Genomic DNA, 288,358 nt, shown 5'->3' on the forward strand with positions numbered 1-288,358 from the left:
AAAACATGCATGCAATGAAAGCAGCACAAATGAGGAAGATGTGGAATAGTTGGAAGCACTACTGGCTAGAATATTCTATAGAGACAAAGGTAAATTCAAAGGTAAACTACCTATCATTTGTTTTAATTGAATGAGGTAGGACATATTGATGTAAGGTGTACATAGAAAAAGAACTAGAAAGAAGGAAACAAGTACAAGAACAAGAGAAAAGATGATATCAGAGATTACAAGGACAAAGGAAAAAGATGCTACATTTTTGAAGAAGATTTTGATGAGAATGATGATGAGGTAGTCTATGTGGCTATGAAGGATTAATCAAATGAAGATGAAGCAATAGCATTGGTAACCTGTGTGAACAAAAATGACAAGTGGATCATAGACAGTGGATGCTCACATCACATGACAGGAGACAAAAGTAAGTTTATTACCTTTACTCAATATGATGGAAATAGTGTTAGATTTGTAAATGATTCCCCATGTCAAATCAAAGGAAAAGGTTTTTTTTTTTTTTTAAATTAAACTTACTAAAAAAAATTCATGTGATAATGCATACTATGTTGAAGGATTGAACTACAATTTTTTGAGTGTATCATAGTTAGGCAATGTAGGTTGCAAACTAGAATTTGGAAACAAAACTACCAAAATCTATGACAGTGATGGAAATTTGATAGGAAAAGGTGAACAAACTAGGAGTAATTTTTTTTACCTAGATATGGAAGATGCAACTTGTCTTGTTATTAGACTTGATGATATGTGGCTATGGCATAAAAGGTTGTGTCATGTTAACTTTGATAGTCTGATCAACATCAGCAAAAAGAAGAAAGTAAGAGGTCTTCCTAAGCTAAAGAAACCTAAAAACACAATATGCAAACAATGTCAACTAGGAAAGATGACTAATTCTAGTTTCAAAAGAAAAATATACACTTCCAATGAAGTACTAGAACTAGTCCATATAGACTTATGTGGTCCAATAGAAGTGCAAAGCTACCTAGGAGATAGATACATAATGCTATTTGTAGATGGCTATTCTAAGATGATGACTACCATGTTTTTGAAGAAAAAATTTGATGCATTTCAAATGTTTAAGTGGTATTTAGCCAGAGTTGAGAAGGAAACAGGAAAGAGTCTAAAGTACCTAAGATCAAACAAAGGAGAGTTTACATCAAAAGAATTTGAGATATTCTGCAATGACAAAGGTATCAAAAGGAAAACATCAGCACCAAGACCTCCACCTCATAATGGTGTCACTAAAAGGAGGAATAGATTAGTAATAGATTATGCTAGAACCTTAATAATGGAGAAAAATGTTTCTCTAAAGTACTAGAAAGAAGCTATAAGCATTGTTGTTTACACCCTGAATAGAGTCCAAGTCAAGAAAGGAACAAATGCAACACCTTTTGAACTATGGTATGGTCACTCACCTAATGTAAAACATTTCAAATTATTTGGTAATAAATTCTATATTCTTAAAGATACTAGAAATGGAAAGTTTGATGCAAAGAGTGATGAAGGCATATTCCTTGGATACACTACTAGAAGCATAGCATATAAGTGTTTGAACACTAACACTAACAAGATTGTGGATAATGCAAATGTAAATTTTGATGAGCATGCAGAAGTCCAAGTTGATGAATCCAAGAAATTAGAAGATTATAGATTTTTTGTATACTTTTATGAGGGAATGCCTATTGAAGATGAAGTTGTCAATCAAGTTAGAAATCAGCAAAAAATTTCAGTATCAACCAAGTCACAACCAGTGAATGTCAAGCTACATTCAAAAGCTGAGTTGCAGAATGAAGAAAATGCACATTCTAATTCTAAAAATAGTACACATGGGAGAGATGATGATATACCAGATAGTGATGTGAAAATTGACTCTAAAGATGAAGAACCAAATATGGAAAGAAGGACAGAACCAAGGTTAGCCAAGTATGTGAGAAGGCATCACCATGTAGAACAAATCATTGGTGATAAGGATGCCAGACCAATGACAAGGAATAGACTAAAGAATGAATCATGTCTACTAAGCAAGATTGAGCCTAAAATAGTGAAAGATGCGCTACAAGATGATGACTAGTATAAAGCTATGAAAGAGGAGATAGACCAAATTGAGAAGAACAAAATCTGGACCCTAGTTCCTAGACCAGTTGACAAGAATGTAATTAGTACCAAATGGGTGTTTAGGAAAAAAATTGATGAGAATGGTGAGATAACAAGAAACAAGGTTAAATTAGTTTGCAAAGATTATGAACAAGAAGAAGGATTGGATTATGGAGAAACATTTGCCCATGTTGCAAGAATGGAAGGAGTAAGAACATTACTTGCATATGTTGCCTACAAAGGATTCAAAGTCTACCAAATGGATGTAAAATCTGCTTTTCTAAATGGTATACTGGAAGAGCAAGTCTACATAGAACAACGGAAGGGATTTTTTAATGACAATAACAATGATTTGGTTTACAAACTGCATAAAGCACTTTATGGGTTGAAGCAAGCACCTAGAGCATGGTATGAGAGACTGCACAAATATCTTGTGAAGATAGGATTTTAGAGAATAGATAACAATAGCAACTTGTATATCAAGGCAGAAAAAGGTAAAGACATTTTGATATCTGAAATCTTTGTTGATGATACAATATTTGGAGGAAAAGATATTCTATGCAAAGATTTTTTTGATCAAATGAAACATGAATTTGAGATGTCAATGTTTGGAGAAATCAAATTCGTTGTTGGATTGCAAGTATATCAACTGAAGCATGGCATATTTGTGACCCAATCAAAATACATCAATAAAATACTAAAGAAATTTGGATTAGAAGACACAAAACCAGTTAGCACACCTATGGTAATAGCACATAAGTTATCCCAGAATGATGAGTTAGCTGAAGTGACTTAGACAATGTATAGATCAATGATTGGAAAGTTGCAGTATGTTGTACATAGTAGACCAGACATTGGATTAGTTATTGGAATAGTGGCAATATTTTTTGCAAATCCAAAGGAAAATCATTTGATGGCAATAAAGAGAATACTGAGGTACTTAAAAGGAACTAATGACTTTGGCGTATATTACAAGAGGAGTGAAAAGTTTGAGCTAGGAGCCTACACTGATGCAGATTGGGGAGGTAATATTGATGACAGAAAAAGCACCAGTGGAGGAACACTTTTCTTAGGGAAAATATTGGTTACTTAGAGTAGAAAAAAGAAAAGTTGCATCTGACAGTCCACAGCAGAAGCTAAATATGTTGCAATTGCTATCAATTGCACCAATATCGTTTGGATCAAACATCTGTTGCAAGGTATGAAGGAAAAAGTAAATAAGCCTATGATAGTTTATTGTGATAACACAAGTGCCATCAACATATCTAAGAATCCTATGATACATGCCAAAACAAAGCATATTACAATTAAGTATCACTATGTAAGAGAATTGGTGGAAGATAAGAAAGTGAGAATGGAATATGTCAGTTCAAAAGAACAGATTGCTAACATTTTTACAGAAGCTCTACCTAAAGATGATTTTGAATATCTTAGAGGTAAGTTAGGGGTAATACCCCTAGCCAAGGCTATTTGAAGTAAAATCAAGACTGCCTTGCATCAAATGAGTTTATTGTTGAAATATTACACATTGATGCAGAGGATACTTACTTTAAGATTTTACCTGAAGTAATCAAAGTGCTGAAGTTTCAAATCAGTCACAAGGAAGGTGACAAAGTGAGAAATTGAAACAACTTGCAAAAGATACACTTGTATGTTAAGATGCTAAAATAATATGTCTTTGGCATTATTTTCAAAGAGGGAGAAATAGTTTGAAACTGATCAACAATTGTGGGAGAAGTAGTTGACACCAAAATGGCAGAACATGATTAATGCATGCAGAGGTAGAAATAGTGTAAGAATAAATTAGGAGCAGCACAAGATCAAAGTGAACAATGGTAAGCCACAAGATAAGAGGGAGAAAAAGAATGATTGATCAAAAAGGAAAGAGAAATGATACAACAGCTAAGAGGGAGAAGCAGAAGTAAAGTAATCAAGATACATATCAAGAAAGGTAAATGTGAAAACTAATGGTAACAGAATTTCTTTTTGGCATTTGACTTACTATTCTACCCTAGTTAGCATTTTGGTAACATGGTTGAATATTTTGGTCTAATGGTTGATTAGTTTGGTTTTCCATCAATGACAAAGAGGGAGATTGTTGGAAATCTAATTGAAAAGATCATTGTGAAAAAGAAGATTGATTGAAAGAGGGAGATTGTTGATAAAGAATGTTTTCAATCATTGTTTTGCCATTGATGTCAAACCTTCTATTTGTACGAATGATAATTGCTTATAAGATCCAAGTACTATCACTTAGTTGATTGATGCAGAGGATTTAATCAACAGGATATAACAAAAGTACCTAAGGGAAAGGTTAAGTTATAGTTTTGTAATGAAGTGCGAGGATCAGCTAAGACAATGGTTAAATGATGTATTGATAACATACTAGAAGATAAAAATGTTGGCTACACTTCGAAACACTAGAGGAATAAGTTGTAACAAGGTTAACTACAAAGCTTAAATAAGTTCATCTATGAGTGTCGAGCAAGCTAGTTCAAGCCGACCAAATTTTTAGTTGGAGCCTAGCAAATGCAAAATCTAGTGTGTGTTGAGTGAATTTCAGGTGCCGAGTGAAGTTCAAGTGCCAAGTGATATAGAAGGAGCCAAGAAAATAGAAAACTTAGTGGATGTTGAGTGAATTCATAGTAGGTGCTAAACATCAGTAAAATGTAGTTGGTGCCAAGTAACTTAGTTTGTGCCAAGCACCAAAATTTCAATAGTGTCGAGCTACTACATTATTAGAAAAGTCAAAGATTCGCCAGATCTAAGCTAACAAAGTTATTGCCTTGAATTTTTTGAACCAGTTGGAGGATAAGGATGATGAGCTGATGGCACAAAATTCTATGTAAACTATTTTTGAAAAAATTCAAGAGGATTCTTCATGATGTTTCTAGAAGGAACAAAATATGGGATAGATTTAATGAATCCTACCTAATCCATTCAAACTAAAATCAAAGGACGGAAGAATTGAGTGGAAAAAGTAACTCCAAACTTCTATTTAAGGAGTCACAAGCCAAGAAGCAAGAGCTACTGGTGTGCCAAATTGTGAAGTGGTTGAAGGGTGTCAAAGAAGAAGGCATCTAGGAGAAGGAAGACCAAAGTATAGAGACTCTACTTCCATTAGTGGTCAGAAAGAAAGGATTGCACTGGTACATTGAGCATGGAGACTCATTGAGACCAAGCTTGAAAAGAGGGCAAGTTGTTAAGAGTTGCAAAGACTAAAAGCCAGCCAATGTTATGAGTTGAAGAGTGATCTAAAATTTGCAAGATAAGTTGTATGTTTTAATCAGGTCAAAACCCCTTATTGTTACTCTTTAGCAATTATATCAGTTAGGGTAAAAATTCTATGGATTTAGGTTTGTTTAATAGCCATTTGTAAATCCTTTATTAGGGTGACATTCCAAGTGAATGTTCTAAAGTCCTCTAACCAAGTCCACTTCTAACAGGGTGGTTAAATCATTTAACTAGATCACATTTAACAGTGTGTTGTAGCCTTTAACAGGGCAGGCCTTTCATAGGGCATCACTTCAAAAGAGTGAGAATTGAGTAGCATGTTACTGGTGGTTTTTTTCAAATTAGATTTTCACGTAAATCACTATGTTATGTGTTGAACTTTTTATGTGTTATGTTTTCATATTGATTTACAATAACTTGTTGAATAGGAAAGTTTAAGCTTGGATGAATGAATAGTTTAATGGGCACACTTTACTTGATGAAAATTTTTAATTGGACATTTGGACCTTGAATAACTGATTCACCCCTGTCACCCCCCCCCCCCCCACCCCCCCCCAGTTATTCTAAAGCATTTCTAATAGGGTGTCGGCACAAAATTGTGAGGTGAAATTTGATGTCCAAATGGCCATTGTGGCAGTGCAATTTGACCTACTGATGACGGTCAAATGGCCATCAAATTTAAGATAGCATTTTGATGACATCAACAAAAATGTTCCCCTTGGATGGTGTGGCCTAATGATATTAGCAATACCACTCATACGCACTAAGCTATGTGGAATGTCATCATGGTGTGCAGTCATATGGATCTGTTGACTAGAGTGTTTTGATAAGTGTGTTGAGTAGGCAGACACATATCATGATTGTGCAAGCATCTACTATTTTGGCATAGGAGTTCATTTGAGCTCCACATGGATGTTGAGTCAGTGGGTTTGGTCAGTGGTGGGCTAGTTGGAGTTGGCTAATAGCCAGTAGTGGCCAGCTTTTATTTTTGACAGCAAGGTGTGTGACTGCCAGTGGCCGATTGTTGGAATGGTCGATGATGGCAGAAACTAGCACCCGAAGGAAATGACAGGCCAGAAAGATAAAAGTTGCAAGAGAAGGAAGGCCAATGTGGGACTTTAGTACCACATGTGGCATGAAAAATGATAAGCAAGTGTTTAAATCAAAAAAATTGTAGAGGTAACACCAAACAAGGTCATTGGGTTTATGTTGGATAGTAGTGGAGACTTAGATTGTGTTGACCTGTGAGATTTGATTGTTGGTATGTTGTGCAGTCTGTCAATTTCTGGTGTGGTCGGCTAAAATTTGTTGAATTTTTTGCCAAATGTGACCGCCGATGGTAAATAGAATATTTGCTAGAATTTATAGAATATTCCACCTGTGGGGGCCAAAATTTCACCACCCAGTTCCTACAAAAAAAATTTGCTACAGGCTTGATGGCCTAAAAAAAAATTTGAACAAAATGCTCTGAAAATTGCAAAGAAAAAAATGCAAAGAATATAGATCTGAAATTAAATTAAACATATCTAAAAAATGATCATACTAAATTTGCAAATTGGGGCCTTCGGATGCCAATTTGCAAAAAAAATTTGCCTCAAATTTGACTATGGCCCAATATAGGCAAATTTATAGTCAATTTTCACTGAATCAATGCTTCAGATGCAATGGTGAGGTCTGATTTAGCTCTAGATGCTCCCAATAGCTGCAGGTATTCTGGATCTGAATCAAGGTGCTCTTAAAGAGGTGAAGCAAGAACGGTCTCCAATGGCTATGAAATGACACCTCTATGATTTTGATACCATGTAAGAATTTGCCTTAGGAAAAAATCACCCAAGACTATGAAGCCCAATAACTAGCACAAAATAGACCAACAAAGTATGATCAAAAAAAAAATATGATATTCAATTGATGTAATAGTACACTAGGAGTTGTTGTATATAAAGGCCTCTAGAATGCTTCTAGAATGTCTATGACTTAGCAATATGATAAGCCTCACAACTAAGAACATATCCACCAAGAGTGGGTTATCCTCCATTAAGCACTGGAGTTAGTGTGATGATGAGAGGATAAGCCTACAAAGGTGTGTCACATGAAATAATGTTGTCAACACCATGTGGTAAAATATAGTTGCTTACTTCTATGTTGTTAACATCACAACTCATATGAGTGTGCATACTCCTAGGTGTCTAACTAAATAAATAATACAATAATGCATTTATCCTAACTAAACTTAAGTAAAGTGTAAATAATTATTATTTACACTAACACCAACTATATTTCCTTGTTGACCATGTTGACTTGCGATGTTGTCAAAACCTTCATTCTAACCTTTATCATTGCTTCAAAACTGCTCACTATTTCAATTTAGTAATCCATGTGATCTTGCGATGACCTCTTTATCATTGCTTCACAATGATTGTCCTTCTCTCTTTATCCCTAGCTATGACCATAAAAAATAGGTTACCTTAAGTTGTTTCGCAACTTTGCTACCACTTTTCTTCATTGACTACATGGACTTGCAAAACCCCAATCTCTCAGTTTAAGCCTTTATCGCAACCTTGAAACTATCTATCACTTTGATTTACTAACCACTGTGACCAAGATATTACCATCAATTTTACCACTTCACATCTCGATGGTGGTATAGAACTTAGCACTTCTTATACTTAAAATGTAGTGACAACTCAAATAATTACCTTGTCACTTGTTCATGACTATCAGACATAAGGTTTGCATTAATTGTGTGATTTTGTGAACACTGTTCAGACTGACCACCACCTCTCTTCGTAGCTTCGCAACCAAAGACCCTAATTGTAGATAAAACCCTGTGACATTGTACTAGTTTCTTTAGCCTTAACTTTTTCTTTGTTCGCAGCCTCAAATCCTTAAGTCCTACGCATAGCTTTAACCTTGTGAAGATGAAATCAAAGCATTTTGCTACATCACAACTTTAACCATATTTTATCAATATCTCTATGCAATGTTGTGACTATGTAGGCCTTAACTATCCTAGTTACTTTTCACACTTTCGCAACTTTATCTCTTTATTGACTATGTTGACCTACAAGGCTGTAAAGACTTCTTTCAACTTTTGATCACTCTATCACAACTCCTTACTACTCTTTTACATTAGCTATTGTGAAATGGTGATAACTATCAAAATACCCTCATCACTGCATTGCAACATTGGAATACACTATCTATCAACATCTTGTGAAGTGGTGAAACTTCAAGTGTCACCTTGTGTGCAACTTTGCAACTTAGGATCTTATTTGATTATTTTTGATGGAGCGATAACAATTTAAGCTCCACTATTTTTATGGACAATAAAAATCCTTCAAAATTGATTATAAACCATCTCTCCTTTTAAATTGAAAATACAGGTTACTCTTAACCATGTGCGATGGAGCGATAATTGTGAACTCAATTGTTGATGATGGATTTTGCATCTTCACAACTTAAAACATTTTAGCCAAAAACCTTTTTGATCATGCAATTTCCATTGAATCATTCCTTCACAAACTTAATTTTGTAGAGTTATCATTAACACTTGTAATGTCGTGATGACCCTCTGATTTACTAATTCAAACCCTCATAGTTGTTGAAATAGTTAGTGTTCAAAATGGGTCGATGTTGCAACCAAAGCAACATTACAACTTGGAACATTATAGAGGCATGACATTATAATGTGAAAAATAGTCAAGGAACCTAAGGATATAGAAAATTTAGTGAATGACTATAGTTTTTGATGTATCCCTATTTCATCCTTACAAATCATATCATGGAAAAAATTATCAAAACATATGACATGACTATTTTCTAAGGTTTTTATGAGGAAATACACATTTTTAGAAACCCTAAGTAGAAAAAGCATACTCTCTTCCTGATTTTCACAAGATATTTCAAAAAAAATTAGTTGGGTCATAAGTCAAGCCAACAAGTCCTACATGCTTCAAGATGGAAAACTCTACAAGATAAATTATGAAGGAAAATATCTAAAGTGCTTGAACTATATCATGGTAAATAAAGAATTAGGCATGGATAAATAGAAGCCATGACTCATTAGATTTTGAGGTCTGGGTATTATTGGCCTACTCTTTTCAATGACACATATAAGCATGTCCGCTCATGTCATATTTTTCAAACTAGTGCTAGTCAAGAATGAAATCTAGACATACAATTGCAGCTAGTCTTTGAGGTTCGCACTTTTTCCAAGTGGGGGTTAGAGTCCATTGGGCCTCTAAACCCACTATCTTCAATAGGGCATACTTTCATATTAACATCCATAGACTATTGCATAAGGTGGACACAAGTTGAAGCATTATGGAACTGCTTTCATATATCATGACCAAGTTTGGGATACCCTTCTTTTTGGTGTATGATAGTGGATCTTCCTTCATGTCAATTTTCCTTACCCAATTGGAAATTAGGTGATAATCAAGTTTTTATCCAATTACTAGCAACAAGAAAATGGAGTTTTTAAGTCTACTAACAAGAATCTCATCCAAATCATAAAGTGCTTACTCACAAAGAATCCAAGAGATTGGCATACATGGTTAATATATGCGTTGTGGATAGATAGGGATAGATTAAAGAACACTTTAGGCACCTCTCCCTACTTATTGGTTTACAGCCAAGACCATGTCTTTCCCCTTAATCTCAAGATTCTAGTGCTAAAGTTCATGAAGTTATATGTTGAAAATGTGGATAGACTCCAAGTCAGACTAGTAAATCTTCTTGAGTTGGATGAGAAAAGGATAGGTGCATTAGAACACAAGTCAAAGCACCAAGTTGTTGTCAAGCATTGGTTCGACAAGTGGGCCATAATAAGGGCTTTGACCTTGTTCTCATGTGGAATAAAGAAAAGAAGAAACTAGTAAATCATACCAAATTCTAGCGCCTTTGGGTTAGTCCCAACTAGATTTCTGAAATTCTAGGGGACAATACTTTCAAGTTCTACACACTTGAAGGGGAATGGATTTTGTTGCTAGTCAATGGCCAATTCCTCAAACATTATTTTGAAACCTAAAGTATTTCAAAAAAAAAAGTGTATTATTTTGCTTAAAATATTTCAAATTCTTCACAAACAAATTCAAATTTTAGAAAGATATGGCAGTATACTCTCTCTCTTTGACAACACATGCCAAAGACAACACAAACCAAATGAAGAAAAATGTACCTTATGTACTGATTCATATCCAATGTTCTCATGATTATTCTGCATCAACTAAAAGATCTTCAACTTGATACCTATTTATGCATCACTAAAAATTCATTTTAGTGAGCTTCAAATAGGGGAATGACCCCTAGCTTACCTCTTAGATACAAGAATGCATCCTTAGGTAAAGGCTTGGTAAATATGTCAGCAATTTGTTCCTTTGTATAGACATATTCCAATCTGATCTCCTTATCCTACACCAATTCTCTGACAAAGTGATACTTTATTGCAATGTGCTTAATTTTTGAGTGCATCACTGGATTTTTAGATATGTTGATTGTGTTTGTATTGTCAAAAAACATAATAATAGGTTCTTTGATTTTCACCTTCATGCCTTCCAATAATTTTTTGAACCAAACAATATTAGAATAGTTTAATGATGTTACAACATACTTTTCTTCTACAGTGGATTAGGATGTACAATTTGCTTTTTACTTGTCCAAGAAACCAACCTTTTTCCAAGAAAGAATACACCTCCACTTGTACTTTTTCTATCATCAATGTTTCCTACCCAATCTGCATCAGTAAACACTTTCAAATCTAGATTACCTCCATATTTGTACCATAATCCATAATCTTTAGTGCCTTTCAAATATCTCATGATCCTTTTAATTGCCATCATGTGATTTTCTCTTGGTTTTGTGAAAAATCTTGCTACAATACCAACTGCAAGGGCAATATCTGGCCTTGTATGAACTACATACTACAATTTTCCAATCATTTTTCTATACAATGTATGATATACCTCATTTGATTCATCATCCTTGGTAAGCTTTAGACCAGTGCACATAGGAGTTTCAACTAGTTTACAATCTTCCATACCAAACCTTTTTAGTATCTCCTTGATGTATTTTGACTAAGTGATGTAGATGTCATTCTTACTTTGCTAAATTTGAAGACCAACAAAAAATTTGATCTCACCAAACATAGACATCTCAAATTCCTTATTCATTTGCTCTAAAAATTCTTTGCAAAGATCACCATTTTTTTGTGAATAAAGTGTCATCCACAAATATCTCTGCCAAAAAAATCTTGTTATCTGGTCCTTCCTTGATATACAGGCTACTATTATCATTAGTTCTTTGAAAACCAATCTAAATAATATAGTTATGAAATATTTCATACCATGCTCTAGGGGCTTTTTTCAGACCATATAATACTTTGTGTAATTTGTAGACCATGTCCTTCTTGTCTAGATCAACAAAACCTTTAGGCTATTCAATGTAGACTTCTTCATCCAGTATACCATTGAGAAATGCTAACTTGACATCCATCTGATAAACCTTAAATCCTTTGTATGTAGCATATGCAAGTAGGGTCCTAACACCTTCCAATCTTGCTATAGGAGCAAAAGTCTCTCCATAGTCTATTCCTTCTTCTTGAGAGTATCCTTTGCATACTAGCCTAGCTTTTTTCCTTGACACCTTACCATCTTCACTCAACTTTTTTCTGAATACCCACTTAGTTCCAATCACATTTTTATCTTTAGGCATGGGTACAAGAGTCCATGTTTTTTTTTCTCAACCTGCTCTATCTCTTCATTCATAGCCTCAATCCAAATTTCATTTTCTAATGCATCTTTGACATTTCTAAGTTCAAAATCAGCAAGTAAACAATTACCTTTTAGCTTACTTCTTTTCATAGTACCTTCAAATTTGTCTCGAATAATCTAATCTAGTGCATGATGTCTCCAGACATACTTAGCTAAAACAGGTTCCTTACCTTTTGAATGAATTGCACTGTCATCCTCTTGCACTTCAACTTCAAGTTCTGGCTATTCTATCTATTGCCCAAGTCCTTTAGACTCGGTAGGCATTGGCTCAATAGCGTCTGACTGTGGCTCAATTTCTTTCAACTCATTTTAAACTTCCTGCAACTGGATTACTGAAGACTCAAGAGTAGAAGATTCCTGATTGACAGATGTATCTGGCACTGTATTAGGTTCAATGAAAAAAATCTCCCATAATCTTCCGGTTCCTTTTTGCTTTCTTCTTCAGTCCTTTATGCAAACTCATCAAATTTCACATGTGCACTTTCTATGACTTTGTGATTAGACAAATTCAAACATCTATATGCTTTGCTTTTGCAAGAATATCCCAAAAATATTCCTTCATCACCCTTCACATCAAATTTACCTTTTCTAGATTCTTTCAAAATGTAACATTTACTTCCAAATACTTTTAGGTAACTTACATTGGGTTTATAGCCATACCATAACTCATAGGGGGTTTTGAATGAGTCCTTCTTTAGCTGTACTCAGTTCAAGGTATGAACTACAGTGTTGATAGCTTCTTTCCAGTATTTGATAGAATTGTTCTTTTCAATCATTAAGGTTCTTGCATAGTCTATGATAGATCTATTCCTCCTTTTAGCTATTCCATTTTTTTCAGGAGTTCCAAGGGTTGATACCTATCTTTTGATTCCCCTTTCAATGCAAAATTTATTGAACTCATGGGAGATGAATTCATCACCTCTGTCTAACCTCAAGCATTTCAGCCTTTTGCATATTTCCTTTTCTACTCTAGCCAAATACCAATTGAACTTTTAAAATGCTTCTGATTTCTCTCTTAGATACATGACAGTCATCATTCTAGAATAATCATCAACCAAAAAAATTAACTTTTCTCCAGTATAGCTTTCAATTCCAATAGGTCCACACAAATAAATATGCACAATTTCCAAAACTTCTTCAAGTTGATAGTTCTTACTTTTAAAGCTAGTCTTCCCCATCTTACCAATCTGACAATTCTTGCATAGACCAACATCAAGTTTCTTTATACTAGGGATGCCTCTAACTTTCTTGAATTTTCTTATTTTCACTAGATTATCAAAGTTCACATGACACAACCTTCTATGCCATAGCCAACTTTCTTCAACTTGAGCAATAAAATATAAACATTCACCAAGTTCAAAATAGAACAAGTTACCTTTTGTCTATATGCCTAATCCAATCAGCTTTCCTTTGTCATCCAGAAATCTTGTTATTCCATGCATGAATTCCACTTTGAATCCATTATTGAGTAGTTGTTCCACACTCAAAAAAAAAAAAATTTAGTCCTTCTACCCAATATGCATTATCACATGCAAGTTCTTTGGTTGGTGAGATTCTTTCTTTTCCTTTTATACAACAAGTTTCATTATTAGAAAACCTCACACTACCACCATCATTGTCATGTCCCCTTTTCAAATAATTAAAAAATAATAATCTTTGCTAAGGCAGGCAGGCCCAAGAAAGTGAAGTTTCGGAAAAAGGGGGTTAATCTTTGGAAACCGTTGGACTAATAAATGAAAATTATTATTAAAATATGTTTCATTAACCTCTCTTGGACGTGAGTTACAGTTATGCCCTCTTTTAAGGGGTTTTGGAGGCATTTTGGGCTCATTCCAGAACTTGATTTTTGGCTCATTCTTTGTTATTCTTCAGAGGCTGCCAAACCTGTGGAGAAGAAGACCCAAGAAAGGGAGTTTGCAGGTTTCCAAGGAGACCCAAGAACGGGAGTTTGCAGGTTTCCAGGAAGGCTAAGGATGGGAGTTTGAAGCCATTCCATGTGCATGCTCATACAGAGTTTGCCTTTGTGCTGAACAGTGCAGATTTGTGAGTTTCCGGGTGTATTTTTGTGAGAGTTTGGTGTTTCCGGTTGAGTATTTCATATCAGTTTTGGTTGCTGCTGTATTTTATACTTTAAGCTATTAAAATAGATCTAAATATATATATTGGGATGTGATTAAACTTCTGAGATAGATTATTAGTGTTCTTGTGGTGTTTCCGGGCATATTTTGTGCTATTTCGGGAGCCCGATGAGCATAGTTTTGGTCCTACATTTTTGAGCTGTTGTGTAAAGGCTATACGGATCTGGAAATGTCAATTTGTAGGCTGTTATGCTGCTGAAATTTCTGTAAAAATTTCCATTTTCAGATTTATTAATAATTGGTGAAGCTGTGAAGCTTTTGGCACAATTTCTGGCATACCCGATTTGGGGTTTCTTGAGAAATTTGGAGGATCTTTGTGATATTAGTTGTTTGATCTTAACGATCTGATTAAAGGTTGGAAATATCATGTAAAATCAGAAAAGGGACATTTCAGTGGTATCAGAGCCATGATCTTGCCAGCCTGAGGGTTTGTAGAAGTTGCAGGTCAGTTTTGACAACTACCCAGATCTTGCATGTCAGTTTTGACAACTACCCAGATTTTGCATGTCATAATTTATGGTTGCATGTTTCTTCTAATTAGATGCATGTTAAAATTTATGGTTACATTCTACTTCTAATCATTTTCATGTTAGTTCTTGGTGAATTTGGTGGTTGCATGTTGCTTCTAATCAGCTGCATGTCAAAATTTATGGTTGCATGCAACTAAGTGAAAGAGAAAAAAGATATTTGCAGCGAGAAAAGAATAAAGAAATTTTGATCAAACCTCCAGTTGAAAGTAAAAGTAAAAAATCCAAGGAAGGGAAAAGTATGGCTAATCTAGATGAGATGGCAAAGAAATTCTTCCAAGACATCCAAAACACTCAGAAGCAAACAGTGGATAGTTTGGCAGAAACTAGAGAGGCTTTGTGAATATTGACAGAAAAACTACAAGGAGTTTCATCTATTAATGAGAAAGGGAGCACTTTAGAGGAGCCAAGAAATCTGAAATCCACACCATCTAAATCAACCAAAACTATTTTCTTGCCTGCAGATGAGCCACCAGTACCAAATCCAGCCATTAATCCTATGGAAGAGGTTACAGGTAACTTGATTACATTAAGAGCTACTTATAATGGCTTAGATGATGACTTTCATAGTTCAGTTCCTTTTAGAGAATATGTGGACATGATGAACACTTTGATGCCCAAGAAAGAATACAGAAGGGAGCATGACATAAGTGGAAGAGAGCTCAAAAATAAAATAAGCAAGTTTATAGCACCTACTTTTGATGGAACAAATAAAATTTCAGCTAGAGCATGGCTACAAAAATTACAGACCTTCTTCACACTTAACCCCATGAAGGAGAGTGATTTTGTTCAAATTGCAAGTCTACACTTGGAAGATGCAGCCTATGATTGGTGGTATCATGGAATGACTACTCAAGGTTATGATCAGGTAACTACATTTGATGATTTTAGTCAAAGAGTGATAGATAGATTTGACCTCAAGGATGATGATTATGAGGGTGTTGTTGTGCATGATGGTGAGATACCTGGTGTAGATGAGCAGACATTGAGCATTCATGACTTTTCTAAGAGAGAGTACCAGGCACAGTTAGATGCTTCGTCACATGAGGTTGAGGCTAGTAGTACTTCACATGATTTATCCCGCCAGCTGAAGGTGTGTGAAGATAGTATTGTCACTACATTATCTCACCATGACAGGTATGTGGAGTTAGTTGGTATTGGTCATATTACTCAAGTCAGGATTTTGCTTGAGTTACCAGCTAATTCTAGTTTACAGATATGGACTCGAGATTCTTATATTGGCATTTGGGGTTCAGTTGACTATAAATCATTAACACTTTTTGGTAGCAGTGATTGTTTGGGTGCTACCATGGATTTGATTAGCAGATTGCACAGTGTTGTCTTTTCTTGTGCCAGGAGCTTATCCGATGTTTGTATTAGTTTTTATACACCGGTGTTGGGCTTTGTTCATATATCTAGTCGACCATACTTGCTGGAATGTGTTGATGATATTTCATTTTTGGCAGTGTGTACAGATGAGTCCCAGGATCATATTGGCATTGATGACATCCAGGAGGATGTAGTGGGCAGTTTTGAAGACTTAGTTTCCTTGGGTACAGAGGAGTTGGACAGTAGTGCTAATGTTTTTGATACTTCGTATGTTGATATGAGCTTTAGATTTAATTCACAGGGTATGGATTGTAATACTCTAGAGACTAGTGACTTTGAGGATACTCCTTTAGACAGTGCATCAGAGGAGGATTGTAGGAGACAGTCAAGCCAGTGCCATCATGTGCCTAATCAGTTAAGAGTTAGTGACCGAGACATTGTTATCGCTTGCCAGCATTTTGATGCTGCTCGTCAGTTGTTAGCAGTTTATGGGTGGGGTTCTCCTACTAGTGATGAGCAGGAAGGTAGTTATCTTTCCTTGATAGAGATCCACTCTTTATGGGAGGCTATCTAGATTCTGAGACAGGATTATATGTAGTTGGTAGCTGACAGAGATTATCTTATGAAGTGGGGCAGTACAGCATATGATGTATTGTTGGCCAAGGAAGATGAGGTGAGTGAGCTTACTGAGCAGCTTGTGGTGACTTCTGAGATTCTTGAGAGTACTCAGTTGGCTTTCAAGGAGTCAAAATTTCATTTGGCTAAGGTGACCATGGAGTTAGAGCGACTACAGTCTTCACCTAATTCTATACAGTCACAAGCAGTGGTGTTTGGTGATCCGAGGATGTCCATGGCCGAGATTGTCAAAGACAGTGGAGATGGGGATGCATCCATTCTTGATACTAACATTGGAATATCAGGTTCATTCCCACTGGAGTTAGGTTTAGTTGAGTTGGATATTGTAGCAGATTGTTGTATGCCTGACATGGTGGTGGCATCTAGTACTGAAGGCACAGAGACTAGAGATGTATCAAAGATCATGTGTGATGTTGGTGAGTCGGCAGTTGGCATGGTTCCTGCGAGTAATACTACTCCCTTGGTGATATCTTTGGAGGTAGTAGTTAGTTCCAACATGGTTAATGATCAATTGCAGTTAGTTTCATCTAGATTACAGTCTGAGCCACTGACTGAGATTGGCGCATTCTATCGGCATTACACTATGAGGTATGCTCATCAATTTACCTTTGATGACCATGTTGATGAGATAATGATACAGAGATGTACTTTGGTTCCTAGTACTTATCATCAGTTATGGGACAATTTGATGCCTCAAGATGAGATTTGTGATGGGCATGACATGGCAATAGGTTCTACAGTTGAAAGCTTGATAATACATGACTTAGAGCAGGAGTTTCAGAGTGATGCTTTAGCAGGTGTTGTTATTGATTCTACTCCTTTGGCTATGACATCTCCTGACTTAGCCGGTGATCAGTCACAATGGGTTGTATCACTTGTTCATGGAGAGTTGTTGACTAAGGTTGGTTTTTTTTATCAACATTATATTGCAAGGTATGTACATCAGTTAGCATTTGATCCTTGTGTTGAGGAGTTGATGGCAGGAAGATTTGGTTTGGGTTCCAATTCTTGCTATTTATCTTGTGATGGCTTTTCACCATCAGGGGTGCATGGTAGTTATGGTTATGAGATAGTGGCCAGTGATTTTCAAAGTTGTGTTGACTACAGGAGTTGTACAGTGTGTGGATTCTCCATACTTGGTACAGTTTCATTCGAGAGCATTCACCATTGTTGCAGAGTTGGATTGTGCATTCCGTATAGGCCAGTGGGATGCGTTGATGGTATTTACTATGTTGGTAGTTTGATTTGTCCACTTTGCTTGGGATCTGATATTCTAAGAGTTTGTGCCTTATGGGTTTTTGACTGTGGTAGTGGTGATTTTGGATTTTGGTTGAGCTATAATTGTCAGTTTGATTATGGATTCATCTTGCTCATATTGCAGAGGATATTGCAGGAGCCTATGTCAATTGGTAGTAGTATAGTTCATGACTACATTTGGGATCCAGGTGGATTGATTGGTTTATTGTTTATCCATTGCTTGAGGACAAGCAATTTTTGGGAGGGGAGGACTTGTCATGTCCCCTTTTCAAATAATTAAAAAATAATAATCTTTGCTAAGGCAGGCAGGCCCAAGAAAGTGAAGTTTCGGAAAAAGGGGGTTAATCTTTGGAAACCGTTGGACTAATAAATGAAAATTATTATTAAAATATGTTTCATTAACCTCTCTTGGACGTGAGTTACAGTTATGCCCTCTTTTAAGGGGTTTTGGAGGCATTTTGGGCTCATTCCAGAACTTGATTTTTGGCTCATTCTTTGTTATTCTTCAGAGGCTGTCAAACCTGTGGAGAAGGAGACCCAAGAACGGGAGTTTGCAGGTTTCTAGGGAGACCCAAGAACGGGAGTTTGCAGGTTTCTAGGAAGGCTAAGGATGGGATTTTGAAGCCATTCCATGTGCATGCTCATACAGAGTTTGCCTTTGTGCTGAACAGTGCAGATTTGTGAGTTTTCGGGTGTATTTTTGTGAGAGTTTGGTGTTTCCGGTTGAGTATTTCATATCAGTTTTGGTTGCTGCTGTATTTTATACTTTAAGCTATTAAAATAGATCTGAATATATATATTGGGAGGTGATTAAACTTCTGAGATAGATTATTAGTGTTCTTGTGGTGTTTCCGGGCATATTTTGTGCTATTTCGGGAGCCCGATGAGCATAGTTTTGGTCCTACATTTTCGAGCTGTTGTGTAAAGGCTATACGGATCTGGAAATGTCAATTTGTAGGCTGTTATTCTGCTGAAATTTCTGTAAAAATTTCCATTTTCAGATTTATTAATAATTGGTGAAGCTGTGAAGCTTTTGGCACAATTTCTGGCATACCCGATTTGGGGTTTCTTGAGAAATTTGGAGGATCTTTGTGATATTAGTTGTTTGATCTTAACGATCTGATTAAAGGTTGGAAATATCATGTAAAATCAGAAAAGGGACATTTCAATCATAGTCTTCAAATTGTTCATACATGGTTTTATCACCAATCATATGATGAGAGCAACCACTATCTATGATCCATGTATCATTTTTTCTCACATGAGAGATAAGTGTCATTTCCTCATCATTATCATATTCAACTTTCACAGCAATGTAAACAATTTCATCTTCTTCTTCATCAGAATCCTTAGCCATGAAACATATTTCTTAACTTTTTCCTTGAATAATTTGAAGTCTTTCTTGCCAATGCACTCGTGAGCTTTATTCTCATCCTTGTTTTTCTTGTTTGGGCACCTAGCAGCAATATGACCAATTTTCTCACATGAAAAACAAATTAGAGGAACCTTACCTCTGTATTTCCCTCTACCTCTAGAATATTTCCTTGCAAGCAGAGTTTCAACTACCTCAAGATCACTATTTGAACTCTACTATGATTCTTCTTCACTTTTTGACTAAGAATCCTTTATTTTCTTTCCTTTCTCCTTAAGTGAAAGCTTGGCTTCAAATGTGGATTCAATGTTCCTCAAAGCTGGAACATAGTTATCATAGTTATCGAGCTCAAATGTAGTCAATCTTCCTACTATGGCCTCTAAATTTATCTTATGATTTGCTTCACATCTTCTTTCTTGAATTGCAGAAACTCTAATTGCATAAATAGGAAGTAATGTTCTAAGAACTTTACTTACAATTGTTTCCTCCTCAATATCTCCTCCAGAATCCTTGATAGCACTAACAATTACTTTGACTCTTTCAACATATTTGGCAATATTTTCATCCTCTCTCATCCTCATTTGATCAAATTGTCCTCTTAAACTTTCTTCTTTGGCTCTTCTTACATTATCATCACCTCCATAGATTTCTTTTAGCTTGTTCCACATTTCAAAGATAGTTTTGTAGTTCTTGACATCATCAAATTCCTCATAGCTTAGGGAAGATGCAATGTCTATCATCATGGTGTTATGAGTCTTTTTCTCAGCAATGTCATTAGTAGATAATGTACCAGAAGGAGTCACATATGCTTCATCTAGATATTTCAATCCTATATCTCCAATGGAAGCCAAATGGAGTCTCATGAGAGCTTGTCATGCTAAAAAGTTATCCCTATTAAGCTTTGGAATTTACCTCTTGTAAGACATCTTAATCTTTAGCTTAGATCCTTGAAATCCTTCCTATAAGCACCAAAAGCTCTGATACCAATTGTTAGAAATATAAATGGAGTAACTAAGAGGGGGGGTGAATCAGTTACCACAAAAACAAATCCACAGATCCCTTAGATCTCTTAAATAACTAATTACTATTGTCACTTGGTAGCTACACAAAAAATGTTGTAACTAGGTAGATGAATTGTGTATTAACTTATTACTGATCTTTAAGGATTCACAACTATTAAAATGCATGCAAAAAGAAATAACATAAGCACAAGAGACACCAAATTTAATGTGGAAACCCAATATGGAAAAAACCACCAAGTAACTAGCTACCAATTTTCACTCTTCTGAAGTGAGCCCTGTGAGGAGCCAACCCTGTTAAAGGTTACAAAACACATTGTTAGAGGATTTAATCACCATGTTAGGAGTGGCCTTGCTAGAGGATTTTAGAACAATTTAGTAGGACTGTCCAACTTGTTAGAGGATTTACAAAATGGCTGCTAAACCAACTCTATTAAGAGATTTAAAATTCACTGCTACAATTGTGAGAAAGTAACAATAAGTGACCTAAATGAGATGCAACTAATCTTTGTTGATACAGATCTCTGTTCTACTTCACTAGATCCTTACTAATTGAATACACCTTTTCTGCTCCTCAAGGATATCTAATCCTTTTTCACAATTCACTCACACTTCCTCTTTACGCAATCAACTCACTTGCATGCTTGCTCATTCATACATAAATTCATACTTTAGAATTCACAAATTGACCTTTTTTTTATAGCTTACAAATTGTCAAGTCAGCTCATTTACAAGTTACATTTACCAATAAACAATACATCAGTCATCTACAGTCATTACATAAAACAATTAAACATTATTTCTCAAAATAATGAAATCCTCCATTGGCCAACCCTGCTTGGTAAACACTGCTTGAGAAATAATTTCCAATGTTAACCAAGTGAAGCTCGGTAAACACTGTGAACTCTAGAAAATCCTTTGGAGACTGAATGAGCTCGACAAGAACTAATTTTCCTTTGTTGACCTTGTGAGCTCGGTAGAAACTAACTTCTACCATGGAATCCTTCAGGGCTTGAGTGAGCTCGGTAGAAGTTGTCTTCATAGTGTAACTTCCAGAAATACTCAGTAGACTCTATAAATCACTTTTTTGACCAATTGAGCTCGGTAGACTATGTTTGATAACTTATTTGACATTTGTGTAACATTAAATACAATAGACAATTGAACAATTGCATCAACCAAAGATCTCTCTTGGTATGTGAACCATCCCAACTGGTTCCAATTTTAGGAAAAGGTATTTCTTTATCAAATCCTTCGATGATTTTGTTTCCTATGAAAAATAAATATAGGTGTCACTTGTAGGCAATAAAAATAAATTGGCCTCTAACTAAGATTCTAGATCAATTGCTCTTGATACTTTATAAATTTATAGAATTGATCGTCTAGGTTTCTTTCAACCCTAGTGGACATAAGCTAAGGGAAAGCCCAAAACTTTCCATCTTGAATGAAGGTTTTTCCCCAAAGGCTTATCAAGATCACTTGTTGGCATGTAAGTTTCCCAAAGTTCATTAAAGGAGGAATGCAATAGTCATTAGCCTAGAAAAGGTCCAAAAGAAAGAAACACCAATAACTTAACCACATAGTCAAATCATTGTCAAGGAACCAAAAAAAAAAAAAAAGATGGTGCCATGAAAGAATATTCCAAATTTTGGTATTAATGAAAGAAGGTGACAAGTGAGGCTAGCACAACATAATTGTTGTCTCACTATAACAAACAAATACTTCAAGAAAAATCAAGTGGAAACACATGAGCTCCATGAAGTTAAAAAAAAATGGATCACTATAAATTTAAAAAATAAATAATTGATGACTGATTAAGAGCCCTCCAAACAGACTCTTACATCTGGTCATTTAGTGATTGGAAATTAGTCTATGGGCATTCCTGAAACTCTTGTTGTCTAATGAGAGATTATTTCTCAATTTTTGCACATTCATAGTGGTTAGTACCTAGGAACCTCAATAGAATTAAAACATTGAGCACACATTGGATGTGAAAGTCAAAAATTTGAGTTTCTAGTCTGAAGTTCTCAAAAGTCACTTGTAATATCTAGATCAATTTTCAACTTGATGCAAGTTTGAAAAGTATTTGTTGATAAATAAATGTCTTTATCATTTCTTCCTTTTGTCAGGACTTTTTGTTGTGGCTTCACAATTCATGCCCCATTTTCAACTCAAAAATGGGGACCCCCTCTTTTTCTTATAGGATAGAGGAACCCACTCTGTAAAATAGGGCATCTTCCTAAGTACCTCAGAGAATGGTCCCCCTTGTCAGTTGGGCTTAGGAGTCTTCTTAGTCAACATTGGTTGGAATCAGGTGGTTGGGAGATCTTTTCTTTCACCAAGGCAAAAAAGAGCACACATGTGCACTAGGCACATTAGTGCACCATGTTAAGGTTTCCTATGCACACTCATAAAGGCATTTCCCCTTTAGCACATAGGTGCACATGTGTACCCTATAAAGGTATGCTAAGTGTGCTCATCTAACCATGCATGCCTATAACTAGAGGAACCCCCCTCCTTTACTGCTCATTATGCTCACACACATCCAGATCAGTACACTATCACATCTATCATCTTACATTATCTTTGTGCCTCATCTTACAAGAAACCAATGATAAAATGGCATCCTCGTCATCATCCATGGTAGAAAAGATTGCACCAAAGTTTATGATCTTAAATTTTTAAGGTGTACCAAGGAAGTACTAATTCATCAACCAACATTCAGACATTCATGATGCAGAGATAGGTCACATACACTAGAATGAATTCATTTCCTCTACAACAAGCCACGTAAGAGGTTAGAGATGATCTCATCTCTAATTCTTAGTATCCTATGAATGTAGTAACATAGATGGTGTCAATATAGTCCTTTTAATTGTTCATGGCATTGGCTCAGGATTACATACCTAAGGAGAAGAGAGAAGGTGATAAAGAGTATTACTAGGTATTTCATTGAAAATTTTGAAAAGGTATTTCACCTTCCTTGATATTCAACCTAATAACATTGAAAAGTTATTTCACCTTCCTATCATATATCAATGCCAAAATATCACCTATGACATAGTTGATAGATGGTATCAAGAGCATGAACAAGGAGCTAAAGAGTTGGTGCAAGAGAAGTACCTTCTCACCAAGACCCCTCCTAATAGAAGATAAGGGAAAGTGGGCATGACCCATGGATACATAATAGATTACATAAGCTACTACATAGTCCTCTTGAGAAAAGTCATGGAACTCCCAGTGCTAAGTTGTATAGAGACTTGGATGGTCCACTTCATAGAGACCATTAAGAGGAAAGGCCTATAGGTTGACTGGGGCACCATCATTAGCATCTCCCTAGATGAGAATCTCATCTCAGTGAAATAATACACTTGGTTCTTCATGACCACTAATTTAGTCTACTTGTTGGCAACCTGGGAAAAAAAGTATCTAGGACCCTATAGAGGAGTGATAAGGGAAAAGGACCAACTTCAGAAACAACATCCACATCTAGTTGCTATATGTCTCCTATGGGTACTACTCTAGTGCGTTTGAAACATTAAGTTTTAACTCATCAAAGGAAGTATGTAGAATACAATGAAGAGGAGGGATTAAAAGCATTAATGTAGGTAGTAAGATCACCAAAATCCATTCGGGGAGATCCCAAGAACCTAGCTTTTGTCATGAGGAACAAGTAAGAATATTTTGGTTGTGCATATCACTATTCCTCCTCATCTTGTAGATGTAGAGAGCATCAACCCCAAGGACTACTATATGTAGGAAGTAGTATTGGAGAAGGCCACCAAAGACACGGCCAAATTTTTTACCACCATGGGCCTCAAGAAAGTGTTTCAATACTTGGACCACAATGAGGGAGATATTTTGAGATTAAGGAAATTTGATTATCTATTGAGGGAATATGTAAAGGATATAATGTGTCCTATTAACCCTAATCATCCTAAGATCACCTTAGAATTTCCCTTGAGAAACAAGCTTTGGCCTTCGAATAGAGTGATTCATTTTTGGATGCATGTAAGAGATGGTGTCAGCATTTTGAGGATAGGGGTGTTCAGATAATAGAGGCAAATGTGAAATTATTGCACAGTATATAGAAGAATGTTGATGATTTAATTACAGTGGTTGATCAAGATTTTGGGTTTATGGACAAAGTGTCCACTTGGACCAATGACTTGGAAGCATTGCAGACCATCAAGGGTCAAAGATACAGGATGTTGTAGATGTATATATGGTTGAGGAATTAGAGAAGATAGATGATTGAATAGAGAAGATAGTGGTTGGTAATAGGGTCATGATTGGAGTATATGATGATATCTAGGATATGACTAAGAGAACTCTTGGCCTTTTTTGGAAGTAGATTATAGTGCCCCTAGCCTAGAAATTTTTGGAGATGACTCTAGATCACAATTGTGCTCAGTAGAAATGGTCATATAATAGATTCAAGCATCATTGGAAGTAGTGTCCTCCAAAGATGACATCAAATGCATATTAAGAATTGAGGAGACACTAAAGGAGTTGGACTCTAAGTTGGAGATTTTCATAGAGATCGGATAGGAGGTCAGTGAGTTCCACAAGGAAGTTAGAACTAAGTATGAATCTCTAGACTTGCTCGATACTCTGGAGATCATTGTCATTATTAAAAGTTCAAGAATGTGCAATTAAACATCATTTTGGTAGAAGTTTAATAAGACCCAAATGTTGGAAACTAAAGATTTTTTACTTACAAAAATCCTATAAATTTTGGTCATTCCACCTCTAAAGGTGTGCAAGTGCATTAGGTGCATTGGTGTAGTTTTGAAGTTATGATAGATGTCATTATCTCCAAAGGTACGAAGTTGCACCAGGTGCGGAAGTCCCAAGGTATGTAAGTGGGCCGATTATAGAACACATGTAGTTGTGACAATAGTTAACTACTAGTTCCATTTTTAGCATTCCATGAACCAAAAATGCATTTTAGCAATAGTTTAATTGATAGAGACACACAGAGAAGGCCTAGCTCACATTTTTGGAAGTCTTAGAGACCCTAGATCATCTGAAGTCTTCTCTCTTCTTATCTTCTTCTTCTTGAGTTTTGAAATCATGTAAAGGTTCAAACATCATGTACTTAATAAAATAAAGAGTGTAGACCTACTTAGCACCTATTAAGGAGTCTATTTGTACATAATTTGTTTAAAGTTAGTGTTTTTAGCATAATTTTTCCAAAGAAAAACCCCTTTATCCAAAAATTTCATTAAGGATGTGGTTTCTTATAAATAAAGAGATGTAATATGAATTCAAGGCCAGTATTTTGATGCAATAAAGTATGTTATTGGTGCTCCCATTTTGTATGTAGTGTTTCTTGCTAGAATATGTACCTTATTTATGAATTTTATGTTCATGAATAGTGATGGAGCCAATGGTTTTATTGTATAATAATTCTTGTACAATCAATTAATTCTGGTGTTTTTCATATTTATTAATAGTTTATCTATTGTAATGAATTGGAGAAAGGATCACTTTCGAGTTCTTGCATAACAATTTGTCTCATGTATGTGCACTTCCTATTGTTGCACAATTTGATGAATTGTGAAACATCATACAACTTTTATTATTTTCTTTAATGATCACATTGGCGGAGTTCATGATGCATTGCTCCTAATTTCATTGTTTTTCTACTCAATCCTTTTAAAGATTTAATTCATAAATGTGTTTTGTCTATGATTTATGTCCACTAGGAATTTCATTTTCAATACTTTCCTTTAATTCCTTGTTACCCTAACTTTCTTATTTTCTTTTGAACATGCGGTCAGAATAGGAATTTGTATAGTCACATTTTTAGAACTTGTACTCATAAATTAAATCTGAAAATACAAGAAAAAATACATTGGTTTACGGTTGTGTTTCTTCAAAGTTTTGTAGGATTTTTAGATATCAACAAAGGCCTCCTTGTGAATGTTCACATTTATCTTCAATTGAGTTACCCAATGTATTGAAAAAAAAACCATTTGGAACCTTGGAGTTGGTTAGTTTGATCATCTTTTAAGGAGAGAAATCTATAAGGGTTTATGTTGTTGTCATCATGTAAAATTACTACTCAACACCTTCCATTCCCTCGACTCAACAAAGCTTGTATTATTTTCAAAAATGAACAAAGAATTAACCATACCTTCATCAGTTTCCCTAAGATTTCAAGTAAGTTTATATTCATTTCATGTCTTCATTGGTTGCTCTGATCAAATGCTCGATTTTGGAATATGCATTTGTTCCTACACAGCTTCACTAGTATTTTGGTAAGATCAATTTGGGAAATGATTTCATGACTTTTTCTTTCTATTATTATATTTTTGATGTCATTTAAATATCAATGGAACCATCAAAATACCAATGGCATTGGGGACACTTTCAAGAAAAATACCAAATTCACATTACAATGCCTATGTCGTCGGACATTGGCATGGCAAAATGACATCAAATATTGCAGTGATACAATGTAGATCCAGTAGAATTTGATCACAATGTGTTGGGCATAAGGCCTACCTGGTTGTGGCCCTTTAATTACAATAAGATTTCAACATGTGATCTTATTCTTCTCAAGAGCTTAACCTAAAAATCAATTCATCTAATATCTCTCTGACTCTAGACATCAATTATATTTTATAATATAGCCATTAGGACACACAGGCTAGCTGAAATAATTACAATTTCCAAAATAAGGAAATGGATTCAACAGATGGATGATATCTCCTAAGGTAAATTAGAAAACACATAATGTAGAGAATGAAGAGATGCGAGCTTAGAGATAGCTCCACACAAGATCCAAGAATCTACATGTAAAACCATAGAAGATTGTATGCATGCAAGAACTTTGTATAATAAAATTCACACACACTGCATGAGGTATCAATGAAGAACATGTCCAATCAAGAAAGAATGAGAACATGCCAGTGAGAAACATTAAGGACTACGATCAAATTAATAAGATCCATAATAGGTCTTATCTATGAAACTATGCTCACATATGAAATGAGAAATAACAACAAAATTGTGCACGTGATTAGCAGACAAGAACAAAAAACAAAGCAAATCTTTAGGTTGATGCAAGATTGCCAATGAACCCAAGATGCTCCTACATCAAAATCCCTAGTGGTGGTGGAATTCCCCTTCTCTCTCCCCACCCATGGTCCCTCATAGCTCAGTGACTTTGAATCCTATGGATATTATCACCCCCTCCCCTCCCCTAGCTCCCAATACCACTATGTATATGAATCCTAAAGTTAGTGTGTTGAAGAATGTAGTGGGCGAGGATAGTTTGTTGAAGAATGTGGTGGGAGGTGGTTCTCTTTCTCAAAGTAATGTTGTCAATATTGATGTTAATATGGATGCCCCGAGGGAGGTAGCTGAATTTTTTGACCTAGACAACCACAGTAAAGAGTCCAAAATCACTATCTTGTGAAATGCTAAGGATGGGGCTTTGGACTTCTATAGGGTTGTGAAATTGATTTTTTATAAGGTGAAAGAGAATAAAATTCAATGAAGGTCCTTCACTAGTAAGTTGGATTGTTTGGAGGCTATTAGTGTTGGAAAGGATAGTTCTTCACTTGAAGCTTTGAGAGACCTCACTGGGCTATGAATGATACTAAATACCTTTTTGAGGCCTACACTTCCAAGTTTAAGGAAGTGGACTCTAAGCTCTTGGGTGTTGAATATTACTGGTGTGGAAGACACTCTCAAGAAAATTTTTGGTTTGAGTTATAAAATCCTCAAGGCCTCTATGATGCATCTCAAATTCCTCATTGCCAAGCTAGAGAATACAAACTAGGAGAAAGATATTATGCATGTTGTGGATGAGGACATGAAATAACCTTACCCTTAAGCACTTAATAAAACCCTAGCTTTATGAATGTGCCCTTGTCAGAGGGTTAGAAAGGTCAAGTCTACAAGATGAGGTGTTTCTTTTGAGAGATAAGTGATGGATTCCCTTGAGAATATTGTTGAGAATCCCATACTATTTCTCCACATGATAAATTGATGTATTGCACTAAATATGTTTTTTAGGAGTCTTGCTTGTCATTATTTTAATCATTTTTAAAATTGTGAGAACTTAATCAAGGGTCATATAGCTTGTCATTTTTTTTGTTATTAGTTTCCCTATTTGGATAGTATTAGATCGATATGTTTAGACTCTATATAATAGGGACTTGATATTGTTGTTATGTTAATGCCTCTACATATTATGACAATGTTATAATACATTATTACCTACATTGTGATGTGTTAATTTATGTGATTTTATGATAATGCAATAGGAGTATTTGATTTCTATACTAGATTGTAAATCATGTTATGAAGGGTGTTAGTAACTGAATGAATTCCTCTATATACTCATCTCTATAGATAATTTATGTGGGCTCTATTTCATGAAATTGTAATATGGATTATATGTTGATGAGACATGAATGGTTGTGAGTCAAATTAATTCAAATGACATATGCTAAAATGATATTTGTTCCTATGTTTATGCATGCATTGTGAATAGAAAGATTAAGTGATTTATCTTTACATAATTTTGTTGGAAAAATGATATTTGAATCTATATTATGATGGCAACTGGCCATTATGTAAATTAGATATTAGATGCTCAAAACTCTTTTTTTTTTGTACATATAAGTTCAGGTTGAAGTTGCCTTAGAAAAGTGCTAATTGATCCATTGTGTGAGTAATGAATTGATAAAATGGAGATTCGTATGCTAAATTGCCTAAATGATGTTTTCCCTCATGAAAGAATCATTAGGAAGTTGTAGATGGAGATTGTATTAGGTCAAGAAGTGTTCTCTATGGTCAAATTATGTATGATGTTTAATTTGTCAAGTGAATCATTATGTTAATGATGTTATGAGGATATTCGTTGTGGGATGAAAATTGGTAGGTTGATATTTTGAATTGGATTATATGGGAAACATAGGATGTAGTGTTCTCATCTAATGGTTGATTATTGAACTCATATTAAACTCATTATGCATGCATTTTGACTAGATGACTTTCAATGTTTCTATGAATTATGCACCTGATTCTAATAAGCTTTACCTCTTGATGATGATTGCATAGTTTAAGTGCTTTCATGATGGTATTGTTAGTAATTTCATTATATTTGATTGAAAGGCTACAATATTGTGATGAATAGTTTCTATATGAGATGATTTTGTAAATTGTGAATTAAGTTTTAGAATAAGGTAAAAATAGGTTTTGAAGGGACCCGAAACCCTTAATAGAAAAGAAAAAGATAATCAAGTAAGCACAACCAAGTTTTACAAGGACCTAAAATAGTATAATAGTTACAAAATTAAGTTTTACAGGGACCTAAAACTACAAAATAAGACCAAATAATGAAACTAGGTTTTACAAGGATATGGAACCTAGTGTTTCAACAAAAGGATCAAAACCCAATTAAAAAACCTAGACCAGAGACTAGTTACTGGAACCACCACCATAATAGAGACCAGTTACCAAAATCACCACTAGCAGTTATTATAGTTCCTTGATCATTTTCACCACCTTCTTGCCCGCCTCCACAATGTTCTGGATGGTGTCAGCAACAAATCCCCTAGTTACCTCAGCCACCTTCTTTCTTGAACTTTTTCTTGTTCTTTTGCTTGGTCTACCAAGAGACATGATTTCCTCATTATTTATCTTTCCTAAGGTAGCAGAAGCCGCACAAATGCTTGAAGTGACCTGCTCCATCTTTATAACACTCTCTTTAATCAAAAGATGGAGTTTATGTTCGTATTCCTTTAGCTTCTCTGATATATTGCCAACCTGAACTTCCAACTAAATGATCTTAGCACAGTCAATTTCCTAGTCCTGCTGCATCTTTCTCATTCTTCTTTTAAAATTCATTACCTCATTGTACATCCAGGAGTTTCCTTGGAGAGAGGAGTTAGCCTTGAGCTTAGTAGTGTGAAGGAAAGAAAGAATTTTTTCCCTACCAATAGATTCATCCTTCTCCTTCCCCATCTCTTCCTCTTCATTCATAGCACCCCTACCAGTGAGGTCCTCCTTCTCCTTCACCATTTCTTCCTCCAAATTTTCCTCCCTCACTTTCTAGGTTTGCTCACTCTAGTTTTTATCCTCTTCTCCAACATTTTCTGACGCTATATTTTTATCATTACTTTCCTCAGCCTCATCCTTACCAGTCTCACTTTTACTGCCAAGGTAACCCTCCAGATTTGAACTAAAGTCTCCCACATCCATGTTCTCCTCATTCTCCATATTCTTATCATCATTATTGTTTAAATTCTCAGACTCAATAATTTCCTCTACATTTTTTTGAGGCATTTATTGCTTCAGACTACTCTTTCTCACACTAACCCCTTCCTCTCCCTTACTCTTCCTAGAGTAGGTTTTAGTAATAGAGCCCCTCTTTTTCTTAGAGGGAGGGGAAGATACAATAGCCTTATTCCTTATTCTTACAGTAATTCTCAATTAAAAGGATTAGCCCTCCATGTAAAATTGAATGGGAATCTTTTTTCCTATGGGCTTGAAGACTTTGAAGCAAAGAGAATCTTAGATAAAAAGAAAATGAGATCCTATCCTTATGCTGAAAATGGTTCAGGAACACAAATGAAATTTATGAACACACTTTGCCCTACCATCTAAAATAAAGTACTCACGAATGCAAGAGAGAAAATCCTGCCAAATAACTTTTATTTGATCCAACTCGTAAAATTCATCATTCTTCTCCAGATTCTTTTCCTCCTCTTCAGTCTTTGAAAATTTCTTAAATGCAACATTGGAGATACTGGTTTCCTTACTGAATTTTATGCCCTCCTTAGGTAGCCTTGTAACCTTGACAATGAATTCAACCTTGTAACCTTGACAATGAATTCTTTAGAAAAACAAATAGTTACCCCATGCATGGAAACCCTATCCTTGATCCAATTCTTGAAGAATGCCTCTATGACATGTGGGTTGTAGCCATGAAGGTGCTCCAGGTAAGTAGTGACATTACCCTTCTCTAGAATCTACTAAACAGAGGCTTTGGCCTTCCATGCTTTATAGTTCTTTGGTTCTTATTTTCTCGGTTCCCCACCCATTTCTAAAAACCTTGTTTCTCTACAAAAGGCCAAAGTTGAGCAAACAAGTAGACAAAGAATTAAGAAAAGCCAAGGTGTTCATTAAAAACAACCTAGGTGCTCATTAAAACACTTACATGCCAAGTGAGGATAATAATCACATGTATGTACTTTCTCAGGAAAATAACACTAGCCTTCATAACCCCACTTCCATTTAACATTAAATTCTAATCTTAGCATATCTTTGCCTCTGTTGTGTGAGTTCTATCATAATTAATTAGATCTTTCAAATCCATGCTCCTTATTAGGTCATCATGCCATGTCATATTACATTCCTGTTGGACAGCCTGGTTGGCAATCTAGTCAGCCACAGCATTTCCTTCACGGAATGAATTAGATATAAAGACTTTATCAAATTTATCCATTAAGGATTTAATTTCCATTACACTAGCTTCAATAGACCATGTGATCAAAATTTCTCCATTAAGAATATTTACAATGTCCAAGGAATTTCCTTCCATCCAAAGGTATCGAAAACCAGTTTCCACTGCTCTCCTCATCGTATATAGAGCTACAGTAGCCTCATCTTTATGGCTATTAGAAATACCAATAGGTATAGCAATAGCATCTATAATATTACCTATGTAATCCCTCAAAACCCCTCCACAACCCACTTTGTTAGGGTTTCCTTTAGCAGCACCATCGAAATTCCCTTCAATCCATCCCATAGGAGGAGCCTTCCACTTAGTATTCAGTCTTTGATCTTCTTTCTTAATATTAGAACCTTAGAATTTATTGGATTTTCAATTTGAAAATCTTCATTACACTTTCTCTGAGAATTGAAATTTTATTTTAATGCTCTTACAATGTTTTGACCAAGGACCCACTCCGGCATTTCTTTTTTTCTAAAGATTTTGTTATTTCTTTCTTTCCAGATACCCCACCAGAAATGCGAAAGAGAAATTTTCCACAAGAAACCAACTTCATTATCCTTAGATGGGCGAGCCCAGCTCTTAAAATAATATTCTATATTATTTTAATGGATCCAAGTGATATTCCAGAAGTTGAGAATAGAACTCCATACTTTTTTACTATAAGAACATTTTTAGAACAAGTGATCTCTATCTTCATAACCTTCTTTACATAGACTGCACCTATTAACCACATTAATGCCTCTCTTTTTCAAATTGTCTTCAGTAAAAAATTTATTCTGAAGCAAGATCCAATAAAAAATATGTGTTTTTGGAGTAAGACCTTTTATCCAAGCTCTAGTCCATAAAGGGCAATTGTCTTTCTCCTCAAATTTGAATACAGACGAAAATTTCAAATGGCCTCTTATATCAGCACTCCATATAATCTTATCTTCCTTAAGGGGATACAAAGAAAATGCATTCAACATAATATGGATGTTATGAAAATCCTAATTAACATCAATAAGGCTAACCCACCTATTATTATACCAGTAATGTCCCACAAGAGTCCCATACAATATTGAGATAATGGGTGTTGCACACATTGCATAATATTGCTTAAATTTTATTTTTTATTTTATTATGTAATGTTGTATCTAGGAGCAACTAGATGGATGTACAACATGAAAAGATTCCCATGGGATATACTTGATGAGTTGTATTGTAATATTGTGATAATATTTCATGTATTTATTTAATATTGGAGAAAAGAATTCAATGCCCAATATTAAATGTGGGATCAATGGTTTAGGTAGCACATGGTTTATGTAATACCACTTGGTGGTTTTGTGGGACTTGCTACTATATAAGCAGCCATAAGGGTAGTTGTTGTGTGACAAGGAGAAGATAAAAGGCAGTAGTCAAGCGGGAAAAGGCTTGACAGGTTAGCCAAGGGAACATTTGTGAAGGTTGGAAGCATGGCATGGGATGTGTGGATTCATGCTTGTTCACATAGATTATTTGGTAGTGGCTATGGATTTGAAAGCTTCCATAGTTGTATTGCAATGGTATTTTTGCTGAATAATACATGGTGATGGATTCTTTTGGAGGCTAGGTTTTTCCCTCAATGAGGGTTTCTCAGGGTATATCTTGTGTCACAACTTTTGTGGGTATGTTGTCTATTCTCTTGCATGTGGATTTTAATTGCATATTTATTTTAGATCTATTATGGGTTATGTGGAAATAGTTATATTCCTTGTTGCAAGTTTCCTTACATACAATTGCTTACATTTATCAATCTGGGTCCTATCCTCAAATTCCTCAATCAGAGGATGATCCAAAATCCAAACATCTTCTCAGAATCTAGCCTTCTATCCAATTCCAACCTTCCATGAACATCCTTTTCTTAAGATGTTCTTAGATCCCTACATAGCTCCCAAATAGTAGAAGGGAGAAGAACATCAGGAGATGACAGAAAATCAGATAAAGAAGGAGCATTAAAAAGATACTTATGTTTCCATATAATGCTCCATTCCTTATCATCATCATATACTCTTCGTCCCTACTTGGCTAGAAGAGCTCTATTCATACTTTGCATTGACCTAATTCCCAAATGGCCTTCCCTAATATGCTTACAAATTTGATCCCAAGTTATTAGAGTGATTCTCTTCCTTTCCTCAGTTTCAGACCAAAGAAAATTCCTTTGGATTTTATCAATAATATCTTCAAATTTTGTTGGAATTCTAAAGAGGCTCAAAGCATAAGTAGGGATGCTTTGGAGACAAGCTTTGAGGAGGGTGATTTTTCCAGCTTGACTTGAAAGGTTACCCTTCCATCCAACAAGTTTCTTATTAAACTTCTTAATGAGATCTTTCCAAAAATAATTTGGAGCTTTAAGTCCCAAAGGAAGACCCAAGTAAATACAAGGAAAAGATCCTATTGAGCACCCTAGAATTTTAGCAATTTTGTTTTGTCTTAAAACTAGGGTATTCATAGAAAACAAAGAGCTCTTATTCCAGTTAATCAACTGACTTGAAGTAGAAGAGTACAAGCTAAGAGCCTTTTTAATATTTATGGCTTCCTTGACTTTAGCTTTCCCCATGAAAATGGTGTCATCAACAAATTGATCATGAGAACAAGAGGCTGAGAAGAAGGTTGTAGACCTTTAATATCCCCTTGCAAAATTAGTTTCCCAATATACCTCGCCAAACAATCAGCCATAATAGTGAATAGAATAGGGGATAAAGGGTCTCCCTGTCTCAATCCCCTAGAAGGGCTAAAGAATTTAGAGGAACACCCATTCACCATAATAGTAATTGAAGTAGTAGAAATCAACTAAAAAATTGTCCTCACTATCTTATGACTAAAGCCAAAGGACAATAAAATCTTTACAAGAAAAGCCCATTCCACTCTGTCATAGGCTTTCGCAATATCAATTTTCATGATAAAACCCTAATTATTGGAACAAGATAAAGAATGAATATTCTCATGAGCAGCAATAATAGAGTTAAGAATTTGCCTACTTGGGACAAAACCATTTTGTTGAACAACAATAAGTGACAGAAACACCAAAAGTAGCCTAGAAGTGAGGACTTTTGAGATAATCTTATAGAAAGAATTACACAAACTAATAGGTCTGAATTGGTCTGGAGAATCAGCCCAAATATTTTTAGGAATAAGATAGAGGAAAGTGGAATTGATCTGCTTTAGCATTCTTTTAGCCCCAAAGAATCTTTAACATCACATACATCTTTTCCAATCAGTTTCATGTCTTTTGGGAAAAGAACATAGGAAAACCATATGGTCCTGGAGACTTATCCCCTCCTAAGGAATAGACTACCTTTCAAATTTCCTCTTCCTTGGGAATAGAACCTAACAATTTATTTTGTTCCTCAGTAATTAGAGATGGAATAACCTTTAAAAGTTCTTCTTGATGAGTGGAATCAATATTAGAGTCAAATGTCATCAGAGTGGAAAAAAAGGAGACCATCTCTTCTGAGATGTCCTTTTCCTCTATAATCTTCAAATTACCCTTCTTAAGAAATGAGATATGAGTTTTAGCTCTATGCTTCAAAGTAGAAAGATGAAAAAGCCTGATATTTTTATCTCCTTCATTCAACCAAACCGATCTAGATTTTTGCCTCCAATAAATTTCCTCTTTAGTAATAATGTCATGATACTCCAATTTTTCATTTTCTTCTCTAACAAGGTCAAGAGTGTATCCTTCCTTTCGTATCTTGCCCTGGATGCTTTGTAGCTCTTCCTTAATACTTGATTTACTCTCAAAAATATTACCAAAACATCTTGTATTCCAAATTTTAACCTCCTTTTTGACATTTCTTAATTGTGAAGCCACTCTAAAAAGAGAAGTTCCATCAACATCTATATTCCACCATTCAACCAATTTACACTCAAACTGTGGGTGTTGCATCCACATTTTTCAAACCTAAAAGGAAATTTGTTTATATTAACCTTTTCAAACAGTAAAAATCAAAGAGAAATGATCCAACCTAATTTTATGTAATGCCTCTAACTTACATACAAAATCCTTAGTCCAATTTGGAGAAATAAGAGCTCTATCCAATTGAGCCTGAATACAATCATCACCTAGCCTCTTATTACTCCAAGTAAACTCTATACCATGAAAATCAAGATCCATTAAACCCTCTTTATTAATGAAATCCATAAGATCCAGTCTCCCATCCAGTTGGCTCACATTACCCCCCTTTTTTTCACGGTCATAAAGAGGAACATTAAAATCCCCCATGAAGATCCATCTGCCAAAGTAGTCTTTACTCTAGATTAGATAGTGTTTCCCCTACCTTTTTTCTAGAGTTCTTAATATTAGGTGCATACATATTGACAATATACCATTCATTATTCTTCTCAATGCTAGTAATTTTAACCACCATGAAATGTTTACTAGCATTCAAAATAGTTCCTAAGAAGTAGGATTTCTTCCATAATATCAGTGTGCCTCCTGAAGCTCCTTCTAAACTACTTGCCTTTAAATAGTAATCATTAAAAGACTTAATTTTTTTAGCTCTCTCCTTCTCCATTTTCATTTCTTGCAACAAAAGAAAATTTAGCTTATGCTCCCTAACAACATCAAGTTTATGACTATTGTTCAATCCCCTAATATTCCACATAATAAATTTCATGTTTTTTTTTTTAGGGTAAAATCTAGAATAGTTGCCTATCTTCCATTAGCAATATTTTATAAACTAACTATTTCTCTAGTTTTCCTATAAGATTTCCTTCCAGGTTTCTCTGAAGTTCCAACATTCAGTTTCACCTTATATTGTTGCTCCAATTTACTACTACAAGCCTCTACTCCTTGAGGAGTTGTATTAATTTTCTTTTTTGTCTTTTTCCTTTGACTCTATTTATGTTTCAAATCCTTCCCTTCCAAGTTCCTCTCCTCAATTTCAAAATCATTCCAAAAGGGAACAATTTCTTTGGACAAAGGTGTCTCAAGAGGCTTAGAAACAACATTCTGGGTTTCAATAGACTAGAAATTTTGGGATTCCTCCAACACCATCGATCTACTTCTATTCGCCAGAATTTCACCCTCCTCTATTTTCTCCATTTCTACTAGATCTTCCTAGTTTGTATCATTCTTCTGGTAGATGACTAATTGCTTCATCATGTCAACCATATTCTCTTTATTTTGCTCAAGTGTAGCAAAATCTAATAGCACCCCAATCTCCTGATTTTCACTACTCAAGTTTTCCTTCAAAGCAAAATTTGGCATCATGCTAGTTTCCTGATTTCCCATATTCAGATTATCCTTCAAACCCTTTCCAAGAGTAACTTTAGGTTTCCAAACTTTCTTTTGGGTTTTTTCTTCTTTCTTTTTATCCTCCTTATCAATCTTAGGATTGTTCTTGCTTTTGTTAGGACAATTTTTCACCCTATGACCCTTTTTTTTTTACAAGCAAAACAAGTATTTGGAAGATCTTCATATATAATTTCTTGTATTCATTTTCCAAGTTTTGAAATTAGTTCCACCTTTTCAAGGAGGTGATTCAAGTTTTCCACTTTCACATATAATGTTGCACTCTAAAGTTTAGACTTCAAAGTCATAGCATGGTCCACTGCAATTAGTTCCCCAAAGGAACCAACTATTCCCTTAAAGATATCCTCATGCCAAAATTCCAAAGGAAGGCCAAGAATTCTAAACCAAATTGGAGTGGTTAGAAGAAGGCATCAGATAAGTCCATGTTTGGCTCCCATTTTTGAATAGTGAGAGTACTTTTTCCAAACAACCATGGTCCTTCACAAAGGACCATATTCATATCTTCCTTGCAATTAAAAATAAATGAAAGGAATTCATTCAACATAGGAGCTATATCAACTTGACCACGGATAACTCATTTCTGTTTTATCATATTTTTTAACATGTATATATCTGGTATTGCCCCCATAAATTTTCCAACAAGGGTAAGTTCCATAGAAGAGATAGAGAAATCTACAATTGGGTCCAGAATAAAGATTTGAAACTCACCTTTCTCCCAGCAATATTTTAATGTAATACAAGGGAAAGATGATTTTCCACCAAGTTTCCTACCAAACAGAGAAGACCATGCCCTTTGATCTCCTAACGCTTTTCGTGAGTTTTATGCTTTCCTCTCTTTAGTCTCCTCCACATTCTCAAAAGGAATCTTCTCATTCTCAAGTTCCTGACCAACCATGTGATTTGTAGGAAAAGAATCCAAAGAGAGTTCCCAAACCCCACATCTAGTGGAACTGGCATTCGTAAATCCTATAGAGTTTGCCAGATTTTCCACATTTCGATCTTCTATCCCACCAGGATCAGTACCTCCTGCAAGATTCTCCCCTTCCAATTTCCCACCTAATAGAGAACCAACCAATTCAAAAATGTTTAGAGCGCCAGCCATGACTCAAAGTGTGATACTCATTATGTTGTCAGTAACTAAATTGTGAATTAAGTTAGTGTAAGGTGGTTATGGGTTTAATGTGGATTATTTATGTTGTATTTTTTATATTGAAAAATATTGAATTAAATTGATTTGGTTAAATGGTGAATTGAATCATGTGATTTTTTGAATCTGCACATTTATTTATTTTTGTGTGTGTGTGTGATTTCTTGGGCTACTGATATTTGAATTGAGATGTACAGGAAAGTTCATGCAATTGAATTCAAAGAACTAGGACCAAACATCTATGAAATAGTCAATCAAGGTTGCGTTTATTAGAGAGACAAGACCTCGTTTGCAACAATATTTTATTTGTAATCACATTGCGTACATGTGTTTAATTGTTATTTTTTATTTGTAAATGTGTAATTTCTAGGTGGACATGTCATGTGTGTGTTGTAATATGCATTTGTGGTGTCACTTGACACATGTGATGTGTATATGTGTTGATGACATGTCCACTAAGAAACATGTGAAGCCTACCTTGACCATAGTACCCTTTAGGAATCCCTATGTGATCCACTTGGTTAGAGAGCCTTAGGTTGGGTCAAATTGTTTGGAACCCGTATGTAAACTTTAGGTGGGATTTTTAGGGATCAAATGAGTACCTAGGGTTGAGTTTAGGCCACTTTTAGAAATCCCCCTTAGTATACCTATGGGTAAGGTCCATTTTTAACCCTAGGACAACCATAGTTGACTTGGGGGGCCTTCCAAAAGTTAGTTTTCCAAGATGGACGAAAATCAACTTTTGGAAGTATGACCTTGGATAGACAACAATCCATTTTGATGCAAGAGACTCTTTTTCACTTTTTAAGTCACATTTTTAGTTGTCAAATATAATAACCTATAAGGGTTTGGGATGAGTGACCAAAGAGAGCTCATACTTTCTCCAAGAGCATTGTGGAAAATGTGTAGAGCCTTTTTAGTGGGTTTCTCCATTGTTGGCTAAGTCTTCACCCACTTTCCAACTTCGAAGACAAATCTAAGTGTTAGTTGGGAGAATTGGAAAGGGAGTTCTTAATAACTATCTTGCCTTTTCTTAAACCAAGGTCATTTTTCTTCTTCTTCTTCTTCCTTATGAAATTCAAGTTCTTGTTGCAAATGGTGTTGTAATCGTAGTTTTGTGTATTGGTGTTTTGATAAGATGTTAGGTGGAGAGTATGGTTTTAGTTATCTTTTATAGAGATTTAATTTCTTTGTGCATTGTGTTGTTCATGAGAGTATCAAGAGACATCTCTTCCTTGGGAGGTAGAGATGGCCTTGGAGGTGAAGGGAGGTGACTAATTTGAGTGTAGAATCTCTCCTCAAAGAGGAGAGGGGTACAACAAGGATGTATGAGCTCCTCGTGCCACTTTTGCATATGGGGGGCATAAGGGGAGTTAAAGGAAAGCAAGCCTTGTATGGGGTCATAAGGATTTAGGGGTTTTCGTGTGTGAGCAATATCTATAATTCTTTTTCCTTGTGATGGAAAATGTTCTTATTGAGATATGAGGCTTTCTCTTCATTGAGATATTCGTCTTCACCCCATTATTGACCATTGAAGGTCATTGTACAATTTGGGAAGAAAAGAGTGTTTATATGTTATGTGGCTACAAATTGTAAGTTCCTTATTTTGTGAGTGATGTGCGTGTAAACCTTAGTTTGGTTTCTAGTTCTCCTAGCTCAAGGGTGGCCTCGTAAAGGCCTAGGCTGGGAGGTGAGTTTTCCATGGGCATGTTTTTTTTATTGCAAGCTTACCATTTTTGGAAATCAATATTGGATAAACAAAAAAGTGATGGTGTTGTTATTTTGTTGGAAGATGTTTAGATGCCCTTGTTATGTAAGGCATTTGGGGGATTCTATTGTTGTGTTGTACCCTTGTCTTGTGTATAATGCTTGAAGAATAGAAGTGTATATATGTAGATTATGTAGCAAAGTTACAAGATTGGTTCTTGAAATATTTAGTTATTAAAGCACACTTGCATTATTATATATGTCATAATTGAAATTGCATGTTTTTACAAAAGTCGTGTAACTTCATTCATGAAATGTAAAATGTAGTTTAATGTTTGTAAAGTAAAATAAAGTACCTATTTTCAGCTTGTTTAAGTATTAAAGGAAGACAATAAGTAGTTTTGATAAAAGTATCATGTATGGATTTGTTTAAGAAAATAAGAAAATTAGAAGTAAGTTTTCTTAAATAAAATTATTGACATGTAAAAAGTTTTGATTAAAGTATCATGTATAGATTTGTTTAATAAAATAAGCAAATTAGAAGTACGTTTTCTTAAATAAAGTGTAGTTTAATGTTTGTAGGGTAAAATAAAGTACCTATTTTCAGCTTGTTTGAGTAGTAAAGGACGACAATAAGTAGTTTTGATAAAAGTATCATGTATAGATTTATTTTTAAAAATAAGCCAATTAGAAGTAAGTTTTCTTAAATAAAGTGTAGTTTAATGTTTGTCGGGTAAAATAATGTACCTACTTTCAGCTTGTTTAAGTAGTAAAGGAAGACAATAAATAGTTTTGATTAAAGTATCATGTATAAATTTTTTTAAGAAAATAAGCAAATTATAAGTAAGTTTCCTTAAATAAAATTATTGGCATATAAAAAGTTAAGCTTATTGTTGTTTCTTTTTATAGCAGCGAAGTATTGCTAAATAGTCATTTTCCCTTATTTAAATAAGGTACTTGAAAACCCACACATGGTATGTTTATATCTTAGTTTCATTGAAAATGAATTACTAAGAGAGAAAAAAATAGTGCATGACAGGACACCAGTCCTAATGATATCTTTGTTTGATAAGGCAAGAGGACTCATGCTAGAACAGGGTGTGAAAATTCCTATTGCAGCCACTGATTATTAATCTCCTATCGTAAACAATTATTAAACTATCGCAGAAAAGGGCAGGGGCCCTAGCTCGATTGGCTAAATCTTCCCTGTTGCAGGGGGATGGTCATGGGTTCTAGTCTCCCCCGTCCTCGTGGTACCGGTGGGCGTGTCGCGCCAGCACCACCAATCACGTTAAAAAGTTTATCAGGCGCACTACAGTTTATAGCGGGGTCGTGTTGCACCGATTCCTGCAGTCTAAAATTAAAAAAAACTGTCGAAGAAAATAATTCATGACTGATATCGAAAAATAACACAGTTGCAACTTCACCAATAAAATACGGAAAGAAATTCACAATACAAAAAACATGATTTTTTTGACAAATCATCCTTGGAAAAACCCCTAAGGGAAAACCAATTCTGTAGATGGAAAATATATTAACTTCAAAAAATCAAGAGATACAAAATTTCTTGTCTCTCACTGGTAGAATTCAAACAACCTCCTAATTTCTCCTACTGGTATTCTCCACTGCTATCACTATGTTCTTGCTAACACTGCAAGACTATTTGCTATCACTGCAAACTCATTTGCTAACACTACAAATGCTTCTACAACTTGTGTTCCTTTGTTCACCAAATGCCTCCCTTGACACCCTTTTTATACTACCTAACCAAGAGGTTTCTAGTTGCTTCTTGATCAAGACAACCTAACTAAGAAGTTTCTTGTTGCTTCTTGATGAAAGACAACCTAACCATAAGTTTCTAGTTGTTTCTCGATTAAAACAATCTAACCAATAGGTTACTAGTTGCTTCTAGGAGTCAATTAATTAATAAATATTTGTCTTAACTCTAACAACTATTTTCTAACTAATCACATATGGATGAACAACTGTCCAAGCTACCTAAAACTAACACTCCCTCTTAGCGAGGAAGATGTCTTGCATGACACCCAACTTATCTCTGAAGAAGATGAATTCTGCCTTCCCCAATGCCTTAGTCAAAATGTCTGCTACTTGCTCCTCTATAGGTATGTATTATAGCTTAACAACCCCCTATTGTACACAATCTCTGATGAAGTGATATCTGATGTCTATATGTTTAGACCTATCATGAAACACTGGATTCTCAGACAACTTGATGCAACTCTTATTGTCGCAATGTATCACAATAGTCTCAACCTTCTAACCAAACAAGGCTACTAACATCGATTCCTGCAGTCTTAAAAAAAAAATGTCGAAGAAAATAATTCATGACTGATATCGAAAAATAACACAGTTGCAACTTCACCAATAAAATATGAAAAGAAATTCACAATACAAAAAATATGATTTTTTTGACAAATCATCCCTGGAAAAAGCCCTAAGGGAAAACCAATTCTGTAGATGGAAAATATATTAACTTCAAAAAATCAAGAGATACAAAATTTCTTGTCTCTCACTGGTAGAATTCAAACAACTTCCTAATTTCTCCTGCTGGTATTCCCCACTGCTATCTCGAATGCTATCACTATGTTCTTGCTAACATTGCAAGACTATTTGCTATCACTGCAAACTCATTTGCTAACACTACAAATGCTTCTACAACTTGTCTTTCTTTGTTCACCAAATGCCTCCCTTGACCCCCTTTTTATACTACCTAACCAAGAGGTTTCTAGTTGCTTCTTGATCAAGACAACCTAACTAAGAAGTTTCTAGTTGCTTCTTGATGAAAGACAACCTAACCATAAGTTTCTAGTTGTTTCTCGATTAAAACAATCTAACCAATAGGTTACTAGTTGCTTCTAGGAGTAAATTAATTAATTAATATTTGTCTTAACTCTAACAACTATTTGCTAACTAATCACATATGGATGAACAACTGTCCAAGCTACCTAAAACTAACACTCTCTCTTAGCGAGGAAGTTGTCTTGCATGACACCCAACTTATCTCTAAAGAAGATGAATTCTGCCTTCCCCAATGCCTTAGTCAGAATGTCTGCTACTTGCTCCTCTGTAGGTATGTATTGTAGCTTAACAACCCCCTATTGTACGCAATCTCTGATGAAGTGATATCTGATGTCTATATGTTTAGACCTATCATGAAACACTGGATTCTCAGACAACTTGATGCAACTCTTGTTGTCGCAATGTATCACAATAGTCTCAACCTTCTAACCAAACAAGGCTACTAACAACTTTCAAAGTCATATAGCTTCACATGTTTCCATGCTAGCTTCTATGTATTCTTCTTCTACTAAACTTAGAGCCACGGACTTTTGCTTCCTGCTAAACCAAGATACAACTCCTAATCCCAAACTGAAATAACACCCTGAAGTGCTCATTTTGTTTGGTGTACTTCCTGCCCAATCTATGTCAGTATAGCCCATCAACTTGATACCTTCACCTCGAACATATCTAATCCCATACTCAATTGTACCACGCAAGTAACGTTAATACATATTTGGTCATTGTCCAATGCATTCCTTTTGGTTGAACCATGAACTCACTAAGTGAGTTCACTGCAAGTGTTATATTTGGCCTAGTGTTGACCAAATACATAAGCAAACCAATCAACTTCCTATATAAAGTGGGATCTATATCCTTCTCCTTAGATGTACCTAACTTCCTCAAATTTGTGATCATGGGTGTAGACATGGCTTTGCAATCCTTCATCCCGAATCTCTTCAAGATTTCAATGTAATATTTCCCTTGACCAAGGAAAATCTCTCCATCTGTCTGCCACATCTCCATGCCTAGAAAGTAGTGCATAGGTCCTAAGTCCTTCATCTCAAACTTTTTTGCAAGGTCCCTCTTGTAGTCTTCTATGAGCCCTAGTGCACCTATAAGAAACAAGTTGTCCACATAAAGAACAAGAATGAGAATCTCACCAACAACTACCAAGTAGTAGAGGTTAGCATCTGCTTCACTCTTCACAAAGCTCATTTCCTGCAAGTATGTGTCAATGTGCTCATACCACGCTCTGGGAGCCTGCTTGAGTTTGTATAATGCTCTCTTCAAATTTCACATGTGGGTCTCTTTGATGTGTGCTACAAAGCCTTCTAGTTCCTCTATGTATACCTCCTCCTTCAATTCACCATTAAGGATTGTTGTCTTGACATCCATTTGATGGATCTAACATCCCATATGTGTTGCAAATGAGATCACAACTCATCTCCTTGTAGTCTATTCCCTCCTTCTGAGAGAATCCCTTGGCCACGATCCTTGCCTTCTATTTCTCGATGCTACCATATACATCGTATTTTATATTATAGATCTAGCATGATCCAACTATTGCTCTATCTATTGGTCTAGGAACAACCTCCCACACATTATTCTACATAATTGAGTTATACTCCTCAACCATAGCATCCTGCCATACCTGATGCTCTGCAACCTCCTAATAGCTAGAAGGCTCACTATCTACCAACTGACTAACTAGTTCCACATAGTCATTAAACTTGGTTGTTTGTCTCCGCTCTCAAGTACTCTTCCTAGGAGCTCCCACAAACTCCTGAGTATCCCTTTGTGTCTCTTGAACCTCATAGTTCTTGCTACCAACTATAGAGGATGAAATATCAACCTTTAAGTCTTATAGATGCATTTCTTGTTACATCTATTGCTCCATGCTCTGTGAAACTTCACCACCTGAGCCTACACTTGTACTGGTAACTGTACTTGTGCTTTGCTGCCCTTGACTAGGCCTTGGGGCTTCTATTGGCTGATCACTCTGATCATCTATTGGCAAAATCACTTGACCTTCTAAATTCCTTGTCCTCCATGAACTTGACATCATGTCTGACAATAATTCTTCTAGACCCAGGGATAAAAATCATATATGCCTTTGAGGTTTCATTGTAACCAACAAAGTACCCTCTCTTTGTAGTCTGATCTAAGTTGGTACGTGTATCACCTGGAATATGACAATATGCCAAACTCTCAAATATTCTAAAGTGACCAACATTCAGCTTCTTTCTTGTGAAAGTTTCCTTTGGTGTCATCCTCCCTAGTACCTTGTGTGGAACCCTGTTTTGAATGTAGACTGTTGTACTAAATGCTTTTTCCCATAAGTAGCAGGGCATATCCTAGTCATGTAGCATAGCTCTTTCCACCTCCTATATAGAACGGTTCTTCCTCTCAGCAACTCCATTCTATTGTGGATTGTAAGGAACAATCCACTCTCTTGATTCCTTCACTAATATAGAACTCTTGGAAGTTATTTCCTTTGTACTCGCCTCCATTGTTTGACTAAAAAAAATTTATCCTCCTTCCTGTCGAGTTCTCCACTAGAGCCTTGAACTCTTAGAATCAACTGAAAAACCTCATCCTTGATCTTCAAGAAGTATATCCAGGTCTTCCTGGATAAATCATTGATAAAAGTAACATAGTACTCATATCCTCTGATAAACTTTGTCCCCATCAGTCCACATACATCTAAATGTACTAGATCAAGAACACCTTCAGATCTAGTGTCACTCCTTGGAAAAGATGTTTTCACAAACTTCTCCAACATGCCTCATTTACATACATCATCATGCTCTGTGCTCACATCTGGAACATGTGTCACCATATCATGAAGCAATTTGAGTGCTCCATGATGAATATGGCCCATCCTCCTATGCCATAGCTCTCCAATATCTCTATGATTAAAACTTCTCATGAGTGCCTTAGGAGTATCAAACTACAACCTATAAAGGCAACCACTCCTAACTCCAATAGTTATGTGTGATTTCCAATCCTTGTGCTTAATCAACATGTGTCCCTCTAAAGAGTACAGTATACCCCCTATCCTGAAGAATAGATACAGAAATCAAATTCATACCTAATAATGGCACATGCAACACATCATGAACTATAATTATCTTTTCATTCTCCCTCTGAAACTGAATAGTTTCTTTCCCAACTAAGTTGAGTTTGGACAAGTTTCCCATAAAAATATGGATATTGGTTTTCTCCTCCTTATAAGTAGAGAAGTACTCTCTAACTCCTGTCATATGAAATTATGCCCCACTATTTATATACTAGATAGTCTGTGAGGTTGAGCTCACCATACAAGCTATAAGTGAAAACTCATTTCCATTCTATTGGAGAGTTTTTCTAAACTTGCTAAAGTTGCTGCCGACTTCCTTGCCCTCTTCCTTTCTAGGCAATCACTGACATAGTGACCATACTCATGACATCCAAAGCACTTGACCTTAGAAAAGTCCTCTGTATTTTCACTTTGTGAATTCAATCCTTTTCTTTCCCTTTCCCCGCTAGGGCAACGTTTTTCTATTTCACCTCATTTTTCTGACTCTTGTTGACCCCATTTACAAGACTTAATCTAAACTCCTCCTAAGGGAAATCATTCCATAGTCGATCCAAACTATGTAAGGTATCTCATCCACTAACAACTTGAACAAAGACACCCCACTATTTAGAAAACCCATTTAGGGCTATTCTCACTAGCTCGTCATCACTGGGACTATTTCCAATAGTTGCTAACTCATCCTTGACAAGTCTAAGCCTGGTGAGATAACTTGTAACATCCTCTCCTTGGTTCATCCAGGTATTCTTTAGCTTCTCTCTAAGAATCATCTTCCTATTGGCGGTAGCATTCTAGTACAAATTCAGAATGGCATCCCACATCTTTTTCATGTCTAGCTCTGAGATATGTGGAACAATATGATCCTAATATGATCTTTGACACCATCAAGGATAATCCTCCTTACCTTGGCATCATCCTTCTTATATGTTGCAAGTTGTGTTGCATCCATTAGTACAACTACAACACTAGTAGCATAATCCTTGATACCATTCTCTTCTAACATTAAAGATATTATGGCCTTCCAAACACCAAAATTTGAGGCACCATCCAATTTGTCCTGATCTATCAAACCAATTGAAGCCATCTCAAGGGATTAAGCAATAATAAATCTAAAGAGATCAATCTAAGTTATATAAACCCTTAATTTCTTTCCTAAGGCAAAACTCTTCTGCCCTCAACAATGCTCTAATACCATGTCAAAATTCCTATTGCAGCCACTAATTATTAATCTCCTATCGTAAATGATTATTAAACTGCTGAAGAAAAAAAATCACGACTAATATCGAAAAATAACACAATTGTACCAATAAAATACGGAAAGAAATTCACAACACAAAGAACACAATATTTTTGGACAAATAGTCCCTGGAAAAGCCCCTAAAGGAAAACTAGTTTTGCAAATGGAAAATATATTAACTTCAGCAAATCAAAAGATACAGAAATCCTTGCCTCTCACTAGCAGAATTTAGACAATCTCCTAATTTATCCTACTTATATTCCCCACTACTATCCCCAGTGCTATCACTACACTCTTACCGACACTGCAAAATTGTTTGCTATGACTGCAAACTCATTTGCTAACACTGCAAATACTTCTACAACTTGTGTTTCTCCGTTCACCAAATGCCTCCCTTGACCCCTCTTATATACTATCTAACCAAGAGGTTTCTAGTTGTTTCTTGATCAAGACAACTTAACCAAGAAGTTTCTAGTTGCTTCTTGATGAAAGACAACCTAATCATGAAGTTTCTAATTGCTTCTCGATTAAAATAGCCTAACCAATAGGTTACCAGTTGCTTCTAGAAGGAATCAATTAATTAAAAAATATGTCTTAACTCTAACAATTATTTGTTAATTAATCACATATGGATGAATAGTTGTCCAAGTTGCCTAAAACTAACACAAGGAAGATGATACAGCATGTTAACAAGGATTTAGTGGATATCAAGAATGTTGTTGACATTATGGATCTTCTCGAGCTAGAAACAGTGGAGCTTCTCAAGAACTTAACTTTTGCCTCTCGTTGGGTGTTTTGTTGTTCTTTTATGTTTCTATCTGTTGTTCATTTTTTGTTTATTGTCCTTTCACTGGCTTTTTGTGTCTCTTTGTCTATTGTTTTTTCTTTGCTTTTGGTTCATCTATGTGGTGCTATGATGATCGCTTTCTCTATTTTGATGTTAATGGGTTTAGGCCTCCTCAAACCCCATTTTTCACTTAATCAAAAACAACTTTAAAGTGACAACTATTGGTGTATTGACAAAAGCATTGGACATAGAATTGACTAGTGCTATCAAACTAATGGCACTCTAATCTCCAAGCAGAATGCACTAAACCACAAAATAAAAATTTCAAAAAACAAAATTTACAATTGATAAGAATGCCCTTTTTTTTAGGAATTTTTTGGATTTATAGCACAAGGGTTGCTAATCATGAAGATTAAATGCTAATTTTTTTGTAATTTTTAATTATGTTTTCTACATTTTTAGTAGTGCATTTTGTACATAGTGTAAGAATTTGGCTTAGGCCAGAATTCACCCAAGACCAAGGAATTCAAACACAAGCACATAGTAGACCAAAATAGAGAGTATGATCAGAATGGTGATATTCATTCAATATGTTAGCTTGAGAGTGCCTACAATGGTGTAGACAATGTGTTAAATGAGGAGTGCGAATAACCATGTTGTCAACACGAAAACTCAATGAATGATGCAAACTCTTGTGTTGTAGACACCATGTGCATAATTAGAGTTGCGTACATCAATGAGAGTACAAAAACTCCTAAGTTTCTCACCTAAATAAATAATAAAATAATGCATTAACCTAAGTAAACTTAAGTAAGTGTAATCAGTAAATGCTTATTTACACCAACACCCACACTTAAGTGCAACTTAGGGGAATGCCCTTAAGCATACAAAATCTAGGATGATATGCAAGATGGGTCTTGGCCACTAGACCATGTTAGGTACCCATGTACATAATGATATGCAATCTCTCATAAAGCGGAGAAAGAGGGAAAACCTCATGGGAAAAACCCTCTCCCAAAAAGAGAGATGAATAGAGATGCATGGATGGATGGAGTAATCAAGACCCCACCATTACGACATACATCCAATATATACATAAGAGAATCATGAGAAGAGGAAGAGAGACAGGATAGGCTCCTCCCCCCCCCCCAAAGAAGAATGCCTACTAGTGACTGATTTAATGAAGAAGCTAATCCAAGACTGCAAAATGGTGTTCCTCCCCTTAGGAAGAAACAATGCCAAAGGTAAAAATGAGACGCTTCCGCTATGTGTGGAAAGAATCCCATGGATAAGTGATGTCTCTGAAACCTGCTTAACTGGCTAAAGAACCTATCTCAAAGAATTGTATGTCTCTGCGACTGATAAAGAACCCTACTGCAATTGTTGATCATAAGTATCCACAATCACTTCAACCTGTGACGATTGATCATGTAGAGAATGAACAAGAGAGTCGGATGTAGCCCTCGTGAAAACTAAAGAAAGTACTTTTGCATCAAGAAGAAGAGGCAGATCATCAATATTGTCCCCCAAATTTGTCATTGAACTTGTACCTAAAATACTGGATGTACCTTGTTGTTCTAGACCTATCACTATGGCTATGTATGCATGCACACTGAACTGATGTAGTGACCTCTCACTATAACTATCAATAGAACCCCACGTGTCTAAATCTGCTGAAGCACTATCGCTGGTGTCACTATCAATTTCCACACTGTATGATGTGTGGAGAGGAGTAGAGGACAAGTTGGGTGAACTTTCCTCAAAGTAGACATCCTTCTCCACAAAAATTTGATGTGTCTCAAGATCTAGAGGTCTGTATGCCTTCACACTATCTTTATAACCAATGAAAGTACAAGAACGAGATGATTGTGCCTTGCATCCCCTAGAAGATATCTTTGCCCATGCAGTACAATTGAAGACTCTGACATGTGTCACAATAGGTTTTCTTCCGCACCATGCCTCAAAATCAAAAGGAGTTTTGCTATCTAAGGTTGGATGAGGAGAACGATTAAGAATGTGAGTGGCACTAGAGATTTCTTTGACTTGGAATGATGGAGCTAGAGACTTGGCTTGTATCATGCAACTTGCCATAGACTTGAGAGTGTGAATCTTCAATGCTGCAACATCGATCTTATGCAGACTGAATGCTAGTTGAGTCTGAAGATCAATTCCCTTGAGTCTATAAAATTCTATAAGTCTTCTATTCACATATATACTTCCATTATCCATTTGGACTACTTTGATGGCCTTTTTGGATTTGCGTTCTACATGAGTCTTAAACTCTAGAAACTTGTCCAACACTTCATTCTTGTTATGAAGAAAATAGACCCAAGTGAACCTTGAAAAGTCATCAACAAAAGCCAGTATGTAGTGACCATGGCTGAATGCAAAAGGACCAACTAATACCATGTGAACCATCTGTAGAACACCTGGTGCTCTTGAAGACTTCCCTCTTTGTAACTTCTCTTCTGGATGCATATCCATTGAATATGTTGAACATTCACCCTTAGAAAAGTTGATTTGAGGTACAAGTTTCACCATTTGATATGTGCAAAGTTGTTGAAGATAGCGAAGTCAAGATGACCATACTGCTCATGCCATACTTGCATGCTTGAATTGGATTGAGATAACAAGGCCTTTGAAGGAGACTTGGGCACAAAATGGGAGAAAGAGTACTACCTCTTGTTATGATTCACTTTCCTCATTGCAACCAAGGAATCAACTTTAAGATTATGCACCTTTACTGAGTTTGGAAGGAACTCAACTCTATGTCCATCTTTGAGGTGAGTGATTTGGTAGATTGATAGAAGATTTGAACTTAGGTTTGGAACATAGAGAACATCTTGAAACTCTTCATTTTCCATTTCCACATTTCCTTTCCTTCAACTTCCATTTCGTTATCATTCCCCATGAAGATGTGCGGTACCTTGAACTGCTTCATTGAAGAAAAATCCTCCTTTGAAGAACCCATATGATATGAGGCACCTGATTAAATATCCATTCCTTTAAAGAGTTTGCATTTTCCATAAAAACTTGCCCTTTGCCCTTGGAATCTGAAGAAGACCCTTTATCCTTGTAAGCATTAGGCAATGGAACATTATGTTTCTTCATGATGTTTGTCAATTCATCAATCTTTATAAGATAACATTCATGATCTTCATGACCCGATTTCTTGCAATAAACGCACTTCTTCTTCTCCTTATTGTTGTTGTCCCCCTTCTTGTTCGGTTTTGAGGACTTGCCTTGTTGATTGGATTGTGGTGTTGTCTTTTCTGCACCCTCAGATTTGCTCTTCCATTTCTTCTTACCCTTTCCTTTATTTGAAGATTGTCCAACTGAATTGAGAATCCTCATTGTTGGCCACCAATGCTTTAAATTGAGGTGATTTGAGAGTCCTCGTTGATTTCAAATTCTTGTCTTCATCATCCAATAGTTTAGCATATTCATCAAAAGTGACTTTCTTGTAGGCAGACCCTAAGGTAGTCTTTGAGGTGTTAAAAGAAGATACAAATGTGGAATACTCTGATGGCAGCTTGTTATGTATGAGATAGATTAGTCTGTCATCTTTGATATAACTTCCATAATCAATAAGCTTTGTTCTTAGTTCATTCACCTTGATGATGAAATCTTGTATGGAGTCAAATGACTTAGGATCTAAGGAGACAAGCTCATCTTGAATTTTGAACACATCTTCTTCAGACACTTTACCATAAAGGTTTTCGAGGGTATCCCAAGCTTCCTTGGATGTAGAACACTTCTTGATCTGATACATGATCTTATCATCAACCCCCAAACATATATCACCTAGGGCTTTCCTATCCATTGCTACCCAAACTGAAATATCATTATCTAAAACTTTATCACCTGCTGGTTTAGGAAGAGTATCATCTACATATTGTGAAACTTCATTATGCATTAAGTGATACCACATTTTTATTGACCACGTAGCATAGTTATGAGGAGTTAATTTAGAAAACTTAAAGTTGTCCATAATGCAGAAAAGAGATAACACAACACCAAGAACACCCCCCCTTTTCACTAAATCAAGAACCCCCCCCCCAAAATAGATGTTTTGGGCACTTTATCAGTAGTGCGATTACAATGGGCCACTTGCCAATTTTGGCCTTCGTGGACTTCTATTTTTTCTTGTTACAACCTCTTAATAGTTAGAAATCTAGAACTTTACAATGTGCTACAATTCTAAAGCAATACAAAGTAAAGAAAGGCCCTATTGTCGATGTTGTCACAAAGGTTTGCACCCTTGTCCAAAGTTTTTACCTAAGGAAAACCTTGTGAAACATGGAAACAACCTCCAAACTCTCGGACTTGAACTATGAGGTTGAGTCTCCAAAGAAGGCCGACTTCCTTTACTATCAAGGTGCACCTAACTACTCTTAGAGAGGAAAAGGGAGAAAGAATGAATGAAAGAAAATCTACCTACTCTAACCTAAGGGGGTGATGCACCAAAATAGAGCGTTCAAATCAATCTCTGCCCATACATGCACTATTAAACCATCATGACACCAAAAGATAAACACATCCAAACTTACTTTAATCTAACAACAATCACATGCAGATCAGAAAACCCAAATGAATGACACAAAGAAAGAAAAGATTCACTTATATATCATTCATAGGCCAAAAGAGATACAGTCATGCAAGATTGCAAATATCCACAATACACCAATGAGAGGCAAATAGTCCTTGCACTTTACATCAATGGTTGAAGGAGATAAGGCAGAATGTCATACAGTTCAGAGGGAAAGGAAATTTACACATTAAATTGTAGAGCAATATCAGAAAAGTCAGAGAAGAATCAACCAAAACAAAATCTACAAAAATTATCTTTATAGCTCAGGCATAACTGAGATATTTTCTCACTGAAGTTACTCCACAACCACTACCATTAAGTCCTAAAAAGATCTGGAGAAAATTTGATCTGGGCACAGGTTCAAATACAATGAAATTTGATATTTGTTGAAACACGGCCTTGACAGAAACGGCATCATTAAATCATTCTGGCCAAGTAGATGGATGAACTAAGGTGGTTGAGTGTTCTCCTTCATTCACTGAGTTTAGCATTTATCCAAGAGTGGTTGGCATTGATCACAAGGATTAGATCGCGCGAGAAAAATTGATCTCCTTTGTTCTTGGCTTATGAATCAGCAAAAAAATAGCAAGTCAACCGAATACTGCAACCAGAATGGGCCACGTGGGCCAATAGCCTTTTATTTTTTTGCCACCTTGCAAGGTCTCCACACGATTGACCAACTAACTAAGCCACCTTGCAACTCGCTAACCACGACAGTCTCCCAACTGCCAACATTCACCGCCAATGCTAACCGTAGTGTATCTCCCCAGGCTCGCCAGGACACGTGTCGCTCAGTCGTTATCTCGCTATACATATCCTCCGAGCAACTCATGATAGCGAGATAACGACGGCCGTAGATCCTCGTTGATCATGTGGAAGACATTGATACAGCACAATGAGAACAAATGGTGGGTCCCTTATCGCTATGTCATTGTTCGTAACCCTCATGCAACTCACCATATTGAGATAGCGACAACCGTAGATCAGAGATCAAATCAAGGGTAGAGAACTACGCAAAGCACCCTAAAGAGTGGTGGGTCCCATACTCGCTATGTTGCTATGACTAAACAACTTGCAACTTTCCATAGTGAGATAGCGACGACTATTGATCTGAGATGATCTGACGATCGAGATCATTGACATGCTTTATGAATGGGCGTGGGTCCGGGGCACTTATGACGCAAAAGAATATGCATTGTTAGCAACAACCCAAAATCTTACTTTCATCCTAGTCACCTTTCCACATCGTTTGAGGTCCCACCATGTGTTTATTTCCCAGTTGGGCGCTATGTCGCTAACGGCAAGAAGAACAAGTTTTCTGATAGTGACATAGCAAGCTCCAGCGAAGTCAAAACCTTCAACCTACAAATGTTGAGTAGGTTGTTGCTGTGTCTTTTAATCTGCACAATTCATTCCTAACGAATCACCTGCCTGGGGCCCACCTTATCTAAAATGTTGCCGCAGTATTATTTTTTGTCTATACGCTATGTCGACGAGAAACACAGATTTTTTGATAGCAACATAGCGAGCTCCGGCGGGTCACCAAGTATCAGGATTGGACTTCATTTTCAATACCGCAGCCAAAATTCTAATGGTCGCTATCTCGCTATAGAAAACAACCTCACAACTTTTCATTGCGAGATGGCGACATTCGTAGATCATAACAAGATCCAACGGCAGGAAAGTTGCAGGCCAACGAAAAATTGGAAAAAGAGATATCATAAGGTTTTAATCATTTCATTTTTTGATATTTCCATGCCATTAAAATAATATTAAAGATGGGAAGCAGTCGTTGGGTGGGTCAAGCATTTGAATTCAAATTTTGGCGAGGGGCAAAAATAGGTAACATTTCTGGCGACTCAGAGGGGACACAAGCCAGCGATGCGTGTGACCAATGACCTTATGCATTAATTGGGCTATAGAGTCACAAAGATGTGGATCAGTGCACTGTGAAACCCTAACCCTACCTCTGTGGGAACAAAACCCTAAAAAATTGCCCTCTGTCTTTGCAATTGGAACCAGAGATCAAAAAACCCTCTGCAACCTTCAAAACTTCGAAAAAATTGGCTATCTTACAGAGAGAAACTTGTGCTCGTGTACTTCTTGGAAAGTAGGAAACCAACAGAAAGAAAACTAAGCTACATATGTACATGAAACCTCAAGCCTTGTCAAAGTCAGGGTTTGAGATAGATCTGATTGACTAGGATAGGAAAAACTTCACAATCAGGCCTGCTTGCAACTGACAATTAGATAGGGACCACTCCATAGTGCATCAAATTTTGAGTGTCTCCCTGATTTTTCCCTGTCTGCATCCCATTTCAAAACTAAATCACCCTCTCTAAAGGTTCTGACCCTGGCCTTCTTGTCAAAGCTCCTTTTCACCTATTGTTGATGTGTTTCTAGGGTCAGCATGGCCTAACTTCTTTTTTCTTCCAACTCCATCAGCTCTGCCATTCTTACTGTCATGGCATCATCTTCAATTAGCTCCAGCTGATGAACTAGTTTTAGGGATGGGAATTCTAATGAGATTGAAAGCCTTACTTCTCTACCATATACCAACATAAATGGTGAATTTCCTATTGACCTCTTAGGTGTTATTCTGTCAGCCCACAGTGCAGTCCTCAACTTTTGATGCCAACACCTCTGGTTATCTTCTATAGTTCTTTTCATAATCCTGATTAGGTTTTTTTTGGATGACTCAGCCAAACCATTGCCTTGAGGATAGTAAATTGAGGATGTGCTCAAGTCGATATTATAGTCAACTGCCCATGCAAAAATCTGAGCTCCTACAAAAGATTTTTCATTGTCTAAAATGATGGTTGAAGGGGCACCAAACCTGGTCACAATTCTGTCAAAGAATTCAACAACTGAAGATTCAGTGGCGTCCTTCAATGCAACTGCCTCATTCCATCCAGTGAAGTAATATGTAGCAGCTAAAATCCATTTGTGACCAGAACTAGAAGAAAGATTGATAGGGCCTATGAATTCCAATCCCCATTGAGCGAAAGGTTGGTCCACCTGAATGGGATGGAGAGGAAAAGCTGCAAGCTTTTGCTTACCAGAGAAGAAGGCACATTTTTCACATTTCCTTACATACCTATGACAATCATGGAACAGGAACGGCCAGTAGTAACCAGCCCTCATGATCTTCATTACAGTTGTCATCACTGAGAAGTGACCACCATCAGGACCATCATGAAGCTCTTTGATCATTCTTTCAGCTTGGTCTATGTCAATGCATCTTAATAGAGCTCCATTAAAATCTTTCCTGAAATGGATACCATCAACTATGATATAAGGAATTGACTGCAATCTATATTGTCTCCTTTTAGTTCTATCTAATCCTTGAGAATATCGATTGCCTAATAAGAAATTCCTCATCTCATCCATCTAGTTCCTTAGGTCATCATTTCTTGTCTCTTGTTGCTTTGTTAGTATCATAGCAACTTCCTCGTCCAATTCCTGACATGATATCATCTGTTTACACAACCCCTTCCCTCTTACCAGCTTGGTGATCTGGATGTCAACATCATATTCCATTACTTTAGTAATCCAACCAGCTCTCTTCTCACTAATATCTTTTCTCAAAAGGAAATCCTTCACACTGGCATGGGATACTAACAAATGAATTTTATTATGAGACAGAGGGTGTCTAAATTTCTTTAAAGCTCTGATGATTGCAAGGGCTTGCTTTTCTACATAGCTGTATTTATCTTCATACTCTTTAAGCCCTTCACTAAAGAAGGCTATGGGTTGTTCTTCATCTTTATCATTTGTCTGAGTCAAGACAGCAGAAATGCTTGACTCACCACCTAGGGTATAAAGAATGAAATCTTTTTCAAAATTTGGATTAATGAGAGTGGGGGCTGAGGGTATGGCTACCTTGATCTCTTCAAAACTTTCCTTCCCTTCTTTGGTCCATGCAAAGACCATACTTTTCTTGAGCATAGTTGTAAGGGGTTTTACCATGGTAGCAAGATTAGGGATAAATCATCTCACAAAATTTATTCTCCCAAAGAAACTTTGCAACCCTTTCTTATGTTTAGGAAGAGGGAGAGCAAGTATTGCTTTTGTTCTTTTTGGATCAATAGTTAAACCATCCTCAGATATAATGTGTCCTAATAATTTTTCTTGATTGGTAGCAAAGACACACTTGCTCAAGTTAAGGGATACCCCAAACTCTCTACACCTTGAGAACACCTATCTTAAATGGTCAAAATAATCTTTTACATTCTTTGAATATACTGTGATATCATCAAGGTAAACTAATACAAACTTTTCAATCATGTTTTTGAAGGCCATCTCCATTTCCTTCTGAAATGTAGCACCTGCAATGGTTAGCCCAAATGGCATCTTACAATAAGCATAGGTACCCCATTTGGTGGTAAATGCAGTCTTGTACCTATCAAACTTTTTGACCAGCACTTGATTGTAGCCAGAAAATCCATCAAGAAATGAAAACCTCTTTGAACCACTGACCTTGGACAAAATCTACTCCATGGAAGGGAGAGGATGGTGATCTTTAAGGGAAGCTTGGTTAAGGTCCCTAAAGTCTACACACAATCTAATTTCTCCATTCTTCTTCCTAACAAGGACAAGGTTTGCTACCCATGACAAGTGCTTGATGGAGAAAATTATATCGGCCTCAATAAATCTGGATAGCTCCTTTCTCATTAAGGGTCTAATCTTGGGATTCACTAGCCTCTGTTTTTGTCTTACTAGTTTGACATTATCAATTAAATCTATCGTATGCTAAAACAACCTTGGGTCAAAACCTTTTAAATCATCATACGTCCAGGAAAATATATCATTAAATTCTTGACATAGATGAATAAAACTTTTTTGCTCAATCTCAGAACATACCTTCCCCATGTTTAAGGATTTTCCATCAGCAACCATGACTAGAGTGTGATCATCTTTGTCAGCAGCTAAGTTCATGACTGTACCTCTTGCTTGTTCATCAGGATTAAAAACACTCACTAAGGTAATGAGACCCTTAGGCAATCTGTTGGAACTGAGATTAATGATTTGATCACCATACTGATCCTGCAGTCTTGACTGGTTTCTATCTGAAAACTCTGCTTCATTCTGCAAGAAGCTTACAATTTGTTCATCAGATTCAAACACTTTCCAATGGATGTTGTTGTCAAGGATGGCAGGCCTCACTACCATTTTGATTTGTTGCTTCTTCTTCTCCTCAAGATTCCCTGGCACATCATGAGATGCACCTATTGCTGCAAGTCCGTCAACATGTCTATTTTCTTTTCTAGGGATACTTTGAATATTAGATGTATTGAAACCCTCAAGCAAATCCCATACCCTATGTTTATAAGACTTGAGCAAACCGTTCTTAGTGATATTCTGATTTCTCACTTGATTAACCACCAACTCACTATCTCCATATACACTTAAGGCTTGAATTCCTCTTTTTGAGCAAATAGGAGACCCTGAATTAAAGATTCATACTCGGCCACATTATTAGTGCAACTGAACTGGAGCCTAAAGGAGAAGTACTACCTTACTTGTGCAGGAGAAATCAACATCACACCAGCCCCTAATCCATTCCTATTCTTTGATCCATCGAAGTACATACTCCATATCCCACTCACATCTTCTTTAGTCTCCATAAGATTGGGAACTAGAGCATCCTTCTCTAATATACAATATGGCCTGTCTCAACGATTTCTGACATAGGATCAAATTGATATGCATTAGCCCATTCATCTAAGAGAAAATCAGGTATCTCTGCTAGGGAAGTAGTAGGCTCATTCATTATGTCATTCTCATCCATTTCTAGGATAGTGCAGTTTTATGTTGATGAGATTAGGGGTGTAGGGTTCAGTGTGATGGAGGGCTAGAGGCTCTGCTTTTATTGAAGCTTTGGTTCCATATCTTGTTCTAAAAAACATATATGACCAATCAGAACATATGTAACCACCTATTTGGGCAGTGAAGTCTCTTGACAGACAGATGGAAAAATGTGGCTTGACTTCAACAACGGATATATCTTGAGTTACAATACAATCGGGGCATGCATGTAGGGCCATTTCCACATTCCTAAGGATCCCTACAATCTTGACAGTACTACTGTCCAACTATAATACATCCCTAATAATGGGCTCATATTTCATTTTCAAAGCATCAGCAACACACCTAGGCATCATTGAACTACTAGCCCCCGAATCAATCATCCAATTGTGGACTAGTTTATCCCCTATAATTAGAGAAACATAAAATGGAGGGGGTCTAACCTTTTTACTTGTTGCTTCCTCCCTTGATGGTTGTACTAGGCTTGTGGCACATTCCATGTTGGCTGGCTGATCCTTTGGTTCAATACTTTTCAATTCTTGCTGTAGCAACCTCTTTTGCATGGGAATAGTAGCAACAGCATCCCACATGAAAATATTCACATTTGTCTTCTTCATTTGTTCTACCACGCTAAATGGCGTAGTAGGTGCTTTGGTAGAAGCCTTGGGAGTTGCATTTGTAGGAGGTTGAGATGGAACAACCTGAGGATCACTTACATCTTTTCTATTATTATTTCGCCTTTGCTGCAGAAGGGTATTTGATTGATCATTTACTGCTTGTTTATGAGGTATTGCATTTGAAGTTGAGGCCTGATTGGGAGGAGCAGCAGCATCTTCAATAGCTCTGCTTTTGCTCCTAGTGTTGTGAGCGATGGAATCCTAGTTTACATTACAATGTTCCTCCACCTAATGATTCATAAGGGAGCAATCACCTTGTCCTCGCATATATGAAGCATCCTTAATTTGGTCCTCCTTGTATAATTGTCCTGCTGCAGGCTCTTGGATGGTCAAAACCAAATAAGAATTAACCTTCTGACACATGCAACGGGCGTAGGAGTAGTTACAAGAGGGACAAAAATCCTAATCTTGGGCCATGTTGTTTTGAGGAACTATGGCTCTGCTTTGGTTTACATTTGAGGTTGAAGCATGGCTATTCTGTCTGTTCTGATCAAAAGAATTGTTCCCATAATTCTGATTTGGAGGCCTACCACTGTTCAGAGTTTGATGTTGCAATTGATGAGCCTTACTACCTTGAGCTTGTTGTCTCTCTAAACTCACCACCTTGTTGCTCACTTTTTGTATCACAGAGAAGCTATCCTCCAGCTTCTTCTCGTGGCCCTGCAATCTTTTATCTATGTTCAGCATCATAGATTGCATCATCTCTTTGATTTCATCTATTCTATTTGAAGATGTGGAAGCTTGAGGGACTAGAGCAAGGGATTGTGATGTGGTACTTGTGGGAAGAGGAGCCATTGCTGGTTGGTGATTTGGAACATCAGGGAATAAAGGCATAGGAGGCCTTGGGGCTAGCTTACCTCCCTATATTACGATGTTTTTTGACTTTATTGCTATGTCATAAGCATTAGGCAAAGTATCTCCTCCCATAGTTTGGATTGTAGTGGCAATGTCACTATTAAAGGCTCTAAGGTAATGCAAGAAGGCATTACCAGGGGTAGGTTTTACTAAAGTAGGTATTTTATCCCATTTCTTTTGAAATCTATAGTTGAAATCAATCATACATTCATGGGGGGCTCTTTTTATAGTAGTCAACTATTCTAAAAGTGACAAATGGTCACTTTTTGTCTTCAAAGTGTTTGCACAGTCCTGCTCCTAATCCATCCCAATCTGTTATAGAACCATAAGCCAAACCTCTATACCATTGTAGTGCTTTTCCTTTCAAGGATGAGGCTAGAAGTCTAACTGCAACATCGTCCCTTGTAATACCATGAATATTATAGACATTTGCAACTTCTTGAATGTGTTCTGAGGGAGAGATAGAAGTTTCACCAATAAACTCTGGTACATTTTTTAGTGCAGCTATTGGTATGTCATGTCTTTGGGCCAATAAAAGAGGGCTCCCACCATTAAAGGTGGCAAAAGTATGGGCTCTAGGTTGTGCCATATAGACAAGTGATCTATTGATATGTGTTGATGGCAATCTAGGCTAAGATCTAACAGTAGGAGTAAAGATGGATCTTGTAAGTGTATTTGTTACTATTGCACTCCTAACTGGTGATAAAGATACTCTAGCCTTCCTTCTTCTAGGATTTGAAAATGAAAGCTCTTGGTACTGAAATTTACTTCTAGAAGATGCCCTTGTTTCAACTTTGGGCATGAATTACTGCAACTTTGGTTTGGAACCAGATGTATTTGAAGCTTAGAGTCACCAAGTACTTGAAGAATGAGCCTCTTGAAGGCTTGAACATCGAAGCCAGTACTATCTCCTCAGTATTAATCTTGAAATCTTCCTTTTGACACCAGTAGACTTGAAATTTTCTGAACATTGTCCCACCAGGCGTGCCAAAAACTGTTGTCATAAAGGTTTGCACCCTTGTCCAAAGTTTTTACCTAAGGACAACCTTGTGAAACATGAAAACAACCTCCAAGCTATGGGACTTGAACTATGAGGTTGAGTCTCCGAAGAAAGCCGGCTTCCTTTACTATCAGGGTGCACCTAACTACTATTGGAGAGGAAAAGGGAGAAAGAATGCATGACAGCAAATCTACCTACTCTAACCTAAGGGGGTGATGCACCAAAATAGAGTGTTCAAACCAATCTCTACCCATACATGCACTATTGAACCATCATCACACCAAGAGATATACACATCCAGACTTGCTTTAATCTAACAACAATCACATGCAGATCAGAAAACCCAAATAAATGACACAAGGAAAGAAAAGATTCACTTATATATCATTCATAGGCCAAAAGAGATAGAGTCATGCAAAATTGCAGATATCCACAATACACCAATGAGAGGCAAATAGTCATTGCACTTTACATCAATCGCTGAAAGAGATAAGGTAGAATGTCATACAAATCAGAGGCAAAGGGAATTTAGACATGAAATTGCAGAGTAATATCAGAGAAGTCACAGAAGAGTCGACCAGAACAAAATCTACAAAAATTGCCTTTATAGCTCAGGGATAACTGAGATTTTCTCATTGAAATTACTCCACAACCACTGCCATTAAGTTCTAAAAAGATTTGGAAAAAATCTGATCTAGGCACACGTTTAGATACAATGAAATCTGATATTTGTTGAAACAAGGCCCTGACAGAAATGGCGTTATTAAATCATTCTGGCCAAGTAGATGGATGAACTGAGGTGGAGTGTTCTCCTTCGTTCACTGGGTTCAGCATTCATCCAAGAGTGGTTGGCATTGATCACAAGGATTAGATCACGCAGGAAAATTTGATCTCCTTCATTCCTGGCTTATGAATCAGCAAAAAAAACAGCAAGTCAACCGAATACTGCAACCAGAATGGGCCACGTGGACCAATAGCCTTTTATTTTTTTTGCCACCTTGCAAGGTCTCCACACAGTTAACCAACTGACTGAGCCACCTTGCAACTCCCTGACCGCGATGGTCTCCCAACTACCAGCCTTCACCTCCAATGCTAACCGCAATGTATCTCTTTGGGCCCGCCAAGACACGTGTCGCTATCTTGCTATACATATCCTTCGAGCAACTCATGATAGCGAGATAACGACAACCGTAGATCCTCGTTGATCGTGTGGAAGACGTTGATAGATCACAATGAGAACAAATGGTGGGTCCCTTGTCGCTATGTCGTTGTTCGTAACCCTCGTGCAACTCACCATAGCAAGATAGCAACGACCGTAGATCTAAGATCAAATCAAGGGAAGAGAACTGCGCAAAGCACCCTGAATAGTGGTGGGTCCCATACTCGCTATGTCGCTATGACTAAACAACTTGCAACTTTCCATAGTGAGATAGCGAGGACTATTGATCTGAGATGATCTAATGATCAGGATCATTGACATGCTTTATGAATGGGTGTAGGTCTGGGGCACTGATGACGCAAAAGAATATGCACTGCTGGCAACAACCCAAAACTTTACTTTCATCCTAGTCACCTTTCCACATCATTTGAGGTCCCACCATGTGTTTATTTCTCGACTGGGCGCTATGTCGCTAACGGCGAGAAGAACAAATTTTTCCATAGCGACATAGCGAGCTCTGATTAAGTCAAAACCTCCGGCCTACAAATGTTGAGTAAGATGTTGCCGTGTCTTTTAATCTGCACAATTCATTCCTGACAAATCACCTGCCCGGGGCCCACCTTATCTAAAATGTTGCCGCAGTATTATTTTTCGTCTGCGCGCTATGTCGCTAATGGCGAGAAACATAGATTTTTGATAGCGACATAGCAAGCTCTGGCGGGTCACCAAGAATCGGCGCCGGACTTCATTTTCAATACCGCAACCAAAATTCGAATGGTCGCTATCTCGCTATGGAAAACAACCTCGCAACTTTCCATAGCGAGATGGTGACATCCGTAGATCGTAACAAGATCCAACGACGAGAAAGTTGCAAGCCAGCGGAAAATTGGAAAAAGAGATATCATAAGGTTTTAATCGTTTCATTTTTTGATATTTCCATGCCATTAAAATAATATTAAAGATGGGAAGTGGCCGTTGGGTGGGTCAAGCATTTGAATTCAAATTTTGGCAGGGGGCAAAAATAGGTAACAGTTGAAAGTGACACTTTTGTCCACAGAAGACTACAATCTGATAATAGATCTAAAAAGTAGACAAAAAATAATGCACTTTAAAAAAAAAAAATAGAACGTGTTTTTGACACCAGATGTGCCCGTATGCATTTGAAGTTGCAAAATGCAAGATTATGCAAGTACAATCGCCAAAAAATAATTTTTGAACAATACGTGCACCAAAACCAAAAAAAATGCTGCACCACCGAAAATTTAAAAAATTCTACACAATTTCAAAAAAAATCGCACCTAATTTGGAATACGGATTTCTAAGTTATGGCCACTTGAAGTCAAACTACAAAAACCAAAATCAATTTAGAAAGGGGTTGCATCAACGAATGAAAGGGTTAAATTTGACGGTCATACAACCGTCGCTGCAATTCAATTTGGCTCTAAAAAGACCGTCAGACAGCCGTCAATTTTAAGATAGTGACTTGACGACATCAACGTCCCCTTGGCCTATGATGATGTCAACATGACGTCAACGTTGTATGGATTTGTACGGCCTGCCACATGTCACGTATGAACTATACAGATTTTGCAGTCGTAGACAATGACAAGGTTGGTACGGCTGCCACATGTGCTGACTCAGATTCGCTAACTGGTGCTGACTGGGCATTGAGTCAAATCTGACTAGGAGCGTTGACTGGATTGTGGAGGACGCATGGTTTTGCGCGAAGATGTCACGTGGAGGGTTTTCCTACAGCGTGGGCAGAATATTCAGCAAAAGCGTTGTACGTTGAGCGTTGTGTGGTGGCCTCGCTATGGTGGCATAGTCTGCAAGGACACTGAACTGTTCAACTCGCGATGCAGAAGCTTCGGAATATGTTGCGCCAAAAATCTTTTCACGTCACCGGAGTTTAGGTCCGCCGCTATATATTTGAACGACGTCAAAACTTTTTCCGTGAGCTGAAATATATATTATGCGCACCAAATTGTGTGGGATAAGCGCGTGAAGCGTTGTTTAAATAGTTGTTACTATGGGTTTCAAAACAAAGAGCCCGCTCGTATATTGGGGCCGATGGGAATTGTTGCAAAGTGCTGAATTTTCTCTATCGCCGGTGGTTGTGTGGTTCGCCGAAATAACACACCGATGGATGGAGAATTAGGTTCAGCCGCTTGGTACGGCTTCTACAAATATGCAGAGGTACGACCTGACGATAGATAATGAGTCCAAATTTATATGTGCGCCCGCCCAATATTGAACGATCCCTACAATAAATAAAATAATACTCCGAAATTGCAGAGCCGAGAGCTAACAGCTCAGGTCTGCCAAAAAAAAATTCTCTAACGGGATAGAGAAATTAATTCTGAAAATAGTGTTTCAAAATATAAAATTGCAGAGATTAAATAAATCAGAGCTGAAAAATAAATTAATTAGATCCGAAATTGACCATACCCTAGCTGCAAATCAAAGCCTCCGAGTTCTGATTTGCAAAAAAAATTTGCCTCACGATCAACTTTCACCCAGTATAGGCAAATTTATAATCGATCTTCACCGAATCAATGCTCCGAACGCAACAGTGAAGTTAGATTTGGCTCTAGACGCTCTCAATTTCTGCGGATTCATGTGAAAGTTTTGAAGCATGAACGGTCTCGAACGGCTATGTGTAGAGAATCTCTCTCAGCTCTGATACCATGTAAAAATTTGACTTACGCCAAAATTCACCCAAAACCAAAGAACTCAAGAATAAAGTGGACCAAAATAAAGAGAGTATGATCAAAATGATGATATTCATTCAATATGCCAACTTGAGAGTGCCTACAATGGTGTAGCACGCAAATCAGTGGTGTAGACAACATGTGTTAAATGAGTAGTGTGAATAATTGTGTTGTCAACATGACAACTCAGTGAATGATGCAAACTCCTGTGCTGTAAACACCATGTGCATAATTAGAATTGCGTACATCAATGGGAGTACACAAACTCCTAAGTGTCTCACTTAAATAAATAATAAAATAATGCAAAATAATTAAATAATGCATTAACCTAAGTAAAGTAAGTGTAATAAGTAAATACTTATTTACACCGACACATAGAATAGCCACATCCCTCAACTACTAGGTCCTCTCCCCTACATTTCTGCATCCGCTGCACTTGCCATCATGGATTCTAGAAACTGTACCCATACTTATACTCACACCCAAACCATCAACATTAATATTAGGTTATGGGTAATACTGCATATACTGTTATTGTTTTTAAACAGCCTTCGCAGTTCATTTGTATGGGAAACTATGAATGTAGTTGTCTGTAACTCAACAAGATTTCAAAAATGTTTTAGTTAATATCAGATTTCTGGTAGTACCCTAGATAGTTATCAGGCAGTAATCTCCTCTTCAATACTAATGTTGTCAGGTTGATGAAGAACGGTGATTTTCTCTATGACAGAAAGCTCAATAAGTTTGTGACTTGCTAATTAGTTGCCTTAGTATCAACTTAAGTAGAATGGTTTCAGGTTCAATCAGATTTCTGTTAAAATGATGTCCCAACCCCAATAGCAGGCAATAATTGCTTCACCTTGAATATCACCTTTCTCAGTTTGTTGAAGATCAGAGATTTTCATAATGCAAGCAAGCTCAGGAACATTCAAATCCTGATCTCGTGTAATTTTAAGTTTTCATAGTTGCCCCTTAGAGAGTATGAAAAACAAACTAAATTGAAGACTGCAGTCGCTCACGGACTGTAATAGTAGATGTTCTTGGTACCAAAGTCGGTGATCAACCATCACTAAATACATATCCCAAGTACATACAGCAGTACATTTAAATTCATGAAAATAATGCTAGATATTTATGTCCTTGTCTACTTCAGGACCCTATTTATATTACCATAAATTGGATGGGATAATGTACAGAATCATCCCTTCTGATTCAATTTCATCTAGTCTTTAAATTAAAAAGGGAAAATAATGAACTTTGCTAAAAAAAATTAATCACCAGAAAAGGCATTGCATGTCAGCATCCAAAAGTAATAAAGGAAATTATCTTAGTTATCTCTTATTTGGAGGTGACTGAATATATTGATAGTCCTTAAAGAACTTAATCTCTAAATTCGTTTCAGATTACAAAAAAGTTGTAAAGAGCCGTATCTACATAAATTGAAACTGTATGCTACATGAAGTGCAGCCCGTCAAATGATTCAGAAAAATATGTCCAGACTCTGCACATATGTAGAATCCCACAGGAGTGTGCCCCTTCTTTGTTTAAATGCATGCCAAAATGTTCAACGAGTTGATCTATTAGAGGAGTTGAGCATGCTAAATGTTTCTCTTTTGATAACTAATTAATATACACACTGAAGATGGTCTAGTTATAAAAATAATTTAACAGAGCATAAATTAGAACCAAGTGATTGACTTGATAAGTTGGAATCTACAATCAACAGACGTTTAGCGTCTGGAACTCCAATCTTGCTAAACTATCTAGGTCCAAACTTCATTGATTCCCAGTTAAAAGGGCGTCGGACAAAGAGAACTTGAGGTGGTCCCTTCAAAAGAAGAGTGACACAGAGACAAACGGTTGCAATAGCCACCATAGACAACAATGCCGGCCTGTACAAAAGGTTATTTGCTCTGCGCTTGTTGAGTTGTTGCTGAGCACAAAGCTTGCAATAAGATGGCAAACACTTTATCTTATCATTGTCAGAGCAATGACTGACTGATTGTCCTGACTTCAGAGACAACTCTATGTCGGCTTTATTCTCTTTTACATCATCTTTTCCTCTAGAGACTTCCAGTGATGCTGAAGATGATTCCCAATTTTGTTTCTTTGGCATGTTTTGTTCGTTGGGAGTTAGCTTATTAATGTCAATGCTAATATGTGTAGGTGCCCCTCTGTTCTCAAGTTTTTTATGAACCAATTCAATGTAAGAGTGACGGCCTCCAAGCAATGCATATTCTTCAGGAGTCCTTCCAGTTTGATCACGAACATTTGACCATGCTTTTGCTCCAATCTGGACAAAATTTGCATAAATTATCAATATAAGTCTAACGCATATTGACTTCTGAGAGTGTCAAGGTTATATCCTGGCATAATTTTAATATTTGAATTTTTAACTAGATAAACTGCCTATACTCCCAAGGCTATTTGAGAAAGCACGTGTTACAACTTCAAGGCCATAATGGGGCTAAGAAGTATGCATATCATGTCGAAGTAATGCCCCTGACTAATAGAATACTAACTAATCACAATCTACATAGCTTCAATTACCTGGCATGGATCATTGGTGAGTGCATCCAATACACCTTCAGCACTCTTCATGCTAGCTGCAATGTGAAGTGGTGTGAGCCCCGCAGGTCCAGACAAGTCAGGTTTGAATATTAAGCTATTTGCACTATGTACATTCTCATGTCCATGTGCAGGTGTGCCAATTTTATCTTTTGTCATAGTATCAGGGACATATGCTAATAAAATTTCAACCATTTCCCGGCAATTCCTCCGCACAGCCCTATGTAAAATGCCAGCTTCTCCTAATATGGATATAGCTGAAGAATCGGCACACTTGACATAATTACTGAACAAAATGTTCAGAATTTTTTTCACCACTCCACACAAGTCCTGTTCAGTTGCATACTCGAGAAGCCACTTGAACCGAATAGGTGAAAATGTAGTAGACAGGACACTGAGATCTGATTCATGTATCAAGCAATTTCTTTGAAGTAACCAACCCAGTTCATGCAAGAACTCTATTGCTTCCATTTTATCTCTCACTTGCAAACCACAGTTTTCTGTAACCTCATGTTCGTCAACCTTTGAAGGGATTTCAATATATCTTTCTAATGTGCGAATTTCTGTACAAATGTCGTGTTCAGCCACTATTACAGGAAAGAAACTACCCCTCAGATCATGGCCCTCCACCTGAAACATCCACCCCAACAAGAACTTAAAAATTTCCACATATTTTGCACAGATTTACAAGGAAAGTAGAAATTTTAATCAATCAAGTTTTGAACCTCAATGAAGCATCTCCCACTCAAATTAGGTGGAACCCAAGAAAACCTCTGACGCTGAATCTGCGTGCACTCCTCTAATTGATCTGTGTTGTGAACATCTCGATCACTATCTTCCTGAACGTATTCAATTAAAGATTCTTGCACTGAATATTTTCCTTGGAAAGCACAAACGATCCTGCATAATAAAAACATAAAGCTAGATTTCATTATTTTTGTACAGTAAAAGCATGGCACATGATGATTAATGTCTATGTAGATTTCATAAGGAAACTTAGAGAATGCAACCAATTTGTATAACATTACACCATGTATTCTTAACTTTTTATGGATAAGAATTGTGTTTGCAATAAAAATGAGGCATTGAGATGCATTTAATTTGGTGTCCCGTATTAAATTTGAATGCATCTCTACAAAATCACTTAAGTAAGATGCTGTACTTTGAACTTGAACTGCGAAGATTAAATCCTTTGACCACAAAACTGGCTTTCATGTCAGAAGCAATGGCAATGGGAGTAATGCTTAAGATCTTAGGAGTGTTTCCAAAATCTGTGGATGCATCAAAAACCACTTGACCTGGACCATGGCAAGAACATGTCACTCAATGAATAAAATTTTAAACATGTACAATCTGTTGCAATCAATCTAATGCATTATCAGCACATCTGTTTACTAAAGATGAGGTAAACCAAATTCTGAAAATTATTTAAATTAACAATCAGTTCACTTACTAGGAATGTGATTCCATATGTAAAGAATCTGTAAGGAATTGATTTTTCCATACAAGCATTCTCAGTAAAATTGCTAGGACTATTTTTAACATAACAATGAGTTAAAACTTTAACTAGCAAAAGAAAACAGTGTACTCTCAACCTATAAAACATATAAAGTGTTTTAAATTTACCATCATATATGAATGCTATCCTCTGCTCTGTCTGGGCAAAGATCCACCCTGTTTTCCAAAAGCCACCATCAGACCCCCTAAGAAGTCTCTCAAGGCTATTTTTAAAGCCAGTACCAAGCTACACGGAGAAAAGAATTCATCAATCAAATTCCCAACCACAGAACGGACTATAAGCAATAAATCTGCTAATGAAAAAGACATACCTCCTCCCAAACAGACTCAGACAAGCGTAAGTAAATTGTTAGGATGACACAGCCAGGTCTGATATAGCTCTCTATATCTGAAGGGCTGTTAGCTAGCCAATCAAGTATCTGATGTATATATCACATACATTTTTGCATAAGAAATGGTAAAGAATTGACTTGAATTAAGAAACAATAATTCTGACAAACCATAATACAATCAATCGGAAAGGTGCATTCAGTATTCTACTCTGAGTATCAGAATATATCAAAGGCTTTCAATGACTTACAGTACTGAAAAATAAAGTGGAATTACATGTGTCATGAATAAAGTGTGCAAATAACAAAGATTATTTCCTTGGATATAAAGTACCTGTGATCGTAAAAGTTGAGGAATTTCACTTGGATCTTTTCCAAACAGTTTGAAAACTATGCGTCCAGTACGATACTGTTACAATCCATCAGTTGTATAAGTCAAAATGCCACATTAAAATGATTTAAGATCACGTGTCATTAGATGATTTAAACTCATGCAATTGTCACTTTTGCATCCACAATTGCAAATACTTTCTTCCAAACTAAAGTTAACTTGCTTTGATGGAGATGTTAAACGAACAGGCACTTTGATACTCATTTTAGTTGAATCCCTCTTGTGCATCTGATACTTCAGGTGGCTGAAAGATGCAGAATCTTGAATGACTGGAAAGATTTCCTTTGAACAATTTGAGAAAAAGTATTTATGGGATACACTGCCCTCATTAATGATGCATTGAATGTTAAATTTAGAACCAGATATGCATAGAAACAACTTGCAGAAATCTTAAAAGACACGAACAGATAATTCACAAGAATTTTATCCTGGGAAAAAACCTCCAACCTGAGGGAAAAAATGCAGCCACTCAAAATTGATTCTTTATTAAATAGTCAAAGAGACTGAATACAAAACCCACAAGCTTAATCAGAAACAAACCCTTCACAGAGATTGTGGACACTCCCAATCACAAATAGAATGACTCTACAAACATATATATAAACTGCTTCTCATATACGGTATACAGAACAAATTCTACAATCACCAATGTGCACATATGATAATCACAAGACAGAATATCCACCGAGAATGTCTGCAGGAAAAAAAATCAATCGCAACACACTTTCTTTGAATCAGTATATGCCCTGAATCACAAGAACTGTGATCTCAAATCACACTCAACTAGTGAATGTCAAACATACAGGAATACCAGGAGACCGTTGAAACTGACATCTTTTCCTCTTCATTCACCAAGGGCATGAATGGTTGGCAGTTACTACAAAATGCCATTACATATCCAATCGCTTTCTCTGACACAATGTCTTTAATCACTGTCATCAATGATGGGATCCTCCGCATAGATGAAAGGTTACATAATAAAACTTGAGCAGCCACGACAACAAGACTATAACAGATACGATATGAAAGAAGGTAGAACACAAGGAATAAGTCTGCCAAAAGGCATGAACCAAAGGCAGTAAAAATATGAGCTGTTCTATAAACTCCTGTGCCACATAATACAGCAGTTACCGAAGAAAAAAAAACGTGAGCTCCGATGACACTTGTCCATGCCTTCAATAAACGATACTAAAGATGAGATACAGCATGCGAAAGAACAGATATGCATAGAGGACTTTGTTGCCATCCCAAATTTGTACAGACACAATCACATTGAAGCTACATTTTATGTAGTTCTTTGAATACAACCAGAGAAGCTTCTTCAATGAGTAGCAGACATGAACATACATGAGCATCTGCAATATCAATGCTGAAGAGATTACATTTCAGTTAGGAACAACCATCGCAGATATGGAGATAGCTCCTGCAGCTACCTAACTTCAATACTGAAATCATGTGAAGCTTAGCCAGATCTATGTACTGTTAACAACATTACCTAAGGGTAATGTTAACATCATCTGCTTCCGTAGTGGACAAAGCAGCTAAAACCTGCAGCTTGCTCATCCAACTAATTGTACCACCAAATATCATGAAAACATATCCACTTGTGGGCCTTCTGTCAACGTTGCTTGCCCAATCTGAATCCACATATCCACGAATGCAGACCGAATGTCCAGATCCAATAGGATTACCATGAAAACATAAGCAGTAGTTAGACATGCCCGTCAAATACCTAAACACACCCTTCCAGAATTAACCATATACCGACTAAGAACTCCCACTACTTGGGCAATGTCTGGCCTCGTACTCTAGAAATTTCCTCCAACTCAATAGGAGATTTTGGACAATCCTCTTTAGAAAGCTTTGTTCCCTCTAACATTGGAACAACTAACCACCTGCAAGTTGTCATATTGAATTTCTCCGACACACAGTTAAATCTCTACTGATCTCAATCCCAAGAATATGCTACACCTAGATCTTTCATTTCAAACTATGTTGTTAATTGAGACTTCAAATTTGATATCAATCTTTTACCATCCCAAATAAAAAACATATCATCCACATACAGGAATATGATAAGAATGTCACCATTTTCAGATTTATAATATATGCAATGGACAAATTTAGATTGCAAAAATATCAAGAACAACACATAGTCAAACTTTTGATACCACATTCTTCAAACCATATAGAGATTTCTTCCACTTACAAACAAGATTTCCTTTGCCTTTCTCAATGAAATGCTCTAGCTGTGACATAAAAATTTCCTCCTCCTTCAAATCACCATGAAGGGACATTGTCTTCACATCCATTTGCTCAACTTCAAAATCATGAAGCTGTTGCAAGTGATAACAACAATCGAATGGATGTCAGCTTCGCTACAAGAGAGAACATTTCACCATAGTCAACTCCGTCCACCTATGAATACCCCTTCATGACCAACCGGGCCTTATACTTCTCAACACTGCCATCTGGACCCAATTTCTTCTTGAACACCCATTTACATCCAACAGGTTTTTTTCCTTCAGACAAAGGTACCAAATCCCACACATAGCATTCTTCATCAATGTTGTCATCTCTTCATTCACAGCTTTCATCCAAGAATCTACATCACTCATACCCATAGCCTCTCTAACATTCCTAGGCTCATCAGTGTTAAAAATCAAAGCAAATATACAACTAGAATCCAACAAAGAATATCCAAACCTTTTAGGTGAATAACCATATCTATCTCACTACCTATCACGAGTAGACCTCCTTAACATTTGAGGTTGAGGTTCTCACTCGTTATCAAGTCCATTAGGAGCTCATAGTTCTTCCTTTGGGGTACAAGGGATATGAACTACTTCCTTCTTTTGTATCTCTTCCAAATCAATTGTAGAAGGTTTTATCACACGTCTACTATAGAGCACCTTCTCTACAACTGGATCCCAAAGCTTGTAACCTTTTAGACTCACACCATAGCCAATGAAGATACACTTAATAGCATTGTTCTCTAACTTTGATCTTTTCTCACTTCAGCACATGAGCATATGTCTCACAACCAAAGACTCTGAGATGCCTCAATTATTCTTGCTAGACCATGCCTCTATGGGTGTCTCCTCAACAAGTGCTGAAGTAGATCTGTTAATTAAATAACTTGCAATGGCTACAGCTTCAGCCCAAGACTTTTATTCAAGCCCAACACCACTCAATATTCTCCTAGCCCTCTCCATCAGCATTCTCTTCATCCTCTCTGCAGCTCCATTTTGTTGTGGGGTGTATGGAGTTGTCTTATGTCTCTCAATTCCATGATCCTTACAAAACCTATCAAATCATGTTGAACAAAACTCACCTCCATTGTCAATCCTCAAACACTTAAATTTTCTACGAATCTGTTTTTCAACCAAGGACTTGAATTCCTTAAATTGACTAAAAAATTCAGATTTACTTCTGCGGAAATACACAAATATCCTTCTACTATAATCATCTATGAATGAGACAAAATACACAGATCTAGGTATCGAGGGAACATTCACTCGACCAAACACATTTGAATGAATATAATCCAAAACCCTAGAAGACTTGTGAGACCTGGAATAAAAGGAAACACAGTGTTGTTTACCATAAATACAATGTTCACAAAAGTCAAACTCCAGATTACAATCATCTATGAATGAGACAAAATACAAAGTAGTTTTTAAATCAGTTTTAAGCATTGACGTCTTCTTGTATCTCATAGTTATTCTTTGTTTGTTGATGTCAATGATATAATTCTGTTGGATAAATTATATTATATTTATGAGATATATAAATAAATTATGGCAAATATTATATATACAATAATTTAACTTCTATTAAGAGTATATAATATATATATATATATGAGATCTATTATGCATATATATATATATATTATTTGTGATATAACAATAACTAATGTGAGTTAATATATTAACAAGAGACATGTCTCTTTATATCACATATATATTCATTAGAATAGTAACTTGAAACACACATAAAATCCACAAGTGTTATTACAAGTTACAGAAAAGATAAAATGATCCTATTTTCACATGGTATCAGAGCAGGTTATGTGACGCCCTGTGAAGTTTGAAAGAAGACAATGTAGAAATGATGAAAGTTTTTTTTAAGTTGTAAAAGAAGACCACCTGGAATACCTTCAGTAAGAGTGAAGAAGGCTTATTTGTGCAAAGGCATTGAAATCTTCTGAAATTTTGATATATGAGTAGAAATGGAAATTAAAATTTTGCATAATTTATTAGAGCATTTTCAAGAAACACGGAAGAGACAGAGACTTAAGATATATGATTTGTTAAGTTATATAAAGGTTGTTGTTGAAATGATGGATGGTTGTGCAGGTTTGCTAATACACTCTTCCATAGGAGCCAATGTAAATAGTGAAAGGAGATTGCTTGTAAACACCTCTTGATAAATCTTCTGTTGACTAGAACCAGGAATGCATAGGATAGGAATCCTTGATCACCGAACATATATATATATATATATAAACAGGTAACCAGATGCATTATAAGAAGAACATGAATCACGTTTTACAGTTAGCGAACACAGAGAAATGGTCATGTCTTACTGAAGAATGCCTACACTTAGATTGTCTGTCACAAACTATAATCAAGCACCACAGATTCATTTATAAAATAGGGATGCAATTACCGTTTCTGCATCTACCTAAGAAATCATAAGCCCTAAACAATAGAACACTGTCAAGTCAGCAAATTGTGTCTTGGAGCAGTGTCTTTTAGCTCTTTATCATACAAAACTTAAGACGATGGATCTATCAGACAATGATGAATTGTCCAAGATCTCCATCTCAAAAGACAATTGCACTCTCTTGAGATTCTCAAAGTTGTAGATAATAAAATCTAAGGGAGATACCAAGTTCAGTCAGAAAGCTAGAGATAATTAAATGCCCAAAGTGGTCGGCACTTCTCAATTTTGTACAATTAAATTCTTTAGGAGAGTTTTAAACTGAGTCATTGCCACCAAGTCAAGAAAATTGAGAAAATTGAAGGTTTAGGTTATGGCAGAGCATTTGAGGTGTTCAAGATATATTCATGGATGGATGTTAATTAGGATGTTGCATCTCTCAGGGCTGAGTGAATAAATTGATGACAGTTACATCCAAAGAGTGCAAAAATGTCCTACTGGAATAGTAGTTTGCAAGCGTGCAGTCCAAAATGCAACCTCAATCGTAAACTCCTTGGCCTTGTTCATTCCAACTTGGAAAATCCTTAGATTCATCATATATGCCTCTATGTGCTTTATGATACGGAAATAGATAAATAAAGGAAATAGGCTCTGCTATTTTTCCTAAGATGTGTTTGTAGCTGAAGACATAGGATACTGTGACTACAACATACTTCCAATCATTGTGTTATCAACAAATGTGTGTGTGTGTGTGTGTGTGTGTGTGTGTGTGTGTGTGTGTGTGTGTGTGTGTGTGAGAGAGAGAGAGAGAGAGAGAGAGAGAGAGATCTAAGTGCGTGATAATTCTTAAGTAACTGAAGCATTGATCATCATCTTTTGTGAATCCAAGACTCTTCTTCTACATAGATTCATCCTTCTTGAGACTCATTGGGCGTGGATACCATACTGGGTGCGCGTGTACAACATACAGGCTATGCGCATTTTCTTGTATGTATATATATATATATGAGAGAGTTTACTATTTATGTCAGAAGTCTGCAATTATTTTGGAACATCACTCACCTAGTAGCAGGATTAGGAATTGGACATATCTACGCTCTGAGTGCCTCTTCGGAGAATTTCTAATTAGGAGCCTCTGTATATATTGGTCTATTATATTCTTATATACCTACAATGACAAGCTATTTCAAGATGCGTGAGAAGCTACACCGATGACAGTTTAGAGAGTGCAATATAATGAGAAAATGATTCATACACTTTTGATAAGGAAGCGAGTCATAGAAAGATCCCCAAATTGGCAAAGTTTTCAAAACAAATTGATGGCATGAAATAAAAGCAGTGACTACTATACAGATTGAATTATTCAAGATGTTGGTTGACACATACATGCAATGAAAAGTTTATGGAACAAACAATTCAAGCTTTGCTAAATAGTGACTAGCAACAACTCCTCTTGATATCAACAACGAAAAGGGTAAATAAAATACAAAAGAAATTAAGTAGATGGTGATAATAACTATGTTCTTGGATGAGGTGATTATTGAACCATGGAAGTCTTTATTCAACATTTTCTGTCTATGAGGAATGGCTTAAGTTCATTATAGAACAGTGGGTCTTCACATATAGCCAAGATTCTTCTCGCTTGTTGCATATAGGCTACATGCATATCTTCATGTATAGACATATTTTCTTCCTTCAGTAAATTTTACTGAATGTTTGGACCTTGATTCAATGAAAGAACTAAACTAGAACTTGGAAGTAGACTAATACTCAGAAAGAAGAATTGATGTCAACAATACTGGAGTGATTCCTTATGGTACTCCTATTACAGTAAAGATAACATCAGCTCCCGTGGGTATCTTTACAAGGAAATGGGTACTCCCCTTCTAGCTGTTAAAGGACAACGAGGAATTCTTTAAAAATACATTACAAAAGGGAAGGAAGAAAGATACAAATTGCATTAGGAATGATGTTAATGAGCATCTTGAGATAAGTATTGAATACATAATAGTTATTTTCTTTATTATGCTCTTGTTCTTTTCCTTGATCCCCAAGGATGATCCCTTGTAAAGAAGAAAAAGAAGAACCAAAAGGAGCCTATCATATTTGATGTGAAAAATAAAAATAAAAACATTGTTCGATGATAGAAGAGTGAGAATTTTACATTGTGGGGGGAAATATAATTAAACAATGTTTCATTCCGACTTGAACCATCTTTAAGGAAATGTTTCTTTCTCGAATAATCTAAGAAGGAAAAGAAGTTCATTAGAGGCAACCTAGGACAAAGTGAGGGAGCAGATAGATTCAGTCAAACTTTTGATGATCTCCATTGTATTGATTCAGAGGGAGTAAACCATATTGAGATGTATTCTCTAGTTTCGTGTATGTAAATTGGAAGGCCTTATGCTATCAGGATACGTATTGAACTAAGGAAGCATGAAACGACTTTCTGCCATGAGGTTAGAAGGATGATAACAGATTTAGAGGGAGTGTGACACTTCGTCGCAGACAACCTTGTACTAAGAGGTCAAAAAAGTTGATGTCAAACCCAAAGGGAGTTTTGACACTTTATAGTAACCTTGACAAGGAGGTCAAAATTTTAGTGCTTCTTCGTGAAGAAGATTTCCCAAGTGCAATCCTTTGTAATACATTCTTGTCTATGAAAGATAAGTTTGGGGTGAAAACCTTATTTTTGATATGTTTCATGGTGGATGTCATGACAACACCACATGACCATATCTATGGTGACATCATGTAAGCTTTTGATGTCATGTGTGTATAGGCCTACCCTCCTTATACATCATGAGGAAGTGATGACTTCCAAATGATTATCACTTGTATTTGTAGAAGTTATTGTTATTGGAAGGTGACGACGTTACAATAACTTAAATCATAATATACATTTTATGTAAATGTTGCAAGAGATCATGAAAGGCATTATCTTGTAAATCAACAACTCGGTGTTAGATGTCATTAAATTGACGGTCTATAAGTTGTTTGTATAGATATATAATAGGTATATGGTGAATATCTTGCCTTGATTTTCTAATAGGCCATTACCACATTGAGTACTTGGTGAATATCATTTAGTTGATGTTGTGATAGGCCATTACTCAAAGTACTTGGTAAATGTCATTTGATTGATGTCCTAATAGGCCAATGCTCATGTTACCTAATGTGATATCAAATAGTAATTGGTGAATATCATGGGTTGATATTCTGATAGGCCAATACTAATATGATATCATATACTAGAAATCTTTTGATCAAAGATTTCTTAAATGTGTTATTTTTTAAATATTACCAGTGGTGTAATATCTATGTATTTTATCCTTTTCATTAAGAGGGAGTGTTAATGTTATAATTCTGTTGGATAAATTAAGTTATTTATATGAGACATATAAATGATTTATGGCAAATATTATATATACAACAATTAACTTATGTTAAGAGTATACATATATATGTATGTATGTATGTATGCTATATATATGAGATCTATTACACACACACACACATAGATATATATATTTAAGACTGTTATATAACCATTAATAATACATTGAGAAAATATTATTTGTGATATAACAATAACTAATGTGAGTTAATTTATTAACAAGAGACAAGTCTCTTTATATCACATATATATTCATTAGAATAGTAACTTGAAACATGCATAAAATCCACAAGGGTTATTACAAGTTACAGAAAATATAAAATGATCCTATTTTAACAGTTGAGATCAAACCCTTCATCACAAATTGCTTCAACACAAAACTTGGTAAGGTCTACGTTCAATGCCCTCAATACTTCAAAACCACTAAAACCTTTGCAAGAAAACCATTTCCATAAAAAAAAAATTAAAACAAGCTTAAAAGTCAAGGGATACATCCTTGGGATGTTTAATCTAAATATTTCACACAACACAAGTCAAGGGCTCAGACTAGCTAAGTACCCAACAAGTATTTGGTGAAAATAACTAAAAACTTGTCAAGTTTACTAACTTTGTTGGAGTTTGTCTTTAGACCTGTACTGTTGTGGTTTAAACATTTCATTGGTGAAGCGACTAGTAAAGGTTCAAACCCACTACTGGACCATTGTGCTCGTAGGCCTTGTGTCATTGCTAGGTTGCTGCTCTTACAAGTTAACAAGGAGTGTGTCGATGAGGTCCCCCGTTTGTGTCCTCACCAGCTCATTGCTCCAAGTCAAAAGCGCTTCACATGGAGTCGGAGGGCATGTCATGCTAACATCACCAATCGAATTAATATATTTTACCACCCTTTTTTTAAATATTGTAGTTTATTTAAAGAGAACAAAGCAAACATCAATAAAATAGCACGAGTTCTATGTTGGCATTGTCAGAACCACCCACATTTTATTTGGGTTTAACTCTAGTTTGTCCAAGACAGCCATACTCGCATTTCCACACCTTGTCAAGGCCAAATACCACACTAAACCAAAATCTAAATTTAGAACAAATTGGACACAAATCCAATGTCAAAACGGGTGAGCATGGTAACAAAGAAAAATCATGATGGCCAGATCATAAGTATGGCAATTCCATTTTACAATGATAATTTGATAGTGTTTTCTATAATTAGTTTTGATACGTTAAAGCTCATCGATCACTGAGAGAAATTACCAAAATTCTCCAAATTGGATTACCTAGAAAAGCATCGCAAGACAACTTTTTATTCAGCAACATATCAACATGTTTTGTGTATGATGTCTCCTCTGATAGCAATAAGGCAATCAAAAGTCCATGCAAAACTTCAACTACCAATTCAATCCATTGGTTGTCGAAGATGAAGTGCAATGATCATCCTCATATTTGTAAGTATGCTACTATCATAGATGAATAGAAAGTTGATATTCTAAAAGTTTGATGAATTCAATGATGATTTTCACTAAGTTGTCAAATTAGGTATGTGTTACAAGTATGCAATACCACATTTTCCTTGGGTACAAATATTGGGGTACAATTAACTTTTTTCTTTGGGTATGGGTTGTGTGTGTACATATCAATGTTACAAGAATCTATGAGTTCCGAGAGGAGCCTGGCTTCCAAATTTTTTTTAGCTCTAGATTTGGACTTGGCCAAGTCTTGTCTAGACTCGTCAAGTCCAAGGACTCTCTGGACTCCCAGAGTCCCAACGGTCAGACTCCTTCGTGAACAGTAGAAAATAAAGTGCAAAAAAACGTTTTTTTAATTATTTTAACTTGCCTTAAGGGTTTTATATGTCTTGGCTGAGACCTATAAAGGTCATTCCATCACTTGCAAATGTAAACAAGAGAGAAAAAAGGCTTGAGAAAAGAATATTGGGTGCTTACAAATAGATTAGCAAATCGGTCGGCTCTCATATATCGATTGTCGATTGTTTGTGCAAGTTTTTTGCTTTTATTCACACATTGAGAGCTGCTTAAAGGTAGACATTTGGAGGAGACTTCTACAAATTTGAATTGCATTTCTGTTTTTTGAGCAATTTTGAAGAGGTGAGTTACATTTTTTGCATTATTTTCTAATATTTTTACAATCATAAATCATATTCTGGTGTCCATTTTGTTTATATTTGTTTGTCTTTAGATTTATTTAATTTTATGTTGATGAAAAACTTGAAAAGTAAGAAAACCTAGTATTTGATTTTCTTTATTATCTACATCAGCATAATGTCTCGGGCTGCGAAAGTGTAGCAAGGGATAAAGCTTGGGAACATGCCATCCCCAGGCCAAAAAAATAGTTATATGTTGGCATTGTGGTGTTAAATATAGTGGGGAAGGTATTAGCAGATTGAAATATCACCTTGCATATATATTAGGGAATGATGCTAAATTATGCAAAGAAGCATTCTAAGATGTTACAGGTGAAATGCAAGCTCATATGGAGGGATGTGAAGACAAAAAAGAATTAAGAAAGAAAAAACAAGAAGAAATGGAATATTTAGGTGGAAAGAACTCTTCAAGTCTTTGTTCTCCATTGCCTCCATCTAGTTGTTGTGCTGCAACTATGACCATTAGGCCTTGGATTTGTAAGAAGAAATCCACACTAAATACCATTTTTGTTCTACGCAAAATCATCGTTTGAGAGCATGGGTTGGAATAAGGAGAAGCATGAGGTTACGAAAAAGGTGCCTAGAGATTTTTCAAGACTCAAGAATATGCCACATTGATTATATTAATTTTTAAAGTTGAAAGTAAAACTTAATAGTACACTAATAAGGTTTATTTATATTCTTTAAGGTCTCCTTGGCAAATTGCAATAGATATTATTATTTTTTGTGGTCCAGGGTTCAACGTCCCTAATGATGAGCTAAAAGTCCTATTTTGACCCAAAAGGTGGCTGACGTAAAAGTTTCAATTGAGGAGCAACGTGAGGTATGGAGAAGGAAGGGTTGGACAATCATGACTGATGGTTGGACTAACAAAAGATATAGAACACTGCTGAATTTCCTTGTCTCCACATCAGATAATTGTCGAAAGTAGAACTTACTTAGTACTTACTACTTACTAATAGTAAACTATTGGTTTAGTGATTAAGTTTTTTAATTATAATTGCACTAAATTTGTTTATTTAATCAGGTGCCACAATAACATTGCTGAATTTTCTTCCTCATCAGGTGCATCAATTGACATTGAAGAAGATGCGTCACATCAGAGCATAGTGGGCTCTTGTCCTTACCCGCATATTTGCAAGACAAGCATTCCCTCTTTTACCGCTTCAGCTTCCTCTAGTAGACTACCTATTGCTTCATCATCATTAGGAACACAACCTGTAGAGGGATTTTTGTGTCTAGAAACACACCTAGAGCACAATCATCATTGATGTCCATTGGGTGGAATAAGTAAGCACGTGAGAAAACATGTTGAATGTGTTGAGTTTTGGTACTTCAACAACATCCATTGAATGTGGCAAAAGGTACTCATTGGCTCAATTTGGTGACCAAGTGACTATTTCAAGAAAATGGTAAAAGACCCCTTCTCTCAAGGATTTGGGTGGAAGGTTAGTAAATAGTCCACTTGATTTCAGATTTAAATTTTAATTGTTTTTCTTATTTATTACATCAAAATTGTGTATTAATGGCTAATTTCACTTTGTTCTTATAAGTTGCTCACAAATGCAATGGATAGGGTAAAAGAAGTGGAGCAAAAAAAATTGAAAAAATTTCGCAGCACCACTCTTTCTGATGGGTGGACAAATGAAAAAATATATTCTTTTTTATGGGTGGACAAATGGAAAAAAACCACACCATTATTTATTTTTTGGTTGCTTGCAAGGACAACAGGGTCTTGTTGAAATCAATTGATGCCTCCAATAAGGTGAAAAATGTAGAAACATCAATATTAATGTTGGATAACATTGTCATGGAGGTGGCAATAGAGAATATGGTGCAAATCATCACAGATAATGCAATACCATATGTGGTGACAAGTAGAATCCTTCAAGAAACGCACCCCGCTCTTTTTTGGAAACCTTGTGTGACACATGTCCTTGACCTTCTTTTTGAGGACACAGGGACACTTAATTGGGTGACTCAATTGTAGAAGATGCAAAGTGGATCACAAAATATATCTACAATTACCCTTGGGTTCTACATTTGATGAGAGTGCTCATTCATGGGAGAGATTTGGTGAGATCCGATGTCACAAGGTTTGCAATGATTTTCTTGACGTAACAAAGCATTATCGGTACATTGGCTTCTTTGAAACAAATGTGTGTGAGTCAAGCATGGCTAGACTCACCTTATTCAAAAAAGGTTGAAAAAGAGGCGGTTGCAACCATAGTCTACAACAACCATTTTGCACAAAGGGCTACAAAGATTGTGAACATAACTTCAAAACTTGAATTTTTTATTATTCTTGATTCAAGTCTCTCATTATTAATATTTAACTTACTAACTTCACTAATTAATCTTTAAGTTATTTGCATTTTTCAATTGTAGGTGTCAAAGCCTCTGGTTAGAGTTTTGTGCTTGGTAGATGGGTATCAAACCCTAAAGGGGCATCTTTATGAGGCCATGGATAGGGCCAAAGTGTCTACAAAATATTACTTCAAGGTGGGATAGACTCAAATTTGATCTCATTTGACAATTTATTAATAGGAGGTGGAACAATCAAGTCCACCGAAGCATTCATGTAACAGGGCACTTCCTAAGTCCCCATTTCAAGTTCTATGATTTTTATTTTGATCCTAAAGGAGAGGTTACTATATGCATTCAAAGGATGATACCTAATGTTGTAGAGAGACATTGTGGACGAACAACAAAATTGTGTGGAAGCAACGGGTAAATAATTCTCTTTAGAACTGGCAAAGAGAACAAGAGGCACTTAAACTTGTTGATACTAGTTTTGTACCATTACATAACATATAGCAATTGAATACTTGATATGGAATATCAAATACTCAATCCCTCTCTTGAAAAGTGAATACTCATGAAGAACATGAGAAAAACTCCAAGGTTCCTTACACCTATGGATACTATGTCAAATCCCCATTTTAAGATAGAATTTTAATAATAATTAGATAATAAAATGTTATTAAATAAATAATGATAATAAAGTTATATTTATAAAAATGGGAAATAATAATTATTTAATTTATATTATTAATGAAATAATATTTAGTATGATATTTTAAATAATTAAAAAATAATAAATTTTCAAAAAGTAAATAAAGAAATAAAATTAAATAAAAGAGACAATATTGTGGAAAGTAGGTTAACTTTCTAAATAGAATTTCCTAATAAACACAAATAAGTAAGTAAATGAATAATATAACATAGAATAATATAAATTAACTAAATCTAATTGAAACTCAAGAGAGATTTAACAAATAGACATGACTCCTTAAAATTAAGATATAAAAGGGAGGAAAGTTTATTTTAGAGAGAGGAAAAAAGGAAGAGGAGAAGAGAGGAGTTCAAAAACGAAAGTAATATGAAAAAAATAAGGAAGTGACTTTTTGAAAATGTGTCAATGATATTGAAAGGATGTGAACCTTCGAAAAGGTCATAATTATGAATAGTTGTGACCCTTCAAAAATATTGTGATTATAAAGTAGTGGGACTTTACCAAAGGATTTTAGTTATAAAGTGTCATGACTTTTCGAAAGGATTATAATTATGAAGTGTTGTGACTTTTCAAAGCATTTCTATTATAAAAGGTTATGACTCTTGGAAAAGAAGAAACAGAAAAGTATAATTTTGTCCTTTTCTTATAATTAGAAAATGAAGAATTTTGGAAAGTAAATATAGAATTGAGATAATCTAGAAGGAATAATTCATTGAAAGGCCAACTAAGGATAGAGCCATATGGACCAAAGAAAGAATAAAGTAAGAAAGGTATGTTTATGGATTATATTTGTTTAAATATATTTATGAATTTATTTATATTAATGAATCATACTTGTGGATAATATTGTGTTAACCTATGAGGTTAATACCATGGATACTAATGAAACTCGAAGCATGGAGCATGTGAGATATTTAATATCTCCATTGTCCGCCATGGTCGAGAGTCGATATCGAAGCATGGAGCATGTGAGATATTTAAGATCTTCATTGTCCGTCATGGCCGATAATCGACGTACCAAAATATTCTAATGTTGTCAAACATATGCATATGTCGTTGGCCTTGGATAGAGGATGCCTGTCCAAGAAGAATCTTAAGGGGTGCACTCTCAGGATGACGGGGAGGTAGCTATGAGCTAAGAAGCCTGCTCTGGAGACGTGCCTTAGATTGGGGTTAACTTAGAGGGTAAAATAATATAGTTAGTTTTATTATTATTGTAATTCTAACATTATTTTGTAGGTATTACTTGTCCCTAACCCTCCCTATTAGTGGGGACATTACATACTAACTCAGTTATATTAATGTGATTTACTTGTTAATCACGTAGGCGGGCTTACGTTATTCATTCAAAGATAACTTGGACTCTTGCTATGATGGTGACGAATCTAGCTTTACAATGTATACTAGCGCCAAATGATGTTGATGGTGATGATGGAGGGAATATAACATTCAGATTTTCCCACTTTCTCCAAGAATGAACTCCAACTACTGAACTACTTGTTGCTTTACTTCTACTCCTATGAATGGAAAGATTAGCAAATGGACAGGGATCAAATCTGATGAAAGCTTACCAGTGCTCTACCTCCACAGATGCAATGATTCAAGGGAAAACGACTAGATTACTACACAAGGCTTCCTAACCAACCGCTAGGATGCTAGTGGCCTAGATTATAGATCCCTATCAAACATCCACTAATATCACCATACAACTATCCATCTACTCTTACTCTTACTTAACAACTTTCTTGAAATGAAATCTACTTTAACAACTTAAATGAAATTTAACTCTAACTAATGGAAGTAGAAGCCATGCAATAACACCAAGCGTTCTTATCACCATGCAAGTCACAACAATGATAAGAGAAGCAATTTTGGTATTATCTTAAGCAACAAATTTCTTCAACCCTTGGAAGTAGAAACCATGCAATAACACCAAGTGTTCTTAATCACCATGCAAGACACAACAATGATAGGAGAAGCAATTTTGGTATTATCTTAAGCAACAATTTTCTTCAACCCTTTACAAATGAGAGAAAATGGCCTTATATATGGGGCCAAAATTACAACCAACGGTAGAGATTAAGAAGCAAAATCAACAATCCAGATCAAATCCCAAAAACCCTAATTACGTATGCCACCCCATCGGTTAATGAGAAGACACCACCTCATCAAGGGACCAATGAAAAAAATAGAAAAGTGGCAACCAATGAGAAGGCACCAAAATGGTAGCCAATCAAAATCAAACACCTATCCTACCCAAGAAGGAGGAAAATTTGCCACTTGGGCTTACATCAATTGATCTTCTAATATAATTCTACCCTTTTCTTTGTTCTTTTTAGCCAAGGCAATGAACTTGGCTAGTTTGTCCTCGACTTCCTTCATGGGAGGGCAAGGCATGTACTTTATCTTGAGCTCTGCTGAATTCATCGTGTTGCCCGCTACTTGCAATGTCTTCTCATGATCCTTCTCATACTCCATGTCATTTTTTATTCTTCCCAAGTTATGCTCTACTACCTCATACTCCTGGGCTACAATCTCATCCACTGCCTTGCTAACTTTTAGCATAGCAATCTGAACTTTTCGGTGACCCTCATCATCGCTTCTGATTACCTTTACCACCGTTTTTGCAATTTGTTTCTGTGTCTCACTATCTTCCTTTTTCCACTAACCCTTGAATTTCTTCACCTGTTCGGACAGTCACCACCTCGCCTCTTGGCATAAGCATTTGCCTTAACCATAGCGGTGCAATGCATCTCCCCAAATCTGCATTCGGTTCCACTAGCAAAGCATCACCAACGGCCTCAGGCGCCTGGCTTACTTCCTCAATATCAATTGGCCTATCCTCTTCTTCACTAGTGACTGTCACACCATCTTCGTATTGGTTCTCTGAATGAGGAGACTATTTGGTATTGTCACTGTAGCCACTTGTTTCCGAATCAAAACTCACCTCAACCAAGACCCTTTGTCCACTTGTATTAACCTCTCGGCTCCTTGCCTCAATTATGCTCTCCATTGACGGTGTTGCATTCTGTCTCTTTGCTAGAGGCTCTTAATGTTTTTTACTTTTTTCAACCTCCAAATTTCTCTTCTTGCTCTTAACTACTCTTTTTTGTCATCTACTGCCCCCACCTTTCTGTCTGACTGACTCCACTGGAACTTTTTCCTCCGGTTTCATCTTCTCATCAGTAAGACATACCTTCCGACTTTGTAATTGCCTTAACTTCTCATTGTACCATAACTCAGTGTGTAGATCAACTGTCCTTGTAACTACCTCTAAGGAAGGATCCTAATGATCATCCTAATCTATGAACTCAACTTTGTTCCATCCACTGTATCATAATCTTCCCTTAACACATTTTCATCATCTTCCAGTTGATCGGGAATATGAAGGCCTCTCCATCTCATTGCCCTCATCATGTCCATTGACAATCTTGAGAAAGCTAGCTTCTTCACATGAAAGTTATCCTGTGCATTGGCCCAAAAATCTTCTATAGTAGAAATATGTTTGAATGTGTTTTCGTGAGATGCCCTGATAAGACCATTAGGATCGAATCCTTGATTGCTCTATACCATCCTAGATGATACCATTCTAACTCCTCCGCAGCTGCAAATGCTACAGATTGGGGCAAGTATCATTGCCTATTCCAAATGAGAAGGTAATCCTTGTCTCACCTTTAAGTTTTATCATTTTGTCATGATGCTCAAGTTATCTAGCCGACTCCATCAAAATTGGATGAACCAACTCCCATACTTCTTAACTTTTGCTTCCGCTTCCGATGAGAGCCTCCTAGCAGGTGTCCCTCGTAATATCCTTACTGTCTTCATGGCAAAGGCGTCATAAAACATCTTATAATCTTTGGTGTTGTGCAAAAGAAGCTATGGATAACACTCATGCACCAAACATTGCCCTGGCCCACTGCCAATCACTCCTAAGGCCTTAAGTCCAAGATTTTCATATAGTCACGTAATTAGATAGAAAAGATAGGATCCTATATAGAATAGCTTTTGGTTTTGCACTATCCTTAGTTGTAACTCTAAATTTTTTATAATAATTCTAGCCCAATCAAATTTTCTCTTTCCATTTTCAATTTCATCAATAAAGCAGTACATCCAGGTCTTGAATTGCATACCTTGAGCCACGCTCATGATTCGGCTAAGAAGCACAATAAGGTCATCATATTCTGATTTGAAATCTAACTTGGTGAGCTTTGACAACTTGGTAACTCCCTTCTTGCCTTCATGTAACCAATTTTGCTTTAGATGAATGAAGTAGGCCTCCTAATTATCCTAAAAGAACTTGGTTGTTTGATCCATCATTACCATTGTCATGCCTTTATGTTGGGGAATATTGAAAACTTCTTTGACCACTTGTCCGCTAATGTTAGCCAACATTCTCTTCCCTTCATCAAAAATGAAGGGCTTGGTAACAATATCAAATTGGGATGCACACTCCATTACCAATTCTGGACAAGGCAAGGTAGGAGGGAAAGCCACCATGTATACAATTCTACTCTTGTAGATTTTCTTTGCCACGAGGGATTGTCCCTCCTTCAATCTATCTTTCAATTGTACCATGTTCACCGTGCCGATATTGGTATCACTCAGCCACCTCACTTTCGAGAAAAAGGTGGTCTTAGGCATCATGTCTTCTTTGTCTTTTTTAGTATTCGTTCCCTTTGGGTTCTTGCTTGCGCTAACATCTACCATCCTAAACACTTATTTCTTCCCCTTCGTTCTAAATGATATGGACTACACTTATCAATCTCCAACCTTTTTTCTATCGATGGAATCTAGCTTACTTTTGCCTTTCCAAATCCTGTCTCTACACTTATCAATCTTCGAACTTCAATACTAAGGGTGGGACTACCACTTTGTTACCTTGGGATAGATTACGCTTAGATCTCCCAACTTCACTCCTAGGGTGGTCTAGCTTATTTTTGCCTCTCCAAGTGTCCTATCATGAAATCTACACTTATATCTCCCAACTTCAGCCTATTAATGGAAATGATGAAGTAGTGGATGAAAAGTGCAAAAAAAAGATAAAGGAAACAAACCAAGCAAGGACAAGGAATAAAATCCACCTTTAAAACCAATCTTCACCCCAAAAGATAAACGAAAATCTTACCTTAAATTTGCCTTCTACCAACAATCGAGCCTCTTCAAATTCAGAGCAGATCTCAAAAATTTCAATCCTCCTTGCAAAATGTGATGCCCTAACAAATGAATTACTTGAAAAATCTGCCCTAAATCAGAAGTTCTACCTCCTAAATTCGCCCACAATTGCCAAAAATCAGACCTTAAATTGCTTTGCCTCTTCACCAAATAAAATCGCCATAGCTGGAGGAAAAATTCGCTGCCAAAGAAGGAAATCTCAGCCCTCAAGAAAAATCGCCCAATTCTACAAAAACCGGATCTGCTCCTCCAAATCGCCCTAGGGCAGAAATCGCCAAATTTGAAGAAAGAAAATCACTGCCAAAGAATGGAAAATCTGACCCCCAAAATCACTGCTAAGAAAGAATTTGCCCGGCTAGAGGAGAAATTTGCACAACCAAGAAGAGGAGATGAAATAGATGAGGAAATAAGAGGGGGAAGCCCCTTCTTATATCCTTCAGTTGATCTCCAAAGTGGGCCGACCTGCTTGGAGGGAAATAAAAATTAAATTAAACCTCCAAAGATGGCCCAGTTTTAAATAAAATGCGAAAATAACCATGCCCAATAGTGAAATTGGCCCATTTAATTGCCAATTTGATCTAGAATTGCAAGTCTAAGAGATGTCAAAATTTTCATTTAACAACACTCTGGCAATTAAAATATCATTAAATTCAAATCTAGCAAGCCAAAATCAATTTTCAATTCTAAATTACCAATTTCCTTTAACATTTCTAAAATCTTCTAAGCAAAATTTCAACCAAATTAATGAGATTTTGCAATTTAATCCAATTTCAATTTTGCAATACAATTTCAATTTTTTAACAACATAAATCTTTTTCCTAGAAATTGAAATTCAAACTCTAAATGCAATTTCACTACCAAAATTCTTTTTCACCAAAAAAATTCAAGATTTTCCAAAACGACTAAATCTAACCAATTCATTTTGAAAATGCTCAAGTTTATACAATTATATCACATTTTCAAAAAATCCATCTAAGTCTAAAATTTGCAAATTTGTCCTTCCAAATATTATTTTAACCATCAAAAAATGTTGTTGAAATCTATTTGGCCTAAGGACGAAATTACATGTTCCGAAAAATCAAGTTTTGCACCTGGTGAAAACAATCCAAATCCCCTCCTGGCCCGAAAGCATCCAAGGTATAAAATCGCCAATTCAAGAAATTCTGGACAACTCCAAATTTTGGTAAGGCAACTAAAAAATCCCCGAAATCCATGAAAATTGCCAAGGCTTGCCCGAAAAAGGGGGTCCCCAAAAAAGTTTGGGGCAATGGCGTGAAAACCTCACAACAAAACTACAAGTAAAACATTTGTCATTTGGATTTTGAGGTCTAAAGTAATTGAAAAATTGGTAAATTATATAAAAAAATTCTTTGCTTTCTAACTTCTCAATATTTTATTTTGCAGATGCTTGGTGGCAAAGTTTGGCTGAAATACACTCCATCTCAATCAAAATTGCCCTCTGAAACTTATGCCATCCTTGTAGATCATCCAATTGTGAGTGCAAATGGAGCTTATATGAGGCTATTCACAATGCTAGGAGGAGCTACATCCAGGACAGCGGGGAAGCCACATGAATCATTAGAGATATCGAATGAGGAAGCACAACCATGCCACATGCAGGCTTCTAGGACAAGACCCTCAAGTTCTACTTCTATCTCTCCCTTATTTTTTAGCATAGCTAGAAAGAGGAAGTGTAATAGTAACAAATGTATTTACTTTTAGTTTTACAAAAACTATTTACTATTTGGCTTCCAAGCATCAGCATTGTAATGAATGCAATTTCGTACCCACTTTGTGTTTAAATATATCTAGACTTAGCTTGTTTCTTTTGTGATCTCATTAACTGAATCATTTAATGAGCCTTCTAATTGAATTTTGAAAAAAAGGCATTTCTAATTAAATTTAACCAATTTTCAAAGTTCTCGAATATTTTGCGGAGTTCTTTTTTTGAAAACTAATAGAGTTTTTCCTAATTTTTTTCAGGCCATGGCAAGTTTTCCAACTATGAATAAAACAACCAAGATAATTGAGCCCATCTAGCACATTTAGTGATAATTGCCAACCATTCTACAAAGGACCAACTAGAAGCACAGCCATATTTAGCATTGTAAACCACACGAATCCATGCTTGATGATTGCAAATAACTTTCCTTTGTAAAAGGACACACAACACCTTGCCATACCATTTTCACCCTTTGATATGGTTCACTACACAGCTACTATGAAGATTGGAGATGATGTCTTTAAGAAATGTTTTCCAAATTATCTAAGCCTTGTCTAGTTTTCAATGCAAAACTCTTGCACCATTATTTTCCACCTTAGTCAAATGCACTAGATACAAAAAACAAACTCTAGCAGTTCAAAATTTTAAAACAATCCTGACTGGAATAAGGCAACAAAAGCAACAAAAGTGGATCAAGTCATCCATTAATTACTATCTACAAGGCAAAATGTCAATATCAAACAAGTTTATTTTCATGTGAAATAGCCAAAGCTCAAATTAAATAATGTTTTTCATATCTACTCTCATCTTACCACAATTACACCATAGCTTCTCAGGAAAGGGTAGTTCATCTAGGAGGACTGCCTAAGCATAAATCATGCCACGATTCACCCAAGTCACCATCAGCTTCAACATCTTCCTAAGCAAATGTGAGCAAACTAGGAAGCTTAAATTCATCCTATTGACACATGAATCTGTCAGTGTCAACCATAACCAGAAAATTTTGCCCAAGTTTCTTAGAAAACCCCTTAAAATGAAGAATATGAAGTAGTAAATCCCTACATTACCGTGTTCGGACCCTAGAGCTCAGGTTCGGATCTGGATTCAAGCATGTGTCCGGGCAAGGTCCCAGATTAGGACTATGGGTCTGCTTGGGTCCGCGCTCAAAAGATTGCCTCACCATAAATCATGCCATAGTTCACCCAAGTCACCATCAACTTCAACATCTTCCTAAGCATATGTGAGCAAACTAGGAAGCCTAAATTCATCCTATGGTCAGTGTCAACCATAACAAGAAAATTTAGCCAAAGTTTCTTAGAAAACCCCTTGAAACAAAGAATATGAAGTAGTAAATCCTTATGTCACCAAGTTCAAACCCTAGAGCTTAGGTCCGGATCCAAATTCAAGCCCAGGTCCGAGCAGGGTCCCTGATTGGGACTATGGGACCTGGACAGACCCACAGTCCCTATCAAGGACCTTGCCCGAACCCACCGAGGACCCAAGTGAATCTGGTGGACCCGCAGCACGTGGGGCCATAAAAGTGGTCCAAATAACATTAAAATATCAAATTTTTTTGTTTCCAACCCTAAAGGAAAGCAAATAAGATACTTTTCGTTCATCTAATCTCTCATTTGCTCTCTCATTTTAGTAGGGCCATTTTGCAAGGTTGAAGAGAAGGTTTTAGAGATTGTTTGTGGAGTCTCAAATCCTTCCAATAATCAGTGCTAAGTTTTCCAGGTATGCATTTGACCCTTCCTTTTGCTTCTTTCATAGTTTGTTTTTAGTTTTTTTATTGTTCTAAAATTTTTTAAGTTTTGTATAAGTTTTAAAATATTTTTTATTTTATTTTTGTTATAGATTGCAAGAATCCTGGAATGACTAGTCAGAGTTCAGTGGGTGGGGAGAGATCCCAAATATTTAAAATTGATAAAAGTTCTCCTTTGTGGAAGTATACAACAAAAATTGAGCAATGTGTTGGAGGGGGAGGGTATATATGGAAATGCAATTTTTGCCAAACCCAATATAGAATCTCTTATTACCAAATTAACATCATTTCACAAGTTGTTACATCTTAATTTTTGACCTAATTTAAAATATAGCCATTGAGGTTCACATGAAATCGGTGCACAGTTTAATTTGTTATAATCCTGCGAAATGGTAAGATGGTTGGTCATTATAATGCGAAGATAACATGCTAGTTAATTATTTATCACGAATTCATGGAATTGAATAGGCGATTAGCCATTATGATTATTTATGGTAATATAATTTAACTGCGGAGAATTTCCTTGTAGGAAGTACGTCGAAGGGTGGATGCATTGTTAGAAAAGAATTGGGCACAGGAGCATCACCATCACTAAGCAAATGGGTACGAATCGTGAATCACCATGGTTGAGCACTTAGTGACTTGAGCATCAAGATGCAATCGATGAAACTACATGAGCTATTAAATAAATAATTTAAAACATAAAATGATTTAATTAAAAATAATTTAATTGAATTATAAAATGTACCTCAAAGGATTTAAAATGATCTTTCACCATATTATTATATTATATATATATGTGCGTACATATAGATATAAAAAATAAAGTGGCACCATTATACTATTTTATTATAATAAAACGATGCCATCTCACTAATATATTTACATGGACATATATAAATATAAATTATAATAATATTCAAAGTATAACCTTCCAACTCTTTTTACATCTTTTATTCTCTTCCTTGTTTGTAACTGATTAAACATTGGGCACATTTATTTGGCGTCCAAGAGCCGAGACATTCTTTTATGTTACGGCTTCTTGGAAGCCAAAGGGTCTTTTACTCTTTTATATATTTCATAAGGTCGAGGGAGTCGGGATATACAAACGAAAATCACATATCCGACTTCTTTTTATTATTCCCGTTTTTCCTTGCTCAATGCCGACTATCTACAACCCAATACTTGGCACTTATCATTTGAAATTCTGCAAGTTCCATTCGAAACATCTGCATTATTTTACCAATGCCATTCTTATTAAAATCTGTCTTATATTAATCTTCCTTGCTGAAGTCGAGAGAGGAAGGCGGACATCTTTTTCAAAACACCAGACTACCTTGTTTGTGCTTACGCTTTTCAATATTCCACCAGAAATCGTGAAGTACTTTTATGTTGGAGCTGTGTTAGTTATTTTGCAAGTAAAGGTGTGGCAAGTAGTTGAGCGTTCAACAAGACGCCATCTCTAGATTATCCAGGTTATGTGGAACACTCGAATCCAATGTTTCCAATCTATTTTTCTTGAACAATGATGCAATAACATCGAATTTCATAGCAATAAGCTACAGTATTTATCATGATGATATCTTGTTTGGTATTACAGATTTGATTCTCTTAAATTAGATTCGTTCATGGCAAGTGAGAGCCAAGTAACCAAAATATGAATCCACAAATCATTATTTAATAGAGATTAGAATTAAACAATTATTTCTGCAATCTTTAAGAATATCTTTTTCAAAACAGAAATTGTGATAAGTTAAAATATATATATATTCATGAATTAGTCAAGAATCAACAGACAGAGCTGACTGCTCTGAGATCCGAGCACTTAGGATTCACCGACTGCATAGCCATGGAAAAGGTGAAGAGGTGACATGAAATCTGCAAATGACATAAAAATAAAAATCAAATATGATACATTAAATCTGGAATAATATCATTTAATAGCTCATGCATGATCATGTCTATTGTATTCTCCTGCTGTCAAGTCAAGTGGTGTGATTAGATACCAAGATGCTCAATGGCTGACAAGGTGTTCCATGTCTAATTCCAGGTAGGGAGACCCTTTCTCGTTAGAGATTGTGTGGGAATAAGTCATGGTCCGAGGTTGGGTGCTTAAGCCCCCGACAATGTTTCCTCTCTCCACAAGATGTCGGACACGCATCAGATAAAGATAAGTTGAGCAATTCAAACTGTAAAGTTTCTTAAAATTCTGTAACCTTTTATTCAGACTTTTATTTCAGTCCTTGATTGTTGAGAATGGTCTTCTAATTTCTATATATTGAGGAAGTTGACACCTATCTTTAATGCTGCTACAATAATGAATATTCGACCTTTGATTGAATGGGAGTATCTTTGAATTAATTGCAAGATATAGCTGCTTAGAGGAGCAGACTTAATTGTTACTGTGTGTCCTCAAACTGCACCGATAACCTTCCTATATATCCTTGCTAAAGGGTATGTCCCTCAAAGGGACATAAGTTAACATAATCAATCTTTCCATAAGTCGATGATCAAAAAGATAAACATAATAACATCTAACTAACACAATGTGTTAGATTAGTTAAGGATTATCAATCTGCTTCTTGAGAAGTCGCTGGCTCCTCAGGAAAATAATCTAATGCCAACTTAATGATATATAAGGGTAAGAAGAAGAAGTATGGTCTGCACTTTCAGACCTGTAGGTTATTTGGTTAAATATATTTAACACTCCCTCTTAACCTGATAATCCTACAGAGAGATATTATATCTAGAAACACCAATACAGATGAATAAGCAAGAATTAATACTCTATATCTGTCTGACTCTTCTTACTATGAGGTATCATAGAACACATGATACAAAGTCATATTACTAAACCTGTGATATGACAAATCACTGCTGCTAGTGATAATATACAGAATAAATCTGAAGAGTAAATTAATTCCTTCATTTATCCAAGTTGTGACTCATAGAAACTGGTATTTCTATATCACAACAAGATCCTGAGTTTAAGATCTACCAAAATACAAGATAAATCCGGAGAATACTAAAATTCTTCCTTTGTCCAAATTGAGACTCATAAACATAGCAATGTCTACATCACAATATGATCTTGAACTCGTCTAAATCTTACAGTAGAACTCTATTGTTTAGCACATTATCTAAGAGATCGTCATCTCTCATAATGTCTTTTATACAAGTGTTCATTATCTCAGAGATCGTCACCTCTTAAATAATGAATACAAATGGTGAAGCCCATAACAATCAATAGCCTGACAAATAAAATTATCATAAGAATACAAAAACAATTGAATCATAGCTGGATCTTTCCTGAGATGATCACTCTCAGAGAGGTTTGATAAGAATACCTACTTTCTAATTTCCAGTACTTAAGGATAAAGTCTAGAGAATAATTAAATTCTCTTTATCCAAGTTGTGATTCATAGACATCAAAATGTCTCTTTCACAACACAATCTTGAATCTATTCAAGATTTTCCAGTAGTCCTCTACTGATTTAAAACATCAAAAGATTATTTGCTATCACTGCAAATTCGTGTTGGAAGATTGTTTTCTATTACTGCAAATTGATGCTGCAAGACTGTTTGCTGAGAAATGCTTCCACACCATGATGTTTATAAAGGTAGGCCCATCAGATGGTTGCTCACTTTAGATTTTCTAGAGTCCTACTGGATATCAAATCTTTCAAACTCCTTATTCAAGGTTGCCTTGATGAGATGTTAGACACCCTTTGAATCCAAAAAAAATTTCCTACAAGAACATTCTTCAAAAAAGAAAAAAATCAAGGCATATACTCTTCTTATAAAAAATACAAATGAAAGATATTATAGAGATAAGGTAAATAAGAGCTCAAGTACAATAGATACTTATCTTTCCATCATAACCTTGATGAAAGCTTTTGTACTTTATGAGTATACACCATCTTGACATGGTACACTCAGTCTGAGTTTGTATGACCTAGATCCTAGGCAGTCAACTTGATCTTCTAGGTACTCTCTCTGACATATAATCTTCTTATAAGATGATACTTATGATTCTCTGCTACAAATTCTTTATTACTCAAGCATCAATAGAGCATGGTCTACTCCCTCTGAGTCAACTTGATCTTCTAGGTACTCTCTCTGACATATAATCTTCTTATAAGATTATACTTATGATTCTCTACTACAAATTCTTTATTACTCAAGCATCAATAGAGCATGGTTTACTCCCTCTGAGTCAAGATTCTGCAGATCATTTAGCTTCTCCTTTTGTCAGGAAGGCATACCATGCTAATATCCATGATGTTAGTGTCACAGCATGATGTCACTTTATTCCCTCTTTTCTAAGAGAACCATTACTAATAATCTGAATAGTTATAAGGTTATATAGAATGCATCTTTTCTAAGTCCACAGTCATTAACACCCCTTCTTGGACTTGAGGGGGGAACATAAATGCCTTGAGTAAAATTTTTATCTTAATAATTTGTAGTCTCATGATGTAATCTTTATCCATGTGCATCTCATCAGTGATTCTATCCACGAGTTATCTTCATTGATGAACTCCCTCTCAAACAAAATAATCGAGTTTGCCTAAGATGATAGAATCATTTCTTCTTATTCCAAGGTTCCCTTTTATCGTGGGTCAAACTTATTCTGAATGGGAGTTTCCTTTCAGTAGAGCGGCATTCGCCTTACTCACTATAAATTCTCCAAATGTCTCCATATCCTATGATTAATAAAAAATTGAACTCTCTTATTCTGAGTCTTAACGGGTGCCAAGAAAACTTTCTAACTTGTTGCCATCTCCCCTTCTGGAAGAACACGTAAGTAATTACCAAGAACTTGACAAACAATTCCATATACTACTGATCACAAAATGGAATTCATCAATCAACCCGATAATTCCAATCACTGATTAAAAACACCAAAGCATTGTGTTTGCATCCCAACAACTGCAGATTTTTTTTTAATCCTTATATGATAGCAAGGAATTTGAATCTATCCTTGCAACTGTTCCTTTCCTAGCACCTACTATAGGAAGTCTTAGGGTATGTGATTAAGAGCAGCAGATCCGTTACACATAGTTGATAATCTTAATACTTATTTAGTTTTCAAAGCAACGAGCTCATATAACTCAGGTTGGTTGTCAGGTTATATTATTAGTTTGAATGTTTCTTGAAACCTTCACAAGACTCTCCTTCATAAGAAATCAATTAAAATAGAAGCGAAATGCTATGCAAGTTAGTAGTCTCAAACCACTACCATCTAAGTTATCTCAACAGGCGACTGAGCTTGTATACTATCAGATATGTCCTCCCTTCATCCTATGTAGTTGTTCCAACTTAATCTTACCAAGCTTAAGGTTTGATATTGATGTTAAGAAGCCAGCTCGAAGATTTCATTCTATCATTCCACCAGTGAGCGCATTTCTAAACTCAATCCGAATGGTATTTAAATGGACACATGCAATCTTAAGTTACTTCTTTCCATTATTTCCAAACTCAGGTTCCCTTCACACACCACCTTTCATAACGTCTATATGGGCTAATGAACAGGAACTCCATGTTCTCTGGAACCTTTGTGGCAGAATCTATGCCTTAGATCATTCTGTTAATTTGGGGCTATCAGAATAGATGGAACAGCTATTTTACTGTCATTCATGTATGGATTGCAGCCACACGCTATTCTAGCAAATCGTCTGGTAATTTGGGAATGCCTTCCAAAAAGTATAGAAGAGCTTGAATGGAATCACTACGCACTTCAATTTCACCTGACCCCTCACTCCATTGAAGATCCCTCTCCCTCTAGTATTTGTGAGATATGATTCCACATGTGCCACATAAGCCCCACTACAATATCCACTGTCGTGTCTTTGACTTAGGGTGCCTCTTTCTGTGTGATGCCTTTACTTACAACTGGTAAATACAACCAATAGATAAAAAAACATGGAAGGAATATGAAAATATCATTGTGAATAGCTTTGTAATCAATAGCCTATTGCTAGATGTGACACTTTTACCCATCATTTATGGCTCCTACAACTTTTATTTGGCTTTGCCAAATAAGCTGGGTCACCTGTGTGATATTGTTCACCACCATAGACACACTAAATATTTGCGATTAATTCCATACATATCATCTTGGCACCAAATATCAATTCTGACAAGTAACATGAAAATTTTCTTTCCATGCACAAACATGATAAGAATTGTCAATTCTAGACAATTCTATATCCCTTAGCAATACAAAGTTCCCACTGTTTTTGCTTGCACATTTTCCCTTCAAAGGCATAATACATAATGACTAAAGAATCTTAGATGTTATCTATAATTTTTTTCTTTTTTAAGGTATTGTTGGTCCTTTCTTCTATTCTTACTGTAAACACTCAATACCCACCACTCTTTCTTCCGTCAAGGTTCCTCCATTGGGTTTGTTAGGATTTTGTCATTTGCAGTCTAACTCTACTAATGATTCTGAAGACACGACTTAGGTGTGTGCAAAATCATATCGAACTTCCACGTACGGTAATATTATTTCCCATAATAATATTGGCACTTAAACGCAGACACCAATACCACTTCACAGGCAGGGGAAAATAATTAGTCTTTAGGATCTTCCTTTAAGTGGTAAAGCTTTTCTCAAAGGAACTCGTCTCTGATACCATGTAAAGTTTCTTAGAATTCTGTAACCTTTTATTCAGACTTTTATTTCAGTCCTTGATTGCTAAGAATGGTCTTCCAATTTCTAAATATTGAGGAAGTTGACACCTATCTTTAATGCTGATACAATAATGAATATTCGACCTTTGATTGAATGGGAGTATCTCTGAATTAATCACAGGATATAGATGCTTAGAGGAGCAGACTTAATTGTAACTGTGTGTCCTCAAATTGCACCGATAACCTTCCTATATATCCTTGCTAAATGGTATGTCCCTCAAAGGGACATAAGTTAACATAATCAATCTTTCCTATAAGTCGGTGATTAGAAAGACAAACATAATAACATCTAACACACACAATGTGTTAGATTAGTTAAGGATTATCAATCTACTTCTTGAGAAGTCGCCGGCTCCTAAGGAAAGTAATCTAATGCCAACTTAATGATATATAAGGGTAAGAAGAAGAAATATGGTCTGCACTTTCAGACCTGTAGGTTATTTGGTTAAATATACTTAACACAAACATTTGTTGGAAACAGGTATTTTTACTTTTATGTTGTATGTTCAAGTACAAGGTAAGATTAACTGAGTTGTATCATTATTACAGTTATTTCTTTAAATGAAAGCAATTCTTATCGTCAATATAATTGGCAACCAATAGATCGACTGATCTTCTAACTGAATATGGAATATAACTATAGGATTGTTAGTTCAGTTTTTCATATATAAGAATAATGATTGTGAGCATATCTTCTAATCTTATGTTAATGCCACGGTTTAGCAAATCGGATGGAAACGAATGATACAATTTTTATCTGAAGTCCTAAACGATACAGTGGTATCTAATGCCCTAAATGAGCCAATGGTAAATGATACAGTGGTATCTAAAGCCCTAAGTGATACAATGGTCTCTGATGCCCTAAATGATCCAATGGTAATCGATGCCCTAATTGATATTGTGGTATGTGATGCCTTAATTGATACAGTGGTATGTGATGCCCTAATTGATATAGTGGTATTTAATGGTAATCATCATTCGATTTTGATATAGCGGTATTGGATGGTAGTCATCAATTGATATTGTTATAGTGGTATTTGCGGACTAACCTGGGTGGTTGTAGAAGCATCCCTAGATTGATTTCGATCTCGAATTCCATGGTATGTAGATTTTAATTTCCATAGTAAATTCATTGACAGTGTTTTCAATTCTTAGATAAGAAATTTTGTTTAGCTGATTTTAACCATTAATCTCATTCATATGAACGAAACTGATTTAAATATTTTCCCTATTTAATTCTTGGATACGTTAGTTGTTAAATAAAACCTAGATAAAGTGGATATTACATAGGCCCACTAGGTCAAGGGATTAGCATGTGTGAGGGGCCCACAAATGGAGGTAAAAAGGGGTTGTCGGCTTCTCAAATAGCAAGAATGTTAAAATAACAAGAAGAGGCTCATAGGTTAATGTCAAAGGGGAGAAAAAGATAGATCAAAGCAAAAACCACCAACACCGCCCTCTCAAACAACCACTAGACAAAATCCTTTCCTACCTACCCCATCTACAGATGAAGATGACACAGAAACACCCCCATCCCGCCAGAGAGGCCCATTGGATAAGGCATTTCAAAATGAATTGAGAGAAATTGTTGACATAAAGGTTGGGTGTTACCTCATTATGAATGATGTTCCATTCAATCTAGTGAGATCACCTTATTGGAGAGAGATGGTGCAAGCAATAAATCAAGCACCTCGTGGTTACTAAGCCCCTGGATATGAAAAGTTGAGAACCACCATATTGCATTATGAGAGAAAGAATGGAGAAAACCTCCTCAAACCAATAAGAGATTCTTGGATCCAAATGGGGTTGAGCATTCTCTCTGATGGATGGAAAGATTGCAAAAAATCGTCCATTAATAAATGTGATTGTTGTCTCCCCCGAGGGGGCTATGTTTTTTAGGGCGGTTAATTGTGAAGGGTAGATAAAGGATGCAAATTTTATTGCCCAGCTTCTCATTGAACCCATAGAGCCCATGGGAGTTGACAATGTTGTCCAAGTAATAACAGACAATGCTAAAGTTTGTAGGGTTGCAGGTGCTTTGGCAGAAGCACGATATGATCATATCTTTTGGACACCATGCACCCTCAACTCCTTGAACTTGGTGATGAAAGCAATTGGCACCCAAATTGAATGGGTGAAAAAAGTGTATAAGGGTGAGGAAATCCAAATGTTCGTGACAAACCACCATATGTCATAAGCAAATTTTAGAACTTTCTCCCGCTTGGAATTATTGAAGGTAAATTTTAAACTTTATTTAGTTTCATTTATCACTTTGTGTCATACTTAACATAATTGAATACAATGTTTTAAACTTTTAGTTTTTTGTGTTGTTTACATATTTGATATTTGAAATGTGTTATTAGGTTAACTTACAATCTGAATTAACATGGTAATAGGTTGTTGAAACAAGGTTTGCTTCACACACAATCATCCTTAGACAACTTGTGAGGGTGGAAGAAGCATTGTCTCAAATGGTTATTAGCAACCACTGGGGTGGATGGAAGCAAGCCAATACAGAAAGAATTAAAACTGTAAAGGATATGATCTTGAATGATGATTTTTGGAATAGGGTGGAATATGTATTAGAATTCACCGAGCCCATCATGTCTATACTTCGGTTTGCCAACACTGATGAGCCTTGTTAGGGGGACATATATGATGCCATGGACTCCATGCTAGAAAGAGTGAAATAGGTAAGTTTAGGTTTTTACACATTACGTTATCCTTGTTTATTGAGAGATTTTGATTTTTAATTTTAATTAAGTTATTAACACTACATCAAGATAACTTACATGAACATCATTTGACATCCCAGGTCATTCAGAGGAGAAAGCGCAATCCTAAGGAAACCTTGCACAATCAGGTGAAAAAAATTGTTCTACATCGCTAGAACAAGATAACTATACCTCTTGGCATATGCACTTTCTCCTAGGTATTATAGCGGTGAGATACTTTCTATTCCTAGTAGAGTGACACCATACAGAGATCCTAAGGTTGCTAGTGGGTATAAGAGGTCGATTAGCAGGCTCTTTAGCAATCCTGATGTGGCATCGAATGTTAGGAGAGAGTTTGAAGATTTTAACTCAGGCAAAAATGCAGACCCATATGCAATCAATGACCAAAGTAGAATGGATGCCATTGGCTAGTGGTACTTATATGGGCAAGAATACATGTATCTCCAACCTCTTGCCATTAAGATCTTGTCACAAGTAAGTATTTAAGTTTTTGTCATGTCCCCTTTCTAGCAAACTAACTTCTACCGGGGATTTGCCTATCATTGGCTCTCGTAGGCAAATGAGATTGGAAAGAGAGTCATTCAGTTGTCAGATGATTACATTCTTGCTCTCAGAAAGCTATTATCCAGTAAGTGGGGCCTACTTGTTTAATGCCGAATTGAGATTGTACTTTAACTTTATAAAGTTATTTATTTAATTTTATAAAGTTAATTAATAATTAAATACATTATAATAAGTTATTATAATACGTTGTTCTGGAAGTTTCCAGCGACTTCCCAAAAAGTAAATAAAAAGGGGACAAGAGGCACCCATTAGGACAGGCAGTTTTGTGGATTTTACTTCTTCTCCAGTTGGAGCAATTTGTAGTCATTTGGTCTGCAAATTCTCAAATTATCTTTGGGAACGAAAACTCCCATCGATAAGCAATTTTGAGGGTGTGAGATATCACCCGAATTATTGCAAGTTGGAAGCGATATTACAGTCACTTTACCAGGGCCGAAATTTGTGGCCAAAGGCCAATTCTGATGATACGTTACATTCTGTAAGAGAAAAAAATCGGGTTGAAGGTAACAGCTGGGTTGCAGGAGGGAAGCCACGGATTACAGGAGACAATCTTTGAAGTCCAATTGTAACAGCATCCATAAGTAGCAGTTTTACCTAGCAATTAAAATACAACATCGATACAAGTCTGGCCGAGGGTTGAGAAACTGAGGATCTCGAACTGATAAAACCACGCGGCCTAGGTTTTGAATGCCAGAGACGAAATCGTAGGAGGTAGGATCATAAGCGATTTCAAGATTGTTGCCAAGCGAGTGCAGTTATAAACATTTCGAGCCCCATTCTGGAGGCGGCCATTAATACCATCTCTTACGCTGATAACAGACAGGCCAAAGGCACGCACGGGACGATATCATCCAATGGCGCAGTAGTGACGTCTCAGTTAAGTTAATGTGGACGGATTAAAATCGCACCAGTGCCATAATAAATGCCGTCAGAATCCGTCAAAAAGTTCAGGATTACATTTAAGCATGAACAACTATCGGAACCATCTATAGCCATCACCACTTGGAGAAGAAAAAAGAATGAGGGCAGGAACTAATGATTGCACGCAGACCTGAGCAGTAGCATCAATTCTCCCTAAGTTGAAACGCAGATTCTGAACAAATTTGGCAATCTCAAGGAAACAGCGAACCCAGGTTCTTTTATCTATATTCCATTTGGCCTTGTTACTCAATTATTGTTAATAAGTATTGTAAGAATTTGATTAAAATAAGATTCCTCCTTGAATATTATTGGTAATATCATCGTACTTATGCTTACCCCTGGCAATAATGCAAACTGAGGGTTACGTGATAAGAATTTTACGAATTGTTCCAATTCAGTATTGATTTTCTTGTGTCACATTTAGTAAGGGTCATTACAGTGGTATCAGAGCAGTAGTCCTGCCATCCTGTCGGGTAAAATATTTTATGCAACCCTATTCCAAATATTATATTCGCAGGAGAACAATATTTAAGGACAGAGATATGGGTGAAAGACAATCACAGAGTCCACCGAGATTTCCCAGAGTTGATGATGATGAAACCAGAGAGTTTTACAGAATCATGACTACCGGACAACAAGAAATAGCTCAATCACTACAAGCTTTGACTACCATAATGGAGAGAGTTGTTCAGCCCAAGATTCAGGAACAAGGTAGAGGTACATCTGATCATGATAATAGAAGTGTGGCAGGCTCACAGGGTGCTCCTAGGCGCAGATCATGGACAGCAAATAGGCCTACTCGTCCCACCTTCCTAAGGGAGGAGGCTCAGGAGATAGGAGAAGATGATTTGCCGGATGATTTCCAAGATAATCTCAGAGCTGCTACTGCAGAATGGCAGGCATTACCCCGCATGTGCGTGGACTATTGAACTTTGATCGCTATCTAAACCAAAGGAGAGAACATATGAGGAGCAGCCGCCAGAATAGGAGGCCTAGAGGAGGTCATGATAGTGAGTTGCAGCGAGCTGTTAGCAAACTCACTTTACCATCTTTCGATGGTAGTGGTCAGATGACAGCGCAAGCTTGGGTTCATAAGTTGGATACATTCTTGGCATTGAGGCCCATGACAGAGATAGATGCCATCAGTTACGCCACCCTGCATCTGGAAGGCGCAGCTCATGATTGGTGGTCACATGGGATGGTTACCTTGCAGCACAATCAGGTAACATCTTACCAGGACTTTGTGGATAGATTGGTTGAGCGTTTTGATAAGAAGGATCCAAAGATTTATTTTCGCGACCTTGCACAATTGAGACAGTCTGGCCATTTGGAGGTTTATATTAGTGAATTTCAGAGGTTGTCAGTTATGGTACAGGATGTGTCTGAGAGACGGTTGGTTATCCTATTCACAGAAGGATTATCCGAACCCCTTAAGGGGTGGATTAAGGCATTTGACCCACCAACACTGCAGGAGGCTATGAGGAAAGCACGGAGTATGGAGCTTACAGCACCTTCTAGCAGGTTCACCTCTCGGAGTACTACCTCTTTCAGAGACAATAAGAAGTTGGACAAGAATAAAGGGAAGAGCATTGAGACCAAAGGAAAATCTACTACACCCCTGGATGCAGAAGCACTAAACGACTTGCGCAGGAAGAAATTATGTTTCTATTGCAAAGGCCCATATGACAGGGACCATGATTGTCCTCTGAGACCTAAAGGAAAGGCCAACAGAGTTATGTGGCCATATTACGAAGGGTCAGATTCCGACAGTGCAGCAAATGAGGATGATCACAGTAGTTCAGAACCTGAAGGAGAAACAAGAAATTCAAAACAAAAGGAAGAAATTGAGTTACATTTACAGCAGGGGCGTCTGTCTAGTATTCAGCAGGAGGGATCTTTTAGGTTACGTGGTGTTCTAGCAGGACTGAAGGTGATCACATTGGTTGATACCGGTGCTACGCACAACTTCATTGATGCTCGTTTGGTTGAGCGCCGCAGTATCAAGACAGAAGAGTTCGAGGGTCTCCGAGTACAGGTTGCTGATGGTTACACTCTCAAGTGTAACAGGATGGTTAGAGACATGCTTTTACGTCTGAACAATTATGAGTTTAAAGCAGATTACCATGTGGTCAATATGGGCGACTTGGATATCGTTTTGGGTATGGCATGGTTACGTTTATTGGGCGAAGTCACTTTCCGTCTCAAAGACATGGAGATCAAGTTTGAGGTAAATGGGAGGCAACATGTGTTGAGAGCTATCAGAAATAGTGACATCCGAACCATTTCTCTTAGGCGATTGGAAAGATTGGTGAGGCATAATGATATTGAATGGGCAGCCACGTGTACTCTCATGCCTACACAGGAGGAACAACAAAAGACAGAATATCATCCAGACAATCAGATATTAAGGGAAAGGTATAGTAAGGTATTCAGCAATATTCCACCTGGTACACCACCTGATAGAGGGATTGAGCACATCATCGAATTAGAAGAGGGTGCTAAACCAGTCATGATCACTCCATACAGGCATCCAAACAGGCTCAAAGATGAAATAGAGAAAACCATCAAGGAGCTTCTCGCGATGGGACACATCAGACCTAGTAAGTCTCCTTTTGCTTCTTCAGTAGTTTTGGTAAAGAAGAAAGATGGTTCGTTACGGATGTGTATAGATTACAGGATGCTGAATAAGAAAACCATTAAGAATAGATATCCTATTCAACGGATTGATGAGCTAATAGATGAACTACATGGGGCATGCTACTTTAGTAAGATTGATTTGAGATTCGGTTACCACCAGATTAGAGTCGGAGAACAGGACATAGAGAAGACTGCATTCAGATGTCACTGTGGGCACTTTGAGTTTGTAGTGATGCCATTCGAGTTGACCAATGCACCAGCTACTTTCCAGTCTACCATGAATAAGGTCTTCCATCATCAGCTGAGGAAATTTGTGTTGGTTTTCTTTGATGATATCTTGGTTTACAGTCGGACATGGCATGAGCATATGGAGCATTTAGAGACAGTATTGAATACCTTGCAGGTAGAGTCCTTGTATGCCAAAGAGTCCAAATGCGATTTAGGAATGACTGAGTTGTTATACTTAGGTCATATTATCAGTAGAGAAGGAGTACGGATGGATCCTGATAAGATTCGTGCTATTGTGGAGTGGCCTATTCCTGAGAACCTAACTCAGCTGAGAGGATTCCTTGGTTTATGTGGCTTCTATCGCAGATTTGTTTGCGGATATTCGCGACATGCAGCTCCTATGACAGACTTGCTCAAGAAGGGAGCTTTTGTTTGGACAGCAAAGGCACAGGCTTGTTTTGACAGATTTAAGGAGATCATGACTTCATGCCCGGTACTAGCATTGCCCGACTTCTCGAAGCCATTTGAACTTCAGTGTGATGCCTCAGGAGATGGTATTGGGGCTGTTTTGATGCAGGACAAACACCCTATTGCATATGAGAGCAGGAAACTCCATGGGCCAGAGAGATCATTCAGCATTTACGACAAGGAGATGTTAGCTATCATACATGCACTAGCTAAGTTCAGGCAGTATTTAGTAGGTGGTAAGTTTTGTATAAAAACTGACCACAACAGTTTGAGACATTTCCTTGGGCAGAGAGATCTCAATGATAGACAGCAGAAATGGGTGAGTAAGATACAGGCATACGACTTTGATATATCATATGTTAAAGGCACTCAGAATGTGGTAGCAGACGCCTTGTCACGCAGGCCACACCTTAGTTCGATGATTGAGATCTCTGAGGACTGGAAGCATCTGATTATTGCAGAATATGTTAGAGACCCATGGGCATCTGGTATAGTTGATGGGACCATTGTCGATGCTAGGTATTCACTTGTGGATGACTTGATCATTTACAAGAGCCGGATCTTTTTAGTCCCAAGATCAAAGGTGAAACGGTCTATTATGCGGGCTCTTCATGATTCACCCATAGCTGGTCATCCCAGGTACTTTAAAACATATAGACAGGTGCGGGAACGGTTTACATGGAAAGGACTCAAGAAGGATGTTTTGCAGTATGTTCATGAGTGTTTTGTTTGTCAACAAAATAAACAGGAGCACACCTTTCCAGCAGGGCTCCTACAGCCACTCCCCATCCCGAGACAGAAGTGGGAATGCATATCCATGGATTTCATTACAGGGTTGCCCAAGGCTCAGGGTCGTGATTGCATTTATGTGGTGGTAGATAGACTAACGAAATATGCTCATTTCTTTCCCATCACCACAACTTATACAGCAGTACAGGTAGCTGAGGTTTTTTTCAGAGAAGTTCTCAGATTACATGGGATACCCCGTAGTATTGTCAATGACAGGGATAGCAGATTCTTGAGTCATTTTTGGAAGGAGGTGTTTCGATTATGTGGCATTGAGCTTACACCCAGTACTAGTTATCACCTGCAGACCGATGGACACACGGAGATAGTAAACAAGTGGGTGGAAAGCTACTTGAGGAACTACGTGGCTGATCAGTAGAAGACATGGGTAAGATGGATTTATTTGTGTGAATATTGTTACAATACTACTTTTCACATGTCAATTCAGATGACACCTTTTCGAGCATTATATGGGTATGATGCACCGAGTTTTATTGATTTGTTGATGGGGGATATCCGGGTTCCACGTGCCGGGGATTTGATTCAAGAAAGTAAAGATATTATTAGCACTCTTCGGGATAACATTGCTCGGGCACAAAATCAATATAACCAATATGCAGATTAGAAGAGAACTGAGAGAAGCTTTGAGGTTGGAGACATGGTTTACCTCATGCTTCAGCCTTTTCGGCAATCTACTCTTAAAAGAAGTGGGTCAGAAAAGCTTAAGCCTAGATATTATGGGCCTTTCAGGATCACCAGACAAATAGGGGAAATGGCTTATGAACTTGAGCTTCCAGCAGATAGCAAAACGTATAATGTGTTCCATGTGTCACGCCTCAAAAAGGCGCTGGGGCAGAATGTGGTACCTTCTACAGTATTACCTCCTCTGGATGATGAAGGGAAATTGATCGTAGTGCCGGAATTCATTTTGGAAAGCAGGGAAAAACAGCTCCGCAGAAGGGTAATCAAGGAATATTTGGTTAAATGGAGAGATCTACCAGTTGAAGATGCCACTTGGGAAAATGAAACAATTTTGCAGCATCCAACTTTGAGATTGCTTGAGGACAAGCAATTTCAAGAAGGGCGGACTGTCATGTCCCCTTTCTAGCAAACTAACTTCTACCGGGGATTTGCCTATCATTGGCTCTCGTAGGCAAATGAGATTGGAAAGAGAGTCATTCAGTTGTCAGATGATTACATTCTTGCTCTCAGAAAGCTATTATCCAGTAAGTGGGGCCTACTTGTTTAATGCCGAATTGAGATTGTACTTTAACTTTATAAAGTTATTTATTTAATTTTATAAAGTTAATTAATAATTAAATACATTATAATAAGTTATTATAATACGTTGTTCTGGAAGTTTCCAGCGACTTCCCAAGAAGTAAATAAAAAGGGGACAAGAGGCACCCATTAGGACAGGCAGTTTTGTGGATTTCACTTCTTCTCCAGTTGGAGCAATTTGTAGTCATTTGGTCTGCAAATTCTCAAATTATCTTTGGGAACGAAAACTCCCATCGATAAGCAATTTTGAGGGTGTGAGATATCACCCGAATTATTGCAAGTTGGAAGCGATATTACAGTCACTTCACCAGGGCCGAAATTTGTGGCCAAAGGCCAATTCTGATGATACGTTACATTCTGTAAGAGAAAAAAATCGAGTTGAAGGTAACAGCTGGGTTGCAGGAGGGAAGCCACGGATTATAGGAGACGATCTTTGAAGTCCAATTGTAACAGCATCCATAAGCAGCGGTTTTACCTAGCAATTAAAATACAACATCGATACAGGTCTGGCCGAGGGTTGAGAAACCGAGGATCTCGAACTGATAAAACCGCGCGGCCTGGGTTTTGAATGCCAGAGACGGAATCGTAGGAGGTAGGATCATAAGCGATCTCAGGCTTGTTGCCAAGCAAGTGCAGTTATAAACATTTCGAGCCCCATTCTGGAGGCGGCCATTAATACCATCTCTTGCGCTGATAACAAACAAGCCAAAGGCACGCACGGAAGGATATCATCCAATGGCGCAGTAGCGACGTCTCAGTTAGGTTAATGTGGACTGATTAAAATCGCACCAGTGCCATAATAAATGCCGTCAGAATCTGTCAAAAAGTTCAGGATTACATTTAAGCATGAACAGCTATCGGAACCATCTATAGCCATCACCACTTGGAGAAGAAAAAAGAATGAGGGCAGGAACTAATGATTGCACACAGACCTGAGCGGTAGCATCAATTCTCCCTAAGTTGAAACGCAGATTCTGAACAAATTTGGCAATCTCAAGGAAACAACGAACCCAGGTTCTTTTATCTATATTCCATTTGGCCTTGTTACTCAATTATTGTTAATAAATATTGTAAGAATTTGATTAAAATAAGATTCCTCCTTGAATATTATTGGTAATATCATCGTACTTATGCTTATCCCTGGCAATAATGCAAACTGAGGGTTACGTGATAAGAATTTTATGAATTGTTCCAATTCAGTATTGATTTTCTTGTGTCACATTTAGTAAGGGTCATTACAGTTTTTTTTCCTTTTCTTATGGCCACTTAGCCCGTAGAATTAGAACTCTTAAATTCCTATTGTATTGTAAATTACAATTTCTAATTTTTTTTAATTGTGTTGGTTGTCTCTCTAGGTTGCAAGCTCTCTTGCAGCTGAACGGAATTGGAGTACATACTCCTTTATCCACTCAGTGAAGTGTGTACCCAGTTGGGTTCGAAGAAAGCAGAGGACTTGGTATTTATTCACAACAACTGGCACCTCCTATCATGCAAGGATCCAAGTTATAAGAAGGGGCCAGAGAAGTTGTGGGGTGTAGTACCCGGGACTGCTAACTTGGATATGACCGTCCAAGATCTATCTAGAATTTCCTTGCTAGATGTTGAGGAGGACGAGGAGGATGTGACTGCATCTGGGACTAGTGGAACCAATTTGGGTTCCAATGATGAGGATGTTGACATAGATGGTGATGAAGCCATTGATCCCTCATTTTTGATGACCCATTGACCCTTGAAGGGCATTTGCATCTTTGATATTATGAGACTATGATCATTGATAAACTATTAAACATTTGTCATTTATCATCATGTTTCAAACTTTATTATCTATCAATCCGATGAACTAGTCTATGTTTTGAAATTTCATTTTGCATTTTAGTAATTCAATGTATGATTTGCTTTACAACATTAACATAGAGTAATGAGCAAGTATTTAATGTTTATCTTTGACATTTGGCATTGATTTATTCAAACTATGAAATGACTTAGTTTTACAGTTATGCATCTCTCTCTCTCTCTCTCTCTCTCTCTCTCTCTCTCTCTCTCTCTATATATATATATATAGTTTGATTTATTCAAACTATGAAATGACTTAGTTTTACAGCTATGCATCTCTCTCTCTCTCTCTCTCTCTCTCTCTCTCTCTCTCTCTCTCTCTCTCTCTCTCTCTCTCTCTCTATATATATATATATATATACATATATGCTCATGAACCCAAATGGGGAAAAAAAATTGTCTGAACCCACGAACCCGAACCCTGAACCCGAGTCGGCAACTGTGGTACTAAATCCACAATCTCTCATCATTTTCTTCCATTTTAGAACTGTCACATAGCATTTTAGGATACACATCAGACAAGTTTGTTTTTTTAAATACATTGGATCTCTTGGATGATTATGCAAAACCTACATCATAGTTAATAACTCAGCTTGGACTTGATAAACCAAAAAAATACAAATTAGTGACAACTCAACTTTATAACCCTTTAGAAAAACATTATTTTTTTCTAAAATACAACTACAAAGGCAACTACAAAGTCAGGGGCAACACCCTTAGGGTTGAAGAGCATGAACAACCATTTGTTTCCTCAAACAAGCGAAGGCCTTCAAAACCGCATAGACCTTCATGACACACACCATTTTCATAATTTTTTGGAAGGCTCAAAACAATGCTTATAAAACCATTGAGAAACATGTTTGGAGTATCCTGATCCATGTTTTTCAAATGAGGTGTGAGTCAAGGGCTTAAACTCACCAAGTACCTGCTGAGTACTGCTCAGTGAGTACTAATTGGAAAGAACTTTCTGTAAGTCATCAAAAACTACCCAAAAGAAGCCCAGGAAAACTCACCATGAATATTGGCAAGTACTCCGCAGCTTGTCGAGTAAGCTAACTATGCCTTTCATAATTTCTCTAGCTTCTTGTTTTCATGTTCTTGAATTCTCTTTTAGTTTACCACTCGAGAATTGTTGCTGTTGCGGTCTACTAATTGTACAGTCATTTCCAGACATAACACATTAAATCTGTTTAATCGCCCTTGAGGCCCAAGATTGGTTGGGCTAATAGTCACCACTAGTGTACTTTTAAATTTGCTTTCAGTAAGGATATTGACAATGATTTACTGCTTCGATTTAAGTTACTTGTCACACTAACATGAAATGCAAAACAAAGACCATCCAAGATAATGTGAAACTGAATGAGATTACAAGTTTATTAAGTGTGATCTCAGGCAACCCAACCAGTACCTTGAATAAATCCTCACCCAAAAGAATTAGAAGGGAAGAGGAAAATGAGATAGGTTTAATAGATACTTTGTTGCAAATGTTGAATGAATCTTCCCCCTCTAATAGAACATTTTCCACCCCACCAAGAAATTGAGGCTAGATACATTTCTGATTAATATGGACAAATAACAATGTAGCAGGAATATGCATGTAGAAGCAAGTCAAGGGAAGGAGCATGCACAGCCCCAAGACTGGAAACAACAAGAAAATGATATTCATTTGCTCAAATTGATGACACATGCAGAGGAAAATTTCAAAATCTTGTAAAATATAGACAATAAAAAATAAGTTAATACTGTTAACCATGCAATACTCTTTGCTAATAAAAATTGAAGAGCATATACCTCAATACAAGAGACAGACATCCTGAGTTTTATGGATTCTACCTGTCCACTAGATTGGGAACTAGATGGCGATTGATCAGAGCCAGATTCTGCATTGTCACTTATTTGGAGTTGATTTGTTGGATGAACATCTGATACAGCTCCTGAATGATAAAAAGCAGTTTGATCGCTCCTAGAATCAATGCCTCCTAGAAGCATCAACGTTGATGGTCCATTTAAAGGAGGTAACAATTCTTCAGAAGTATCCTCTACACTATTCAAATCAATAACATTTGAAACATCAGTACCCTCTTGCGCATTTGATTGTATCCATGCATGCTGAAGACTGCTCCATATCTCCCGGGAGGTATTAGAATATTGAGGCACAGCTGATTTGGTAGTTAAATGTGAAGATTTTTGTTGAAGAAACACATTGTATGGCACATGGGTTGAAGCAAATGGTTGTTCACTGCCACGAATGGTAGAAACTTTGTCAAGCTGGAATACAGACGGATGATGGTCAACAACTCCCAATCTGGATGATGATGTAATAGTCGGACTATTCAGCAAGCTACTGCGTATAGCATGAGGTTTGACTGAATCATAAGGGTTTCCATTTTCTGAGGTAGTATTGCAATTGAGAAGATTGCCAGACTGATTTACTGTGGGTTGTTTTGTAGCTTCTGCATTTGTCCCATTATGTATATCAGTTGAATTAGCCAATTTCTTCAAAAGCTGGACAACAAGATCCTGGTTGCTTGTTTGCTCAGAGTTATTTGATGCTGCACAAGTTTGAAAATTCAATGTAATTTCATGAGAAGGTACCTAAAACTTTCTATTGAGCATAACGTAGAAGCTATCAGAAGGCTTTTCATGAGACTTGGAATATGCCAAGTATCTTGCAAGACTTTAAATATGTAAACAGAGTTTTGAACTGCTGATGAGCTGATGATAATGATTACTTCTCACCGAAGTAACAACTTTGAGAGCATATGGATATTATCATTTTTTAATTTTCTTATTAGAATAAAAAAAACACGCCATCAGCACATATAACCTAACATACGTTATTCTATGATCAATTAAAAAATGAAATAATCATCGAGGAGATCAGAGAAGAATTAACTTGATATGTCAAGATTCAAAAATTTAACTCTTAAGCATTGTACAGATCAATACATAGTGCAAAGGCATCACTAATAATCACTATATCTTTGGAATTGTAGGACTTTAAGTTCTTTGCTAGTTTAATCTCTTTTGAATTCATGAACCACCAAGAGAGCGTGCTTAAAGTCCCCCTAGATACAGCCTCAATGAACAGTAGGTGTATTTTAATATTTTGTGAAATTTGTTAGCAAACAGTAGGTAGGAGAATTACATCAGGAGATATTAATGAAATAACTCCTATTTTAATAGTTGCTAACCTCTACTTTTGTACACTAAAACAAGAAGCTTGCTTAGTGCTAGTTTATTGAAGGTTCATTCTAGACAACATTTAATGTTCTGGCAGTCATTCTCTATCTTGTTCGTCAAACATATGGTCAACAAATAATGGAGTTGTTCTACATCCCACCATTCAGAAAGCATAATAAATAGAAATGTCAAGGCAGCAATTGACTTCCCAGTTATATAGATTACAACAACCCATATGCTTTGACAAAGGGCAAAATAGGTTGTTGGATCTACTTGCCATAAGGGTTATTTACAGAGCAGGCATATCTGTTGACTGCAAAGAAGTGTGTTTAGCACAAGAAGAAAGAAAAACCCCTTGGCCAAACACCAAAAAGCACAATGCTAAAACATATAATTCTAATACTTATGCCCACATCTCAAACCACTTTTGAGATGATATAATAAACAAATGCTGCAACTTGCCTTTGAATCCCAACCTATTCACTACAGAAATAGAGGCAGGCATCTGTGTGTGTCCACAAGCATGCACAGGAAACCTTCTGCAGGAAATAAAATGAAATTATATTAATGCCCACAAATAATGAAAATAGATTAAAGGGGCCCACAAAGTGCATGCAGTTACAATATAGAAGTACTGGGGTATAACAGACCATGGAAATGGTAATGAAGGGGAATCATTGCTTGTGGTCGGAGTCGTAGTTTCCCAAAAGACCAGTGAGTATAAGGCACAAATGTGGCTTGATCAAATCTGCACTTGATTAGATCAAGTTGGTGAATACACAAATTACCATGTATTCAGAGAAGACAATAGTGACAAATTTTCTTTCCAATCAAGGGATTGATCAAGAACAAAACATCAACATTTTGAATGTCTTGAACTCCTGGGAAGGAATAGCTTCACAAATTAATGGGATGTAATTTCCTTCAACTGATTCAAGGAAGAAAATACATTTCACTGTAGTTAATATTGCCACTACTGTTCTGTTGAGGATGGCAACATAGACCATGTGATCTTCAAAAGTTTTTTAAATCTAAGATGGAAAAAGTCAAGTAATAGGTGGCCCAAATTGGAGTTCCCCACATAGGAACTTGAAAGGCACTTGCCTGAATTAAGATATCTATTAATGCCATATTGAATTCAACTTTCAGATTTGAACACCCAAGAATCAAAACCCTTTTTGCAATTGACATTTCGATTTTTAGATGAAAAGCATCGAATCCAATTTTACTCAAGGATCACACTGGTGATTATTCTTGAAAGTGTTTTGGCCCATTTGGCAAGCAAATTGTCCTTCATTAGTATATCAGCATTTTTCAAAGGTATCTAGAAAACTAAAAAAGATCTTTACCAAGAATGGAATTGAAGTTTCTTGTTTGACAGCCATAACCACTGCCATACAGCTTAGCTGCTGCCATAACATTCCAAGCAGCTAACTACTGGAAGTCTGCACCTAGTTTGTTGTGACTATTTCCAGCCCTCATCAGCACGTAACAGCACTGTTTTATGATCTTTTGGCTGTTACCAGCCTTGCACTACTCTCTCTGCAAAACCGTACAGCAACTTGGAAACATATAGACAACATTTTTGCTCACCATACATGTAGTACAGAAAACTGTAAATGGAATGTTAGATGATAAAATATTAATTCATTGCTGCTGTTTCTTTCCATGATTTACTGCTATTCCTTGTCCAAATTTTCCTCGGAATGAACTGCTAAATTGTCTTTAATTGTATTGTTGTGGATTGCCATCTTGGCGACCATTTCAAACCCTTTATTTTACTGTTATAAATGCTGATTATTCCTATTTAATACTGCTAACAAACAAATCTGATAATATACATTAATTTGGGATTTCTAGGTTTTCATAATTGCTGTGCATTTTTTATTATTGTCATTTAATAACCTATTCTGACATGGAGCCTGATTACAAGGGTTTCTAAATTGATTCTCTAATATGATATTCATAGTTCTGCATTAAAGCAGGGTTAGTTTTGTTTCCATTATTTACTTTCTGCTTTCTGCTTAGTCAGAGAGTACAGAATTACATAAACATTACTCTTGAACCCTTGTGGGCACGTTCCCATCAAACAATGCTGTCTACATCCAAAAGAAAGTTAAAAATGAATTTTTAGAGAGTTGCTTGGAGAAATTTATTGTGCCCTATCCCCCATTTTCACAATTGTCCAGCTCAGCCAAACTTATCCATGTCATTATCCTATAGGATATGGACATTATCAGATTGTGTTGGCTATTTTGTGGCGGTTGATGAGAATGCCAGCCCTTAAATGATGTCTAAACTGGAATCTAGGCTAGTGCCAGCCTTCAATTGAAAGCATGGACTCCACATCAGCATTATCTTATTTGAAGATCTTTCTCGTGGTAATTCTAATGTTTTATTACATTATATTTTCCTTTCTAAAATGTTTAAGGGATTTCCCTTGATATATTTTTCTATTGTGCTTCTAGTGATCAGCTTTCAATGCCTTTTTTCTTCTAGATGGTAGAGCTCACATTTTACCACCTCTTGACTTTTATAGTCGATGAGCTGTTGATTACTGCTAGCCCATGATATTCATTCACAGATACCAATAATCATTAGTTCTCTTTTGATGTGTTGTAAACACGCACAAACCTCTATTTCAATCCCCTCTTTTTTACACTTGCTAGCTTAGTTTTGCATGTGTGTTTGCTAGTTTTGTCTATCTCGGCAGTAATTTTGATCTTTTAGTCTCCTAGTAGTCAAAACACTTGAAGTGTCTTGTCGAATTCGGGGGGAATTTTAAACAATTAAAGAAAGAGGTATGGAGAAGTGACGAAAGTTGTGATTGCCAAAGATCTAAATTGAGGGCAAAGTTGCAAAATCTTCACCAAGAGTAAAAGTTTTCAAAACATTGTGAAATGCCGTCAAGCTACAAGGTGATGTCAAATTGTTGTCATAGAATCAAGATGTCAAAGGTGGAATTCCAAAAATCACAATTCAAATTAAATATGCAAATGCTAAGTGGAAATCAAAGTTCAACTTTGCTAAGGGAAGGTTAGTGAAAATTCTAAGACCTCAAACAAACAATGCAAGAAATTCAAGAGAGTGCAAATGCAAAGAAGGTAAAGCTTGTCTATTTCCAGCTCATCCTCTCATTTGTGTGCAAATTGTGAAGGATTTCCACTTCAAAAGTGAATTTCCAATCAAGAAATAAGTCATTGCCAGCTCCAAGACTATCTTAAAGTTAATATACAATATTTATCTAAGTTGTCAGTTCAGATTCTAGTTTGGATGCAGGTAAGGAATTCACTCAAAAAATAATTGGGCTGGTTTCGGGTTCGTTTTGGGTTCATCCATACAAAAAAGAAAAATATTTTTAAATTTTTTTATATATATGTAAAAATATGCTTGCAGCAAATAAGTTCAAAAACCACTATGATAATATTAAGCAATTTAGCAAAATTCACCACCACATATATTAACACTTTTGTTCGAATGGCCATGACAAAATGTCAAAATACACCACCATATGAATGCTTCAGTTCAAAAACTTTAAAACAGCAATGTCAACATTACTAATCAGTAATCAGTAATCAGTCATAGAGTCATGTGTGATCAAATATCAGTGTACCATCAAAGAATTCATCATCAATACGTACTTGCTGATTAGAAGCACAATTAATGACACTAGCATCAGCAGTCTCAGTCGTCACCTCACAATCAGCTCTATCATTACTATGTATCTCAAGATCACCATCTTCAATCGCAAGTGCATCAAAGTGGACTTCCGACTTTGCAACCTCTGGTCGATATCCCATTGTTTTGCCTCCCCCTTTTTGCCAGTATTCTCTTTGTGAGTTGTGAGCCTCAAGTTTGAATGCACAAACACCAAGTTATCTACCTTCTTGGAGTTTCATCGGTTGCATTTTATGGAGTGGATGGAGTATGTGCTCCAATTCCTCTCATATGATGATGAACTAGCAACCTATGAAAATTTGCATATTTACCAACATGGAACTAGAAATTAGACTTTCGATTATTTACCAACAAGAAACTAGAAATCAGAATCTTAAGATTAAATAACTTGTCTGTGATAAAATTTTGATGGCAGTGGGCAGCAAGTATTGGTATCTTTGTCTATGGAAGTACCACCATTTATGAGCATCAGCATTGTTCTTGTCTTCAAAAGCATCAAGACCACAATCATCAGTGCTCGCAGAGCTCATAAATTTAGACCTCATTGCAGGTCGTAGGTGCTCAAGAAAGTCTTCAAAGGGCTGCCTTGTACCCTTGAGCAACTTTAGGATCTCTGTATGGGGGCAACTCTAGTGGTACTCCCCTTGAGGACCGATTGGCTATAGAACCTGGGGCTCAATGCAAAGGCAAGTAGATGCAAAGGGGTAATCATTTTGTTCCATCTCTCTACCATGATTATCTGTAGCTCTTTTAAGAACATTTTATCAGGATCTTGCTCTTTCTCATTTATGATATTTCTAATGTCCTCAATCATGGAGTCAATGCCATCATATACCTCACCCAAGCAAGACCTATCCATGTTTGTGTATCAAATCATGCTCAATATAAGCTTAGTGATCTTCAAAAGGTACTCAACACGATCCCATCAAGACTCATCTAGCATCAATCCCCTTATGGCAACTGCCTTGGCACTATTAGATTGCCTCCATACACTCCAATTAGCACTAGTTACCATTCTAGACAATGCATCTTTAACCTTGACAAGGTGTCTCAAAAAAATAGAGTTGGGGTTAAAGCAGGTCTCAACAACCTATTTTAAAATCAAAACAATAACAGATTAAAATTTTGAAAACTAGAAAGTTTACTAAAGTGACTAGATTTCTAAAACATGTTTAAATTTTAAACAATTCAACTTACCTTCAAGAGCTCCAATTTCAAGAATTGTCCGAATATGTCTTGCATCATATGGTAGTTCGTGACAAACATTTGGATCTCTTGTGCCTCTTCATACATTTTTTTAATCCACTCAACCTTAGTGCCAATTTTTTGCAGCATAAGGGTTGAGTGAGTGCATAGCACAAGGTGTCCAAAAAATGTGTTCATACCACTCCTCAACCAATAAGCCAACAGCCCTACAATTCTTCGCATTGTCAATTATTACTTGAACAACATTCTGAGGGCCAACTCGCTCAATAACTTGGATGAGAATGTTTGCAATGAAAGGACCATTCTTTACCTCTCCTTCACAATCCACAACTTTCAGAAACATTGCACCTCTTGTAGACACTACAATAACATTCACAAGAGGATAGTTTCTTGCATCTTTCTATCCATCTGATACTATTATCACACCTGTTTCGACCCATGAATCCTTGATGGGCAACATGGCGTTCTCTACACAAGCCACCTCATCATCCCTTGAACCCGTTTGGAGCAATATTAACTACCCTCACCATGTATTGCCAATGTGGTAAGCGAACAACATTAAATGACAGTCCATTTGCATAGACGCACCTAGCTATGGCTTGATCAACAATGTCTCTAGCTTCATTTTGGAATGATGATTCCAAGGGGTCTTGTTGCTCTCTTACAATCTATTGTTGAGGAGGACGCAAGAATGGATGGCCTTTTGCAAGTAGCTCACTAGGAGTGGTAGTTGAAGACATAGATGATGTTTTTCCTTTCTTTAAAGGCCTACCACTTTCTAACGGATGTGAAGAAATTGCCCTCCCAGCAGCTTCCTCTGCCTGATTCTGTTCTTGAATATATTTGTTTACCATGTGATTTGGAAGGAAGGTTTTAGGTAGCACTCTATTTACTCTTGGCTTCCCAGTACAAAATTTTATACCTTTTTGAGGAATAAAGCACAAATGTGATTTTACTCTACTATAAGAGCTACTAAATTCCTCTTTGCAGTGCCTGTAAATCACATATAACCTCCTCCACCAGGCATTGGTTGAATCATTTGCACATGTTTCCAAAGTTGGGAACATCTGACGATTTTGAAGTGGGGGTTATTGGCAACAGAAGCACTTGCAACCATGATAGAATCTACAAATAAACAAAACAAGTTACAACAATGAGAAAAGATAACAACGAGCACTTTAAATAGATAACAGTGAAGACAAAATAGTCTAAAGACTAATACAGTAATACCTATAGACAACAGTAATAGTCTAATACCTATAGATAGCGACAAGCACTTCAAATAGATAACAATGAACACTAATTAGCAAAGAATTGAGTAATCATAATTATAATATTATGATTATTCAATCCTCTGCTAATTAGTGTTTACTGTTATCATGGATTTGCAAGGCCTACTGCTATACGATATATTGATAGTTCATTGTAACGTGATTATAAAAAGAAAAAATTTCAAAATTTCAAAACATCAAAATACCTGTAGAGGCTCACCATAGAGATATATGTTACACCAGCAATCAGACTCCCACAAACTGATTTCTTCTATGGCAACTGATGGTAAAAACAAATCTAGATATTTTGTCAAGATCTAAAGTGTGAAGGCTAAAAAGAGTTTTCTTTAGCGCATGTCATCATGACTATTGGACTAAAAGATAGTGCTTTTCAGATACATAAAAGATTTTTTGTTAACCCAAATGGTGTGTTTCTCTTAACAAATCATTACAGGCTATGTGATGCGGACAATACACATGTTGAGACATTGACGGACAAAGAATTTTCTTTTATAGGATCATTCCCATTACAACTCATGCATATGTTGCATAGCAGTTTGTTTACAAGTATGCAGGAGTAGGGAGTTTCGTAGCAAATATGTAGAAGCTGAATTGAATATCAGTTCCTGCTTGTGCTTTTGTTGAAGGACAGATGAATGCTATTAGATGTAATGTGAAGAAAACGTCAACTACAAAAAATCCAAAACTTCTACTACAAAAAATCCCAAATGCAATTTGTAATACACACTGACGGCATCGTTTTAGGTATTTCGTTGCATAAAAGGCCAAAACGGGGATAATTTAGGTTTGTCGCTGCTCAAAAAGCACTTTACTACAAAGTTGAAAAGTCAACAAAATGACGTGTTTCCCAAATTCGCTATAAATTCGATTCAAAATCCATCCGGGCTCCATTGACGTCTAACAAAGTCGCTACAAATTTCCACAAAATTGACCAAGTTCCAAAACAGCAAATCCACAAAGAATTTGCAGGCAATGGGTGAATTCATCGAATGTCAAATTTGAGGATTTTTCAGCGAATACGACAACTTAGATATTTATTGAAGATATAGTGGATCTGTGTGTTGTTTCAATATTTTGCATGGTTTCTATTAGATTTTTAATGTTTCTTTAATGGTCATCTTAATTAGTAGTTGGTTTATTAGGTATTTTTTATTTTCATTAGTAAACCATTGTTTCTTTTATAAACATCATCTTCGTAAATCTATATAAGGAGTTTTCATCTCCTTTTTTAATACAACAACAAAATCGATTTACCATTACATGGTATTAGAGCAGGGTGATGGAATTTTACAAAATTTGGCAAAAAAATCGAGTCTCTTCTAATTTGGAATTTTTTCCAGTATTTTGTCTTTTGATTTTTTTGAAATAAAAATCATTAGAGATATTTTATAAAATTTGTGGTTTGTCTCCAAAGATTTTGCTGAAAAATGTAAGCCTAGTTGAGGGTTTTGATTGTTTGATTTCTTGATTTGAGCAAAAGTGTCTAATTTTTTAGGGTTCCATGTTTGTTGCATGTACTTGCGTTGCATGTTTGTTGCATGTACTTGCATGTGCAGTTTAACCGTGCAAAGTCTCCTGTTTTGCAACACTAAGATTTTTCTGATGGGTTTTCATAATTTTTTCCCATAAAAAATTTCTAATGGGTATTCAAAATTTTAATCCTTTAAAAATTTCTGATGGGTTTTCATTGATTTTTCCCTTGAAAAATCTCTTTTGGGTTTCTAATTTTTTTCCTCAAAAATTATGTATTGGGTTTACAATTTTTTTCCTTAAAAGTTATCTAGTAGGTTTATAATTTTTTCCTAAACAGTTACCTGTAGGGTTCTACTGTTTTATCTCAAAATTGATGTTTTGTATGTTGATCCCTATCTCGGATTCTGTTGTTTGGATTTGATTGTTTTTTCACCTCAAAAATCATATCAAGTTTTTCAATTTTTCTCGTCAAATATTGTGGCTTTTTGCAGTATATTTTGAGGCATCATGTTCATCTACAATGTTGGGCGGGTTTGCCAATTTTTCCTCAAAACCATGCTAGTTATTCTCAGTGTTTATCTCTTTATCTAGGGAAGAGTAGCTTCATTGTACAACATCAAGTTGAAAGTTTTTGTGATGATTTCTAGTTAGATGTTTTCTGATTAAAGGTGGGTTACTAACTAACCCATCTCAATGGAAAACTCTTGTCTCTTGTTGCAAAGCATTCTAATGGAGGGGACACCCTTCTCGATTCTTATTTGTTCATATGTGGTGAATTGCTTGGTTCATACCATAGTTGAATATGGCTATCAGCAATTTATCGCCAAACCCAAAAAAGTATTGGCAAACTATCACTAATTACTCAACAACTTATACCCAAAAAATTCAGCAACTTAAATTGCTTAAATTTAATTAGAAGCATTTTTTGCAAAGTTCAACGAGGAGATGGATCTAGTGAGTTAGTAAATGAGTAAACAAAATAAATAACTTGAGTCTAGATATATTTAAATGCAAAAAAGGTACATAATGGCATCCCCATGTGAAATGTTGATGGCTACTTGCCAAATTATTTGAAGCAAAATTAAAATAGAAAATGGTCTTCGTAAAACTATAAGTACAAGTGTCAAGTACAACATCAAAATAGCCTACATCTTCCCCTTCCCCTTCCCCAGAGCTCTAGTAAAAACCATGGGCAGGTTAAGGAACCTAGTCCTAGAAATCTATTGTGATTGTGCCTCATTCATTTGCACAACTCGTTGTGATTCGACCTCTATCCTAGATCTAGATGGTGTTGGCTCTGGCAATGACTCATCATCCTCAACCTCCTCATCCTCCTTAGTGTCATTTGAATGCACTAGGAATCCACCATCCTCCATAGCCTACTCTCCAAATCGCAGATCTCATCCTTTGTAAACAATGGAGGTTGCTCTTGTAATGTCCAATCACAATAAGAATCTATGTCATCCAAATCAAGTGGACCAATTGGCATTTGCTCTACTTTCCCTATGTGCAACCGAAGGTTACATTGCCCAAAGACAAGGTCATTGAGGTGTTTTTGTGCAAACTTGTTCTTCTTCTTCTTCGTGTCAATGGCCTCAAACAAGCTCCAATTGTGCTCACAACTAGATGAATGCAAGGTTGGCATAAGATTTGGAGAGCAAGTCTTCACAAATTTGGGACATTTCCACCCCAAGTTGCCACCAAGCATCTACAAAATAAAATATTATAGGGTTAGAAAATAAGGTGAAAACATTATTTAATTTTTATCTACATGTCTGAAGAGAATAGTTTGCCCCTTGCATTTTCATACATGTCCAACTAGTTACAAATGAGGTCTCTCACCTCAACCTCAACTATCATCATCTACATGCACTCAGTAAGGCCCTCCACAACCTCTCAATCATGATTCAAGCAAGATGGTGAGAATCGAAAATGAGGGTTGAGGAAGTACACTACAGCATGAATGAATTAGTGGAGTTGATTGCTCCACCTATCAATAAATTCCCATATGGTGTCAATTTCAGGTCGTCCCCCATGTACGAATTTTGGATAGCCTCATTATCTATATCCATGGCCTCATAGAGATATTTCATTGGGGGTTTAATCCCCATCAACCAAGCAGGGAACTCTAATCGAGGGCTCTGACACCTGCAATAGAAAAGTACAAAAGGATTAACAATTAAAGTTACAATTAATAATGAAAGACTTGAATACAAGAAAATTAAATATTGACGTTTTGAAGTTTCCAAGTCACTTTCATAATCTCTACAACTTTTTGTGCAAATTGGTTGTAGAATCCCATAGGTGCAATACTTTCTCCATTAGGTATTTTCAAATAACTTGAGTATAGCCATGCTTGACTCACAAACATTTGCTTCAAAGAAGTCAAAGAAGCAAGAATACTTTGCTCATTAAGAAAATAGTTGCAAATCTTGTATCGACCGCTTTTACCAACTCCTTTTCTTGGGTGAGTTCTCTCATCAAGCGAAGAATCCAAGGGTAAGTGTAGATGTATTTGTGATCTTTCTTGCACCCTCTACAATTGGTCTCATCCAATCTAATTTTCCTATGTCCTCTGAAAGAAGGTTTGTTATGGTAAATTGATGTTGTCATAGTTGTAATAAATGGAGATGATGAAAACTCTTTATATAGATTACAAAGATGACATTTCTAAGAGAAACAATTGTGAACTAAAGAGTCAAAGACGGAAATAAAAACTACATAATAAACTAAAGACTAACTAAGATGACCATTAAAGAAACATTATAATATTCATATAACCTCCTTTAATGGTCATTGTCTAACTATTATCTTTTGGTCACAAATTCTTTACAACATTTTCTTGTTGCTGAGACCCCCCTGGATCTGCAAAAAAACATAAATGACCAAGAAGTCAAAATCTGCCCAAAAAAAATCAAAGAAGGGTGTGGTGGAGCCTTGAAATTTTCCCAAATTATAGCCTCCATTTACAACATTTTATCCGATCATTCACTCAATCAAATTGGATAAGAAAGTATGAGCAGATATGTACAAGATATGTAGTGTTAAGGGTGCAATCTGAACTGTACAACAACATACATGTTGTGAAAGAATTTATATGAAATACAAGTGTGCTAAGGTAGACCTGTGCACATAAGAGCATTTCAGTATGTAGTATTTTAAAGAGTAAGCAGAGCTTCACAAAGTATGGAAGATTTTGAAGTCATGTCAGTTTATTAACCCTTCAGCAAATTGACGATGCCGGAATGATAACAGTATTTTACAGATTTACCTCAAAGAGGCTGTCAACAATTCTTATTCCAGTATATTCTTGTGTAGTTGTATCTTCACAATGAGAGATTTTGAATCAGACAATAGATGTATGCCGCAGTCCATTCTTAAATAGGAATGATAAAAGGAAGTGAGGCTTTTTGAACATATTTCAGATATTTAGTGCTGAATTTCTTATGGTATCCCCTGATTTCTGAAGTGACTACTGTGCATGAAGTATTAACAAATTAATCACCTGGTGGACAGAAATGGTTATTGTCACCCAATATTGGTTTGACTTATAATTCTGTGGATGATTTTATGGTGATGCATTTCCAGCAGCACCTTCTGTGCATACACGACACATGGTATCAGCTAATAGCAGAGCATATTGTTCAGATGCGAATAAGACTGCAGAGAAGGTCAAATGAAATCTCACCCACAGACGGTATGATATAGAGAAAATAAGGAACAACATCAAAGCTTCCCGTATAAACAATAAAAGTTTTCAAAGTATTGACGCCCGGTGAGACCCTGTGCTGTCAAATGCATAGCAGTGATAATCCTGTATAGCAATGTCTTCAAACATTAATGATCAACGACATATACTATCCTTGCTTATTTCATGATTCCGATGAACTTGATCGCTGTGATTATTGCATCATTCTTAGAAGAATTATGATCAGATCTTGGTGCATCTTGTAGTGATTAAGACGGTAATAAACGTGAATAGTGGTCCAGCATATGTACTGTGTTTCACGCAGCAGACAAAGATGCTGTTGGCATACAGGATGTAACCGGCAAAATCAAGAAAGGACATGGAGAAACATTTGTTGACTAAGTGATAAAGAGATATAAACTCTTCTTCTTCATTCATGTTAACAAGGGTATAATCCAAACAAGCATCTACGGCAATAATATATTAGTCCAATCCGACAAACAAAGCATCCGATTGAAGTATGAGGTAAATGGAATATGGGACAGAATGAGAAGTTATCAACCACTTCATTCTTCTGTTTTTGGTGAAGAGAATGTTCAGCAGAACTAACGGCAGAATGAACCTGGGAACCATCGTAAGTCTGGGATATCTGCACGTCGAACCTTAGGAATATCTGTTGAAGCCCAATAAGTGAAGTCCGAGTAGAATCTGGGAGATCCCGATACAACATGCTCAATCAAGGAGACTTCAGCGCTCATCTTTCACAAAACCGCTAGTTATGATTTGATGATATACATCTAACAATGCTTCATATGTTCTGCAGGTCTGGACTATGCACGTGGAAGATGAAGACTTTCACTTAGCCTGAATACATCACTATGTGCGGCAAGGACATTCTCCCAAATGATGCTCAACCCGTGAAATACAAAAGCTAGCAGATGTGCTGTAAAAAGCAATAGAGAACACGAATCTCGGGTGCCGGTGTGGAGGGATATGCATGGGCATGGAAGTTTCTACTTTCCCCGAGGGATCACATCCTATTCTGCAAGACCAAAGAAATTAGAACATATGGAATACGCATTCAAGCAGTGGACGCAAAGGGCATGAATACACGCCGATGAAGAAATATAAGGAGTAATTAAAACGTCGGTTATATCTGGATAAAATTAAACCATATTAAGTGTTTAATATTGGTTAGTTTTTAATTATAAAAAGATGTGATGCTTGAAAAGCAACCGACACCCTTCAGCCTTCTATAAATATGTAATGAAAAATCAAACAAGCCTCACCATTCAGATATACCAAAACTCTCTGCATTTTTTAAGCATATGTGCTATTTAAACTCCTTCCTTGGAAAAGATTGAAGTTTGAACCAAGCTCTTGGATACTGAATTATTGGGCATAAATTTCGATATTATTTGAGATCAAATTGTGTTGAGTGGGGCATCAGCATTTGAGTGTCTTCAATATAATTAGTAAGATTTTTATTTGCTTTAGAGTTAAATTACTATATAGTTCGTCCTTTGTGATCATCTTTATTTTCTATTAATAATTTGTTATTAGGATAAGTGGATCAAATTGTTCGTTGCTATTTAAACCCGATAAATACAAATATTGTGAAATATTGTGATTGTTTCCTTATTTGTATCTATTTTGTCTTCATAAGGGTTAAAACATTATAGAACGGTTCAAATACGCATAAATACAAAGTAATTTGACGCATCCTGATAATTGAATTGTTTATGGATTTAATATACATGATATCATAAAGTTGTATGTGAATTCATATAGTTTTGACTCTATTGCCCTTTTAAATTTCAGCACTGATCATTAACAAGCTCATAATACTCAATCTATATGCTAGCAATATTCTAATCTTTTCCCTTTAAGGGTTTGATATCTATTTGTTTTAATAATTCGCTTTTGATCTTATTTCAGCATTCACAAGTTTATTAAAATAATCGTATTTTTTAAGATTAATACTCACTATTAGCAATCCAGAAGTTTCCTTAACATCTTGCCATTTTGGAAAACTGTCTTTACATTAAATTTATCTGCTATAAACATCTTGGATATAAGTTTGTTATCCAGGATCAAGTGCACCGGCCTTGGTTTTGCAGAGCCAGAAGCACAAAGGATCCAGATTGAATTGATTGATCCTGTCAAGTTGGCCACAACCGATTAGATATCCCAGCATCAAGCAAGCAAGGCTCGTAGGATTCTAATCTACGGTTTTGGGAACCAACACGGTGTCCCCTTCTTTGGAATGTTTTGCAAAAAGAGACAAGAGCCTACCACTAACCCTCCCAAAATCAACAACACATCTGACCAAAGATTATCAAAAAACATCCAACCTTTTGTTGGATAACAAAATTGCCTTCCCTAGAGACATACAAACAATGAGAACAACTATCACGATTTTCAAGAAAAATTGGCAAACCCTCCAAAGTTTGTAGATGAGCATGATGCCCCAAAACAAACTGCAAAAAGCCATTACTTTTTAAAAGAAAAATCAACAAAAGCCCAACACAATTTTCAAGGTGAAAAATGATCAAAACCGAACATGAATTTTAAGGTGAAAAATCAATCAAAACCAACAGAATCCAAGAAATGGATAATAGAATGCAAATGTTCATTTATGAGGAAAAACAATATTAACTCATAAACCCACTAGATAATTTTTAAGAAGAAAATTATAAACCCATAAAGGAAGCACACACAACTTTGCGAATTACAGAATCAGAAATTTTTTAAAGGAAAAAATTATGAAAACCCATTAGAGAAACCTTCATGCGGCAAAATATGAGACTTTGCATAGTAAAAACAGCACATGCATGTACATGCAACTCACAAAAAATCACATGCAAGTAAATGCAGCCTTTGAAAATTAGAGACTTTTGCCCAAACTAAGAAATCAATCACATGTCAAAGCCCTCAACCAGGCTTGCGATTTTCAAGAAAAATCTTCGAAGACAAACCACAAATTTCATTAAATACTTCTAACAAAAACAAACTTCTGAAAAAAAATTCCAGAACTGAAGAGGCTCAAATTTTTCTTTAAAAATTCACCAACTTTTATGAAATCCCATCGAGCTGCTTTGATACCATGTTATGTTAAATCAATGTTGTTGTAGTTGTATTAAACAAAGGAGGTGAAAGCTCCTTATATAGATATACAAAGATAAAGTTTCTAAAAAGAAACAATTGTGAACTAAAGACGGAAATAAAAACCATCTAATAAACTAAAGATAACTAAGATGACCATTAAATAAACACTACAATATTCTAATAAGGTTAACGACATCTACTACATAAGGAGTCCAAAAGAAGTGTACAATATTTATGTTTGAGTCTCCTACCCGCTACTAAATATGTTGTTGCATTATAATTTATGATTTGAACATTATCAATTCCCACCTCCATTACAACTTACTCTAACACCATAACCAAAGTTTCAGCAGTCTTCACCTTGCTAGAGCTATCCACAAATTTCAAAAACACCATATCACTCTTGCAAGAAACCAAAAATTAATATGATGGTGTGGTTTTTGCCATTCATCCACCCATCTGAAAGAATGGTGCAACCACATTGTTTCCATTGTAGTTTTTGTTCTTCCACTACTTTTGCCCCAGAAACTGCATCTATGAAAAACTTACAAGTATGAAATAAAATAAATTGTTACTTAAGTACACAATTTTAATCAAAAAAAACTTACATTCAACAAAAATAACACACTGCCGTATATTAAAAAGAGCATAAATTTAGTCTACACTCTAAAAATCAAAATTCAACATAAGAGTGAGACTTTTGAATGTGTTTGATATCCCCATCGGAGTCACCAAAAATTATTTGCTAACAATGTTGTAAGTCGCTCACACTACAACCTACTAACTTTAGGCAACAATGTAGTGAGATAAATCTCTCCTCTCAGCAATCGAGGAGGCTTTTGTTGGTGACTACAACAAAAACCTAATTCAAATTGACAAATGGGTGATTTTCCAAATCAACTCCTCTAGTCAACGAGCCCTTGGTCTATTGGTGAAGTTGAATGGCTCACAAAGAGCCCACCAAGGATCAAGTCTTGCTGAGTGCAAGGCCCATAGACATCATAAGGGATGAGGCCGAGATCGTGCCCCAGGCGAATTTGGCAGCGTGGATGCTCCTCAGTCCTTGGCTCTTAGCCGAAGAGGTGTTCAGTATTCAGGCACGTGTGGGCCCGTATCGAGTACCTAAAAGTTAATGGTGGCCTTCGCTGGTTGGTAGCTCGCAAGCTTCATGCCTCGCTGGGCTGAACCCTCCATCAAAAAAAAAAAAAAAAAAAAACAACTCTTTTTTGGGAATTATTGGAGGAAAACAACTACTACATGCAAATTATCAGAAGGTACCTAGTACAATGACAATATTGGTGGCTTAATAGTTGACGTAAGAACTCTTAAGACAAAAATTATAACTAGATTTGTTTGATTGATAATAAGAACTCAAAGTCTCTTACAATCAATCATTTTTTGAGAGTAAAGTGAATAGCTAACAAGGCACGAAGTATCTTGCCAACTATCCAAGTTGAAATAATATACTTGAAATTAAACCACAAATTCTTTTGTACCAAGTATTTGCAACCACTATCAAATTGTAAAAATTATGTTTCCAAAAGCTCAAAGTCTGCAAGAAACAAAACCGAACACTCAAATGTTTTACAAAATAGATTATAAACTAAACAAAAAATAAATTAATCAAGTCAACTTAAGAAAATAAAGATCAACTTCAAGCTTCACAAACAAAATTTAAGAAAACTTGCTTTTGTATTCAATTCAGAAACTTTTGTATCCACAAACACAAAGTTTTCACGTTACAAACACTTCAGCATAGCCTTCTTGTATAGAGCAAAAGATGAACATATGAAATGAACTCTCTTCTTTATATAGGAAACAAAGAGAAAGGTAGAGAGGGAAGAAGAAACTCTTGGCCACCTTGACTTATTCTACTAACAAACCCCTAACTAACTTTGACTTATTCTAAGTTGCACGCCTAATGCTACTACAACTCTATTACATGAAGTGTCTATACAGGTGCATGTTTCCTGTATTTACAAAGTACATTGCTTTTACATGTATCAAAACTATTTCTATTTCTTTAAAAAAAAAAAAAGTATCCAAGGCACTTTGAAAGATCTTTACAACGTATCCATGAATTCATTTTATTTATCCAATGATTCTTGTACAATTCTTGCATCTAATTCTCTTGTGCTTCATGCAACAACTGTTAGCTTGTAGATATCATTTGTGTTTGCTCCAATAACATTGCTGCATTCTTTTATCTTGCTTTGGAGATCATATAGTGAGAATTTGTGACTTGAAAGAGCATCAATCTCTCAAAATCAAAGTCTTCCACCCCAAGTTGTAGGTGAATAACTTCCTCAAACTCTGTTATGAGAACTCCCTCATCAACAAGTTCTTTGTTTTCAGTGATAATTGCACATGTCAGTTGTTGAAAACCATCGCTAATCATATGTTCGTGGTCTTGTAGGAATTGTATTTTTACTCCGCCTTCAACCACTAGGCTTTACAACACTTTTTCCATGTTGTCCTTTAGATGCAAGATATAGTATTACATCTCTACTAAAGAGAAAATACCATAATGACGCAAACCATCTAAGTCAACTTCGCTCATAGTCTTCCACACATTTAGGTCCACTTCAAGAGATTTGAGTTGATGAAATGAACCAAGAAGTACCTTCAACCTGGCTGAAATATCTCTCCCACATCTCAGTATCTAGAAGCTATACCTAATCACATTCACCACTTGGGACACCAGACGATCACACTAATTATCCACGGCTCTGGCTTTCTTTGCAATCTACACTACGTGTTCTGAAAACTCAGTTGTCAAAGAGATCTTCATCTTCTCAATAATGTCTTGTAGTCTAGCACTCGCCTCCTTGAGTATGTTCATCCTTTCCCATAGCTTGGTATTCTTTTGTGTGAGCATGCTAAGAACATCATGTGCATCTTACTGACAAGCCAAGCGAGAGTGTTTACCAAGTTCAATTGTAGTGAACTTGTCATCACTGGTTTGCATTAGCTCTATTGGCTTTTCAACAATAAGCTCTGTGACCTCTACATATTTGGTGTTGTCAACATCCACCATAATCCTTGACAATACCTTAGCCTTCTTTGTCTTAGGAACCTTCACCTTTGCAACCATGCCTTCAAGTGGAAGTTCCTCCTTCCTCTTTTGAGTAATTTTGGTGAGCCAAGGAGGAAGAGTAAAGGATAAGGACCCTAAGGCAGCAGTAGTAACCAAAGTAGACACTGGATCAACTTGTGCAACTGTAGCTACAATAGATGGGGCATCAGACATAACTGCCACTGGAGTTGGGCTGCTATCTATAACCTCGGCCATGAATTGTGTCGATGAAATATCCATCAATGTCATGGATGGAACCGCAATATTTGGGATAGACATGTGTAGGCATCGAACACACTCTTGAAGCTATGATATTGCTCGACTGTCGAGACCATAGCAATATTGCTCCACTGTCGAGACTACAAAAGCAACTAAAGGGATGTGCATAGCCACTATAATTGGAATAGGATCTACATAGTGCCCACCCAGAACGAAGAGTATCCACACCAACAAGCAAGGGTGAACCCGTTGACTTATCTGAGGCGAGTGTAGAATCAAGAAAGGAAGTTGCAATCAAGACTTCTAAAGGAGGAGGTCTCCTTGGAGAGCACTTTCGTGGAGCTAAAGGAAGCTCATCATCGCTGAGAGCAATGTGAATCTTTTGAGGTTCGCCAATTTTCACCTCAAGTACACGTCCCTTGCCTTTGTCACCCTTGATGGTGAGCTTTGCAATGGTTGTTTTCAAAGACTCTATGCTATCCTTCTGTTTACCTCTCATTTCAACCCTTAGACCGATTGGACCCAAAAGATCAAAATATTTTACACACTTTACCTTTATGGTCTTCAACCCTCTTTTTTGTGACCAAATGTTAACGCTGACAAGAATAGGTTGAAAACAGTCCAAAATGGAGTTGCTTTCCTTAAATGGTTAAGATGGAGAGTGGATAGGAAGCTTATCGAGGTGATGCTCGTTGTACTCTAGTTCCAGGACTTGATCATCTTCAAACCTAGCAAGGATTGCTGCAAGATTGATGTCTACAATTTATTTAAGGGTTAACTAGCAATAATCGATCTAGCAGATATCAATCTTCGTGTGCAAGTCAACCCAAAGCTCTAGATGGCAATGAACAAGAAAATAAGATTTTATGATTTGGTCATTTATTCCTCACCAGTCAAAGCAAGCGCGTGCCATGAACTTCAAATTGATCCTTTAGTTCAAACTCCATGTTTTTGGCCTTTAACACTATGTCTAGCGAATAGACGTCAATCTTTAAAGGATTTTTTGATGACATACGAAAGCTTGGACCATGCAAAGAAGACTATTATGATTGTACTGCCATCAACTATATCACTAACTTTATGAGAATGATTTTGTCAGTGGGATAACGTGAAAGAGTATATGGCTCGTCTCTGAAATAACCAACTCCCATGTAGGTAAAGTTGGAAAACTTGAGGAAGAGACAACCATATTATTCACTTTTGCCCATGCTTTGTCAAACACCCACTTCTTGGTAATTCCTTGTTGAAGAAGCACATATAATGCCCAAAGAAGGCATCTTGTACTACTATTATCATGCAACTAGATATCAGAATGAGCCGATCAAAATACTCCCATACCGGCATTGTCATGTGGTCACCCCTGGTAGATATGCCTGAGAATGAACTCAGGGCAGCAACAATGTATACCAAATAAGAGTTCATACAAATAGTCCCAGTCGAAGAGAGTTGGGACAGCTGCTCCAATAATATATCACTCATCATCTCTCCCCAAAAGATTTTATTTTGTTTTAAATGGACGATGAGAGAGATATACTTGTACATCCACGACTCAAAGACATTGGATTCTTTGAGTCCAGCATGTGACTAAGCATAGTGATGAGATAATTGATTCCTTCTTTGAAATCAAAACGGCCCACACCTTTTGGCCATCTAACAAGACCTTGTTTATAAGCCAATTGGCATTCACATACGCATTGCATTCAGCAATATCATTGTTCCATCTCTCAAGGCTTTTGTTTAGTGATGTTAATCACCAACAGAGCTAATGGAACTCAGAAGATTCAGTCAAGAGTTTTTGGATCCAAACTAATGATGGTCTTCCCATCTTTATCTCTAATTGTTCTTGATGAAACATACAGATTCTTGGCACAGGCAACTATGAACTCGGACTCATGAACAGCCACGGGGAAAGTGGAAACTAAATGAATGCCCCTCTGTTTGATATATAACATATCACTTACCCATGCATCATCTACCCTCTTCAAGAAATCCTTGATATCCAAGTGTGGGATATTGGGGTCTTTGACGCCTTCACAAGAAAAAGTGACTTGTGAAGGAGGCATGGAGTTGTGATATTGATCATACTGGTGCTTCATTTTTTGTGTCTCTTTACCTTTATCTGGAGTGATGTTCTCTGACATGACAAGTGTGTACACGCAAGCAACTTTGACATGGAAATTCCACAATATAAATATATCTTCAAGAGGTGGATCCATGGTGTATTTTTTAGCATTCAAGCGTGGAATATGGGACTTATTCATGGAAGGTATAGCTGGATGTTACTGGCACAGCGAATGCATGCAACAATTTGAGCTCAAAAACATGTGTTCTTATGATGGAATACCCAAAAAATGGTTTTTAGAATGTGAAAGCATGTGCGAACAGCAGTGCTGTTGTATGGAAAATGCATGAAAATGAATGTAAGGATGTTTACTTATAATGAGATTTTATGTTTTTAACCATAAGTTAATGTGCAAGCAACCACCATCATAAGTTTTCAAGTCATGTAGCAGCGGTACATAAAAATTGAACGGAGTGTATGCCAGCATTAAAGTGAGGTTTTTGAATGCAAAAGCACGTGCTAAAATAGCTCACTTTATTGGGATGTCTTCCTGGAACAGGTTTTTTAATCCCGACTCCATGTACAAGCAAGATGAAGTACTTGCACATACAACTTAAAGAATTTAGACGGAAAATAGGAGTACGTCATATACATTATGCAAATCTGAATTTTTGATCGAAACGACTTGCATAAACAAGAGAACCATTATATACCACAAAGCCCTATAAAAATGGCAAAGAAGCATACATTTTTCTCAAGAAGCAAGGAGTCTTTTAATCTCTTGCAAAATATCTGAAAATGAATCCAAGGAGATTTCTTGGATTTAGAACAATTGCGAGATGAATTGTTAAATAAACTTTGAATCTTGACTCAATCTTTGCAAAATTTGAGTCAAAATTCGTAGTTTTCCAAGTGTAAGAAGTCGAGATTAAAATTGCATCATTTTGGGAGCCATTTTGACCGAGCAATGTGCAATATGCAATGCATATTAAAAATGGCATCCAAAGCATTGTATGCAACTTGAAGTGGATTGTATGGAAGCTGGAAATGATAAACAACACTTTAGATCTTACCTTGAGCCAAAGAATTGAAGATTTGATGAAGGAAAATGCTCAAACATAAAGTATTTTTGGGCAAAAAAGTGCCCTAAATAGGTTGTAGAATGAGCAAAAGCCTCTTTAATCTGCACTTTTGAGTAGCTAAGAATGAGCCTTGGGTGATTTCATGCAAAAAAACAACCCTATGGAGAGAAGGAATCATCAAGTGTTGACCAAGATATGAGTGATTCTTAGTTACAAATCCCATTTTTACTCAAAAATGCCCAAATTCGGTGGGTTTTTACAAATCAGAAACATGTGTTTTGGGTCCAAAAATTGCCACCCATACTTGGACAAGCAAAAAAACCTTGCAAAATGAGTAAAATGAGAAAAGATGCACTTTTGTAATGTCCCCATTTTAGCAGTTGACCAAGTGTGTGTGCGTTAGCCTTGTTCTACATGGTCCCGAGGGCTAACGGGATCCTGGAATGTTTTGGCCTAATCATTTCCAGTTTGGGCCAAAACGAAGTTGATTTACTCAGTTTCAGGCATACTTACTATTTTTAGTAAGTCGGCAGGACACAGTGCAGGTCAATTTTGGTGATTGGATTCGATACTCCTCGGTGAGAGCTTTCCGATGAGCTATCACTCGCATTATTCGGAGTCCGATTGCTAATATATTTTAATGTCTGAAGTTTTATTAAAGTAACGTCTAATTTAATTGTAAAATATTAAAGTGTTACTTTAATATTTATTTTATGGTGATGTGTACCCAAGGGAGACATAAGGGGTATTTTAATATATGTTTTATATATTACACATCTTTTATCCCACATTGCCCATATGAGTTGAGCGGACCCTTGGAAATAGAATAAAAGGAAGCATTTGTGGCTTCATTAGGCAGGTTGAATATGAGAAGAAATTGGTGTGTGAGTTGCAGCTCTGTTCTTGGCATTTGAGGACGTCTATCCTCTCTTGTAACATTCTAGACGTCATTCCCTTGGAGTTTGGCCTTTGGAATTCTTTGTTATTAGCTTCATTATCAGGCAGTTTAGTTGCATTTCCGACTACAGGCAGATTTGGTATTTTGCTCATATCTTCTTCACTACTTGTCCGACGCTTATGCCGCTTGGAGGGAATGGTATTATGAAGGTAGTGGACTGATTGAAGGACAAAGTATTGTAGCAGCAAGTTCGTAAGCATGGGCTGGAGTATTATGTCAATACTGCTGAAGTAATTAGTGAGTTGATAAATTTGCTATGTATTTGGTTTTATGAATTCTGAAAATAACATTTTATTAGCAGCAATTCATTTCCACTTTGCATATCATTGTAGTTTCTTTCTTGTTTATGTTGTATGATACCAATTCCATGCACGAAACACAACAAACAATAAACGTTTGATTTCCGGAGTTATAAGGGGTTTAAAACATTAAACGGAGAAATAAGAAGTTGAATGCAAACTGTTTGACATAATTCCTTTCAGCAATTTGGTTTAGTTTTTGGGACATCCAGGGGTGCCCATTACAACTTTTGAGTGCTTAAAACATGTGTTTTCAATTCTAAAAATGCATATAAAATGGAGTAAAGACGTGTTTTTGAAGACAAATCGCCAACCATAAAGCCAATGGTTATAAAATGACTATGTATGCACTTTTTGGTGATCAAAGCACATGCTTTTGGGTCTAAAATTGCCACCCATATCCTTTTTAACTTTAAAAGCTTTTAAGGAAAGCAATGACACATTTTGGTCACAAAAGCATATGTTTTTTACTTGAAAATCGCCACCTATAGGTAGTTAAAAAAAGTTAAAAGCAAACATAAGTAATGACATGTTTTTTGGCATGGAAAGCCCACCATATGCATTAACATGTAAAACGCCTCTTAATGAAGAAGTAATGACATGTTTTGTGGGAGGAATAACACATGATTTTGATAATGCATGTGCTTTTGGATTCAAATTCCCCACCTATATGCATTTTGACCCTAACTCAAGTCAAGAAACATATTAATAAACTTTAAAAGTGCAATATCTTGTGCTTTTGGGTTTAAATTCTCCAATTAAAAGCACTTAAATGGTAAAGTAACATGTTATTACCTATAAAAAGACCACTTGCATGCATTTAGGACTTATTTTTATTGGCAGAGGGGTTTTAATAGGTATTTTGCATGTTGATATGCTTTGAGTGATAAAAAGTTAAAACCCCACCTTTATGCATTTTAAATGTCTCATGTAATTTAAGTTAATAAATAACTATATTTTTCAATAAAGTAACATGAAAATAGACTTTAAAACGCTAAATTTCATAGAACATTAAAAAATACGATCAAATCAACTCAGAATGCGCTAAAATTTTAAAATGGCTGTCAAAATCCACTTTAAATATTAAATATAATTTTATTTCGTGCAATTGCCAATAAGAAGCCAATTTTTCAGGTTTTTTAATCACAATGTGTTGTCGCCCTGAAAATCCCCACCTTTTACTTCATAACTTGAGCTAGGCAGCTCCATTTGAGGTCTAAGTTAGCTCAAAACGAGTGGGATTGGAACGGCTATTATCATAAGGCAAAAACAAGGCTTAAAACTATTTACGAAAAAACAAAAAACAAAACCAAAAACATGAAACTTTACCAGAAATCAAGCGTCTACAATTAGAGAAGAAAAACTTTTCCTTGTAAACATTAAAAACTAAACAAAAACCTTCAAAAAAAAAGCATGAATAAAGTTACATAGACTACAATTTAGGGATAACAAATTGCCTTAATGATGCTTTACGAATACATTAAAACAAAAAGGTTATACCTACGAATTCATGAGAATATTACATAGATTTGCCTCAATATTGTGATGCCAAAATTGAGGACAACATTTTTAGGATTCAACCATGTAGTTTTCAAGTCAAACTCATTGACCCATGCTTCATGAGTAGTGGTTCACAAGAACTCATCTCTCATGACAATGAGCAGAACACTTAGCACTCATTGCAGATAGGTGGGTGAAGCATCGAGCCTTCCTAAGAGGTCACCCATCTCAGTATTGTTTGGGATGGGTGAACTCCCAGGAAAGCTCAATGCATCACCTATGTAAGCATCACCTACATGCAATGAGTGCTAAGTATTCCACTCATTCTCATGAGACATGGGTTTTTGTGAGCCAGTGCTCATGAAACATCAATCAATGAGTTTCACTCGAACAATACACGGCTGAATCCTAATAGCAATATCACAATTTGACTTGTTGCAGAATATATCTCCTACTTATTAATTCATTAACTATCAACGACAAAAGATTTGTTGACAAGCTGTACATATGGTTCATAACTTGAAACAACCAGTTGGTGTGTTACTTTCTCAAATATTTTTTAATGTCCCACGACACATTCACAAGTTAAATACTGATTGCGGCTTTTGTTTTTAACTATTACCTCGATCACAAAGCCAATAGTTATGAACAGTTCTTTAGGTCTCAGAATTCAAAATCAAAGAACTATCTTTCCCTTCCTCCTTCATAGAAAATTTTGTATGTAAAAATAAGCAAGAATGATGTTCTTTATGTTTGCCTCACAACTGAAAAGAGCAGCAGATTAAGAGATTTACTTTGCAACTGAGATAGAACCCTCAGCAGGGTCATAATCAGAGATGCGCTGGAATGTTCATCATTCAAACATGCTCCGGCAAAAATGGCATCAGGATGAGATTTCCTCCGTCGCCTGTTATGACCAGCTAACCGTCTTCTACAGCTTCTCTTCCCTTCATCAAACTCTTCAAGAAGATGAAACCTGCTCAAGATTCAATCATTACAAACTGTTCAGAAATAAGTTCATATTTTATAGTACAGGTCATTCAATCTTAAATGTTGCCATTCAAACTACAGTAAGGAAGAGTTTGCTAATGCTTAGCTCAATTTATGTGTGAAAGAAATTGATTTGCAGTCTAGATGACCAACCTAGTTTGCATGACCCTTGTAATATTTTTTCTAAATCATCTCAGAACTTTATTTGTTTAGCTATTTGATGCCAGTAATATGGCTTATATTTGATGCTAGTAATATGGCTCAGTCCTATTACTATTTTAAACTAAGAAGAGGAAGACATAGATGTTATCAAGGAGGGGTTTCTGTAAATTCAAAGAATAGATTTTTGTCCCAAGATAGGGTAGAGGTCAGCATTATGGAAGCCTTGAGGGCAAGATCCAAGATGAAATATGGACTTCAATCTGTAAATTGTAAGTTGATATCTAGAAATTTTGGATAACACCTACACCTTTCATCATTAAACTGAATAGTAATATGATTGGATAGGTGCAAATTAATAGATAATTTGTCCTGATTAAATTAATACTATTTATGAAAAGCTTAGATTGAAATTATTGTATTTTAGAACATACAATGTAAGACTTTGAATTAAATATGAAATAATTATGTCTAATATAACAGAGGACATTACACTTTGAGAGAAATGATAGAGATAAGAACAAGGGTTTTGTACATTTGCACTACTAGTAAGCATCGAAGTCACTTGACCTGTTGGCGTGAAAGAAGTGAGATCGCCATTATTTTTTGGTTGGAATGCTACTTATGGCTGCCATATTGCTTTGGGTCCAGCATTTTTAGATGGGACTGAGTAGCAGTTCAAGAATCGTCCAACTCTAATCACCACTCCCCTGCCTTCAGCGGAAGCTTAAGCCCAATACTCCTAAATTCTAATGATGAAAGTTTAAAGCATTGGCTGTTGGATTGTTGGATAAGCTGACACTGTTTTTAATTCTAGCAACCTAGCTCATTGTTTAGCCTCTTTGGATTTTCACTCTTTTCTTTCATTTGAATTAGTTGCCCATGTGGGGTTGGAATCGCACCAGGGTTTTATTCTCTTACCAAGTATCCTTTAACCTTTGTGTTTTTTAAGGAAAAAATATGATAACAAATATTGATTGCACATTGCAACAGAGTTGAAAATTTTATATAATTTCTGAAGAAATAACTCATTATACTAGTACTTCTAAATGTAAATGTAAATTGAAACGTTGTCCTCAAAAATTAACACAGAATAAAGTTTTCCATTGGTTGTCTTTCAGCTAGAGCCTAGAAATTAAAAAATGACAATATTTCCTTCCTAAAAAAGACTAAGCGCACTAAGGTAGACCATAAGGTACAACCTGGATGCAACAATTTCTCTAACCAAAAGAAGGCTTTGATTTTGAGTTTCACATAAAGGTTTAAGTAATCACTGCATTTGCCCTTTTTTGTCATATTCTGCCAATTGTTTAGCTTTGTAAATGTTGCAACAAAAATAAATATGAGAACAATCAATCAATAAACAAAGCAGACATTCCTATCCAAGATAGGATAATGAAATTTTATGAGTCCAAATTCTGCAATACATATGTCAATCAGTGGATAGATGGTGGAGACGAGGCTAACCCATAAATGGCATGGAGTCAATAGGCCATTTACCTTACTCTTAAATGTAGTTCCATATGGTCAACACAAATTTTGAGAATTAACTACGTCCAAACCAATGTATTAGATAGAAATTGCACGAAAATGTTACCCCATTTAAACAATCCAAATCTCCCTTCACAATGTCAAAGCTAGAAAAGTAACGAAAATGCTCTAAGATTGGAAGGGAGCTCAAGTGATAACACTAACCTGCTACATTGTTGACAGAATCTCTGCATAAGGCGGCCGACTAAAGCCTTGTTAGCTTTAGCGTGCATTTCACAAACCTTGTGGCGCCTATGATAGTCCTTGGCAGTGTTAAGGTCAACTTTACAGTCATCAACCTGACACTTAGGAGTAGACTGAGGTGTTGGGGCAGGCATTGCACGGGGCCGTTTACCACTCCTACTCGTGTCGTTCACTGCCATGGAACTAGAACAATAATCATTACCTCCCAGCTTCAAAGTCAGGCATTCTGCCATGTCCTCTTCTTCACCCATCAGCACCTTTCTTCTTTTCTCTGATGCATTGTTTGCAATTATGTTGCCCACAACATTACTAGTTGTTTTGTGTATCTCAACTGAGTTGCTATGTACGGACATAGCCGTGAAGAGACGGCTATCCCATTCCCAATCATTCGCATTCCATTCATGCCTCCTCACGCCATATCCATCTCCATCTTCAATTACCTGCTTACCCTTAGACATCGAGACAAAATCATAACCTTTGTGATGCGGCGGCTGCAAAGCCTGATTTTCACACCGACTCATGCCAATTTTTGCCTCCATTGAAAGCACTATTCCATAAACCCCTAAAACATCATTCTCCCCATACCAAGACAGCCAAAATTTACACTAAGAGTAAATATTTCCCAGATCCAAGAATGTAGGAACCCAGTAATTTTATTCTCATATTCTCAAAAAAACTTAACTTTGACGAGAATTCAGAAAGCAGTAGAATCACAGACAGACCTCAAAGTCTCCTCACGCCCAACACGAGCACCAATAATTTTCCCCAAAAACAGCCGCAAATGGGTATTGTGAGCCCGGAGAATGTAACCCTCGACCAAATCAGCCGCCACAAAAGCTACGCGCATCTGTCAATCGAAAACTAGAAAACGAAAGTGGAATTGAAAGAGGAAAAGGACTACATGAGTAGTATTAAGTGGGTTCAGCGTGCGGGCACCGCTCCACAAGATTGAGACTGGAGAGATGCCTTGTACTTCTACCAATTGCGCATCGCCACCTACACGTATGGGTAAAAGCATTCTCTCTCGCCGGTCACATGGAGAACCCCGTACGGATCCCCGAGCACACCGTAAATTGCTGTTCAAACACTCTGTAACTACTGAATTCTTTAACAAATTCTTTGCCGAACTGTGTATATCATAATTTGGACCTGCACGGAATTCCCGAGTATTTCCCCTGTTTGAGGTAAAGGACTCTGACAAGCAGCCTCATGACACACACTTCCTTCCCCACTCTGCTTTCCTCCTCTTTTTGCTACCCGTTTGACCCGCCCACCCTATTCACACTTCTCAAGCGTAAAACCCGATCCTATAAAGTATTATAAGCTCTCCCCGGCAGGCTGACGTCATTAATTTTCAAATAAATGCAATACTAAATATAGTTGTTGTGAAGCGTCGGTAGGCTTACTTCGACTAGATATATTATAACAAATATGATTGGTGCTGACACTAGAAATATCTTCATAAAAATATGATTGGAAACTATAATTATTAATATTTTATCTATTCGTTAAGTCGCTTATTTTTTATTTTTCGAAAACGGATTCTATAAAATTTTAGTTTTGTAATAGTTTCCTTGTGTTTTCAATAAGTCATTAATGATGGGCAAGGGTGGAATGTGTTAAACGAAGGTATTCAAATTTATTTTGAAGTTAAAACTTTTTAGACACGTGTAAAAAAAAAATTTCTAAACTAGTTGGTAAAGTAAATAAATAGTATATTTGAATACATTAATTAAATAAAATAAATATCTAGAATATTTATTTGTCTTATATTTATTTTTATGTGATTGAAATTTAATTCGTATAAGTTACATTATTATAGTGTATGTAAGGTTTTGAGATACAATTTTCATTAGAAATGATTATTATTTTATAGTAAAAAATATTAATAAATAAAGATAAAATATCATGTATTCTTCTATTTAAAATGTCATGGTGAATACTTAATTTTATTGTAAAGTTTAGATTATTTATTATTATTGTTAAGATTAATTATTATTATGTGTTAATCTTAAGTAGATTCAAACCTAATATCATCACAAACCGTTGTAGGAGTCTGACAAGAGATTTGATATTATTTAAACAAAAGATTTATGATATGTTTGGATTTCTCTTGATAAGTATTCTCTTTTGGTCCCTTTCTATTTTATGAGTTTTTGTTTCCATATTTTGATTTGTGTTGGAAATTTCAATTTTGTGTTTAATTTTAGTTCATTTTATTTTTTCTTAGGAAAACTCAAAACCTTAAATCATTCAAATTAATCATTTTATTAAACAAGTTGGATTTTGTATTCATGTGTGTAGAATAGTTTCTATGACTAAGGAATGGGTTTATAAAATAAAATTTTACTTCTCAGTTTCCTTCAAATAGATATCCATGTTTATTAAAAGTATTTTATTTTTTCATTAAAAATTAGAGTGGTGTTTTTTATAAATATGAATAGAACCTTCAATTTATTCTTGTGCCTCTCGAAGGAGGTGATGTATTATAACTAAATGGAGAAAACTGATAAAATAGTCCAAAAGCAAAAACTCGCTTTAAAATTAGAAATTTAAAGCACACTACCATAATAATAATTCAACTATATACCATGCAAATTCTAATTTTCATATAGATATGTTAGAATATATAATTCTTAAACTCTCTCTAACATTATTTAAACTAGCATTCAAATGTTGTATATTAAATATCAATATATGCATATCACTTTTTAAAATTTGAGAAGAAATTACACATAATGCACTAATGGTTCTAGAAATTAATAATAAATAAATTTTAAAAGGTCCAAAAATAATCATTTTTTTGTCCTTAATTCCTATCTTTATTTATAAAAATAAAATTCACTTTTGTTTAGATGAGGATAATATTGTTGTGTTGTTATGTTTCTAATTCAAATATAACAAATCACCTTTTCTTTGATGATAACTTTATAATTTATTTCATTCTTATTTTTTTTTATTGGTTGAGATTTTTAAATTATTATTTTCTCAGGTTTATATGGATAAAGAAACTTTAATATATATATTTTTATCGGAATAAGAGCATGTTCACATGTTGTTGCTAGGCTTATTTTGGCTAGTAGCAACTACTCGGTATTTTGAAGAGTAATATGTGGAGCTGATGGCCCCATAAAAACAAAATTTGCTGCTTATTTTTAAGCATTACTGTTAAATATACTTTTTGAAGAACAAATAATTATTATTTGTTGTAAATAAAATATAGATGCAAAATTTTAGGCCAATGAAAAATAAGATAACTTTTTTTATGAAGACACTTCTAGCTTTTTTCAATAAGCAGATGCTGCTTATTTTAAGCCCCCCATTTTCTCCCATAGCTTATTTTTTATTCCTAAACAATAGTTGCTCCACTTATGTAGGAAAAGATTCCAATTTTTCCCTTTCTTGGAATTAAAAATTTACATAGGAACACTTAGCTCTTAAATTTAAGCAGAAATGGCACTTAAGCAATCGCATGGAAACATTAGGTAAGGTATTATTTTATTATTAATTATAAAGAAAAGTACATAAAGTAGCCTCAAAAGGTCATCAAGGATCTGATGCAAGAGCACCATGGGGTATCCAGCAATCTTGTATGTAGGGGCATTGAGCTCGATTTTGTGGAATCATGATTCGTACGGTTAGGGTTTGTTGGCAATTTGGCTAGGTTTTAGATTACGGTAAAAATAGGTTTTGAAGGGACCCTGAAACCCCTTCACATCCTCAAAAAGGAAAAAGCAATATAGCCATCAGGAAAAGAGTCCTTAAACCTACTAGAAGCAGCACCAAAATCAGGTTTTACATGGACCTGAAACCACATACATAGTCCAAATAAAGTACCCAAGTTTTACAAGGACCTGGAACCTCCAAAACAGTTTAAAACTAAAAACTAGAAAACATGACCAAACACAAGAACCAGATGTAACAACCAGCAAAAAGGACCTGAATAAGAACCCAACCAGAAAAGCAGACCCAAAGAAACTATTGCAATTCCATGATCATCTTAACTGCCTCCTTACCAATCTTAGTCGTATCCTGGATGGAGTTAGCAACCGAAGAAGCAGCAACAATCAAAGCTTTCTTCCTCGAGCTCTGTCTTGTCCTCTCGCTATGGCCCTCCGAACATATGGTTCCTTCATTAGCTCTTTTGCCCAAGCTCGCCGCCGCAGCACAGATGCTTGAAGTTACTTGCTCCATTTTTATTCCACTTTCCTTGATAAGCATTCTAAGATTCTGCTCATAATCCTTAAATTTTTGGGATGTCTCCCATTTGCTCATCCAAGTGTTTGATAATAGCCCGGTCAACCTCCTGGTTATGTTGCAAGGTTTCCACTTTCTTCTTCAACCCCATTATTTCATTATAAATCCAAGAATCGACTTGGAGGAAAGAATCAACTTTAAGTTTGGCAGAATGCAAGAAGGAGAGCTTGGTTTCCCTCTTTGGGGAGTCACCCGCGTCTTCAGCAATGGTATGTGGCGGGGGCCCAACTTTATCAATTTGTTCCTCCCCATCCAATGGCTCCTCCTCTCCAATCTCCACAGGGTCATGTTGACTATGGACCTCCTTATTTTGTCCCTCAGTCTCCTTTGTAGGAGTGGAAGCCTTCCCCATATTTTCCTCCTCACTCATAATGGCAGGACCTTCAATTAAATTATCTTTATCTTTATCACCTCCCCTAGACACAGTCTGAGTACCGTCATTATTAGACTTGCCCTGTTCCAAGTTATCCTCTGTGGTTTCTTCCTCTCTTCCTTTCTCATCTCTTTCTTTCATTTCTGGATAGCCTTCTAGGTTAGAGCTAAACTCCCCATCATCCATCCCTTGCTCTTCCTCTGGGACTTCCTTTTCTAAGCCTTCAGTACTCTCCACCTCAGTATCCCTTTCAACAATTTGTCTTCAAGAGCTAGAGGGTTTCAGTTTTGCCTTATCTTTCCCTTTAACATTCTCATCAATTTTACATTTTATGGACTAAGAATCCTTATGTTTTCCAGTGGAGGCAGACGAAGCAATGGATTTATTTTTACAAAAGCCCTCTATGAGCAATATTAGATCTTCATGTAAAATGGGTCGTGACTCTTTCTTTCTATGGGCATGCAAGCTTTGAAGCAAAGAGAAATGCAAATAGAAAGGGAAGGAAATTATGTCCTTATACCTAAAATGGTTAAGAAAGACAAAGTGGAATTTGTGCACCCTTTTATTCCTACCATCAAGGATAAAGTACTCACGAATACAGCCAAGCACATCATGCCAAATACCTTTGATCTTTTGCACATCAAAGAAGTCTCCATTCTTCTCCAATTGCATCTCCTCTTCATCCATCTTCAGGAATTTTTTGTAGGCCGCATTGGAGATATTGGTTTGTTTCGAGAATTTAATACCTTTCATGGGGAGCCCAGTAACCTCAGCTATGAATTCCTCAGTAAGCTTCACAATGACTCCGTGGAGAGTAACTTTATCATCGACCCAATTTTTGAAGAAGGCGATGGTGAGATTGGGTTTGAATCTATGCAACCACTCTAGAAAATTGACCACCTTCCCTTTTTGGAGAATCTTCCAAACGTCCTGCCTAGCCTTCCAGTCATCACATTTTTTGGGCTCTTGCTTCCTCGGTTCACCCCCCATTTTACAGAGCAAGCAAAAAACTAGAGACACCTAGATACTGATAGCAGAAAGGTTGAAATGAGACTAGTTTTTTGTGACTCGATATAGTGCCTCTCCCATTTGACTTTTGTAAGTCGTCCTGATGGATGCAACCTTGCTGATCTTTTGTTGTGATGGGATCATGATTGTGACCCTGAGTGGTCTACACCATTGAGGTGTTTGGATTTATGTTTCTGTATCAGTTGCTTTGATTATGCTTTTGACTGATCTTTAAGATTATGATGTGATTTTTGGTTCACTGAGGTTTGTGCCAGTGGTTACCAGGATCGATGTGGTATCATGAGGTTTTTTCGTGATTACCCTGAGATGTGTGCAGAGATTGCACTATGTTCTTTTACCATGCTACACTGGACTAGGTTCCTGTAGCAGTGGTTAGTCATGTTTTTTACTGTGTTTGCTTATGCATTTTAAATGCCTTTTTAATGTAGAGTAACCAATCATTATTAAATGCTTAAGTAATTAGAATGGATTGTTCTTGTTGGATTATTTGGTTATGTGCTGCGGACATTTACCTTGTTTTATTTTGATTTGAGAGATATCTGTTCTTATGTGATGTTTTACATTAGATGACCTGAGGGTCAAATGTTACTCTTTGATTCCAGTATCATAGATATTAGACTACTATGTTGTTCAGTTAATCATATTGCATGATGATGCCATTTTGAGATGACATTGTGTTTTATGATGTTATCTGATTATCTGGTATTTGGACATACCTCTGATTTTGCTATATGATGGATTTAGTGCTATGGTTATTTACTTCATTCCTGCATTGCTATGCCTTTTGCGAACGTGAGTGATGTAAATAGATTATTTTAATATAATTAAATAAATGGTTAAATTAGGTGATTTAACACATTATTGCTTCGGCTATGTTATTATATGCAATTGCACTTGATCGTGTTGTTTAGTGTGCAGGATTATATCCCTGGCAGTGGCACATGGAGTTAGTGATTCAGCCTTTCATATTTTACCAATGTCGTCTTTGTATGGTCGACGTATCCATAATTAAATGTTTAATTTAAACCTTTTGATGATTATTAAATCCAAACTCATTTGCATTATGTGATTAGACCAGTAAGCATGTCTGTGCATTTAGAGGTTCGCATTGTCGCGAAAGTTATTAAGGAGATTTTTGTGTTTTTGGGATTTCGAGCTTTTTTATTGATTTATTTTAATTTCTGGCAGCTTTGCCATAGATGAATTCCTATTTATAGGAATAGCCTATTTTTGTTTGGGTCGATTCGAGGTTTAACTAGATTGGCTGGTTAAATGCCCTAATCGATTATTCACCCGAAAAGTGAATAAGTATCCAAAAAGGAATTTAATTCCTGACTTCTCACTTTTGAATTGGAAAGTTGGAGACTAAAACCCAAAATCCTCTTCATGAGGATTTACTATTTTGTTCATTGTGGGAGCTACGGGCGTGGGATCGTCGCGAGGTTGGGCTCGTTGGATCCAGCTCGGGGAAACCTTGGATTGTCGCGATTTTCAACTACTTCTGCGAGATTAATTTTATGGTTCAGATTCTCGTTTTGCCCTTTTGGTTGTGAGGTAGGGCTTTCCTGTTTTATTGTTTCTGCTTCGTTTTTGCTTCTATTTTTGGTAGTCGTTTGTTTGGAGGTTGAGAACTAGTGTTCCCCTCCGTTTCTGTATGCTAGTTAAACCCCGTTGGGCGGGTATGAACATTTCCCTATTTTTTGGGATGAGGGTTTGGAATTTTACGCCGTTATGCTGGCCGTTTTTGCATACGGTGTCCGATTCCATTTATTTTTGGATTTTTGGGGGTTTTGAACCCAAAGGCCAAATGGGTTTTAATTTTGAAATTTTTCAATTTTTTGGGGTTTTTACCTCGTTTTGTGTGCTGCCCTGTTTTCTTGGGTTTTCTTGGCACAATGTGGGTCGTGGACCTTGATGATCCGTTTGGATATCAGTCAGACCACTTTTGCACCTTTTGTTGCATTGGGATGTGTGTCACACCTGTACTCTCGACTTTGTGTTCGGTTGAGTGATTTGTTTCTTGTTATGGTTTCTTTTGGACCTTTGCTTTTGTTCGTGAACGCTAGGATTCGTGTAGAATCCATACTCTCGGATTGAGGTCGGTTGAGTGAGTTCATGATGTTTGGTCTTGTTGCATCATTGGGATTCGTGTAGAATCCATACTCTTGGATTGAGGCCGATTGAGTGATTTAATGATGTATGATTTTATTGGCTTTGGGATTTGTGTAGAATCCATCCTTCCCATGTTGCCCTCAGTTGGGTGTTTTCTTTGCATTGTGTTCTCATTCCTGTCCTTGTGTTATGATCTTTGTGATGGTGGTGCGCCACACACGAGTACGTGCGCGTACATTCGTTGGGTGACTTGCGAGGCCCGATCTTCTGTGGATTTGCCGAAAGTTATGATCATTGGGGTTGGGATGGGAGTATGCATGTCCACGAGCACTTGTTGTAGGATGAGCATGGGTAGGGTAGGGTAGCATATGGAGGGGGCTTCTACCTTGCAGCCTGGTGATCATTGTGCCCAGAGGGTTGGCGAAGGAAGCTTTAATTAAGTGAAAATTAAATAAAATGTGTGACTGGTAATAAAACTTAAGATAATAAAAAGGTTTGGGGTGCAAGAACCTTTCCATTGAGGGATGTTGAATCTACGCAAGTCCTAGCTTGGGCTTTTTGATGCCAAGCGACTCTCCGTGATGTTAGTCCCTACATAGTAGCCTATTGAGTGTCTGACCAGGACCTGTACTCCTTGCATTATCTTAGGCTCTTGGTTGCAGCCATCATACTGTCTGGCGTGAGTGTTAGCCATGGATGTTGTGATTTTTGTGTGTTTGTGGTTAGATCATTATCTCCATCAGCACGGCGGGTGTGGACCTAAAAGTGCCACGTGGTTGGGAGGCGTAGCTACCTTCACCATTGCTAGGGACCGGTGTACAAAGACGATCTTTTGTCCTAGTGCGACCGTTGCTGGATGTCTTCACTTGGTACTTCGGGTTCTAGAGTATGCTTTCTTGTGATTTATGCTTTCATTGGGATGCTTGTATATCATGTTTAGATGATGTTATTTTATTTGGCGCATTCCCTTATTATGATGTTTAGCATATGATTAGATGATGTGATTTGCTTTAGTAGTATATCTGTTGCTTACTGCTATTTAGCATGTGATAGGTGATGTTATCTACTGTAGGATTATCTTATGCGTTATCACTAGCATGTTAGATTTTCTTATGCTGTTATTGTGCATGTTTTAGTAGTGACGTCCCTATTACGACAGTACTGACGATTTGGTCGGTGGCTTGGGATGTTACGCGCGGGGGATGGCTAGGACCCACGATGGTCTTATGATGCTATTGACGGTTGGGAGGAACCGCGTACTTAGTTTGGTTGTCTTGTTCCTGAGATGCATTTCTGTACATTGCGATGTTGCTTTTGTTCTCCGCAATGCTTATTTTCAGTGTGTTCTTTGCTGCTGTAGTTTAGATGGTTTGGTGTTCTTCATTCTGTGTTGTTCTTGCACTTGAGTGTTCATTCCTCAAGCCTTTGTGGATTTGGTACTCCCCGGTGTGGAGGTTCTTTTGTTGGTTTTTCCTCGTTTTTGAGTTTTGGAAGTGTTTTTACTTTCTATGGGCGACATTTGTTCAGCATTGTGCGACACTGATAAAGTATCGCACACCCATAGAAAGAATGTCGTACGATACTATAAAGTGTCGCATGCATTACTGGAGAAGTGTTGTACGACACTGGAAGAGTGTCGCACGACTTTATGAGAAATGTCGCGCGATACTTTTCCAGTATCGCACGCCTTCTTGAGAAGTGTCGCACGCAGTAAGGGAGAAGTATCGCCCTCCCTTAGTAAAAAGTGTCGCACGATTTTTGTGAAAAACCTGCACGAGCCATCAGCAGGCACTTTTGTTCGTGATTCGATCTATTTGAGAGTTGTTTTGGATACCCTTTTGGGCATTCTTCGACCCTATGCTGTTGCATTTTGCATTTTGTTGGTTTCTCTTGAATGCAGTTTTTGTGTTTCTGTTTTAGTCTCTTAGGGTTTAAAATATATCGTTTAAGTATAAGTTGACGTATATTTTAATATATGCGACAAATCGTTTGAGATAGGTATCAGACCTCTCAGTGATAAGTTATGGATTCTAGGAAATTTCAAGGCTTCAGAAATCCAAACTTAGCCAATTTTTAGGGCTTCAAGATTTCAGGCTTAGCCAAATTTTGGGATTCTGCATTTTACCCCAGCTTGGTGTTTTGTTGATGAGTGGTCATTTCTTGTGCCCTCATCTTGTTGTGGTGGTTGTTGGTTTTGTTTGGGTGTGTCGGTTTTGTAGTGGCGTTTGGAGATTCGTTGGTTGCCGGGATTGTGTTGAAGTCTTTCGTTGCGATCTTTGTGATCCCTGTATGATGTTGTCATGTGCATTCATACTTGTAAAAAAAAAAATATCTTGGCTTGATTTGGATCCTTGTTTCCAAGGATCTCTGGGCGGGGCATTACACTCGAGATCGAGGTTGCCTTTTCGATGATATGTGCAGAGAGCACATAACCATCACATGAATGTACCTCCTTAGGGAAGGTAATTTGACAGTTGTAAGGCCACTCCCGCAAATCATTAAATTTTTAATCCAAGCAAATCTTTCCCACTTTGGAATGAATAGCATCATAATTAATAATTGCTTTAAGATCCACATGCTTGTTTAATTCATCAAGCCACCTCACCTTATGCCCCATTTGAACTGCATGATTGGCTATCTAGTCAGCAGCCCCGTTGGCTTCTCTATATGTATGGGAAATGACCACTTTTTCAAATTTTTGAAATAAGGTTTTGATTTCCATAACCGTAGCCTCTATAGACCATGAGATAGAATTTTTATTATTTAGGGTATTAATAATATTCAGAGAATCACCTTCCAACCATAATTTGGAATACCCCAAATCAATAGCTAATTTAATGGTATAGAGGGTTGCAGTAGCTTCAGCAATATGGCTATTCAAGTGACCAATAAGGACTGCTATAGCATCAATAACATTTCCCACATGATCTCTAAGAACACCTCCACATCATGCTCTTCTCGGATTTCCCTTTGCAGCTCCATCAAAGTTCCCTTTGATCCATCCATTAGGAGGAACAAACCATTTTATGATCGATCTAGGATTATCAATTTTCAACTTAGATCCTTGAGATAGTAAAGGGTTATCAAGTTGGAAGGTTTGACCAGACTTCCTCTGGGATTTAAAATTCTCCTTAAAGGCTCTTATGATATTCTGACCTAACGCCCATCCTGGAAGATCTTTATTTCTGAATATCCTATTATTTATTTCTTTCCAAATGCCCCACCAAAGGTGAGGGAGGGTTAATTTCCAAAGAAATTGAGCATCGTGATCCTTTGAGGGGCAACTCCAACTTTTGAAACAAAGATCCACATTGTTTTGATGGACCCATGTCATACCCCAAAAATTCAAAATCTTAGTCCAAACTTCCTGGGTATAGGAACAACTCAAAAACATATGATCTCTATCTTCAAGTCCATTTCTACATAAAGTACACCTATTAACCACATTTATACCTCTTTTTTGCAAGTTGTCAAGGGTCAAAATTTTGTTTTGGAGAAGAATCCAAAAGAATATGTTAATTTTGGGTATGAGACCCTTAATCCAAGCATGTGACCAGAAAGGTTGATTACCCTTATCCTTTGAAGCAAAGATAGAAGAGACTTTAAATTGACCATTAGGATCAGCATGCCAGATAATCTCATCCTCAAGATAAGGGTAAAGAGAGACAACATTTAGGGAGAGTTGGATATTACTAAAACCTTGATCAACATTAGTTAAATTCACCCAAGAATCATTCTGCCAATAATGATTTACTAGAAAGTCAAATCTTTGCTTGCATCGGTCAACTAAAGCCTTGTCATGAAAGTCTCCAATCAAAGGATGGTCCTTAAGCCAAATATCCTCCCAAAATTTCACCTTTAGCCCATTACCAATTTTCTAGGAGCATCCTTTTTCTAAAGTTTTCTTGGTGCCCTGAACAGCTCCCCATATGGAGGAAGAATGGATAACATCAGGAGAGGTGAAGAAATTAGGAAGGGATTCAGCATTGAAGAGATACTTATGTTTTCATATGGTACTCCACTCTTTGCTGTCATGGTAAACTCTCCACCCTTGTTTGGCTAAAGGTGCTTTATTCATACTTCCAATTTTTCGTATTCCCAATCCCCCTTCACTTCAGGGTTTACAAAATTGATCCCAAGAAATTAAAGGAATTCTCCTTTTTTCCTCAGAGCCAATCCATAAGAAATTTCTTTGAATTTTATCAATTGACTCAGCAAATTTAAAATGAATTCTGAAAAAGACTTAGAGCATAAGTAGGTATGCTTTGGAGACAAGCTTTGAGAAGAGTTAACTTACTAACCTGGCTTAAAAGATTTCCTTTCCATCCCTCCAGTTTCTTACTGAATTTGTTTATAAGATCTTCCCAGAAAGCATCAAGGACCTTCAAACCTAGGGGAAGCCCCAAGTAAGAGAATGGGAGAGATCCAATAGAACATCCCAGGATTTTAGCAATTTTAAATTGTCTGTGGATAGGGGTGTTAATAAAGAACACAACACTTTTACTCCAGTTAACCAATTGTCCTGATGCAGAAGAATATAAGTTAATAGCTTGCTTTAAAATTCTGGCTTCCTTCACTTTAGTCTTACCCATGAAGATGGTATCATCAACAAATTGTCCATGAGAAAAAATTAAAGGATGGGAAGATGGTTGTAAACCCTTAATCAAACCTCTTTGGACCAAGTCCCCAATAAATCTCCCCAAGCAGTCAGCCATAATAACAAAAAGGATGGGGGATAAAGGATCACCTTGTCTCAGCCCACGAGAGGGAAAAAAGAAATGAGAGGAGCTACCATTAACCAAGACAGTGATAGAAGAGGTAGAAATCAATTGATGGATCATACCAACAACCTTATGGTCAAAGCCAAAAGCAAGCAAAATATTACAGAGGAAAGACTTATCCACTCTATCATAGGCCTTTGCAATGTCCACTTTCATAATGAAACCCTGATTGTTAGAACAAGACAAGGAATGAATATTCTCATGAGCAGAGATGATAGAATTAAGGATTTGTCTACTTGGGACGAATCCATTCTGTTGATCAACAATAATCAACAGGATCACCTGAATAAGTCTGGAGGTGAGAACTTTGCAAATAATTTTGTAGAAAGAGTTACAGAGGCTGATTGGTCTAAACTGATCCGAATAGTCAGCACCAATTTTCTTAGGAATAAGGCACAAAAAGGTGGAATTGACTTCCTTAAGCATCTATTTTACCTCATAGAATTCCTTGACAACATCACAAACATCTTTACCCATGACTCTCCAAAGCTTTTGGAAGAAAAAAATGGGGAAACCATTAGGAGCAGGAGCTTTATCTCCTCTGAGAGAGCAAACAGCTTTGAAGATCTCATCATCCTTAGAAATTGAACATAACATTTTATTCTGTTCCTTTGAAATTAGTGAAGGAATCACTCTGAGGAATTCAGCCTGACTATCCACATTGATGTTGGGATCAGTCGTCATTAGAGAAGAGAAAAAAGTCATCATCTCATCCATGATGACCTTGTCCTCAACAATCTTCACATCTCCCTTTTTTAGGTATGATATGCAAGTTTTGGCCCTATGCTTCAGAGTGGAGAGATGGAAAAACTTTGTATTTTTATCTCCTTCCCTCAACCATATCAACCTAGATCTTTGTCTCTAGTAGATTTCTTCTTTAGTGATGATGTCATGGTATTGAGCAAGCTTTTCATTTTCTTCAAGGAGGAGGTCAGAAGTATATCCTTCCTTCTAGATTTTTTCTTGAATTTTTAGAATATCCTCCTTAACAGCTATTTTGTTCTAAAAAATGTTCCCAAAGCTGTTCTTGTTCCATCTTTTGACTTCCCTTTTAACATTTTTAAGCTTGGAAGCAACTCTAAAGAGGGATGTGCCTTCAAAATCAATATTCCACCATTCTTTCAATTTACTTTCAAATTGTGGGTGCTGCATCCACATCTTCTCAAATCTAAAAGGAAAATTATTCTTAAGGTTAATCTTCGCAGTAGTGAAGATAAGGGGGAAATGATCCGATCTAATTTTTTGACAAGCTTCCAGCTTACAAATGAAGTCTTTAGTCCAATTAGGAGAAAGAAGAGCACAGTCAAGCCTAGCCTGAATACATTCATTACCAACTCTCTTGTTACTCCAAGTGAACTGAATTCCATGGAGGACCATATCCATTAAGCCCTCTTTATTTATAAATTCCATTAAATCCAATCTTCCTTCCAACTGAGTAGCATTGCCTCCCATTTTCTCATGATCATAAAGAGGGACATTAAAATCTCCCATTATAATCCATCGTCCAGAATAGTCTTTACTTTTAAAATTAGAAACAAAATCCCAGACCTTTTTTCTTAGATGCTTTATGTTTGGAGCATAAATATTCACAATATACCAACCCTCCTTCTAGTCTATACTAGTAATTTTGGCTATCATAAGATGTTTACTAGCAATCAAAATTGTTCTAGAGTAATAGTTCTTCTTCCATAACATCAGAGTCCCCCCTGATGCCCCTTCTAAACTGTTGGCATTTATTGAATAGTTTTTAAAAGCTTTAAGTTGTTCTGCTTTCCCTTTATTCATCTTAGTTTCTTGAAGGAAGAGAAAATCAGGCTTTTGTTCTCTAATAAAATTCCTAACAATGTCTAGTTTATGAGTACTATTCAACCCCCTAATATTCCAAGTTATGATCTTCATATCTATTTTTTAGGAGTAAAATCCAGAATAGTTGCCTGCTAGCACTATTCTGCATACTTTCTAACTCTCTAGTTTTCTTAGTAGATCTTCTTCCAGGTTTGTCTAGGGAGCCAACATCCAGTTTCACCTTAGAGTGTTATTTTGTTCTTTTCCTAGTTTTATTCGGATTAGAAGCAAGTGGTTTCACCTTGATATGCTGATCTATTTTGCTGCTTCTAGTCTCTACCCCCTTAGTATTGTTCTTTTTTTCAACCCTTTTTCTTTGGTTTGGTTTATGAGTTGAGACATTTTCTTTCACATCATCTAGGGGAGGAGGCTCATCCATAGAAAGGTCATTATCAATCCGAGATAGCACCTGGATCTCCCTGGACTAAGAAAAAAGAGGATCTCCCTCCTTAGGTAAATTTTTAGTATCAGCCAAAATTTCTCCTTCCTCAAGCACAATTTTGTGATCAAAATCTCTCCATTGTTCTTCTATCCTCTGATAAATAGTGATTTTTTTTTATGAATCTTCCTAATCTTTTGATCTTTGTTCAGGTAAACTGGTTTCAGAATGTAAACCAAGACCTTTTTTCTCAGAGTTAGCTTCCTCAGAAGAAAACTCTTTATCTGCCTCAGCCTATGGAGCTTGAAGTTCTTCATTAATCTTTTGTTCTTGGTGATGGCCTTCTTTGGGTTTCCATACTTTCTTTTGTTGAACCTTGTTCTTTTTCCCATCCAAACTACTGCTAGACTGATTTTTACTTTTGGAAGGATAGTTTTAACCAAATGCCCTTACTTCTTACAAGCATAACAGGAATTAGGCAAATCTTCAAAAAATATTTCTTGATTTTTTTTACCCAATTTGGAAATCATATCCACCTTAGCTGGGAGATGATTCAGGTCTGCCACTTTAACAAAAATTCTGGCACAATGAAGTTTGGTTCTAGAAGCCGTAGCATTATCCAATGCCACAAGTTCACCAAAGGAACTAGCAATACCTTTAAAAATGTCTTCATGCCAGAATTCTAAAGGGAGCCCAAGAAGTCTAGCCTAGATGGGAGTGGTTAAGAAAAAAGAGTTTGAAAGATCCATGTTAGGTTCCCATTTTGTAATGGTAAGAGAGCTTTTACCAAAAGACCATGGTCCTCCACAAAGAACCCTATCCATGTCTTCTTTATAGTTGAAGATAAACGAAAGAAGCCATTCAACATGGGAGCAATATCTACCTCTCCTTTAATAACCCATTTCCTTTTAACCATTTTTCTAAGAGATTCAAGATTTGGTCTTGCGCCTAAAAATTTACCCACTAGGGTGAAATCCTTGGAAGACACAGAAAAATTAACTAAAGGGTTTGGAATAAAAACTTGAAACTCACCTTTCTCCCAGCAGGTCTTAGCAGTCACCGACAAGAAAAGAGATTTTATAGTGGGTTTCTTGCCAAACAGGGATGACCAAGTTTTTCATTCTGAGACCCCTTGCTTCAGCCCTTCAGAGGACTTTTCCTTGAAAGAATCAACGTTATCTTTCTCCTTCTTGAGATCCTATCCCGACACATGAAAAACAGACAAGGAAACCAATGGTGGGATACGGACCCCACACAAAGGTTCAAAATCACCCAAAGACTTTCCATTGTCCACATCGACCAAAGATTCTTACCCCGCTAACTTCTCAGCATCCCCTACCATTCCTCCAGGGTCTGTACCTCCAGCTAGATTCTCCTCGACTAGTTTCTTGCCTACAAACAAACCAACTAATTCAAATTCTGAAAGAGCGCCCATTGATATTCTCCCATAGTTATGCAATTTGGCTAGGTTAGTTAGCATGGTGTTGTCATTTATGGCAGCATATAAGTCATGTGAAGTGAGAAGATTATAAGGAAGAAGAATTAGGTTACATGCTTGGAAAATTGTCTAAGTGTTATATAGTTCATTTGATAGAATAGTTAGAGTTTTGATTAACGCAGTTCACAAAAGCAATATTGACATGTGTGAAGTTAGGTACAGATAGAAAATACTATAAGGATGATGTGTGCAAGAGTGTGAGATAGTATAGTCAATACAAACAGAGCTATAATGATTTTACCAGTTGCAGTATTGTATAGGCATAATAGAGTAAGATAAGGAAATGAGTATTTTGGGTCAAGGAATTATTTTTTTTAGCAAAATAATTACTTGACTAATTAGGGACGACATCCTATATGTTAACCCTAATATAATGAAAGTTGATTTTATATTTTGGTAAACATGTAAAGGTATGAAGGTCAACAAAGCAGATAATTATGAAATAACAAGGTATAAAGAAAATTGTAAATGTGAAGTTAAGTGTGCTTCTTATGAAGTGAGAATGATATTTTTGTGATGCAAATTCTGATGTATGATTAGAGTAGCGTGAGTTGTGACAAAGTTTTGTGAAGAGCAGTAAAGGCAATATCAGATATTGAAGATATCAACAATAGTACAAAGGTTTTTGTATCTATCTTTTGTATTGAAGAACTTCATTATACATTACATGTTTGGGCACCGGGCTCATCTTGCATACATTTGTAAATTGTATATGACAACTCCTAACAAGTTTGAGGCTTCTAACAAGGCCTAAGTCCTCTAACAAGGATTGAGACACTGTACAGATGTAATAGACTTCTAACAGGGTCAATATCTTTATCCAGATACTTTTGATTAGTGGGCCATCTTATGGGTACCATCCCAACCGGGGTTTTCCCTTGGCCAAGGTTTTCCTAGTTAACAACATATGGTGTTATGAGTTACTTTTTTTTAATGGTTATATTTACTATTCAACATAGTTTTAATGGTTATATTTACTATTCAACATAGTTTTAATGGTTATATTTACTATTCAACATAGTTAGTTTACTTTCTTATGCAAGTTATAAAGTTATCCAATTTGGGCAAAAGTTTGTGAAATATTGATTCACCACCCCCCACCTCCCCTCTCAGTATTTCCTATTTCTGGCAATTGGTATTAGAAAAAAGTTACTTAGAAAAGACCAAACAACTTGACTAAGATCCCTATGGATATGGAACAATTACAGAAGAAGCTCTTGAGAAAATTGATATTCTTACCAATGAAAGAGATACTCTAAAGGACAAATATGAAGATGTTAAAGACTACATTGGAAAGTTGAAAGACAAGATAGATTATCTTAAGTCCAAGATATTTTTAAAAAAACTACATTTGGATTTGTGTTGGGAATTTCAATTTTGTGTTTAATTTTAATTCATTTTATTTTTTCTTAGGAAAACTAAAAACCTTAAATCATTCAAATTACTTTAATCACTTTAGTAAACAAGTTGGATTTGTATTCATGTGTGTGGAATAGTTTCTATGACTAAGGTATGGATTTATAAAATAAAATTTTACTTCTCAATTTCCTTCAAATCGATATCCATGTTTATTAAAATTATTTTATTTGTCACTAAAAATTGGAGTTGTGTTTTTAAAAAAATATGAAGAGAACCTTCAATTTATTCTTGTGTCTCCGGAAGGAGGTGACTGTCTTACAACTAAATGGAGAAAACTGATAAAATAGTCCAAAAGCAAAAACTCGCTTTAAAATTAGAAATTTAAGGCACATTACCAAAATAATAATTCAACCATTTACTATGCAAGTTCTATTTTTCATATAGATATGGTAGAATATATAATTCTTAAACTCTCTCTAACATTATTTAAATTAGCATTCAAATGTCATATATTTAATATCCATATGTGCATATCACTTTTTAAAATTTGAGGAGAAAATGATTCTAGAAATTAATAATAAATGAATTTTAAAAAGTCCAAAAATAGTCTTGTTTTTGTCCTTAATTCCTATCTTTATTTATAAAAATAAATTTCACTTTTGTTTAGACGAGGATAATATTGTTCCATTGCTATGTTTCTAATTCAAATATAATAAATCACCTTCTCTTCGATGATAACTTTCTAATTTATTTCATTCTTATGTATTATTTTTTTGATTGGTTGAGATTTATATATATATATATTTTTTAGGTTTATATGGATAAAGAAAATTACATATACATATACATATACATATACATATACAGATATACAGATATACATGTATACATGTATACATGTATATATATATATATATATATATATATATATATATATATATATATATATATATATATATATATATATATATATATATATATATATATATATATATATATATATATATATATATATATATATATATATATATATATATATATATGTATATGTATACACCTTATCGGTAATAAGGTATTATGTTCTTAATAATTATAAAGAAAAGTACATAAAGTAGCCTCAAAAAAGTCATCGAGGATCTTATGTAGGAGCACCTGGGGTAGTCAGCAATCCTATATGCAGGGGCATTGAGCTTGATTTTGTGGAATGATGGTTCGTGCATTTAGAGTTTGTTGGCAATTTGGCTAGGTTGGTCGGCATGATGTTGTCATTTATGGCAACAAATAAGCCATATGAAGTGAGAAGATCATAAAGATGAAGAATTGGGTTACATACTTAGAAAATTATCTTAGTGTTATACAGTTCATCTGATAGAACAGTTAGAGTTTTGATCAACGAGGTTTATAGAAGACATATTGATAGGTGTGAAGTTAGGTACGAATATTAAAAACTATAAGGATGATGTGTGCAAGAGTGCAAGACAGTACGATCAATACAAATAGAGTTATAATGATTTTACCAATTGCAGTATTGTATAGGCAGAACATAGCAAGATAAGGAAATGAGTATTTTGGGTTAAGGAATTATTTTGTTTACCAAAATAATTACTTAACTAATTAGGGACGACATCCTAGATGTTAACCCTAACATAGTGAAAGTTGATTTTATATTTTGGTAAATGTGTAAAGGTATGAAGGTTGATAAAGAAGATAATTATCAAATAAAAAGGTATAAAAGAAAATTGTAAATGTGAAGGTAAGTGTGCTTCTTATGAAGTGAGAATGATATGTATGTGATGTGAATTTTGATGTATGATTAGAGCAATGCAAATTGTGACAAAGTTTTGTGAAGAGCAATAAAGGCAATATCAAAGATTAAAGATATCAGCAACAGTACAAAGGTTTTTGTATCTATCTTTTGTATTGAAGAACTTCATTGTACATTGCATGTTTGGGCACTGAGCTCATCTTGCAAACATTTATAAATTGTATATGAAAAATCCTAATAGGGTTGAGGCTTCTAACAAGACCTAAGTCTTCTAACAAGGACCAAAACACTATTTGAATGTAATAGACTCTTAACAGGGTCAATATCTTTAACCAGATACTTTTGATTAGTGGGTCATCTTGTGGGTACCATCTCCACCAAGGTTTTCCCTTGGCCAGGGTTTTCCTAGCTAAAAAAAATGGTGTTAAGAATTACTTTGTTTTATGGTTATGTTTACTATTCAACATAGTTAGTTTACTTTCTTATGCAAGTTATAAAGTTATTAAAGATATCTAGTTCTGGGCAAAAGTTTGTGAAATATTGATTCAACCCCCCCCGCCCCCCTCCCTCACTAGTATTTTCTATTTCTAGCAATTGGTACTAGAGAAAAGTTACTCCAAAAAGGCTTAATAGCTTGAGTAAGATCCCTATGGATATGGAACAGTTATAGAAGAACCTAAAAGAAGTTCTTGAGCATATTATTATTCTTACCGATGAAAGAGATACTCTGAAGGACATATATGAAGATGCTAAAGACTACATTGGGAAGTTGAAAGAGAAGATAGATTATCTTAAGTCCAAGAAAGAGTCTAGATATCATATCAAGGACAACGATAAATTTTCAAGGCTGAAGAAAGAAAATGAGATTCTGAAGCATGAACTGAAGATTACTAATATGAAGTTGAGCTTGAAGGATGATGATAGTAAAGTTGAGTCAGAATTGAAAGCTAAAAGTGCATATCTGAGATCCAATATTACCAAAGTAACATTTGAGCATTAGTCTACAAAGTTGCAATATGTAAGACTTGAAAAGTATAATACTATTGTGAACGGAGAGTCAAATCGGTCTAAGCTACAACTTGAAAAGTTATATTCTAGTACTAAAAAGTTTGATGAGAAGATCTTTATACAGAGACCCTCTAATGATAATACAAGTCTTGGATAGCTTGGAGAAAAAGTCACCCAAGAAGTTTGAAGCTAGAAAAGAACTAGATCTTGTGATCCATAAGTTTGAACATAAATAAAATAATCATAACAAGATTGAGGCAAGTCAATTTGAAGAAGTACCTAAGCAAGTTGAGCAACTAAATTAGCTTGAGCAAGTTGATGTACTTAAGCAACCAGAGCAAGTTGAATCACCTAAAGAAGTAAGGAATTTATTCAAAGGTAGATGTTATGTATGCAATGAATTTGGTCATATGAAAAGAGACTGGACAGGTAAGTTATTTAAACCTATCTCTAGATATTGTTATAATTGTCATGGGTTTAGTCATAGAGTGGTAAATTGTGGAAAGCCTAAATTTGATAATAGTAATAACAATGGTAGAATGTTTAAAGGTACTAACCCTGCAACAAATAGACCTATTGGAGGAACCAAAGTGATAAGGAATAGAGTTATGTGTTATAAGTGCAATAATTTTGAACATATTCCCAGAGATTGCAGAATACAAATTCGTTAGTCAAGACCTGGATATAGAAATAATGTTATAGTCTATTAGATTTGTAACAACATGGGACACACGACAAGATTTTATAAGATAAGCATGAGAAACCCTAACCCTAGAAGGAACGTGAACAACAATAAAAGGAATGAGAATAACAATAATAATCAAAGAGAAAACATAAAAGATCTTGTAGGAAACCTTGATGAATAATTTGCTAAAGCTAAGGAACCAATAAGTTCATATGTTGTGATGGAAAGTAAGTCAAGTGAAGCACCAAATAACATATTGAAATTAGTGATAGTTGGTAAACAATCATTATTTGATTGAGCAACTTATCTTATAAGAAAAACATTAGAAATTTAGGATCATAAACTTAGGAGATGAATTAAGACTTGTGCAGTTAGTATGAGGTAGAGTATTTGAGAAGAATCTATGGCTAAGAGTGCATAAGTTTTGAAGCTTGCATGTAAGTGCGTAAAGCAAAAGAAGTCAACTAGTATGCAGAAATAACTTTCTAGTGATTGTGTATGTGTGCAATTAATGGAAAAGTGAATTTGATGTGATTTAAAGATTCAAATTGAGTTGTTAAGTACCACTTTATTGTGCAAGAGGTAAAGAAGAGATTTGGAGAAAATTTGAAGGCATAATTGAACTAATTTGAGCAAGAAAAATTAGCAAGTCTTGGTTTCACAAAATTGAGGTATTTATCACTTGCATAGTCATAAATTGGAATTTTAATTTGAAAGAATGACAACCCCAACAGTATGTGATGTTAGTGAAAGGCCTAGGTATAAATTCAAGAAGCATCCCCATGTTTCATTGGAAGATGATACTATAGGAGTATTTTCACAAGTACCCTACAATGTTTTACATGTAGAGGAAATTAGGGCATACATTCATTGTAAATTTGACAGTATAGGTGATGATTACATCCATAGAGACCTATACTTAGTTTGCAGCAATGACCTATTACTTAAGTAAGGGTTTGAACCTAAATGACCTAAACATCATTAGGCATATGTTTTATATGGAGTTCAACATCCATGGATGGACAAGAATTATTATGATCAGATTCACGAAGATATATTTTGGGTTGGTGACATACTGGTTATGATTAACAATGACATGATTCATAAACTTTCAGGACTACTTGTAATGAAGGTAGCAATCCTATGAATGAGAGGAATGAGAAGAAGCTAGTTGAAACCACTTTGAAAACCAAGTTAGATGGAATGAATACAAAGATGGATTTGATCAATGAGATTGATGTCCAATTGGTGAGCAAGATAATTGGCTACAAGATGAATTATAGCTCAAGGTCAAAGTCAGTGCATGTTGGATTTATCCATGCAGCTTATCTAATGACTGTAAAGAAAGAAAAAGTGAACATGTGTGAGATATTGAAGTAACAATTACTGGACAACATTGACAGAATTAAGAGAACAAAGGGTGCAATATTTAGGTTTGAGTCTTTAATAACACATTTATTTTTCCAACTAATAAGAAGATTTCTTGGAATGCCAAATTATGAGTGGAATACCAACAAATGCAATATGAACCTTGTTACACACTAATATAAGAAGCATTCAAAAGACCAAATGACAGAAGATATTACTAGAATGATGAGGAATTTTCAAGCAGAGATGAAACAAAGATACTGAATCCTTCCATCCCTAATCCCTCCATCCGTAGTAGAGAAATATAAAGATGGCATATGTTTCATAGTTGAAACTGATGTAACATGTATGGAAGCAGTAGAACCAAGGGTTAAGTTCATTGACCCTATGGTGTATGAAATGTCAAAGAAATTGATAGTAAGGTATGCAAAGATAATCTTAGAATCAAAGAAAGACAAGGAGTGTCCTAGATGGGGCACATATGTAGAAAAGGTTAGGGGGATAGACACTCAGCTTCATAGCGAAGAAATAAAGAAAATAGTGGACAAGAAAATAGAAACCATTTGAAGGAATCAGGCATGAGTAAAGAAGAATACAAGGAAGCTATGGGAATTGCTCTAGAAATAAGAGCAAGTGGACAGTCTAAAATATTAATTGCTAAACCTTTAATGGTGCAATATCACAAGAGCAACCACCTTTTGTACCATTAGTCTAGAAGTAGAAAGATGAAGAAGATGTCAATATTGTCAGAGTACAAATAGTTACCCCTTTGAGTACCAAAAGGTTAGTGAGGTTAACTAAGGTAAAAAAAGAGCCAATAGAATCTCCTACACACAAGATGACCAAAAAAATGGCCAGTGGGCTTGGAAAGAAGAGGAAAACACCTCAAGACACTCAGAGAAGAAGGACTCAAATAGTTGAGTCTAAATTAGATAAATAAGAAGAAGAAGCAGAGATAAAGGAAAAAGAGGAAGAAGAAGTGAAGATAGAAGTGAAGGTTCCTACTGGAAGGAAACCTTGGAAGCTAAAGATAGAGACATTAAACAACACAATCAACAATGGCAATTCTATACATTTAAATATGTTTTATAATTTATATAGTAATATGGATAGATTGTAGTTGGAAAATGCAATAGTTAGGCATATGATTTTGTCTAACAAGATATTTGAAGATGTACATAAACAAATTCAAAAAGATCTATATGATAGATTGACAAATAGGAAGAAAAGTGTAACTAAAGAAGATAAAAAGATAAGGGAGAGCATGGTACAAAAGTTATGTGAAGTTAAGAATGATGAGAATCTTGCAAATATGATGAAAGGTATTGACCCCTTACTGAGGAACAAAAGAAGATCAATACTCATAATGGGAGGAAGTTGTGAGGAAGTTAATGAGGAAACAAAATAAGAAATTGTGAAGTTGATGACCTCAATGGAACCCAATCAAGAGAAGAAAAGAAAGGACATAGGGGGAGCAATACCTACAACAAAAAAATAGGTCATACCACCATCAACAATAACAACAAAAACATTAGGAGCAACAACAATAGATACAATAATGATAGAGGTAGTGACCACTCCAAAGATAACTATTTCTACTGATACAATGAAAATAGGTAGTACAAGAATTTCCTTGGATATAAAAGAGGATCCATTCAAGGACTACAGACCATCCATTGTTGATAATTTGGTACATTATACTAGTTTTGAGGATGAAGAAGAGGAAGAGAGAAAGAAAGAAATGGAGAAGAAAAAGAGGTTAGAAGAAACAAGGAAAAGAGAAGAAAAAGAAGGAATAAGAAGAGAGATGGAATGAAGAAGGAAAGGAAAAGATAAAACAAGAAGAGGAAAAGGAGAAAGACTTGAAGAAGAGAAGAGGAAAGAAGAAGAAGAGAGGAGGAAAGCAAAAGAAGAGAAGATGAGAAGAAGAAGGAAGAAGAGAAGGAAACAGAGGAGTAGAAGCAAGAAAGGAAGATTATAAATAATTAGAAGATAGTAATGTAGGAGTCAACATTCTTGCCCCAACTAAAGCACATAGAAACTAAAGTTGACATAGTCATATTTTAGCATGAGGCTAATATTCTGTGACAAACTCTTGAGAAGTTCAAATCTCCAATGGAATTTGAATTGGAGATCCTATCTAGTGAAGATGATGATCAGATTGGACTAATATCATCTTTGAGCAAACTTCTAGAAAAGAACAAGAAAGTAAAGAAGCTTAAAAGATCATAGAGGAAATTTTAGAGAAATTGTAGGCTACTATAACAATCAAGGCGGCAAGGGTAGATCCCTAGTTGAGAGCTAGGAAATTGGTGAAAGTTTTTGATAATGAGTTCACCCAATTATCAAAAGTGGCATTAACACATGCACAAGCAAAGCATGATACACAAATGTTTGAAACAATGTGTACAAATATCAGAAATGATCTGATAACACTTGATACCTATATCAAGGAACTAAGAGGATACCCGATGGAAGGAAAGACATTGTATGGACAATGTACCATGTCATACAACTACGTCAAAGATATGAATGAAGAATTGAATGGGAGGTAGAATGAGTTACAAGACCTAATAAATAAGCTTCAACAACTAGCCACTAAGATTGAAGACTTAGAGGACTTAGAGGTAGCTATTATGCAAATACATGATGATATAAAGCTCATTGAGTTGAAGAAATAAAGAATCATAAAGGGGTTCTCATTGTTGAGAGAACACTTGACATTGAAGGTCAATAATATGTAGAGGCAATTGGATGAATGTCATGCAGTGAATGCATCATATGAAAAGTGCATCTCTTCATACCTTAATGTAGTAGAGGTAGTGTTCTATGGACTATGCACCCTAGTTAGTATATCTAAGGTAGTCAAAGACACATGGCAAAATTTTTTTCAGAGCTTGAAGTTAAACTTTACATATTGCATCTCCAGGATTAAAAAACTTAGCATGAAGAACAAGGTAAAATAATTTTGACATGTATATAAGTTTTGACACCTTTGTCATTCATGTCAAAGGGGGAGATATATAAAGAAAATTGCATATAGAAGATTGATAGAGTGAATAATTATAATCTATGGGGGATTTATATCAATTAGGAGAAACAAGGAAATATGGTATATATGATGATCCACAGTTTTTTTTTTTGAAATTTTGTAAAGGCTACAAGTTTTTGTAAATTTTTGAAGTTTTATTTTGGGACTTGACCAATTTTCCCATATGTTGTCATCAATGTCAAGGGGGGAGATTGATGTCAATTTAGCTAGGTTGGTCAGCACGATGTTGTCATTTATGGAAACATATAAGTTATATGAAGTGAGCAGATCATAAGGATGAAGAATTGGGTTACATAGAAAATTATCTAAGTGTTATACAATTCATTTGATAGAATACTTAGAGTTTTGATCAATGCTTTTCACAAAAGAAATATTGACATGTGTGAAGTTAGGTATAGATAGCAGAGACTATAAAGATGACATGTGAAAGAGTGCATGATAGTATGATCAGTACAAATAAAGTTATAATGATCTTACCACTTGTAGTATTGTACACACTAAACAAAGCAAGATAAGGAAATGAGTATTTTGGGTTAAGGAATTATTTTGTTTACTAACATTATTACTTAACTAATTAGGGATGACATCCTAGATGTTAACCTAAGATATCAAAAGTTGATTTTATATTTTGGCAAATGTGTAAAGGTATGAAGGTCGACAAAGTAGATTATTATGAAATAACAAGGTATAAATGAAAATTGTAAATGTGAAGTTAAGTGTGCTTTTATGAAGTGAGAATGATATGTATGTGATGCAAATTTTTATGTATGATTAGGGCAGTGTACATTGTGACAAAATTTTGTGAAGAGCAACAAAGTCAATATCAAATATTGAAGATATCAACAACAGTGCAAAGGTTTTTATATCTATCTTTTGTATTGAAAAAATTTATTATACATTGCATGTTTGGGCAGTGGGCTCATCTTGCATACATTTGTGAATTGTATATGACAACTCCTAACACAATTGAGGCTTCTAATAAGGCCTAAGTCCTCTACAAGGACTGAGACAATATACATATGTAACTGACTCCTAACAGGGTCAATATCTTTAACCAAATAGTTTTGATTAGTGAATCATCTTGTGGGTACCATCCCTACAAGGGTTTTCCCTTGGCTAGGGTTCCCATAGTTAAAAAAATACGGTGTTATGAGTTACTTTTTTTTATGGTTATGTTTACTATTCAACATAGTTAGTTTACTTTCTTGTGCAAGTTATAAAGTTATTAAAGATATCCAATTTTGGGCAAAATTTTGTGAAATACTAATTCACCAAGAACACCCCCCCCTGCCCACCTCCAATATTTCCTATTTCTAATAGGGTTATGTTCAAGGAATATTGGGGAACCTTGTTCTAAGTGTGCATAATGATTGGATTTATCATGTTGGGGTTAGAGTCATTTTTGGCAGTTGTTGGTAACATGTGCTTGATTTACTTGCAAACTTTGAAGATTATTTCAACAAGCTTCTATCTATGGGAGTTGGTTTATGTGCTCTTGGATTTGGATTATTGGATGGCATGTAGACCTATGTCTATGTGCATGTTCTCTTATTTGGTCATATGAGTTAGTTATATATTGTAAACTTGGGGCTTGTCCTAAGTATTTAGTTATTTCATGTATTTAATGTATGTTGCCAAGTCAACTTGTGGCTTGAGGGTTTATTTAATGTAACTTACTAGGCCAACCTATTGTTTGGTTTAGTATAAGTAGAGGGTCTTGTGATGTCTATAGTGATTATTCATTCAACATGGAGTTGCTAAGAGGAGCGAAGTTTAGCAAAGCTAATAGCTAAGTGTGGCCTTGGAAATAAGAAGGTTTCTTGATGGCTTGCGAGCATAAGTTTAGATTCTTCTTGGGGTTTTCTATGAGATTGTAAGTCTTGGCTAGCTAGGAGTTAGATCTTGTGAGGTCTTGCAGAACTATTATTGTAGTTTCTTTATATTTGGGCACAACCCGAAAGGCCTTATAATCAGGCATGTTGGATGTAATCTTACGATTCTATTATGAGAATTGACATTTTTTTTTTAATCTATTTATTATTATTATTTATATTATGTTATGTGGTTATTTTATGTGGGCCAGGACATCTCTTTTGGGGATACACCTACCTTGCATGACATCAAGTGGTATTAAAGCTAATTGATCTTATGGTGTTGGTTGATCTTGGTGATATATGTGATGTTTTGGAGACTAGGATTTCACAAAATATTAGATCAAATTTTAGATCTGAGAAGGAGGTAATGAAGAATGATATGGTCCCCAAGATCATAAGAGCTATTGCTGGTGTATCGAGGAATACAGGTACTGAAGATGGTTATGAAGAAGTTGTTGAAGACTTTGAAGTTGTTAGATCTAGTGGTGAAGACAAAGTTGATCACATGGAGAAACCTATGGAAGATAGAACTAGTCAGTTGGATAGATTTGGAGCTTAGTCGAAGCTAAAGTATGAGATGAATGTTTCTAATTTCTTAGGTACTTTGAATCTCAAAGCCCTGATTGATTGGATTGGTGAATTGGAAGACTACTTTGAGTTAGAGAATATTGGTGATCCACTCAGAGTGAGGTTGGCATAAACTAAGTTGAAAGGGTGTATTTCTTTATGGTGGAAAGAATTGTAAAGAGATAGAGAAGGGGAAGGTGAAATGAAGATCACTAGTTAGAGATTGATGGTGACAAAATTGAAGGCTAAGTTCATTCTTACTGATTATGAACTTGAATTATTTAAGAGATTGTAGAATCTGAAAAAAAAAAAAGGATATGTCTATGAAGGATTATACTGAGGAGTTATAGAAGATGACTTTTCGATTTAGGAATAGATGACTTTTCGATTTAGGAATAGAGAGTTTTCTAAAGAAAAGGTGGCTAGATATATTGATGGTTTGAAATTTCATATCCAGGATGAGATTGATATGTTGAATATTGCTTTATTTGAGAAAGCTTATCAGTATGCTTTGAGGGTAGAAGAAAAGTTAAAGAGAAGACATCAAGGTAATTTGTAAGGGAAGGAAAAGAAGGAACACTTTGTGAAGGATAATTCAGTGGTTGAGGATGAACCAAAACCTATTGGATAGAGGAAGATAAAAAAACATAGGTGAATTTAAGGGTACTTTCTACAAATGTGGTGAAGAAGGATGTAGATCTTTTGAATGTCCCAATATTGACAAGAAAGCTAGTGATAGGAGAATAGTTGTGGTGAATGAGAATGTGGATTCAGTGAATGATCTTGAGGTGGAGGGGGATAATTTACTAATTTGATGAGTGTTGTTTGGTAAGAAGATGTTTGAACCTTGTCTTGGAGGCATAATTTATTCAAGACTCATTGCAAGTCTTGAGGCAAATGCTGGAATGTAATTGTGGATGGTGGTAGTATTGATAACCTAGTTACTGAAGATGGTTCAACAACTTGGTTTGAAGAGAGTGAGACATCCTTGTCCTTATAGGATAAATTGGATACAAGATGAACATGCTTTGGAGGTGAGGGAGAAATGTCTTGTTATTTTTTGGATTGGACAATATGTGGATCAAGTGTTGTGTGATATTGTGGACATGAGTAGTTGTCACATATTACTTGGTAGACCTTGGCAGTATGATTGCAGGGAAGTGCATAATTGTGTCAAGAATGTATTTACTATTGAGAAGGGTGGCAGGAAGCATTCCTTGATTTCTTTGCAGAATGCAAAACTAGGTAGGAGGAACTTGAGTTTTGGTAGAAGAGTTGAGTTGAAGGATTCTAAAAGGGGAGAATATCAACATGATGCATCGAGAGAGGATAAGAAGAAACTGAGTAAATAGTTGCTTGCTGCCGTAAATGATTTGCAAAAGTGGAAAAAAGGCAAGAGTGTACATGTGGATAACTTGGAGGAAATGTATGTGAAGAATTAGTTTGGGGATTATGTGTTGAACCCTAAATGATGTTCTTCCATCTGTTGAAGAACATATTTTCTATGCACCTTGGGTGTCTAATGTAGGAGCATCTTGGGGTAGTCAGTAATCATGTATGCAAGAGCATTGAGATCAATTTTATGGAATCATGGTTCACATGGTTAGGGTTATGTTCAAGGCACATTGGGGAGCCTTATCCTAAGTTTACATAATAATTAGAGTTAGCATGTTGTAGCTAGAGCCATTTTGGTGGTTGCTGGTAACATGTGCTTGATTTATTGGCAGACTATGGAGATTGTTTCTGTGAGCTTCGATTCATGGGAGTTGGCTTATGCGATCTTGGATTTGGGTTGTTGGATGGCACATAGACCTATGTCTAAGTGTGTGTATTCCTATTTGGTCATATGAGTTAGTTATGTATTGTAAACATGGGGATTATTCGTAAATATTTAGTTATTTAATATTTGTTACCAAGCTCACTTGTGGCTTGGGGGCTTATTTAATGTCAATGTTTATTTAATGTAACTGTTAACTTGGTGGTCAAACCATTTGTCTATTAGTGACTTAACACTTAGTTAGTTGGTTAAATTGCTACTGATCTCTACAGTTGCTACCGAGCTTATCATATTACTAGCAGTGTAAGCCAAATGTTTTAGTTACTACCGAGCTAATAAGATAGATTACAGTTCATGTCAAGCTTCATAGTATCTACTGAGCATCTGAGATAGAGTACAATGCTAACTAAGCTCCGTAGTGTCTATTGAGCTTGCAATGTTAACAAAGTGAAGAAATGTAGTGTTGACTGAGTCATGTAGTGTCAACCAAGTTCTTCAGTGTTTGTCGAGTCATCCAGTGTTGATCGAGTTCCTGTTACCCCAAGTGATTAGTATGGACCAAGCATCTACATCAACCAAGTGCTAGAGTTTTCTTAGTGTTGACAAGTGTTTCAAGTGTCATAACATCACCTAAGTGGTCTTTAGAACTTGAGTTACAATAGTGAGCTGACTTTGTGAAGATTGTTTGAATTTGGTATTATAGCCGAATCCAGAAGGTAATTTATTGGATTGGTATATATATGTAATATATCTTTTCATATCCAATGTAATCAATGGGAACAAGAAGAAGAAGCAGATGAGTGCAAATTAAAGAAGGCTACAAGTAGTATAAGGAAAAGCAAAGACTTATCTATTAGAACTCGATGATCATTGTTATTCAAATGAATCTTATTTAGCAATTTGACTTGCAGAGCAGAGATCAATCGTTGATTATTCCTAATAGGTGCATCAGTCAAATCTTTTAACAAGGTGGACTTAAATGTCTCATTCCAAATCTCCTAACATAGTGCATACTTCATTGTATGTTGTAAATCCTTTCACAAGGTGGACCTTACAATCCTTATTGCTCCTAATAAGCTAGATCATCATAATTGATCAATTGTAAGCTTTAATAGGCTAACTTTATACTACAGTAATAAAGCTTTTGGATATCATCCCCACCCTAAATTTACTTTCTATTTGAAAGGTTTCTAGGTTACCAAATATTGTGTCAAGTGTTATGAATGTTTTATTGATTTAAGTCTTTCATGCATGTAATTAGATTAGATTACATGGTGAATGTTTAATTGGTGAATTAAAGTATAAGTTTTATTGGTTCTTGATTCACCCCCACTCTCAGTCACCTAGTCTATACTACATTTCCAACAATTGGTATTAGAGCTTTGGTTCTCACATCATAAGTTTTGTAGCTTGAGAAAAGATCAGAGATAATGGAAGTCTATAGATTGGAGAAAGCTATTGAAAATGAAAAATTGGATCTACAATTAGCCATGGATCAACTCAAGAAAATGAAGGAGAGACTCTCTCAATCCTTGAAAAGAAGAAATGATCTTGCAATATAGATGAATGACAATCTCTACATTGAAGAAAGAATTGAAGACATTTGTCAAGAAAGAAGTTTAGATGAAGCCAATGCAACAATCCCATACCTACTTGAAAATAATCTTACTCTTTAGGAACAAGTTAGAAAGTTGAAAAGAGAAGAAGAAATTCAATCAATTAGATTGTGTGAAGTCATGGAACAAAAGGAAAAGGCCAAAGAAGAAATAGAAGAAAAGGATAATGAAATTAATCAACTATCTCTTTAGTAAACATATATGATGATGCAAATCAAGAGCTTATCAACTTGAAGATAGAAAATGAAAGATTATAGAATGATCTCAGCATAGAGAAGCAAAAAAATGAGAGGATGGTGAAATCTCATGAAAGCATGAATCAATTGAATTAGGAAACTCAATTTAGACACAAAGGCAAAGATGGATTAGGATACATAGAAGAAGGTGAATCATCTCAGCAAGGAGCTAAAAAGAACAAAAGGCCTACATGTAGTCATTATGGAAAGATAGACATACATCAAACAAGTGTTGGAGCAATGGTAAATCAAAGTTTAGTGGAAAGTGTTACAATTGTAACAAATGAGGACATAGAGCAAGTGAATGCACAAAGAAACCTAAGTTTGAAGGAAAGTGTCACAATTGTAACAAACAAGGACAAAAATCTTCAGAGTGCAAGACCAAGAAATGGAACCCAACATAACAAATTGTTAAAGCTATATTTGGTTGGGATTACAATACATGGTGTAGATGTCACTATTATGGTGAGTTTGGGCACATTGGAGCAAACTGCATAAAACATTGCACAAGGAAGAGAGACACTACAAAGAGATGTTTTGTATATACAAAACTTGGACATCTTTCCAAGAACTATATGAACCAAGGAAGAATTGAAGATGAAAAGAAAGCAAAAGTTGATAATATTAGAAGTCAGATGAGGAAGCAACGGGTAAGGAAATCTCTCGAGGATGCAAATTAGATTAATGAAAGTGTTGACACCCAAGACATGAGCTGGGTGACTCAACCATTTCAACCTAGTTCTTTACGAAGATTACTAGAACTATGATTCTACATCAATTCTAGCTAGCAAGAAGAAGATCCATATCAGCATTCAAGATACACAAGGACCATCAAGTATTTATGATAACTGAAGACCTTACTAAGTGTGGTCCAGTTGCAAGACCTAATCAAGCTTGGATGCAGATGGCATTATCAAAGTTCATGCTGAGTCAAAGAATTTGCTAAGTTGATGATTCTTTCAAGTTCAAAGTTCAAATCAAGTGGTGGTAACTTAGCTGAGTGGAGGGCAACCTGTCATCGAGCGAAAAATTGTACGACACATTAATGATGACTTGAAGACTAAATTTGGTTAAAAGGAGAAATCAAAGGTCATTGTTTCATCCCAAATTTGCCAGAGTTAAGAGCTAAGAGCATTCCTGAGCCCCAAGCAATTCAAAGCTATTGTTGTTGAAGTTTTCTTTCATGTTCAAAGCATTACTAAGAAAGAATGGCATCTTCTAGTAGTAAAACAAAGAAGGGTTTAGAGATGTTGGTTTGAGGAGTTGATTGCAAAGCTTTGGCATTCAAATTAAGTCTGGTGATTGTAGAGAAACTCGATCCCATTGGAGTGTAACCACAAATTCCTCCAATGGTACTTTTAATCTACAACATTTTATCATTTTATCACTATTCAATTCAAGAGCTAGGAACCCTAGAGATGAACTAGACATTCAATGAATTGCATGTGGATGGGAGCTTGAAAACTGAGCACAAGCATTTGGAAACCAAAGGGTTAACACATATTTTGCATATGCCAAGGGATTTCCAAGGGAAATGAACTAGATTCATCCTAAGTTGAGTCCATAATACATAGGATAATAGGGTTGCCAATGTTGAACAAGGCAAAAACTACAAAAAACCTAGGCTGGGTTGAACTGAGCAAGACAACTCTTGTCGAGTGGGATGACAGAGGTATGAAACTAAATGGAGTTACAAACATAGAGATAAAGTTTGGTATCCATGTGATTGCACACAAAATATACAACTCAAGCCATCTGAATAACATTCCCTGTAAAGTTGTTGACCTAGCATACAAGGTGGTAAAGAATAACTTATCCTTTGACCTTGTCGAGCTAGTGTTGGACCAACTTAGCAAAAACATGGAAAGCATCCGAATCTCAAAAAATAATCAATGTAAGTTTGTTTCCTTGTTAACTTTTCTATTCTTTTATGTGTAAAAGTTTTTTCCGTCCAAAGGAAATGTGGTGTGGAAGAAAGACACACTGATGTTATATTAGATTAATGAATTTATAGCAAAGATGGGTGACAACTTTGAAAGTGTAATGGATGCCTATTTTGAAAATTTTAAAGAGAAAATGCAAAGAAAATATAGAATTCCTAAGAGATTAGTGGAAGGTTATGATCAAGATATTTGTTTTCTGGTTGGCTGTGATAAAGTCCATATCCATGTAGTTAGGACAAGAGTAGAATGGGTTAAACCCATAGGATATGAAGTAAACATAGATGATACAAGGGATATCATTGAAGTTGTCTTGAATGAGCCTATTGACCCCAAGGCACCTTATTCTAGAACTAATGAGGAAGCCAAAGCCAAAATTACTCTTGAAATTAAGCTTCCCCAAGCTATGAAAAGAGGAAGAAAGAAAGTGGAAATGATGCTTAAGGCCACCAAATCCTCTAGTTCCCCTCTCTTTTTAATTAAAGAACAAGGAGTTGATCTTGATGAAGAAGAATGAGAAGAAGAGCATGCAAAGGAAGAAGAATCTGAAGAAGAGGAACCTCCCAAGAAGAAAGGGAAGGTCAAAATAACCAAACCTTCAAAATCCTTCCTTGTTGTATTCACTAGAAGAACAAAATCCAGGAAGAAACTAGAACTTTGAGATGATGAATATGAAGAAAAATATATTATATTTAAGAGGTCTATCCCTACCTTCAAAGAAAGGTTATCTAGACTAAAAAGTGGAGTAGGTATGGGAGATCTTAAATTCCTTAGGTATGAGTCAAGGAACAAAGAAGAGAAGAAACAAATTGAGGAAGCCCTAGTGGCTAAAATGGCCAAATGGAAATACTCCCTAGAGGAACTGACCAAGAAAGTTCCTGACAATATTTTGAAGGCAGTTACACCTATATGGGAGAATGCACTTAATGCTGCCAAGGATATCAAAGAGAAAACCCTTAGACAACTTATGCCGAGTCTCAATGATAAGGAAGTGAAGAAATCATTGAAGGAGAATGAAACAAAGCTAACCCCCAGATTCAATACATTTATGATTCTATCAAAAGACATTGAGTTAGTTGTGAAGTCCAACACCATAGCATGAAATAATATTTATGGGATGCACAAGCCTAGTGATCAAATTGTGCAAATTGATGACATGGATGATGAAGCAGAAAAATTAGAAAAAGATAATGAAGATATAATGATGAAGAAGTAGAAAATATGGAAGGAGATGATATTGAAGATAAAGAGGATCAAGAAGCTATAGGAGGTGATCTTCCTAAGTTATAGAGTACTGAAGACTCAAATCTTGAAAAAATAGCAGTAGAGGTAATGACCTCTCTTCCTAACCCTCCAAGCAAAGCCATAGTGCCATCTAGCTTAGAAAAGGTTGCTACCGAGTTAGTTAAGGTAAACACTACTTCACCAAGCACTCAATTAACCATTGGAGTAATATTATCGAGTGCATTAATGAGTGAAGTTTCCATCACTTCATCTGCTAAGCAAAAAACTCAATTTACTCTAGCATCAAGCCTAACTGAGTCACAATAAGGTATTGCAAACATTCCTTATTGTTAGTGCTATTTCTTCCACATTTTTTACTATTCCTATCATTTCTACTACTATTTCTACTATTGTTACTACCATGACAAGTGCAATGATAGTTGAGGTTAAGCCTCAACTGAGCACTAATGTATTGAGTAAAGGAAAAGAAATTGTTCCTTCTGTTGTACAAAAGGAAAAGGGTAAAGAGGTAGAAGCCTCTAAAGAAGAGATTGATTTGGATGAGGACATTGCTATTCCAAATTAGGATACCTCTAACCTCATTCCTGAAGAAATTTATAACCTTGGTGAGCTATGGAAAAGGAGGGAAAAATAGAAAAATCTTAGAGAGGAAAGGAAAAAGAAAAACCAGGTTCTTTAAGACATTAAAGGCATATTTGTGGATACTCTGAATATTGAGTTTGATGAGAAACAACCAATTTTTGATCAATTGGTTGAATTTTTTCACAAGAACAATGAGGACATCAATGGGAAAAATTAAATTCTGCAGGGGGCAGAAAGAAAATTTGAGAATTTAAAGTTTTGAAGAAAGTAGCATAGAGGATAGCCATTGACCAAGTAGAATTGTCTACTATTCTTGCTACATTTGAAGTATCTGTAAACAATGTTATTTTTTTTTTGTAAAGTTAAGTGATATATGTAACTTTACTAAAGAAATAAAAGATAAGATAGCCAAGATAGATGTTGATTTGAAGGCAAGTGCACATTAATTGTTACTTCACCCTAGCTATAGTTTTGCACATTTTGTAAAAATCAGGTATTTGACAAATCTTTAGGTTGAATTGTTAAGGGAAGAAGCCAGGATAAGGGTCACACTTACACAAATTCAAGGCATGATCCTTCCCAACATGGATGCAATGCAAAAACATATTATATATGCAAAATCATTAATCCATGATAACAATTTCTCCATAGTTGATCATATGATGGAACTTTCAATAGAAGTGCAAATAGCCTTACATGCATCAAATGTTTTGCAAGAGAACTGGGATAAGTCAATGACCATTATTTTGAAGGTATACAGTGATTTCTTGCCACATTTTGGTATTACCTTATAGTTATTTTTTTGGCATTTGTGTCAAAAAAGGGGGAATGTAAATAAATATCATATGTAAGGAGAATTGTATATACAAAGGGGGAATACATTTACAGTATAAATGATGTATATATAAAGAAGAAAATATGTTTACAAAAGTAACTTTGAAAAATAAAAAATAGAGTTAGGGGTTATCAAACAGTAGCAGTAGTCAAAACTAAGTTGAAGACATAGATTGTTGATATGGGGAGTTTTGACTTGTATTATGAGTATTTAGATTTTTGGTATGATAAGTGTTTTTGTCATTAATGCCAAAGGGGGAGATTGTTGACCTAATAGTCAAATCATTTATCTATTAGTGAATTAGCACTTAGTCAATTAGTTACATTTCTACCGAGCTCTACAGTTGTTATCGAGCTTATCATACTGCTAGCAGTGTAAGCCAAGTGTTTCAGTTGCTACCGAGCTAATAAGATAGATTACAATTCATACTGAGCTTCATAGTATCTACCAAGCATATAAGATAGAGTACAATGTTAACCGAGCTATGTAGTGTCCACCAAGCTTGCAGTGTTAACAAAGTGAAGAAAGGTAGTGTTAACCGGGTCATGGAGTGTCAACCAAGTCTACTGAGTTCTTCAGTGTTTGTCGAGTCATCTAGTGCTGGCCAAGTTCCTGTTACCCCAAGTGATCAGTATGAACTAAGCATCTACATAATCGAGTGCTAGAGTTTTCTAAGTGTTGACAAGTGTTGCCAAGTGTCAGAACATCACCCAAGTAGTCTTCAAAACCCGAGTTATAGCAGTGAGCCAACTTTGTGAAGATTGATTGAATTTTCTATTATAATTGATTCTAGAACGTAATTTATTAGATTGGTATATATATGTAATATATCTTTTCAAATCCCATGCAATCAATGAGAAAAAGTAGAAGAAGTAGATGAGTGTGAACTAAAGAAGGCTACAAGTAGTATAAGGAAAAGCAAATACTTATCTATCACGACCAGGTGATCATTGTTATTCAAAGGAATCTCATTCAACAAACTGAGTTGTAGAGTAGAGATCAGTCACTGATTCATCCTAACAGGTGCATTAATCAAATCCTTTAACAAGGTGGACTTAATAGTCTCATTCCAAATCTCCTAATAGAGTGCATACTTCATTGTATGTTGTAAATCCTTTCACAAGGTGGACCTAACAGTCCTCATTGCTCCCAATAGGGTAGATCATCAGAAGTGATCAATTGTAAGCTTTAACAAGATAACTTTATATTGCAGTAATAAAGCTTGTGGGTATCATCCCCACCCCAATTTTACTTTCTATTTGGAAGGTTTCTAGGTTACCAAATATTATGTCAAGTGTTATGAATGTTTTATTTCTTTCAATCTTTCATGCATGCAATTAGATCAGATTACATGGTGAATGTTTAATTGGTGAATTAAAGTATAAGTTCTATTGGTTCCTGATTTACCACCCCCACCACCCCTTTAGTCACCCGATCTATACTACATTTCCAACAGTAACTTGCTAGGTTGATTCGTGGCTTGGTTTAGTATAAGTAGAGAGTTTTGTGATGTCTAGAGTGATTATTCATTCAACATAGATTAGCCGAGAGGAGTGAAGTTTAGCGGAGCTAGTTACTAAGTGTGAATTTGGAAATAAGAAGGTTGCTTGGTGGTTTGTTAGAAAAAGTTTAGATTCTTCTTGGGGTTTTCTACTAGATTATGGGTTTGAGATAGCTAGGAGTTGGATCTTGTAGAATTATTATTGTAATTGCTTTGTATTTGGCCGCAACCTGGAAGACCTTATAGCTGGGTATGTTGGATGTAAATATTATTATTCTATTATGAGAATTGGCAATATTTTGGATCTAAAACTATGTGTTATTGTTTATATTACATTGTGTGGTTGTTTTCTAAGGGCTAGGACATCTCTTTTGGTGATATACCTTCCTTGCTTTGCATCAGGATCCTCCTTTAGGAAAAATACAAATGCATTAAAAACTACCCAACTAACATGTGAAAGATCTACATCCTATTAGGAAATTTTATAAAAATAACATCACCCAAAAGTCGACTAGCTCATCCTACAACCATCCATGCAAAAGATCAAAGCATCACTAGAACCAAAGGATCAATAGAGAAAATATGACATAAAAATGCTACCATTTACTAGTCCAAAAATATTTACCTTGTCTTGACCAACAAATTTTACATCAAAATTTGACGTGAAAGTTGCAATTTAAACTTCACCCCACTTCATCCCAAACTCACAACCATCAACTTGATCCCTGAGACTTCAAAAAATAGGGGGATATTTTTCTAAACCAACAAATTACACCACCTTGAATCAAAACTCCCTTAATCATCAAAAAATCATTTATAGGCCTCCTCAATAGGGTTATCACTAGTTTCTCCTCATCTAACTCACTCCAAAATTAGCATTTTCATGTTGAACGTAAATTTTCATAGCAAAATTAGTGGAAGAAACACATAAACACCAAGAATTACATATGTCGCGTAGGGATCTAGTGTACCCTAAGTTTCATGGACTTCACATATTCATCAAGAACATGCATCATAACTAGTAATTTTGAGCAAGTACTAGCCTTCTTGCACTTGCTCAAACCTTGCATACTGTTGATCCTGAGTGAATATCCACATAGAGGGAACAAAGTTTGTTCCTTCAATTCTCTCGAGCCTAATTTTTGTTCTCCTATCTACAAGCCCACCTTTGGAGTGGAGAAATGGATGATTTTTTCCATTCCAAATCTTGAGTGGGTTTATATCAATTGTGTCATGACATGCCTAATCCTTGGTTTTTTCTCTCCAAGATGGAGTGCCCACACCATGATCATGGAGTAGATGTATCTATTTTTTTAGTGCATGTTCTTTAATTTAGAGATCATCTCACCCACAACCCACATCACCACCTCTAAGAGAAATTTGTGTTTGAAGGCAAACATACCATCCAAACATTGTTTTATAGCTCTATCATAGAAAGGGTGTTGTTGGTTTACACTTGTCACTAAAAAAAAAAGCCTTCATTTTGTCTTGAAATGAAACACCTACCTCTTCCTTAAGAAATGGTCTTCTTAATAGGTTATGATTTGAAGTAGGAAGTTGGGAAAAAATCTTTAATGGTGTAATGACTCATCATTATCTCTTTATTTAATAAGGTGCATATTACCAAAAGTACAATCTATCTCCACAATAAACTTTTATCAATCACATTTTAGCAAACTTTAATTTTTCATCCTTTAGTACGAGTTAATTTTGGTCTAATCAAATCTTCTATGCAATTCAATCTCATGCTTACAGGCTCTTGTGCTATGTTGGTGAATAGTTTTTCCCTTCTAACTGATATATTCTTTTAACATTTTGATAGTAAGGAAAACCACTCCACAACAAATGAGTTCTCCATTTGAGACTCTTTGTGTTCAAAGGCACAACTCCCTCCAAGATAAATTTAACAATAATATCCCCTATTTAAAAGAATGAAATAAAAACCATTCTTTTAACCTATAAGAACTAAATGCATTCAAAAAACTTTTCCATAAACATGTAAAACTATTGTTGACAGGTAAACATTTCATAGATAAGTCGTAAGAATTATAAAATAAAAGAGAATCATACAAACTAATCAATCCCACTGAACATAATTAATTTAACTAACATCCACATAAATAATAAATGATCAATCTCTACAATCAAGATCACATTCCTTATGAAACCAATCCAATTTACTTATGTAAGGCCTTGCCCTAATCCATCATAGCACATTTGATGCATTTTATTTTGACACATTATGACTCGATATGTTGAGACATTGTCTGATGGATTGGATATTATTATATTATTTTATGTTGTGTGATGCTTTACTTTAAAATGATTAAATCATGTTATTTGATGTTTTATAAGCATGTATAATAATTGTGTATTACAATAAATGAATCCAAGATTATGAATATGTTAAATACTTTAATTACGCAAACTGTGATGATCAAATATGTGTGCAGAAATGAGAAAAAAGTTATTTAAATGAAAGGTTGATGTTTTATCAATGTGATTATGCAGTTTGGTTTAAATATATGAATATGATGTTATTGAACCACTGATGTGTGGATTGATTGTGTAGGATTATTAACCATGGAATCTATCAGAGAATCGATAATTGACCCTATGTATAATCTGTGAAACCTAGGGTTGAGTCTAATGAAGAGATGCAAACCTCGTTGTTTCATATTTTAATTGTATCATAATCTAAATGTGTGTATCATTCTATAATTGTAAGGTGTTTAATGTTACGTAACAATGAATCTTATGGTGTCACTTGACACTCGTAATTCGTATGTGTATCAACATGTTAGTTAGGGTTAGCAGAGTAACCCAATAATTTGAGATTGATTAAGTTAGTAACCTAAGACTCATTAGTTGGTAACCTAGATTAATTACCCTAATTAGGATTAGTGGAAAGTTTGCATTCCTAGAGTTTTAAAAAGTTCAATTATTTTCAAGCCAATTATATAGGTCCTAAAATTATCCTAGAGGCCAAAATTAATGCAATCCAAGTGCCTAGGGGGTATGTGTATGGGTTGGAGACATTTCCCACCCTTCTAGATCCTTCTATTGACTTTTATGACCTCCTAAATATCTCATTTTCCTTTTAGTGCAAAAATTAAACATCTCCATGAGTTTTCCAAGTTTACACTTCACCAAAAAGATTGTCTTAATGGTAGGATCAAGTGGGAAGACCCTAGAAGGCTTAAGTCAAGTCTGGAGTTATTGCCATTGTAGGTGGGTGAGTTCAAAGCCTATTTAGTTTCCATTTTGAGGGTTGAAGGGTGTTCACCCATTCTCTACATTTATAGAAAGTTAAGCATGGAATTGAGGAGGAAGAAGGATTAGCTCATCTCAAAACTCCATTGTCATAACCTTTGTGAAGGTAGGATCCTTTACGTCATTATTTTTCATGCTTTGTTTTTATTTGCTTAAGTAAACCTCTTGCATGCGTGTGTATTTCATGTTTGTGATGAAACATGTGAGGGATGGGTTATTGTGGGTTTCTTATTTGTTTTTCATTCATATTTTCCATTTTTTTTAATGGTGAAAATTGTTAAGTGTTGGCATTACTCACCTTCAAATAGGTCAGAAGTGGCCATGTACGAGAAGAGGGCCTTAGTTGGACTCCAAGTTAATGCAGAGTCTCTCCTCGTGATGAGGAGAGGGAGAAAGTAGGGTGTTATAGGCCCTTACTTGTTAATACAAACCGGTTTGTGTTTGGGGAGATAAGGAGTGAAAGAATGGAAGTTCTTTGTGACTATTAGCCTCAGAAGAGGCATATGTTTTGGTGTTGTGATTGACATCTCCTACCCTGAAAAAATCCACCTTCTCCCTATTCTTGGTTTGATATAGAACCTGTGAGGCCCCACCTGAACCATCATAGTATAGGTGAGTTAATTACAATTACGATGATTCTAATTCTATGTTTTGATACACTTTTGAGACTATAGGGTTATGTCATTCTAATATCTGCATTTTGATGATTAGCATCTACTTCTGCGTATTATGACCTAATTGATGTATTTAATGATTCCATATCATGTTATAAAAATTTTGACATTACTTTAATAGAAATTGAATGGTGAAAATGCTTGTAATCTAAGAATGCAATGTGTAAGTGGAAATTTGAGTTAAAGGACAGATTGTGTTATGAATTGAGACCTAACCCACATACCTAGGATTCAATAGTTGTGGATTCAAAATCTTGTCTCAATGATAAAAACAAATTATGAAGTTATTCAGAATATTAAATTGACATGCTAGGCTGATAAGTAGGGTTTGATATTATAGTGTTCTGACCATTTTACGTGAGAATTGGAAATAATGAATTATGGAACCCAAATGTTGAATGTGATATGCAAGTTTTGATATTTTAATATTTTGAATGCTATATTTGAAATGATTAAAGGGAAAGTTAATTTGAGATGATGGAATATATGCAAGTCTAATGTTGAATGAGATAATGAGTATTTCACTTATGTACTTATTGTTTATATGATTTTATTAGACTATTGACGCTTGAGTTTAGTGTGCAGGAATTTGACCATGGGTTTAACAGGGAATTAAGGCTCAAACTACTATAAAAGTGACATAGCCAAGGTTGAATTAGTGGAAAAGATTCAAACCTCATTGTAATGTGTTTTGCGTTGTATACGTGAATTGTATGTGTGTGTAGTAGCCTAGTTCATGTATTATTGTAGACAAGTCATTTTTAATGTAATGTGTTGTTTTGTGTGTGTCACTTGACACTTGTGTTGTCCATGTGGAGATGCCATATCATTCAGGGTTTGACAAGAAGTAACCTAACCTAAACCTAACCCCAATGTAGTACCCAAGTTAACCTCACATAGAAAAATGCCATGAGGAGTCTCAATCAAAGGAAATTCGAATTTGGACTTGGCTAGGATTTTGAGGGGTCATTAGGTGGTTTGAAAGTATCTTTTATGTGAAAATAAGCTTTCCACGTGATAGTATAGCATTTTAGGGACCTAATTTTGACCATGATAGTGACTAGACATCCTAGAGGGGCCCTTTATCCATGCATTCTTCCACCAATTCGAAAATGGACTTGTCACATGTGTTCTCTTTCATGTTTCCACTAAACCAAATATAGCAAAATAAGAGGAGACAAGTTTGTAAGGGGGGAATGGCTTAGTGTTTTTACTCAAATAAGTTAGTGGGAAGGCCTTATTAGAGGGTCTTGGACAAACTAGTGGGGTTGTTTACCCACTCTCTAATTTTAGAGACTCTTAGGGTTTGGAGGAGGAGCTCTTTTACTATAGTCATTACCATTTGTAAGAGATTTAAGGTTAGTTTTCTCCTTGTCCATGTAATATTTTGTTCCTCAAGTATACATTATGGTATTGCATTCATGAGCATGTAGGGGTGTCAGTTCATATTGTGAGTAGATTTCATGGCATTGTATTGTGATGTAGTGTTCACAGAATATTTGAATGGTGTTCTTCCATGTAGTTATTTTTCTTTCATTTTGAAGTTAAATCTTGAGATTGTATTCATGAGATTGTAGGTAGTGAGTATGACATTGTGAAGGAAATTTGTGTTACCGTCTTGTAACTTGTTGTATTGTGTTGTGTGGTATTGAGCATGAAATTTGGATTTTCCCTTATTTTTGTTGTTTTTGATCTTCCATGTTTGTGCATGAGTGTTGTTATGGGTGTGGGACTTCACTCACCCTTTGGGAAGGGAAGAGAAGTCTAGGGTGAAGGGCTTAAGTTGGGTTCGAAAAATGTATTGAGAACCTTGGAGTATGGGCTCCATTGTATGCCATAACCATTCATATCTTGCTGGGGGTGATAAGGAAAGTATGGTGTAGAGAGGAAGTTTGTGGAGTATGGGTTTCAAGAAAGCTACAACTGATGGTAGTCGGCTTGGAGGATAAATTGTGGAGGCCTCAAGAGGGCATTAAATTTTTGATTTATGATAGCCTCGAGAGGGCATGAAAATTGCTGATTTATGATAGCCCCGAGAGGGCATGAAAATTGTTTATTGCAGGTATGGTTTGGTATGGCAAGTCTCCATTTTAGAACACACCTTCACCCTATGTTTATGGTTCCATCTGTGAAACCATTGTGAAATAGCCTTGGGAGGGAATTGTTCAAGTTTCTTTTTGAAACATAATGTCTATGCATTTGAATGATTGTATGTGTAACCCGATTTGAGCCTTCTTCTGCTAGCACGGGGGTGGTCTCTTTGAGGCCTATGGTTGGGTGGAAAGCACCCATGGTCCTTATTGTTTTTTTGTGATGCATTTGTAGATTTGTGATCATGGAAGCAAGTTTGGAATGGTCATCTCATTGATGTTGCTTAAAGGAGAAAACTTTTTGCATTATATGCATAGTGAAGAACTTTTCTTCATCTCACTAATGTTGCTGCAATGAAAGACTGCATGGAATCAAAGAAGAAATATGTCATTTGATAATGTAAATAATAGAAAGCTTAGTTATTCATGTGATTGTATATTGCATTACAAAATTTGAAGATTTCACTTGTGTTCTTGCGTATAGGAATATAAATTGTAGAATTGATTTGCCTCCTTATGTACATTGTTGTGAAGGAAGGATCCATTAATGAATAAAGAAATCTAGAGACATTATCATATATGATTTTGTTTATAAAATTTTAGATTATAAACCTAGATGTAGTGGTAAGAGAGAGTTTGAATCATTGATAAGAGTCATGGAAAGGTTTCATTTCAAGAATAGTCATTCACTTTGATATTTAAGAACTGTACATATGTGTTGTATTCTGTTCATTAAATCAAGGAACAAATCATAGGTATTACCAAAATATATTCAGTTGAAATATACCTTAAATGTAACTCATTAATTTGAATTTTATTGCTGAAGTGACTCTAAATAGAATGCATATAGGAATAATGTCAACCTATCACCCAACACATACACTTAGCAAAGTAGTTGATCTAGGAGATGTAGAGAATGGGGAAACTTCTACACTAAGTTAGACCTGAACATGCACATTTTCCTCTCTGGAAAATGTATGAGGAAGAAGATAAAAACCCCTTCCAAAATACAGAGCAATAAAAATATCAAGGAGATATTCACTAGAATCATGTGCAATATCTTAGACAAATAAATACATCTATTCCTAAATCCTTGTGATAAAAGACTCATATTAATCCCGTGAACCCACCATCTTAGAAAAGAAAACTCACAAAAACATTAATAAAATAAACTAAAAATAAGACTATGTCAAATTTAAAAAAAAACATATATTAACCCTACTCCAAGGGGAATCTCTATAAAATAACATTATATAAAACATCAAATAAAATAAAATAAAAGGGGGCAAACCTATAATACACTACTTGGTAGCAATCGACCACTTTTCCTAAGACATCATTGAGCATGAGACTTAGCTTTTGTAAGAGGACTGAGTGCTGACATATGTCAGCCCACCTCCCCCTAGGTGTCTCCACCTTGGGATAAGGAGGAGTATGCCACTTTATGATCTCAGCCCCATGGAAGAGATGGCTTTGAAATAGACCTTTTCCTTACTTATTTTTGGGCACCTAGAAGTTAGAAAGGAGTGCAGGATGGTATAATTCCAAGCTGCCACGTTTAAGGAAGTGTAGATTATTTTTAAAAAAATAGTTAATGATGGAGTCAGGTCCCACCTCACCTAGGCGACTTATTTCCTTCTGTCTTTTTTAGAACACTCACTTTGATGTAATGTTTTCCACTTCCCTTAGCCTGACTTAATCATGGTGCCTTGGACATAGGGAAGCACTTACCTTGAAGACCATGTATAGCTTGAGCTATGCTTCCTAGGGAAGGGGTTTAAAGATAGTGGTTGGGTTTGGGAAGGATGTAGAAAGAAGGTTATAGGGATTTGGAGGGAGTTAGGGATTTAAATAGTAATGATTTGTATACTTATATTATAATTAAATGGGATATAGCTTAGAGTGGAGTTTTAATTTGATAGTGTGAAGTTTTAGAAATAGAAGTGTTGAATAAGAATTAAGGGGGTAAGTAGGTTAGAGGTTAGGGATATAATTAGATAGTATATTATCATTTGGAATATGGGTTAGTAATTAAGTTCCTATGTTAAGTAGATCATTTAGTATATATAGGTAGTATAGTGACCATATAGATATAAACTATTGTGTAAGGAAATTAAATATAAATATATTTATACTTCAACCTCTACTTTGTATGTTAAGCATCTACAAATATATGTTAATGATAAGATTGCTAAATGGTTTTAATATAGTATAATACACACTATATATCTTTGTGATTCTATTGACAATGTAAAATAATCTGTGCATTTAGAGTGTATAGATGTAGTTCTATTATGATTTTCAAGCTACCCTTCAGACAGTGAACTAGGTAGAAGATGCTCAAATCAAGAATTAATTGTAAGTTAGTTACTACAATTGAGTAATTTCGTACTAAGGTAGTCATAAAAATTAGAAACTTTTAGTGAAGGATGTCCTAGATTTATATAATAGTTAAGAGAATTAATAGTTTTTAATTATGTGATAATGTTAATCAAGTAGATTTGTTGCAAGAGTAATTTAATAAATTAAGGAGTTAAGAGTTTAGATGCTAGCTAGTAATTTCTATTAAAAATATTAATCAAAATTTATGAAAATAGTAATAATAATAAAAAAAAAAAGTAGATAAAATTATATATATATATATATATATCTCACTTAAGTCACTAAATTAAGTTCTTGGTGTTGAGTCATATGCACGTTTAAAATGGTGTATTAAAGAAATTAGGGAGTATAAAAGAGAAACTTAATTTCAGTATAGAATTGGTTAACATCAGTATAGTTAGGATTAAATATATTTGATTTGTCAGATTAATAAGCATTGTTACCAATTAAAATCATGTGTCTAAGAATAAGAGAAAAAATAAAATAAAATTAAAAGACATGCTTGCTTTAACGATAGGTAATTGGGAACTTAAGTTTTGATCGATAAATAAATAATTCAAATAGCTAGTAAGATGTAACATTAAGGGATTGAAGATCACTTGTTAAGTTGAGTAAAGTGCATGGTAGAAGATGATTTTTGTATTGAAATGGATTTAATGGTAAGCAGTTAACTTTTCAATAAACCCTATTGAAGTTGGGTGCCAAGTATTGTACAGATGGTAAGTTAACCTTTAGAGCAGATCTAGTATATCATAATGCACGTGTGGTATCGTAGTTAAATCCAATGTAATTCATGGAATCAATATATTTTCAAATTAAAAATAATGATAATAATAATTTTAAAAATAAAAATGGTAGTGTTTGGCCCTATTAAATTTAGGGCATGACAGAACCTGTTTTGCAAACCTGGGATTAGATTAGTTTGTTGAACGTGTCTATGTGATTGATTCTGATTATTACACAGTCAATTTCATTTCTCCACGATAATCTTTATGTAAGTTTGCAGATTGCTTAGTTGATACCTTGATATGGAGAAAAACTAGATTCAGAGTTTTGGTGTTCTTGAGTCCAATGTTATGCAGACTTTTCCTCAGGAAAAATGATCCTGATGTATAATTTATTGTTAACTTTATATTTGTAATGACAATGATATTGGTTTTCTTCCCTAATTATTTCCCAATTGAGTCCTTGAATAAGGTTTATATATATATATATATATATATATATATATAGTGGCTAGTCCACTTATGTTTAGAAAAAAAAGAGCAATTCATTTCTTATGACATTCCTTGTACTCCTAAAAATTCATTCCATATGCAAATGATCAATTGAAATTATATAAAATGATGTTATAAAAAGTTGTTCAATTCAATTATGATTAGGTGTTAGAGGAAAATTGATTCAAATGAATGTTACTTTATTTTGCATTGTTAGTAACTATTGAAAAGAAAAACTCCTATTTGAATGCATAATATAACATAAAAAACTATGCCTTTAATCTATCCATGAAAAAGAACTAAACATTAGTATACCTTGTCATGTTAAATATTTTATGAGAAAAATTAACACTTGGTGAGAAAATAAACCTTGAAAAATTTCATCCCTTTTAGAGAAAAAATGCTCGCTGGATTTTGTACGAGAGAAGTTTTAATTCCTTTTTGGTAATAGGGAATATTCGTGAAGGATTCCTTTTATAAATCATTTAAAAAAAAATATAAAAGCTTTGAAATTTAAAATTAATTAAATAAAATTTATATCTATCCTATCTTGATCTTATTCTCCTCACTTATAAAACTTTAAACATTCACTTCCTCCCTCTTGTGTTGAAAACTTCTTGCTGACGTCACCTACTCTCTTCAAGATTGGACGTAACATTTAAAAGGGGAAGCAAGGATTTCATTTTGAAATATTAGAAAGGGGAAACTTTAGACCAAGTTGCATGACTTACCTTTCATGCATTTAAGGGAATCCTCTCTATTGGTCTGCCACCCACCTTGGTTATTATGTCCAACGTCTTTATGCAAGAAACTGAGGTTGATGATATTACCACCACTTTACCCCTCTAGGGAAAAGGTGTCTTCATGTGGAGTTGGGAAGGGGTAGGGTTTGACTTAATCATTAATCATAAATGTAATTAAATAATAATCAAAACATTCAATACAACTTACCTCACACACCCCCATGCAAAATACGTATGTAGACTTAGGAAAGTGAAGATACTAAAAATACTTTCATAGCCCAAATCTCCAATTGCAAATCTTCTACTCTCTTTCCTTGGGTAACATGGTGAAAGATTGGGTTAGTGTGCCTATGTGGGGCTTGCTTGGAGCCACCATGTCCTTGGGTAGAGAGGAGGTTAGGTGGTAGGGTTAGATTGGATTAGTAAGGGGTAAGGGTTAGAGTGGGATAGATTGTAAAGGTTGGTTAGGATATGGATAGTTAAGAGTTAGTAGGCATTAATTAAATGGTTGGAGGGTGGGTTAGGATTAAATTGTTAATCATATCTAGGGATTAGTCAGGTTAGTAAGTATTAACAAAGTTAGTTAGGTGTTTAAAAAGTGTAAGGTGTGGTTAGTAGTTGATAGTTAGAATAATATGTTTTAATTAGTTTATGTTTTAAATTTATTATTGTTTTAGTTATTTTAAATTTATTAAGTTGTGAATGGATGTTTTATTTCAAATAATCAATTGCTCTAAAAGTGAAATGAGTTAGCTAGTAGGGTTAAATATAGGTGTGTTGATTTAACAAAGAAGGGATTAGATGGTTTGAAATGTCAAATAGGAATAGATAGAATTAGGATAATAATTAGCATCTAGAGTTAATTATTATTGTTTTAGTTTAATTTAATTTGATAATTTGTATTTATGCCTTAAAAAGAGTTAGATTAATATTGAAAGGTGAATGGCTAGGAAATGAAATGTTGTAAGTTAAGTTTATTTATTAGATTCTAGATTCTTTTTAAATATGATGGGTTTTAGCTTTAATATTTAAATATTTTAATGACTTTGGAAATTTATTTTCTATAATGTAATAGATTTGATGAAGTTGAATATGTAACTAAGAATAATAGCCTTTTGGGTTAAGACTAAGTTAGATTAGGGTTGCAAGTAAAATGTTATGATAGATAACTAGGGTTAAGGGTTAGACTGATTTTAAATGTTGAATTAACTTATGAGTTGAATGTATTGAATAATTTAATAGTCAAAATTCAATGATCTTAACTACTTTAAAATTTCATTCAAATAATGGTAACAAGTATTAAGGTAATCAGAAGAACATTATGTAATGACGAAACCTAGTTCAACTAGGAGATTGAACCGGAACAAGAAATGAAATATGGAACCTTTGAAAACCTAATGTGTCTTGTGTTTCTTTACTCAAACACATATTAACATTGTGGATTAATTAGCTTTTTAAAAAAATCTGTGTGTTTTTGCCCTGATATTTTGGGCATGACAACATAAAACCGTAAGATTTCAAGAGAAAGATAATCATGAGAGAGGAACCAACAAATTCACTACTATTTTCTATTAATTCACATGAAAATAAATAATCAAAATATTTCCTTTGACTAAGTATGATATCTAATTACTATAAAAAAATATCTAGAGTATCGACCCTTGCAATATCAAATAAAATAGTCTTTATAGCCACACGGGGATTTTGAAAGTAGTTTTAAAACTAATTCCTGAAGGAGTTACTAAAAGTCTTAAAGCCTAACAAGGCTAACTAAAAATAAGAGAAACTATTTGGCCAAAGCCCCTAATTTCTATCTAACTATCAGCTATGTTGATTGAAGTAGTTTGTTGTTCTTGATCTACAGACGTGTTCCCACCTATTTCCTTTTACTCCATATAGGAGACTTCAAACTCCATGATCTCTTTTTTTTGTGTGGGATTCCCAACTACATTGTTCTTAATTGTCAAATTGTAATCACTCTACGAGTGTGCTCAAATTTCTTGTATTGAACCATCAGGTGATCTTTGCAGATGATATTCATGGAATCTACCCGAGCCATGATAATAAAATTCACAACAAAGATCTCTTTGGTTTCTTTCATGGCCCCTAGTTTATCTTGGTAGGCAACATATATATCTTTTAAGTCTTTATTCAGTTGGTCTTTGTTCCCCATGATTTCCACATCAATGCATTTTATATCATTGTCAATAATCTCTTCCAGATATTCTATTTCTTTAACTAGTTTTGAGAACTCATCCAGGCACTACTCTATCACCATATTTCTCCATTCCAGATTAGTCCTGGATACATATAGGAAATCAACATTTAAGTTGGAGCTTGGTTTTCCTACTAGGAACTTATTTGTTCCATATTCTTAGACTTCAATTATACAGATGATCACTTTATCCCATTTCACCTTCTCCATTTCCTAAGCATTCAACTTTGATTCTAAATCAACCATCATCTAGTTAGCTTTCATCCTTGTCTCGATGAGGCGAGCAATGTAATTGACTTCATAGGAGACGAATGATTTGATCCACTCATTGAATATATGAGAAATCGATCTATCTCTTTTCACTTGATCAATGAATTATTGATTAGCAGAGGATGTAGTGCCTCTCCCATTTGACTTTTGTAAGTCATCCTAATGGATGCAACCTTGTTGATCTTTTGTTGTGATGGGATCATGATTGTGACCCTGAGTGGTCTACACCATTGAGGTGTTTGGATTTATGTTTCTTTATCAGTTGCTTTGATTATGCTTTTGACTGATCTTTTAGATTATGATGTGATTTTTGGTTCATTGAGGTTTGTGCTAGTGGTTACCAGGATCGATGTCGTATCATGAGGTTGTTCCATGATTACCCTAAGATATGTGCAGAGATTGCACTATGTACCATTACCATGCTACACTGGACTAGGTTCCTGTAGCAGCGGTTAGTCATGTTTATGACTATGTTTGCTTATGTGTTTTAAATGCCTTTTTAATGTAGAGTAAACAATCATTATTAAATGTGTAAGTAATTGAATGGATTGTTCATGTGAGATTATTTGTTTATGTGTTGCGGGCATTTACCTTGTTATATTTCTGATTAGAGAGATATTTGTTACTCATGTTATGTTTACATTTGAGAGGACCTGAGGGTCAGATGTTACATCTTGATTCTCGTATCATAAGATTTTAGACTACTATGTTGTTCAGTTAATCATATTGCATAATGATGCCATTTTGAGATGACAGTGTGTTTTATGATGATATTTGGTTATCTAGTATTTGGACATACCTCTGATTTTGTTATGTGATGGATTTAATGCTATGGTTATTTACTTCATTCTTGCATTGTTATGCTTTATGTGAACATGAGTGACGTAAATAGATTATTTTAATATAATTAAATAAATGGTTAAATTAGGTGATTTAATGCATTTATTGCTTCGGTTATGTTATCATATGCAATTGCACTTGATCGTGTTGTTTAGTGTGTAGGATTATATCCTTGGCAGTGGCACATGGAGTTAGTGATTCAGCCTTTCATATTTTACCAATGTTGTCCTTGTATGGTCGACGTATCCTTTATTAAAATGTTTAATTTAAACCTTTCGGTGATTATTAAATCCGAACTCATTTGCATTATGTGATTAGACCAGTAAGTGTGTCTGTGCATTTAGAGGTTCGCATTGTCGCGAAAAGTTATTAAGGAGGTTTATGTGTTTTTGGGGTTTTCGGGCTTTTTAATTGATTTATTTTATATTTCTGGCAGCTTTGCCATAGATGAATTCCTATTTATAGGAATAGCCTATTTTCGTTTGGGTCGATTCGGGGTTTAACTAGATTGGCTTGTTAAATGCGCTAATCGATTATTCACCCGAAAAGTGAATAAGTATCCAAAGAGGAATTCAATTCCTCACTTCTCACTTTTGAATTGAAAAGTTAGAGAGTAAAACCCAAAATCCTCTTCATGAGGATTTACTGTTTTGTTCATTGTGGGAGCTACGGGCATGGGATCATCACGAGGTCGGGCTCGTTGGATCTAGCTCGGAGAAACTTTGGATTGCCGTGATTTTCAGCTACTTTTGCGAGATATTTATTTTATGGTTCAGATTCTCGTTTTGCCCTTTTGGCTGTGAGGTAGGGCTTTCCCGTTTTATTGTTTCTGCTCCGTTTCTGCTTCTGTTTTTGGTAGCAGTTTGTTTGGAGGCTGAGAACTAGTGTTCTCCTCCATTTCTGTATGTTAGTTCTACCCGGTTGGGCGGGTATGAACATTTTCTTGTTTTTTGGGATGAGGGTTTGGGATTTTACGCCGTTATGTTAGCCATTTTTGCATACAGTGTCTGATTCCATTTATTTTTGGATTTTTGGGGTTTTTGAACCCAAAGGTCAAATGGGTTTTAATTTTGAAAATTTTCCAAAATTTGAGATTTTTACCTCGTTTTGCGTGTCACCCTGTTTTCTCAGGTTTTCTTGGCACATTGTGGGTCGTGGACTTGGATGATCCATTTGGATATTAGTCAGACCACTATTGCACTTTTATGTTGCATGGGGATGCGTGTTGCATCCGTACTCCTGACGTTGTGTTCGGTTGAGTGATTTTATACTTATTGTTTCTTTTAGACCTTTGCTTTTTGTTCGTGAACGCTAGGATTCGTGTAGAATCCATACTCTTGAATTGAGGCCGGTTGAGTGAGTTCATGATGTTTGGTCTTGTTGCATCATTGGGATTCATGTAGAATCCATACTCTCGGATTGAGGTCGATTGAGTGATTTCATGATGTATGATTTTATTGGGTTTGGGATTCATGTAGAATCCATCCTTCCCGTGTTGCTTTTAGTTGGGTGTTTTTTTTGCATTGTGTTCTCATTCATGTCCTTGTGTTATGATCTTCGTGATGGTGGTGCGCCACACACGAGTATGTGCGCGTACATTTGTTGGGTGACTTGCGAGGCTTTATCTTTCATGGATTTGCCAAAAGTTATGATCATTGGGGTTGGGATGGGAGTATGCATGCCTACGGGCACTTGTCATAGGATGAGCATGGGTAGGGTAGGGTAGCATCTAGAGGGGGCTTCTATCTCGCAGCTCGGCGTTGATGGCGCCAGAGGTTGACGGAGGATAAGAAGTTTTAAGCAAGTGATAACTAAATATAATGTGTGATTGTTAATAAAACTTAAGATAAGTAAAATGTGTGAGCACCCGATTAAGTTCGAGGACACAATGTGTGAGCACCCGTTTAAGTTTGAGGACACACGATCCGAGCTTGGGCTTTTTGATGCCAAGCGACTCTCCATGATGCCAACCCCTACATAGTAGCCTATTGAGTGTCTGACCAGGACCCTTACTCCTTGCATTGTCTTAGGTTCTTGGTTCAACCATCATACTGTCTGGTGTGAGTGTTGTGTGCTAAAATGTTGTCACACTTCTATGAATCATTACATGTAAGAAAATTCAAGAATGAGCCCTCACAAATCGATTCATAGCTCTCTACTCATAGAGTGCAAGGGTTTGCAATGGAGGCCCTCAGTTTGACCTATTTTTGTGCCCATGCAAGTACACCATGAGATGAGAGATTCAAAGAGGAAAAGCAAGAATACTAGTCTCCATGATCTTCAAATATGCATGAAAGCAAGATCTAATCTATGAAAGCAAAATCTAATCTATAAATGCAAGATCTAAGCTAAAAGCCCATGATGGGTGCAAGAGAGAAAAAGACAAAAAAATAGAAGTTCTACACACAAAGCTTTTGTATTCAAACTCCTTCAAAAATTGGTCTTCAAACCTGCAGCATAACGATAGCATAATCATGGGTGTCTAACATGAGGAGAGGGCTCTCCCTTATAAAGGAAATTATGGAGGTGAGAGGCTTCTCACAACTAATATGGGATAATAGAGCTTGATCCATGTGAGACAAAATTCCACTAATGAGAAAAGAGGAGTGGTTGAGAAGAAAGTGGTGATCCATGTGAGACAAGATTCCACCAATTAGAAAAGAGGAGTGGTTGAGGAGAAAGTGGAAAGATAAATCTCACTTAGATCACTTTTTTTAAGTGTAGAGAAATTAAATAAAAAGAATTTATTTTATTTCCTTTTTTCATCAAAAGAGATATTTAAGTGGGATTTTTATTTAATTAAAAGGGAGCAAGTTCTTTTTAATTAAATAGAAGATATTTAATTAAATTAAAAGAGAGGTTTTTCTCTTAATTAATTAAATGTGGATGAACTATTTAATTAAAAGAGAGGTTTTCTTTTAATTAAATGGGGATTTTATTTTATTTAATTAAAAGAGAAGATTTTCTTTTAATTAAATAAGACTTGGAATAAAATGATCAATCTTCGAAATGAAATAAATTGAATTTGATCAAAGAAATTGATTTGAATTGATTTAATAAAATATTACAAACCATTGATTTAGAAAATTTGATAAATTGATAAATTGAATAATGGGGCCCCGTAGTCTAGGCGACCATTTTTGGGTGCATACCAGTGTTAGCCTTGGATGTTGTGCTTTATGTGTGTTTGTGGTTGGATCATTATCTCCATCAGCACAGCGGGTGTGGACCTACGGGTGCCACGTGGTTGGGAGGTGTAGCTACCTTCACCACTGCTAGGGATCGGTGTACAGAGATGATCTTTATCCTAGGGCGACCGTTGCTAGATGTTTTCACTGGGTACTTCAGGTTCTGGAGTATGCTTTCTTGTGATTTATGCTTTCATTGGGATGCTTGTACATCATGTTTAGATGATGTTATTTTATTTGACGCATTCCCTTATTATGATGTTTAGCATATGATTAGATGATGTGATTTGCTTTAGTAGTATATATGTTGCTTACTACTGTTTAGCATGTGATAGGTGATGTTATCTACTGTAGGATTATCTTATGTGTTATCACTAGCATGTTAGATTTTCTTATGCTGTTATTGCTGCATGTTTTTAGTAGTGACATCCCTATTACGACAGTACTGACGATCTGGTCGGTGGCTTGGGATGTTACGCGCGAGGGATGGCTAGAACCCACGATGGTCTTATGATGCTATTGACGGTTGGGAGGAACCGTGTACTTAGTTTGGTTGTTTTGTTCCTGAGATGTATTTCTATACATTGCGATGATGCTTTTGTTCTCTGCGATGTTTAATTCAGTGTGTTCTTTGCTGCTATAGTTTAGATGGTTTGATGTTCTTCTTTCTGTGTTGTTCTTGCACTCGAGTGTTCATTCCTCGAGCCTTTGTGGATCCGGTACTCCCTAGTGTGGAGGTTCTTTTGTCAGTTTTTCCCCATTTTTGAGTTCTGGAAGTGTTTTTACTTTCTATGGGCGACATTTGTTCAGCATTGTGCGACACTGATAAAGTATCACATGCCCATAGAAAGAATGTCGTACGATACTATAAAGTGTCACACGCATTACTGGAGAAGTGTTGTATGAAACTGGAAGAGTGTCGCACGACTTTATGAGAAATATCGCGTGATACTTTTCCAGTATCGCACACCTTCTTGAGAAGTGTCGCACGCAGTAAGGAAGAAGTGTCGCCCTCCCTTAGTAAAAAGTGTCGCACGGTTTTTGTGAAAAACCTGCGCGTGCCATCAGCGGGCACTTTTCTTCATGATCTGATCTTTTTGAGAGTGGTTTTGGTTACCCTTTTGGGCGTTCTTCGACCCTATGCTGTTGCATTTTGTATTCTGTCGGTTTCTCTTGAAATCGAGTTTTCGTGTTTCTGTTTTAGTCTCTTGGGGTTTAAAATATATCATTTAAGTATAAGTTCACGTATAATTTCTTATACTTAAGATATCTTTTAATATATGCGACAAATTTTTTGAGATAGGTTTCAGACCTCTCAGAGATAAGTTATGGATTCTACGAAATTTCAAGGCTTTAGAAATCTAGACTTAGCCAATTTTCAGGGCTTTAGGATTTTAGGCTTAGCTAAATTTTGGGATTCTGCATTTTACCCCAGCTTGATTTTTTGTTGATGAGTGGTCATTTCTTGTGCCCTCATCTTGTTGTGGTGGTTGTTGGCTTTTGTTTGGGTGTGTCAGTTGGGTAGTGGCGTTCGAAGATTCGTTGGTTGCCGGGATTGTGTTGAAGTCTTCTGTTGCGATCTTTGTGATCCCTGTATGATGTTGTCTTGTGCATTCATACTTGTAAATTTTTTTTTATCTTGGCTTGATTTGAATCCTTGTTTCCAAGGATCTCCGGGCGGGGCATTATAGAGGAAGCCACATCAACCATGGAAATTACATGGGGTTACACTTCAGCTTCCATATTCTGCAAATTATGGATGTATTTTGACAACAAATAGATAGATTGCTTTAGCTCCCTTTTCTCCTTCTAATCTTTCCAGATTCGGATGGTGACTCTAGCATGACCAACATCAAGGATTTTAATGTTGGTAGCCCTAGAAGCCGGCCTAAGAACCATCTTCTCCACCATATAATCCTGAGGTGTAATATCATCCAAGCTCTTATTTGCAAATGGTTTATATATATTGACTACCCAATGTCATGTTTACTCATCTACCTCTAATAAGGTCTCTATCTTGGGCTTCTTGATTTTTAGGGCTTTATCCAGGCACTTCCCAACCATGTCTTCTACTGAGACATTCATGAGAACTATGCTTCTTTTCTTTCTCATAGACAAATTGAACCAATTCGGTGTAGTAGGGCCACTCTTTAGTGGAGGAGTACGAGGAATAGGGGAAGTCCCAACAACCAATGCATTTAAGGTGTTAGCTTCATCTATTTCTTGTTGGTTTTTCTAATCCATAATTTCAATCAAATCTTCTCCAACAGATTCATATACGACTTTAATTTCAATTGGTTCTATGCTAGGATTTACCTAAGTAGCTTGTTGAGCTCTTTTCTTCTTAGTATGGGAATGGGTCCACCTAGCTGAAGTTGAAGGTAGAATTGAACTTTGAAAAATAATTTTAGTTTCAACTTTAGGTTTAGGGTTCAAAGCACTTGTAGAGGAAAATGTGATAATTTTATCAGTACAATGAATAGGCAACTCTGATCTAGAACTGATAGATACTTTATGAAGTTGCAACCCAACATGCCCTGATTTGGACCTCATTTTCTCTACTAGCCAGTTCTTAGTTCTCTCAATGAAAAGGATGATGTAATCTTGGAGATCATCCTCCTCTGGAAAATTCTAGTCTATTTCAAGTAAGGGAAAAGCTTCAACCCAAGTTGCATAGAAGGGATCAACTATTTCTTCACTCTCATCTTCTTCTATCTCCTTATCATTCGTTTGTAGCTTGAATTCTTTAATTTTCTTCAAGGTAAATTTGGACCACCATCTTTTTCTTACCTCATAGTCTTCGTCACAATCCACCAAAAAATCTTCTATTTGAAGAACATGGGCAAAAGATGAGCATAATTCAAGCTAAGATTGGCCAAAGCCTTTATATCAAACCTTGATCGTGCATAATAGAATGCCAAGTTCATAGTCTTCAATTCAATTTCAAGACCAAAAGCATATTGAATGCTTTTGCACTGATAATGTCCAAGCTCAATAGGAAAGATAAAACTAGAACCTTTTCCAACTTTACAATTTTTATCCACTTTAGCTACATGACTAGAAACTTCAATAAGGACATAATGGTCCAAACAATACTTGGGTAATGTCAGAGGTTTACCTTCATACCCAACTACCATTATATATGTGAATTTAGGAAATTGGGTGACAAAGCTACCATAGATAGTTAGAAATTGAGCCACTTCTTACAATAATCTCCTATGTTCTTTACCTTGGAGCTCAAAAGCCAGTCTCACAAGGAAGGTATCCTGTACCCTTTTGAAGTCCCTGGGGTTCTTTTCTTTCTATAGTAGGGGAAAATAGTCATAGATAGCCATGCCATTTATCCAATCTAGGTGGGGAAAACCTTCACATTCTTTATAACATGCTAGGATATAGAACATAATAGAAGCCATGTAAAAACTAGAAACCCCAGATGCTTGTGAAAGTTCTTCATGTAGTTGGTCTACTATAATTTTAGCCCAGTTAATATACTTTCCTTTACTTAGGATGGACTAAACAAATAAATACATCCAATTTTCCTAGAAGAAGGCACTCGTATTCCCTTTGATTCTATTCAGGAGAGTGATTATGTCTTTAATCTTAGGAATCATGCGTTCTCACATCAAGGGGTGAGGAAGACGAGAACATCCCTTCTCGAATTTGAGCAACCAATTTTTAGCTATGGAATTATTAAACTGGCTAGTGTCGGTAGCAAATTGGGAGTCAGATAGGCTAATGGTCCAAGCTTCACATTCTTTATTTAGAGGGATTCTCAGGGCACCCGTTACTGTTATTCTATTGATATATACCTATACTTCCCTTGTGTGTGTCCTGATACATCTTTGGGTAGCATCATACTTATCTCTACATTCTAAAACCAACTCTAGACAAAAGACTACTTTTGGAAAACCCCCAACTTGCAACAACTCACTCCTGGCTACTTTTTCTACAATAGATCCAGGCTTAGGGTTTGAAAACCTTGTCATCAATTTTCTGATAAGGTATCTCCTAGTTCTAGCAAGAAACTAGTTAAGGTGGATGTTGTCTTTTCATTGGGTAACTTAGGGCAAGAAGTAGCCATGAGAGAAGGAAGATTACAATTTTAATCATAAGAAAAAGAAAGAATGAAAAGGACCAATAGAGTTATCTTTGTTTTTAAACATAATTAACAGTAGCTAATGAGGAAAAAGAATGAGACTTACTAGGAGGAAGACATGACAAATCTTTTGACGAAAAAAGATTAACTTTTATGCTTCTTGCACCTCTAGAAAAATCGATGATGGGATGAACAAGAAAGGAAAATTTTAACAGTTTAAATAGGAAAGCACATCATGGATGAAAGAGACAAGTATTGTTTTGATAAGGCTTTTTAATCATTAATGAGCATCGCTTAACTCTGCATGTATCAAATCTTTTCACCACCTTTTGTACCAATTAGCCATCAAAGCATGTCCTTTCAATCTCTTTAGAAAATATTTTATCATTTCTATACTACCACTTTTCATTATTTGCATGCCTTTAAGATCAATCAACTTTGAACTCTTGAACAAGGGGGAAGGGTTCAAGGTTCAAATTAGATAATCTTAGAATATTGGGATATGGTGCTTATGTAAATTTTATTTTAACATGAAACTTTGAACTTGAAATTTAATAGTTCAATGTTCAAGTTCAAGAAAAGCACCAAGATCCACTTGACATCGTGAGTGCTGTTGGGACTTACTCACACTGCCGAAATATGAAGTCTTGAACTTTGAACCTTGAACTAATGGTTCAAGAGTTCAAGTTCAAGGATTAGACTTGGGAAGCACATGACATTAAGCCAAAAAAAAGGGAGACATTCTCAAAGTACTTGGGTGACATTGGACTTTCAAACCTTGAACTTTAATAGTTCAAGTTCAAGGTTCAAACTTGAACTTCATTTTTCACAAAAAGACTCTAAATAATGTCTGAAAGGTTGAAACTTAGAATGTGGGTAACATGTTGTTACCCATAATTTAATTGACTATATAGTGTTATTCATTCCCTTGTAGGTGATGCTAAATTTGTAAACTCTTTCATCACCACTTCATTCATGTTCAAGGTTAGAACCCAGTTGGACATTTAGTTTGCTTCTTGATTTTGTAATCTTCTTATGTGTGACACTTTGAAATCCTTAAGAGTAGAAATTTCTTGTCTAATGTTTAAGATGTAACTTTGAAGGTGTTATACTTCTAGTGAATCTTTAATTATTGCATTGGTGATAATAAGGGTGTCACGTTCCACATGATGTTTGGTCACCCCAAACTTGTTGGATGCTCAACTAGTTAGAAGGCTACTTTTGCTTCAGCCACATTATTTGTTTCATCCTGTTATCTCTTACCTCCTAGAGAAATTAAGTCTCTCGTTAAATTTCTCTTGATAAATTCTTCACTTGAAGGACCTGGGTTACCTTTTGAGGCCCCATCAAGCTTAAATTTCCACCATCCACCAAGTGTTTTTTTTCTTTGCTACAATGATTTAATGCAAGGTAGTTAGCTTTCTTAGTACTTAGCTTCTCAAGGACTTGCTTAGGATTTCTCTTAGCCTATTAGGGTTCCTTTTAATTCCCTAATCTCTAGAGTATCTCTATCCTATCCTCTAACTACTCACTACCTAATTACACCAATGACTTTAGCATTTTCCTTCACCAAATGCCTTTACAAATTGGCTTGCCAACTTCCTTTCTTAGTTCTTCCTAATAATTTTCTTAACTACATGGAATGAGGGGCTCTTAAATGATATGTTAGACTTCTCCTAGGCTTCTAGACACAAATCCCACAAGTTCTTTGTATCTACACCAAAACTGCCAAAAACAAGCCTAATAGAATTAACCCTCCTACTTGGATTTTTGGACCTTAAATCCAAATTTATATGAATAAGGTAGAAAAAAATTCATGGATTCTAATACCATTTTGGAAAACCTAAAGGATTTTGTGGGTCTCAGGTCTTCAAGCCATCTGTACACTTGAAAGCAATTTCTACGTGTATAATCAAGGGTTTTACAATGTGAATGATAGCGTTGACTAGGCTCTATTCATTCCCTTAAAAGAACTTGTTTTTAAACCTTCTACCTTGGAATATAGTAACATCACTCAACCCTCTTCCTTATGCAACTCTTTTTTGGAAGCATCTCTCACATTCAAACCTCCAAAACCTTCTTGCAACGTTGTGATTGCCTAACCAAGTAACCGTGACTTGCCTAGGGCATCATATGAAAAATAGCTATGCATCTTCTCATGGCCCAAAACTTTATATAAACTATGTAAACTGGATCCATTCCCATTTCCCTTAAGGTCATGATGAATACGTGGTAGGAACTCATGGAGGAGCCATTTTCCTAAAAACTGTCAAGACTGAACCAACACACAAAGTTCTCACAAAAGATTTTCAAAACCCAAAAAAATGAATTTCTATGACCTAGTAATATGAAACAAAAAGGACTATACAAGAATGAACTACACTAAACCAAAGCAAAAACTCCAACTTCAATCCATTATTGTGATCATTAAAACTAAAACATGTAAAAATGTCAAAATTGGGGCAAAATTTGTAGTGTTTAATGACAAAACTTTCCTCTTACAATCTCCAACCCTTGGAATGAGTCATTTTGTGGTTTTTATAAGCCTACCAAGAGATTTCAAACAGTTATGGCAACCATCAACCTGAAAACCATGACATATGCAATTCTTGCAAATATATTGTCAAGCAACTTTTCAAAGTTGCTGACAACTTTTGCATTTTTGTAATTTTTGAACACCTATCACCTGGAACCTTCCAAGTAGGTCCAACATTGTCCATTTATGATGTCTAGGTATGATTTAGCCTTTAAAGCATCAATCCACATATTTTTTACAACTTTTCCCTATTTGACAACTTTGCTAATATTTGACAAGCCCATTGACAAGGAAAACTTCAATATTTTAGCAATGATTTAAAAAAAAATAAACCAAGAAAAAAATTAATAAAATATTATGCATTATTTAATATACTAATACATTTTTTTATTTTTTCCTCAAAGTAGGTGAGAATATTTAATTACAATTTTTAAAATTTTTCATCCATATTTAAATAATAATATCTTTGTTCTTGATATAAATAATAATAAATATTTTATAATTGTTTTTAGAATACTTTCATCAATCAAATCATTTAAAGCTATAAATAAATAATACTAGTTTGTTTTACTTTTTTTAAGAAAAGCAAAAAATATTATTTAAATCATGTTAATCTCTTGATAAAACAAGTTAGATTTTTATTCACATGTGCGGAAAATTTTTCTAGGCTAAGGAATTGATTTATAAAATAAAATTTTACTTCTCAATTTATTTCAAACCGATATCCATTTTATTTCTCTACTAAAAATGAAACTTGTGTTTTTCAAAAATCTAGGTGACTATATTATAAATTAAATACAAAAAAATGATCCATTAATTTTTTTTTAAAAAAAGACACATAAGAAATATAAGAATTCAACCATATAACATGTTATTAATATATTCAAGGTCCTAGATTTCTTAGAAGTTTGGGGTGAATCAGTAATCACCAACTCCAAACTCAAATAACAACTTATCAAACTAATTAACCAATATCATATTAAATATCTATTCACTCGTCATTTAAATTATGTTAACTTGTGAAACTTAACCAGAAAACAAAAAATAAAAGCATCTATGAAATTCACTTGAAGAAGGATTTATAAAAATAAACTTTAATTGTTCATTTAGAGAAAAAATCTAGATGAATCAAGTATCATTGTGGGCATCATTAATCATATGGGTGATCTTTTGGCAGTCAAAGCAATGCCCTTCCTTTAGGTACAAACAATTACACTAAAGTGCATGTGCTAATTTGTGTGGTGTTGAGTTAGCTAAAAAATTAAAGCTTTTCAAAGTCCACATTGAAGGAGATTCAATGGTAACTATTAATGCTTTGTTGGTGAACAGATTTTTCACTTGGAAAATATGTGATTTAGCCCAATGGAGTGTATGGAAAATTGATTTCTCCAATAGTTGGATAGGCCCTTGATATCTGGCCTTCCTCTGTGTTTAGAGGGGCAACTCCCTCGTAAGATAATTTTTTTGATTTTTCAATAAAGATGATTAGGACTTAGAATATAAAAAGGAAACCATTGATAGCAAATGCACCACATGACTTCAATGTTTCCATAAAATCAATGTAAACTATTAATGAACACAATCAAGAACTATGCTTGAGAGCTATCATTGACACAATGCTGATTTGGAAATTCATGAGCATTTGCAAAATACCGTGAAAAATGTCATTGCAAAGAAAGAATCAACATTTCAATGTTTTAGATATGTAGAAAGAGAGAACACAAAGTGTACTTTCTTTATTTCTTAGCACCAAGAACATAAGAAATGACTGATTACAAGAACAAAAATTGTATGCACTTTCTAAAGATTGCCTTGTTATCAAAATATAAGTGTTCCTTGTCTCTAAGTCCAAAAAAAGTCCCTTATTACATTGAGGTTCATAAATTTATAGGTATTCTAGAATAACTAACCTTTTGGGTTCGTAACTACTTAAAAAGTTAGAGTTTGGACTAGTCTAAAGCTGGTTCGTAACTAACTCTAACTTTTGATGCCTAACCATAACTAATGGAATAGGAAATGGGAGAAACTGAAGGAACCCCACCCCACCTCTATTTTACTTGAAAGTTTTTTTCTGAAAGTCTTTTAAACTATATAAAAATGAATTAAAATGAGAATCCCTATGTCCATGAACAATTTAATATAATTGCTATCACCACAGTCATCATCGTGAGTGCTTGAGTTGGAATGACATGTTAATTTGGCCAGAGTTTCTTCTTTTACAAAAGAATTCAATGCTATTGTGTATCTTTTAAAAGCTGGCTCTCCATCATAGTACTCCATGTCATCTAGGATATTTTTAGATCTTGCATGAGCCAAAGCATATTCCTCCAAGTATAGCTTCACACATTCTTCTAGTGAATCAACAACATACTCAAAATTCTTCACCATCTGTTGATGGAGTTGCTCGCCTGCCCAACTGGGAAAGATAATGACACTAACTAGTATTGAGGCAACACCTCCAATGGATATTGAATAAAGAATATCTATAGTAGTTCTCATAGGATTCCCTAGTCTATAGGTAGAAACTACAATAAGGCAGAATGTGAATAAATACACTCTGAACCCATATTCATACTCTCTCATTGATGGCCACTATTTTATGAAAGTTGTGAATGACCCAAGGAAGAAGATGCTGAAGCCAATTATTATTGGCTGAGAAACCATTCCAAAAATCAAAGCAATTTGGGCAATAAGGAGAGCTAAAACTCCTACTTCAATACTCCCTAGTGTCCTATTCAATCCCTTTCTAAAAGTGCCACCTACAGTTTGCTCAAAGACTGCCACCATAGTGAGAATTTCCCAAACAACATTGGGTTAGAAGACATCAAAGGGTTCTCTAACAAGGATGACGAAAGAAACTAAGAATACTGTTAGCCCCACTTTCGGAGAGAAAGTTAGCCTGCTTGGATCCTCCTTATAAAATTCCCATAGTTTTCTGAAAGAGCTGCATACGCTTTTGCCAGCCTTTCTTGTTACACCTCTTTTTTTTTGTATGCAACAAATTGTGAATGTTTATCTTAATTGATGCTGAGCTCACTTTTCCTTCTATTGCTAGCATTCTCCAATCACTCTTGTGTTTAAACAAATATTCTGTAATTATAATCCCATCAACCTAAACACCTTCAAGAATGCATCCATCGGTGTGCTCTATTATTCCTTCTCTCATCCGATCATAATGTAGATTCACTCTTTTTATTGAAGGGTTGAATGTAACTTGGCATCTTTAATGAATAACCAAACAAGTTGATGACTTCATAAGCTCAATTTTGCTATTTGAGCACTAATTGTGCTTTTATGATCCATTGTGGATACACAATACAAAAATCTACCTACTTTTGGTCCACTTCATCAAACAAAGAGAGTGTCTTATATGCTCCTTTGGTATTGCCTTGTTCTAATCACCTTTCATGTCCATGAGATGGCCAAAACTTTAAGGCATTTCATCAAATAAATTGGTGGTAGCTTCTATTATCATTCTGGTAGCCAATGCTTTACATTGGATGATTCATTGAATACTTTATCGATGAGTGTGCCTATTTTATCAAAACTGCTTCACATGTTCATCGAGTCACTACATATTGAGAAAGGACTCCATGGACATGGAGGATGCTAAATCATAGATTGGGAAGGGTCATCTTCATCTAAGCTCATCATATTTTCTATACAACACAACTTAAAAGACTTTCTTTGGTATTCATGTCTTCCTTTGACTTTAGTGGGATTCGTGTACAATTCCAGAGGCAGCTAAGATGAAGCTCTAATAACTTCAGAATCCTCACATAGCCAATTGCATGGCTTAGGGACCTTTGAAATCTCAACTCTGACCAATACTTTTCTACCTTCAGTTACAAGCAAATGCATATCATGCCTGACCTTTCCATTGAATGTATACACATGATTTGCAACTCTCCATGTCATGGATGCTTGGTTTCTTCTTCTGTGTGTCCACTAATCTCCATTGGAATCCATGGGCTTGGCTGGGAGTTAACATGTTTAGTCATTCAACTTTATATCTGCCGCTTACAATTTCTTGAGAGCATAATGTTAAAAGTTAATGTGCCCTATTATTTGGCTTTACATCTTTCGCCTCCTATGCTACTGCTTTGAATCACCCCTTGCTAGCTAATTGTAAGAGAGGGGCGTGCACCAACATCATGTATGCATACCCTTGCAGAGGTAGTGTAGTCCCAAGCTTCAGGATTTTGTTGGCTCTACCATGCCTGCTTCATGTTGTCATTTGCATTCTTTGGTTGAGTTTTATCGATCCCTCTCCATCTCTTTTATTACTTCTCATTCTCAATAGGTGGTTGTTTAAATGTTGGAGTTTGGGTTGGAAAGTTTGGGTTAGGATTATGTTAAAAAGTTAGAGTACATAGTGAGAGAGTATTTTAGTATGTGGAGAGAGAAATTTTGTGTGAGGGAAGGCAACCCAAACCCAAACTTCTCTCTAGAAGTTTTGGTACATGTATAGAGGTAGTACGAGGAGAGAGAAAAGTACAGGGAGAGAGAAAAGGTTTCAAAAAGAAGGAAAATAATCTCTCTTTATCTCTCTCTCTCTCTCTTTGCAATTAATTTAATTAACTCATAAAAATTATTCAGGTAACATGCTTGTATAAGAAGACACAATTTTAATTGACAAATATCCTATACCCTCCACCATGCTCAACTCCTCATGGACTCCTTAGAATATTTCATTAGACATACACTCAAAGAGGGAAACAAAACTAAAAACCTCCTTACTAACATGGGATGTGGTTAAATTGACGTTCTTCCAGAGACAATTGCAAGTTGGAGGATTTTCCTTCATTAGCAAAACTTGCTGAGGTTGATAAGATTTGCGGGATGAATAATACCCACATCATGCATTAGACTTACACAAAGTATCAAAACTAATATTAGATTTTGATTTATTACAAGTAGAAAATTTGATTATTATTCCAAATAATTTCTTGTTATATTTTCATTATACAAATGATAATGATGGTGTTGTTGGATAATTGGAACAATTGCTATGTTGTCATTGATGTCAAACCTTACTAGTAAGACATTTATTAATAGTGTAGAGTACCATATTATTTGATTGATGAAGAGGGTTTGAAAAGAGAGATAACAAGATGAACATGTAAAGTGGTTGAGTAAAGAGGAGTAAGTATGATGGAACTACAAAGGGCACTTGATCAGTTAGTATTTGACAAGATAACACGTTGTTTGATCATTGTATTAAGTGTAGAAGAAATATGAGTTGAAGTGTAGAAGAGATGATTGATAGAAGTTAAGAAGTTGTGTAAAACATGAGTTTGACCAAGTAACAGGTTACTAGGTCAATGAAGATGTTAAACATTGCCGAGCAGAAGATTAAGGAGCTTAAGTATTAGCCAAGTGATTGTAATTATTGAGCATGATAAAGGCAAATTGAATTAACAACTGAGTATAGTGGTGGCCAAGCAAACCAATGTAAGTCGAGTGAGATAGATCAGTAGTGACCGAGCTACCTAGTGTTGACCGAGTTCAAGAACATAGTGATGATTGAGTGTCAACAAATAACAATTATTTAAAGAATCAAGATTTGAGACTAACACAGTTCAACTTACGGAAGAGTCAAAGTGTGTTAAAGATAAGGATTGATGAGATGGCCATTTAATGCACGACTTGAGTTTGCTAAGCAATATAAGTTGAGATTCAATGAGAAGTTTCTACAAGTTCAAGGAAAAAGAAGATGAACAAATTCAATGAATCAAATCAAACCTTGAGATCTACAGTTATGTTTAAGTAGCAAAAGACTAAACTTGTCTATTTAAGGATGCATAGGAGATGTTTTACAATGTTAGTTGGCTGGCGAATTTGTGAAGAACAGAGTTGCAGAGGAAAAGTGAGAAGTTGGTGAAAAAGAGATTACTTGAAGTGTTGTCAAGGAGATCATGTTAGAGTAATAAAGTTTTTTCTTATTAATTAAATCATATTGATTTAATCATTAAGACACTTATTATCTCTAGTTTACTTAACCTAAACTTTGGGCATATATTAAATAATTTTTTTATTAATTATTATCATGCAACCTAGGTTAGTTACTTGTTAGGGTTTGATCTCTCTTTGTAATTATAACATTGATTCACTTTTGATAATAGCAATCTCCTTTTTTTTCATTAAGAATATCTCATCTATTGATCTGGGAAGTCCAACCTTCATAGCTTTTGCTTCTCTCTTTTTGAGATAGGTGTTTGCTTGCAGGTGGTTCTTGGTAGCTATGGGGTTGAGCTTTCATCAACTTCAACATGGTATCAGAGCTTCAGATCTTCATGCCTCTATTCTATTTGTGAGAGTTTTGGCATCCATTTTTAGATCTATGGCTTTCAAAGAATTTTGTATTGGATCTATGGGGGACCTATTTTATGGAACACTTTGAGCTCAAACAGACATCACTGCTAAGCTTAGAGTGCTTGAAAACCTCCATTTACATATCAAATTTGTCTAATTTAGATGCTGTTGAAATCTATGGCAAAATTTTTTTAGCCCAAGACCATATGAGCTTGGATTTAGAAATTGAGGCTACAGTTATTTTATTTTTCTAAAATAAAAATTAAAGGCATTTTTTTGTTTGTTTGTTTTTAAAACAATTTTTTGCATGCTTTTTATTGCAAAAAGCACATGCAAAGAGGAGGCGTTTTGTATTGGAGGAGGCACTATATTTAATTTTTGAGTGCTCACATGCACCTATGTTTGAAGCGGGCCCCTTCTTTTTTTATTGGCTTGTCACATCTTTGGAATTTAGGCTGATGAATGTACCAATGGTCACATTCTTGGTGCCACCCATGTACCTCTTTTCCCATGCCTAACATTGACTATACTCTCTTTTTGAGTTGCATGCGATTTGGATGAGGCATAATTTGGAAGGGAGTAGTTTGTGAAATTTTGACTGGTCCAAGAGTTTTGGCCTTGTTAATGCTACCCACCAAGATGCACTGTCGGCACTTCCTTGCTTGTATTTGGTGTCCCTTTTACGACCCTCGCTACTCTATACGGGCCCATTCACTACCATAATCATTGGCGGTCAACTCTTTATCGACATGACTCCATTCTTGTGCCGCATGCTCATGATTTTTGGTACTCTTTTTGGTGTGTGTCTGCCACATGTTGCATGGACAAGAGACCTTTACTTTTTTGCCAAGTTACAAAACCGTCACATACCGTTCACATTTTTTATGAGTTTTGTGTTTGTGTGCCCTTTACGGTTGGTTTCTAGTATTCAAAAGTGGTTTTTTGGATGGTTATCCATTTCATCCATCAGGGTATCCATGCCATATGTCTAGGAGCCATGTTTGAAATCTACAAAAAGGTTTTTTCATTACCTCTAGAATAATCAACAATTTTTTGTGGGCTTGTTCGCATGGTTTCCCAGTTTGAGAGTTGTTTTGACCCCTTTTTGGGTGAGTTTGAAAAACTCCATGCAGTTTTGGCATTACTTTTTTGCCAACAAAGGATATATTGTTTACCATGCACATGTTTTTAAACACATTATTTTCTTGGCGATTGGATTATTTTTCTAGCAACAACCCTTTTTTCTGACACTTGTTTCTGATGACCAGATATTTTTTCTAGTAGGGGTCATTTTTTTGGCATTTTTTTTTCCTCAATGTCCATTTGACCATCAAAATCATGCTTGTTATCTGTTGATGTCAGCATTGCATCAATACACCTATCACTCCTTTAGGCCTTGTTTGGACCTACCTTCAAATTTTTTGCTCATATCTCAGGCATACAAACTCTATTTTCTGTAAACAAGATATTGTCAGAAAGATGGTTCCAAGCCTATCACAGTGGTATAGGTAATTTTAAGTTTTGATGCTTTTTATAGTGTTTTTTGCTATCAAAGTTAAAGATACAATTTTGCACTTTGGGAAACATATCTTGAGCATCTAATCTCTAATTTGGGAATTATTTATATCATTGGAAAGGTCTTTTAGAGCTCTTTCCAGTGATGCTAGTTATTTTTCCAGATTATGCTTCAGGCAAATTCTATTCACTTTTTAAGAGTTTTGCATTTTGGTGGATATCTTGGTTGTTTTAGGTCTAGGGATTGATTTTGTTGCTTCAGATGATTTGTCATGGGTTGTACTATATGTAGTATCAGACTTATGTCTCTTCTGATCTATTTAGACAACACTTGTATACATTCTTGCAAACGTACTGAGATAAAGTGCCATATTGCATTTGTATTTTCATTTTAGTAGTTTTGCCTTGTTTTGCCTTCTGATTCGAATAGTGTCATCTGAGGACACTTGTACAAATTATTATATTCTTGGGATTCACCATATGTTGTGCCTTATTATACATGCACTACTCTGATTAAAGTGCCATGGAGCATTGATGTTTTGCCTTTGTTTGCCTTCTGTTGGTCTGACTTTTTGTGTAGTAGAAGTTTTCTGTTAAATCATAGAAAAGTCAAATGTTCTATTCCTAAGTGAAGCATAGGGTTTTGGATAATCCATCCATAATAAATAATCATCATGTAAACCCTATATCATCTCTATTCATAAATTGTCGGGCGCAAAATTTTGAATTTTCAAAAGAGACGAATATGCTGTCATATTCCTTTTCCTTACTCCCAGGTTACCTTTCTTCCTATTTGTCCCAACTGTCAGATCCGACTAGATCTACCGTTGTCGTTACCTCGCTATGAAAAGTTGCATGCTTATTAAGTATGGCGAGGTAACGAGTGTTGAGTATTTTAAGAGGCGAGACCGTAAAGTGAAGATACATCGATTGGAGATTTGCTTATTAAATGATTTATTGTGCAGGTATACTTTGCAAGTTACCGTCCAAAAAGGATAGGGACCCACTAGAATATCTGACATCAGAGCCGGAATGATGGTTTTTTTGGACGTTCCACCACCTCGCTATCAAAAAAATCAGGCACTTCGCCGTTAGCGAAGTAGCGAGGCCATGTGAAAATCTGAAGATGATGACATTGCATCTTGCTTGTATCATAATTACACCAGGTGGCATGACCAGTCATAAATACCGTTGTCAGAATCAGTTTTAATTGATAGAAGTGATTACTAGGTAACCCTTGCATTTTTCGGCACGGAATCCTTTTAAGTGCTGGAGCTCTCTACCTCGCTATCGGAAAATTTAGGTGCTTCACCATTAGCGAGTTAGCGAGGCCCCGTAAAATGTTAAAAGATCGGCAAGATCTTTGGTGACGTGGAATGATAAATGACTATGGTAAATTTTGACATGTGCCAACTATGCAGAGATTCGATTCTCATTAATGCCTATCTGACTGAATGTACAAAAAATCTTGAACGTCAGCTTGAAGTGGATCAACGGAGCTCGCTACCTCACTATGACAAGTTGCATGCTTGTTAAGCCATGTGACATAGAAAATATAAATCAGGAGATCCTGTGCTTTTTCCTCACCTTTTATTTGGTAAGTGATCAACGACTGTCGTCTCCTCGCTATGAAGAGTTGCAAGGGAGATAATTATAGCGACATAGTGAGTTGGGCCCGCCGCCTTCCTTCTTAAGAAGCCCTGTAGCATATCTTTCGATCATTTTTGGATCAGATCAACGATTGTCACCGCTTCGCTATGGCAAGGTGCTCGTTCTTTATGCATAACGAAGTAGCGATATGCTGACACGTGTTCTCAGTCGTCAGTGGGTCCAAATATAAACGCCATCAAAGAAAGAATTCTGTACATGGCAAGTTCTCATTGGGTAAAATAATTGACATGGAAAATACAACTCCCAGTTGTTCTCTCTGCACCACATGATCGTAGGATCTTTGAAGATCGACGATGCAGTTTTAAATGAAAAATGTAGTGCCACTCTCTGTATTAATTAGACAAGAAAGCTTTGTCAGTGAGGAAAAATAGAGTATAATACAGAGAGATTTCATCAGTTTCATCTCACGCGAGCAAAGATTTGGAGCCATTCTTGTGTAGAAGCCATTACTGAAGGAAAAGTGTGCCAAGGTCTGATAAAAATTGTCAAGTTGTCTGTTCGCGAAAAATTTGCAGGAATACAGAGGAAAACAGAGATAGAATTCAAGTAAGTAAAAAGATAGCCCAAGATGCCTCCGAAGAAGGGATTTTCAGGTGCAATAAACTACTTGGATAGAAATGTCCATGATGATTTGCTTGAGTTGCTTCCTGAGTCTACTGTAGAAACAGTGCAAGTTAAGAGGTTAACCTCACTGAACCCTAGGCTAAGGATAGCTGATGGATTGTATGATAAGGGTAATTGGGTTCAGGATGCTCAAACTTCTCAAACTGGTTTGATTTTATTCAAAAAATGGTTTGCAGAAAGGAAGTTATATGCCCCTCATGCCAATATATGGAATTTTGATCTTGGAAAGCTTGTTGTCCCTAGTGTGTTTATGGATTTTGACCTGCTTGAAGCTATAGCAAAAAATTATGACCAAGCCACTAAGGTAGTGAGAAGAATGGATGGTGAGGCTTTAGTTACCATCAGTCCCAAGGAGATTAGGAAGGTTTTTAGTCTGGGACCTCTCACTATGTATCATGTGCCCATTAATTTGATAGAGTTAGAAAAAGAATATATGTCCAAAAGGGATGTAGTTAGGCAAGGTGCACTGAAAGCCCACATAGGCCGGATTGGAGGCCTCCCAACCATAACATCATCTTTTAAAGAACCATTCAAGAAATCATGCTTTAATGCCAGGGAAGTAGAGATATATAGAACCCTGTGCAGAGTCTTCAGAGAGGGCGAAGAAGATTTTATTCCGGTGAGCTTCATGTATATGATCACCCAAATCTCCTCTTTTGGTGTGGAAATAATTTTTGATTTTGCATCTTACTTGGCTAATGAGATTCACCAGGGATTGGTAGGGATTGCAAAGGGCAAGGTGGAAAAGGTTTGGGGTCAGTACTCCCTACTGATGCATATGTTTCTTTTTAAAGGGGCCACTTATTTTGGTAAAGAAATGGTTTTAAATAGGGAACAAGAGGGGGAGGCACTGCCAGTCCAATTATGGAGTGTAGACATGACTTGGGAAGCAGAAAATGCTAGCTTTGTTAGATTTGATAGGCACTTTGCCTTCAAACTAAGATGCCTCATATTGAGTGATAATCCCAGAATTCCTAAGGCACTAATGCATCTTGTTAGGCCTATGGACAAACCCCATAGTCTAAAAGTTTCACATAATTGGGGAGATATTATCCCATATTCAGTCTCAACTGTCATTAGGGTCTATGGATTCAAAGGAACACCCCATGTCCTACCCTATCAGGTACCTTTAAAGGTAGGGATAGCTGAATTTTTGTGGCAGTTGGGAGGAGTGGAGGAGGCCTTTTTGCACAAAAGGGGAATAGGATCAATTTTTCCTACTTGCACTATAGCCCACCAATTTGTGATAACTAAAGAAGGGTGGATCTTTCTCCACAAAATTTTGGATCAATATAAGATGGCAGTGTCTAATGCTCATTTTTGTGATACAGAAGGTTTCTTTAACTCTGCTCTTAGACTTAGAATCAAGCTTCGTCCAGTTCAGCATGAATTCTATTTTCCTGAAGATATAATAAGAAATGAATATTCTCTCCATGAGCAAGAAATAAAGAAAGAAAAATGGAGAGTCTATTCAAAAGTTTTGGAGTTTATTAATTATTTTGACAAATATTACAGTCCTCTTAGTAATGCTGCAACCAATGCAGATAAGATAAATAAGCTCATGAGTACTTTCTCTGAGATAATGGAAGTAATGAATGAGAAGAAACAACATTTTATTGATTCTTTTCTAGATAAAGCCAGAGAGGTTATGAGAAAATTGGGTTTCACCCCCAACATTGGAATGGGTCCACTGGTGGTACGAAAGAAGACAAGATATACTATTGTTCGACAGCAGATGCTCATTGTACACAAAGAAAAACAAGTAGTTGAATCTACCAGTACTATCCTGGAAGAAAGACCCCCCTGAACCTTCTCCCAAAAGAAGAAAAATAATAAGGGAAGAAGAATCCCCTGATGAAGGTTACTCACCTTCTCAAACTCCAATGAGAATTGAGGAAGAGCAGCTCACCAATGAGCAATTTGAACAAATGGGGTCACAAGGAGAAATTTTTGTTACACAAGCAGAAATTGATGAAGGGAACCCCCAGGAACCTCCTGTGCCAAGTTTTGAATTAACTGTAGCAAATTTCAGAGGAAGGGAATTGGACCCTGTTTTGGAACAAGCCAGTCAGCATTTTTTGTTTGATAACAGTTTTGTAAGATCTAGGGCTTTCCATCAGTTTGCATGGAGGGTAAACATGCACATTTTTGAGCAAAGGTGTAAGAATATGAAAACAGAGCATCCAGAAATGGATGAGGCCTCCATTCAAAATCAAATAAAGGAACAAATGATGCAAGAGTTCCAGAATATAACCCCTGATGAGGGTAGACAGATGGTAAAAAATGCAAATATTTTATTATTGCCCAATTGGGATATTGCTGATGCATTAATTTTTAATTCTGTATCAAATAATTTAGGACTACAGGACCCAAATAAAGAGGAATTCTTGGATACAACATTCAACAATGATCAAGCTGCCCTTGTTATGTGGTCCCTGAGAAGAGGATCCAGGACTACTTCATCACAGCCTGATGATTCAGGACTAACAGGGAGTATCATTGTAAGGAGAGTTGCTGATACTTCAAATGTACAGGCAGCCCACATGAATGTGGATTATTCTAAATTTGCCTTGGCCACTGCAGAAAGAGAAGAGAAGGAAATGATTGATATGCACAGTAAATATGAAATAGTGGTGGATGCTTATAATCAAGAGGTAAAAAGGAGAATTGAGCTGGAAAACAGGGTATCTCAATTGGAGAAGATACTTGGAAAAAGGAAAGTGGGAGAATCCAGTACACTGAGAATTGCATATCCTTCACAGTCATCTATTGGATTAACCCCTATCATTGAAATACCTAACACCCCTGAAAGACCCCAATTCTATACTGCAGAGGAATTTGAAGCAGAAAAAACCAAATTACATGAGTGGCAGATAGAATTTAGAAATCAGCAGGAAGAAAAATGGAAGCAGAGTGTGACATATTTGAGGGATAAAATACAATGGTCAACTTTTTATGATCAGTTGACAAGGATTGTAACCCTCATGGATGAGTTGAATAAAGAAAAGGATGGACTAAATTCTCTTGCGCTGAAATGGAGATAGAGAAATAATGATATTACAATTATATGTATATCTGCAGTCCAAATGCCTTATCATCAAGTTGAAAAGATCTTTGATTTATTGAATAAGTTAGAAAATTTTGAGAATGAAAGAGATTCTTTACAGAGAAGATTGATACTCTGTTTTTCAAAATATCTTGCTGAAAAATTCACCCTATTTCCTTGTGCTTTAGAATCTGTTGATACAGTAAAGGAAAAAGAAAAATGGAAAAAGGAAATGGATAAATTATTCGATAACAGAATAATAAACATCATCAGTGAGACTAGCCATTGGTTTTGGGCAAAGACAAACGAGGAGCTGGTAAAAGTACAATTGTATTATACTTCTATGAGAAAAGAATTTGATGATTTAGAGGAAAATGCAAATTCTTTAATAAAGATACAAAGAGAAACTCTAAGTTTTGATTGGCCAGATGATGATACTTTTAATAAGTGGAAAAATCAGTTTAGTGAACAGATGTCAGGAGACAATGAGGAAGAAGATGCAAAAGTAATAGTTACCCTTGTAATCAGCAATGATGACATGGAAAATCCTCAGGTTAAAGTGAGTTTGTAGGTAACAGAAGATGATACATCACTTACAGACCTCATGGGTATGTACTCCGAAAGTGAAGAATGATTGTAAGGTCAGATCGTGCTCTTGTCTCAACAATTCAGAAGCATAATAGAAAGGGACCCGCCAAGAAATGTTGTTAATCTTTCTGTTATTTTGTTTTTGTCTTTCTTTTGAAAGGACACCTGTCACCTTCTTTAGCCTGAAGCTTGTTGCATCTCACACTATTTAAGTGAGATCCCAAGGCTAAAGAATGGTCCGAATTCTGTTTTTACTAAGTATTGTGCTTAGTCTTGTTTTTGGTCCAAACATTTGGAAAGCAAGTTTGTAGTATACTTTTTTGTCAAAATTTCTGAGAATACATGAATGTAGAAAGAACTGTGCTTCTTTTCTGAAGGTCTTTCTGGGTCTATTGTAAAGGATATACCATTTTCAAAGGAAATGAATACAAATTATGAACTGTCCCCATATCAGTTCTTTCTGAATTTTGTCTCCTTTTAAATACTTAGCTACCTTGATGTTGTGTGAGTAAACGCTTATGCAATTGATTGCAATATAGTAGGGTTGTACATCCATTTGTTATCGCTGTTAATTCAATGGATTAAATAAGGGCTCTGATGAATGTGATGAGATTGCTTAGGTATTGAAAAGGATTTTTGAATGATAAATTCTAATAAGAATTGCTGATAAGAATTTGTTGCAAAGCAACAAATTAGATCTAAGAATTTACTATAGACTCTGAACCCCAATGGATTAGGCACTGATCGAAAGTATTTCAGCCAAAAGAGAAGTATATTATGATTGGGTTTTTCAAAATACATCATAAAATCAAATTTTACTTTTATTTCCTGTAAGATATTCAAAGTTGGCCAGCACTTGCCTGCATGGAATGTTTTAGCTTCATTTAGCCATTGCTGTTGAAAACATCTGCAGATCTATAGAAGATTTCTTGGCCATATCTGTTCAAGGGATGTGTTTACCAATTTGGTAAGAGTTATGTATATGTTTGAGGATTTAGAAATGAGAATCAAAATGAAACTAAGAATAATTCTCATACAATTGTTCCATTTTTGAACCATCCCCGGGTACACCCGCCCTGGTTTTTACAGAGCCAAAAGAGTGGAAAACCGTCTGAGGTTTTGTTGAAGTTGGGTCCTAGTACTTTGCATATGCAAGTGACAATGAGAATTGGCTATTCTTTAGGTTGTGTATGTACTGATATCTAGGTATTAAGCCTTTTGTCGCTTAGTAGTTTTAGTACTGTTTTAACATAAAAAAAAAAACACCAACACCTTTCTTTGTCCAGTGAGTTTCCCTTCTGTGACATTAGCCTCATGACGTGTTTGAGATTGATCAGCTTACTACACACATATGTATTCTTTTGTGTATCTTGATCATGATTCCTTAACATGCAGTTCTTTTGGCCCACTTTTCCAATTTCTTGTCACATCACACTTGTCTACATTAGGGGGGTTCTTCTGTTATTTCTCATGCTTCCTTGGTTCGATTGAGTGAACTATGTATTCAGTATTTATTCCTATGTACTAGGAAGATGCAGTGGCTGGGTACCTATGCATTTTGGTGAGTTGGATCATTTACCATATAGACACTCATCTTTTCGTTCATACTTTGGTTGCGGCTTTCCATGTTTGATTGATCATCTTTTCAAGCTTTGGTGTTTCATGCCATTTTTATCTTTGAGTTCAATTGTTTGCCTTTATGTGTCTCTTAATTCATTGCAGATTATAGTCTTCTCTACCTTGTCAGGTTCTATTTTAGTGGAGGTTCTTCACATCAATAACTACTTTTGACATATCTTTGTAGCTTCTACATGCTTTAGTGGTGTTCTTTATGATCATCTTTTGTTCCTATCTTCTGGGACATTTCGTGGTTTGGAGGCTTCTTCATTCCTTCACTAGTTCTTTTTAGTATTAATTTCATCTCTTTTTGGAGTAGGGTTTTTCCCATGTGGTTTTCTCTATTTCTCCTCTTTTCAATGATTTGGTTGTGCTTGGGTACCTCATCAGGCTTTGTTTCTGGGACCCAAATTTACTTTTAGTAGTAGTTTCTAGGTTTTTAGCTACTTGCTAAGTTTATCTTAAGAGGGGGTGTTATAGTAATAAAGTTTTTTTCTTATTAATTAAATTATATTGATTTAATTATTAAGTCACTTATTATCTCTAGTTTACTTAACCTAAACTTTGGGCATATAATAATTAATTCTTTTATTAATTACTATTATGAAACCTAGGTTAGTTACCTAGTAGGGTTGATCTCCTTTATAAGCATGACCTTTTATTATTATTATAACATTGATTCAATTTAGATAATAGCAATCTCCTTTTTTCTCATCAAGAATGTCTCATGTATGGATCTAGGAAGTCCAACCTCCATAGCTTTTGCTTCTCTCTTTCTGTGATAGGTCTTTGCATGTAGGTGATTCTTTGGAGCTATGGGGTTGAGCTTTCATCAACTTCAATAGATTAGAGATGAAGAATGTGATGAAGTCCAGTTAATTAACTAGGAATGAGTTGAATGGAGACCTGAACATGAAAAGTGAATTGTATTTTATCATTTTAACCTACTTGTTACTTCCTAACCATTATGGCAGTAAAGTCCTTTAATCAAGGTTGACCTAATAGTCATATTGTAAATCCTTTAGTCAAGGTGATATTCTGATGGGATGTTAAATCTTAATAGGGTGATTAAATCCTTTAATTGGGTCACACCTAACAATGTGTTTTGTAACCTTTAACAGGGTTGGCTCTTAAGAAAGCTCACTACAGAAGAGTGAAAAAGTGGTAGCATGTTCCTTGGTGGTTTTTGTCAAATTGGGTTTCCACATTAAATCCTAGTTTCATACTTGTGTGAATGTTGTTTTCATGTCTCATGCTATTTACTATTACATATTTTTGCAATTCAACCAACATTAAACAAAGAGCTAAGTGATGATCTGAATAAGTTGAATTAGTGATGATTTTCTATATTGGCCAAGTGGATTTATGAGTGTGATTAAGTTAGTTGTAGTTGTTAAAAGTTAAAAGCAACTAAGTTTGCAAAGCTTGATAAACTGCACAATAGGTGCTGAATAATGGTAGTGCAAGTCAAGCAGAAAATCAGTTGGAGCTGAGCAAAGAAAATTTTAAGTGTATGCTGAGTAAACTATAGATACTGTTGAGCTAAGTGGAACTTATTGGAATTTGAGTGAAGTTTAGTTGATGACGAGCACTAGTAAACTTCAGTATGTGCTAAGAAAATTGCTAGAGGATGCCGAGCACCAGAATGACAGTTGATGTTGAGTGAAAACATTTTTTATTTTATCATGAATTCAATGAATCTAAGTTGACAAGGTCGATTTCTTGGATTATGTGAATATGTGAAAGATAAGCTTGACGAGTTGGTGCACAGAATTCAAGGTAAACCATTTTGAGATGAATTCAAAGAGGATTCTTGAAGAAGCTTCTAGAGGGAGCATAATAGAAAGATGGGTAGATTCAATGAATCATACCTAACCATGAAATGGATGGAAGTGGTTGAGTAGAAAAATATCTAAGTTATCTTTAAGAGGGAATGCAAGGCCAGATGAAATAGTTGGCATGTGTGAGAACCAAAGTTAGACAAGATGTCTAGGGTGTTGTTTCGTATGGTGCCCTAAGGAAAGAATCTGCAAATTTGGCATGCAAAGTAAGAAGGCTTAAGAGGATGAATTCTTGAAGGGTGTACAAGCTATTAGAGTTGAAGTGAATGAAGTCAAGCATAATGGAGGACTAAATAGTGATATGTAATCTACAAAGTGAGTTGTATTTAGTTATTAGGTCAAGCGTAATGGAGGACTAAATAGTGATATGTGATCTACAAAGTGAGTTGTATTTAGTTATTAGGTCAAGCATTATCGTTACTCTCTTACAATTATATTAGTCTAGGCAAAATCCTTTGGATTAAGGTTGACCTAACAATCATTTGTAAATCCTTTAATCAAGTGGCATTCTAATGGAATGGTCTAAAGCCCTCTAACAAGGCTCACTCCTAACAGGGTAATTGATGTCCTTTAATCAGGTCACATTTAACAATGTATTTTGTAACCTTTAACAGGGTTGACCTTTCACAAGGCATCACTTCAAAAGAGTGAGAATTAGTAGCATGTTATTGGTAGTTTTTCCCAAATTGGGTTTCCACATAAAATCCTAGTGTCAAATGTGTGAATGATTTTATTGTGTTTCATGTTTACATTTCTACGAAGTGATTTTGACATAGGACAATAAATTGCAAGTTTGTATTGATTTAATGTTTGCATGCGAGGATTAAGAGAAAGTGATATATGTACAAGTGATGTTAAGTACTGATTAGTTTCATTGGGAGTATTTTTTGACCTTGGATAACTAATTCATCCCCCCCCTCTCAGTTATTCTAAACTATTCTAATAATTGGTATCAAAGCATTGGTTGCTTGTGAGAGATAGTTTCAAGGTACTATAAGTTAAAGATCAAGATGCCTAAGAGAGAGGTATCGAAGCTTAACAGGGAACACTTTCTTGCATGGAAAAGTTTGATGAAGCTACACTTAGGAGGACTTGGTGATCATGCATAAGGTATTATTACTATGGAACATACTGATCCTGTTGGAGCCCTAACTACAAAAGATCTAAAAAGAAGAAGAAGCACAATCAGTCAATGTCAAAAATTACATCTGCCCTAAGTTATTCTAAGTTTGATGACATCAAAAGCTGTGACACTACAAAGAAGATGTGGGATACACTTCAGAACATCCATGGAGGAGATAAAAATGTTTTGAGAGCCAACTTTGAAAGTCTCAGAGGTAAGTTTGATGATATGAGAATGGAAGAAGGTGAGAATATTGCACAACATTGTAATAGAATAAAAGAAATTGTAAATTCCATAAGAGGATCTATTGGTAAGATTAATAGTGATATTGTGTTGAGTAAAGTATTAAGCACTTTGCTACCTATTTATGCTATTAGAGTTTCTACTATACAAGAGTTGAGATGTGTGCCTGGAAATGATTTAACTCTTGAAAGTTTGGTAGGTAAGCTTACTACTTTTGAACTCTCTAACTTTGATAATTTCAAACATGTAAAAGTTAAATCTTCTTTTAGAGCCAAGGTACCACTAAAAGAATTTGATATGAAAAATAAGAAAAAGGTAAAGTATGTATCCAGTGGCAGTGGTAAAGATGAGGAAGATATAGATCAGCTTGAAGCACTCCTAGCTAGGAAATCCTATAGAGGCAAAGGAAAATATAGAGGTAAGATGCCCATTTCATGCTTTAATTGTAATGAAATTGGTCATATTGTTGCTAGCTGTCTAGAGAAGAAGAACCACAGGAGTGGAGACAAGTCTGCAAAATATAAAAGAAAAGATGAGAACAACAAAAACTACAAGGACAAAGGAAAAAGAGTTTGTTATGTTGCTGAGGAAGAATCAAATGAAGAATCCGAAAATCATGACGATAAAATTGTCTATGTTGCTATGAAAGATGAATTTTATGAAGATGAGACTTGTTTCTTGTATGAACAAAAGTGATAGGTGGATCATCGATAGTGGATGTTCAAATTACATGACATGAGACAAAAATAAATTCAATTCCCTAGTACATTATGATGGAAATAGTGTTAGATTTGGCAATGATGCACCATGTCTTATTAAAGGAAAAGGTTCAATTAAGTTGAACGACAAGATCATTTGTGAAAATGCTTATTATGTTGAAGAACTGAATTAAAATATGCTAAGTGTTTCTCAATTGAATGGTACTAGATGTAAGGTTGAGTTTGAAAATAAAAAGGCCAGGATATATGATGCTCATGGAGATTTAATTAGCAATGGTGATTAGACTAGAGGTAATCTATTCTATCTGGATATGAATGATGCTACTTGTTTAGTTGTTCAATTTGATGATGTATGGTTGTGGCACAAAAGGTTATGTCATGTTAATTTTGAAAATTTGGTCAGTATTAGTAAGATGAAAAGAGTAAGAGGTTTGCCGAAACTAAAGAAGCCTGAGAATACAATATGCAAACAATGTCAGTTAGGCAAGATGACTAAGTCAAGTTTCAAGAGTAAGAATTATACTTCAAAAGGGATACTTGAATTAGTTCATACTAATTTATGTTGACCAATCAATGTGCAAAGCTATAAAGGTGACAAATACATTATACTGTTTATTGATGACTATTCTAGGATGATGACAGCTATGTTCTTAAAGCAAAAATCTCATGCATTTCAAATGTTTAAGTGTTATTTGGCTAGAGTGGAAAAGGAAACAGGTAAAATCGTAAAATGCCTAATATGAAACAAATGTGGAGAATTTATATCAAATAAGTTTGAGATGTTCTATAATGACAAAGCAATCAAAAGAAAAACATTTACACCTATAATCCCTCCACAAAATGGGATTGCTGAAAGAAGGAACAAGTCTATAATGAACTATGCTAGAACACTCTTAATGGAGAAGAATGTTGCTTTGAAATACTAGAGAGAAGCTATAAGTACAGTTGTCTATACCCTAAATCGTGTACAAGTCAAGAAAGGTACACATGCTACACCTTTTGAATTATGATATGCATATTCTCCTAATGTAAAATATTTTAAGGTATTTGGAAGAAAATGTTATATACTCAAAGATCATAGGAATGGAAAACTTGATGCGAAAAGTGAAGAAGGTATATTCCTAGGCTATTCCACAAGGATAAAAGCTTATAAGTTTTTGAATACTAACAAAGTGTTGGAAAGTGCAAATGTGAAATTTGATGAATATACAGAAGTACATAAAGATGAACCTGAAAAAGAATCTAAAGATTAAAAATCCTTTGTATACTTCTATGATGACATGATTGATGATGTTTTTGTAAATCAAATTGCAAATCAACAACAACTCTCAGTGACTGCCGAGTCACACAATATGAATACCAAGTTGCATTCAGGAGCTGAGTTGCAAAATGAGATAGAGATACATTCTAATAATGAGATCATTACACAAGAAAGAGATGATAATCTACATGATAGAGGAGCTCAAAGTGATTCAGAAGTTGAAAGAAATATGGAAGAAAACAGAGCAGAACCAAGATTGTCAAAGTATGTCAGAAGACATCACCCTGCAACACAAATTATTGGAGATAAAGAGGCTAGATCTATGATGAAAAATAAATTGAGAAATGACACATGTCTCCTGAGCATACATGAACCAAAATTAGTCAAGGATACATTGGAAAATGATGATTCGAGTCAAGCCACGAGAGAAGAAATTGAGCAGATAGAGAAGAATAACACTTGGTCACTTGTACCTAGAACAAAAGATAAAAATGTTATTGGTACTAAGTGGATATTTAGAAACAAATTGGATGAAAATGGTGAAGTCACAAGAAATAAGGCAAGGCTAGTTTGCAAAGGGTATGCACAAGAGGAAGGCATAGAATATGGAGAAATGTTTGCCCTGGTCGCAAGACTGGAAGGAGTAAGAACTTTGCTTTCTTACTCGAAATACAAAGGTTTCAAAGTTTACCAATTGGATGTGAAGTCTACATTTCTAAATGGTATATTAGAAGAAGAAGTTTACATTGAAAAACTAGAAGGATTTGTTGATGCTAACAACAAGAACATGGTATGTAGATTGCACAAAGCTTTATATGGATTAAAGCAAGCACCTAGAGCATGGTATGAAAGACTTCATACTTATCTTATGTAGATTGGATTTGAAAGAACTGATGACAACTTTAATTTATACTTGAAGACTAAAGGTGGTAAAGGTATTTTGCTAGTTGAAATTTTTTTTGATGATATCATATTTGAAGGACAAAATGTACTTTGCAAGAAATTTATTGATGAAATAAGGCAAGAATTTGATATATCCATGTTTGGAGAAATTAAGTTCTTTGTTGGATTGCAAGTGTATCAAATGCAATATGGTATTTACATCACTCAGTCTAAGTATGTGAAGGAAATACATAGAACTTTTGGATTAGAAGATTCAAAACCTATTAGTACACCTATGGTGACAGGACACAAATTATCTAAGAATGATGATTCTGTAGAAGTGAACCAAACTTTGTATAGGTCTATGATTGGTAAACTATAATATATTGTTCATAGTAGACCTGACATTGCATTGGTAGTTGGGATTATTGCAAGATTTTCTACAAATCCTAAGGAGAATCATCTAATGGCTATGAAGAGAATAACATGGTATCTGAAAGGAATAGAGGACTTTGGTCTATACTACAAGCAAAATGAGAAATTTGAATTAAGAGCCTATACAGATGTTGATTGGGCTGGAAACATTGATGACAGGAAAAAAACAAGTGGTGGAGCATATTTCTTAGGAAAGAGACTAGTTACTTGGACTAGTAGGAAGCAAAATTGCACATCTCAATCTACTGCTGAAGTCGAGTATGTTGCTGCTGTAGTAAATTGTACAAACATTGTATGGATAAAATAGTTACTAAAAGGGATGAAGGAAGAGATCAAAAAACCTTTTGTACTCTACTGTGATAACACAAGTGCAATAAATATATCTAAGAACCCTTTGATGCACACAAAGACAAAACATTTAGCTATTAAGTATCATTACTTGAGAGAGCTGGTTCAAGAAAAAGAAGTGAAGATGGAATATGTGAATACAAAAGAACAGATTGTTGATATATTCACAAAAGCTTTACCTAAGGATTCTCATGAGTATCTAAGAGATAAACTAGGGGTGATACCCCTATCCAAAGCTGTTTAAGAAGTTAGAAGATGTGCCCTACATCAAATGGAATGAACAAACACATGTTATACATTAATACAGTGGGCTTGTACTTTAGGAGTTGCCTAAAGTAACCAAGAGCTAGAATAGATAATCAGTCACAAGTAAGGTGATAGAGGGAGAACCTGAAATTGATTACACATCTGCATGCATATTAGATGACAAGTCTTTGGCATTGTTGTGAAAGAGGGAGATGATTAAAGGTACCAACCAAAAATGGAGATATTGTGTTATGGAAATGATTGTTGTTGGGAGATATTGAAGTAGACAAATCAACAATGTGAAAAATGAAAATGTTAGAGGGAGAATGGATTGTGAAGATTGGATTGTAGGCAACGAACAAACCCAAAGATTCTACATAAGTGAAGAGATCAGAAGGTGAAATACTCTAAGAGGGAGTAAATCAAGAGATAGATATTTTAATATCAAATAAAGGGAGTGATCAAAGAAAGTCAGAAAGAGAGAGAGCTCTACAAAATGACAGTTGTAGATAGTTTGTAACCTAAACAGGAGATTGAATATTGCTGATAAGGTCAGAGAATTTAATACGAGGAATTAATTTTATTTTTGGTATTTTTGTTGGTAATGGTTTGCCATCAATGCCAAAGAGGGAGATTGTTTATCAAGATTGCTACAAGTACAAGAATGTGTTTCAATCATTATTTTGTCACTGATGTCAAACCTTCTACTTGTTGGAGAGATAATTGCTTAGATGATCAAAGTACTATCATTTATTTGATTGATGAAGAGGATTTGATTAGATGAGGTAACAATAGCACCTAGAAGAAAGGTTGAGTTATGATATGGAAAAAAGGTATAAAGATCAATTGAGGAAATGATGATAGAGTGGATTGACTATCGACTTATGGTTGCAAAAGATAGATATACTAACTAAGTTTAGAAGAAAAAGTTAAAAGGAACTAAGTCTGCCAAGCTTGATAAACTGCATAGTAGGTGCTGAGTAATGTTAGTGCAAGCTGAGTAGAAAGTTAGTTGGAGCTGAGCAAATAAGATTTTCAGTGTATATCGAGTAAACTATAGACAATGCCGAGCTAAGTGGAACTTAGTGGAAACTAAGTGAAGTTTAATTGATTTCAAGCACCAGTAAACTTCAATATGTGCCGAGTGAATTGCTAGAGGATGTTGAGCAAGATAGTGTGTCCTGAGCACCAGAATGACAATTGATGCCAAGTGATAGCATTTTGTATTTTATCATGAATTTGATGAATCTAAGTTGACAAGGTTGATTTCTTGGATTCTGTGAACCGTGTGGAAGATAAGCTTGATGAGCTAGTGCATAGAATTCAAGGTAAACCATTTTGAGATAAATTCAAAGAGGATTCTTGAAGAAGCTTCTAGAGGAAGAAAAATAGAAATATGGGTAGATTCAATGAATCATACCTAACCATGAAATGGTGTCTACTCTCATTTGCTACAAGTGATCAAAATTCCCGAGGATTCAGCTCCCAAGTGCAGAAGCCCCATACTCATGCAACCAGGGGGCCTACAATTCTATGGATTGTAGAGAAATGGTACCCTGACCCCCCTACTACTCTATGGGCTCCCACCCCGTAGGGCTCTATTGGACTCAACAAGAATGGAAGTGGTTGAGCAAAAAAATATCTAAATTATCTTTAAGAGGGAATGCATGGCTAGATGAAACAATTGGCATGTGCGAGAATGAAGTTAGACAAGAGGTCTAGGGTGTTGTTTCATATGGTGGCCTATGGAAATAATCTACAATTTGGCATGCAAAGAAAGAAGGATTAAGAGCTTGAAGGGTGAACAAGCTATCAAAGCTAAAGTGAATGAAGCCAAGCAGAATGGAGGACTGAACAATGATCTATAATCTACAAAGTGAGTTGTATTTAGTTATTATATCAAGCGTTATTGTTACTCTCTTACAATTGTATCAGTCTAGGTATAATCCTTTGGATTAAGGTTGACCTAACTGTCATTTTTAAATCCTTTAACCAGGTGGCATTCTAATAGAATGGCCTAAATTTCTCTAACAAGGCTCACTCCTAACATGGTGATTGAAATCCTTTAACCGGGTCACATTTAATAGTGTGTTTTGTAACCTTTAATATGGTTGACCTTTCATAGGGCATCACTTCATAAGAGTGAGAATTAGTAACATGTTACTGGTAGTTTTTCCCAAATTGGGTTTCCACATAAAATCCTAGTGTCAAATGTGTGAATTATTCTATTATGTTTGATGTTTACAATTTTATAAAGTGATTTCGAAATAGGATAGTAAACTGCAAGTTTTTATTGATTTAATGGTTGCATGCAAGGATTAAGAGAAGGTGATACATGTACAAGTTATGTTAAGCACTAATTAGTTTCATTGGGAGTATTTTTTGACCTTCGATAACTAATTCACCCCCCCTCTCCCCCCCCCCCCCCCCCCAAGTTGTTCTAAAATATTCTAATAGTAAAGAAAATGTGTGATAATTTAGCACAAATTCATGGAGGAGACAAAAATGTCTTAAGGGCTAAAGCTACAAGTTTGAGAGGTAAGTTTGATGACTTTAAAATGAAAGAAGGAGAAACTCTTGCCTAGTACTATAGCTGAATCAAAGAAGTGGTGAGTGCAATTTTAGAGGAGCTGAAGTAGATATATATGAAGAGACTATGATTAGAAAGGTATTAAGAACTTTACTTCATGTTAATTCCATTAGAGTATTTTCAATACAAGAATTGAGATGTATACCTGGTAACTATTTGACCTTGGATAGTCTAAATGGGAGACTCATTGCATTTCAATTATCAAATTTTGATAATTATACACCTTCTAGTGTTGAATGTGATTTCAATTCTCAACTAACCCTTGATGGATCTAAAAGAAAGAAAAGTTCAAAAAGTAAGCCCATGGAAAATGATAGTGAATTAGATGATGACCTTGATGATCTAGAAGCATTATTGGAAAGAAGGCTACCAAAAGGAAAAGGAAAATATAAAGGTAAGCTTCCTATAATTTGTTTTACATGTAATAAAGTTGGCCATATTCCTAAAAGATCTCTTGATAGAGATGAAAAAGGAGAAAAGAAAAGACAATAGATATTGAGGAAGGAGAGACAACAAAGACAACCAAGGTAACAATAGCTACAAGGGAAAAGGTAATAAATCTTGTTACATTGTTGAATAAGATGGTTCTGAAAGTGATTTTGATGAACATGATGAAGAAGTTATTTATGTTGCAATGAAAGATGAATCTTATGAAGATGAAAAGATTGAGGAAACTACTCTTATTTCACATATTAGTAAGAATGATAAATGGATAATTGATAGTGGTTTCTCATGTTAGTAAGGTCTCTTGATAGAGATGAAAAAGGAGAAAAGGAAAGACAACAATTATTGAGGAAGGAGAGACAACAAAGACAACCGAAGTAACAACAAATACAAGGGAAAAGGTAATAAATCTTGTTACATTGTTGAAGAAGATGGTTCTGAAAGTGATTTTGATGAACATGATGAAGAAGTTGTTTATGTTGTAATGAAAGATGAATCTGACGAAGATGAAAAGACTGAGGAAACTACTCTTATTTCACATGTTAGTAAGAATGATAAATGGATAATTGATAGTGGTTGCCCACATCATATTATAGGTGATACAAGTAAGTTTTAAAAGATAAAACACTATAATGGAAGTTGCGTTAAGTTTGGAAATGATGCACCACGTTATGTGAAAGGTAAAGGATCTATTATATTGAATGACAAGATCAAATGTGACAATGCATATTGAGAAGATGGATTGAAGTATAATCTATTGAGTGTGGCACAACTGAATAGTTTAGGCTACCAAGCTAAATTATTTCAAAACAAGAAGGCAAAAATCTATGATGCTATTGGTGAATCGATTGGAAGTCGAGAGAAAACAAGAGGTAACTTGTTCTATCTAGACCTATCTGAAGATACATGTTTATTTGCACAATTTGAAGATGTTTGGTTATGACATAAGAGGTTGTGCCATGCAAATTTTGATAATTTGGTAAGCATTAGTAAGATGGAAAGAGTAAGAAGATTACCAAGACTGAGAAAACCTGATAAAGTGATGTGTAAACAATGTCAAATGGGAAGGATGGCAAAGTTTAGTTTCAAGAGAAAGACCTATTCTTTTAATGATATTCTGGAGTTGGTTCATACAAAATTATGTTGTCCTATTGGAGTGCAAAGTTATTATGGTGACAATTACTTTATTCTATTTTTTGATGATTTGTCTAGAATGATGACTGTGATGTTTCTCAAAGAAAAATCTGATGCTTTTCAAATATTTAAGTGGTATTTGGCTAGAGTTGAAAAGGAAACAGGTGAAAATATGAAATGCTTGAGATCTGAAAGAGGTGAATTCATATAAGAGTTCAATACATTCTGCGATGATAAAGGAATCAAAAGAAAAATGTCTGCACAAAGTAATCTACCACAAAATGGGATAGTTGAAAGAAGAAACAAATCAATCATTGACTATGCAAGAACATTGATGGTGGGAAAGAATGTTTCACAAAAGCACTGGAGAGAAGCTATAAGTCCTGCTATTTATACACTTAATTGAGTTCAAGTCAAGAAAGGTACAAACAAGGCCTTTTTTGAACTATGGTATGGCTATGGACCTAATGTCACATATTTCAAAGTATTTGGATGCAACTATTATATATTGAAATATTTGAGTAAAGGAAAACTTGATGCAAAGAGAAATGAATGTATATTCTTAGGATATTCCACTAAAAGCAAGGCATACAAGAGTTAGAATATTAAAACTAATAAAATTGTGGAAAGTGCAAATGTTAGAGTTGATGAATTTGGAAAAAAGAATGAAGAGGAATGCAAGAAGGGACCAGAAGATTAGAGAAATTTTTTATACATATATGAAGGAGAACCAAGTACTTTACCTAAACAAGAGAAAGTGGTTACTAAACACCAGAAGATAGATTGTGTCAAGTTTTAATGGAGAAGTTGTGTCAAGTTTTAATGGAGAAGTGATGTCAAGCATCAGGCTACAAGCACTAAGTCTGAGAGAGAGGAGACCAAACACTAGATAGAGGAAGTTGAATTACAAGAGGAGATACTTGGAGAAGATGAGAAGGATGGAACAAGTGAACTACAATAAGGAGAAATAAGATCTAAACATTTTTTAGACAAATATGTGAGAAGACACCACACACTTTATCAAATCATAGGAGACAAGGATTCAGGAGTCATGACAAGAAACAAGTTGAAGAATGGTACATGTTTACTATGTGAGTTTGAGCCAAGAATAATGAAAGATGAATTAGAGAATACAAATTGGATTAAAGAAATGAATGAGGAGATTGATCAAATAGAGAACAACAAAACATGGACATTTCTACCAAGACCAAAGGATAAGAATGTGATTGGAACCAAGTGGGTATTCAAAAAAAGGTTGAAAAAGAAAGGTGAAGTCACAAGGAACAAATTAGAATTGGTTTGAAAGGGATATGCACAAGAGGAAGGAATTGACTATGGAGAGATAGTTTGCCTAGTTACAAATTTGGAAGGAGTAAGAACATTACTTGTATATGTTTCTTACAAAGGATTCAAGGTATATCAAATGGATGTCAAATTTGCATTTTTTATTGGAATCTTGGAAGAAGAAGTCTACATTGAACAACCTAAAGGATTTGTTGAACCTAGCAAGAATAACATGGTATGTAAGTTGCACAAAAAATTGTGTGGTTTGAAACAAGCTCCTGGAGCATGGTATGAAAGGTGACATACATATTTGGTGAGAATTGGTTTTGCAAGAACTAATGATAATAGAAATCTATTTTTGAAAAGTGAATATGAAGATAAGATACTATTAGTTGAAATATTTGTTGATGATATCATATTTGGAAGACATGATTTATTGTGCCAATCATTTGCTAATGAGATGAAGAAATAATTTGAGATGTCAATGTTTGGACAGATAAAATTCTTTATTGATTTTCAAGTCTATGAAATGTAAGGAGGTATATACATTACACAATCAAGGTATATCAAGGAGATATTGAATATCTTTGGAATGGAAGATCCAAGACCAATTGGAACACCTATGGCTACTGGACATGAACTTTCAAAAAATGATGATTATGCTGAAGTAAATTAGACATTGTATATGTCAATGATTGACAAATAGCAAATATATTTCTCATAGCATACTTGACATTGCATTAGATTTTGGTATTGTTGCAAGATTTTATACTAATCCTAAGGAGAATCACCTAATGGATGTGAAAAGGATATTGAGATATCTAAAAGGAACATAAGACTATGGTTTATAGCATAAGAAGAATGAAAAGTTTGAGCTAAAAGTTTATACAGATCTTGATTGGGCTAGAAACATTGATGATAGAGAGAGTACAAGTGGAGCATCTTTCCTTCTAGGAAACAAATTGATTTCATGGACAAGCAAGAAGAAAAATTGTATTTCATAATCCATAGTAGAAGCTAAATATGTTGTAGCAATAGTTAATTGCTCATATATAGTATAAATTGTTAGAAGGTATAAAAGAAGAGATTATTGAGCTTTTGGTGATATATTGTGATAACACGAGTGATATTAACATATCCAATAACCCTTTGATGCACACAAAGACCAAGCACATTTCTATCAGGTATCATTACTTAATGGAATTAGTGCAAGAAAAAATAAGTAAGAAAGGAATATGTGAATACAAAGGAATATATATAGCTTAGATATTCACTAAGGCACTACCCAAGGATTCATTTGTGTATCTAAGAGGTAAGTTAGGGGTCATTTCCCTATTTGAAGCAAACCAAGAAGGGATGCAAAATTGCATCAATTGTTATGATGAAAATATCTTACATATTGATGTATGAAGGTCACACTTTAGGAGCTAACTAAAGTGGTGAAAATAAGGACATTAGTATGAGTTGATAAAGATACAAGTAGGCATACAGAGATACAGTCAGGAATAAAGATGAAAGAGGAAGAGATAATTCAAAGACTAGTCAAGTTCAAAAGATAAAGAGGTAGATGTGTACATAGATGTCCTTGGCATTATTGTCAAAGAGGGAGAAAAATGTCAAGTTACCATCCAATTTCTAAAGATGTGTGACGGAGATGAATGTCTAATTACAATAAATAATATCAATTGGTATCATAGAGGGAGAAGTGTAAAGAAGCAAAGAGGGAAGATATCAAAGATTGCATGGATGAGAATCAAAATGAAACTAAGTATATTAATGAAGATCTAATACAATAAAAAAAGGGAGCTGACAATGAAAATCCAAAGAACACTTTTGCCATTGAATGGTAATTGAAGGTGTTGCCATCAATTTCAAAGAGGGAAATTGTTGGAACTATAATTGGAATAATTGTTATGTTGTCATTGAGTTCAAAGCTTATTGGTAAGATATTTGCTAACAATGTAGAGTGCCATATTATTTGATTGATGAAGGGGATTTGAAAAGAGAGACAACAAGATGAACTAGTAAAGTGGTTGAGTAAAGAGGAGTAAGTATGATGGTACTAGAAAGGGAACTTGATCAGTTAGTATTTGACAAGATAATGTGTTGTTTGATCATTGTATTAAGTGTAGAAGAAAGATGAGTTAAAGTGTAGAAGAGATGATTGATAGAAGTCAAGAAGTTGTGAAAAACATGATTTTGACTGAGTGACAGGTTACTAGATCATTAAAGATGTTAAACATTACCAAGTAAAAGATTAAGGAACTTAAGTATTAGCTGAGTGATGGTAATGACTGAGCAAGATAAAGGTAAATTGAAGTACCAAATGAGCACATTGATGGATGAGAAAACCATTGTAAGATGAGCCAAATAGATAAGTAGTGATTGACCTACCTAGTGGTGACTAAGTTGAAGAACATAGTGATGACCAAGTGTTAACAAATTAAAAATTTGTGAAAGAATCAAGATTTTAGACCAATATAATTGAACTTACGAAAGAGTCAAAATGCATTAAAGATATGGATTGATGAGTTGGCATATTTAATACATGAATTAAGTTTGTTAAGCGATCTAAGGAGAGGATATAGCAAGAAGTTTATAGAAGTTTCAAGGAAATAAGAAGGACAAAATGATGGATAAATTCAATAAACTTGATCAAACCCTAAGATCTATGGTTATGTTTTAGTGGCAAAAAATTAAACCAGTTTATTTAAGGAGGCATATGAGATGTTGTACAATGTTAGTTGACTAAAAAATTTGTAAAGAACTTGTGAAGGATAGAGTTGTAGAGGAAAGTTTAGAAATTGGTAAAAGAGAGATTGCTTGTAGTGTTGCCAAGTAGATTAGTGATGGAGAATGTGATGAAGTCCAGTAAATGAATTAGGAATGAGCCAAATGGAGATCTAAACATGCAAAGTGAGCTATATTTTATCCAATCAACCTACATGTTACTTTCTAATTATTGTGGTAGTAAAATCCTTTAATAAAGGTTGACCTAATAGTCATATTGTAAATCCTTTAATCAAGGTGACATTATGATGGCGTGTTTTAAAGACATCTAACAAGGCCACTCCTAATAGGGTGATTAAATCCTTTAATAGGGTCACACCTAATATTACATTTTGTAACCTTTAATAGGGTTGGCTCTTAACCGAGTTCACTTCAGAAGAGTGAAAAAGTGGTAGTGTGTTACTTGGTGGTTTTTCCCAAATTGGGTTTCCACATTAGGTCTTGGTGTCATACTAGTGTGAATGCTATTTTTATGTTCCATGTTATTTATTATTACATGTTTATGTAATTTGGCTAACACTAAATAGAGAGCTAAGTGATGATATGAATAAGTTAAATTACTAATGATCTTCTATATTGGCTGAGTGGATTTATGAGTGTAATTAAATTGGTTGAAGTTGTTAAAATTTTAATTGGTACATATGGACATTAGGATAAAAGATTCACCCCCCTCTTAGTTATTCTAATCATTCTAATAATTGGTATAAGAGCTTTGGTACTTTCAAGGAAAGTTTGACGAGACTTAAGCTAAAGATCAAGATGTACAAGAGAGAGGTACCCAAGTTTAACAAAGAGAACTTTCCTTCATGGCACCATCTGATGAGATTGCATTTATCTAGAGTTGGAGATTTTGCACTATACTACTTGGACAATGAATACATAGAAGCACCTAGACCCATGACAATTGAGAAATGAAAAAAAAAGAATGAGCACAATCAAGTGATGATAGATATGATATATTCTCTAAGTTATATTGAGTTTGATGATGTGAAGGATTAAACTACTACAAAGAAAATATGGGATATGTTGGCACAAATTCATGGAGGAGACAAAAGTGTTTTAAGGGATAAAGCTAAAAGTTTGAGAGGAAAGTTTAATGAAATGAGAATGAAAAAAGGGAAACTATTGCCTAGTATTGTGGCCAAATCAAAGAAGTGGTGAATGCAATTAGAGAAGCTAGAGAAAATATACTTGAAAATATTATGATCAAAAAGGTATTAGGAACTTTACTCATGTTTATGTCATTAAAGTATCTACAATACAAGAACTAAGATGTACACCTAGTAATGATCTAACCCCAGATAGTCTAATTGGTAGACTCATTGAGTTTGAATTGTCAATTTTTGATAATTATACACCTTCTACTGTTGAATTTGATTTCAAGTCTTAGCTAACCCTTGATGGATCTAAAAGAAAGAAAAGTTCAAAAAGTAATCTTGTGGAAACTGATAGTGAATGAGATTGATCTGAGTAAATCTTGAAGACCTAAATAATTCAACCCACTCAAAATCTCCCAACGTTGGCATCAATGTATAGAGCACAAGAAAATGTTCCTAACATAATTTAAAGTGCATCAAAAGGAGTCTATTTGCTTGAGATATGCGTGGTCAAAGTTTTGGTCAAACTAGTGAACCAGGGGTTGACCAAAAAGGTGAAATTGGAACATCTCAAAAGTGGATGAAAATGGGTTTTAAATTGAAGACCTCATCAAGAGCTTTCCAATGCCTTTTGAATGGACAAAATCCAAGATCGTATGCAAAAGTTATGGCCAAATGAAGTTTTTCGATAAAAAAATGCAAGTCATTGCTAATGACATCAATAGTTAAGCCTAAAGAGGAGAAAACTCCAAGGAGAAAATTCTTGTAAGAATAGAGAGTATTCTTATTTCTCAAATTCTTGGAGAGTTATTTTACTCTTGATAAAGAGTTTTGGGGAAGTGAGAGTTTTTCTTCTAAGTAAGCTAAGTGGTCTCTTGAGAGATAAAAACTTGGTGAGTTCCTTGAGAGAGTTTTCATGACTTTTAAAGTCATTTTTGTAAAGGCTTAATGTCCATTGAGAGAGAGTTGCATTTTTATTGCTTAGCATTGTAAAAAGTGGTGAAGGAGCTACGCACGAACATGTTGCTAGCAAGTTCCTATCATCACAGTGTGGAAGTGAGTAGTAGATTGTAACTCCATGGAAAACCATGGTGATGTATGAGTTTTAAATCATAATAATGACATTGATCTTGCAAGTTTGTAGATCCAAAGATATAGCTAGAATCTGGTGAACTCTGAAATCAAAGCCTTTGTCTCTTGTTCTTTCTTATGCATATTTTGTCTACTTAGTTATTTTCTACATTTCTAAGTATTATTTTCTTAGTTCACAAGAAACTTCAGTAATGATCTTTATTAAATTTGTATCATAGTGAATCTTAAAATTGTAAGTGATTCATAACAAGGAGTTTATAGATTAGAGATGATGATCTTGATGATTTACAAGCATTATTGGAAAGATGACTACCAAAAGGAAAAGGAAAATACAAAGGTAAACTTCCTATAATCTACGTTACATGTAATAAAGTTGGCCATATTGCTCCAAGATGTCCTGGTAGAGATGAAAAGGAGGAAAGGAAAGACAACAGATACCAAGGAAGGAGAGAACAAAGACAACTCAAGTAACATCTTGTTACATTGCTGAAGATGATGGTTTTGAAAGTGATTATGATGAACATGATGAAGAAGTTGTTTATGCTGCAATGAAATATGAATTTGATGAAGATGAAAAGATTGAGGAAACTACTCTTATTTCACATGTTAGTAAGAATGGTAAATGGATAATTGATAGTGGTTTCTCACATCATATGATTGGTGACACAAGTAAGTTTGAAAATCTAGAACACTATAATGGAAGTTGTGTTAGTTTTGGAAATGATGCACCACGTTATGTGAAAGGTCAAAGATTCATTATATTGAATGAGAAGATTAGATGTGATAATACATATTAGGTTGATGAAATAAAATATAATTTGTTGAGTGTGGCACAAATAAATGGTTCAGGTTACCGAGTTACAATTCAAAACAAGGAGAAAATATATGATGCTACTAATGAATTGATTGGAAGTGGAGAGAAAACAAGAGGTAACTTGTTCTATCTAGACCTATATGGAGATACATGTTTATTTGCACAATTTGAAGATGTTTGGTTATGACATATAAGGTTGTGTCATGTGAACTTTGATAATTTGGTAAGCATTAGTAAGATGGAAAGAGTAAGAGGATTACCAAGATTGAGAAAACCTGATAAAGTGATGTGCAAACAATATCAAATAGGAAAAATGACAAAGTCTAGTTTCAAGAGCAAGACTTATTCTTCTGAAAGTATTTTGGAGTTGGTTCATATTGATTTATATGGACCTATTGGAGTGAAAAGTTATTATGGTGATAACTATTTTATTCTATTTTGTTCACGATTTCTCTAGAATGATGCCTGTGATGTTTCTCAAAGAAAAATCTAATTCTTTTCAAATGTTTAAGTGGTATTTGGTTAGAGTTGAAAAGGAAATAGGTAAAAGTTTGAAATGCTTTATCTCAGATAGAGGAGGTGAATTTGTATTAGAGGAGTTCAATACATTCTCCAATGACAAAGGAATCAAAAGAAAAATGTTTGGACCAAAGACTCCACCAAAAAATGAGATAGTTGAAAGAAGAAATAGATCAATCATGGGCTATGGAAGAACACTGATGATGGAAAGTAATGTTTGAAAAAAGTATTGGAGAGAAGCTATAAGTACTACTATTTATATACTTAATTGAGCTCAATTCAAGAAATATACAAACAAATACCTTTTGAATTGTGGTATGGCTATGCACCTAATGACAAATATTTTAAAGTATTTGGAAGAAAGTGTTATATATTGATAGATTTGAGGATAGGAAAACTTGATACAAAGAGTGATGAAGGTATCTTCTTAGGATATTCTACTATAGTGAAGGTATACAAGTGTTTGAATACTAACACTAACAAAATTGTGGAAAGTGCAAATGTTAGAGTTGATAAATTTGTAGAAAAGAATGAAGAAGAATGCAAAATGGAATATTAAGATGTTTGAAAATTTGTGGACATATATGAAGGAAAACCAAGTACTTTACCTAAACAAGAGAAAAGTTAATTGAGCATCAATATACAAGCTCTATCAAGTTGCAACAGAGAAGCGCTGCCGAGCATTAGGCTATAGGAGTTGAGTCACAAAGAGAGTATACCAAACACCTTAAAGAGGGAGTCATTTACAATAGGAGACACCTAGAGAAGATGAGAAAGCTGGACCAAGTGAACTACAACAAGGAGAAATAATATCTGAACCTTTTTTAACAAAATATGTGAGAAGACACCACTTGATCAAATCATAGGAGACAAGGATTAAAGAGTCATGATAAGAAAAAAGTTGAAGAATGATACATGCTTACTTTGTGAGTTTGAGCCAATAAAAATTATAGATGCATTGGAGAATGAATATTGGATTACAGAAATGAATGTAGAGATTGATCAAATAGAGAAGAACAAACCATAGACATTGGTACCAGGACCAACCAACAATAATGTGATTGGAACCAAGTGGGTATTAAGACACAAGTTGAATGCGAAAGGTGAAGTCACAAGGAACAAAGCAAGATTGGTTTGTAAGGGATATGCACAAGAGGAAGGAATTGACTATGGAGAGACATTTTCCCCAATTGCAAGGTTGGAAGGAGTAAGAACATTACTTGCATATGGTTCTTACAAACAATTCAAGGTGTATCAAATGGATGTCAAATCTTCAATGGAATCTTGGAAGAAGAAGTCTCCATTGAACAACCTGAAGGATTTGTTGAACCTGACAAGAAGAACATGGTATGTAAGTTGCATAAAGCATTGTATGGTTTGAAATAAGCTTCTAGAGCATGATATGAAAGGATATATATACATATATTTGATGAGAATTGGTTTTGCAAGAACTAGTGATAATAGAAATATGTATTTGAAAAGTGAATATGAAAATAATATTTTGTTAGCTGAAATATTTGTCGATGATATCATATTTAGCGGACATGATTTATTGTGCAAATCATTTTCTAATGAGATGAAGAAAGAATTTGAGATGTCAATGTTTGGATAGATAAATTTCATTGTTGTTTTGTAAATCTATCAAATGAAAGGAGGTATATATTATATAATCAAATTATATCAAGGAGATACTAAACAAATTTGGAATGGAAGATTCAAGACTAGCTGGAATACCTATGGCTACTAGACATAAACTTTTAAATAATGGTGATTTTACTATAGAAAATCACACATTGTATAGGTCAATGATTGGAAAGTTGCAATATGTTGTTCATATGAGACTTGACATTTCATTAGTTATTGATATTGTTGGAAGATTTTCTACTAACCCTTAGGAGAATCACCCGATGGCTCTGAAAAGCATATTGAGACATCTGAAAAGAACAAAAGACTATGGTTTATGGTATAAGAAGAATGACAAGTTTGAGCTAAAAGTTTACATAGATGTTGATTGGGTTGGAAACATTGATGATAGAAAGAGTACATGTGGAGGAGCTTTATTTTTTGGAAAGATTTTGATTTCACAAACAAGAAGGAAGAAAAATTGTATTTCACAATCCACAACAAAAGTTGAATATATTATAACAATAGTTAATTTCTCAAACATAGTGTGGATCAAGAAATTGTTGGAAGGTATGAATGAAGAGATTAATCAACCCATGGTGATATATTGTGATAACACAAGTGCTATAAAAAAATCCAAGAATCCTATGATGCACATAAAGACTAAGCGCATTGCTATCAAGTATCATTACTTAAGGGAATTAGTGCAAGACAAAGAAGCAAGACTAGAATATGTGAATAGAAGGGAATATATAGCTATTATATTCACTAAGGCACTACCTAAGGATTCCTTTTTGTATCTAAGAGGTAAGTTAGGGGTGATTCCCCTATGTTAATAAAACTAAGAAGGGATGTAACATTGCATCAATTATTATGATCAGAACATCTTATAGATTGATGCAGTAGGTCACACTTTAGGAGCTGCCTAAAGTTGTTAAAAAAAGGAAAATAGTATATGTTGATAAAGCTGCAAGTAGGCACATGGAGTTACAATCAAGCATAAAGATGAAATAGGAAGAGATAATTAAAATATTATTCAAGTTTAGAAGATAAAGAGGGAGATGTGTACATAGATGTCTTTGACATTATTTTCAAAGATGGAGATGAATGCCAAGTTAACATCCAATATCTAAAGATATGTGAGGGAGATGAGTGTCTAGTTACGATGAAGAATCTCAATTGGTTTCATAGAGGGAGAAGTGTAAAGAAGCAAAGGGGGAGCATATTAAAGATTGTATAGATCTGAATCAAAATGAAACTAAGGATATTAATGAAGATTTGATAAAAAGAACATAGGGAGTTAACAGTGAAAATCCAAAGCATACTTTTTCCATTGCATGTTAACTCAAGGTGTTGCCATCAATGCCAAAGAGAGAGATTGTTGGAACTATACATGGAATAATTATTATGTTTTCATTGATATCAAATATTATTGGTAATTTTCTAACAGTGCAAAGTGCCATATTATTTGATTGATGAAGAGGATTTGAAAAGAGAGATAACAAGATAAACTAGTAAAGTGGTTGAGTAAAGAGGAGTAAGTATGATAGAACTACAAAGGGCACTTGATTAGTTAGTATTTGATAAGATAATGTGTTGCTTGATCATTGTATTAAGTGTAGAAGAAAGATGAGTTGAAATGTAGAAGATATGATTTATAGAAGTCAAGAAGTTGTGTAAAACATAAGTTTCATTGAGTGATAGGTTACAAGGTTAATGAAGATGTTAAGCATTACCAAGAAAAAAATTAAGGAACTTAAGTATTAGCCAAGTGATGGTAATGACTAAGCAAGATAAAGGTAAATTGAAGTAATTATTGAGCACATTGATGACCAAGAAAACCAGTGTAAGTTAAGTGAGATAGATCATTAGTGATCGAGCTACCTTGTGGTGACAGAACTAAAGAGCATAGTGATGAACGAGTGTCAAAAAATTAATAGTTTATGAAAGAATCAAGATTTGAGGCTGACAGAGTTGAACTTAAGAAAGAGTCAAAACACATTAAAAATAAGGATCGATGAGCTAACATATCTAATGCATGAATTGAGTTTTTTAAGTGATCTAAGTTGAGGATTCAATGAGAAGTTGACATAAGTTTCAAGGAAAGAAGAAGAAGAGAAAAATTATGGACAAATTCAATGAATTTGATCAAACCCTAAGATCTATGTGTATGTTTAAGTGACAATAGATTAAACCTATCTATTTAAGGAGGCATAGGAGGTGTTTTAAAATGTTAGTTGGTTGGAGAATTTGTGAAGAATAGAGTTATAGAGGAAAAACAAGAAGTTGGTGAAAGATTGATTGCTTGAAGTGTTGTCAAGTAGATTAGAGATGGAGAATGTGATGAAGTCCAATCAATGAACCAAGAAGTAGCTGAATGGAGATTTGAACATGCAAAGTGAGTTGTATTTTATCAGATCGACCTAGATGTTACTTTCCAACCATTAGGGAATTAAAATCCTTTAATTAAGTTAACCTAACAGTCATATTGGAAATCCTTTAATCAAGGTGACATTTTGATGGGATGTTTTAAAGACCTCTAACAAGGCCACTCCTAACAGGGTGATTAAATCCTTTAATAGGGTCACACCTAATACCATGTTTTTTAACCTTTAATAGGGTTATATATTAACCAAGCTCACTTTAGAAGAGTGAAAAAGTGGTAGCATGTTACTTGGTGGTTTTTCCCAAATTGTGTTTCCACATTAAATCTTGGTTTTATACTTGTGTGAATGCAGTTTTCATGCTTCATGCTATTTACTATTACATGTTTATGAAATTCAGTTAACACTAAACAAAGAGCTAATTGATGATGTGAATAAGTTGAATTAATGATTATTTTCTATATTGGCCAAGTGGATTTATGAGTGTAATTAAGTTGGTTGAAGTTGTTAAAAGTTGAATTAATACATTTGGACCTAAGGATAATTGATTCACCCCCCTCTTAATTATTCTAATCATTCTAATAGGTGCCCATTTATTAGTACTATAGCTCCTTTTGAAACATGTAGCTTTGGAGAATTTAAAATATTAATTACTGAGGACAAATTAAGGATAATCCATATTAGAATATATCCTTTAGGAGATGGGAAACATGTGCGAGATATCAAATTGATTACAAAGCCCTTCATTATGCTTACCCAGGGTTATGTTGTTGCAAATTTGTATGTGCTTCTAGAGGATTCAATAATAATCATGGTTAGTGGCTTAAGTTCATTTAAGGGTGATTTGGTTCTTTGTTAAATAAGGTATACATTAAGTCTTCTTACAAATTATTTCAAACATTTCCAATGGAGTATGGTCCTCAAAATTATAGAGTGTGTTTGAAGGTGGCTTCTTGGGAGTGACCATTTGAAGATCACATTATAAATGTTCACCTTTGTTAGACATTTAAAATAGGCTACCCATATTGCAAATGTAACATTAAAAGAGTACTAGGTGATAAAATTTTGTATCCTAAGGAAAAAGGTTTTATTTTCCCTACTTAACTGGTTTCCACATTTCTCTCTAACACAATGGATCCCTTGTAGTTCATTACAATGCTAAAAAAATAAAATGAAAAATAGTGTTAGATGGGTTCCTTGAGGAGGAGGAGCTTATGGAATTTATTCAAAGTTATGACCTATGAAATGGATTAGCTCATGTGCGCAGATTGTTTCCTAGGAAATATCTTTATGACATGGAAGAATTCACAATAATTATGGATAGTATCAAGAGGTATTTTCTCCAATAGAGTATTTGACCATTTCAATAGGTCATTCATAAAAAGAGAAGATTCTTACGGTCAAAGATGCATCATTAATCATATGGGTGATCTTTTAGTAGTCAAAGCAATGCCCTTCCTTTATGTACTAACAATTAAACTAAAGCACATGCACTAATGTGTGGTGTTGAGTTAGCTAAAAAATTAAAGTTTTTAAAAGTCCATATTGAAGGAGATCCAATGGTAATTATTGATTCTTGTATAAGAAGACAAAGTTTTAATTGGAAAATATCTTATATCCTCCACCATGCTTGGGTCCTGATGGAACAGTTCTCATAATATTTCATTACACATACACTCAAAGAGGGAAACAAAACTACAAACCTCCTTGCTAGCATGGGATGTGATAAAATGAACTTTCTTCAAGAGAAAATTGTATGTTAGAGGATTTTCCTTTTTTAGCTAAACTTGTTGAGTTTGATAAGATTAGTGAGATGAACGATACTCATATCATTCATTAAACTTACACAATGTATCCACACTAATATTAGCTTTTGATTTATTATAGGTAGATCATTTGATTATTATTAAAAACCATTGATTGTTACATTTTCTTTATATAAATAATAATGACGGTGCCCATTTAGTAGTACTCAAAATAGTCATACTTTAGCTCCTTTTGAAATGTGTAACTTTGAAGCATTAAAAATATTAGTTGATCCTAAAAAATTAAGGACATTCCATACCAGAATATATCCTTAAGGAGATGAGAAACATGTGGGAGATATTAAATTGATGAAAAATACCTTAGTTATGCTTACCTAGGGTTATATTGGTTCAAAATTGTATGTGCCTCTAGAGGATTCAATAATCATGATGGTTAGTGGCTTAAGGTCATTTAAGGGTTTTTTGGTTCTTTGTTAAATAAGATATACAATAAGTCTTCTCAAAAATTATTTTAAACATTTCCAATGGAGTATGGTCCTTAAAATTATAGAGTATGTTTGAAGGTAGCTTCTTGGGAGTGACCATTTGAAGACCACATTGCAAATGTGCACCTCATCTAGGCATTTAAAATAGGCTACCCACATTGAAAATGTAACACTAAAAGAATATTAGGCGATGAAATTTTTATCCTAAGGAAGGAGGGGTTATTTTACCTACTTAGTTGGTTTCCATATTTCTCTCTAACATAATGGATCTCTTGTAGTTCATTACTATGCTAGAAAAAATTAAAGGAAAAATAGTGTTAGATGGGTTCCTTGAGGGTGAGAAGCTTATGGAGGTTATCCAAAGTTATGACCTATGAATTGGATAGCTCCCATGGGAAGATTATTTCCTAGGCAATATCTTTAAGATAGGGAAAAATTTGCAATAATTATGGATAGTATCAAAAGGTTTTTGCTCCAATAGAGTATTCGACCATTTCGATTGGTTGGTCATAGAATGAGAAGAGTCTTGTGATCAGAGATACATTTAATTTTATGGGTGATCTTTTGGTAGTCAAAGAAATGACTTTCTTTTAGGTACAAATAATTACACTAAAGAACATGCACTAATGTGTGGTGTTGAGTTAGCTAAAAAATTAAAGCTTCTCAAAGTCTACATTGAAGGAGATTCAATGGTAATTATTAATGCCTATACAAGAAGAAATTTTTTCTATTAGCAAATATCCTATGTCCTCCACCATGCTTGGGTTTTGATGGACTCCTTAGAATATTTCATTACACATACACTCAATGAGGGAAACAAAACTACAAACCTCTTTGCTACCATGGGATGTGATAAAATGAATGTTCTTCAAGATAGAATTACAAGTTAGAGATTTTTCCTTCATTATCCAAACTTGTTGAGGTTGATAATATTAGTAGGATAAGTGATACCCATATCATGCATTACACTTACAAAAAGTATCCACACTAATATTATCTTTTGATTTATTATAGGCATAACATTTGATTATGATTCCAAAATATTTCTTTTTATATTGTCGTTATACAAATAATAAAGATGGTTCCCATTATTAATACTCAAAATTCGTTATACTTTTTCTCCTTTTGAAATGTGTAACTTTGGAGCATTAAAAATATTAGTTGATCATGAAAAATTAAGGACATTCCATACTAGAATATATGCTTGAGGAGATGAGAAACATGTGGGAGATATTAAATTGATGACAAAGCCCTTTGTTATGCTTACCTAGGGTTATATTGGTTCAAAATTGTATGTGCCTCTAAAGTGTTCAATAATAATGATGGTTAGTGGCTTAAGCTCATTTAAGGTGTGTTTTGGTTCTTTGTTAAATAAGGTATACATTAAGGCTTCTTAAAAATTATTTCAAACATTTCCAATGGAGTATGGTCCTCAAAATCGTAGAGCATGTTTGAAGGTGGCTTCATGGTAGTAGCCATTTGAAGAGTGTATTGCGAATGTCCACCTTTGTCAGGAATATAAAATAGGCTACCCATATTACAAGTGTAAAATTAAAAGAATATTAGGGGATGCAATTTTATATTCTAAGGAAAAAGGGTTTATTTTTCCTACTTAAACAATTTTCCATATTTCTCTCTAACACAATGGATCTCTTTCAGTTCATTACTGTGTGAGAAAATATTATAGGAAACATAGTGTTAGCTGGGTTCCTTGAGGTTGTGAGATTATGGAAGTTATCCAAAGTTATGACCTATGAAATAGATTAGCTCTTGTGGGCAGATTATTTCCTGGCAAATATCTTTAAGACATGGAAGAATTTTCAATAATTATGGATAGTATCAAGAGATCTTTTCTCCAATATAGTATTCAACCATTTCAATAGGCCAGTCATAGAATGAGAAGAGTCTTGCAATTAGAGATGCAGAGAAACAATTTTACTAAGGTACATGCAATACTTGCGATTTTGGTCATAAACATTTTAATTCTCCCCTATTTTTCATTACTCCACACTAAGGTTTAAGGCACGAATCTTCATCCAATTCGATTTTAACCATTTCTTCTCTACTCAATACTTGACATTTGTAATTGGTTTGTGACAATCCACAATTGAATATCTTAGACTCTACAACTACGTCCTTTTCAAGACTTATCATTTCTAATAATGTGATGTCATGCTCAAGGAGGAAACTACATTAGTTTTAAACATATGGAGGAATAAAATAATAAAGTTTATTTATTCCTTTTACTATGGCTTATTTATGGAATATCAACTAAATTGAGTATTATACTAGTCTTGTTCACAAGATTGGATGGTTTAGTTATCAATTTTTTCGTCCACAACATGTATGGAGTCTACAAATTTTGATTATGTGCTCATCATTATGTATAGGTTGCCTTGATAAGTTTTGAACCCAAGACATGACTTGCTCCTTTTTTGCATGATTGAGACTCAAGCCTATATCATTATTTGGAAAAATTATGAGTGTTTTTAGCTCTTTTCATTCTCTCTTTGAAGATCTAGGGTATATTTTAAATCATTTTTAGAGGTCCTAATGCATTTGGGCTTGCTTTATTATATATGGTTTTAAATATTATAAAATGATCTCAATATTTAGTATTGTAGGATTGGGTTGGGATTTTCTTTTGATCCAAATTTTGGAGGTTGTAAGGCTATTTTATAAGGCTACCTTTTATAAAGCTCTCTTCATAGGTTTAATATGGTTTGCATTAGCTAATTTATTTAGTTTATAACAACATTCATTTTTGTAATTGGCAAGGATTGGAGATTTTCTTCACTGGTTTTTTCTTCCATGAGATCTTAAACCAGGTATTATTAATAAAATACACAAGTATCTTGCCAATTTCACTGGAAAAAGCACATAAAATCATCCACATAGATAATAATAATATATAGTTTTTTATCATGAAAACACTTGGTCAAAGGGAAGAACCATGGTGTGAATCGATACCCATAAGTATTTTGCACTCTTCTAAAATATGTTTGGTTAAGAGCTTGGCCTTACTTACAATAGTGTCCAATTAAGAATAGACATTTTTAGGAGTCACCTCATTGAGAGATTTACTTCTAGTCACTAGAACACTTGAGGTTGATTTCCAATGAGCATTCATCAAAATTTTGAAAAACAAGTGTTAAACTTTTGACAAACAAGGAAAAAGTATCTCACCACTATTTTTTCATCAAAAGTTCCAATAAATATCTAGACACCACACTTTCGATGAAGTCCATGCAAAAAATGATTGATGAGATAAAGCTCTCCAATCATCAAAATTCTGATGAAATGATCTACTAGAGTACTGAAAAATGGCCCAATTTGTGATAGAAGAAGCTACCACAAGTTTGGAAAACTCATAAATAAAGCGATGAATGTTCATCAAACTTCTAATGAACAATCATTGTAGCACCAAAGAGGTCACCAAACCTGCAACTATTTCTTTCACCACAAGTTTGGAAACCTTGTTATTTCTATGATGAATACTATATCAGTACAAGTTTCATCGATAACTTTATTAGGTATAGGGGCATTGCCAAAATATATTTTGGTAATATATTTGGATTCATTGATGGATCCATCGATAGAACTTATCTTGATGCCTCTATCCTACTTGATTGACATGATATTTTCAAATCTCCAATGGCATAATCTTCTTTAACATGCTATTTATGTTTGGTATCATTGGAATAGCTCAACCTTGTACTCTTTCAAACTCTTCTATCATCATAGAGTCAACATAGGTGATACCGATGCGTATATCAGGGATTGGGAAGCCTAATTTCACAATATACTAATAATGATAGTTATATCGATGACATTTTTATTGGTGTAACTTTATCTGACTCTTTGGTTTCATTAGCACAAGTCTCTGCAACACCAATACACATGATTCTACTTATTCCATTCTTCAATATCATACAAGTTGATCAAACTCCTTTTAATTTATTGACATAAGTTACTCCATTGATCCCATTGAGTATTGTAATGACATGAAATCCCTTACTCCTATAGTGTATTTACTATGATGATTTCTATATCACCATGAGTTTCACCAATAATTCCATTGGGTATTAAGGAAAGTCAAAGTGTACTTTGATAATAGACTTGGCTTCACTAATGGATCCATTGATATAACTTTCAATGCCTCCTCTTTTCTCAATCAACATGAGTTTTTTCTTTTATATCTCCTGCAACGTAACTATTGAGATATCCTTTTGCACAATGCTGAGTGATAAAAATCCTTTCAAATATCCCTCTTGAAAAGCTAATCAATGACCAATTTCAAGGTTTTGGATGACTATTTTTCAACCCATTGGGTAACTCAATTGAAGATAAATGTGTATGTTCACAAGGAGGCCTTTGCTGGTACTTACCAAGCTACACACCTGTTGCTGAAATGTAACCACAAAGAGATATATTTTTGTATTTTATGTTTTATGATGAATGCAATTTTATTAATGCAACTATATGAATTCCTATTTTAACCAAGTGTTTGAAAAGAAAATAACAAAGATAGAGTAACAAGATATTTTGAGAAAATTACTGAAAAGGGAAATTCCTAACATACATCAGCCCAAGTAACAACACATCTGTGAATTAAATGAACAAAAGGATCTTGGTAGGAAACCAATGGAATTAGGAGCAACGCTTCCACAACTCCACTGATGCAATTGTGATGGGAACTTCAATAATAACTAAAAGATATTTCAAGTTTCATCAAATCGTGAGGCTATAGAAAGTGCACTCACATGAGACAAAATGCTATGCAAGAAAAAAGATGATCCTTTCTCCAATTTGTCACAATAGTAGAATTTTTTTAAAAAAGGCAAACACTAGAACTAAAAGATCACACAATCATAATAATACAATAAAACCATCGGCTCCATTATTATTCATGAACATGCATTCACAAAAATAACACACTCCGAAAAGAACAACCACACTCATAACGAAAGCACTAATAGCATATATTATTGCATCAAAATAATAGCTCAGAGTACATATTACATCCATGTATTTAAAAGAAATCATCTCCTCCCTTTGTGTTAGGAGTGAGAGCTCTTTCAATACAAACTCATGCTAAAAACTAATAAGATAAAGCTAATTATATACAAACCGACTCTCTGAATGGTGCTAAGTAGGTCTCCACCCTTGTTCATATTAATTAATGGGTGCATGAGCCTTTACATTACTTAAAAGAATAATAGAATCAGAAAATGAGAAGATATAAGTCATGAGATGATCTGGGAGTCTCTGGGAGCTCTAAAAATGGAAGCTCATCCTTCTCTAGGAGTTGTTAAGAGTTGAACTACTATCAAAATTCATCTTTGATACATGGAATTCTCTAAAATAGCAACTAGCAATTAACTATCGGCACACATGTGTGCATGTGCACCTTGGTGACAATACCAAAAATCCAAAAATTCTTCTAAGTGTAAAAATTGAATTTCTAGCATCTGGGTTTTCTTCCCCGTTATATGGAAATGATGTCTAGATGTTTTCTTTTGAAATTCTCTATTATTTCCACTACTTCATTAGCCTCTAGTAAATACAATGAATCATTCTTATCTTTAAGTACTTGTTGGTAGTTACTACTATTCTTATATCCACAAAATCCTCAAGCTTGGTATCTAGTTCCAACAATTCCTCTTTAGTTTTAAATGCTTGTCGTACATCATATTTTGACAAAGTATTTTCAAATGTATCTTTGAATTTTTGAACCATTGTTTGTATTGAAAAAAGCTTGGTCTTCAACTCATATTCAAAAATATCAAGGCTAGCGACATTATAGTGTGAGTACTAACTATGGGCCTCTAAATCCACACACACTTCAATATGATCTTTACATGTCAGAAACATCCTAAAATGAACATGAGATTTTCCATTTAGTATGACTGAGAAAAGCAATTTGTTGCCTTCTAACTAGATGAGGTTTTGTTATTCATTCTCAAGATTAAGAGATCAACAACCAAATCAAACCAGTATGAAGGATTTTAAAGAATGAAAATGCAATCTAATCTATGTTTTTCAAATGCAAATATATAAAGATTAATCTAAATGAAATTGAAATTAATGTAAGAATAATAAAAAGTAATAACTAGATGAATGCATTTTAATCTAAATGATGAGCATATGAAAGTAAGAGAAAATTTGAATGCAAGGCACTTGAGTAATCAAATTAGTATTAATTCGATACTTTTCATATGCATCCTCCCAAAATGAGATATCGAAGGTTTCTTATATAAGATCTTGTAATTTGATCAATGATCAAGATCGATTTGAGTGTATGGTCCTAATTAAAGATAAGATTGAGTCCTCCATTTTTGATGGAGTTGAATGAGAGGAAATAGGAGATAACAATGATCTATTCAAATATGTGCTCATAATTAGATTTTCTAATTAATTAATTAATTAGTTTTAAAAATTACGAAGACATATTTGAATTAATCAATATTATTAATTCATTTTTCATGTGAGATGAAATAGGAAAGGATATTGATCCATTCAAATATGTGGTCATAATTAGATATTCTAATTAAATGAATAATTAGTTTCAATAAGCATGATATATATTTAATTAAACCAAAGCATTTAAATTCCTTCTTTATTTGTATTAGCTAAAGGGGTAGATTTAATTTAATTGAAGTACTTAGGACTTATAATTAAATTAATTTGATTAATAGGTTTAATTTAGCTAATTCAATTAATATTTAGGAATTAAGTAAAGTAAGTGATTAATACAAATTGATGATTTTTTGCATTTGACACTTAGGTCAAGTAGAGATTATCAAAATTAGAATTGCCTAGTACAACAGGACTTTAAGTAATATTGATAAAGAAAAATTGGTTTAGAATACCAATGTGCCAACTTAGGGGTATTACATTTGCCCCACTTTGAATGAATGTTCAAGCAATATGTTTATTCAAAGAAATTAGAAGTTTGAGAATATAGACCAAGAGACGAGATTAGTTCTGATATTGATGACACAGAGACCATTTGATGAGAATTTTAAGGTTATCTCTAGAGCAAAGCTTAGCCTCAAGGAATCCAAATAGAACACCTGGATAACAAAATGAAAGAAAAAATATTATCAAACTTCACAAAATTGTTCCTAGAAAAAGATTCAATTCTCAGGAGTCAAGGTTAGATTGCCCCAATACTTGTCCTTTAGAAGATGACAAGATTAATCACGATTCATAGGATTATCCCCAGAATGAAGCTTAATCCTTAGGAGTCAAGGTTATATTGCCTCGATATCTATCCATTAAATAGTGATTGAAAGTAAGAGTTTAGAACTATCTCCATAATAGAGCTTAATCCTCCAGAGTCCAGATAGAACACCTGAGTACTGGTTGAAAAGCTAACATGACCTAATCATGAGTCATAGAATCATCCCTAGAATAAGGCTTAATCCTTAGGAGTCAGGGTTAGAATGCCCCAATACCTATCCATCAAACTATGACAAGGACTATTATAAAACTCATCAGCTGAATATCATATGATGCTAGATTGGGGGAACAAAGATGCCCCAAGTGATGAGATGCCCCTAATGAATATGACATTATATTGAGATTTGAAGCCATATTAAAAAAATATTCAAAGATTTTCAATGATGCAATAATAATCTTTCCCCCTTAGGAGCAAAGTCGAAAGATGACACAATAGAAAGAAATTGATTTGAAGAATTTCGAAGGTTTGGTTGACTAGATTTGACCATAGTTGACTTGAGTTGACTTTTTTTTTTTTTTTTTGGAAAAATTGAAGTAATGTTTGATTTTAAAATATTATCAAAGGCACAAAGTATTAGTAAGTGGAATTGCACAAGCGTTCAATCACGTTGGTCCCAAAATTTTAAAGTGTGTTTGAGAGCTGTTAAGTGTATCAAATTTTGATTTGATCCCAAAATGAGTTCAGAGTAGCCAAATTAGCTCACGGGGTCATTTTCACATTGATTAGAACAATTTGAAAAATTAGGTGAAAATCTATATAAGGGCTCAAAAGGTCATTTTCAATTCATTTGTGTATTTTTTCTTTTGTGAAGAAAAGAGCTCTGAGGTGAAAATGGGGGTCCTAGTGAAACTCAAAAGGACGAACCAAGGAGCTGAACACTTGTGCAGTCAAGAAGAAACATGACACTTTGAAGAAACCAACAACCTCTTTTTTCAAAAGATGCAACTAAAGTAGTAATAAAAAATGTATTCTTATGCAAGTGGAGTATGAAATGCAACCCTATGCTAGTTGTATCCCTAGGTCTGGTTACTGAACTCATAAAATTATCATCACTGAGTGTTTAGTTAGACCCAAAAATTTCATACAATTCACACTAACATTCCAATCATGAGAATATGAATATGCCATGCATCTTAGTTTTGTCAAGATTAAATATAAGAATTAAGGCATAAGAAGCTAGAATGACCAAAACATTTGTCCCTTTTGATGTAACAAGTGAATATAAACATAAGAGCACAAATGCTAGGATGACTAGAATATTTCTTGCATGAAAATACACTAGAAAAATGAGAGATCCTTATTATGCTAAGTATTTAGTAAAGATTCTATTTGAAATGACCCTTAAATTTGTAACTTGAGACAAAAATGTGTTAAGCACACTCGCAGTGACCCATATGTTTACTTAGCAGGAAAAGTATCAGTATTTACTATAGCATAGAGAATTCACTCAAATAGTCAAGGAGAAGAACTGTTAGCTAATTTTTCCCTCTTGCCAAAATGGTAATTTTTGAATTTAAACTCAGCTAACATTCATATATTTGAAATTTTCAAATATTAGGGCATGATAGAATAAATCTTTAACACCTTAGGTTATATCTTTCCCTAAGTAAACTACACATTTTAATATATTTGTGGGCCCATATTATATCCATCGTCAAATGAAAAAGGATCGAGGTTTGTTGCTTTATCACTATTAGAAACTGTAGACCCTTAGCAACAAAGTGATGAATAGCCACATATTTCCATGGGCCCCTTTCCTTGGTTAGTGCAGTCATCAGTTGGTTTAACTTCTCCATTATCTGATCTTCCATGATCAGTGGCCATTGCTATCTCACTTTTTCGAAGTGCTCGATCTTTACTTCATGCGAAATAGAGAGCGATCAACATGTGGCATGTGTGATCTATTTTAGTATGACCACCAAAGTTAAAAATAATTGTTAGATTATGTTGAGTTGTCAGGTGGGCTAGGATATGCCTTGCCTTTATTGCACGATCGTGTGAGATGTTATTTGACTGGCCCAAGTTAGAGTTCCAAAGGTGTAATTCCTTTATCTTTTATAGTCACCCCAAGTTAAGAGTAACTTTAGGTTAGAGTGGTGATAGTGCAAGTACAATTAAGTTTTAGCCTTCACAAGGTCATGGCAGTTAGTGAGAAATGTCAAGGATAAGTTGCATAGCGACAATAACAGGTTGTTCAATCAATCTCAAGCATTTGATGTTAGTTGAAAGGAAAGATGGCAAAGCCGCAATCATATGAGATGGTCAAAGTAGGAAGAATTTGTAGGATGGTAAAATGAAATAAAACTATTGGTCCACATAGTGCTTTCTGGTTGCTGGATCTATTTGATTGCTAATTTTGATGATTTGATAAGATAGAAATTAAGGAATGGGTATTTTTCTTGCATGATACGATCTTCATAATCGATCTCAACCACTCTAAATAAATTCAAGGGCTAGTAATGATGCAAATGACATTCAATTGCCACTTGGTTACCCATCTACTTGGTCAGGGCAATTAATGGCACTGCTTCTATCACTTTAGGGTTTCCTCCAAGTCATGTTTTTTGATTATTTCTTGCCTCCAAAGATGTACCAAATCAGATATATTGCTTAGATCATATCCAATCATCTTTTGATCATATTCAATGCATTTATTAGGTTGTGAAGTAATCCAAAGTTGTGACTGAGCTATAAAGACAAATTTCAAAACCCTTGTAACAGTCGACTCTTCTCTATTTTTCTTTGGCATTGCTTTGGCATGATTATTTTAAATTTTCTTTTCCTCTGAACTTCATTATATTCTTCCTTATCCATTTCAACTATTGATGTACTATGTAAGACTCATTTTCCTCTCATCAATGTATTGTAGATATAAGTAATTTGCATGGTTGTATCTCCTTTTGACCAATGAATGGTATATAGTGAATTCTTCTTCCTTGTGTCATCCATTTGGTTATCTGATATGCATATGGTTATTAGATTAAAACAAGTTTGAATCTATATATTTGATGTCATGATAGTTTAACTATGCATGTATGGGCAGAGATTAGTTTGAACACTCTATTTTGGTGGATCACCTCATTAGATTAGATTAGGTAGTCTTTTTTATGCACGCTTTCTCCCCTTTTCCTCTCCAAGTGTAGTTAGGTGCATCCTGATAGCAAAGGAAGCCAACCTTCTCCAGAGACTCAACCTCATTGTTCAAGTCCCACAACTTAGAGGTTGTTTCCATATTTCACAAGGTTTCCTTTAAGTAAAAACTTTAGGCTAGGGTGCAAACTTTTGTGACAATAGTTTTTGACAAGCCTAGTGGGACTCATATTCAAGAAGATCTCAAGTTCATTGATGTCAAAGAAGAATTTCAAGTTGATGCTGAGAAGATAGTTCTACTCTTAGTGTTTTAGGCCTTTAGGAGATTCATTTCCAAGTACTTGGCTACTCTACTCCATTCCACATCTAGTTCTAGACCATAGTTGTTGTGATTCATGCCCAAAGTTGAAACAAGGGCATCTTCTAAAGATAAGTTCTAATATTTAGAGCTTTCATTTTCAAATCCTAGAAGAAGAAAGACTAGAGTATCTCTATCACCAATTAGGAGTGCAACAATAATACATACCCCTGCAAGATCCATCTCCACTCCTCTTGTTGTTACATCTTAACCTAGAATACCATATGCTCATATTAATAGGTCACTTGCCTATATGGCTAATGCTCATGCTTTTAACACCTTTAATGGTGGAAGTCCTCTCCTATTGGCTCAAAGATATGACATTCCAGTATCAACTCTAAAGAGTATACTTTATTTTACTGGTGAAACCTCTATTTCCTCTATAGAGCATATTTAAGAAGTATCTAATGTTTGTAATATTCATGGTATAACTGAAGATGATGTAGCATTTAGGCTTCAAGCCTTATACTTGAAAGGAAAAGCATTATAGTGGTATAGAGGGCTGCCTTATAACTCTACAAAAAATTTGGGATGGGTTGGGAGCAATCCTATGCAAACATTTTGAGGAAAAAGGTGAGCACCTTTCCCTTTTAGAATAGTTGACTACTATAAAAAGAGCCCCCCATAAATACATGACTGATTTTAATTATTGATTTCATAAAACATGGGAAAGAATACCTACTACAGTAAAGCCTAACCTTGGTAATGATTTCTTGCATTACCTCAGAGCCTTTAATAGTGACATTGCCACTACAATCCAAACCATGTGAGGAGATACATTACCTGATGCTGATGAGATAGAAATAAAGGAAGAGAATATTTTGATACAAGGAGATAAATTAGCTCCAAGACCTCCTATGCCTTTCTTCCTTGATATTACAAATCACCAACCAATAGTAGACCCTATTCCCACATCTTCCATATCACAACCTCTTGCTCTAGCCCCTCAAGCCTCCACATCATCAAATGAGCTAGGAGAGTTGAAGACCGTAATGCAAGATATTGTGAAAAAGTTGCAGATTCAAGATAAGAAATTAGAGGATAGCTTCTTCATGATTCATAAAGTGAGCAAAAAAGTGGTGACTTTGGAGAGGAAACAAGCTTAGGGTAATAAGCCCCCTCAACTGCAATATTAGGCTCCAAATAATGGTAGGCCTCCAAATCATAATCATGGGAATGCTTCTTTTGATCAAAATAGATAGAATAATCATGCTTCTACTTCGAATGCAAATCAAAGTAGGGCCCTAATTCCTCAAAACAATATGGCTCAAGATGAATATTTTTGTCCCTCTTATAGTTACTCATATGCCTATTGTATGTGCCAAAGGGTAGAGTCTTATTTAGAATTAAATACACAAGAACAAGCAGTAGGTCAGCAACACAAAGCTAATCAATTTGCTGAGGTTTCTCATCTATAATGACAGGGTGACTTTTCTTTCATGAACCATCATTTGGTGGAACACTTCCTTGCTAATTATGATGTCATAGCTCAAAATTCCAGTAGAAAGAGAAGAGACATTGAAGATGCTACCCCTCCTCCTCCTAATCAAGCCTCAACATCAAATGTAATACCTCATGCACAAGTAGTAAATGATCAATCAAATGCTCCTCAACAATAAAGATCGAATATTATAAAAAAGGATGTGGATGACCCTCAAGTCATTACACCTCAACCTCCTATGCATGCAGCTCCCAAGGTTTATACCAAAGAACCTAATGTATCATTTAGTGTGGTAGAACAAATGAAGAAGATACATGTGAACATTTCCATGTGGGATGTTGTTGCTGCTATACCTATGCAAAAGAAGCTGCTACAACAAGAATTCACAGCATTGAACCAAAGGATCAGCTATCAAGCATGGAAAATGCCACAAGTCTCATACAACCACCAAAGGAGGTATAAATAAGTAAAAGGTTAGACCTCCTCCATTTTATGTTTCTCTAATTATAGGGGATAAGATAGTCCATAAGTACATGATTGATTCAAAGGCTAATAGTTTAGTGATGCCCAAGTGTGTAGCTGATGTCCTAGAGATGAAATATAAGCCCATTATTAGGAATATATTACAATTGGATGGTAGTACTATCAAGACTGTAGGAATCCTTAGAAATGTTGAAATGGCCCTAAATGTGTGCCTTGGTTGTACTATGATTCAAGATATATCAATTGCTAAAGTTAAGCTACACTTTTCCATTTGTCTTTCAAGAGATTTCACTACCCAAATAGGTGGCTACATATCTTATGATTGGTCATATATGTTTTTTAGAACAAGGTAGGAACTAAAACTTCAATCAGAGTAGAGCCCTTATCCTTCAATCATATTGAGCCCTACGCTCCTAACCTTATCAATATGAATTACACTATCCTAGAGATAGATGAAAGTGAAATAACAAAGGAGCCTACCACTTCCCTAGTAGAGATACCTACTTTTCTCTTAGATGAATGGGTTAATGCATATCAATTTGATCCTATATCAGAAAATCTGGAGACAGGCCTTGGTACTTATTGTATATCAGAGAAGGATGCTATTGTCCCTAACCTTATGAAGAACAAAGAGGATGCAAGTGGGGTATGGAGCATGTACTTTGATGGATCAAGGAATAAAAATGGATTAGGGGCTGGTGTTATGTTGGTTTCTCCTGCACTAGAAAGGTACTACTTCTCATTCAAGCTTCAATTCAATTGTACTACTAACATAGTAGAGTATGAGGCATTGATTCAAGGTCTTCTACTTCCTCAAAAAAGAGGGATTCAAGCCTTAAGTGTATATGGAGATAGTGAGTTGATTGTAAATTAGGTGAGAAATCAAAATGTCACCAAGAATGGTCTACTCAAGTCTTATAGACATAGAGTATGGGATTTTCTTGAAAGTTTCAATGCATTTGACATTCAAAGCATCCCTAGGAAAGAAAATAGACATGCTGATAGACTTTCAAAAATTGGTGCATCTTATGATGTTCCAAGGAGCCTTTAAGATGAGAAGAAGAAAAATATTAGAGTGGCGGTTAGGCTTACTATCCTTGATAACAATACCAATTGGAAAGTGTTTGAATCTGATGCATAAGTTATGAATTTCTTGCAGAATGAAGCAGAGTTCTCAGATAGATATCAGTTAAGGCTACATGAAAAGTATGGGGGTTAGATCCTCAATCTTAGTTCCAAAAATTTTCCTAAGGGTCTCATTACCTTAGAGAGAGCTTTCACTCCTAATGATCAAGTAAGAGATAGAGGTATGAACCTTGCTGCAAGCAGGGATGATCACATACCAGTCATGATTGCTGATGGAAATACCTTGAACTTGGGAAAGGTACATGCACTAATATTGAACAAGAGGTCTTTGTTAAATTATTTCAAGAGTTCAATGATGTTATTTCTTGGACATATGAAGACTTAAAGGTTTTTGACCCAAAATTATCTCAGCACACCATAGATTTAGATGATAATTGCAAGCCTGTTAGGCAAAAGACACAGGCTAGTTAACCCTAAGGTTTAACCACTAATGAGAAATTTTTTGTCAAGGATCATAGAGACCAACATTATTTTTCCTTTCAAGCACTCCTCATGGGTCACTAACCTTTTTCTTGTTAGGAAGAAGAGTGGAGAAATTAGACTAAGTGTAGACTTTAGAGACCTTAATAGGGATTCTCTTAAAGATCACCATCCCTTTCCTTCCATGGAACATGTCCTATCCAAGGTTATTGGTTTAGAAAGATTTTCTTTCTTAGATGTTTTTTTAGGCTATAATTAGGTGTTAGTACAAGAGTTTGATAGATATAAGACCTCTTTAACTACTAAGTGGGGCAGTTATGCTTATTGTAAAATGCCTTTTGGACTAACCAATGTAGGTGCCACATTTCAGAAGGCAATGAATATGGCCTTCAAGGGTATGTTGGAAAAGTTTTTACTTGTATACTAGATGATATAACTATCTTTTCAATGTATGCAGTAGATCACTTTGATTATATCGAAGGATGGTTTGACTATTGATCCAGAGAGAAAAAAAAAAGAATACTTGCTCTCTCTCTTCCTAATCAAAAGAAAGGGCTGCAAAGTTTCCTTGGTAGGATTAATTTCGTGAGGACATCCATTCCTAGTTTAGCTACCATGGTGAAACCTCTTACAACTATGCTTAAAAAGAATATGGTCTTTACATGGACCAAGGAAGGGAAAGCAAGTTTTAAAGAGATCAAAGCATCCATAGCCTTGGCTCCTACTCTCACCAATCCAAATTTTGAGGAGGACTTCATTCTTTATACCTTGGGAGGAGAGTCAAGTATCTCTACTATTTTTAATCAATCAAATGATAAGAATGAGGAACAACCCATAGCCTTCTTTAGTGAAGGGCTTAAGGAATATGAAGACAAGTATAGTTATGTGGAAAGGAAAGCCCTTGAATTCATAAGGTCTTTAAATAAATTCAAGCATCTTCTATCTCAAAAAAAGATCAATTTATTTTTCCCTCATGAAAGTGTTAAGGATTTTCTATTGAGCAAGGATATTAGTGAGAAAAGAGCAAGTTGGATCACTAAGGTGATAGAGTATGATGTGAACATTTAGATCACCAAGTTGGTAGGAGGGAAAGGACTATGTAAACATATGGTCTCATCTCAAGAATCAGATGAAGAAGTTGCCTTAGTATTGATAGAACAACAAGAAGAAGGAAATGATAATCCAAGGAGTTGGATGGATCACATGATGACCTTCTTATCAAGAAATGGATATCCTTAGGGATTGGATAGAGCTCAAAGAAGATAGTTTAGATTGTAGTCAATCCCTTATGCCATAGTTAATGATATCCTTTTTAGGAGGGACTTCAATGGAGCATTTCTAAGATGTATAGATGAAAATCAAGCCAAAAGGATGATTGAAGAGTTTCATGATGGTCCCAATGGTGGTCACTTTTTAGCTAGGACCACTACCATAAAGATCATGAGGGTAGGTTACTACTGACCATCCTTGTTCCATGATTGTCACAAGTATATTAGAAAGTGTGAAAAATGTGCTTTCTTTTTAGTTTAGAAAAGGCTTGCAACCCTTCCACTTCACCCCATTTAGGTAGATCATCCCTTTTCTCAATGGGGATTAGATTTCATAGGTCCCATTAATCCTCCTAGTTTTTGTCATAAATAGATTCTAGTTGCTATAGATTACTTTACTAGGTGGATAGAGGAAATTACATTAAAAGATGCTACTGAGAATTTAGTTGTTGAATTCTTAGATGGAATTATCACAAGGTTTGGTACTCCTTCCACCATTATTTTAGATAATGCAAAATCATTTATAGGAGCTCAAATATATGCCTGTGTTGCTGATCATGGCATTTACTTAAGTACATCTTCCAATTACTATCCCTAAGGTAAGGATTGGCTAAGTCCTCCAACAAGAATCTGATCAGGATCATGAAAAGGACCATAGAGGATAACTAGAGATGTTGGCATTAGAAATTAAGAATAGCCCTTTGGGCTGATAGGATAACACCTAAAAGAGCTATTGGGAACTCACCTTTCATGTTGGTTTACTGGAGGGAAACAAGTCTTCCAATCTCATTAGAGTTCCCTTCCTTAGAGCTAGCCCATTAGTTAGAACTAATTGAAGATGATTTTATGATAGTAAGGATAGCAAAATTGATGGAGCTAAAAGAGAAAAGACACCAAGCCATGCAGACCTTGGAAACACATCACTGATAGATGAAGAGGTGCTTTGATGGGTTAGAGTTTTCAAAGAGGGCGACCTTGTGCTAAAATGGGATGCAGATAGAGAAAAACTAGGGAGGCACTCAACATTTGATGCAATTTGGAGTGGTTCCTATGAGATAATCAATTACAAGTAGGCCAATGCTTTTTAGTTAAGCAGGCCTAATGGTGAAATCTTGCCTATTCCAGTCAATGGAATATATCTTAAGCCTTATTTCTGATAGGGTTAGGGTTTTCATGTATATAGTTAGCTAGTTTTCTTTCAGTTGTTTCTAGTTTTCCAAGAAGTGCATGAGCACATGTCTCTTTTTGTAGAGGTTGTAAAGGGCATGCTTTCCTATTTCATAGTTGCAGAGGTTGTAATTGTATTTCTGGTGTTGCAGGATTAGGGTTTTACAATACACATGTTTTATGCTTTTCATGACTCCATATCCAAATGGATGTTCAAGGTTACTAATCATATGCATAGCAGGCTTGCATCCCCCCTGAGTCACTAGAATTGCTAGCTAATTTTTCCCTCCTACAAAAATGGAAATATTTGAATTTAAACTCAACTAAAATTTGTATATTTGAAATATTCAAATATTAGGGAACAATAAAAAATATATTTAAGACATTAGGTTATATCTTTTCCTAAGTAAACTGCACATTTTATTATCTTTGTGGGCCCATATTATATCCACCGTCAAATGCAAAAGGATCGAGGGTTGTCACTTTATCGCTATTAGAAACTGTAGACTCTTTTGTCATAGTGATCAAGTGATGAATTGCCACATATTTCCATGGGTCCCTTTCCTTGGTTAACACAATCATTAGTTGGTTTAACTTCATCATCATCTAATCTTCCACAATCAATGACCATTGCTATCTCACTTTGCTGAAGTGCTTGATCTTTACTTCATGTGAGATAGCGAGTGATCAACATGTGACATGTGAGACCTATTTTAGTATGACCACTAGAGTTAAAAAGAATTGTTAGATGATGCTGAGTCGTCAGGTCGGCTAGGATATACCTTGCCTTCATTACTTGATTGTGTGAGCTATTTGACTAACTTGAGTTAGAGTTCTAAAGGTGCGATTCCTTTATATCACGCAGTCACCCCAAGTTAAGAGTAACCTCAGGTCAGAGTGGTTATAGTGTAAGTGTAGTTAAGTTTTAGCCTTCGCAAGGTCACGATTGTTAGTGAGAAATGTAAAGAGTAAGCCATGTAGTGATGATAACAACTTGTTTGCTCAATCGCAAGCATTTGATGTTAGTCGAAAGGAAAGATAGTGAAGCCACGATCGTATGAGATGGTCAAAGTAGGAAGACTTCATAGGGTGGAAAAATAAAATAAAACTATTGGTCTACATGGTGCTTTCCAATTGTTGGACCTATTTGACTACTGATTTTGATGATTTGGTAAATGAAGGAAAGGGTAGTTTTCTTGCATGATCCGATCTTCATAACCAATCTCAACCACTCTAAATGAATGCAAGGGCTAGTAATGATGCAAAGGAAATTCAATCACCACATGGTTATCGAGCTACTTGTTTAGGGAAATTAATGGCACCACTTCTATCACTTCATGGTTTCCTCTAGGTCATGTTTTTTGATGATTTCTTGCCTCCAAAGATGTACCAGATCAGATCTATTGCCTAGATCATATCTAATCATCTTCTAATCATATTCAATGTATTGATTAGGTTGTGAAGCAATCCAAAGTTGTGCCTGAGCTATAAATTTTAAAACCCTTGTAATGGTCAACTCTTCTTTGTTTTTCTTTGGCATGCTTATTGTAAATTCCCTTTGCCTCTAAACTTCATGATATTCTGCCTTATCCCTTTCAACCATTGATGTACTGTGTAAGACTCATTTGCCTCTCATCAATGTATTGTGGATATCTATAATTTGCATGACTCTATCTTCTTCTGACCAATGAATGGTATATAGTGAATTCTTCTTCCTTGTGTCATCCGTTTGGTTATCTGATTTGCATGTGGTTATTGGATTAAAACATGTCTAAATCTATATATTTTTGATGTCATGATAATATAACTATGTATGCATGGTAGATAATGGTTTGAACACTCTATTTTGTTACATCACCTCATTAGATTAGATTAGGTAGTTTTGTTTTATGCATGCTTTCTCCCCTTTTCATCTCCAAGTGTCATTAGGTGCATTCTAATAGCAAAGGAAGCTGACCTTCTCTAGAGACTCAACCTTATTTTTCAAGTCCCACAACTTGGAGGTTGTTTCCATGTTTCACAAGGTTGCCTTTAGGTAAAAACTTTAGGCAAGGGTGAAATTTTTTGTGACAACAAGAACCAACCTTACTAGAAATATTCATATAAAATGAGTTAAGGTACACATAGCCATCCAATATGAGATAGAGGCTCCTATAGTGGAAACCACTTTTATATGTATGCTTCAAATCATTGAAACTAAACCAATGAGTAGAAAGAAAAAGAAAAATCATGCCCCCAGTCCTTGCTTCTCTAGTCAAAAGAGACATCTTTGAGTTGCTCAAAGAGAAATGATAAAGAGAAAGAAAACCAAACAAAGAAAAGCTTAGCATAACTCAAATAGTGTCAATGTTTCCATTTTAGTGTCAGTGTTATAAGATTGATGTCAAGTGTTGATGTTCATAATAGATGTGTATGAAATATCTTTAGTAGGAGGATGACAGTAGATAGACTTAGTTAGGGAAACTGGTGATTGATGTCAGAGAGAAATCTTCATTGAGAGGAATCTTAGTAGAAAATAAGTGACAATAGATACATGTAGTTAGAACAACTAGTAACTGATGCACAAGATATCTTCTTTAAGAGGAATCTCAATAGTGAAGTAAGCAACAATAGATAGGCACAGTTAGAACAAATTATGACTGATGCAAAAGAGATCTTCTATAACACTATAGAGTGTTTCCCCTAAGACTATGCTTAGATTCAATCCATGGATGCATGAGCGAAAACAACAAACTAAAATAGGAAAGCAAGTGTACAAGAGCTAGAATATGCACCACAAGATGTAGCATTGGAAATAAGAGGTGCCTATTTAGCAGGTTTGCACCTTCTTCGCAAAGATTCTATTTTTGTTACCATGATGATTATTTGCCAGAACTTCATCGATAACACTTATCTTATTTTTTTATTTTTTTTTATATTTTTGTATTTTTTGGGTATTACCAAGGCACCTGTTTCTAGGTTTTCACCAAGATAATATATTTTTTCAAGATATTTAAGTATGTGCAAAGAGATTTTGAAAGCATGTCAGCTGTAGAACTGCTTTAGATGAAGGGTGTTAATTCTTTGAGCGATTCTCCCTTAGTTGTTGAAAGTTGATAAGCACCAGATCCAAACACTACAGTAACTATGTATGCACCAAGCCAATTAGGCTCAAACTTACCTTTCTATAGTCATTGTTGTTGATTCTTAGGGTTTTTACTTAGGATGAGGTCACCCTCTTGAAAGCCATGTGGTTTGACTTTCTTGTTGTAGCTTTTTGACATACTCTTTTAATAAGCTCGAAGATGATCACACACCACTTGTCAATGTTTATCTAGCAATTCTAGCTCTTGAAGCTGAGATATTCTATAATCATAATCATTAATGGGGAATTTTAGAGATATTCTCAAGTTATAAATCTCAACCTCAAAAATGCTCCATATACCAAAGCAAAGGGTGTTGTTCTTGTTGGAGTTTTGATGCTAGTTCTGTAAGCCCATAAAGTTGGATTAATCTGAAGGTCCCAATCCCTTCTAGATTTTTTGACTATGTGATGTAAGATTTTAAGGATAGCCTCGTTGGATGATTCCTCTTGTTCATTACGTTGGGGTAATAAATAAAAGACCAATACTGTTTAATTTTAAACTTTGAGCACAACTCTTTGAGATCCTTATTTTTAAACTGTCCCCCATTGTCAGTAATGATGAAGGATGGTACACTATACCTACATATGATGTAATTAAGAATGAATAGAGCTATAATTTTTCCATTTGACGTAGAAAGAGGGACTGCTTCTAGCCATTTGTTGAAGTAGTTTGTAGCTATGATAATGAACTTGTGTCTATTTGAAGAAGACAGATGAATTTGACCTACTAGATCAATAGCCCATTGTTAAAATAGCCATAGCGCGATAAAGGGAATTAGCTCCTTAGTTGGATCATGAATCATATTTCCATGTAGTTGGCACTATTTGCAGGACTTGGCATATTTAACTGCCTCTTGCTCCATATTTGGCCAATAGTAATCAACTTTGATAAGTTTATGAGCTAGTGTTAAGCCATTAGAGTGAGATCTGCAAATGCCTTTGTGTACATCAATTAATGTGCATTTTGACTCAATATGTTCTAGATGCCTAAGGAGTGTACCATCAAGACCTTTCCTAAATAAGTCGTTAGCAATAATGAATACCATAATGCACTATGGATTAGGTGACATTTTTTGTTGTGGGTTATTTTGTCTAGAATAATTTGGTCATGTAGGCAAGAATAGATATGATGGTAGCAAGATAAATCATGTCCTATTATAGAATAGATCATCTAGGATCTAGGTGAATTATAAGTAGGGTAGAGTAATGTCTCCATGAGGAATTTGTGTTGAAAATCATTCTCAGGCATTTGTAGCATGGAAGTGAGAGTAGCCATTACATCGGCCGCTTTGTTATCTACCTGAGGAAGTTGTTGAAAAGTGACATCAGCAAAGTATTTTTTAAAATCATCAACCATCCATTTATAAGGTGTCAACTTATCATCTTTTGTTTGATATACATCATTGACCTAATAGATTACTAGCTATGAATCACCAAAGATATTCAATTCATCTACTCTCCATTCGACTCCAATCATCATACCATTGATCAAGGCTTCATATTATACAATATTATTTGTACAAGGAAATCAAATTTTATACGCCTTAGGTAATGGATATTTCTATGGTGTTATAAATAAGATCCCAACATCGGATCCTTGTTGTGTGAAGGAATTGTCAAAGAACATCACCCATGTTTGATGTGTCAGCATTAAAATAAATTCATCAAGGAATTCAATATTTAGTGGTAGAAGACTTTGCATTGGTGCTTTTACTAATTAATTAACAATTACCTATCCTTTGATAGCCTTTCTTTTGACATACGTAATATCAAACTCACTTAGCATCATTACCCATTTAGCTAACCTTCCTGTTAAAGTTTCCTTGCTAAGTAAATACTTCAATGGATCAATTTTGGCAACTAGTTGCATAGTGTGAACAAAGACACTTTCCAAGGAAGCTTTTTCAATAATGCTATAATTTATTTCATAAGAAATCATTGTGTGAGTGAGATAGTAGATAGCTCATTCCTTGTTTTCATTGTCCTCTTGAGCTAACAAGATATCGAGAGATGACTCTGTTGAAGAAATATACAAAATTAGAGGCTTCCTATAAATAGGAGGCATCAGGATTAGCGGATTGGCAAGATATTGTTTTATCTATTTTAAACTTTGATTACAATATTTGTTATAGTCATATTTTGCACCTTTAAGTAGAGTCTTAGTAAAAGGCTATGACCTATTTTCCTAATTGTGAAATGAATCTGTGAATGGATTGAAGTCTTCCTTGCAACCCCCTCATTTGACTAATATTATAGGGTGGAGGCATTTCCATTATTTCTTGTCCTTTTTCTTGGTCCACCTCGATTCCTTTTATAGATACAATATAACCAAGTAACTTCTTGGATGTGACACTAAATGCATATTTCATGGGATTTAATTTGAGAATAATTTTTTCCATATGATCTAGGATTAGTCCCAAATCTTGAAGATGAGTGTTGCGCTATGTACTCTTGACCAAGGTGTCATCGACATAGTCCTCCATCTTTTTATGCATCATATTATGGAAGATTGTTGTAATTGCCCTTTGATATGTGGCGTCAACATTTTTTAGACCAAATGACATCACATTCCAACAGAAGGTACCCCATGTGCAAGTGAAAGCAATTTTCTCCTGGTCTTGTGGTGCAATTTTTATTTGATAAATACTAGGAAAACTATCCATGAGTGAGTGCATTTCATACCTACTATCATATCCACTATAATATCAATAATGGGTAGTGGAAAGCCATCCTTTGGACATGCTAAGTTTAGATCTTGAAAATTTGTACAAACTCAGATAAACTTATCATGTTTGGAGGCTGGAATAATGTATGAGATCCATTCAGCATAATCAATAGCATAGATGAAACTAGCTTTAAAAAGCTTTTCTAGTTCATCTTTAACAAGTAATGCTACATGGGGATGTATCTTCCTGAGATTCCATTTGATAGGTTTTACTCATGGTGCAATAGAGAAATGATGCATTATGAGGTTAGGATCTAAGCCTAGCATATCTGAACAAGTCCTTGCAAAATTAATCTTTTTTTCTTGAAAGAAGGAAACAAATTCCTCTTTTTCTTCTGTAGATAAAGATTGTGAAATATGTATTATATGAGGATGTTTCACTATTCCAAAGTTGATTGGCTATGTTGGTTCTATCAACACTGATGATCTCTCCTAAAAATGACTTGGAAGTGCATCAAATATCTCATCCCTAGGCGCCTCAGAGAGATTTTCACCTTTTTATGCATCTTCTATTTTTACTATTTTGAGTTCTGATACTGCCACAATGTGGTTTTCACCATCAGACTGTCTATTTCTGTTGCTTTTAGTTGTGTGACTGAGATATTTGATATCAACTTCAATCATATTGATACTTTGTTCACTAGTGGAGGACGTTACTATTTCAACAACATATAAATAGTAGGAAAGAGTATAGTCATTCTAAAATATAGTGACTTTACTAGATGTAGTATTGGAATTCCAGTCTATTAGCTCAGGATAACTGAGTGAGAGAGATGTAGCAAGTTTGATGACATTCATGGTATAGTCATCAAATACTTGGACAAGTAATTTAATACCTAAAATTATTTCATCTGAAGGTGTATTCGAATGCCTTTGAGTTCCAATGACATTAATTAAAGACTCATTAATACTGTAATACCCCAAAATTGCACATTGCCATGTGAATCAATTCTAGTCTATTTTAATCAACCCTAAGTCCTATTTTACTAGGAAATTCTTATTCTGATTACCACTATTTGACTTAATGGTTAGATGTAGAAAACCCTAACCTGCATTAATCACATTCTCTATTTAATTCCTAAGTATCGACTTAGATTAGCTATATTAAACCTATTGCTTAGATTTGATATAATCTAAAGTGTTCATAATTTGGATAGATTAAATTATCTCTTAAAGATAATGTGCAAGGGAATTAAACATATTTAATTTAATGAGATAATATATCTATATTAATTATTGGGTTTAATTACTCAATTAATTAGAAACATGCATTTATGAGGTCATGTCTCATTTTATTAAATTAAAATAACCTTCCAAATCCTTCTCTTCAGTTTAGGAATGGGAATTCTAAGTGATATATCTCTAGAATAGGAATTGACTTAATTAACTCACTCTCACACTCAGGTCAATTTTAGTTAACTCTTCATTACACTTAGGATCTGAGTTAGTTAACCTCACCTACAATGGGAATCTTCCATCTTGATTGGATCTCAGCTTCAATCCTGACCATTCATTCAAGTTGATCTTTGGGAATTCTATTTAAGAGGCTCCTAATTCCTCATTATAAAGGTTGGAATTGAATTGCTCAAATTACTATTGAAATACTTACTAACTTGCTTAGTATTTTCATAGCTTTCATTGCTTAGCATTAAATATCATATAGATTAAAATGTAATCATATAGCTTAATTTTATTTTATTTATTATTAGATTAAATTACATTCCCATTTAGACTAATTACAATATCTAGAGCTACATGAATCCTTTTTACTAAAAGGTCTGGTTGCTCGCTTCTCATTTAGAAAGCAAAGGAAAAATCCTTCTAGTTAGAAGGCAATAGGTCACACTGATTAGATTACTTGGATGAACAATTCAATGTTCATTTAGGAATGATCTCTCAGGTAATGACTGTGTTGAAGTGCGTGTGAGAATCTGAGACCCACAATTCACATATACATTTCTAGCACCCACCGTGGGCCTAAGAAATCAATTTTTTTGGCCTCATTTGCTCTATTTTCTATTCTTTAAATGATTCTATCACATTCACCTGTACAGATTTCTAGATTTTTGTGTGAAGATTTTAAGATTTCACCCCTTTCACTACACTTCCTTGCATGAAAAAGTGCATAATTGCACAATTTCTCATGCGGTGTACAACATTTTCTTGTTCGGGCCTGTGTAGGACTTCACACAAAATTTTGCAACAACATGCAAAATATAGTTTTCTAGAATTTAGTTTATCAGTACATTTGACTAATGAGTTTTATCTGAAGCATTTTCTTTTGGATTTCTAGTTTTCTGTAGCATGACAGTGGTTTGCAAGACACTTGACAAAGATATCTTTTTATCAAAACAACTTCAGACACGTACTTACTATGTGATTGCAGGATGATTGCCAAAGAAACACATGTCAAAGACCAATTTCAGATCCACTTTAAATGTCATGTCTTCTTTTTTCTTTCCACACATAGTATAATTAGGGCTTGTGAACTTCATAGGGTGCAAGACAGGGGAATAGGGGATTATGCTCTTTACCACTTGGAAGTCATGAACAAGGGTAAATCAGAAACCTAGAAGCCTCTGAATGATGACATCCAAGGGAGGCAAGCAAGTTAATGGTTCTTTAGTATATGTCATTTTCTATGAAGGGATGATTATTTCCTTACAGGGAATTAAAATCTTAAGAAAGGACAAGTCTGGATCGATTAAGCTAACTCGATGATTAACATGTCTTGCATGTTTGGGCAAGGTGACGAGGGAACAACCCAAGTGAACACACTCCTTCCACCATAGATTCCAACTCACTATAATATAGAAGCTTTGTAGAGTGAAAGACTCCAAAGCCATGTTAATTTCTTCCTCTTGATTCATGATATCACATATCAAGAGGAGGTTCTATTTGTTGCACTGGCTGATGCCGACCCTAGTCTTGCTAGTTAAGTGTGTACACTTTTAGATGCTGGTGTGGGCTACTAGTCTTAACTTCCCTTGTGAAGCCACTAGGGATTAATATGAATGAAAGCCAAGTAAAAACTTCTTAGTTACTTGGTACTCGGTTCACCTCTGAAAGGGGGCATAATCTTTGTGCAAGGAGGGGGAAGAATCTCTCCTATAGAACTCACCATAGGCATGTACCTAGGCATTGGAAGGCGGTATATGTGCTTGACACCTACCACAAGGGTGCTCATTAAACATATATTTTATTGAGCCCTTGGGATACACCAAAAATATGGGTGCCCTCTAGTGGGGTGACATGGTTGTGTGAAGTGAATGCATACACATAATTTGTGGGACAAAAGTTTTTCTTCCTCTACCATGTTTGGTTATAGTGATAAGGAATGTTTGTTATTGAGTCTTAAAATTGTCCAAACCTATCAAAACAAACTAAAAATCAAGACTCCTCCATCCCTCTGAGTTGCTTTGTCCTCGGTTGGATTGTTTGCGACTACTACTTGCTCCTCGTGTCTTTCTGAAAAACAAACTGTCTTGTTCAAAACCAAAATGCTATTTAACAACTTGAAAACCATCTTGCTATCTATTCGAAATCTATCAAAAAAACCAACAATCTATCTAGAACTGTTTGAACCTTGTAAATCTCTTTGAAATTCAATCTCAATTGTTAGTTTGGTCCTTGTTTTTGCGCCTAGTGTTGTGAAATTTTGTGCGAGTACCTTTTGAGTTAACACTTCTTCACATGACCCTATTTGGGTCTTCGCATAGCCTTGTGAAAATATCTGCATGAGATCTTGCAAGTCTACCCTTTTATGTTAGATTATTGTCCTTTATCAAACTAGCACATCCTTACATGGCTTTGAACAAGTCCTCGCACGAAGAGACTATCTAAATTTTGTTGTCCTAAGTCTTCACTTGGTTATTTGTACTTTCTTGCATGTTTCCTAAGGAATCTTTGTGCAGGATATTGACTTAAAAATATCAAAACTATCTATTAGAGCTGTCTGTGCTCTAAGTTTGGTCTGTTACCTACAACAATTTACCTCTTTTCTATCTACAAAGAGTTTTAAATAGTGGCATCTTGCTTAGCTAACAACTTGTGACCTACACTTAACCTAGTCTCATCTTTTAGTTATATTATTCTTTTCCTTTAGTGCTTGTCATACTCTATGTTATGATAGTCATAATCTTTGGCTATTCTAGCCATTACTCAAACTACTCATACCTTAGAATACAACACTCTTATCTTGTTTCTTTGAGACTACATTCTAGTGTGAAACTACATTCTAGTGTGGAAATTGTCTATGAATATGGCAACAAGAAGTGGAAATGTGTTTTATCCCCTTAGACTTAGATGAGGTAGAGCTAGGGGTCCTAATTGTGGTAGAGGTCACTTTCCAGTTTATACATGGTCTATGTCTGGTTCATCTAGTGAGGAGTCTTCATGATCTCCTTCACCTATCAGATCACCTTGTGTTCAGAGAATGTTCTCTATCAAGTTACATCAAACCAAGAACCCCTTGTATCAAGAGGATCCAAAAACTAGAAAAGGTCATACATCTCCAAATGATATAGCTAAATTATTATTTAGAGGACCTTTCTAATCAAAACATATTAAAACCATTCACATTCCTAGAATGGCTGATCAAGGACCTAAACAAGGAGAACATAGTAGAGACCAAGATCAAAATAGAACTGAATAGCTTAAGGAACCTCTCTTTATTGATGAGAATGAGGAAGAGGTAGAAATACTCCTTGAACACATTGAAAAGTGCCATAAGGACAAAAATTTCTAGAAAGTTATGGAAATCCTACTTAACAAAGAGAAAGAGAAATACTTTCTCAAAATTGCCCAAGAGGGAGCTAAGCTACCTCATCACTTTAACACTAAAACTATCATTGCACCTTAAGAGGAAACTGAAACTTCCAAATTGCAAAAATAGTTGAAAATCATGCAAGACCAACTAGTTTAAATGATGCATGATAAAGACAAGAGTACAAAAACATACACCTTAGATGCTCTTTGTCCATTCCCATTTGACAAGAGTATAGACATGCCTCCTTTTCCAAGAGGATTTGAATTACCTAAGTACAATAAATACTTTAGAACTACCGATCCCCAAGACCATTTGTGGGAATTCAGGGCCATGTCTATGGAATTTATGCATAATTAGATATATCTCATGCATCTATTCCCAAGAAGTCTAGATGGTTAAGCTATGGAGTGGTTATCACACTTGCCTGCTAGTATCAAAATGTTTGATGAGATTGCTAACTTGTTTATCCAATAGTACTCTCACAACATCCAACACCTAGTTAACATTTGAGACTTGTGTAACCTTAAACACAAAGTTGGGGAACCTTTCCTCACATTCCTTCAAAGATGGAGACAACTTTAAACCAAATATTCATGAAAGATTCCTAAAATAGAAAAGCTTGATATCTTCACTAATAACCTCCTACCTAATTTCAAGTATAGAATTCAACTTCAAGGTCCATACACCTTTGAAGACGTGGTCACACAAGCTATCTGTATAGAGGAATTCATGGTAAAAAAGGGTGAACTAACCCTTCAAAAGGACACAAAATAAGGATCCACCTCTAACAAGGACAAACCCAAGTACATTAACAAAAATTGAGAGGTTTTACATGATGGAGTTGTTGACAACATCACTCCTAAACCTACTAAGGTAGCCTTCAATCTTATAGACAATCTCAAAGCATCCAAGAATGTTGAAAAAAATCCATTTGACAATAAGATGTCTGGAAACAAATTGAAAAACACCTCTTGGGTCTCACACCCAAAACAAGAGTATACACCTCTTGGTGAACCTTTGGATGTGGTCTATAAGACCTTACTACAAAAAAAGCTCATTTCTCCATTGGACAACTTTTTTCCTTACAATCCACAACCATGACCACCATGGTGGAATGAACCAACATTTTGCGAATATCACCAAAACAAGGGTCACAAAACCAATAATTACATCAACTTGAGTCACAAGGCCCAAGACATAATTGATGATGGTGATATTTTTGTGGATGGAAAAAGCCATTCCCATCTTACAAAAAGGGAGAAACCTCAAAACATAAATCTCATAATAATATCAACTATACGTACTCTAATGATGATGATGAGATAGTCCACATGGTTGAACCCATGGATGCTGAGTACAAAGGGAAAATGAGACAAAACTAAACCTAAGACACCATTTGTCTTAAGGGGCCCCTCTTCCAACACATCTGACAATGAAACATTGCAATCTTGTGCCAACACTATTACATGTTGTTGTACCAAGTTGGTACTCAAAGGCCCTACACCTTCTGCTCTTGATCTCGAGTAACACAAAGACAAACCTCTTGCTAGTCCTTCTAGTAAAGGAAAAAAACTTGCAAAAACTTCTGTGTCTACTAATGCTCAAATCACAATCTTTGAGCTGCTCAAAATCTCGCCTACTCATAGGCATATTCTTAACAAAGTCCTCACTAAGGCAAATTTCCCTCAAGATCTTGATCTTGTGTGGTTCCAATCTATGGTAGGTCATTTGACATCACCTTACTATTTGTCCTTCTTTGATGAGGATGATAATTCACTAAGTCATCCACATAATCAACCTCTACACATTGAGGTCACAATACACCAGAAACATGTCCATCGTGTCCTTATCAATAATGGAGCTAGTTTAAATATTGTCTCTACTATCCTTCTTAGACAATTAGAATATTCAAAGAGTCTATTGATCCTTGTTTCAAGATAACTATCAAAGTGTATGACAAAGTTAAATGAAAGTCTTTAGGTCTTGTGGTGCTACCTCTCCACGTTTGTCCTATAGAAAGGAATGTCACTTGCCAGGTCCTAGAAATTCCCTTGGCTTACAATATTTTTCTAGGAAGACCATGGATACATGAGATGTGTGTTGTGCCATCCACTTACCACCAATGCATGAAATTTCCATTTCATGTCTCTGAAGTCACCATACCTACAAGCACTAGCTATACCTATAACATGCTAAAATTTGTTGAAAACTTTATACCTACTAATGGGGAATCTATGGACTATCATGATAACAAGATGAAGCAAATTAAGTAGTCAGTCAAGCTGAAGGAAACTAGAATGGGTGAATATCACATAGAACCAGTCCTATCTTTGACATCTCTTCCTAAGTCTCCCCATCACTATGGGAGACCATTTGAAGCAAAGAAACCCTTTGTATTGACACCTCAAACTAAGTATGATGGTACTTTTGTCAAAGATACTATTCCTCTCGAGGATGAAGCTAAAAATAGAGCTATTATTACATGGATCTACAAAGAGGAAACTCCAGTTGACCTCATCGAATAGTCTCATGAAATTACTCTTGAGAAGTATGGTTCCAGTCTTAGACTCATGAAACACTTTTGCTACAAGGGAACTGGTCCTATTGGATGCAACAAAAATTCTTTGATTGATCCTATAAAAGTGATAGCTAGAAGGAATTGAGACACATTTGGTCTAGGTTTCAAGAAGATTCCCTTCTATCTAGGGAGTAACAAATTCATACCAAAACCTAAGAGTTCATCTAAACATGAGTCACAACCTGAGTCTAATGACCATGGAGACAATGTTGATGATGAGGATCCTTATCCTTATCCAATTCTTGATGATCTAGCTAAATTCTTTGAAGAATAAAATGACTTTGTGCCATGTGTCAGTGCCATGGATGGTGATAGTGATTCTTTTGAGGACACTACTGGTTCACATCATACCCAACAAGAAAAAGGAGAGTCTAGTCATGCTTTAAACATTAAGTACCTTTGTAAAAATCTAGATGATGAAGGAGAGTTTGTTCTTATAACTGTTGGGGAATTCTACATTCTGTCTCCATGCAGTACAGATTATTAAGAGTATAAATTCGACTCTCTCTCAGAAGCAACTACAAACAAGGGCATAGATCAAGTTCATGTCTATGAAAACCTCCTCAAAGTAGGTGAATTGTCTAGGGTTAGGTCAGGTGATTCCTTTCTAACTAGTGTCCTCAAGTCTTTGATTAATGACATGAGTACTTAGAGGCATTCAAACACACTTGTAGAAAAAACTGCTCTAGGTCTCAAATTGCTTGTCCAAGCATTTAATGATTATACTATGAATGCAATCAAACCAACCACATCTCTTTCACTCACCTATCCCAAGCTCATAGACTAGAATTCCAATGCATTTAGTGAAGTCCTTACATTCCAAAATGACTATGCTCTTGCTTGCTACTTAAACACTATCAAACTAGTAACATCTTCCACTAGTGAAAAAAGTGTCAACATGACTAAAGGTGATATCAAATATCTCAGTCATACAATAAAAAAGAAAAGAAATAAAAGGTTTGATGGTGAAAATCACATTGTGGTAGTGTCAAAACCTAAAATAGTAAAAATGGAAAATGTATCCAATGGTGAAAACCTCTCTAAGGCACCTGTGGATGAGATATTTGATGCAATTCCTAGTCATTTCTAGGAAAGATCATCAGTGTTGATAGAACCAACACAACTAATCAACTTGGGAATGGAGGAACAACCTCACATGATACATCTTTCATAATCACTATTTCCAAATGAGAAAGAGGAATTCATTGCCTTCTTCCAAGAGAAAAAGATAACTTTTCTAGGACATACTCAAATATGCCAAGATTAGATCTTGATGTCATTATGCATCTCTTGCCTATCACACCACGAGTTAAACTAGTCAAATAGAACCTTAGGAAAATGCATCGTCATGTTGCATTACTTGTCAAAGCTAAATTGGAAAAGCTTCTAAAAGCTGGTTTCATTTGTGCTATTGGTTATGGTGAATGGATATCAAACATTGTTCCAGTCTCCAAGCACAAAAAAATTATCTGAGTCTATATAGATTTTTGAGATCTGAACTTAGCATGTCTGAAGGATAATTTTTCACTCCCTAACATTGATATGATAGTGGACATGATGGTAGGATATGAAATGTACTCACTCATGGATAGTTTTTCTTTATAATCATATCAAAGTTGCACTAGAAGATCAAGAAAAGACTACTTTCACTTGTGCAAGAGGAACTTTCTATTGGAACATGATGCCATTTGGTTTGAAAAATGCTAGTTTTACATATCAGAGGGCAGTCACTATAGTTTTTCATTACATGATGCATAAAAAAATGGAAGACTATGTCGATGATACTCTGGTTAATAGTGCAAAATGCCACACTCACCTTCAATATTTGGGACCTATCCTAGATAACATGGAGAAATTCAATCTGGGACTTAATCCCAAGAAATGTGTGTTTGGTATAACATCTAGGAAATTACTTGGCTACATTGTGTCTACAAAAGGAATTGAGGTCAATCCAGAGAAAGTTCAAGCAATCATGGACATGCCTCCACCTCGTAATATCAATCAAATGAGGGGCTTACAACGAAGACTTCAATCCATTCACAGATTCATCTCACAACATTTGGATAGGTCACAACCTTTTACTAAGACTCTACATAAAGGTGTGAAATATAACTAGAGCCAAGATTGTGATTAGAGTCTCACAAAGATAAAGAAATACCTTGCTAATCCACCAATATTGATGCCTCTTATTCATGGGAAGCCACTTATTCTATACATCTTAGTAATAGAGACATCTCTGGGTATCTTGCTAGCCCAAGAGGACAATGATAACAAGGAAAGAGCCATTTACTATCCAAGTCATGTGCTGATTTCCTATGAAAAGAATTACAGTATCATTGAGAAGGCTTGCTTGGTAGTCATCTTTGCTTCCCAAAAGTTGAGACACTACATGCTTTCCCATACTACATGACTGGTTGCTAAAATTGATCCATTGAAGTACTTACTTAGCAAAGCAACTCTAACAAGAAGGTTGGCTAAGTGGATCATGATACTAAGTGAGTTTGACATTCAATATGTTGAACAAAAGGCTATCAAAGTACAAGGAATTGCTGATCAGCTAACAAAAGCATTGATGTAGAGTTTTCTCCCATTGGATATTGATTTTCTTGATGAATCAATTCTGACACTCACACATCAAACTTGGGTGATGTTTTTTGATGGTTCCTTCACACAATGGGGATTTGGTGTTGGACTACTATTCATAACACCACATAGGTATTCACTGCCTAAGGCATACAAGATCCTATTTCCTTATACAAATAATATTGTAGAATATGAAGCTCTCATTAATGTCATGAAGATTTTAGTTGAATGGAGAGTAGATCAGTTGAACACCTTTGGTGATTCATAGCTCATAATCAACCAGGTTAATGATGTATATTATACAAAAGATGAGAAATTGATTCCTTATAAATGATGGTGGATGATTTAAAGAAATATTTTGCTCATATCACTTTTCAACATGTTCCTCGAGCAAATAAAAAAGTGGCTGATGCAATGGAAACTCTTTCTTCTTTGTTACAAATGCCAGAGAATGATCTCCGACATGAGTTCCTGGTGGAAATGTTACTCTACCTTGCCTATGATACCCCTAAATGTTGGATGATCTATTCTATTGTAGGACATGATTCATCCCACTACCATCACATATGCTCCTATCTATGTCACCAAACCATTCCAGACAGTCTAACTTGGAATGAAAAACATTACCTAATTTGCAATGCTTCATGGTATGTCATTATTGTTGAGGAATTTTTTAGGAGAGGTCTCGACAGAACACCCCTTAGGTTTCTAGAACCCAATGAGTCCAAATGTTCTTTAATTGAAATCCATGAGGGCATTTTTAGATCTCACTCAGATGGCTTGACACTGGCTCATAAACTTATTAGAGATGGTTACTATTTGTTGAATATGAAGTAAGAGGTGATCAAATATGTGATGTCTTATAAACAATGTTAGCTTTAATGGAATCTAATGCATGCTCTAGTGAGGGATCTAATTCTGTCTATCACACTATGCCCATTCCAACAATGGGGCTTTAATCTTGTGGGTTAGAGTTACCCATCTTCTTCAAATGGACATAAGTTTACTATTACAATTATAGATTACTTCACTAAGTTGGTGGAGGTAGTCCCTCTCTATAGAAAATAGAAAAATTGTAGCTTTGTTTATCATGAATTAAATCATATGCAGATATGGTGTACCTTCCTCCATTATTACAAACAATGGAGGATAGTTTAAAAACAAGGATCTTAAGGAGTAATGGAAAAAGTTTAGAATCACACAACACTGGTCTTCTATCTATTACCCCTAGGTAATGGTCAAGTAGAGGCATCCAACGAGGCAATCCTTACGATCCTTCATAACACAATTAGAAAGTTTGGAAGGGATTGACACCTTTAGATTAATCTAGCTTTATGGGCTTACAGAACAAGTATCAGAATTCCAATGGCTAAAATGCCTTTGCTTTGGTCTATGGAGTAGATGTTGTGCTTCTAAATTAGGTTGATATCCCTACTTTGAGAATCTCCATGAAGGGCTTCATTACTAATGATGACTACAAAATATCTTGGCTTCAAGAGCTAGTGTTGTTAGATGAACATCAGAAAGTGGTGTCTGATCATCTTCAAGCTTATCAAAAGTGCATGTCTAGAAGTTACAATAAGAAAGTTAAGCCCATGAATTCCAATTGGGTGATCTTGTTCTCAGAGAAAAACCCTAAGAATCAACAACAATAGGTACAAAAGGGGAAGTTCAAACCCTACTGGCTTTGTCTCTACATAATTACTGTAGTGTTTGGATCTAGTGCCCTACCAAATTTCTATAGTTGAGGGAGAGGTGCTCAAGGAGCCTATCAACACTCTTCACCTGAAGTGGTTCTACAAATGATCTGGTTTAAGAGCTCTTTGTATATATCTAAATGTCTTGAAAAATCTAAAAATTGCAAAAAATCCTAAAAAAAATCATTACCTTGGTGAAAACCTAGCAATAGGATCCTTGGTAATACCAAAAAAAAAAAAAAATACAAGAAAATCAAAAAGAGAAAAATACAAAAAAATTGGAAAAAGAAAAAAAGTGCCATTGATGAAAACCTAGCAAACAAGCATCATGGTAGCAAAAATAGAATCTCTGCCAAGAAGGTGAAAACTTGGTAAATAGGTGCCTCTTGTTTCAATTCCTATATCTTGTAGTGCATCTTCTGGCTCATGTATAGTCACTTTCCTTCTTTACTTTGCTACTTTTTCTCATGTATCCATGGATTGAATTTTGTCATAACTCAAGGGCAACGCTCTACAGTGTCATAGGAATCTCTTTCGCGATAGTCACCAGTTTTTCTAATTGCATCGGCCTACTGTCTCTATTGTCGCTTTTCAAGATTTCTCTCATGGATAATCTCTTTGGCAACAATCACTGGTTATTCTAATTGCTTTTTCTTATTGTTGCTAATGTCACTTTTTGAGATTCCTCTCATGGATAATCTCTTTTGCGACAGTAACCAGTTGTTCTAACTATGTTTTCCTACTATCACTAGTGTCACTTTTTGAGATTCCTCTCATGGAAAATATCTTTTGTGATAGTCACCAGTGGTCCTCACTATGTTTGTCTATTGTCACTTAGTTTCCTACTAAGGTTCTTCTCACTAAAGATTCCTCTTTGACTTCAGTCACTAATTGTTCTAATTGCATCTGCCTACTATCACTAGTGTCACATTTCAAGATTCCTCTCATGGATAATCTCTTTCACGATAGTCACTAGTTGTTCTAACTACGTCTGCCTACTGTCACTAGTGTCACTTTTCGAGATTCCTTCACAGAAAATCTCTTTTGCGATAGTCACCAGTTTTCCTTACTATGTCTGCCTATTGTCACTTAGTTTCCTACTAAGGTTCTTCTCACTAAAGATTCCTCTTTGACTTTAGTCACTAGTTGTTCTAATTATGTCCATCTAGTGTTGTTACCCTACTGAAGAGATTTGTTTCATCCATGCTCTAGACATTGACACTTGACATCAATCCTATAACACAAAACTGAACTCAAAATGATAAACTTGTTTAAATACATTTAGTTTTTCTTTGTTTCTTTTTCTTTCACTTTATTATGTATCTTTGAGCAACTTGATGATGTCTCTCTTGACTAGAGTAGTGAGGATTAGGGGCATGAACTTTTTTTGTTTTCTATTTGTGGTTTAGGTCCAATGATCTGGAGCGTCCATATAAGAGGGATGTCCACTATAAGAGCCTCCATCTCATATTGGATGGCTATGTGTACCTCGAATCCTCTAATATGGACTCTTCATTGATTTTGGTCCTTCTCCTTACTTTCTGGAGTGAATTCTCTATGCTATAGTAACTACTGATACTCATCCTGTTAAGTGAATGTACAGGTCACTGCAAGAATACTTAGCACACTTCTGTCTCAAGTTATGAATGCAAGGGTCATTGCAAATAGAAAAATTACTGACTACTTAGCATAAGAAGGATCTCTCATCTATCTGGTGTGTTTAAATACAAGAAACATTCTGGTCATCCTAGCATTTATGCTCTGATTCTTATGTTAACTTTCTACATTAAAAAGGACAATTTTTTTTGTCATTCTGGCTTCTTGTGCCTTGAATGCTTATATTTAATCCTGACAAAACTAGAACATGAGTCATATTAATATTTCTATGATTTCAATGTTAGTGGAAATTGTATGACATGTGGGATTTTGCTACAGTATTAGTAATGATATTTATTGAAGTTTGGTAACTAGACCTAGGGGTTGCATTGCATAAGTACATGGTTTGATTGCAAATCTACTTACATCCTTCGTGATGAGGGATTGTTTGCTTCTTCAAAGTATCATATTTCTTCACAATTGCACAAATGATCAACAAATCACCCTCTTCGCTACTTCGGCTGCTCAAAACTCATTTTCGAGATCGAATTCAAAATCTGACACACTTAAATAGCTCAAAATCACATTTTAAAATTTTGGGACTGATGCGATCGAATGCTTATACAGTCCATTTTTTTTGATACTTTGTGAATCTTGGAATCTTTTCCACTCACAATTTCTTCAAATCTACCAAATATTATGGAAAAAATTAACTCAAGTCAACTCAAGTTAACTCAGGTCAACCTTTGGTCAAAATTAGTCTTCTAGACCTCAAAAACACTTCAAATCACTTCTAGTTAACTCCAAATTTTCTTCTGATCATTTTGATCTCCAATTTCTTCCATATTTCTCTATATACTACTCTACATCATATTTCTAGTGTGTCATCTTTTGATTTTGCTCTTGAGGGGGCAGGATGATTACATCATTGACTCTCAATTTCAACTCAATCTGAATCTTATGTCCTCATCACTTGGGACATCTTGTCCCCTTTCTATTTTGACATCTACATCATCTATCTCATCTTTTTATCAGCTAATCACATCTTATAGCAGTCCTTATCAAAGTTTGATGGATAGGTATTATGACAGACTAAATCGCAATTCCTGAGGGTCAAGCCTCATTCTAGGGATGATTCTATGACTCATGATGGGATCTTGCTATCTTTTATCAATCTAGGTATCTAGGTGTTCTATCTAGATCCCTTAAGGTTAAGCTCCATTCTAGAGATAATATTTAAAAGCTTATTGATCTAGGTATCTAGGTGTTCTATTTGGATCCCTTAAGGTTAAGCTTCATTCTAGAGATAATATTTAAAAGCTTATTGATCTAGGTATCTAAGTGTTCTATTTGGATCCCTTAAGGTTAAGCTCCATTCTGGAGATAATCTTTAAAAGCTTATCGATCTAGGTATCTAGGTGTTCTATCTGGATCCCTTAAGGTTAAGCTCCATTCTAGATATAATCTTTAAAAGATTATTGATCTAGGTATCTAGGTGTTCTATCTGGATCCCTTAAGGTTAAGCTTCATTCTAAAGATAATCTTTAACAACCTATCAATCTAGGTATCTAGGTGTTCTATATGGATCCCTTAAGGTTAAGTTCCCTTTTGGAGATAACCTTTAAAAGCTTATCGATCTAGTCATCTACGTGTTCTATCTGGATCCCTTAAGGTTAAGTTCCATTCTGGAGATAATCTTTAAAAGCTTATCGATCTAGGTATCTAGGTGTTCTATCTGGATTCTTTAAGGTTAAGCTCCATTCTAGAGATAATCTCTAAAAGCTTATCGATCTATGTATCCAGGTGTTCTATCAATATTCCTTAAGGTTAAGCTCCATTATGGAGATAATCTTTAAAAGCTTATCAATCTCCGTACCTAGGTGTTCTATATGGATTCCCTAAGGTTAAGCTTCAGTTTGGAGATAACTTTTAAAAGCTTACCAATTGGTCTTTGTACCATCAATTATAGAACCAATCTCATTTTTTGATCTTCACATCATACTTCTGATTTCTTTGAATTGAACATGTTGCTCACACATTCATTCATAGAGGGGCACATGCAATACCCCAAAATTGGCACATTTCCATGTTAACCAAATCTGGTATATTTTAATCAACCCTAAGTCCTATTTTACTAGGCAATTCTTAGTTTGATTATCACTATTTGACTTAATGGTTAGATGTAGAAAACCCTAATCTGTAGTAATCATATTCTCTATTTAATTCCTAAGTATTGACTTAAATTAGCTACATTAAAACTATTGATTAGATTTAATTTAATCTAAAGTGTTCATACTTTGATTAGATTAAATTATCTCTTAAAGCTAATGTGCAAGGGAATTAAACATGTTTAATTTAATGAGATAGTGTCTCTATTTTAATTATTGGATTTAATTACTCAATTAATTAGAAACATGCATCTATGAGGTCATGTCTCATTTTATTAAATTAAAATAACCTTTTAAATCCTTCTCTTTAGTTCAGGAATGAGAATTCTAAGTGATCTATCTCTAGAATAGGAATTCACTTAATCAACTCACTCTCACACTCAGGTCAACTTTAGTCAAATCTTCATTATACTTAGGATCTAAGTTAGTTAACCTCACCTACACTAGGAATCTTCCATCCTAACTAGATCTCAGCTTCAATCCTGACCATTCATTCAAGTTGATCTCAACCATTGATTGATTTCGAGAATTCTATTTAAGAGGCTCCTAATTCCTCATTATAGAGGTTAGAATTGAATTACATCAAATTACTATCGAAATACTTACTCACTTGCTTAGTATTTTCATAGCTTTCATTGGTTAGCATTAAATATCATATAGATTAAAATGCAATCATATAGCTTAATTTGCTTTTATCTGTTATTAGATTAAATTACATTCTCATTTAGATTAATTGCACTATCATACAACTACATAAATCCTTCACACTAAAAGGTCTGGTTGTCTACTTTTCATTCTAAGAGAAAAGGCAAAATCCTTCTAGTTAGAAGGTAATAGGTCACACTGATTAGATTACTCAGATTAACAATGTTCATTCTAGAATGATTTCTTAGGTAATGACTGTTGAAGTGTGTGTGAGAATTTGAGGCCCACAATTCACATATACAGATTGTTTACCTATTTCAAGTTGATTTTCATATGCATGAACTTGATGTACATCCTTCTCCGAAGTTGCTTCTGAGAGAGAATCAAATTCATACTCTCAAGAATCTGTGCTACATGGAGTCAGATTGTAGAATTCCCCAACAGTAATGGGAACCCATTCTCCACTTCCATTATCATCTTTTTTTTTACAAAGTTGTTCAACAACTACAACATGATTGTACTCTCCTTGTTCCTATTGAATACATGGAGTATCAGTAGCATTTTTAGAATAATCACTATCAACATCCACAATACTAACATGTGGTATGAAGTCATCTAGTTCTACGAAGAACTTAGCAAGATCTAAAGGAATTGGATAAGGAAAAGTATCCTCATCATTAGAGCTATCCTCATAATTATTTGACTCAATTTTTGACTCACATTATACAAACTTTTAGATTCTGGTATGAATTTATTGATCCCTAGATGAAAGGGAACCTTCTTGAAGCCTAGGCCTATTGTATCCTGAGACCTTCTATATATTTCTTTGATAGGACCAATCAAGCCATTTTTGTTACATCCAATTAGACCATTACCTTTATAACCAAAGCATTTCATTAGCTTAAGAGCTAGACCATACTTTTCAGGAGTGATCTCACAAGACTAATTTGTGAGATCAACTAGAATTTCCTCTTTATATAACCATGCAACGATGGCTCTGTTTTCATTTTCCTATTCTAGAGGGATAGTATCTTTGAAAAAGGCACCATTGAATTTAGTTTGAGGTGATAGCACAAAAGGTCTCTTCACTTTAGATGGTTTCCCATAATGACAAGGAGACTCAAGAAGAGATGTCAAAGATAGAATAGGTTCAATGTGATACTCACCTATCTCATTTTCTATCAACTTCAGTGATTTCTCTATTTCTTTTAGCTTATTGACATGATGATCCATAGATTCTCTATTAGCAAGTACAAAGATTCAAATAGATTTTAGCATGTTATAGATGTAACTAGTATTAGTAGGTATAGTAACTTTAGAGCCTTGAAATGGAAGCTTGACACATTGATGGTGCATTGAAGGCACAACTTGCATTTTATGTATACATGGTCTCCCTAACAAGATATTGTATGCTAACAGAATGTCAAGGACTTAACAAGTAACAACCCTTTCTACTAGACCAACTTGAACTGGAAACACAACAAGACCTAGGGATTTACGTTCAACTTCATCATATTCTTTGATGGTTATTTGACAATGAGGATTAATAGACTCTTTAGAATAATTCAATTGTATGAGAAAATCAACAAAACAAATGTTTAGACTATCTCCATTGACTATGAGCACACAACAGACACATTTTTGATGTATCATAACTTCAATGTGCAACGATTGGTTATGAGGATGACTCAATGAATTATCATCCTCTTCAGAAAAGGAAAAATAATGAGGTGAGGTCAAGTGAACCACCATAGATTGGAATCTATCAAGATCAATATCTTGAGGTAGGCTTGCCTCATTGAGGGCTTTATCAAGAATTTTCCTATGAGCAAGTGAGATTTTAAGTAATTCAAAGATTTTTATATGAGTGTTTGTCTGTTGCAATCGGTCAATGATACTATAGTTGGTAATTATGGAAGATGTTGCATTTTTTGTACTTTTTCTAGATAGACCAGCAATAGGCTTGTCTTTATGTTGATCTACCTCAGGAGCAGAAGGCACAAGGCCTTTAAGTACTATCTTGGCACGAGAATGCATAACAATATTGGGACAAGATTGCGACTATTTTTGATTAGATGTAATAGATGTAGCACCTCTTAAGATAAATGGAGTCTTAGGTTTTTTATTGTCATGTTTTCCTTTAATCATGAAAACATCACAATGTTTAAAGTCCAAGGGTTGAACCATGTTGATCACATTATCATCATTTGTTTATGTATAATTGACCTCGTTATTGGTTTTCTGTTTAGGGATTTTTCCCTTTCCATAATGTGGAAATGGCTCCATAAAAGTTTTTTGGTCTAAATTCTTATTATATCCACCCATAAGGATTTCACCATCATCAATTAGGTCTTGAACTTTATGACGTAGTTGATACTATTGTTTATTTTGTGACCCTTGTTCTGATGGTATTCATAAAATGCATTTTCATTCCACCATGTGGGTCATGGCCGTGGATCATAAGGACGAGAGTTATCCAATGGAGCAATGATCTAATTTTAAAGCAAGGTTTTATCGACCACATCTAGAGGCTCACCAAGAGGTGAGTACTCATGCTTGGGTCATGTAATCCAAAATGAGTTCTTTGTTTTGTTCCCAAATGTCTTGTTATTAGGAGTAGATTTTTTAGTAGTTTTAGATGCATTGATATTGTCTATGAGGTTTAAAGCCATCTTAGAGGGTTTGGAAGTAATATTATCTACTACTCCATCGTATTGTACCTCTTGATTCTTGTTAACATACTTATATTTATCCTTACTAGAGGTAGAGCCTTGCTTGATGTCTTTTTGAAGGGTTATTTTTCTCTTTCTGACCATAACCTCCTCTATTTGGATAGCATGTGTAATCATATCTTCAAAGGTGTGTGGATCTTGAAGTTGTATTCTATACCCAAAATTAGGTAAAATATTATCCATGAAGATATCGAGTTTATCTATTTCAAGGATTTTTCATGAGTATTTGGTATACAATTATTGCCATCTTTGGAGAAATATGAGGAAAGGCTCCCCAATTTTTTTTAAGGTTAAAAAAATCATACATGTTGACTAGATGTTGTATATTGTGCGAGTATTGCTGAATAAACATATTAGCAATCTCATCATAATTTTTAATACCAGTAGGTAAACTTGAAAACTATTCCATGGCTTGACCACCTAGACTCCATGGGAAAAAACACATGAGATATGTTTGGTTGTGCATGAATTCCATAGACAAAGCACTAAACTCTCTCAAATGATCTTGGGGATCAGATGTTCCTAAGTATTTTTTGTATTTGGGTAAATCAACTCCTCTTGGAAAAGGAGGCATATAAAAATCCTTATCAAAAGAAAATGGACAAATGGTGTTTAACGTTTATGTTTTAGTTGGTTTATCCTTATCATACATCATTTGGGCCAATTTTTCTTGCATGGCTTGAAGTTTTTTTTGTAACTTGGATGTTTTATTTTCTTCTTCTTGTATAAAAATTGTTTCAACATTGAAATGTTGAGGTATTTTTGCTTCTTCTTGAGTCAGTTTGAGAAAATATTTTTCTTTTTCATCATGAAGCAAGATCTCCGTCATTTTCTAAAAGTTTTTATCCTTATGATATTTCTCTATGTCTTCTAGGGGTATCTCTTCAGTATCCTCATACTCATTCATGTATTTGTAAGGTTCTTTCACCCTTGCATTTCTTTAGTAGTCTTGTTGGTATTGTCTCCTATGATTTTCTCCTAATTCTTGATCTTGATTAGCCATTTTTGGAGTGCAGAAGGTTTCCGCATGTGTCAGCTGTATAGGTGTTTGGAACAAAAATTCAGCTATTTCATTCAAAGATGTAGGTGTTTTGTCAATATCTAAATGTTCTTTGCATAATAGACTCACAGTTTGTCGAAAGTCTATGGAAAATATTATTCGAGCACTAGGTGGACCAATAGGTGAAAGAGATCGTGAGGACCCTTTACTGAATTCAGATTGTGTATAAACCTAAGAGCTACCTCTACCATGATTTATACCTCTATCTCTACTGCATCATGGTCTATAGGGAGTAAACACATTTCCACTCCTTTTTGCAACAATCATAGGCAATGACTTAAACTAAATTTTGAACAAAGATCACACTATAACATTGTCTCAAAGTGAGTAAGTTTTTTGTATATCTAGGTATGAATAGTTTGAGAAATGGCTAGAATAACCAGGAGTTTTGACTATGGTGACACAATGTATAACAAACGAAAGAGAGCAAAATAGGACAACCAAGTAAGGAGACTAATTTGTGTGTGAATAACAAGTGATCAACTAAGAAAGAAATTAGAGTTTTACACTATTGCAGACAGATGAATGATTAAATATTTTTAGAGATAGGTCAAATTTGGATCATGTTGTGATGAGGGAGCTCAAAATAGTTTACTATTTTTGGAAAATGTTGGAAACACTTGTATAAGGAAATGACATCTAGGTGAGGAAATATAGATAACCAAGTGAGGAAACACCTCTAGCAGAGAAAATTTGATATTTTTAAGACCAAAGTTTTCATGAGTATTTACACAAAGCTGTGTAAGAAAGTACATCAAATCATGTAAGGATTCAGAGCAATAATTTACAACTATTTTCTTGCACAAATATTTGAATAGAATTGTGTAAGGAAGTGATAGACTAATAGTGATAACAATTTTTTGATAGAAAATTTAGTGTTTGGATGAAATCTCACATGAAGATTCTCAACTTTCCATGTGAGGAAGTACAAAGGTCTATGCAAGGAAATACCATTTCCATGATTACTACCTCTATCTCTACTACATCATGGTCTATAGGGAGTAAACATGTTTCCACTCATTTTTGCAACAATCATAGACTACGACTTAAAAATAAATTTTGAACAAGGATCACACTATAACGTTGTCTCAAAGTGAGTAAGTGTGTTGTATATCTAGGTATGAATAGGTTGAGAAATGGCTAGAATAGCCGAGAGTTTTGACTATCGTGACACAAGGTATAACAAATACAAGAGAGAAAAATAGGACAACCAAGTAAGGAGATTAGTTTGTGTGTGAATCACAAGTGATCAACTAAGCAAGAAATTAGAGCTTTACATTGTTGCAGATAGATGAATGATTGAATATTTTTAGATATAGATCAGATTTGGATCAAGTTGTGATGAGAGAGCTCAAAATAGCTCATTATTTTTGGAAAATGTTGGAAAGACTCACATGAGGAAATGGCATCTAGTCGAGGAAATATAGATAACCAAGTGAGGAAACACCTTCGGTAGAGAAAATTTGATAGTTTTAAGACCACATTTTGCATGAGGATTTACACAATGCTATGCAAGAAAGTACATTGAACTATGCAAGGATTTAGGACAATAATTTTGAAAGTGTTTTCTTGTGCTGAGATTCAAACAGAACCGTGTAAGGAAGTGATAGATTGATAGTGATAACAATTTTTTGATAGAAAATTTACTATTTGGATGAAATATTGCATGAAGATTCTCAACTTCATGTGTGAGGAAGTATATAGGTCTGTACAAGGAAATACCAACTGATAGTCCTAAAGGTGTTTTCTTGTGTAAAGTTTTGCTGAACTACAGGTGAGAAAAGGACAAAACTAACACATTTGGATTGCACTTGAAGAGATTTTTGATGATTAAGGTAGTTTCTAAACAAATGACTGACAATATTTGGAAGTTTTAGGCAGTTATGGACATCATTTTAAGATTTTTGACATCATGTTGGTTTGTAAGTAAACAATTTTTTTTCAGACAAGGAATGCAAACATTAGTCATAAATAATTCGACCGAGGATAAAGCAACTCAGAAGGATGGGGAAGTCTAGACCTTTAGTTGTTTGGATGATTTGGACAATATGTACACTTGAAAAAAAACTCTTTTATCCCTATAACAAGAAATGGTAGAGGCAACAAAATCTTTGTCTCACAACTAATGTGCATGCACTCAACTCACACAACTATGTCACCACATTAGATGGCACCTATGTTTTTAGTGTATTCCAAGGACTCAATAGCATATACACTCAATGATCAACCTTGTGGTAGGGGTCAAGGGAATAAACCACCTTCCAACATCCAAGTACATGCCTATGGTGAGGATCTATAGGAGAGAATCTTCCCCCTCCTTGTACAAAGATTATGCCCCCTTTTGAAGGTGAACTAGGTAGCAACTGTCTACAAAGTTTTTACTTGTCTTCTAATAATATTAATCCTCTGTGGCTTTGTGAAAAAAGTTGAGTCTAGTAGCCCAAACATCTATAAGTACACACACTTGACTAGCAAGACTGGGGGCAGTGCCACGTAGTGCAACAAATAGAGCTTCTTCTTGATATGCAATATCAAAATGAAGAAGAAGAAATTAAAAGGCTTTGGAGTCTTTCACTCTAAAAAGATTCTTTATTAGAGTGATTTGTAATCATCAGAAAAAGGTGTGTGCTCACTTGGGTCATTCCCAAAGGTTGGATTTCTCTGGCAGGCCCTCTAAAAGTTGACTTAGACTGTAGCTTGGATTCAAGGGTCAAAGCTTTTGATTTTCCAAAAGGGAAAAGAGAATACTCCTCTACCTTGTCACTTTACCCAAACACATAAAACATATTCATAACTGAGTTAGTTTATCAATCCCAACGTGTCTTTTTCCAAAATTTTGATTTTCCTAAAAGGAAATCTTCATCTTTTCACAAAAATCTTTGCTTGGGAGAACCACCAACTTTCTTGCCTCCATCGGGTACCATCTTCCAAAGGCATCTAGGTTTCTAATTTACTCTTGGGCATCACTTCCAAGTAGTAAACAACACACTCCCCTATTCCTTTGTCTAGAGCCTTATGAAATTTACAAGCCCTATTAAAATATGTGTGTAAGAAAGCATTAAAATAGACACATATATTGTTTGAGTAGGTTTGAATATATTCTTTGACAAGAAAATCTTTGATTGAACATCCTGCAGTCAAATTGTCAGTACTGTTTGTATGTTTGTATCAAGGCATTTTTGGCAACTAATCTGAAAACCAATGTTAAGCTACTTAAAAAATAAAAAATAAAAAATAAATGCTTCAAAAAAAATTGTTAGATCAAAGACATTTTTGAAAAACAAAATTGAAAATTGCAAGTTTTCCTTTACTAGTGTCGAATTTCGTATGAGATTCTACAAGTTCCGCGTGAGGAAGTATTGTGTGCTACATGAGAAATTGTTTTCTTCATGTGAGCATACACTTTTTTCACATGAGAAAGTGTAGAGGTGAATGCGAAGATTTCGTTTCTTCACATGAGTATTGATCTTATCATGTGAGAATTTGCTGAATTGTACAGACATAAATGTCAGAATGTCAAAACATATTTAAAAATTGAGGCCAGAAAATTGATTTTTTCCCCACATTGGGCACCAGAAATGTGTGTGCTAATTATGGGCCTCTAAATCCACGCACACTTCAACATGATCTTTACATGTTAGAAACATCCTAAAATGAACATGGGATTTTCCATTTGGTAAGACTGAACAAAGCGATCTATTGCCTTCTAACTAGATGGGGTATCACTGTTCATTCTGAGGATTAAGAGATCGACAACCAAACCAAATTAGTACAAAGGATTTTAAAGAATGCAAATGCAATCTAATCTATATTTTTTGATATTTTTCAAATGCATATATATATATATATACACACACACACACACATATAATGTATATACATACATGTATACATATATGTATATACATATATACATGTATATATACATATATACATATATATACATATATATGTATATACATATATACATGTATATGTATATACATATATACATGTATATATATACATATATATGTATACATATATACATGTATGTATATACATACATGTATAAATGTATACATATACATGTATACATGTATACATATATACATGTATACATGTATACATGTATACATATATACATGTATACATGTATACATATATACATATATACATATGTATACATATATATGTAGATATATACATCTACATATATATGTATACATATGTATACATGTATACATGTATATATGTATACATGTATACATGTATACATGTATATATGTATACATGTATACATGTATAAATATATAGATATGTATATATGTATATATATACATAGATATGTATATATACATATATACATATCTATATATTTATACATGTATACATGTACATGTATACATGTATAAATATATAGATATGTATATATGCATATATATACATAGATATGTATATATACATATATACATATCTATATATTTATACATGTATACATGTACATGTATACATGTACATGTGTACATGTATACATGTACATGTATACATGTACATGTGTACATGTATACATGTACATGTATACATGTATAAATATATAGATATGTATATATGCATATATATACATAGATATGTATATATACATATATACATATCTATATATTTATACATGTATACATGTACATGTGTACATGTATACATGTACATGTGTACATGTATACATGTACACATGTACATGTACACATGTACATGTATACATGTACATGTATACATGTACATGTATACATGTATATATACACATGTATACATGTATATATACACATACATATATGTATATATGTATATATACACATACATATATGTATATATGTATATATACATATATGTATATATGCATATATGTATATATACATATATGTATATATACATATATGTATATATACATGTATATATACACATAAATATATGTATATTGTAGTGCCTCTCCCATTTGACTTCTGTAAGTCATCCTGATGGATGCAACCTTGCTGATCTTTTGTTGTGATGGATCATGATTGTGACCCTGAGTGGTCTACACCGTTGAGGTGTTTGGATTTATGTTTCTTTATCAGTTGCGTTGATTATGCTTT

General features: G+C 35.3%; 1 protein-coding gene and 1 pseudogene across 1 annotated transcript; both read right to left on the reverse strand.

Moving 5' to 3' along the window:
* Positions 1-66,003: 66,003 nt before the first annotated feature.
* LOC149543042 (squamosa promoter-binding-like protein 1) lies at positions 66,004-140,534 on the reverse strand. The gene is made up of 10 exons (XM_089797974.1): positions 139,213-140,534; positions 137,163-137,344; positions 111,378-112,096; positions 69,443-69,517; positions 69,091-69,198; positions 68,888-69,005; positions 68,424-68,559; positions 67,987-68,161; positions 67,244-67,891; positions 66,004-66,986 (listed from the first exon to the last, which is right to left on the reverse strand). The coding sequence occupies exons 1-10, from the start codon at positions 139,788-139,790 to the stop codon at positions 66,453-66,455; spliced, it is 3,273 nt and encodes a 1,090-aa protein (XP_089654100.1). The 5' UTR covers positions 139,791-140,534; the 3' UTR covers positions 66,004-66,452.
* LOC149543043 (uncharacterized) lies at positions 139,946-203,517 on the reverse strand (annotated as a pseudogene).
* Positions 203,518-288,358: the final 84,841 nt, after the last annotated feature.

Source organism: Cupressus sempervirens, chromosome 8 (genome assembly GCF_028749045.1).
Source record: "Cupressus sempervirens isolate cs-2001-9-10 chromosome 8, ASM2874904v1, whole genome shotgun sequence".
NCBI lineage: Eukaryota > Viridiplantae > Streptophyta > Pinopsida > Cupressales > Cupressaceae > Cupressus > Cupressus sempervirens.

Excerpts from the sequence above, each read along its gene's own strand:
- LOC149543042 (XM_089797974.1), bottom strand. The coding sequence starts at position 139,790 with ATGGAGGCAAAAATTGGCATGAGTCGGTGTGAAAATCAGGCTTTGCAG. Across the intron at positions 112,097-137,162 it reads GGTTCTATCTCAGTTGCAAA|CATCAAATAACTCTGAGCAA; the intron begins GTAAATCTCTTA and ends AAACTTGTGCAG. Across the intron at positions 68,162-68,423 it reads CTTCGCAGTTCAAGTTCAAA|GATCGTTTGTGCTTTCCAAG; the intron begins GTACAGCATCTT and ends TTTATTATGCAG.